At 40.1% G+C, this 288358-nt stretch overlaps 7 protein-coding genes and 2 long non-coding RNA genes across 19 annotated transcripts; 2 read left to right on the top strand and 7 right to left on the bottom strand.

Annotated features, from left to right (window-relative positions):
* Positions 1 to 676: 676 nt before the first annotated feature.
* CAAP1 (caspase activity and apoptosis inhibitor 1) lies at positions 677 to 13720 on the bottom strand. Of its 3 annotated transcripts, none has more exons than XM_052700908.1 (7): positions 13548 to 13720; positions 13355 to 13423; positions 12928 to 13128; positions 11322 to 11406; positions 10397 to 10472; positions 6130 to 6200; positions 677 to 1055 (listed from the first exon to the last, which is right to left on the bottom strand). In XM_052700908.1, the coding sequence occupies exons 1-7, from the start codon at positions 13659 to 13661 to the stop codon at positions 712 to 714; spliced, it is 960 nt and encodes a 319-aa protein (XP_052556868.1). In that variant the 5' UTR covers positions 13662 to 13720; the 3' UTR covers positions 677 to 711. The 3 variants fall into 3 exon arrangements, with proteins under 3 accessions (XP_052556868.1, XP_052556870.1, XP_052556869.1); XM_052700910.1 differs by having other exon boundaries at positions 13375 to 13423; positions 13548 to 13635; XM_052700909.1 differs by lacking the exon at positions 13355 to 13423.
* A 1909-nt stretch (positions 13721 to 15629) lies between these two features.
* PLAA (phospholipase A2 activating protein) lies at positions 15630 to 33380 on the bottom strand. The gene is made up of 14 exons (XM_052700880.1): positions 33160 to 33380; positions 31233 to 31426; positions 29380 to 29480; positions 29167 to 29287; positions 28719 to 28886; positions 26684 to 26819; positions 25984 to 26153; positions 24881 to 25038; positions 23752 to 23971; positions 21780 to 21848; positions 20212 to 20277; positions 18862 to 18957; positions 17717 to 17881; positions 15630 to 16346 (listed from the first exon to the last, which is right to left on the bottom strand). Exons 1-14 carry the CDS (start codon positions 33306 to 33308, stop codon positions 15781 to 15783), a joined length of 2379 nt encoding a protein of 792 aa, XP_052556840.1. The 5' UTR covers positions 33309 to 33380; the 3' UTR covers positions 15630 to 15780.
* Positions 33381 to 33527: 147 nt separating this feature from the next.
* Positions 33528 to 65840, top strand: IFT74 (intraflagellar transport 74). The gene is made up of 20 exons (XM_052700882.1): positions 33528 to 33664; positions 33832 to 33972; positions 35406 to 35541; positions 36062 to 36110; positions 36897 to 36995; positions 37149 to 37209; positions 37683 to 37742; positions 38715 to 38776; positions 46893 to 47031; positions 48017 to 48079; positions 49006 to 49149; positions 49785 to 49825; positions 51021 to 51100; positions 54635 to 54688; positions 55474 to 55571; positions 56493 to 56619; positions 60066 to 60229; positions 60811 to 60936; positions 63248 to 63308; positions 65245 to 65840. The coding sequence occupies exons 2-20, from the start codon at positions 33856 to 33858 to the stop codon at positions 65358 to 65360; spliced, it is 1797 nt and encodes a 598-aa protein (XP_052556842.1). The 5' UTR covers positions 33528 to 33664; positions 33832 to 33855; the 3' UTR covers positions 65361 to 65840.
* Positions 37334 to 45743, bottom strand: LRRC19 (leucine rich repeat containing 19). 2 transcript variants are annotated; one of them, XM_052700905.1, is made up of 5 exons: positions 45653 to 45743; positions 42890 to 42982; positions 40957 to 41467; positions 40565 to 40771; positions 37334 to 40275 (listed from the first exon to the last, which is right to left on the bottom strand). In XM_052700905.1, the coding sequence occupies exons 2-5, from the start codon at positions 42971 to 42973 to the stop codon at positions 39950 to 39952; spliced, it is 1128 nt and encodes a 375-aa protein (XP_052556865.1). In that variant the 5' UTR covers positions 42974 to 42982; positions 45653 to 45743; the 3' UTR covers positions 37334 to 39949. The 2 variants fall into 2 exon arrangements, with proteins under 2 accessions (XP_052556865.1, XP_052556866.1); XM_052700906.1 differs by lacking the exon at positions 42890 to 42982 and having other exon boundaries at positions 45653 to 45719.
* An 8284-nt stretch (positions 65841 to 74124) lies between the features above and the next one.
* Positions 74125 to 108996, top strand: TEK (TEK receptor tyrosine kinase). Of its 2 annotated transcripts, none has more exons than XM_052700874.1 (23): positions 74125 to 74367; positions 86324 to 86635; positions 90124 to 90234; positions 91973 to 92125; positions 93174 to 93305; positions 94257 to 94397; positions 95126 to 95254; positions 97118 to 97272; positions 98114 to 98255; positions 98628 to 98789; positions 99431 to 99565; positions 100040 to 100333; positions 101304 to 101603; positions 102056 to 102207; positions 103304 to 103514; positions 104427 to 104537; positions 104904 to 105094; positions 105484 to 105597; positions 106269 to 106339; positions 106871 to 106911; positions 107633 to 107729; positions 107938 to 108037; positions 108152 to 108996. In XM_052700874.1, the coding sequence occupies exons 1-23, from the start codon at positions 74316 to 74318 to the stop codon at positions 108224 to 108226; spliced, it is 3381 nt and encodes a 1126-aa protein (XP_052556834.1). In that variant the 5' UTR covers positions 74125 to 74315; the 3' UTR covers positions 108227 to 108996. The 2 variants fall into 2 exon arrangements, with proteins under 2 accessions (XP_052556834.1, XP_052556833.1); XM_052700873.1 differs by having other exon boundaries at positions 74127 to 74367; positions 102056 to 102213.
* On the bottom strand, positions 76206 to 82394 carry LOC128089457 (uncharacterized). Its single transcript, XR_008210515.1, has 4 exons — positions 82236 to 82394; positions 81514 to 81575; positions 78650 to 78773; positions 76206 to 76396 (listed from the first exon to the last, which is right to left on the bottom strand). It is a non-coding gene; the product is annotated as an uncharacterized LOC128089457 (long non-coding RNA).
* Positions 108997 to 123295: 14299 nt separating the features above from the next.
* LOC128089455 (uncharacterized) lies at positions 123296 to 191051 on the bottom strand. The gene is made up of 2 exons (XR_008210513.1): positions 190836 to 191051; positions 123296 to 124823 (listed from the first exon to the last, which is right to left on the bottom strand). It is a non-coding gene; the product is annotated as an uncharacterized LOC128089455 (long non-coding RNA).
* MOB3B (MOB kinase activator 3B) lies at positions 128033 to 210987 on the bottom strand. 2 transcript variants are annotated; one of them, XM_052700914.1, is made up of 6 exons: positions 210865 to 210987; positions 208965 to 209064; positions 198494 to 198730; positions 173957 to 174560; positions 144137 to 144339; positions 128033 to 129352 (listed from the first exon to the last, which is right to left on the bottom strand). In XM_052700914.1, the coding sequence occupies exons 4-6, from the start codon at positions 174372 to 174374 to the stop codon at positions 129323 to 129325; spliced, it is 651 nt and encodes a 216-aa protein (XP_052556874.1). In that variant the 5' UTR covers positions 174375 to 174560; positions 198494 to 198730; positions 208965 to 209064; positions 210865 to 210987; the 3' UTR covers positions 128033 to 129322. The 2 variants fall into 2 exon arrangements, with proteins under 2 accessions (XP_052556874.1, XP_052556875.1); XM_052700915.1 differs by lacking the exon at positions 198494 to 198730.
* Positions 210988 to 227604: 16617 nt separating this feature from the next.
* Positions 227605 to 242766, bottom strand: C9orf72 (C9orf72-SMCR8 complex subunit). 6 transcript variants are annotated; one of them, XM_052700886.1, is made up of 11 exons: positions 242673 to 242766; positions 241415 to 241910; positions 238444 to 238503; positions 237507 to 237602; positions 236830 to 236894; positions 235629 to 235701; positions 232400 to 232516; positions 231468 to 231703; positions 230919 to 230976; positions 230189 to 230298; positions 227605 to 230103 (listed from the first exon to the last, which is right to left on the bottom strand). In XM_052700886.1, exons 2-11 carry the CDS (start codon positions 241856 to 241858, stop codon positions 229917 to 229919), a joined length of 1446 nt encoding a protein of 481 aa, XP_052556846.1. In that variant the 5' UTR covers positions 241859 to 241910; positions 242673 to 242766; the 3' UTR covers positions 227605 to 229916. The 6 variants fall into 6 exon arrangements, with proteins under 6 accessions (XP_052556846.1, XP_052556843.1, XP_052556847.1 ...); XM_052700883.1 differs by having other exon boundaries at positions 242698 to 242715; XM_052700887.1 differs by lacking the exon at positions 242673 to 242766 and adding an exon at positions 242051 to 242659.
* Between the last annotated feature and the right edge of the window lie 45592 nt (positions 242767 to 288358).

Consider the following 288358-nt stretch of genomic DNA (forward strand, 5'->3'; position numbering starts at 1 on the left):
GATGTCACACCACTGCAAAAAGAGTACCTCTAGTAAGTAACAGACAAATCAAGTTTCTCAACTAAAAAGATGCAAATAAATAAAGCGGTTATTTTCCAGCCATGAAGATACACAGAACTCACTTCTATTTTGTCCTGAAGGCACCAGGTTCTTCATGGCATAGCTCCATACACACTGTGCCTCCTTGAAGATATAACCATGCACAGAGGCAGCTGGGTGCTCAGGGCAGCATCAAATCAACTCACTTGTGCTGCAGTTCATCTGTGCTGAGCATGAAGCAGCACACCAAAGGCAATGGAAGCAGTGAACAGTATCATAGATGTCTGAATAAGGAATGTCATACCCCAGCCCAAATACACTTCAGCGCCGAAGAGAACAGAGCATTGGAAGGTAAAAGGGCCCACTGGAAAGTAAGAGTTGGTTGATACTCAAGCACCACTTCCTCCAACCTCAGTATGAGTGCATCTGCAAGAGCAAGAAATCAGACAAAGGTGGCAGAAGGCCTGCATGAATTAGCTAGGAGCTTATGGAAAAAAAAAGGTAGTGGAGTCTCTTTCTCTGAAGATATTCAAAATACTCCTGAAGACTTGGCTGTGCAACCAACTGCAGGGAACCTGCTTTAGCAGGAGGTTGGGTTCATTCCAACCCCTACAACTATGTGAATAAACACAACATCTTTCAAAAGATACTGAGAATTTATTGTAAACAATCTTAGTGCTGTTTTTTCACATCACCAGCCTTCATTAGAGCCTTAATAGCTCTGGCTCTCATTTCAAGCTCAAGGAGCTCTAGCTGCTGTGCTGATGGCTGAACATCTTCTAATGGAGGAACAGCTAAGCTTGCTGCTTTAGACTCCTTTGGGCAAGACTCTGCCAACCCCAGTATCTCATTCACACTTTTCTCAATGTCCTTCTGAAGGTCATCAATCTGACCAGCTCCACTCCTGACAGTGTCTTCTTGCACATCTGGGCTGCCTTCTTCATCACATGGACCCTCTATGTCACTATCATACGCATCTGCATTTATGCTGAGGACATCACTATCTTCTCCTTTACCTGCAACACAAATGCAACAATTGCAGTCAGACAGCCAACAGCAATTTTTCTTTCCCCATTAAAAAAAAATCAGTTCTGCTCAAAACACTCCTCATGGAGTCTATAAAGGGCAGCAAAAAAATCTACGAATTTGAGACAACTAATTCCCTTTGTTTTTCTTACTCATCTTTAAAAGCTGATCTAATTTACACAAGTGTAAATGCATTTTTATGCCAACAAAAGAACGTACAGTATAGCAAAGCTGCAGTACTAGGGAAACATATTCCTTCATATGGATGAATTTTACCAATTAAAATGCCATAAGGTTTTATAATCACAACGAAGCAGAACTGATTATTGTTTGTTATCTTTAAAGTAAGCTTAGTTTTCAAAATGCAGTTTTAAAAATAACATTTAAGAACTATTTTATTTAGTTTAAAAGGAATTAGGCACTATGTCAAGAAAAGTACTGAAAGTTCATAGAAACTCCTACTACAGCATATAAATTCAAAATCTACCACAAAAGTATTTCAAACATACTTAACTTACATCAGTAAAAACATAGGAAGAGCTATGGTATTCACTTTTAATGTCAGCTAAAAGACATAGCTCATTAAGAAAATGAATTAGAAGAGAAAGCACAATAAATTAAAAGATAAAATAAAAGCCAAACTCAGAGTGTAAATGATCTCAGAATTTGGCTATAGAAAAACTATTGCTTCTGATACTTTGGCCTCAGAAATCATTAGTCTGATGCTAACATTTGTATCTTTGCAAAACTACCATTCACTGCTTCAAATAAAAAACATATAGCCAGATGATGATAATTACTGATTCTAAAGGCTTTTTAATTGCACAAGGCACAGCTATGTTCCCTCTTAATGAATAATGGGGATTTAGCCTCAGTGTTTTTGAAATATATATAATTTACCATGAATATTCTAAAAAAGTTTTCATTCCTGTATAAACTACTGTAATCTATAATGACTTATATGTAGCAAAAAATTGCTTATTAAGTATTTAGACAATATTGCAAACCTGGTTGTAAAAATTTCTCAGCTCAGTAGAGCACACTAATGACAACATTAACAGCAATGGGCAAATAGTAAAACACATGAAATTCCACATGAACACAAAAAAGCATTATTTTATATATATTTTTTTTAACATGAGGGTAGCTAAACACTGGCACAGGTTGCCTGAAATAGTCATGAAGTCTCCTGCCATGGAGATATTCAAAGCCCACCTGCATACAACCCTGGGCAATCTGCTCTGGCAGCAGGAGGATTGGGTGCAGATGACTTCAAAAGGTCGCTTCTCTAAACCACTCAGTGACTCTGTGATCATTAAAACTAATGTCTGCACATCTGGCTTTAAACGGTTGTCTTTCACCTAACTTTTAGTTTGGAGGAGAGCTGGTGGTTGGGGTTGCTAGTTTAATCCATCTGTAAATTTGGTTCCTGAACATTTATCTGTAGGGCTAGAAGAATCATTGACTGTATGCATCATATAACAACAGAACTACTGACACAGACAAAACCCAAGCAAGTGATCTGTGATTGTTGCCTTCAAATACCAGGCAATGACAATTTCTTAATAACCTGAGTATTACTAACACCGATAGTAAAGGTGTTTAAGTCATTCAACTGCACCTGAAGCTCCATCTCAATGAAGGTGTTTGTGGAGGCAGTTGTTGTCTTGAGCCTGCAGGAGTTGTGTGAGGGCAGCACTGTCAGGCAGCAGTCGCATGACTAGGCAATATCTCCAGCTGCTCTCACCTGCTTCTGGAACCAGCATGTGGTTTTCTGCACATGAAGGCAGGAGCCCTCACAGAAGATGTCGAGGAGGCTGGCTCTCGTTTCCCCCTCAACTCATCCTGAGCATGGTAAAGAAAGCAGAACCCCCAGCAGCTGCTCCCCTGCACAGGTGCACTCCAGTTCCACATGCAAGGCGAGACATCCTTGCTGGCACTTCCTCTGCATCATCCAGCTCCAGGTGGAAGGTGTGCCCTGAAAAGGCCTCAGGGGCACAAGCAGGAGGTAGAGAACATTTTCCCCATGGTCACTCCACCTTTTGTAGGTGCAGGCCACTCCAATGACCCTCTGCAGCTGGGGTGTGAAGCTGCAGGAGCTGGGTCTGTGACAGGTCCAAAGAAGACCATCCACCAGCCCTTCTACTAGGTAGCACTTGTCAGCCATGTATGGTGCTACTGGGTGCTCTCTGGTAGCATTACATGTCTCCTCAGGTGTTATGGCCTGAACACATCAAGCATTTAGAATTTCTGTGTGGAGATGGAGCTGGACTCTATGATCCTTGGGGGTCCCTGCCAAATTGGCATTTCCTATGAAATAAAGAACCCTGATTTTGGCCACTCCAGTATCCTTGGACTGTGCTTCTGCTCCCAGCCTTCCAACCACAAGGGACATCTGAAGGCATCCTCCTCTTACATACCAATTTGGAACACCTCAAAATATTCTCAATAAAGGGGTGAACTAACATCATTTGCAGACCAAGTTTCTCATGTTACTGCACAGAAACAGTCCAAATAAAAATAAGATGACAGAGAGAAATACTCAGTGCGTCAACTGCAAACCAATACGAGTAGTTGTTACATGGTGTTCATTAAATGACTGGGATAGTACTGCTGCTGATTAAAGAAAACTGTTTCCTTACACAACAGGTAACCAAAGGTGTATCACTAATTTACCCACTTTTGCACTTTCTGTTCTGCCAATCAACACAGTGCCTGTGTCTCCCACTGCATTTTTGCTTTTAAAAAGGAAAAAAAATACAGAATCATGCCTCAAAAAGATGAAAATTAAGGATGCTTTCATGCATCAAAGATTCTTTCAGCAGAGGATGGTGTCACGATAGGACATTGCCATTTGCAATGAGGCAACAGTGCTTCATCATGGCAGGGACCACTGAAGGCAGAAAAGAATGATCCCAAAACCTCTGTAAATTTTACATTTGGGGGTTATGGAAAGAAGAAATTATAGTTTAGAGATTCTAAATTTAGGATTGCCACCTGTATAATCTCTACAAGTAAGTTTGCTTCCTGCCAGGGACAAACATCAGAGACAGCAGTAATAGGTTAATCAGGCCTGATAAACAGGTTGACTACTATCCACTCCTTCTCATTCAAATTGGGTCCCAGATGATTGTTGTAAGGAAACAATAAAACATTAAAAGAGACTTAACATCCCTTGGAAGGACAGTGAAGGAAACAGGAATGTAAGCAATGTTTCTCCTCTGCCCTCTCATTTGGAGGCTGGGACCCAAGAAGAAGGAAGAATATAGGTCGGGTAAATGACTAGCTGCATAACTGGTGTCACAGTCAGAGATTCAGTTTCCACAATCTTGGACAGGCCTCTGAAAGACCAAAAACGTGAGCATGAGACAGGACAAAAATTGAACAGGAAGGACAAGAATATTCTGAAAGCCAGCTGGACTGATTAATAGAGCTTTAAAGTAGATTTGATGAGATAAGGGGACGGAATTCTATGTGAGCGAGAAGGGAATGTTGTCACTTTAGGAAACAGTGGGGGAAAAAAACTCAGAACTGTCTCAAGGGATCTGATGGGGGCTCCTCTGAGAAGGTAATACTGCTGACAGCCTGTCTTAAGTGCATTTACATGCAGCCTGGAAAATAAGCAGGAAGAGCTGGGAGCCACAACACAACTAGAATACTACAATCTAACTGTGATTACAGAAATGTGGTGGGATGATTCCCATGATTGAAGAATAGTTATCAAGGGCTACAAGATTTTCAGAAGAGAAAGACAGAGGGTCAAGGGAATTGATGTCTATGTAAAAAAATGAATGGAGTGCAAAAATCTACCTTTGAGAAACTGTCATGAGCAAGTTGAAAGTTTGTGGGTGAAAATGAGGGATGAGACCAATAAAGAACAGCTGGCAACCAGAGTCTACCACATGCCAGCTGAGCAACGGGAGCCTGTGGATGAGCCTTCTAGCTTCATGCCAGGCTGCAAACAATCCAGGACATTCCTGGAATGCACTGAGGACAACTTCCTGGTCCACATATTAGACCAACCAGAAGAGAGGTGTTATTGGAACTGGGGCTATCACCAGTGCAGAGGAGCTCATTAAAGAGACTATGATTGGGGCTATATTGATTATGCTCCGGGAGAACAATTCACTGGGTGAAATCCCCTGGGAAGCTGTCCTTGCATAAAAAGGAGAGAAGGAGAACTGGCAACTCTTTAAGGATGCCTTTATGAGAACACAAGAGCTCTCTGTCCCACGGTACAGGAAAACAAGCAGAGGAAGCTGGAAACTGGCATAGCTGAACAAGGACCCACTAGTCAAACTGAGAGAAAAGAAGGACATATGTAGGGAGTGGGAGCAAGGACGTGCAGCCTGGGAAGAATACAGGAATGCTGTCTGGAGAAGTAGAGTTGGGATCAGGAAAGCCAAGGTGCACAATGAACTGATTAGACAAGGGAAGTGAAAAACAACAAGAAGGGGTTCTACAGGTACATTGTTCAGAACAGACAGACCAAGGAGAGCATACCCCCTCTGATAAATGAGAAAACTGGCTAGAACAGACATGGAGAATATACGGAGAAGGATATGCAGAACAAAGCTTTCCCTCTGAGAGATCTGAAGATTTGAACACTTCTGAAGGCAACGACTTCAAGTAAAAGATAGCAATCACCACTCCTCATGACTGCTAAGCAGCATTTCCATAGAACTCAGCTCTGCATAATCATTCAAAGCAAATCATCAAAAAACTGAACATGATTAAGTTACAAGCAGTTCTTCAGCAGTTATCATGTTCTTCTGTGAATGTCAAAACAGATTAATGAAGTCTCACAATACAAAGTAAAACCAACTATGAAATGGAATAGATGGTAAAAGCAGTACTAGCCACCCCCTGCATAAAAAAAATTGAAATAAACCGTGTTCCTCTTCAGCTGAAACATGAGATCAATGAGCCTTGCAAAAGCATTCAGCCATTTTCTGGAGGCCAAACTACCAAATTTTGAATAGCCACAGTTTGTTTCTAACCAGAAGAATATTTTAAAATCTCAGTCTTACAGAACTGAAAAGACAAATTTTCTACTCTACATACCTTGTTTTGATTCCTGACCTTCCAGCTTGTCTTCTCGCAAAGAAGAAGTGGAGTCTATGCTGTTGTCCTGCCTGGAAGCAAAAGAAAAGACATTCCAATCTATGTTTTTCACAATGTAATGAGTACTTTTCAAAGAAACATTAACTAAAGATATTACACGGTGGTAAAGCACTCAGTTTTTCTAAGCATTTGAAAATGAGCTATCATTTGTTACATCTACTGAGCTGCAAGGATGAAGTAACTATTTTCAGTACACTGCTGTCTTGCACAATGCCAATTCTCACTGATAGTGTCTCCCTAACCATAGAAGTTTGTCTGTAAAACTCAGCATAAAATGTCAGAGTTAAATCACTTGAAAAACTATAGTTTCAGTTGCATTCAGATCATATTTACTCTCTTCATTTGAATTAAGAAGCTGTTTTCATTAAGTTATTGTCACCCTACCACCACCCACCTTTTCTGTAATACAGTATCACTTTTTCACTAAGGGCTGCTTCTTAAAAGGAAACGAAGCTCAATTGCTAAGTAGTATTCAATATACATGTTTGTTTCTTCAATTTACTGGTTTTTGCTGCAAAGTTACACATGCTTTATGCATGGGATAAGGAAGATACACTTGTGTGAAGCATTCACATTCTTCACACATTCTGTACACATTCAGATAAAATGAAAATAGTGAAATATACAGAGAGAGAATGAAGGACTGCCCTGAACAAAGAACTCAAAATCACAGCAGTAGTTCAGTTGCCATTTTCACTGAGCATTTTGGCAGTAGAATTTTCTACCCTGAATGTCAGTGTGGCTTTGGTTTCAGACAAATGCAACCATTCCACCTGCTGGACCTAAACAGCACTATAGAAAAGACAGGAAGATTCTGGTATCATAGATTTAAATGTAATGACTTCAAAAATTTTTCAGTAATACCCTGTAGGTACTGGGGTATTACTACCCCAGTAGGCCTGTCCCATAATTGGGAAAAAAAAAACAAACACCTGTTTTCCACATGCTCTCAAAGCTGTTTTTTCTCTCAGGTGTCCAGTGAGCAAGTCAAACAAAAAAGAGAGTGCCATAAAAGTTCTTGCCAACACAGTCTGAGAGACTGTTATTTTGACAGCTGTTTCCTTTCTTATGTTAGTAGATGTTAAAAGTCAACAGATTCATTGCTTCTCCCTTGTTTTCTCCCAGTGCAACTAAAATGTGTGTGGAATAGTGCAGTTATTAATTGGAATGTGCCTCTTTAAAAAAAAAAAAAAAAACAACTATAAAACACCTGAAGAAAGGCCTCTAAAAGTTCTGCATCTTAATTAAGAACCCATCAAAAGAAATTCGCTACTCAATGTCATTATAATAAAATAGGAAAAAATTATTTACCATGATACATGTCAGTAGTATTCATCCTTTAAGTTCACTTTCCTACTTAGTCAATGCAAAAAGTACTCTCCCAGTCCTTCCACTTCCTCAGGCCTAAGCAAGGTTGGAAAAGACTCAATGCAAACTAGATGTTCAAATGTCAAACAGGAAGTTGTATATGCATGGCAATTCCTTTACAAAATAATTTAAACTTTGCCTCTTTACAAAGAAAGTTTGCTTATTTATTTTCTATCCAAGTCATCATCTCGTACCAGAAAAGCCACAGGTGCCATCACCAGCTAGATAAGGTAAGGTAAATGCAGGAATTCTACAAATAAATCAGGTTTGCTGTATGCAATGGTCTAGCAAGTCCACACATACTACTACAGGGAAAACAACCCTTCCAGCATCAGGTTCAGCCAGCAGCTGGGAACCTAAGCCTCACTGGCCCTCTGTTTTTTAAAGCCAGATGTTAGCACAGATCACCAGTTAAACTTGTCCAAGACACTATCACAGTGCACTTTCCCATAAATTCCAGGTTTTTGCTCTCCTACCACTTTCTGAACTCATCACACTCAACTCCTGATTGTGCTCTCTGTCCACCAGTTTATGCTTTTAACAGTAAGCTGCCATAAACACAAAGATCCAGTGAGAATAATAATGGCAAGCAAACAAACAACATGATCTACACAGATTGTATTTCATCACACATCAGATTTTTAGAAAATTGAGTGAGAGAAGTGAATTTCCAGTATTTCTCCTGTGATTTAATATTTCATAAATCTGTTTCATCTGAAGTTCTATTTGGAACTCATTTGAGACTGTGTTCCCCGCTTTGCTGTTTTCACATGGTTTGTGAATGCTGTCAGTTCACTCCTTTAGTGAGACTATTTTTATCTTTTGGTCTTTAACCCTCTGCTGGTTACTGAAAATATTAACTGTGAAAATAGAATTTATGTAAGTAATTCAAATGTATTTATCTCTTTACTGATGATTTATGTTTTGCCAGTGAACTTTGGAATTAAATGGAAAGACGACCTTGTTAGCTAAAGAAAACATTGAAAATGTTCAGGAGTTTGATGTCTGAAGAAATGTTATGGGTTTTTTTTTGTTTTGTTTTGTTTTTTGTAAAAATCTAATTCAAAAGATATTTACTACTGCAAAATAGATGAAATATTTAAATTATTGACAGTAGTAATAAAACATAGTAACCGAAGAAACATGTTACTATAATTTACAGTGATTGTTCATGTTCATGTGTATAATGTGAGCAAACAGTATTTTGCTTTGAAAAATCTAATGTGCATGAAAGAAGTGGATTTTAAATTTATTTGCTATGCCTTATTTTTAGATCAGCATATCCTTTAACGACTTTATAACTTGTTCTGAACAAAAATGTGAACCTTCTGTTGAACAAAAATTACTGAGTAGACCTGGAATTTAAAGTATTATAATTATCTTCTCCAAATCTGTTTCTATTTAGTAAATTTGGATGAACTTACCAAACCAGCAACTAACAAGTACCTTAACAAGCAGACACTAGTATTAAGACCACAGTGTTTCAAGGCACTTATTAAGGTTGTGTACTGAATGTGTGGACCATCTTTACAAAGATGATCAGGGTGCTGCAGCACCTCACCTATGAAGACCAACTGCGGGAGCTGGGCTTGTTCAGCCTGGAGAAAAGAAGGCTGCGGGGTGACCTCATTGCAGCCTTTCAGTACCTAAAGGGAGCCTACCAACAAGAGGGGAATCAACTCTTTGAAAGGGTTGACAACTGCAGGACAAGGGGAAATGGTTTCAAGTTGAGGGAGGGAAGGTTTAGGTTGGATGTCAGGGGGAAGTTCTTTACAGAGAGAGTGGTGAGGTGCTGGAACAGCTGCCCAGAGAATTGTGGATGCCCCATCCCTGGAGGCGTTCAAGGCCAGATTGGATGGGGCCCTGGGCAGCCTGGTCTAGCATTAAATGGGGAGGTTGGTGGCCCTGCCTGTGGCAGGGGGGTTGGAGATTCATGATCCTTGAGGTCCCTTCCAACTCTGGCCATTTTGTGATTCTGTGACCAGCTGTAAACAAGTCAGCAATCAAAACAGAAAATCTTCTAGCTTTCCTACATGCTTACTGTATTGTATCGTTGTATCTTCTACAGATTCCTATGGACTTAGATTCCTAGAATTTGATACATTGTGGGTACATTGTGGGTACACTAACACTCTTTTCCCCTTGACTACTTTTTTTTAGAAATTGTCAGAAAGAGGTTACTCTTTCAATGTAAAAGTCACTTAGTAACATACTATGCAAGACTTGTGTCCTTAAAAACACAAAAGTATTTTTTTAAAAGGTTAAAAACAAACAAACAAAAAAATGGCCTTTGCAAAAGTGCAGGTGCCAGCCTAAGAATGAGCAACTACAAACATCGGTACTTGAAACTCCAGACATTATGCTACATCCTCAACAGGAACACAGGAACTGTTAAGTGTCAGTGCCGCTCCAACTGGGAGAGGAATGAAGGACCAGAAATAAGGATGGAAGGAAAGCAATACATGTCAGCCCAAAAACTCTTTACAAGAAGTTCACGGATTTCAGTGGGAAGGGTTATTCAATCCACTGTAGTTCAACTGAAGAATGTTAACATGAATCACACAATCTCACTTTTGCAGCATATGTTCAGTTATCACAACTGAACTGATGGGAAGTAATGCCAGTGTGAAACTCATTTATCTAACATTATCAAAACACGTTTGGATGCGTAATGCTTGCTAGCACTAACAGCTCACTGCCATTTTACCAAAGTAATTATATAATTAAGGTTAAATCAATTGAATCTCTAAACGCTGCATTTGATCACTCTTCATGAAAAAATTCCAATTTTGCTTTCAGTATTTCTAAATTAAGTTTTGAACTGTTTTCTTTTACTCACTGACTGACTGATTCACCTCCAGTCTTGTCTTCTCCATCACCATCCTCGTCAGTATCAGAATCAGCTCCACTCTTGCCTAGATATACACAATTTCAAACATGCAAGTTTAGGCACCTAGCACAATTAATGCTATATAGTAACTTTAACTTTAATTATCTCTACTGAAATCTGAAACAGTTGTTCTAAAGTCAGACATGGACAGAAACAAAAAGCTTATTCACAGGACATCTGCTAACACATGATTAACATTTTTCAGTTATACATTTTTCAGTACCACAATATGATAGGCAATAAGAATAAAGCACAGGAGATATAAGTAGTACAAGGAACTTTCTACTGTTCAGGATTCAACTGTTCCACTTGATTGAGAAGACAATAACAATAAATTCTGGAGACCTTAGAAACTAAGAGGAAATCCAGGAAGATACTGAAACACTGCAACATCATACCCGTAATAAAAATGTATGAACTGTGTGTCTCAGCAGAGCAGTGACACGCACCAAGAATTCTTTAACTACCCTGAATAATCTAGTGCAACTGTTAATAGTGTTGATCTGGTATTGTGGAATACAAGACTTCCCTTGCAGAGAACTAGGAGGTAACTTAACATTAGTTTACCCAAAGTAATGGACTCCAAACAGTTCTTCCGAATTCCTGGCTTTGCTTCATCACATTCAAGCCAAAACTTTTGTTCTTAGTTTGGGTACTATGGAAAGGAACATTACACAGTCATTTTTGAACATGTCCCTAACACCTTCAGAATTACTGGATGTTTTTACCCAGGATTAAAAGGATTAAATAGCATATACATACATATATTTATACATACATAGCAGTACCTGGAAACACAGGCGCAGTTAAAGGCAGACTACTTTTGCTTTCCTTATGCTCTGTGTACAGTGGTGCCTAAAAGTTTCATTCATACCTTCAAGTATCTTCAACAGTTTTTTTTCAGACAACATCTCCAACTGCTCCAAGCAAAGCCTTTTGATTTCATCCATGGAACAGCTCTAAGAAGACAGACAGACAGACAGGCCACAGGCTAGTAAACATTTCTGAGGAAAGAATAATTACAAACGCTAAGTAGATCTCTAGCCCTACATAGTAATTCAGAATCTATTCACTGTTCTAACTTGCTCTGATGTTACTAGTGAAAAACATTAGGTAGCTGATTTTGGTGTAACAACCACCAAAAACAGTGGAGGATTTTCAGTTCATTTGTGTTTTGCTCAAAAAAAATAAATAAATAAATAATCAAGCAATACACAGTATTAGTTACTTGATTGTTGGGACTTCTCACTGCAGCTGTAACACTGATCAGTACAAATAATGAGACAGAGGTTTCAAGCACGGAAGACCAAACTGATTGCAGCCCAGATCATCGGTATTTTTCTGTCATTCAGGAGTAGGTGAATTACATAATTAAGCCTGCAAAAACCAAAGTCAATTGTTGAGTCCAAGTTCACAAATGGAAGTCAACAATGGTACTGACAAAGCACCAAGAGGAATTACGTATCACGGTTTAGCATAAAAATGAAGCCATAAAAATACATAAATTCATTTCTCATGCTTGATATCACACATTTATTTAGCCTATGGATATTCCAGCTACTTCCACATATTTTGTATTTCTTGGTGTCCTCAAGGTGAAATGATAATTTTGCATTTCTAAATGAACTACAACGCCATTTACATGTACGAAAATTAATCAGTGCTGAACATCTGATCTAACACACGATTTTACTGTCACTTTCATCCCAACACTACTGTGTAATTTCTTTTCCACATCAGTTATGCCTTTGCCTCTAACCACACTACTCCATTTCTCTCAGATAAGAAATGAGTTACACTGCATGCAATTTACTGAGCTTAAAACGTCTGTCCTGCCTCACTTATACCAATATAGACTTATAGATTAAAATGAAAAAATAAGACAAAAATTGAAAACCTATTAGTTAACACTAAACTAAAACAGCACAAAAACAGCACTTCACTTGGAGCCTCCCTCTCTGTACAGACTGCTTTTCTATTTTCACCAAGTCCTGCTCTTCACAACAGTCAAAAAGCATTCTAAGTCAATAAAATACTACAGGCACTCCAATTAAACCCCAGAAAAGTAACAGCTTCGAGAAGCTGTTTAACTAGAAAGGATTTTATTATTTTAAGAAACTTGGATAGCTCAAACGCAAGTCAAGCTTTTATTAACACATCAGAATACTTACCACTGAACATGACTGAACTCATTCCATGCAATTAGAACTCCTTTTACATATGAATAACAAGTACAGACAGGCTGCTATAAAAATAGCTGCCCAGTTCAGTTACAGCAGCACAGAAAAAAAGAGTAAGCTGTGGAACAACCACATGAAACCTTTAAAAAGTCTCCCTTTTTAAGACTTGATGTAATCTTTATTTAAGAAATACATAGGCAAATTTTAAGCTGAAAGTCCACTACACCTGAGAAAGAAATGTGTTTTGCTACATGAGCATTCAAGCTTCTGTAAAGTACACACAAGAAGGCATTTCAGTACCTTTAAGATGTCAGGCAGCATCTTCTGTAGTTTCTTCTCCCCTATGACACAGAAACACTGCTGAAGCATTTCCTTCTTGTCTGCAATGTAGAAACTGACTGGTTTGAGAGACACGCTGAGATCTAATCCCCCTTCCTCTACATCACTGAGTTGCTCGGATTCTTCTGGTTTTTCTCCAGGTGGCACATTGCATTTTTCTTCCTGAAATCAAAAAGACAAGTACAGCTTTCACGTCTTCCAGAAACTCAACACTTCACCAGAGCGACAGTGACAGGTTTTTGCTTCACACTCGTAAGACATCTCGAAATGGAATTCTGAGTTTTCAAACACCGTTTTAACTTCGGGAGCATTACAAAAGATGTTACCAAAAATTGCTGCGCTAAGCGAAACGGAGCAGCGCGGTGACAACACAAACAAAGAAACAAACCTCCCTTCCCACTAACTCACAGGCTGCCAAACAACTACAGGCATCTCCGCAAGGAAGGTCAGCCCGGACCTGCAACGAGACCACACGAGCCGCTCACCGAGGAGCCCCGTCACAGCGCGGAACGCCTCAGAGGAAGAAAGGCAAGGCGCGAATTCCCTCCCGCCCTCCATCTCTCCCGCTTTCTGCCCGTTACCTCCGGCGCGCCGCGACCGGACTCGGCGCTGCGCCGCTTCCTGTCGCCGCCCGCCGCTCCCTCAGGGCAGCAGGAGCGGGAGCGCCGCCGCTTCTTCTCCTTCCGGCCCGGCATGACCCCGCGCTCGCGCCCCGGGCGGCGGCGACGGTCGGAGCGCCCTGCCCCGGCCCGGCCCAGCCCTGCCGCTTCCGCCGCGCAGCCCGCCCTTTCCGGGGTGCCGCTGCCCGCCCCGCTGCCTGAGCGCCTTCTCCTTCCGTTTCTCTGCGAGGGTTTTGGTGTTGGCGTGCTGAATGCCGGGCTGGATCTTTTAATGTACCTTTTCTTGTTATTTCCAGAGTGTGTTTATGAACAAATAGCTTTCGGTCTGTGAAACCAGGGCGGTTTTCACGTAACAGAGAAAGACCACGGTAACAAAATCGAAACAGGAGTATAGATTTCTTAGAATAGCGCTTGTACAAACAGCTACAGAGTACAACATGTGGAAGCTGGAGGGTCAAGAACAATTGTATACAGGCAACTGAAATACCGAAGTATTTCCTGAAGGTAGCATTCTAGGATGGATTCCTAGGGGTGGTTTGATCTATTGGTAAACTGTTTAAATCCCATGTAATGCCATGATCTGTCTTGTACTTGTACCCACAATTGATCAGCAGTGAGAGACAACGATGAAAGCCCTGATCAAGGCTGTTTGTGATTATATGTATCTGAAAATTCATCAGAATTGCAGCAGGATGTGTGCAGCTATGGAGCTGAGTATGTGTACTCATCTGACAAACAAGTTTGCTGGAAACACAACGCAGTTGAGCTGAGATGGAGCAGAAAAAGTGAGAGCTCTTGGTCACAAAATCTGGCATAGATGATGCAGACATGTATTGCAATGAAGAACTCCTGTGCTGGAAAAACTTGACCTTTTTTTAATGATTTCCATTCTGGTAATATAATTACTTATTTTAAAGTCACACTGAACTTTGGCCATCCTAGCTCTAAACAACAGTGGCACATGTGTGGGAGTTCCGCAGTTTTTCATTCCCCAGCAGGCACAGGGTAACAGAACTATCACTAGGATCTGTGAAGCTGATTAGGAGCCTGACAAATTTCCTGTACAAGGAAAGGCAGAGACATGGTTCTCTTCAGCCTGGAGGAGATAAGACCGAGGAAAGATCCTATCACTGCTTATGAATATCTAAAGGGCAGATGTATAAGAGTTTTGGGGACAGGCTCTTTTCATACGTGAGCAGTGACAGATTAAGGAGCAACAAGAAAATGTTGGAAAGCAAGATTTCCACACAAACACAAGGAGGAACTTGTAAATTCCCCTTTTCAAAGACACCACAGTGATTTTTATGAAATCATAAAATTTGACTTCACTGGTTTCTGCTATTGCCTGTCACACTACTTGCATTTAAGTTCCTCCCACATTCTCTTAAAATAGTCTCATTTTGTTTTTTTATCATCTAATGCATTCTAACATATTTTGAAGTAAGAGTTTTGCTATAAATCAGTAGAAAAGTTAATCTAAGAAGCTTGTTTAAGCAATTTTGTAAACTGAAAAACATTTACCACTGAAGCACTGTCTATATAGCAGTTCAAGATTCCACTCTTCAAAAAGTCACTTAACTCTAGATTTAAAAAAAAAAAAAAAAACCAAAAAACAAAAAACCCACACAAGATAGAAGATACCCAAGTTTTAAAAGAAGTGGAAAAGTGGAAAAAAGATGGTGGAAATCATGTGCATGTCACTTCCTTACTATCATACTTGACCAGTTAGTATAGTCAGTGTTAATTAACAAGTTGGTGAAACTTGTTGACTTTTCAACAGACCCTCTATCAACAGGACCCTTTCTCTGCTGGCAAACAGCATGGTCAAGAAACAGTCATTGCACTGAAATGTGGAAACATGGTCGGATGAGCAAGGGAGCTGGCATCTCTGGATCACAAACAACTCTTACATTACATTTCTGTCTAGATAATGTTTAAGGAATGAGACTTTTTGACTTGGTGATCTGCTTTGATCTGAGCTACAACAGAAGGGCTTTCTGAAACAGCTCTGCATAGTAGACTTCAGAAAAGTAGTCAAGGGAAGAGAGTGAAAAGTTTTATTTGCTCCGTACTTCACAATAAATCAAGTTTAAGTCATCCACAGTATTTTCTCCATTATATTCTGTCACAAAATATGAACAAAAGCATACGTTCTTCTGTATACGGTGTGTTGCTCAAGTGCTAAGTAAAACAATTACAACAGATTAAGAACAAACCTACAGCATTCCTTTACTTTAGCTGGTTCTGACACAGACACATACTTCTTTATTTGAGAGTCAACTCCAAGAGACTTAGCTAATTGCACAGCATTTTTATCATCACTGATTAGTGTTCCCAGAGCCACAAGGAGTCTAAAAACAGCTTCAAGATCTTTAACAACTTCCATAACTGTGCTGATAACTGATAAACATTGAGCTTTGCCCTCAATGTTGTTCACTTTATGTAAACATACAGCATAGTTCAATGTCAGTGTTGCAAGTGCAATGTGGACATTCTTATTATTGCCTGATTTCACTTCTACTGCTTGTGTCATTATTTCATCCCTCTGTTCCATCAGGAGCTTCTGGCCTGCTTGGCTGACAAAGCAATTGCAAAGAGCTCTAAGTGCCAACAGCTGGTTTGCTGGCTTTCCTTGAGGGTTCAAAAATTTGAGAAGGAGATGGATAAATTGCACGTGAGCCTCTTCACCACAGAAGTTCTCATTCACAATGGGATGCCTGACAGACAATCTAAGAATGTCAAGGGCTGGGAAGACAATATCTATGAAACAAGAAAAATATGTTTCAGTATTAAAATATTTGCATTAGGTGTGAACACGCTGGTGAGTTTGTTTCAGTAGCAGACACTTTTAAATCCCTAACTTTGGGAACACACTAACATTTAATATATAAACTATATATATATATATATATATATATATATATATGTCATTAATGGCTTTTTATATATAAGATATAAATATACATATATATGTTTATGCTGCTTAAGTTAGGACAGACTCCACAGAGTTTCTCAAAGCTTCCCAATGACTGAATAGGCAGATACCATCACCATTTGTCTTCATGCTGTATCTCAGAGTTTAGAATAGATACAGAACTGATTGCAGGAAAAGCAAGGTTGTTTTTAGGCCAACTTCAACTCTTACACAGTTTAGAAGAAAAATAAAATACATTCAACTGATTAGCTACGTAACTATGTATCAGTATAAGGAACCTATATTTACAGTTTGTTCAATACTTCCCTCTCAACTTCCCTAAATTTCAAATATGTTTGGCTCCTAAGCTGTGTTACCAGTATCCTAAGCCTACATACATATCAAGGAAATTGAACCTGCTTAGCAACGCACTCTGCATTTTTTCCCCACAGATATACAGTAACTGTAAAATTAACACATGATATCAGACTTCCTGTAATGTACACAGACATTAGCCATAACAGCTCACAGTTCTATACTGTAAGCAGTTTTCAATTTAAAAAAGTATTTTTCCTGTTAATAAGCTTTTAAGACTCATTTTAAAAAAGCAGTTCATCTTAAACATTGTATGTTTAGGTATTTGTATATGCAATGTATCCAATTCTTCCAGGATATATGTTCACAAACAAGATAGTCTTTCCAGCCAGTCATCAGTACCGACAATGTTATCTAATGACATTGTATCACTCCACTTGTATTCATTCATTCAGAATGCCATTTAACTAATGCAGACTGCATGACCTAACTTCAGGAACTCCCATCATATTACATAGAAGACGTTTTGTGATATATATTCACATGTATTTAAATACAACTCATTTCCATAATTTTACCTCTCATTTGATAGAACTCTAACTTTGCTTTATTTCCTAACAGGCCTCAGAGCTTCTTGAAGAAGCTCTACTAATGAAATAACTGTGACTGATGTTTGTATCAAATTTCTCTTTTACCTTTGTTGTTGTGCCAGCAACCATCTGACAACTAATTAACAGTTCTGCTGTTCATGCTGCTACCCCTGTAATGTTCTCCACTGGGTTCTGTCTGAGTTATAAACTCTTTGGGACAGACTTTGTAGCTTCCAGCATTAACAAGAGTTCTGGTTCATAGTGAAGTACTGATGAGACAACAATATGAAAAAATAATTGCAAATGTCTACCTTCCGGCCAGTTAATCGCTTTCCATAAAGTTTGCATTTGTTGTGCTGTAGGCATTTCTGCAGAGGTATTGCATGTTGCAGACAGTAACTTTTCTAGGATTATCAAGTCATCTTCTGTAAGTTTTTGTTCTTCAGCAGCATTGCTATTAAGTTCCTTTAGTTTACCTGTAAGACCAATTGAAGAGATATGATTTTCAGCTCAACAAAACTCTTTACAAAAAACTGGATTTGCAGTATTTTACTGAAGAAGTTACAACTGCTGTGATCATTTAAGAACATTACTTCTCACAATTTCAGGTTTCTAATTTCAATCATCACAACAAATATTACTATCAAGCCTCCTTAATACTATAGTGCTGGTTCAGAACTCACATTTTAGCCTATGTGCAAGCAAAGATGGAGAAGAAATGAAAAAGATTTGAATAAGATAATTTTAATCTGGAGATGTTTGAACCAGGTACTGTATTTTCCTACAGCGTGAATACAAACTGGTTTTACAAAACTCATAACTGCGTTAAGGCACTCTACAAGAACATACCGTAAAAAAAAGAGACAAGTAGAGATTCTGTGGAATTCTGAGATTATGTTACATTACAGAACAAGAATATGGATGGATAAACAGAAAAAGACAACAGCAATATTCATCAGAAGTGTGCATTACTACTAAACACTGTGTATCATTTTCTGTACCGCAAAATGTTCTGATTAAACACAGAAGAGACGACTCTATGAAACTACAGAGCACCTTCAACATAGAGCAGATTACACTGTACTAGTGTCTAGTGCTTTTAAACTTTCATAAGCAAAACTGGAAAGGGATTGCATATGACCCACATACCCAGCAGCTAGGAGAAAAAAAAATCTCAGTGCTCAGATGTACCAGCTTTGTAAACAAAACACCGAACGAAAGCAGACAGCAGGAGAAAGAAAAAAAACAATCTGCATTAGATAGGAATTCTTCTGAAGTTTACTCCCCTTTCTAAGCCTCCTAATACATTCACCATTAAAGCAATTACTTTAATTTTAAAAGGTCAAAACTGAGAAAGAGGAGGAAAACTATTGGAAATATTTAGATTTTTGAAGGAAAAAAAAAGTTATTTCTTTTAAAAAGATGAAAAAAAAATCCTTGAAATTAAAATACTGACCCAAAATCTGTGTAGGATTGGCCTGGTCGAAGGTGACAGCATCCTTCTTAGGAAAATAAATGTTTTCAGCTTCAGCTGATTGGTAGGCACCCATTCCTACATAAACAAAAATGAGCATAAACAAAAAAACAGCATACCAAAGCATCTGATACAGATTATTACCCTACCAATAACACTTTCCCACTGTTCACCACTCAGACTTTTTTTTTTTTTTTTTTTTATAAAAACCTTAATGCTTAAGCAATAGCTGTCTTTCTTTAGATTGTTTTATGCACATTTTATGTGTAAGGGTTAAAACCTGAAGCAATCCTTCACAAGCTGTTCTTCCCCCTATGACAAATTTGTTAAGTATGTATTTTTATGTGATACCTGAATTATATTGAAACAAAAATACAGTCATAGGAATTGATACTGCAATTAAGCCATGAAAATTCTCTGGCTTTAGAATAAAAGCTTCTCCTGCTCCTCATTATTTTCATAATAAATAGGCAGAGATCTAAATCTGCAGATATGACCAAGTTACATCACATGCAAGAGTAAACCAACATCACAATATTAATAAAAAGCTTTATGATTTTCTAGAATCACAGATGAACTGATAGATTACATTGTATAATTTCCACTAAAACTGCATATATTTATTTCTTTGTGCAACAGCTGCCAGCACACCAAAAATTTTCTCAATAAGCAGATTCCTAATGTATATTATAAAGCTTCTGTGCGTGTGGCACTACAGCATGGTCACTCCAAAAGGAATGGTTTGTGCTTATTTCCATGAAAACTACAACAGATGCAAAGAGCACAAGAAAACACTGTTTGATAGAGCAAATTCTCAGCAACAAAACACTCTTTTTCAACATAGCCACCACCACTGACTATGCAATTTAGTCACTGACGAACAAGAGTTTGCAGACTACACTCATACAAGTCTGCATGCAGCTGTGTCAGAGGAGTGTCAGGCTGGGTCAGGTTCTTCAGAGTGTGATCAAGCTTCCCAGCACAATGCTCAAGGCCCCAAGCTGCCAGAGTTCAAGGAGTGTTTGGACAGTACACTCAGACACAGGGTTTGAATTTTGGGTGGTCCTGTGCAGAAACAGGAATTGGATTTGATGATCCCTGTGGGTCCCTCCAACTCAGGATATTCTACAATTCCTAAGTGTAAAAGAAGGCTTTATTCCCCTTGTTTTTTTTTGTTGTTTTTTTTTTTTTTAATAATTTCTGAAATATAAGCAGTTTTAATCTGCTTGTAATGCTTAAATATAAAATTTATAACAGCATGGAATCCACAACAAAACAACAACCAAAGAAGAAGATCAGCAATGCTCTTTACAAGGCAGGCCTCACTCTTACCTGTGTATGGATCATGCCCACCCTCTGCAGCATTTGATGCTGAACCAGGAACATAGCGACCAGCACCTGAATGGAGAGGTTAAACTTTTTCATCACCACCACTGGCAAAGAGGTAGTGTATATGTGCTTTTAATTGGTAGTTTTGAAATATCACTACTAACAGTATTATTTTGCACTGACAAAATTAGAAAAAAGTCCTCTAACTCTTCTTGAAACTTACAGACTTTTTTTTTTTTCCTCTCTCTCTGTCTCTCTGTCTCTCTCTCTCTCTGTCTCTCTCTCTCTCTCTCTCCCTATATATATATACATATGTGTGAGGGTAGTGCTGGTGGCAGTGATGGCCACTCAAAGGTAAGTGACTATTCAGTAAAATTCAGGCAGTTTCTCTGGCACCACAGATGCCAAACTCCTTGGTACAACTCGCTGTGACCATTAAGAGCTCGAGGCTGTTACCCAGGCCTGCCTTCTCCCTCTGCCTGAGGCAGTGATGGCCTCTCCTGAAGGACAGTAGGTTCTGAATGTGGTGCTAAGTATTCAGGTGCCAAAGCCATGAACCACCAGCAGAGTTCAGGAGACAGTCAAGGTTTTTAGAAATGAAAAACCGAGCCACAAAAAAAAAAAAAAAAAAAAAAAAAAAAAAAGGGAAGAGGGACAGCTGGAGACCACAGTAGAGAGGGTATGGAGGAGGACTGTCAAGATGGGAAATGCTTTAACTTCAAGCAAGAGCAGGAAGGCTTCTGCGCCACATGGACAAATATTACACCTGGCAGCGATGAGGACAAACACACAGAAGAGGATGCATCAGAGCCAGCTGAAAGTGTAGCTAGCATGTACAAAAACAGGGAAAGGAAAGCAGAAGGGGTGAGAGATTTCTTCCAGCAGGGCACAAAGACACCTATTTGACCTATTTTCTTGGGAGGTTTGTTGTTTGCTGGGAGTCAGGATACAGGATGTCAGAGGGACTGCCACAGCTTGCCTGGCCCTCATACTTTAACCCCTGCTATTCTTCGACCTACACATCAGTGATGCTGCCAAGAAAGCCTTGCAGAGCATTAAAAGTAGTTAGAGAGCTTTGAGGGAAGGTCTATGACTGTGTGACCCTTCTCTGAGGATCAAGAGCTACTAGGCAGGATGAGATTTCTTTACAAACACGCTTATTACAAATGAGAAGGATTTTAAGCTGTAAGAGGAAGGATTAGAATCTAAAATTTAGCATATATAGATACCAGTAATATTCACATAAAGAGAATAAAGAGATAATGAGAAAAAAGAAAAGTCTTCTATGAAAATGCCCGATCCCGAGCTGGCCATGGCTATAAGATTGGCAAAACATGGCATTTAATATCTGACTGCTTTGCTGCAGAGGACAGAGTGATGCAAGGCAGACCAGACAAGCAGACAAGAGAGACAATGCTAAACAGAGCTGGACAGGCTCCACACAATCAATCAACTGTCCCACAGTGCTACTCCAAGTAGAGGAGAGGAAGAAACAGGACTCAGGAGCCAAACAAACTCTAACTGAACACTGGCAAGACAAAATACAGTAAAGATTATTAATATTATATTACCTGTAAATGGATCTGCTGCAGGGGCTGCATTTGACAGAGATGTAGAGCCTGGAACATAACGCCCAGCACCTAGCGAAACATACATACCTTGGTGTTAGTAAAGTATCAGTATTTTCAGACAGATGCAACTGAAAAATGAAGGCAAACATCAAAATAAGTCATAAGACATACTAGATCCTCTTTACACAGTTCCCCCAGTGCTCAAGAAAATTCTGAATATATCAGAGTCAGAACTTTTTTTCTAGAACATAAGCATTGTACATTCGGACAGAGTCAAGTTAAAAGGTATGAGCACAGGTTTATACAACTGCAGTTCCATAAGATGCATCTGAATCTGATTGATGGCCTCTAAAGTAATTTCTAGTTCACTGCAAGGAAAAAAAAAAAAAAAGACTTAACTTAGTTATTTTCATGACATTTTGTTCCTACCTACAACTTTGTGGAACTATCTGAATAGTGGGTTAGTTTGTAAAGCAACAGAGAGGATGTAACCAATTAACAAAGTTCAGCTGTTGAGTAATTAACTTTCAAATACGCTTTTTAATAAATTAAAAATAATGGTTTTCATTTTCTTCCTGACAAGGATTTACTTACTTATCTTAGTCAGTTTCATTTCTCCCTCCAGTTAAATTTTTGTATTTTATCCATTGCCTTAATAGCATCTGGCCACTGTTAGCCCAATTGGATAAAAAGCTGGATTTTCTTACATTGAAAAAGAAAGATTAGACTAAAAAAAGATATAGCTGGCTTGACTAACATTTTGTTCAAAGATTTGCTCTGATAAAAACCTCACAGATTTTACAAGCTTCTTGTCAGATCTATCTGTGCCATGTCCTCCATCATTTGAGGACAGGAAACAAGTGCAAGAACTAGGACACTGAAGTCTTGATGATCAGTGAGATGGATTGAAAACTGACTGAAGACATGTCACGAGGGTGACATCAGTGGCACAACATCTAGTTAGAAGCTACTAAGTGGCAACGGACCTTACATGTCAGTTATTGGAACTAATCCTCTTTCACACCTTTGTTAATGACCTGGATGATGTAGTACAGTGTAGATTTGCTGATGGTACGTTAACAACAAAATGCTAAAAGTGACTGATATCCAGAGGACTAGTTGTCTTACGACCTAAGGGGACTTAGCTAAGCAGGAACCTCTTGAAATTCAAGGAGAAGTTCAAAGTACTGCACCTGGAGAGAAACAACTCCAGGCACCACTATGTGCTAGGGACTACTAAAAAGCAACGTGGCAGAAAAGTCCTAGTGGACACCAAGCTGTTTATGAGTCAGCAATATGACTATACTGCAAAGACGACTAATGGCATCCTGGGCAATCTTGGCAAAATTCTGACAGCAGGTGGAGAGGTGAGCCTTCCTCTCCACTCAGCACTGAGGAAGCTGCCCCTGGGGTACTGCGGCTAGCTCTGAGATCCCCAATACAAGGGAGATTGACATATCAGAGAATACAGAGAATTAGGGGCCACAGGATGCCAAGACAAGAAGTAAAGTATCTTCCAAGGGATGCCCATTAACAAAACAAACTGAAACACGGGAAGTTCTGTCTGGACACCAGGAAACACTTTTCAGCTGTGCACATGACTAAGCAGTTGCCCCGAGAGGCTGTGGAGTGTCCCATGCTGGAAGTATTCAGGAGCCATCTAGATGTGGTCCTGAGCAAATTGGCTCCCCCTGTTAGACTTGGTAATCTCTAGAGATCTCTTCAAGCTTCAATGATTCTGCAACTCTCAAGTCTGCATGTAAAGTGACCTACACTACCAGGTAAGCATAGCTGGCTTACAGCAGCATTATAGAACACATAATGCTCTAAGCCATTCTACTAAAGTTCATGCCCTAGCCTTGTGATGGAATATACTTAGAGAAAACATCGGAGCATACCAAGAATATTTAGAAGTACACATCTTTATCTCAGATGCTTAACTTCTTGATTGTGCCCAAGTTTTGTTTTTTACCTGTAAACGGGTCTGAAAATTCAGTATTTGTATTCAACGGTGCTTGCCCCTTAGTGTTGTCTATAATAAATTTGGCCACCTGATCCAGAAACATTGGATTTAGATCATTCTTTTGCAGGAAGTTATATGCAGCCAGCCAAGGATCATCAGAAATGTTATATGGCAGTTTGTAGGAAGGACCACTTTCATTTACATCAACAGTGAAAACATAGTCATATTCCTATATGAATAAAAACAAAAACAAATGAGGCACTTGTCAGCACTTTTTTTGCATAAAGACATCAAATACAGACTGATAGTGGTCCAGGCCTAAGCCAAAAAACTTTAAAACTGCAACTTGCAGATTGTATCAACAGTAGTTGTATAGTCTCATATTTGTTGGAGCTTATGTGTAACTATACCCTACATTTTCCATAATTCTGTATTTTGACAAAACCAGGCAAGAATAATATACCTGTACATACATTGTCATCATATATTGCAAAATAACTCACAGACATCTCTGACTGACTGTGAAGGTATAGGGCAGACAGGTACCTGAAAAAAACATCAGGACAAAAAACATACTACTACTACACAAGAACAGAGCCCCATGATTTCTTAAAACATACAAGAGAAAGTTCTTTGCTATGCAGAATTTTTTCTGTGTATGCTTCAACAAATGAAATGATTACTTTTCAGATTACCCCTCTTTACGTTCCAAAGTTTAAAAAAAAAAAAAAAAAAAAACCAGAGAAAATCTGGGACTTAGAATTTCAGATTGACCCAATGTTACACACTACAAGCTTCTTTCTCTTTGCAAAGGCAGTTATATGTAACTTTTCTGTGTAGTAGTAATAAATAGTTGAGATTTTGATTCTTCTGTTACTAGCTGGCAGGTGGTCTTCCTGCAAAGTAACTTCAACTTGTTTGCTTATTTTACAAAATGCATTTCAAAAGTAGAACAGAACCTAACAGTACTACCTGTAAGTTTTATTAAATCAAAAATGTGCAAAAAGAAAAATAAACGAATAAATTCCTATTTTTTAATCTGTATTATATTTAAGTCGTGATCAGAATCTTTTTTCTCTAATGTGAAATCCAGCGTTTAACTTAAAAAGGAATAAAGCCTATTAAATGTTGTACATACTTTTCCTTCAAATAAAACCTTTCCAGATGTTTGTTGTGTGCCTCCTGAAGAGCCAACAACATCACCAATCTTTATCCATCTTCCTTCACTAACACTCCACTGATATGCTTCAACTTTCCCATTATCTTTAATCAGCCGTGTCTGTCCATCTCTTGTTCCTGCAGGCATGAATATTTAACAGATTAAAGAAATTCAAGAAATTTAAAAATAAAATTTACTTTAAGAAAGAGAAAGTCTAACACAGAACTCAATTACAAAGATGAAGAACTAGTCCAAGATTTGAAGTCACAACACAGAAAACTAGATAGTAAATGTTGCAACAAAAATAGCAGAATACGTGGACAATAGCAATTTACAGTTATAGAAATGTTATATGCCAGCAGACAGTTGCATAAGCAGTCCTTAAGTATTTCAAAAGTTCACCATTTTCACAGGGAGGTCACAATTAAGAAAGGTGATATTCTCTCATGGTTTAAAAAGATAGGAAGCTTTATATGATTCTAAGACTTATACAACTTGCTGGTTAGAATTGACAGCTTAAGTCACTGACTCATCCACCTGGGAAAAAGTATTTGCATATTTAAGAGTAATCTTAATCACCACTTCTCCCTCTACTTTCCTCAGTAACCTCCCGAGCACTTGGAACGCGTACCCTCCAGTTGATCGAGCAAAACTGTTTTTCAAGCTGAGAGCTAGAATGTAATCATTTTTAATTTGTTCTTAGGGGGGCTGGAGGGGAGGGAAAACTTAGTAATCCTTTTGAAAGTTATATGGCTGTCTCTTATTTTTGCCATAGCTAGCATAGTAGATCCAGAACATCTTCAACACACTGCAGCATACTGAAAGCCAGCTTTTTCTGAATTATTTCGCAGAATATTTATTTTTCACCTTTTTAGTATACAAAAAATACACACACACACAGAAATATTTACAACTCCAGTCTTGCTAACAAAAGAATCAGTGCAGAACAAAATCAAGCTTTCTTCTTTAGCGATTCTACTGAAAGTGATTCAAACCTTTATTTGGAATGGATGGAAAGTTTCAGTATATCACAATCAAGATCTGGAGGCACCTCTAACATAACAGAATTGTACATAACTTACCAGGATCCTTAAGGTGTTCTCTTCCAGGAAGATCATCAGCATTAATATCTCCTAAATCACCAGTTTTAGGGTCAATGGATGTTTGGGAAAGCTCATTCTCGAAGGCCTGTATCTCTTCAGCACTTGCTGTTCTTTCCAAAGACTTCGTAAATACCCTTATGATTCCATCACTGAATGAAGAGAAAACATGCAAAGAAAAATAGTATGTTAAATATCAAAACTACATATATTCTGATAGTGACTTCTACATCATGATAAACCACAATTATTTCCAGCAATTCTTCCCCTGCCTCCCCCCTCCCCCCCCTTTTTTTTTTTTAATTATTATTATTATTATTAGTTTGCTCTTATTCTAAAAAAGGTCTATAGGACTTACAAAAGTTACCTTGAAACTCCACAATACAAGCCAAGGTAGGATATGCCTATCAAATGTGCTATTCACACAGTATAGTCTCAGTATTACCACATTCCCAAAGAATTCTTTTTACCTCTGCATTTTGCATATCAATACAAAATATCAACCTTTATATCATATCAACCTTTTGGCTGGAACACAGCACACAAATTTAATTTTCACATGCATCTTCACAGCTGTATTTTTAAATATAGTGGGAAATGATAATCAGAGGAATGCACACCATTTCACCTGGGGTTTTTCAGATCTAAGTCTGGAAATACACTGAGAATAAGACGTGGATACCTTGCACCAACTACAATGTCATCATTGTCTAACACACAGCAGCACCACACAGACTGAGCTGGGAGTCTGATTGTTTGAATGCATTCCCCTTGCTTCCAGATTCTAAGAGATCTATCTTCTCCAGTAGTTACAAAATCTGAAAAGAAAAAACACAAAAGCTTTTAAAGCTGATTTTTAGCATACTATGTTAGTAGGTGCCTCTCTACAACTCGTTATCTAAGAATTAAAACATCAAAAGTCACTACATAGTTGTCTGGTCAAAAAACAAGAGAATAACTTGCAGGCTGAGCAGCCAGACAGGGAAAAAACAGTTGTTTGCATCTCAAGATTGCTTTCTCCTTCCAAGAGTTTAAACAAAGAACTTGAAATTATAACTGCTTTTTTTTAGAGTTTCCAGAGCATGACTGTTGTTATAACTACCAGATTTTTCCAAGGTCAGGCTGCTATTTCAGTAAACATGCATAAAGCCTGCTCAAAAACCAAAATCTAACTTCAGGCACGTCCTCTTATGAGGAGTTTTGGTGCAGAAGAGATTTGAGATACACAGCCACTTTATCTGATGAACAAACACTTCATACAGCAAACAAAGTTCATTGAATTTATTTTTCAACTGTCTGCAATAGTTAGTTCTGAACTTCCAAACTTCTCAATCTTAAAACATGCATACACTGCATGCATAAAATCGTTGATCTAAACTATTTCTAAGATACTTTGAAATCACAGAATGGCTTGATTGGAGAACATCGAGGACCAAGTTCAAAACCACTTGCTGCAGGGGTGCCAACCATTACATCAAGTACCAGATCAGATTGCTCAGGGCCCCATCCAACCTGGCCTTGAACAGCTACAGGAATGAGGTATCCAGAACCTCTCTGTGTAGCCTGTGCCAGCACCTCACCATCCTCTCAGTGAAAATCTAAGTCTCCCCTCTTTTAGTTTAAAACCATTCCCCCTTGTCCTATCACTAACCACAAACAAACAAAAAAGTTTGTTTTCCTCCCATTTATAAGCTCTGTTTAAATACTGGCAGGCCTCAATGAGGTCTCCCCACAGCCTTCTCTTCTCCAGCTTGAACAAGCACAGCTCTGTCAGCTTGTCTTCACAGGAGAGGTGCTCTAGCACTTGGGTCATCTTCATGGCCCTCCTCTCGACCCTCTCCACAAGCTCAACATCTTTCCTATGTTGGGGATACCAGACCTGGATGCAATACTTCAAATGGGGTCACATAGGTCAGAATACAGCGTGACAATCTCCATCCTGCCCTGCTAGCCACCCCTCTTCTGATGCAGCCTAGGATACTGTTGGCCTGCACACTGCTAGCTCTTGTTTTTTGTCCACCAGAACACTTAAGTCCTTCTCAGCAAAACCACTCAAGAAATTCTTCTCCCATCTCGTATACATAGCTAAGATTATCGAGTGCAAAACCTTGCAGTCTGCTTATGTGAATCTCATTAGTTTCATGTGAGTTTATCAAGGTCCCTCTGGCAGTATCTGCTCCTTCTGCTATGTCAACTGGAACATTCAGCTCGCTATCATCAGTAAACTTGCCAAGGGTGCAGTCGATCCCATCATCTGTGTCACTGACAGAGAAATTGAAGAGTACTGGTTCCAAGATGGACCACTCACCACTCACTCCCAGCCTCTTCCTTGACATTGAGCTATGGACCACAACCCTTTCCTGACATTTCTATTAATTCCTTATTCACTGAAATGTATGTAACCTCAAACTGCTAAGCCATGCATACTATTTAAGTACTCCACAGCCATTTGTATTTCAGTACTGCTATCTGGATGGTAATTTTGTGTATCGCTTTATCAAAGTTTCCTGCCTATGAACTTTCATCTTATTTGCTATCAGATCAATTCCGCAGAAGACATGGTTTGGAGTTTAAAAAAAAAATAAAAAATTGAAAAATGTACAACAAATTCAATACTGAGTTTTTCGGTTATGGCAGTTTCATAAAGCTACAGACTGCCTACTTTGCCATTTCATTTTGGAATTGTGCTGGCTAATAGTCACAAAAGATAAACTTACCTTCACAGTGAGGGAAGGCAGATACGCTGTATATATAGTTTGTATGTCCATAATATACGTGCAGACACTCGCCAGAGATATGCCATCTTCGAACACTAGCATCATTAGAGCACGAAAGGAATTCCATTTCACTGAGAATAGCTAAACCTCTTACACAATCTTCATGTCCTGTGTAGAAGAAAGAAATCTTTTTCAATTACCAGCAGTACACTATTTCTATTTAACTCACATCTGTATCCTGGCAACCAATTTTCATTATAGAAGCACTGAAAGAAATTTGAGTCTTTTAAAAGTAATGGGATTTCTGAGTATACAACTCAAGAGATTGTTAAAATCCTGCCTAAAAGTCATTTAATTTACAGAAGTCTTAGTGGTTTCTGATTATATTTTCCCTGTTTTTAATAAAGCGTATGACCTTGATTAAATTACCACCTGCAGCAATATTTACCAGTAAAAGTTCTTTCACATCTGCCTGCCTTCCACAGTTTAATAGTTTTGTCAGCTGAACCCGTCAACATTAATCCCTGTTCAGGCAGTATTTTTACTGCCCATATTGCAGCTGTGTGACCCTGAAAAAAACAAAAACAACCCCACAACACTGTTAAACTTGTTAAAGTAAAATTCAGTACCTATTTTACATTCATGCAGAGTAACTTCATACCTGTAATGTCATCATACATCTGTCATTCAACCAGACTTTGGCAGTTGTATCCCATGATCCACTTAATAGTGTGCCAAATTTCCCAGAAGAAAGGCTGCAAACTGAAATGTATTTTCAGATTAACAACAGCGTTACCTGTATTGTCACAAATCTTATGCCAGTACTTTTAAATTATTTAAGGAGATAAATTTGGCATTAGCAGAATAGCTATCATTGAGGAGTTTGGAGAAAAATTAAGCAGAAATGGAGTTGATGGCCACCTAGAAAGGAACTGCTTACAAATCTCATTTTAGATGTTCACTCCTTTTTGTCATTTATATATCTACATTTTAAGTTTAGTATTTGATCTCAAGTCAGAATATGTTCACCAACAGCACAGATAATTGGTCAAGAAACAGAATTAACGCAAAAATTTAGTTTTACGATTACAGAGAGAAACAAGATTTCACCAACATTATTAGCTTACATTCTCACAAAACAAGTTTTCATACCAAAAATACTTAGCTCATCTTCTTGGAAGACAAAATACTACCACCAAGAAATTATACTGACATACGATAAGTTATTTAACAAGAATATAAACTGCAAATGCTCCAGTAATGCACAGCTATAAAACTCAAGAGGCACAGCAGCAATAAGGGTTACTCAAAGTATACAAAAAGAGCTAAGTCAGAATACGTTATCCATCTGAGAATACATTAAAGAAAGTAGGGCCTTATGTTTCACACAGCAGTCAGAACTAGATAGTATTCTGCTCACGTCTACTGTTAGTCACGTCTCAGTTTTTCCCCACTTCTGAAACAGATTTAAAGTCATAATTAATATGACTTTACATTTAAAAAGAAAAAATTATGTTTTGCATTACTATAAAAATTGCTATAAAAAATACTTTCTGTAGGGAAATCCAACTTGCTTCATATAACAGCATGTCTTTTTATAGACATGAAGGGAATATACTGTTCTTTTATCTACTCATCGAGCCCAGATTTCACATGAAATATGTAAGGCATTCCACGCCTTCCTACACAATGACATTATTTAATTTCTTTATCATGGCAAGTCAAGTCATTTATAATGTAAATATATAAATTTTTGGTGCTGTGTAGCAGTTGAGATTGTTTTCAAACTGATCTCCAGAATCCTTAGAGACCTTAAGAGATCCTGAACATCCAAGATTTGCAATGTTTACTTCTGGAATTCCATAATGAAATAGTACATCACAACATGAAAGCAAACAAACAAAAAACAAGCAAAAAAACCCACCTTTGCATTCCAACATAAGGATTGCTGAATCTTTCATTTCATGGCTTAAAAAGGGTATATAATATTGTTTTTATGTCACATGTTGCACTGATTTATCTATGGAGGTGAAATTTCTGCAGTGACATTTTAGAATTCAGCAGATTTTTAAAGCACCAGTAAATACTGCAGTCCCCTTAGGAAATAAGATGAGCACTGCAAGTTTGTTTATCCCAGGAAGCTTCATTGTACTTCTATGAACTCAGACACCAAAACTAAGCTTAACACAATACACAGAGGATTAAATTACCTGCTTCTTAAAAAAATGTAACTTAATAAAAAGGATACATTCTGTAAATTGCCCTGTGATCAAGTGTTCAAATATCAATCAGCATAAATTTTGTAAGTCCTTCCATCAAACTGCCTTTAAGTGAATTGAGATTACAGAATGCTGCTTGTAGAGGCCATAATCAAACAGCTTACATAGTAAATATCAAAGAAATCAAAATTGAGTTTTACAACTTCAACTCAATTTCCTAATAAATCACATTAACTTCTTGTTGAGTAACAAACTCAAAAAAAAAAAAAAAAAAAAAAAAAAAAAGAGTACATACCTGTATTCTTATGACTCTTAAGGACGTAAAGAGGAGCTGTGTTGTCTACTGTGAAAATGCAAATATTATGATCATTGCCACCAGTTGCAATCAGCCCACGAGGATAGAGGTCACTTGGAGGTATGATGCACACACAAGATACAAAATTTGAGTGGCCACGCATACAGTGCATTTCAGTAAATCCCCTGTTAAGACTAAACATATACGATAATCAGTCCAGTGTCAAAATAGAAATAGCACTTACCTGAGGTGCTGAGTTACAACAGCTCTAGACTTACTAACAACCTTTGCAGTGTGCTTACTGTGGATGAAAAACTTTGAGGAAAACTATACTCCAGCATTCCGACCCAGAAAGCAACATTTAAAGCCATCCACATATTTTTTCTTTTAGTTAAAAGCTACTACTCCCTGCCCTACCAATACATTTCCTGCTGAATAGTCACTCCCTCCAGCCTTTCCCTTTTAGGTACTGGAAGGAATTTCATAAGAATTTGATCAGAATTAATTGCAGTTTGCCTTCGTGAAACAGTCTCCTGTGTAAAATCTCAATTATCTACTCCAGTATAACCCAAAATAAAAGGCAAAATAAATGAAGAAAGCTTGCTAACTGAAAAATCTGTTCATTGGAACATATAAGCATTACATCCAATTCAACCAGTACCCTTGATTTTTCATTATAACACAACCTCAAAAGAAAAAGAATGCTACTGAGTAAATCATCCCTTACCTCCTTCTAGCAACCCTCTGACATCAGGGGTCAGAATGAAACTTCTTTTCTTGCAATAAATTTCTACGCAATTTTGGAATTTCTTCTTGAAATGATAAGAGACCCAACAAACCACACTTAGTGCAAATAGATGTCCTCCATCTCCACTGGAGGGCTACAGACACCAACTGAAACACACGTGAGCACTGACATAAATCTGTCAACTACCTCTGCTTCACAGAAAGCCACTGGAAAATAACTTCAGAACATAGTACTCTCAGAACTGAAAGTAGAAGCAGCTGAGCAGGTCTCATTGCTGCCTCCAGCACCTTCATCATCATCTCACACTGCTTTGCAGGACCTGTTCCCTGAGGAAAATACCTTGCAGCAACGCAGAATCACAATCGTAGCAGGGGCTGGAAAGGGACTTCTGTAGATCATCCAGTCCAACCTCACCAGTAAAGGAAGCTCCCTATGCTAGGTTGCCCAGGAAAGTACCCAGATGGGTCCCGACTTCAACTCCAGATAAAGCAGACTTCACAACCTCTCTGGGCAGTTTGCTCCATTGCTCAGTCGTCCTCAAAGTAAAGAACTTTTTCCTCACATTTGCATAGAATTTGCTGTGTTCCAGTTTGTGCCTGTTATCCCTTGTCCTGCTGCTTGGCTTCTCCAAATGAACCCGGCCCCACCCATTCAATTCCTGCACTTTAGATATTTACAAACAGGGATGAGATCCACCCTAATCTCCAGGCCATGCAGTCGAAGGTTTCTCAGCCTTTCCCTGTAAGAGGAAGGGCTTTCCTCCAGGCCCCAAATCATCCCAGTGGCTCTTTGCTGGACTCCCTCCAGAAAATTCCACCCTCCTTGAAATGAGGAGCCCAGAAACCAGGAACAGCATTCAAGACAGCCTCACAGTGTTGCCTGCCCAAGGAGAATAAACAAAGATCCCTCAAAAACATTCAAAGTACACTGCTTCGCTGTTAAAACCGAGACGTTTCTAAGATTACTTCTACACTGACTGAGAGGAGAAAGCAGCTTGAACATCAGCCGGATAAAGCCTCCCACGTTCGCAGAAGCCACCACCGATATAACCCTGAAAACAACAGCAGCAGCTCGCAGTGCCGCCTCTCCCCATAGCGATCCTTCAGCCAGCCGTGCGCGCCCGCCGTACCCCCCGGTCCAGCCGAGGGCCGCCAGGCCGCTGAGCGCTCCAGCACTCACCCGTCGGGCGTCCAGAGCCGGGCAGTCCGGTCCCGAGATACGGACACGAAGCCGCCCTCGGGGAAGAAACCTCGCGTTATGCCCCGCACGTCTTGTTCGTGGCCCAGCAGGGAGCAGCGAAGCCGGTAGGCGCCGCCGTCGCCCGCCATAACGAAAGGTGGGACCGTTCTGACACGGCACCCGTCCCAACCGCCGCCGCCTCTACTGCCGGAAGTTGCCTTGCATCGCGCCGGAAGAAATGCCGCCAGACACGCCGGCGGGACGAGCTGAACTACAAGTCCCAGCAGGCACCGCGCCGCAGAGAGAGAGTAGCAGTCGTGCCGCCGCCGCTATGCACTCTGGGACATGTAGTCCCTGCTGACCGGGTGTTGGGAATGAGGTTTCTAGGTATCGCGATAACGGAGCGGCGCAGCCGAGCCGTTGCTGAGATACCGCCGCCGTGGCCTGAGGAGGCGTCGTAGCTGCGCGGGGCGGAGGGGAGGGGGCTTCCGCAGCGTGGGAACAGGTCTGTGCCCACTCGGTCCGCTCTGAGCACGGTCTTGCTTTGTGCCCCGCTTCCGAAAGGGCAGCTGCTTTGGGGGATTCGGAGGAAATGTAAAAAAAGATGAATGAAATTTAAGCGAGTTGTTCTGTGGTCGTTGTGAAAAGACTGTTGCTTATCCTTCTTTCCAGGGAGAAGTTCAAAAGGAAACAGGCATGGCGAGCGGCCACAGAACTCCCATAGGCCGTCCTCCTTCGAGAGCAGGAGTAGGGCTGCCAGCAAGGCCATCCTCTGCAGCAAGGGTTCCATCAGCAGCCAGGATAGGAACAGGGGTATGTGAAAAGAAAAAAAAAAAATAAAGTTAACTGGGGTATCGTTACTTGTTACTCAGACTTTCATAATTTTTCAGGAGGGATAAACGAAAAGCATAATACTGTAGAAAATTATAGTAAATGGGGTTGCATCAATCTGGTGCCTGGTCAGTAGTGGGGATCCCCAGCCTCCATTTTAGGGTGAGTTCGCTTTAACGTCTGCATAAATGGATTAGACGTAGGACTAGAAGGTGTTTGGAGCAAGTTTGCTGGTGATACTGACTTGGGAGGAGCTGTTGACTCTGTCAAGGACAGAGAGGCCTTGCAGAGAAATTTAGACAAATAAGGGTATCACCAACTGCGTGAAGTTTAATAAGAGCAAGTGCCAGTTTCTGTACTTGGGAAGATGCAACCCTAGCTATAAAGACTGTATGTGTATATACGGATGGAGGGGATGAGACACTGGAAAGTGTCTGAAGAACACATGGGGTCCTGATCATAGCAGGTTGTACACAAGTCAGCACTGTGCCCAGGAAGCCAGGAAGGCCAACTATATCCAGAGACTGCCATTCGGGTGATGGTAGGAACTGTCCCACTCTATCCTGCACTAGTGTCTTCAGTGCCTGCACTCACCTTGAGTACTGTGTCAAGTTTTGGTGCCGCAGTACAAAAAGGATGTGAAAATTTTAGAGAGTGTCCAGAGAGAAACTGCAAAGATGGTGTTGGGTTTAGAGGACTAGAGGTGTGAGGAGAGGCTGTGGCTCCTCAATTTGTTAAAGTCGGGGCAGAGGAGCCTGAGGGGAGGCCTCATGGCAGCTTACAGCTCTTCATAGGAAGCTGCTTTCTGGTACCAGCAACAGGACTTGAGGGAATGGCTCAGAGCTGTGTCAGGGAAAGGTCTGTTTGGGTATCAGGAGGATGCCAGGTACTGGAACGGCTTCCCCAAGACAGTGGTCAAGGCACCAAGCTGACAGAGTTCAGGATGATTCTGGACAGTGCTCACAGACATGTGGTCTGATTTTTGGGTGGTGCTGTGCAGAGTCGGGAGTAGGGACTTGGTGATCATCAGGATGTTTTATGATTGTATGATTCTGTGATATTTTCTCAGGAAGAATTGAAAGATTTTCATTCAGTAAAGAGTGCTTCTTTGTAATTTTGATGGAAAGAGGTCAGTGAGGTCTTGCATTATGAGTTCATCTGGGAAATCAGGATAGTATCAGTGTCATTCACAAACCACAGTGATTAACTCCTCAGAAGCAATCTCTGACCTTTCTGCAGCAGATGTTTGACTGAAGCTCTATTTAGCTGAAGAGGTATAGGCACTGAAAGATTCTTATATGAAGATTTTAGAGACTAACTCTTAAGTTTGTAATTGCTTTGGTGATTGCATGAAGATAAAAAATTCATAACTCAGAGTTGGGTTTTTTTGGTGGGATTTTGTTTTGTTTTTCTAGATGCCTCCCAGTACATCAAGACCTGGTTCTCGTGCTGGTTCTTCAACTGCAAGTGGAATCTTGTCACCTCACATTAAAGTGGCAGACCGCCCAGTCACACAGCAGGGACTAAGTGGAATGAAAACTGGAATGAAAGGTATTTTTTTCTGTAGAAAATAGGTATCAAGGTGTCTGAAAAAATTTTAAGGGAGCACTTAAAGGAAAATATTTCATAGGTGTACACACCTGTGAAAAATTGTGAATTGATATGACTACAAGGAGGGAGGAGAAGGAGAGGAAAATTAAAGCACACCCTGTCCTTTGATTTTGGCTGTCAGTGTAGACAAAGGCTTTTCAGTGCCTGAACTTGCTTAGGACTTTTGAATCTATTTAAATATAATTTAAAAGGAACAATAGGATAAATTGTATCTTCTTCCAGGGATGCTGAGTAAGATTCTGCAACATACCTTTGTAAATAAAGTGTTTAACATAGCTGAAAAAGTATTTTGTATCTACACAACATTCTGAAAGGAATTTCTGCTTTCATTTGTTTTAGTGAAGTAAAATCTATTCAAGAACACTGAGAAGATGATAGTTCTCTGTGTGTAAAATCTGCAAATTATTAAATCAGAATGAGTTATTGTATAGTGAAATGTCATTTTATTCTCCTTTGCCAGGTCCTCAGAGACAGATAATGGATAGAACTTATTATCTTGGACTGCTGAGGTATGCCTTAAACTCAGAGTGCAAAAGGTGTAAAGCTCTGTTCCCTCTTTTCCCATCCGTTATGCTTAACAGTAGTGTGGGATAACTGGTGTTAACTGATAATAAAATCTGTCCTGTCTGAGACATGAAAGTCATTTTGCTGGTAGTTTGTAGCAGGAGAGGAAAGTTATGCTTGCATCCAAGTAGAACATTTCTTCGACATTTTGTTTGTAGGCTAGCTAAGTTCATTTATTTCCCACAGCATTTGTTACAGAAGCATCAGTGATTTTTGAGCTTCCACCCTGTGTCATTTAATGTAATTTAATGGGTCTTCAGTTAGCTTCAGTTGTAAGAGGTAGAATCACACATTTTAGTGTATACTTCTAGCTTGTACTTTTAGGTGGCACTGATACAAACACTGCTTTGTCAGCAGATTATATTACAGGATTGCATGATCAGCCCTGAAAGGCAGTGTTGGTTTTTTTCATATGGATAATATCCATATTCTGTGAAAGGATGCTATGATTTTGTTGGTGCATTTCAGAAACATTCATGACTGTTTCAACCAGAACAAAAAAATAATGAAAACATTAAATTTCATAGCCAGGTTTTCTAATATTTGCTTATGACTTTATCTGGCAGAGCTGCTTTAATTTTTCTTTATTTATCTAGCTTTTCTTAGAAATAGTTCATTGGAGACATGGTACTGTGTGAGAAAGATAGTTTTTCCGCGACGCATGGAGTAAAATCTTATTTTTCACTGTTTTAATTGTGTATTTAAATGTAATTTAATTTTATTTTTTGCAGAAGCAAAACCAGTGAACTCACATCAGAAATTAACAAGCTGCAGGAAGAAATAAAAATGTACAAGCAAGAGAAATCTGCTTATTTGTCATATGAGAGAAGGTGAGCTCTGTGGTAACTAATGTGAAGTTAACTTTCTCAGTCACCAGGCTACTGTGCAGGCTTCAAAGAACCATTAAATTAATCTTTTTTATTATTTCATTTTTATTATGTAACACTTCCTGTTTTAAGTTTGGCTTCTTGTTTTGCATTCAGGGCAGAGGCTTTAGCTGGTGAAATCAAAGAGTGGCAAGGTCAGCTAGAAGACTACAACATGGTATGCTACATTCAGCTTTTGACACTGAAAACACACTTAGCCCTTCTTTCCTTTATTTGCTACTGATTTTTCTTTGCTTCAACTTCTTTTTTCACTGCTGTTTCTCCTTAAAAGTGTAGTGGTAAATAATGATGAGTTTATTCAGTTACCAGAAGAGGAAAAGGTAAAAGCTAAAGAGAACAAAACAAGTTTTAGTATGTGTTAGGATAAGCTGTTGCATATGCAGTTAAGAAATGTGTGCTGTATAATATTTGAGTTTGTACAGCCATATTAAATGATAATTACTTCTATGAACTGCATGTAATCTGTTCAGATTTAAAATTCAAATGTTTTTCTGTTTGCATTAATAGTTAAATACTGTATTTTCACAAATGCTTTATGATTTTTCTGAATATTTTTTTTTTTGTGTGTAATTATTGTTGTCTTTTTAATAAATGAGAAATCTTACAAGTTGGAATTCTGTCTATTTTCAGGTTGTGGATCTACTTAACACCAATGCAGACATAGCAGAAGTGATTCGTGAATACAATTTGGTAAGGATTAGGATATTTGCTATATTTAATCAATGAAATGGTATATATTAGATATCTGTGCTTTGAACGCATTACATATATAGAAAAGCACGGTACTAATTTACATTGTATACTTTCTTCTCCAGTTTAAATTGGACCGAAATCTTGGCAACATCATGTGTGTGCAGTGAGACAACTGTCCAAAGTATGGACAGATGATAGTCCTTCTGTGATAATAGTGAATGTGTCTTAAATTTGAGAAGGCTGTGTTCCCAAGTGAAATTGCAAGTGTTACTGACCAAAAAGCATAGAACACTATGCCTGATGAAAGGCAGATTCAGTTGTCTGCCCTGCAACTTGAAGGTTCCTAATGCTCTAGAAATTTTAGTTCTCTTCTGTATTCTGTCTTTTAAATAACTCCAGTGAAGTCTGTGATGTGGCCAGTGACAGAATCAATCAGCTTTGTTCTTTTTAATTTTCTTAATTTTCCAAGAAAGTGAGACAATTTATACAAGTGCCTTAAAAGCATTAGGCATTTTCCATTTCTTGAGATTACTTTTTCTGTTATTTTGGTAGCTTGAAAAACCACCTATGTTTCTTGGCCAATTTTTTTTTTTTTTCCACGGTTAATTTAAAAATAAAGTCTCATTGTCTGTGACACAAAGGGAAGAGTGCTCTGTTAGATTTGCATTCTATCTATGGGCTTAAACACTATTTTACTAATGAATGCCATAGTAATAGTTTGCAAATTGGTTTGCTACAGCCTTGATTGCACTTGTTTTTCAAACACAGAGGTGCAGTGGAAGACTGGAATTTCAGAGACTGTTTCTTCAGGCCAGCATGAGAACAAGAGCAGCAGGCCTTTGCTCTTCCTTTCTCTGTTGCATTCTGAGCAGCTTCTTTCTCCATTACAGAAAACCTTGAACTTGTACATACAATATGTTTTCTTCTTATATATTACATTCAAATATATATTTTTTCTTTTTTTTCTAGTTAAAAGTTCAGAATGACCGAGATGCTCAAAGTGTGGATAAAATTTTCACAGAAAAACAAGCGTAAGTACACAAAGTATATGCCTGTCAAATACTGCCAACTCTTTACCTGAGAACAATGGAGAAGCTACTGAATTCAGGAATTTGTCAGCAGTCTAATCTGTGAAACAAATGATATCCAAACAACTTTTCAGCTCATATACCACTATCAAGTCAAAGCTGGAGTTTCTGTTTTTAAATTCTTCTGTGTAGCTGGTGTGATAGTAACTTACCTTTCATCCAGAAAAAGATGGATGGCATAGAAGTCTCCTAGTTTGTGGAAACCTACTTATGGCAGATTGAGGATGTTGTGTTGTAGTAGTAGAGGAGAAAAAGTAAGCATAAGTGGAGATTAGAACAGCAATTCCTGCCTGGTAGGATGTATATAAAGGAGTAAGTATGCATATATAAATGAGTAAGGATTTATGTAAAGGAAATGAGCTGTTTGCAATAGGAATTTGTAAGTCCTGAGAACGGTATGTGTGGTGATAGGCTGAAAGATTGAGTTTTAAAATAGCAATTTGGCATTTAATGACTCGTTTTGCACTGTTATTGTGGTTTTCAACAGCTCATAAATATGTCTGATTTATCTCTAAGTACAGTGTATGTTAAAGTGTGCAGAGACTTGGTTTGATCAAGAACTAAGGCAGAAAGGCATCAAATAAGTAGTGCTGGTTATCATTTTACTGTATGTAGGCACATTTAAGTTGGCCTACTGATTCAGCGTAAATATTTGTAGACATTTGTTTTGCCTGTTAAACCACTGAGCTATGATGCTGTTGATTTGGGTTCAGTCCCCAGTCTGACTGTGTTCTATTTCAGATGTTTAAAAAAGGAGTTTTTTGTCTCTGACTTCTTCATCTTTACTGTGTCAGTAATTATATCAGGCTCACAACCTGCTTTTTAAGGACTTTGTCATCTTAGGCAGCGTACAGTAAGCTCTTTTCCTCCCATAATTTGTGGGTTTTTTTCTAAAACATGGATGATCAGTATTCTTTCATTTTTCAAAATATTTATTGTGGCACTAACATGTGAACACGACCAAATTTTTAACCTTTATGACTCGGGCAGCAGTACATTGTTACAAATTTTTTGAGATGCAAGGCTGCTTAGGTTCACTTTGTACTGTATTTAAATAGTGTAATGTGGAAGGCTGAATAGATTGAAAAGTCAGTTCATTGTCCACTGCGTAAGATATTAGCTCTGCTCAGTTACATAAGTATCTATGTATTTGTCCTCAATAAATCCATCTTCCTCAGGTTCAAATGTGTTAGTTTTGTCAAATATTACTATGGGATCCTCATTGTCTATGTCTGATACTGCAGGAAAGGAACTCATGTCTGCTGAGAACTCCTGTTCAAACATCTCAGGGTCGTTTTCTTCCAGACGACGGTGTCTGTAGCTCATCAAATACTGATACCATGTTGGGCATTTTATGGCAGTGAAAATCAGGAGTGTAGTGCTTAGGACAAACCCTAGCACTCCCACGAGGAAGGTCCAGCTTTTGCCGAGAACTGGAAGTTCTTTTCAAACAGACAGAAGAGAAAAAAATAGTTATCTTTATGTGTAATATCTGAAAGAACTCTGGTATGAATTTCTTAATAGTTAGGTTGAGAACACATAAAAGATGATAGGGGGATAACTGAGTTATAATAAAACCTGAAAATTCACTTGTTCTAATGCTTTGATGAAAGAATAACTGTAGTAGGAATGTAAAATGAATGAATATGAATTATGAAGAAAATAAATATGAATTATGAAACAGCAAATAAAACAGATTGCAAGCAGTGAAGAGAAACAACAGTGTATTACCTGCATGTGTTCCATTGTTTCCAGTGATGTTTGAAGTCAGAGCTGTTAGAAAGACTGTGCTTTGATGCTTAATGGCATAGGTGGAAGGTATAGTGGTTTCTTCAGAAAGTTTTTCAGTTTCGCAGTCAACTAGTTGAATAGTTGCAGTCTTGATAGAGACTGTTTGTTTTACGTTTGGGAATGTACACGTAGTGTTGTTTTCATTTTCTGTGAATAGGAGCAATAGAGATAGTTTGTAAATACTGTTAGCTAACTGGCATTAAGATCTTAAAAAATCAGTGATAACTAAAACACAGAGAAGTTGATGGTGAATTTTATTAAGATCAGGAAAAAACTAAGGTAAGACTGTTTGAGGCAAACAGGTGTGAAATGCTGCTCTTATGAGAACTTACCCATTGTGACTTTAGAAGCAGTTAGCCACATTTGTAAATCAAGGAGGCTGCAGGAGCAGTTCCATGGGTTTCCATCTAAGGTAATTGTAGTCAATTTAAAAGATGGTTTTATATGAAAAGATTCCAAAAGGTTATTCTGCAGATTCAAAACTCTTAGATTTTTTAGAGAAGAAAATACATCTGAATCTAATTGAGTAATCCTGTTATAGGAAAGATTCAGCACTATCAGTTGATATAATCCTGCAAATGCTGCTTGATGAACTGTATTAATATAATTGTTGCTGATATCCAGAATTACAAGTTTTGTCAAATTGTAGAAGCTGCTATTATGCAGTACAGTAATCATGTTTTCATTCAGATGAAGCTTAGTGAGGTTAGGAAGCCTTATAAGAATGTTTCTGTCATTGTGTTTTAAAGTAATTTTATTGTTTTTGAGATTTAGTTCAGTAACATTTTGCAACAAATCAGTGGGGATGCTAGAGAGGTTCTTTCCAGACTCATCACAAATGACCTGTTGAAAAAAGATAGTATCAACAATTAAAATACAATAGAGATGTCCAGTGAAGATGTTCCAGTGATAACTGTTAATGGGAATAGAAGAATACTTTTTAATGGCTGCCATTTGCAAGAAAAGTTCTACTGGTCTACATGCTGTTTTGTTAATGTTTTCCACAACGTTCTTGCAGATTAATGATACAGGGAAATGAGCTGTGTTAGTGTGTAAGGATCTGATGGTCAGGACACTTAGTTCTTAAATTTTGATAGAGTTGCAAGGCTTATGTGGTTATCGTTCTAAATAGAACTGATCTGGCATACCATTTTGGAGTTCATAGGGCTATTCTGAAATTCTGATGTGAGGACTGACAGTGTAGAAAAGGATTCCTTACCACTTCTTCACAAGGAGAGTAGTTAGGCCCTGGAACGGGCTGCCCAGGGAGGTTGTGGATGCCCCGTCCTTGGACGTGTTCAAGGCCAGGTTGGACGGGGTCCTGGGCAACCTGATCTGAATGTGGATGTTTGGTGGCCCTGCTAGGCAGGGGGGTTGGAACTACATGATCCTTGAGGTCCCTTCCAACCCAGGTGATTCTGTGATTCTGTGATTCTGTGATCGTCAAGAAACCACCAAGCAAAGGCGACACAGAGAAAGTGGATTCAAGTCTAAAAATTAACTAAAATTACCTTTTTCTAATGTATCATTTTATTTTAGAACAGCGATGCTTACTACTGAAAACATCTTTGGAACAGGCTTTCAACCATCTTTAGCACATTTATTATATGTATAGCATTTAAATTAATTTTGATTTTTCACTGCTGAAGCTTAGCATTGCTGTACTCTTTTCAGGTTTGAGAATGTTTATACCTTGAAACATTTTTCTCCTCTGAACAAAAGTAGATTTCCTAACGCATCGCTGCAGCTTACTGTGGTTACTAATGCATTACTGCAGCTTTGTTGGCAGGGTACTTGCACTGGATTTAAATGCGATTCTGATTACTAGGAAGAGATTGTTTGTGTTGTTTCTCCTTCTAGTCTATGTTCAAATTGTTACTGCTGAGACCAGACTGTATCTAGTTCGCTTTATTAAAAACAAATTAGGTTAAGGGTCTGTTCTGTGCTGTATATATCCTTTGGGAGTTCTTTTTTCAAATATTTTGGAAAAATAGTGTTTGAAATAATATAATATCTTAAAGAATATTAGGAGTACTTTCAAATATCTTACACACATTTGATCCTAACTTAGGCAAATTTGGCACAATCTTGCTTACACTTGAGCAGTCATTGGTCTTGTCCTGTTGTGATTTAGGCCTGTCCCAAAATGGCAGAGAGAGATTTGACCAATATATACATGTTTTAGTGTTGCTCCACCACTTAATATGATTTCCAGGAGCTAATTCCTATTTCACAGCAAACTTGGATGACTTACACATAACTTACAGTTTGAGAACTAATGTTGCAGTCAGCAGTGACTTGATTCCAAAGCAGCATTCCAGCCCAGATTATGAGCCAGGACATTTTCATCTTCAGAGTCTGGTAAAAAAACAACACTTTCAATATTGAGATCAGAATCATGGAATCATGCAGTGGCTTGGGTTGGAATCCAGGATCATTGGGTTCCAATCCCCTGCCAAAGGCAGGGTTGCCAACTGCTAAATTGAGTCCTGGATCAGGTTGCCCAAGGCCTCATCTAACCTGACCCTGAACATCTCCATGGATGGGACATCCACAGCCTCTCTGGGCAGCCTGTGCCAGCACCTCACCACCTGCTCGGTGAAGATATCAGTGGAGTAGTAGTTTAACATATGAATAAGTAACTCAGTACATTTTGATTTACAAAGGTACTGTAAAATGTAAAATTAAGAGTAAAAACATGTTATCAGCTGTAGTGCATTGAGCTTTCCCTGGATTGGGGCAGATCTAAAATCCAGTGGGCAGTACCAGCAGACAGAAAATGGTTTGATCTGAAGGTTAATAGATAACAGATCCACAAATGGAATAGGCTGATGTATACTTATTAATATCCCTTTAAAGCAGTTAGGGTATTGGAGGACTACAATAGGAATCGACTGAAAAAAGTATTCAGGCTTTCATGCCCTCATGCCCAGTTTCTTTTGTTTCCTCTGATTGAGGCAGAATGCTGTATTTGGTTTATTTGGACAGATAGCTCATATATTCTTATATGAATTCATAGGTTTTTTTTGTGAATTTTTAATGATTAGATCTTCTAATCTCTTTATTATCCATAGTATAATATATGGCATAAGTAGTGTCCTTTTGTTTTGTGAAGGCATAGTTGTTGCTAAGGAAGCATGCTTCATTCTCTTGTGCTGGAGTTTTTGTATAGATTTGTTCCATATTTTTTGAGAGTCGGGAATATTTTTGATAAATATTCTCTGCAGTGTTAACTTCTCTCAGAAAATGTGTAACATATCCATTTTCTTGTTTTACCTGGCCATAACTTGCAAGATCTACTAAGCAGGAGTGTTAAATCTTGACTTTACAAGTTAAAGTGATCCACGTTTATGCAAGATTTGAAGTAGAATTTTAGAATAAAAATAGATTATAGATAAGAATAGATAAGAATAGATTATCCCTTTTGTGATGTTTTTAGTCTTTTGTGTGTGTGGAGTCTCATGGAGAAAAGGTAATGGACTGAGTGAAACCTCAGTATCTCCTTCCTCCATTTCAATCTTCTAGATTAAAGAAGATCAAAAAACAAGAATTGAGATATTTGCTTAAAGTGCTTCTTGCAGAGTTTTCACTGAATTTTGCAGGGTCCAATCTACTTAAGGAAGCTCAGTTGCACAAATAAGGAAGAATAGTAAATGTAGGCAGCCATAAAAAGAAAAAAGAAATATATCAATCCTTAAAAAGAGTGCCACAAAGCCTTTGATAAGTTGGGAGTAGATGAAGTCACAGGCCAATTGGTCACATCTGATTGCTTTTGTGGGTTTGTGTCTCTGAGGAGTAGCTTCGTTCACTTATCTGAATCATTGTGTACACTTCTTTGACTTCCTCAAAAGAGGAATGCATACTACTCTGAACCACTGTGTATTTTTGCTCTTATTGGAAGTTTGCATCGAACACAAAAAGACACAGTAAGTGGCAGGGATGAGGGGTACTAGTAACAGCAGTGGTAGAATGTTGCTGTATTAGGAACTGCTGTAGTCAAAGGCTGTACTGGTGTCTTGAATACTTTTTGGAGGCAGTTTGTGTATTACTAGTGGAAAACATGCGGGGGTTTTTGAAAACTCCCCATATCAACTGCATTTAAGCTGGAACTTAATGGCACACTTGGACTTCAGAGATACCTCTTCAAAGATGCTCAGAAACAGAGCAGACATTAACCATGGCATCTAGAAATACGATTAATAGCATTATCATATCAGATTAAAAAAAAAAAAAAACATGCTGTCATTAATAGAGTGGGGAAAAAATATTGGATATTATTTTAACAGTTACTCAGTTTGTAAGTTAATATCAAGTTAACAATGAAAATTAATTTAAATGTTTTTCATAAGTTCAAGGAAAGAGTTGACGTATCTGAGTAACCGGGATGCCATTAACAGGAAAAATCATTTTTCTGTCTAAAAATTCACTGCAAATATGTCCAAGTCAAAACGCAGTCCCCATTCTTTAATACCTCTTTGAAAACTTGGAGTTTTTCTTACAAAGTTGATTTCCTGCATTTATACGGGGGAGCAGTTGTAAGCAACCGAAGAACAAGGAAGGATCTATGATTTTAATTGCAGTGCAGCTTTTCAGTAAAACCAGAATTGCTGCTTAAGGGAATTATTTTGGAAAGAAACTGAGCCTAGTAATACATAGACAGAACCCTGACATGTCCTTGTTACTTCAACTCCAAAATGTTTTATTCAGCAGATTTCCTTGGAGGATTCTGTGCAATTTGTACCATTCAGTGGTAATGTAACTCCTGTTGCTTTTGTTACATATGTAAAGAAAACTGCAGATCTGGGAGGCAATGAGGTCTGTAGAATCAGGCACTCTGCTTTTTAGAAGTGAATCAGGCCGTACTCCAGCTTTTTACTGAAGCACAATTAACAACTTCGTATGTACAAGGTTCGTAGCAATTCCTGAACTTTTAATGTATGTCAAGATATATTTGTTTCCAGTCTAGCAGAAAAGCTTTAAAAGAAAACCTTTGCCTACATTTTGAAAAAGATGTGCCAAGTGTCTTACCTTTCTGTTGCTTCTTGGAGCACCATATACCCACGCAGACTTCTCACTGCACTGACAAGAAATAGTATCATGTAACAGCACTTTGTTTTTTTTCAACCTTTGTACCTAATGAATAAGCAAGCCATGTAAAAAAATAAGGAAACTGGAATATCTTAGCAAAACATTGACTAGGTTGAGTAAGTTTGTATAATCATCTTCAATTTAATTGGTTCTGCAGCCAGTAGGATAGCCTGATGGTAGTATGCTCAAGTGTCAAGTTCCAGATCATATAGGAAGCACTGAGTTAAAATGCCAGTGGATATTTACAAGCAAGGTGGATTATTGTCGATTAAAGAAATGTTGGAGATGGATAAAAGTTTGGACTTTTTTAATATGATTTGTCAGGACATTAAGAATTTTTTGAAAGATTTGCATGCTGAGGTAAAGAGCTGTGCTTAAATAGTTGCTTAAGTCTTTGTTAAGTTCTTGTTGTTTAGAAGCATCGAAGAAAAGAAAAAAAAAAAACCAACAACTTATGGAGTGTTATTGATCAACTTCAGTATTTATAAAAATTACAAGCATTTAAGGACATGGGCTGTAATTCAGGAAGAAATCCCTAAGAAGAAAAGGAAGATACTTGTTCTGATCAGAAACCATGTTTATATGCATATTTACAAAGACATTATCGTGATACACAAACATTGTGTCCTGTAATTTTTTCTCCTAATGGTGCTCATTCTGCAGGCTTCATTCTACCCAGTGTATAGCTTGAAACTGGAAAAGGATTTGCCTTCCTCTCATTCTCCATTCTCAACTATGTAGATGAGTAGAAACCTTTTTACTTCAGTAGCTCTCTTTTGTGTTGATGCCTCAATTTTTTTACTTAGTATCTCAAATGTTTTGTCACTTCCAAGCCTCAATCCTATTCCAGTTTCCCTCGTAATCTAGTATTGTGCTCCCTTGAATAATGAATCCTTTGGGACAACCATTTTTATTGCCTCTTAAAAAAGCACTGAGCTTTAACTTTCTTTCAGAACACAACTACCAGAGACAATGCATAACAGCAAAGTCAATCGTTTCTCATCTCATAGAGATATTGAGGTATCTAGCCCAGAGTCCCTGTCATTAAAAACTAGAGACTTATTAGAGGTAAAGGTACTACTTTGTAAGGTGTCTTCTCCTACTTTTTACATCAGTGGGGTTGGAAAAATAGTAGTAGAAAGAGACTTCTAAAAGTCACAAATGTGTGCTATTCTTACAGCACAGAAAAGTTAATTCAAGCCGTGGAAGAAGATATCGAACGTGAAAAAGTTGCAGCAGATGACATAATAAAGGACATGACTGAGGAAAATCAAGTTAAGTATATGGAGATGAAGGCTGCAAATGAAAAGGTGTCCCAGGTTCGTTTATTTCTTAGTATTTAACCTAAAAAGTTTCTTACCCTGGCTCCGCTCATTATAGGTACAGTTTAAATATTCAAGTAAAAACTGAGTAATACAATAACAAACTTGCCAGTATATTGATGAATTGTAGGGGTGCCTGAAAAATACATAGAAAACATATATGTCACATTTTAGAATTTCTTAGAAACAAATCGTATTCATCATTTTCTTTTTAAATTTGGAGACCAGCATGCAGATTTTAAGTCTTCTGTAGTGTTTAGGTGCTCAACCACATGTGAAAAGTGAGCAAAAGGTAAAAAGCAATCACAGTGGTTTTACATGCACTAAAGCGAAATTTTCTCATCCTGTGCACAAAAATAAATCTGACTGGTTTTGGTTTTTTTTTGCTTCTTGTTCTGTGTCTGGATGTATGACAGCAGTAAACTGTGCCTTCTAAAATTTTTGCTGTTTCACTAGTTCTAATGTTAACAAAAGCAGTAAGATCTCTAGGATTGGAATAACCTCACTGAACTTCAGGCATGCAGTCTTAGAAGGCTCCCTTATGTAGCCTGTATGGGGAGTAACATCTTTGAAGGCCAGTGCTTCCCAGCTATCTATGAGCTGAATCATTAGTCAGGACCTACTTGTTTCTTCACTGTGAATAAGCTGTGGTGGCTTATTCAGGTTTTAAAATCTGACTTTAAATTCTAAAACAGGAATGATAAACTCTACTCTCAGTATTGATTTTAAGGAAAAGGCGGCAGAAAGGGCAAACATTTTTTGGTTATTACCCAACAGCAAGGAAGAGTTACAAGAGTTAATTTCAGAAAAAAACTTTTCCAATTAAGTGAATATTATATGTAAGCTATTTGGAGAAGCAGAGTTTATCCAAAGATGATGATGTTTCACAGTATCTTCTGGATACTAGACTGCAGAATGAAAATTAATTTAAATAAGTGGTAATTTTAATCTAAATATTGGTGTTTTTTTTTTTCCTGTTTAGGAATTGTTTGCTCAGCAGCAGGAATTGGATGCATTAAGCATAAAGGAGGTGTCTCTGAGAGCTGTATGTATGATAAAAACAAGCCTGAGTACCAATGTTTGCAGAATTCCAGTGTAAAAAAATAATACCTTCCTCCTTAGATTTCCATTTGCTGTAGGATTATGCCTTAGAAGTAGATGTCAAAGCTGCCTCTCTATTTTCCACCGATCATTTATAATCAATTGTGGGTTAACATGTTTCTTCTAGATCTCAAATACAAAATTTGGGTGGCAGTAATGAGGTTTCCAAGTGTTAGTCATTTAGTTGTCAAATGTTTTGTGTGACTTCTGGCTGATTTGCAGTTATCCTCTGAAGATAAGTGTGAAATTACCATTCACATTCTTAAGGATTTGTGAGATTTAATTTTTCAACATGATTTCAGGATGTGGGAGAATGATTTTCTTCTATCACAATTGTGCTTCAAGTAAATGACATTTGAGTATGAAATTTAAAGTAGTACCTGCTAAAATTTTTTTATCTCACATAAACAACTTTTTTTCATACGTTGTTAAAATGCTAAGCAAAAAGTTTCTCACATTAGCTTCCTTACAGATAGAAAGGGATCTGTAAGCTGAAACATACATACGTGTCTGTCTTCCATAAGTATCATTTTTGGGTACCTGCAAACATTTTTCAGGTCTTTTGGAATGATCTACATGGTTTGTGTTCCCTTAGAAATTATAAAATAGCAGTAAGCCTACTCAGAATGTTGGCCTGGGGATGAACCCTCAGAGCAAGAAATGCTGACTGGTATATTCCACTCAAAAAAATGCAATGTTGATTCTAGATTATAAAGTACATTCTTTATACTACTTCTGTACTATTTGTAACAATCAAGTTTCACTTTCTATGTAGAGACGATGAGCAGTGCTGTTCAATTAGAGCATAATTTCTGCAATGTTCTTTTGCAGTCTGGAAGTTGCTAGTAGGTGCTTTGTTTTTCCTAACAGGAAATAGCACACTCCCAGGTGAAACTGGAGGCAGTGCAGCTGTGTGAAAAGCTCAGTGAGCTTGAAGAACATCGGAATCAAATGATTGCTGAGGACAAGAACATGGAATCTCCACAGGAGGAAAGGGAGAGATTACTAAAGCAGGCAAGAACATAAAATCATATGATTTAGTGGAATCTCTGAGTCAATCAGTGTATTAAGGAATGAGAATATTTGAACACACTTCTCTTTGAGTATTGCCGTTATTTGCTCTTTAACTAGCACAAACCATGTGATTATATACATGAAGGGATGAAGAGATGTTTCAGGTTTGGCTAAAACAAAATTAGCACAGTCAACTTTTCATCTGTTCGACTTTTTCCAGTTCATCATTCTTTTGTTATGATGAAAGCTGATCCTATCGAACCATACTATAGCATAACTCCACACAGTATCATTTTGAGATGGCTTACAGATGTACTAGTCAAAGAAAAGTTTGTTACTTTACAAGGAACTTCACTGCATTATATAGCCTTTCATGGGTTGTTATATTGAACATTACTAATGAGTATATCACATAGTTAAGAGAGTATTCAGAAAGCGAAGGAGCACTTGGAAGAAATCAAGCATAGATTATTCCTCTTTTATTCAGTGAAGAACCGTTGCTGAATAATGTGGCAGCAAGGTTTCATAGGCCGAATCTATTCTCTGCTGTAATGAATAACGAAATAATTTTATAGATTTTTCCTTTCTTCATCTGTAGATTTTACTTCATCTTCCAAAGTTGTACTTTTTTACAGGTTAAAGAAGAAAATCAAGAAATAGCAAGCATGGAAAGACAGTAAGTAATCCCATTTTTTTGTTGCTATACATTTCATTTAGCGCCTAATGAGAAATAATTGAATCCATCACATATTCATCACATGCTGCAACCTCTACACGTCTTAACCTTCCCCAGGGAACAGTATATATTCTGCTTCAGCTAAATAATTTTTGTAGTGATCAACAGTTTAGGTCTGCATAGAATATTTTTTATTATTACAAACATGCCTTAAGAACAGTAAGTTCTTAATAAAACTGATGTAAACTTCTTTAAGGTTGTAAAACACATTCATCCCTAATGAGTTATCCATTGTAGACACCCTTATTTTTTTGTTATGCTCTCTTAAGACTTCAGAGTTACAAAGTTGTTTACACAGATTTCAATTCTGAGGAGTAACCAGGCATTGCTTCTTGGTTTTTGGATACTACATCTTGTTGATGGTTTGCCATAAGCTCTGGTTGATAGTTTTTTGTCATTTTGAGCCTTACGATTTTATTTTTTTTATTCACAGAAGATTTGACATGATACTTTAACTGTCCTAGAAACAATTTGAAATTCTTCTAAGCGGTATTACTGATTTTAATCATTGGTTAATTTTTAATTTTGATTGGTTAATAAGTTATTTAACAGAATTTATTTATTTAATAATTTATTTATATATTTAAACAGTTTTTTAACAGATTGGTTAATAAGTTATTTAACAGAATTCTTCATAATATATACTAACAGAGAATTGTATGTGGGAACTCACAAAAAAATGAGGTAGCTTTCTTTCTCATTTTGACTGATTATCTCATACAGTGTTTAATTTGGCAATTTCTTAGAAGATGTTAGTGATCACATTGATGATTTTTACATTTTAAAAGGTAATTTTGTTGTAGCTTGCTAATTACATTGCATCTCTTGCTAATTACACTGCATCTCACATCAGTTGCATCTCTTGCAAAACTGGCCAGCAGAGGGGCCAGTTGAGTAAGAGAAAAGCTACTGATGACTCACAAAAAGATTTCAATTAAAAAGAGTAATAGTTCTGACACCTAATGTAGACTAGCCACATTACTATTATTATAAAAGGTATATGTAATTCTAATATTGTTTTGCCTTTGTGAAGCTATGTTTTGCTGGTTTGATTCTAATACTTCTCTCTATCTTACAAAAAAAAAGGTAATTTACAAAGTAGTTTTAACTTTGGATTTCGTTATCTGCTTATTAGGCTGGCAGAAGTAAGAAAGAAAACAAGCCATTTTAAAAAGGTTATTCAACAACTTGACATGGATTTGGAGAAGCATCAAGGTAGGATCACTTCACAGTGATGTTAGGTGACACAGACCTACATCTGGAAAATATACCATGTCATGACATACATACTTGAAACTTCTGTGCTCATGCGCACATTCATTGTTCACCGTCAGAACACGGGCTGGTGTCTAGAGCTGCAGACTCCTCTTTTCAGAGAAGCTGAAAAATGAGAAGCTGAGAAAGCAAGAAATGACAACACGATGATAGGAGCATTCATCAAGTTTGTTTGATTGGTAAAACTATCGAATTGATAGTAGTACAGCTGTCTGGCTTTCTGTCCAATTTTTTATCAGTGAACGTGGAACTGAGAAGGTTTGAACCGATGCTAATATGCAAAGCAGCCAGAACTCAGCTATTCTTTTATCTGATATCTAACGCTGATGTCAGCAGGGAGAGCTTGCGAGTTGCCTGAAAACTGTTAGCTGCGAAGCTTATCTCCAGCAAGCAACTGCTGTAGTGTAACAGGCTATGTTAGATCTGGATTTGTAGTAGCACTGAAAGTTATAGTTGTTAAAGAAATTGCTTAGACTTTAAACAGCTGTGGAAGATGCTCTATAAAATGGAAATTCCATAGGAAACCTAATTATAGACAATTCTGTTTATATAGATGTTATAAAAACATGTGCATATATTTTGAAGAACATTCTTAACAAATTCTTTAGCCTCTATAGAACTGATAAATTAATGTGTTTGGGAATTTTTTTACTTTATGAATTTTCATTAGCAATCATTATGAATTTTAACAATGAATTTCTTCAAAGTGAGTAAGTATTTCTACAATTGAGTGTAAACAAGTGTTGGATATGTCTACCATCTTTTGCTTACAAAGTATTTCATAGTTTTCCAGATATTTCATTATTTTTTGTAAATAATTTATAGAGTGTATTATTAACATTTCTGTTTCCACATTCTATTTTACAATCCTGCTCTTATGGTTTCTTTTTTTTCTCCCTTCTCTTGTGCAACTCTCTTTGGTTTTGTTTTTATTTCTTTGGAGAAGTGCAGAAGGTTAGAATTGAATTATTTTTCACAATTTATAGTTAGATTCACATATTGTGAGTTATTCATTACTAATCTGTACTTCCTTCACCTTTCCAGAAAAAAAAATTTCTGTTGGAAAACAGGATTTAAAGCACATGTAGGAGAAAGCACTTGCTCTCCATCAACATCTTAAGTAACAGTCAGGATATGAAGAAGAAAGCTACCTTGTGATCTTACTTGAAAGAATTTTTTGAGTAACAGTTTGTCAGTATATTATTGGAGAAATAAGTCTGTCTTTCTAAAAATAACAGATGTGCTTAAAAAGTAATGTAGAAAGGGTCATTCAGCTGAAGGCACTGCAGCCCATACATTTCATTCAGGCCTGTATGTGAGGACAAGAAAAGGCTTAGCTTTACTGCTGGCTTCTGAAACAGGTGATTTTCTGCTAATAAAAGCCCAAATAGCAAGTGAAGATCTAAGCTAGGTGAACTTAAGACAGAGGAATGTTGGTATCACCCCAATGGGGCTGAACGTCTCCAGATCGGGCTCCATGAAAGGAATGGTGTTTTAGTGGGCATGGTGCTGATGGGTTGATGGCTGGACCTTCTGATGTTAGATAACGATTCTATAGTACTTTGATTCTCAGTTTAAAGCACACCAGTTGCAACCTGCAAGTAGCTGCAGCTTTTATATACTTCAGTGTAATAGATAAGGGATAGTCCAATGTCTTGTATGTCTATGAAAGGGGCAGTATGTTTGAGTGGGAAAGCATTTGTTTTCAGACAGCATTTGGCTGTCCTAATGTTTGAGACTGCTCCTGACATGTTCATACTATACAGTCTGGCTGTGCTGACACTGTGTTAGTAATCATATCATGGAATGGCCAGGATTGAAAAGGACCACAATGCTCATCTAGTTCCAACCCCCCTGCTATGTGCAGGGTCACCAACCAGCAGCCCAGGCTGCCCAGAGCCACATCCAGCCTGGCCTTGAATGCCTCCAGGGATGGGGCATCCACAGCCTCCTTGGGCAACCTGTTCCAGGGCCTCACCACCCTCTGTGTGAAAAACTTCCTCCTAATATCTAACTTGAACTTCCTCTGTCTTAGTTTAAAACCATTCCTCTATGTCCTGTTGCTATCCACCCTTGTAAACAGCCATTCTCCCTCCTGTTTATACGCTGTTTATATGTAATGAGTTGTATTCTTCTGGTTTTTATCTTTTGTTTTAAACTTCGTTTCAGCTGAAGGATTGTTTGCCTATAGCAAATTTATGGAAATTTATAACATGTAATTGTGTATAGTGAATGGTGTGCATGGCAACAAAAAGAATAACCAATGCATTCGTAAGTTGGTAGCAGAGCTAATAATTCTTTTATGCATTAATGCACTTCAGATTCTCTCTTGTCTTCTTCTTTGTCCTTGAAATTCCTGACCTCCCTCTTCCCCCCAGATCAATTTCTGGCTCAGTATTTAAATTGCATATTTCAAAACACGGGTCTTCCATTTTACTAGTATTCTTTACAGCATCACAGAACTGTAGGGGTTGGAAGGGGATGCTGGAGATCAATCCAAGCCCTCTGCTAAAGTACATTCCTGCAGGAGGTTGACCAGGAGAGTGTCCAGGTGTATCTTGAATATTTCCAGAGAAGGAAACTGCACAACCTCTTTGGGCAGCCTGTTCCAGTGCTCTGTCACTCTGTCAGTAAAGAAATTCATCCTCGTGTTTGTATGCAACTTGCTGTATTCCAGTTCTTGCCTATTGCTCCTTGTCCTGTTGTACAACACTGAAAAGAGCCTGGCCCCATCTACTTGACTCCTGCACTTTAGGTATTTATGAGCAGTGATGAGATCCCCTCTTAGTCTTCTCCAGCTCAGGAGTACTACACCTCAAGTCAATTGCTAGACTGAAAGGACAGACTGAATTTTCTATTGTATTGTATTCTTTGCGCCTAATGGACAGTGAAGATCTGTTGGAAAAGATCTTTTAAACGTAACTGTAGAAAAATTTCTGTGCATTTTATTCTCCTATCCTATTGCCTGTAGAGTTTCCCTGCTTATTTTTCCCTGAGATTGTCACACTGTAGCTTAAAGGCTACATGTCCTAAAGAAAGTCCATTTTAATACAAGACAGTGTCAGTGAAATGGTCAGTATGTTAAACAAAGCTGCAAAAAGTTTAACAAGTTATGGTAGTACCCAAGGACAGGAAAGCACTTTTTTCTATTATTGAAATTCACCTTACTTCAGAAAAACCCTGCCACCTTCCTCTTTCAAGCCAAGCACCTATCCTACTCTTATTTATTAAAAATTCTCATTTCCAAAAGATTTTTAAAACTGCATAGAGACTGGTTTATTAAGCTAATTCTCTTTTTTAATATTAATGTATGTATTTTTAACCACTTGATGTGACAATACTAAATGACATCGAATGAATTTTCTATTTTTACATATTATGATTATTATTTTTTTTTAATTGACATTTTTTCCTACCTAAAGGGATCCAGGACTGAGATGATAAAACATTAATTCGATGTTACATCTCTTGTAGGTGAGGAAAACTGGAAATATAAGGAGCTGAAGAAGAAAGAAGAAAGCATGGACAGTAAGTTATCTAATATACATCAGATAGGCGTAGTACCATTAAAATACAAGCTTTATTGTATTGTTAACAATAAAATTAGAGCTGAAGAAAAGCTATCTCCTGGTCTTTGCATAGAAGCTTGTAGTCTGTCTCAGGACAAGGTAATTGATATCTTAAGGCTTGCAACACGTTCACAAATACTCAGAGCATCTTTCAAAGCTTTTCATCAAACATCATAGGAACACATTACAGCTGTCTTGTCAGATTCATGTGCACACTTACAAGAATGACCATAGAAGACTGAGAAGTAAAAAAAGGACAGTAAACAACAAGAAAATGTTGATGCCAGATGGATAGTAGACTCATGCCTTTATCAGAGTTTGTTATTTAGTCCAAGCCATTGGAGACAGAAAAGTTGCCTGTTACCTTTAGTAGCTTGCCTATTTTGGTTGTTTTCAGAAAAATGAAGACCAGCAAGTGCTGCACTGGACATTCAAAAAAGTATCAAAAGTGATAGTGATGAAAGTCCTGTCCTCTGGAATGGAAACCCTCAGCTTAAACCTAATGGTGACATGATATCATTAGGCAAATATGTGTATAGGGAGAAAAATGGCTGTTTTTCATTCCAACCCCTTGACAAGTTTCAAAGACTGTACCGCCTGCTTTTTTTAGTAGAGTGCTAATATCAAAGTAGCCTGTCATATGCATCATGTCAATTTAATATAAAGCTTCAAGAGAGAACTACAAGGTCTTATGATGTATCCCTGTAAACAGCGGCCTTCTTTATCATCTTTGTTGATATGTAGATTTTCTTGAAACTTTTGAAGAGGTGAAGAATCAGGAACTGGAGCGAAAGGCCCAAATAGAAGCCAGTATTATTGCACTCCTGGAGCACTCAAGTAGGGTAAGCGCATTTCCCTCTTCCTGTCTGAAATAGGTGTTTAGAAACATGGAACAGTAGAATGAATGGATAAAGCAAGGTGATGTATTTAAATATTTTTTTCCCAGTAAGTATCTACATAATAATCTCTTACAATGACCAAACAAGACAAACTACCACACAGAGTGGCACTACAAATATGTATTTAATTTCTCTTTATTTCTGGGAAACAACTTTTGAATATTTGTGACCAGAAAAACAAGTGTAAATGTAAGCACTGTATGTGCTGTAATGAATGTTATTCTACTCATTATAAACTTTTCAGACTAGAACTGCTGCAGTATTTTGTTTATCTAAAGTCTATGAATATACTAAGTTCAGAGATGCTTTGTCACCACTAACCAGTAAAACTGGTAGTATTCCTGTTGTCTCTCTGATGTATTTAATTATGTCTGATATGCCCTGCTATGTAATATTTTGTGTAAGTACTTTGAAAAATGCTCCCCCTTACCATCTGCCTTTCTTTGCATTTTCAAAACACTTTTCCTGTTAACATTTTTGGTTCCTGTAGATTTTTGTTGTTGTTACAGAAATATTTCAGCTGAGTAATACTTTGATTACATCAACACTTTAATTCTCTTGTTTCAGTTTAGTACACTGTAAGGAATATGTTAGGCTGTAACACATGCTTTAGAATAGGTTGATATGGCAACACATGTATTCTTAAAACTAGAAAGATAAACTTTTGTATAATCTTCATTGATCTAGCACTACATCTTTTACTGAAAACTGACCGAATGAAAATTCATTACATTTAAATCGTTCCACTGTTTCAGTCTCTGTAGTAGAAAGGCCAATTAATAGACAGAGGAGGCTTTCAATTGCCCAATTAACATTTGTAGATTCAAAGATAAAGTGTATTTTTGTTGTTGGTAATGCACACAGAATGTGAACCACATGAAACAAATTTCATCTGTTACCAATCAAGAGTTGAAGATTATGCAGGAAGATCTCACTTTCAAATCAACTGAAATGCAGAAGTCACAGAACACTGCTAAGTATCTGATTACAGGTGAGATCAGTAATGGATTTTCAAATTCATTCCTTTAAAAACTAAAAATGACCTAAGTTGTTATATTAATAATTGTAAGATCAGTGATCTATAAATCTTGTGAAGCACTGTAATTTAAACTCATGTGAGTAACAAGTTATTTATATTTCTCAAAAGTATTTTGTTTATTCTTGTCTGTAAATTATCAGCTTGTTTGCTCAAGTGTATTTTGAACATTTTAATGTATATGTATAAAGTTCTGTAAGCTAGAAGTCTGATTTTATTAACATACACCTTGAAATAACTTTCTTCACAATCTTATATTCACAATCAAAAATATTTGTAAATGTAGTTCTTAGTAGAACTTAGACACAGACTGTGGTTTTCTAACAGGGTCTGTCCCAGGGGAGAATTAACTGACAGCAATGGTGAATACCACAAATTCACATTCTCAGGCTTTGATTTTGCTAAGTGAATATTAATTTTTTACTTCATTTTGGAAATACTCAAACACTTAAATTTTAGGACCGTGCTTGTAGTTTCAAAAAGCAGACGGTGCTTTTCTTTAATATCTGCATCAGGTATCTATTTAGCTCTTTATTAATACAGTTTAGAGTGGAATTGTTCTCGTAATTCTAAGCCTTGCCAATATCATTATTGGTTCAGCAAGCTTTTCCTTATTTGTTTGGCTGAAAGGAAGGGGAAGGAATGAAGAACCATAAATCTTTTTGTTAGAAGGCTATTACATGCTGTACTTGTTAGAAATTTTCAAAATGGGAGCCTGTGCTGTTACTGCAAAGCAGATATTTGTAAATTTGTTACACAAAAAATATTACATAAATTGATTATTCTGTTGTCCGTTTGTACATTTAGCATTCACTTGCCTGCAAATATGCACTCTGTGGCTCTAACTTAGTTTTAAAAACCGATCCAGACATCACAGCTTCTAATAAGATTTTGTTCTTTCACGTGAGCAGCAATTCTTATATTTTACAGTATAAGGAAACACAAGCAGTGTAGAAGAAATGGAAGAACATGGTTCATTCTATGTGAGGGGAGCAAAGAAAGCTACAGTATATAATTTTCAGCAGATAATTTAAACTTACAAGTAAAGTTCTGAATGCAAGCAGTCACAGACGCTATAATAAGCAACTTCAGATTCTGTAAAAAATATAGTGACTGTTCAGTTTGCATAGCTTCAGTTCCTATTAGCCCCTGAGTTGTAGGTTATAGCACAGTCATCTTCAGGATTATTTTGTTGTTATTAAAACCCGGATTTTCGTGCCATAGCAAATATATAAAAGGTGCATCAGCAGAGTAATTAAAAAAAAAAAAAAAAGCAAGAAAGGAAACCATGAAGAGTAAACAAAAGTGCTGATGGCATAGTTTCCCAAAATCATTTCCCTTGGTCACCGTAGTTTGGTCTCAGGGTTTGCTTCTGTGTACACACAGCCTGCAAGATGCTGCAACTGCATGGCGTATCAGAAGGAACTGGGCTGCATCCTCTTCCTGTCACTTCGCCGAGAGAAGTTTTGAGTTTTTTTAAGTTTGGTGTTTTGTTTTGTTTTCACTGAGGCTGCTGCTAGATAAGAATAAAATTTGCCCTCTCCACTTTCTCGCCTTTCCTCAAAAACTGTGAGTGGGTCAGTGTAGCCCATTGCTGCATCGCCCTACATTTGTCAGTACACAGACTGAACAGTCTGAAAGTCCTTCAAGGCTTTTTGGCACATGTGATGTTATTACTCTTTAATTGTAAAATAAATTCCATTAAGTCAACAATTCTAAAGTAATAAAATGTTAATATTAGTGCAACTGTGTTAAAAGTGAAAGTGTTGTGATTAGGTCTGAGTAAGTATTTAAAATCTAAAGATATTTTGCAGCTATTTCCCTCTAATTTGAATTCTTTATATACTTTTATTTTTTGGTGGTTTTAATGCTAAAACTCTGGTTTATAGAGGTTCATAAGTATTTGTTTGTTTTAAAACCTCCAGTGCCATAGAAACGAGAAAAAGTGTGGTGGTCTGTTCAGTTTGGGTTTGGGGTCTCGCACTGACCAGTACCAGCCACCACCAAGTATAGACAGTTACAAAATATTCTAGAAAGTGTTTTCTTAAGTTGGAAGGATGCATAAACATTGAATCAAAGACAACCAAAGAAGTTCCAACCCTTTATTTTTAAATCCTCCTTTTTGCCAGAATGGAACTTTTTAGAATTTATGTAAATGCCTTTTGCATATAAGGGACCCTTTCAGTTTTACCTTATTTAGGTTCCTCTGGGTATTTGCATGTTCAACGTAAAAATTTTGGCTTGCGTTATTTTTTTGTGGTTTATTTTTTTGTTTGTTTTTGTTTTCAAATTATTTAATTATTACTGTGAGCAAAAAAATTTTGAATCCAGTATTTCACTCTAAAGAAATGCATATATGGCGTAACTACAGAGGAGAAGAAATACATACCAAAATCTTGTTTCATTAAGGTTTTGATGAGGTAAGATTTTCCCAAATAATTCTGCTAAGGAAAACATACCCAGAGTTCCTGGAAAAGTGAGCTCTTCCTCTTTCACACGTGCGTTTCCACTTCCTTGTGCTGTAGTGATCTCTATTGCCTTGGTTAAGTTGGGAAAAAAATATTCCTACTCTTTTCCTAGTGAATCAGCACAAACCTGAATGTGGAGCATGATGCTCAGCCTATGCCAGGAGTTCTCATCTCTTCCAGTAGCTCACTTTGCCCAATGCTTTAGAATTCAGAAAGATCTGCATTATTGATATTCTGAGTGAGGCACAGCCCTGTCATGTAAGACTGCATATCCATGTTTTTAAACTTTCAAGACTATAAGAAAGACTCAAGAATGAGAAGGCAGACAGCTGTCCAAAAACACATCTACCCCTATCTAGTCCTTCTATACTCCTAACTTTGTTCATTACCTGTATTGTTCCTTTCTAACCGTCAGAAGTAAATGCTGTGTATTATCTCACATGCTCAGTTTGTAAGCTGTGGCAATTCTGGTTTCTGTGGAGATATGGAAGAATTTTCCTTTGCTGAGTCAATGTTCAAAGAAAAAACTGGCAATTTCATCTCATAAAAGGAAGGCTTACCATATAGAAACAAACAAAAAAGCAATACCAGGCTAAAAAACTAATATAAACAGATCTTTAAAATCGCATTATTGTAGTCAGCTTTTGGTAAGGTATTCCCACTGCTTTAAACTTTAAATTGACAGATGCTATAAGCAACTTTAAAATAGAAATACCACACTGTGATACAGAAAATCACTGTATTTCCATTGTTCTTCACTTATGGAATATGATGCAATAATTTATTAGTTTGGAGCTCAGGATGAATGTGAAGATTGAACTTTGTGCTTTCATTCACATTAACGTTTCCATGCATGTCAAAATCAGGGAGATATGCAGGACCTATTTTATTGCTCAACAAAAGTCACTAGTGATTGTGCATTTGGTGTTACAGAAAGTCAGAAGCTGCAAATGGACCTGCAGAAGATGGAACTTCTGGAGGGCAAGATGACTGATGAACTGGCTTCACTTAAAGAGAGAATTGAAAAAACCACAGCAGATTTGGAGGTTTATAAAGATCTGCCAGCTCTGAAAGCATCAGGAGAAGAGAAGAAAAAGGTAATAATAGGAGTGAAGCTTGGAATTATACAGAATACATGGGGATTCTTTGTTTACAGGCACTTAGAAAACTGTAATCCACACTTACTAATGAGGTACGTGTGGCAGGCTATGAGCTGGATACCTTCTGATAACTTCCTTCCCACAGAACTTCCCTTTTATTTTACTGGTTCTTCTGATCTTCTCTGCTGTAACTTATGACTACCTGTAAGCTTGGATTTAGCAATCTAAACAAAACTCGCACAAAGAAAGAAAATAACTGTTGTCCATAATTTGCTTGGAAACAAACTCCGTGTGGAGCAGTTCCTATTTCACTGGAAATAGGATAAATTTCCTACAAATTCTTAAGGTTGGATTCATACTTGTCCAGATACAGTACTGTCTGGACTTACAACTTGTTCATAACTGTTAAATGTTATCACTGTGATAGGGCATACATTGTTTACAGAAAAGTAATATGACTTCTTTAGGAGTTCTAGAAGGAGGAGTTACCATCTGGAAAGTTGAATGAAAATAATTTGTCTCTAGCCTAGAGCAAATGAATTCACCCATTCATCTGTTTGTATTTCTTTTTCAACTAGAGACTGCAGGAGGAGAAGGAAAAATTAACAAAACTTAGCCATGGTTTCAAGAAAATAATGGAAACCTTGAATGCAGAATATGAGACCCTAAAAAGAGAGCTGCAGGAGAATGAGACCTATTCTCAGGTACAGCTCAAGCTACGGATCATCACTTCTGTTGTTTCTATCCCAGATTCATTTCCTCGTACACATGAGGCATTATATGAACTTAATCAATTTATTCCTTCTCAGGAAGAATTTGAAGCATGCACTGCAAATGCATAGCCAAATTTTCCAATTTTAAACAGAAATTAATACTGTAGCAGTAAGTTTATTGTAAGCTTTGGATTTCAAAATTACTAAGGATGAGTCTTTTAAAGCTTAAAAATTTTGAATACTTTATTTAAGTGTTGCCATCAGTTTTGCTCAGAACTCTCCCGCTCCCACTGTTTGCAAAGTTTTGAGAACTCATTTAGGAAGAAAGTAAAAAGAAAAAAAGAAAAAAAAAAATTCTCATTAGTTAGATCAGATCGCTTTCCTTTCTGAAGTTCTGCTGCTGATAAGTTTTTTCTTTGCAGCCTATACTGCTATTTTTCTTTTTGTAGTCCTTGTGCTCTTGGCTGAGCTTATAGGGTTTGTTAGGGCTTCCTTAAGCCCAAGCAACTTCAGTGTATGTGTACATTTCAGAAGTGAGTCAAGAAGGAAGCTGTTTTCAAACTTGTGAGCAGCTTTCACTCTTCCATTATAAGCTCTCATTAATTCTTGTCATTTTGACAAAAGAAATTTACTGCCATACAGGTGTAGATGCACAGAAAGGAAATGGATGACCTCAAAATAAAATAATCTGGAGAATGGGATTTGTTTATTTTCTTTTTCACTCAGTTTTATTGTTTAGGTTATTGAGAACTTATTAAGTTCTAAGTGAGTAAGTAAAAACTTTATGGATCAAACAAGTGAAGACATGAAGGTGGCTCCAATCAAGAAGATGCACATTACACATACAGCATGTGATTATTGTGGTGATGATACCAATCTCCAACATCTGCAAAACTTCAGAACATCATGTTTTTAATACTAGAATCGGATTTTAAACACTTGATAGGTTTAAGATACTTTTTGAAGAGTGATGCCAAAAAATATATACAATGGTAATTGTACATTATTTTTGCAGTTTGTTAGGCTGCAGCCATTCTATTTCTGTGCAAAATGGATTTGTTTCTTCGCTTTTTATGTCATACATGTGAAAGTCACAAGGACAAAGGTATAAACTGGAAGCAGCTGATTAGTTGATATGCACCAAGTATTTAGAAGCACAGTTAGCATTTACATATTTTGAGGCTTGGGGTAATTTTGCAAGCAGTGTTAAGTTCTGACCTTCAAGGAATTGGTACTAAGATGCACTGAATATTTTCTTTAATGTGTATCTCTCAGTATTTTAAACTAGTCTCTGTTCCTAGCTGTGTTGTAGGTGGGTACAGCTATAAAGATGCAGTAAAGACTGTTAGTCAGAAATACCATGCAAATAAATGTCTGCCCTGAGCGCTGTGAACCGGGGCGCTAGATTCCAGTTCTTCACTATGAAATTTGAGTAAGATAGGAACTGTTTCAGATCCTCTAGCTTCAGAATAAGCTTTGAAGTAAAATGTAGCAGTAGTTTCCTAAGCTCTTGCTGTAGTTTCCACTGAAGTGGAAATTGAGTCTGAGAAAGATTTTCGCTTTTTGTGTTTAGAAATAACATCTCCTATCTTGAAATGCAGAATCTTGAACAGTAGCATCAGAAAAACAAATATTATAAAATCGCATTGTAAGGAAGCAGCCATCGATATAATGTCCACATTAGCTTCCTGTTGATGCTGAACGTATTGAAGAAGTGCCAGCAGTTAACCCACACTCCTGCAATCTTTCCCCTGCAGATCTGTTCTTATCACAGCTTCTGGCATCAGACAGGAAACTTAACTATGGAAGAAAGGAAGTTTCTTCCCTGTAGCTCAAAGTCCAAGACAGTGTCAGGAAACATTGTATCTTTGGTGATTTTAGATCTTACTGATTTTAAAAAGAGATCATTTTAATGATGCAAAGTATGAGAATTAATATCTGTCTGTAGTGCTCATCTTTTTACCTCAGACTTACATTTACCTGCATAACTAGAATCTCAAGTTCTCTGTTTGTTTTTTTTTTTTTCCCCAGGTACTATTGAATCTCTATGGAATGTTTCCACATAAATAGCAAAAAATAAATGTCTGAGGTGCTAAATTATGTACAGATCAATCATTGGGAGCTTAAAAATCGTTTTGCCGTTGGGTTTGTTTGGTTGGTTTGGTTTTCATTTTTTGTGAAGTAGCCTTGATCTTATCAGGTAGTAGACTGCAAAGTACTGAAGCTTTTTTGCCTGATTCTTTGTACAAGGTAGGTGTGTAATTATTTTCATTTTTGGCTCCTTTTTTTTTGTTGTTTTCAGCTTATGAACTTGGAGAGGAAGTGGCAGCACCTAGAGCAAAATAACTTTATGATGAAGGAATGTATCCTTTTATTTAAGAAATGCAGTGAAATTCTCACATTGTATTAATTGAGGAAGAAGTCTGTTTCCTCCAGCAAAGTAAGGCAGGACGGAATGGGGTGCAGAAGACAGAGAAGGGAGGGAAGGGCTGTGATTTGCAAATATCTGGTTTTATGGCAGCTATTATATGTAGCAAAACTTGTATGTGTGGCCTGAAACTTTAACGTGTCCTAAATTTCAAGATTTATCTTGCAGACTCACCTTTTTCCTGTGGGGTCAGTTTTGCCACCAGGTTTCTTACAAAGATCATTTTTATATCTGTGCAGTCTGAATTCATGCGTCAAGCATATTATTGTTTTAAAACTTATGTGGCATGGTAAATGATAAAATGTAAACAACAGATTTCACACATTGTAAATATTTCTTATTATAAAAGAGGAAATGTTCAATGGGAGGTAAAATAGTGATACAGTGTGACAAAGAGATGATGTAGCTGCAAAATGGATTCAAGTGGGAGAACTACAGCGCTCCTCCTCACTGCATGGTGCTAATTAGAGGTGTGTTCCTCTGTTTCTGACTAACCCTTTCCATCCAGTACTCCAAAACTCCAGTAAAGCGTTATTTGCTGTAAGTGACTTTCAGAAGATAGCACTGTGTTTTTGGAAATGGATATTGCTAAACACCAGAGAAAATATCAAAATAATGTATTTCAGACAATTATATAGTAGTCTAGCCGTCAGGACACCACCAACAACAAAAAAGCAATTTAGGATCTGTATTTAGTCTTGTTTTTTCATATATCAGATATCCTATTTCTTATATCTGATTCTTGTATCTGATGAGTACTCTAATTCTTAGAGAAAGACTTAGTAGTTCTTGGACAAAAATGTATTCTTTATATATGGTGAATTTATTATATATCTTTATATTTTGCATTTTAAATTCTTTAAAAATATTATATGGAAAAAATGCATTTCTTTAATAATAGCATTTGAAGGCCAGCAGAATGACTTAATTTGAGTGAAAAAATAAATTCCTTTTTACATGTGAAACAGCTGATAATAGGTGGTTCAGATTGGCTTAGACTGTTCTTTTTACTCAGCAGTGAAGACCAAACGCTAATGGCTTTGGCTTTTCAGGTTCCTGCAGAAGATTAGCTACCTTATGATTACAGGTATCTTTGATCTCTGGGCATCCTGCTGCTCTTTGAGATAGGAGTAGGTAAATGTATACAGACCTTTCCTAGGCTCATAAAATAAGGATCTATTTTTTCAGTGATGTGAAGCTCTCTGATGAGCTGCAGCTCGCCTCTGCATGGACATGGTCACTCCTTGGCAGGTCATAGGACTCAGCAGAAGAGTTTGCTGATAGTAGCAAAATAGAATTGCAGCCCTTTCCCTCTGTGGAGGAAGCTATGCAGGAATATTTTCTTAAGGCAAAAAACATTGATCCTATTACATTTTAAAAAGAAAAGCTTTAAAAGAAACTAAGAGGAAAAGAACATGCAGGATATTAAAAGCTCTTCCTAACATGCTGTAATGTATTACCTACTTTTGCAAGCAGATTCTTACACAGAGTTGCACATCTGCTTCGGCTGCTGTTTTCTTGCACAGGGATTTTTCTGCCCACAGATCTGAAGTGCCAAAACATATGGCTTTTAATAGCCAAGTGCCTTGGAATGGTTTTGTTTGCAGCATAACAGTGGGCAGTCTTCCACATTAATCCTATTGCCTATGTATATGAAAACAAAATTGACTTGCCATCTCTTATCATATTTGGCACGAGATGGCAGCTAGTAAATTGGTGCAAATCCTTTACATCCAGTTAGAATTTTTTCCATCATTTGCAACTCTTGATAGTTTTTGCAGAAGGAAACTTACTGTATTATGTTTCCCTTACGATCTCTAATTATGCTAATATTTATACTAGCAGCTCGTTTCCTTAATTCTTTAAATCAGTCATAGCAACAAAAAGTCAGGAGAGCAACTACCAGCCAGTAAGGAAGAACGTGAGAAAGCTGGTCACAGAATACAACAAAGCACTCATAGAAGCTTTACAGAACACCAAGAGCTGAACCCCAGCACTTCCTTCCTGACCCAGTGGACCAACAATGAGTGATGTGCATAGGCAGCTCAAAAAGATGGACTTCTGAGCTCATTAGCTCACCACTACTGTGATACATGTTCTTAAAAATATTTTTCCAAGTTTATAGAAATCTTAGGATTTAATAGTTCTGCTCTTTCTGCAACGTTTGAAAATATTCAGAAATAAGCTTCTGGATTTAGAAACATATAGAACTAAAAAGGAAATACTCCACAGTAACTGTGAAGTCACCATAATATTTTACCGAGGCCTGTTGCTGGATTGCGTCTCAGATGTGAAGCCTCAGTCTGCTTTACACAGTGGATGTGTAATTATCTTTTATATCAGTAAACCTTCCCTATTTACATACAGTTTATAAAAATAAAGGAAGCATCTAAGGACAGCAAGCATCCTCTTAAGTCAGAATTGTTTCATGTTTTAAAGACTTAAAATAAAAGCAAATGTTCTTTAAGGATCTGTCTGCAATTTTTCATTTCCCACTCAAGAACTGATTAACTTCTAAGGCATGTCCTTATTACATCTTCAACATAAGAACATGTGGTAAAATTTGCAAAATGCAGCTACCCTTAACCTTGTGCAGAGCTCTTTGATTTTGTGGTATTCACCAATAAAGGAAGTATTTTCTGTGTAGTTTTTTCTTCGGCAGGTTTCGAGTTGTAGTATCATACGTAAATTCAGTTTCTAGAAAAAACACGTTGAATAGAGGCTTAAAATACCTGTAATATAGTTATAAACTGCTGATAATTTCATCTACTTTGCACACTGTAAAATAGTGCTGAGCAGAGAAAAAAAGAGTATTAGGTGTGAATCCCAGTCATACAGTCATCTTAAAGAATAGTTCAAACCAAAAGAGGGGAGCTGTATTACTACTGACTTTGAAGAGTTCTGCAGAAGAAGTGCAGCATGTGCTCTACTTCATAAAACTGTAGCAGACAACATTCTGTTAAAATAGAAGTTGTGTGTTTTTGTCTTTCAATTTCTTCAAATCTGTGATTGCTGTTTTCAGCATATGGGAGAAGTATGTAGAACAAACATTCTGATGATTCTTGCTGAGAACACTGTGTTTCCAAATTCAGCTCAGTAAATGCTGTTGCTCTCTAAATTTATGTCTGTATAATATTTAGTTATAATGGAACAGGATTTCTATAAACTAAGGGATGTTATCTAGGGGAAATTCCCACTAATGTCTCTTCCTTCCTGTCAAAGTTTCAGCTATTCCAGAGAGAGCCCGTTATTTGTTGAGATAAAGTTGAAGTCTAATATTCTCACCAATCAAACCATCAACCAGTGAGATCGTCTCCTGAATTCCACTTGTTCTACAATAACATGGTTTAATGAACAATGGAAAGAAGCAGCATGCTGAATAAACAGGCTGCTTTAAATTCCCTTCTACTCAGGGCAGGGAATAGTTTTAGTCCTTGGCAGCAATTCTGTAGGATAGTGGGGTAAATTTTATAGGTTTTTGTTGTGTTCCCCAGGAGATGCCTGTCATGAAAATGTTTTCTCTAAAATGCTGATTTGTTTCTTGTTCTGTTGGAAGTATCCAGATTGCCTGGTTCTGTCTGGGAATCTTCTTGATTGTTTCTCCGTCTAACAAATCACTCTTACAGTCTTGGTCATACTTCTTATAATATCCCTGGCTGAAAAAACTGACAGGTTTGGAATGAATGAGCCACAAAGGGAGCATTTTATCTCCTGGTGGGAGATTAAACATACTCATTAAGAAATCATTCCCAGTTGTGACCTGAGATCACTGCATCCATATCTAGTTTGTTTCTAATGTCGCACTTAACCTTGCTGTTTTTTGCAGTCAAGTTTAAATACCAAACACACAGCATTTTTTCCTCCAGAGCTCCTTGTATATCAAGTCTTGTAATTCAATACATGGTTCCTGCTATATGACTGTCTGTTGTCTATTTTATGCTATGCCTTCACAGTGAGGCAATGTGGATTAAGTAGCAGCGTTTATGCAGTGAAGAAACGTAAAAACTACTCTGCTCATTTGTCTTACAAGATCTGAGTAAAGGGAAGGATCACCTTCTGAGCCCACTGAAGACAATGGTATTCCTAATGCAACCAAGGATTCTGTTGGCTTTTTTTTGCTGTGAGGGCACACTACTCTCTCCTGGCCAGCTTCTTATCCTCCAGAACCCCAGCAAAGCTGCTTTCCAGCCAGTCAGCTCGCAACCGGTGCCGGTGCCTTGGCTGCTCTTCCTCAGGTGCAAAAATGAGCATTTACTCTTCTAGAATTCCTTGATGTTCCTCTCCACCCACTTCTACAGCCCATCAAGGTGTTTCTGCCCAGAAGCATGCAAGCCTATCAGCCATTTCTCCCAGGTTAGTATTATCTGCAAACTTACTGATGGTACACTCTGTCCCATCATAGAGAACACTTTAAAAAAGGATGGTATTGGCACCATTGTGCACCCCAAGAGCCTCCCTCAGTCACTGTGAAATAAATGTCATTCACCAGCTTCTCCATGACTTGCAGGTGCTTCCAGCAGGCCCCACTGATTCGTGGACATCCAGTTTCCTTAAAATCCTCCTCATAATTTGGTCCTTCTCCAGGGAAATCCCACTTGGATGTTAGGATACTAGGAACGATGGTCTTTCACTCCAAATCCCACTTTGGTGACACACTGCATTTCAAACTTAACATCTTGCAACATCTTGTCCTCAAGACCCTTTATAGCCCTCCTTAGGATGCTCTCTTTTTATGCCCTTCTTACATGGTCCTGCTAGGTACCTGCTGTGAATGAGCTCCTTAGAAACATATTTACCTCATACTGATAAGGCACCTGGGTGGGTTGAATATGGCAATTGTCTGGAATGAAAAAAAGGGATCCTGAAAAAAATAATAACACCAAAGTTTGCATGATGAATACATCCACAGTATATTCCAACTGAATACTACAGACAGTAGTAGATGGCAGCTCCAGCCAAAGCAGCATTACAAAATGCAGGTTAATCAATTTGAAGGAGATCTGAATGATTTCCAAAATGAATAGTTTTCATATTTTCTTCTCCATTAAGGAGGAAGGGAGCCATTCAACATGACTGCATAGATGATTAGAATTCAAATCCCAGCTTTGATCAATCATTTGTTGGCAATGGCAGACACTTGGAACAGAGAAAAGAGTTCTTGCCCTTACTTGCAGCTTGCATTGCTGGTTTTCATTTCAGGAAGGAGAAGTAACCAGACAAGATGCCAAATCTGTGAAATGGAGGAAGCCTCCCACATTTTTAAAAAATGAGCCAGAAATGTAAAATGACCTGCTCAGTTTCCTCTTGTGAAATGAATTCCTTGAAAGCTGCACTCATTAAAACTGACTGATCTTGATTCACTGACCACTAGCATCTTTGGATCAGGCTCAAGTTTTCTGCTCAGCTGCAAAGAGCAAGTAAGGTGCAACAGGTTTCTCTTGGTCATAAAACATGAATTTGCCATAGAAACTACTGATGGGCCGAGGGGGGCTCAGCACATCTGAAAACCAGAAAAGAAGAGAAAAAAGGACATGGGTGTAGTAGTAAGCATTAAACAGTATAGTATTCACCCCAATAACCATATGCAATAGATAAAATTCCAGATTAAAGCCTATATTTTTCAGTTCCCTTCCTGTTCATTATTTTTCTGCTAAATAAAATGAAGAGAGGATGTTTAACGGCTTGGACTTGTGCTCAGATTTGCTGTATTTAATCATTTTCAGAATCACTGACATAAGCATGAAATACTGAAGTCCTTTTTCTGTCCATAACTTAGATTTTAAGTTCTTAAGAAGAGACGTGTAGTTCTCTCACATAGATAGCCAATTCCTCACTAAGTTGCGCTTGCTGAAGGCAGGTGACCTGTGCTGGTTTTTTTTTTAATACAGTACTTAGAAAAAGGGAGAGTTCATATTTTGGGGAAAATGTTTGGCAGCGTAATGAATGAGCTAAGCATGGACTCACATCTTGGGTGAAGTCAGTGTAAAGTTCAGTTACGCAGTTAATCAAAGCTTTCTTGAGAATCACATTAAGAGTGTGAGATGATTTCAGAGGGAAATAATGGATTCCTTTCTTCCTTCAAGATGTATCATAGCATCTCCATTTCCACACTGTATGAAGAAAAATTAAGAGAAACAGCAATAAAAAACAAAGGAGAAAACAACTGTGTTGCAAAGCACTGACATCAAGGGTGCAGTTTTCTCCTTTTCACACAGGCATTGGAATATAACTAGCTTAGTTACTTCTCACTTATGCTGGTTCTTCACTACTCATAGTTTTGTTCTCCAAGAAGTTCTTGAAATATTGAAATTGTCTTGAAGTTGTCAGTCCCTTTTATCAGCAAAGAATTAAGAAACAAGAATTAATTTCTCTTCTGCACACAAGTGGTCACAATAAAACCTGCACAGAGCCCACTTCAGCAAAATACAGGAGGCTCCCAAAGCATCCAGAGTACAGGCATCTGGCCTTAGTCAAGCTGATGTCTTTCACAATGTACTGATACTGCAGCTTTGAAGGACTGCTGTGTTCTTTCATCACTTGAACCTTCCTAACACTTGAGAAAAACACGAGGTTTCCACAGATCCATTGTAGAAAATGTCTTTTCATTTCACTCACAAGGAAGTGAAAAGCAAAACATCACTTTGACTAAGGTATGTTTTGTATACACTGAAGGACTTTTGACAAGAAAACAAAAATGCTGAGCAAAAAAAACCCATCCTAACTATGTAAATAAACTTGAGAAACAGGAGAAAAAAGCATGAAATCAAGGCACCTCCTCAGCACAGGTTCCAAGAAAGAGAAAGAACTGCGAAAAAAATATCCAGGCTGCTACTTTTCCTTTCCACCTTAAAGTTTCCCTACAGCCACCACTACAATATGGCCAGTTCCTCTACACTTTCCACACTGGTATTGCTCATCTTTTAACTACATACTGCAGAAGTCTGCACCTCCAGTTTCCACACTGTATGAAGACAGATCCCTCTGGACTGCAGCACAATGCTCATGCCTGGCTGGCCTTTCCTGCTGGCCTTTCCAGGTGGGCCAGGATAAGTCCAGGACAAGGCAGCAATGGCTGTGATTAACCGCAGTGGTGTGCGATGTTCCATGGAGCAAAACAGGGTCTGTTTAAGAAAAGAAGCTCTGTAATTTATGATCCTTCTGCTTCACATTAGCTGATTACCGTGAGTAAGAATTCCTGAAGGTGCTTTACCGCCTCTTTCTGTCACATATTAACATCAAGTCAAGGACAAAGCATTGGCTTGTTTCCAAAAAAGCATAATGCAGCCAGACACTCCAAGAGGATATGTGCTTTCTGCTAACACATCCACCTGATTAAAGAAGTGCAGAGTGGCATTGTTTCTTTTTCCTCTTCGCATATCTCCATGCGCTGCAGCATGTATGAATGGGCTGTCCTTGAGACAAGCATGCTGCTTATCTAAAGAGGAAAGCCTGGTGTCAGGAGTTCACAGCACTTGACATATCGTAAAATTAGCCTTCAACAAACAGAGTTATGAAAACCAATGTTTAATGTTAGCGTTATATTTACATGTTCAAAGACAGTTTGTTTTCCTGCTTTAATAGTTTAAAAACTCTTGCATGCTATGTTGATGGGTATTCAGTTCTTCGTGTGCAAACCAACAGCTGACCACCAATACAGTCAACATCCCCAGGGAAGCACTTCAGAAACCACATGGGCAGGAAGCTATTCTGAGTCTCTCCAGACACCTTTAGAAAAGCAGAAAGGTGTAGCTTACGGGGTGCTAACACTGCTACAAGACTCAGTGAGGACATGCCTGTGGCTTCACTATATTGACCCAGCCAGAAGTTAACAGCTTCAATTGACTCAGTGTGCAACAAAACATGGAGTAAGTCAGTGCTGTATTTTTGACTCACTGATACCCTCACTTTCAGCCCATTTTCTTTTGCTGATGATCTGGTGTTGACAGAAGGCTATTTCTAGTTCTGCTCTTTAACTGTGGCTGTAGGCTGAGATTTAAGATCCTCCTGTTTGTAGATCCATCATCTTCAGCTGAGGACTGGATAGTACAGGATGGACAAGCACCAGGGATCCTGCTGTCACGTTACTGCTGCCTGCTGAGGAGGACAGACAGTCCTACCATTTCTGTGTCTTTCAGTAGTCAGGGGGATGAACAGACTGTAGAGTTAACAGAGCACATGACAGAAAACAAGTATAGCCACTTTCAAGAACCCTCAGTGTCTAATTACTTGAAGTGTAAGTATCAAACCATAGAAGGGGTCTGGCAGACATGCATGAGTAAATCAAGATAGAACAGTGAAATCCTTTAAACTCTGCAGTCTGGCAATAGCTTGTAATCTGATTAATTTTAACTTCAGTGGAAGCAATAATCAAACTGTGATTTAAATGTCTTCCAAACAGAAACAAATATATAAGATTAAACTCTTATTATAAATTATGTAATTGTTTGCTGAATCTTTTCAGCAACGAATACGTATGTACATATATATATGAATAGATGCTATTCTGCATGTCTTAAAAAATGGAATGATAGAATGAACCGAAACAAACAAACACATGAACCAGCTGAAGTTGATATCCCAGTCAAATTCTGACTCAGATAACTAGATCTTTCCTCTCTTCCAGCTTCAGCATGACTCTGCAGTCTTTTAATATATATGAAGTATTGCATATCTGGGCTGGTTGCTCTTATGCTTGAGTTAGCCACATTGCCATAGGATATTAAATGACCAGCAGACTCAAGATAATTGTTTTTGAAAAAGTGGGTTTCCACTGTAGCGGATCCATCTATTTAAAAATCGATGTCAACAACAGCCCACAAGCATTTTCTTCCATCTATGTTCATTATAAAAGAAAGAAAGAAAGAAAGAAAGAAAGAAAGAAAGAAAGAAAGAAAGAAAGAAAGAAAGAAAGAAAGAAAGAAAGAAAGAAAGAAAGAAAGAAAGAAAGAAAGAAAGAAAGAAAGAAAGAAAGAAAGAAAGAAAGAAAGAAAGAAAGAAAGAAAGAAAGAAAGAGAGAGAGAAAGAGAGAAAGAGAGAAAGGGAGAAAGGAAGAAGAAAGAAAGAAAGGAAGAAAGGAAGAAAGGAAGAAAGGATGAAAGGAAGAAAGGAAGAAAGGAAGAAAGAAAGAAAGAGAGAAAGAAAGAAAGAAAGAGAGAAAGAAAGAAAGAAAGAAAGAAAGAGAAAGAAAGAAAGAAAGAAAGAAAGAAAGAAAGAAAGAAAGAAAGAAAGAAAGAAAGAAAGAAAGAAAGAAAGAAAGAAAGAAAGAAAGAAAGAAAGAAAGAAAGAAAGAAAGAAAGAAAGAAAGAAAGAAAGAAAGAAAGAAAGAAAGAAAGAAAGAAAGAAAGGAAGGAAGGAAGGAAGAAAGAAAGAAAGGAAGAAAGGAAGAAGGCTACTAGATTCTAGAGTCTACTAAATTCAGAATGACAGACTGGAGATGTGCAGATGTACGTCCTTGACTAATGTTGGTTGACCCCTCATTGCTCGGCAATTAAAAAAAAAAGAAACTGAGGGAAGGCCAAATCAGAAGAAGGTTAAATGAGTGACAGAGCAGAGATATGCACCAGATGGGAAATGTGATAATACTCAGTGCCTGGCAGTACACAAAGTGTTGTGCCACAGGAGGGACCTATACCAGAAGGTTTATATTGGCTAACCTGCAACAATAGTTTGAATAATCACCTCCTCTTTGTGTCTAATAGAGGAAGAAAATGTTCTCAGAAATCAAGTGTGGAGAAAATATGCGTGTGTGCAGAGGAACCAGACCTAGGAAACATCTTGTGTTCTGTCTCCTTAAAGCTTTTAAATGGATTTTTAGTAGTGTGCAGACTTCATTCTGTTTTTGCAACCAATCTGGACTCCTATATGGATTGGTTTGTGTTTTATTTTTGGTTGGGTATGAGGAACATTGAATCTTCTGTGGGTGCTACTCTGCTATCCAGGTGTTACTAAATCTTCAGTGCCAAGAAATTCCTTTGTAAAATCCGCAGCAACTGCAGAGCATATCTTCGTAAGGAAATTAAATCAGGGTATGATGAACCCAGACTCCATTTCCAAAATGATGCTAAACATTTTTTTTTTCCATACTTGTGTAAAAGTCATTCTGAGTGTTAGCGTCTTGGCAGAGCTACGGGGCTTTCAAATTCTACATTGTCAAGGGTTATATTTAGTTAGCTGGCGAATGTGACTGCCATTTATTTGAAATAAGTCAATTTATCTGGTGCTGCCTTTCCATGTATTTAATTAATTATACGTAGCTTTTGTGGTTTTATTTTGTATTTTTCCTCATGTTTACTTCTGAGTTTTGAGGCCCCCCCGGAGTGAAGTGGCATTTGCTGAAGTCATAAAAACTCTGGTTATGATTTATTACCATGACAAGTTTTCAGTCTGTTTCCAATAGTCAGATGCAGAGAAAAATAGTTTCCAATGAAGCACACCGACTAAAGGAGTAGTTGGCTGGATTGGGGCTGGTGTTGGTCTGTGCTGGATTCAACTGGTTGCTTCGTTAGGGTTTGCTTCATGCCTTTATTACTGAGTGCTGGGATGCTACTCGCCTGTCGGGGGATGCCATCACTGTTCCTGTTTTGCTGGCTGCGACCAGCCGCTGTTTTCTGCTCCTGCAGCAGCTCCTGATAATTGTTTTGATGTATTGCTGGATGGACGGGGCTTGCACTGCCCTGTAGTCCAGCTGATATAAAAAATGCCTTTAAGATCCTGCCTTTCCCATCCTAATCTACAAAGGAAACAGGAAAAAGGAACTTAAACTCCCTGTACTCAGACAGCAATGAGACTGTTCCAGCCTGCTCCGTTGCTGCAGTTCCTTGCCCGTGTCTTGTAAACACGCTGCAGTCCAGCATGCCGGAGCGGAACCACTGGTAAAATTTTGACCAGGGGAAGGATACTCCATGAGCTGCTGTAAGAACTGGATGGATATATTTTGGAAAGCATGGACCCTTTGGCACCTCTGGTTTTCTATGGATTCAGCCTGATTATTTCAGGTAAGCATTTGCTTTAATATCTACAGCTGGCCTGTCACACCCTTCTTGCTTCCCAAGCAATGGGTGGGCAAAACACACAACTCCCCACTCCTCACACTGGGAATCACTTTATTGATTAATTACCTGCGTCTGCTCCAGTATGATCACTTATCTCTGTGAGTTGTTCCCACAGCAGGCAAAGGGAGGAGGGCTGGATGCAAGGTATCAGGGAGTGTGCTCTGTATTCACAATCTGTGGCTGTCTCTTCCTAAACACTGAAGTCACTTGTTGACGCATACATTCACACTGCAAACTAGATGTTGACTCTTTCTGTGTCTTACTTTGTGGCTGTGCAGCAGGAAATGTTGGCACTTCCAGTTATTCCAGTGTTAGATTTTAGATAAGCTTTTGGTCAAGATTCTGCAGTTGGAACCTAGATGGAAGTCAGTGAACAAAAAGGCTGGAAATACCCACGTTGTTTAAGACTAATCAATAGAACTTTAAGTGCAGCTGAAGAACAATTCAGTGTTATCAGCAAATATGATTAGTTATCAAATCAGCAGCTCGTCACAAGAGACATATGCACTAAAGCAAATCTTGCTTGTAGAACCTGGAACACTAATGTTAGAGATTTGCTGCTGAAGCCATCAAAGACAGAGTACTGAGGAAGCCTGCCCCTTCCTGACCTGCTGCCAGTTGCTCAACTTTTAAGCATTACTATCTCCACCCATATTTTGATACTCTAGAGAGTTTCTTCAAGGAAATCTGCGAGGGAAAATCTGCAAAACAAAAATACAATAGCTCTGAGCTCACTCCTTAAGATGTAAAGGTGCACATAGGTCCTTCTAGTCCATCTCCAAGTAAAAAAGTTAGATGCTGTAAAACAGCATATTGAGCTGCACTGAAAACCAGAAAGTAGCATGAAAAGGCAGAAGTCCTCATTGTAGTGTAACTCACTTTGCAGTTTCAAATTTTCACAACTAGCAGCATCTTACTAGCTAAGTGACATTATGAACTAGTTTCTTTGAGATGTCACTGAATTTTTAATTACTTTGGCAGTGAGAATATGCAGGAGATTAACACCGGCAAAAAAATTAAGTGCTTAAAATCTGTTGAATGCATGTCTGTGAGTATTTTTCTTTAGCCATTGCTGCAGTAGATTGTGTATTTTTTGCTAATTCCTTTTCTCCAGCTGAAGTTTCATGACCGCTTAGTGCTCACTGATCCAAGCACGGCCACAGCCTCAGGAGGCTCAGGCGGCACTGGTGCTGCTGCCATTATGGGCAGAGAGGGAAAGAAAGCCCAGTTCACCCAGCTCTTTCCCTTTTCCGATTGCTATAGAGAGCAAGTAATTTTCTTGAAGCCACGACCACGGGAGAAGCAAAAATTTGGCTATGGAGATTAGCAGCGCAGACCGCAGGGCACGAGGAGCCGCCCGGCGCAGCCTTTTCCACAGGGGCTCTCCGGGTTAGGTGTGTATCACAGTCACACCCGTCTCAATAGATCTGTCAGCTTTCCCGCTTTTGTTTGAGAATGATATCATGTTTCCTGAGCGCGGGACGACAATGCGAGCCCGCTTTGCTCCAGATACCACAGGCGGAGCTCAGGAAGGCGGGCAGACGCTGCCCAGCAGCGGAGGTGCTGCAGCCTTCTCCCAGCGGTGTGGGCTGCCCTGGGCCTGCCTTTGTGAGGCTCCAGCTGCAAGGAACGGCCTTTGGTTTATCTCCTAACTTTAATAGCGTTACCCCATTAGCAGACACATCTGAAGGCCTGATTTGGGCGGTGATATTCAGTACCTGCTTACCAGTGCTGCAGTGCAGCCTCTGCTGAGTGCACGCCACAGAAGTGCTCGCCTATTCCTCAGCACACTTTCCTGTAGCAGGCCCACCAGTTCTGCAACAAGGAACAAATATCACAGTTTGTCTCTTGCTTGCTGAACACATCCTCAGATGGTCTGATGTTTGCTGTCGGCTTCTTGCAGCGTGCTGGCTGTCAAAAGCGATGTTGTGTGAGTGCTGCTTTAGCAAGATGGCCTCCTCTGGTAAGAGGTCTGTAGAAATCAGCAACAGTCAGAATGAGTTTCAAGCACTTTTCACTGACTATTTCTGGCTTGTCAAATCTCTCTGTTCTCAAAGCGAGAAAGAATCTTCAGTGCTACAGCTCTATGATACCAATAACGTTAAATGCAAAAGGTTGCTAAAAATACTGGATTTCTTATTTCGGGGGTAGTTTTGATTCAGAATCCATATATAGTAAAGACTAACAAGGTTACCTTAGTCTTTTAAAGGGTAGCAGTGAGACTAACAGTGCAGTTGAATTTGATGCGACCTGTGTATAATCCCTATAGGTGGCTGAGCTTTCTTTAGGATCAGTAGGTGTTATCGTGAAAATTATAGATATAATTATAAAAGTCATCATTATTATATGATTCATTTACATGTTTAGAAAACAAAGCAGCTTTAAACATACATTACCAAATTCACACAAGCACATTTATGATGGTGTATGCTCTTCAGAACTACGAAGAGATGGTAATTTCTGGTTGCAGAATAGAAAGTCCTAACAACTCTGTTTCAAGATTTGTTTCTTCTTCCTGAAGCTTGACTTAACCTATAGAAAACCTACATTTTCTCTTGTGCATATTACTGTACTCTTTCTCAAAATGTTTGTGCTCACAGAACCACAGAATGGCCCAGGTTGGAAAGGACCTCAGGGATCATGAATCTCCAACCCCCCTGCCACAGGTGGGGCCAACCTCCACATTTAAAACTAGACCAGTTTTTCCAGGGCCCCATCCAACCTGGCCTTGAACCTCCAGGGATGGGGCTCCCACAGTGTCTCTGGGCAGCCTGTTCCAGCACCTCACCACACTCATAGTAAAGAATTTCCCATAGTTAAAGGAAGGACCAGGTTTGTGTGTCTTTGGACATGCTACTGCCAGAATGAAAAAGCACCTGAACTTTGACCACAGACTCAGAGTGCTGTCTTTCTGAGCCTCTGACAGCTTAAGGGACACAAACCACATCTGAAATTTTTATCTCAGGAATTTTAGAATTACTCCGACTAGATATTAGATTGATGCCAGATATTTCAGTCACCAAAGTGATCAAATACCTTCTAATGTGAATTGCAGGAGAAAGTGGAAGAAGGGTTTTCACTCCTTGAATGTATTTCATTTGTAAGATCCAGGAACTGCACCTGCCTGTCTCTTATATCATTTATGCAGAGGATCCTGTTATCTTTTTCAGGAGCCTAAAGTTTAGACAGAATTTAGACTCTTGCTGAGATAGAGCTGCCACTGACTCCAGAAGTGATAGTTCTGTCACATGTATTATTAATGAACCTCTATGACCTGCTGACACCTTTTATCTCAGCACAGGCCCACTAAGACTGTCATTGATTACAAAATGAGTGCATCTAAATCTTGGGAGAAAGGAGAGCTGATCTTTCTTCTTGAGATTGCTGACTGTAGTTTTGCAAAGGAAAAAAGTTTAAGCAGTAACCATTATTACTGCCCCCTGACTCTGACTCTAGAAGCCAAAAACAATTTCAGGCAGCCCTGTGCACCTACTCTATGTGGACTCGTGAAAAGGTGCTGATTCTCTTCCATTGTTTCTTTTTATCCTTAGAATTTGCTTACAGTCTGTGCCCCAAGGAGAGGCATGGTATCATCTCTCAGCAAGCCTGTGTGCCAAAAGGCCTTCCAAGCAGCTGGGAGCAGTCAGGAATAGAGAGGCATTGCAGCAGGCACAAGGGAATAGCTTCTAAAAGGGTGAAATGAAATAATCCACCATCCACATCTGTTAACATGTGCCATTGCTTTAGATACAGTTTATACAGCTATATATTAGATTGTTTGGAGATCGTAAGTAAGTTGGTTGGGTAGACAACTTTTTTGCTGTAATTTCACATCTGGAACAAAAAAAATTGTAATATTTTGTTGATATTATTGATCTTATGTAAATTTAATCTGAAATGATTTTGGTGGAGAAAATGGAACACAGATGTCAGAGATGCTGACTGTAGAGCTGGTCCTTCATATCTCCACACTCCTTGTATGGAAAACCTGCTCTGTTATTGATCACGCACACTTGAATCTGCTTGGCCCAGGCCTGTCTCTTTAACACAGATTTCTACAGCAGTTATTGTGGTGGGGAAGTTGGGTAGGCACAGAACAAATACACCAAAAATGGATGCATCCACCACTTCTGTGAGATGGATGTACAGCTCCACGGCCAGCTCTCACCATGATTCACAAGGGAATACGTTACATGTACATTGTAACATATATTACAATACATACCATGTATTACTGAGCTCATCAGGGAGGATGCTGAGTCCTTTCTCACACAGATCTGACCATCCCAGAAGATCTACTTCTGGGAGAATTCCTTGCAAGCCTCATCTGCTGTATTTGTGTAATGCACCTGGAACCCAAGGGGTGAAAATTAAAAGTGTTTAAAGAAGGTTCAGCAGAAGATATTCTCTGAAGGAGCTACCCTGTGCCAGTGGGAAGATCTTACTGAACGTGCTGTTCCACTGCAGGACACTCGCAGAAAGGAAATAGCATATATCTGAAATGGAGGCTTTCCTGTGTTGAGTTTTGAATGCTGATTGTTTCTTTAGGGTGTAGATCTGACAACTGTTGTCCAGATAACATGCAGACTAAGAACATGAACTAGTAATATTAAGTGCCATAAAGTAGCAACAAACCCCCAACAGAATTCATTTTCTAACTCACCACTGGGAATGACAAGAACTCCTAGGCTCAAGAATAATATTGTCTAAATTTTGAAAGGACCTTTGAAAGACAGATACCCATTATTCAAGAGTAATGTACTTCAACCTTCTTACTTCAAAGCCAGTTTTTGCTTGTCTGTTACTTTTGTACTTTCTGTGTCACATCAGCCTGACCGATGAGGTAGCATGGTTAATTTCCCAGAGCACAAGAAGTCTCTAAAACAGTGCAGTTCCAAACAACTTCTGGCTGATATGGCTGATGATTTTCTCTTTAATTATTTTCGAGCTGTTCATTCCTGACCTGCCACTGCACAGCACTGTTAGCTTCCTGAATCATAAGCTATACTTAACACCAGCAAAATTCCCTACACAGAAAAATCAGTAAGCAGGAGCTTGAGGGTACACTACTGTAAAAGAAGAGAGTTTGCATATTCAGCAGCAAAAACCCAGAGACACTTCTAGACACTGAATCTTTTGCATGCTGTATGCTCTGATCATGCTGTGAAGATGAATTGATTGCGTATGTTCTTTTGCATATGTCATCTCACTGCATTCACACAAACCACATACATGCACAGTATATACAGCAGCCTCAAAAAACAACTCTTGCTGTTATGGACAAATTGATTCTTGCCTGCAAGTACTTTCCTGGTGGTAGTACCCATATTTGGCTGACTACAAATCAAGCTAGATTTAGCTGAGTTGCAGGCTTGCTCTGCTCCACTTTTCCCACATTCTTCATCCTTTTTCAGCATTACCTAGCACAGTGTCAGCTGGTTGCTCAAGCAGTCCCTGATGGCACTTTTTTTTTTTTTTTTCCTGCTTTAATTGCTTATGGCAAACCATCTCTAAGGAGAAGTCATGAGAAAGCTTTCATCTTCTTTCTGTGCTTAAGTTACTCACATGCAAACGTTTAGGCACTCTCAACTTGGGAACAGCAAACTCAGTTGCCCCAGCCTCTCATTATCACTTTCATCTTAAAAGATTACTCTGATAGGTTATGAAATAAATGGAATGTAGAGGAAATGATTTTGCTTCCCCTTACAAGAGGGAAGTTGCATTTCCTTCATCTTCTCCAGATGCACCCAATGGCCCAGGAGAAAACTTGAGCTTCAGTAGCTTTGGCGGCAGTTGTATTTCTTACACTTGGACTCACATCTTCCCACTACAAGCAGCAAACAATGTTCTGTCACTAGTTTCTTGTACCTTTTTCACTTCACAGTGTCTTCACTCCCAAAATAATGCCCTGTTGCTAAGAGTGAGCGGTATTGATTGAGCAATAAACCATTCCAGAGCCTCCTGTTAGCATCCACGGACATCCAGTAGGATTAATTCCACAGACAACAAAAATTATTACTGGCAAACTTGATTTTTTGGTCTTTTATGAGCTGTTTTATGAGCATCATTTCTGCATCTCTTTTTTACCCTGGTGCTGCTTCACTTAATCCTGGTGCAGATGCACTCAATCTGTTCGGGCTAACAATAGTCTCAGCACTGTTTTCCTGTTGAGGACAGAGCTGTCAGAGGAGAATTTGACTCACAGTGAGTTGTTACTCAACCTGCTGCAGTCTTTGCATCTCAGAAGAAGTTTCCAGGATATCAACAGACTATTGAGTTTATGAAGTGAATATATTATTTCAAAGCCATCCATGCCCCCAGATTGTTAACTTTTCAGATAATGAAAAAAAATAACCAAGATTTATAAGAGAAATATTGAGTGCACTGAGAAGAAAAAAAAGGAAAAAAGAAGGAAAAGAAAAAGAAAGAAAAAGAAAAAGAGAAAGAAAAAGAAAAAAGAGATATGAAAAGGAAAAGATAAAGGAAAAGGTAAAGAAAAAGGAAAAAGAGAAAGGAAAAAAAAAGAGAAAGAAAAAGAAAAAGGAAAAGAAAAAAGGAAAGAAAAAGAATCAATCCTGATTACCTTCCAAATTGGTGAATTAGTTAATAAATTTCAGTGTAATTTATTCAGTACTTCACTAGCAGTTAATTGGACACTACACTTTTTCAGTAATATTGCTAAATTATTGCCATTTGTAATCCAGAATAGATTAATTACATTATTTTAGTTTGATGTGTACTTTATACAAAAAAATAAAACCAAGGAGGATGCCAATGAATAGCCAAGTACAAAACAAGATAGGATGAGAAAGCTGCAGAGCTTTGAAACAAAACCGTGTTCATTCCAACAGAGGAAGTGCTTTGGTTTTTTTGGGTTTTTTTGGTTTTTTTTTTAGGAGACATGAAAGAGAGGAGTGCTGGTGACTTGACAGTCTGATATACATTTCCACATAAATTTCACATTCCAATCTCAAAAAAATTAAGTTCTGTGGTTAGTATTATAATGAAAGTAAGAAACTGTTTTGCTCTCAGTGTAACACAAAACCCCAAGCACAGACTGCAGCACAGCACTGTGTGGGTTATACTCACATTCTCAGGTAGCTCCTAGCAGGCAGTTCAAATTATATCATATTTCTTTCTTCTCACTAAATCTGATGAAGAAAAGGATGAAATTTATTGAATAAAACTTTCCTCCTTTCTGCCCTCACTTCCCCTTTTATTTAAGTAATACTCTGAAAGAATTAATGTCTCCACTCATTTCCTACCACAGCTCTTCTTTTTCCTTTGTTATACTCCAGATGCAAAGGGAAGGACTTCCATCCTATAGTCACATCAAGCAATTAACAGTAAAGCTCTCTAAATGTAAGGAAATGAAATACTGTAATAGCTAAACCACTTCTTCTTTCCACTACTACTCAGCATTAATTAACAGCTAAAACAACCACTCAGAACTCTACATTCTTAATGAACTCTGGAAATATGGGCTGGTTAATAAATACTTGTTTGGGGGCAGTGGTTTATTACTATCCTTTGCCATGATGAAGCTGACTACTCTTGCTGTGGTGGAGGATTATGAGCTACATCATGGGATTAAACCATTTCCCAGTTAAGAGGGAAATTTGTAAAGGCATCATGTTAGACAGCAATTGTCTTGAATCTTTCCATGATTTCTTGGGGACCAGACAAGTGCTAAGTATAGATCACAAGATATTTAGGCAGCGACTTTCTGAGATGCAAGGACAAAACCTAATAATTTTCCATTCTCATGGTTCTTACTGTCTGCATTAATCTACATCAATGAGCTGTCTCACCTAGAGATTGCCCAATGCTGTTTCCAGATGATTTTTCCAGCACCAATTCTGATTTGAGAAAGCAATAATTCAAACTTTTACAGACCGTCTTGTTCTTTGAGCATGGGATGTGTTCCAGGGAATTTCTCAGAAGTGTTTCTTCTGCCCTTATGAATTGAGTTTTACTGGTGCAACACAGCACTGAAAACATGGTGACTGGCTGAATGAATGGCCTTTGGTCAGCTCAGCACTGCCAAATAATGTTTAACACAAGAGAGAGCACAGTCCTGTAGTTCAGGGTGGGACAAAAGGTCTACCTCCAAGTGTTTCGCTGTACAGATTTCAGTGGACACACTATGAGTTAAACTTACTGCTTTAGAGGATGCTGTTTAGATGGTGCCATTTTCTCCATGCCAGGAGGACACAAAGCCCTGTGCAGCAATGAGCCTGTGTCAGAAATATCAGGCAGCAAATTCTCTCCCAGTTTCTACATCAGCCTTCTTCTCTCTTCTGCAAATCTAATTGCACACACAGCAAATTGCCTTCCTGATAAGGTCAGTCCCCCAAGGACTGTGGCAGGAGTCAAAGGACTTTTCCAAGGAAACACAGAGTATTGTCACTGACACAGGGACAGGCTGTTTCCTGTCTCTATTTGTTGTACTTTTCTCAAAAAAGTGAAATCCTGTTGTCCTTAATTGGTCCCTGCATGTTCAAAGTCTTCATTAATACCAAGGGTGGGACCTGCCGTTTTTGCCACCAGGTAATGAAAATCCATTCTCACTCAGCAAGGGCAGCTGTGTTAGCCCAAGATGCATTGCCAAGAAGATATGCTGTAGGAAGCACAAAGCATAAAGCACATGCAGATTTTACACTTTTCTGATTGGCTGTTTTGTTTTTCCGTAATCACTAACTCCCAGTGGAGACAAAGCCTTCCTGTCACCTCTGAGGCCTGTAGCTGTCTTCAGAGGGCCAGTCCTGCCAGGTCCTTGAGTTCACAAGTGAAACACCCTCAGTTAGACTTGCTGCTAGAGAGCTGGTTTTTGAGATACATTAAAGCCTAACTTTTTCTTAGTGCAGAACTCACCAGGATGTATTTTAATTTCTGCTTGCAACATACCTCAGCTGTGAAACTTTAAGCTTATATCTGGGGAATGAATCAGTCAGTGCTTATGCTTATACCCTTTTAGCCACAGAAGGGTCTTCTGGAGAAAACTCCAGAACATCTGCCTTGTTCTGTCAGTGTCTTGCGTTTGAGTTGCCCTGCAGTGTGTGATATGACAAGCCACCTCTGCTTAGACAGTTCATCAAAAGACTATCCACTGGTGGCTGGGTTCATATTCCTCTGGAATAGTCACAGGTATAGATGAGCAATAGGCCTGTGACATGCTTGTTCAATACCTTGATTTACACGATTTATATCACTGCAGAGAAAAAAAACATTATGCAGCAAATACCCTGAATCTAATATGATATTTCTTTGCTATATCATATATAGGGACATAAGGTAACACAAAAACTAGGCCTCAAAACTCAGACTTCTCCTGCCACTTTTTCTCAGCAGATGGAGAGACTGAGATGCAGAGAAAGAAGAGTTACTATTTTCACCTTTCAATCTGGACTTTCCCATGTAACATGCAGTTACAGTACGTGCAGTTCAACTTTTAGGCCATTGCTCCTTGTCCTATCACTATGCACCACCAAGAAGAGCTAGGCCTCATTGGTTTGCTTCCCACCTCTCTTTAGATATCTATAAACATTTTTCAACTCCCCACTCAGTCTTCCTTTCTCCAGGTTGAACAGACAGACCTAGGTTGCTCTGTCTTTCTTTATACAGGAGATGCTCCAAGCCCTTCATCATCTTTGTGACTCTTTGCTGGACTTCTTTGAGGAAATCTCTGTCTTTTTTGAACTAGGGAGCCCAGAGCTGTATACAGTATTCTAAACGTGGCCTTTATAAACAGGACAGAGTACATGGGGAGGATGTACTTGCACAGTAAGATGAACTGATTTTACCGATCTCCACCTTTATGCAGTACTTACTTTAAGGCCTGCTGCATCCTCTCCACAAGGTTTTGTTTCTCCATGGTGTGATCAAGAACTACCTGGGCTGGCACAGCACTGGGCTGGATGTAGTGAAGTCACTAATGACTCCTCCATCCCCAGCATGGGGAGCAGGGACAGGCACTCTCCCTGGCCTTGTGCACCAGCAGGGTGCATGCAGCCTGCAGCAAGCACACAGACCTTCTGGCCCCCTGTATCTCAGGCTGCACTCACTTTTTTCAGTGAAGAAAACTTTGGAAGCAGAACGGCTCTAAATATTGGGTCTGTCTGAAGAGTACAAAGGATGCTTGTATCCAGAGCAGGAAAATTATATAGAAGTGATGAATAAAATAATCAATTATTCTTCCTGCTTCAGCTAGAAGAAAAAAATGTTATTTTCCCTTCTCCTTACCGTCGATTTAAAAAATGAACCGAAATGCTTATTATTTGCAGAGTTGACTATAGGAGACCTGTGTTTCCCTGCTACCACACACATTTGAAAATTAAATCTGTAGCACCCTGTGAGAGGTTCAGATCATGACGACTGTTGTGAAAGAACTTCCAGCTTCATCTATTTCTAGTGGTTCTGTTTATAAAATATGCTTGTATTCCTGTTGATTAATAAGATACTCTAAAATAATTGATCCGTTTCTGCCACGGACTTGTTCTTTGAGTGCCATGGTTCCTGCTGCTTACTGTAAGTCCATTGACAGGTTACCATGTGAATAGTTATGGAATCACTAACCCTAACACATAAAATAACTGAAAAAATATTCCAAGTGCTCAAAATACTGCTAACTACTAAATCTAAAGACATATTCACCTCATGTCAATTCACACATATTAAATACATGTCAAGGACATAAAAGAAATTATCAAAGTGTCAGGCAACTCTTAATGGCAAAGAACCACACTCAAGGCACTGCTGTCCAAGTATCCACAGAGCAACGTGCTAGGATTTCCTTGGGCTTCTGCAACAGCTCAAAGAAGTAATGAAGTCTGGGAGGTTTATTTCTTCCTCCAAGAAGAGCAAAGTCCATCTGTTCTTCACATATTAAATATGTTTTAAAGTCCTACTAGAACAATTAACCACAGAATCACAGAATACTTGAGGTTGGAAGGGATCACTTGGGATTATCTAGTCCAGTGCCCCTACATCAAGCAGGGAGCACACTGCCCAGGATCACATCTAATCAGATTGGAGTATCTCCAGAGAAGGAGACACCAAAGCCTCTCTGAGCAGTCTGTTTCAGTGCTCTGTCGCCCTCAGAGTAAACTTCTTCATTTGTCTGTGGAATTTCTTATGTTCCAGTTTGTGCCTGTTGCCCCTTGTTCTGCCACCGGGCACCACTGAAAAGAACCTGGCCCACACACTTGACACCTTCTCTTTAGATATTCATAGCATAGGCTAAGCAGGCCCAGCTCTCTGTTCTGGAGAATCTCCAGCCTCTTTATCATCTTTATAGCTCTCCGCTGGACTTGCTCTAGGATCTCCATGTATTTCTTGTACTGGAGAACCCACAATGGGACACAGCACTCTGCCACTCACCAGGGCAGAGTAAAGGGAGAAGATTGCTTCCCTCGATCTGCTGGTCACAATTACTTTACTGCATTCCAAGATACCACTGGCTTTCTTGGTCTCAAGGGCAGACTGCTGGCTTGTAGTCAACCGGCTGTCCAACAGGACTCCCAGGTTCCTCACTGCAGTGGTGCTTTGCAGTAGATCAGCCCCCATACTACTGGTATGAGGTTATTCCTTCTAAATGCAGGACCCTGCACTTGTCTTCGTTAAACTTCACGATGTTCTTTGCCTGTTGAGGTCTCTCTCAGTGCAATGGCAGAGCAATTCTCTGGTTTGTCAGCCATTCCACCCAGTTTGGCAACATCAGCGAAGTTGCTGAGAGTGAACTGTGTGCCTAATCTGTCGCTTTTTATTTTGCTGTAAAGCTGCATAAGACCAAGCAAGAAAGAAAGCCTGAGGATAGGGTGAAATAGCTTCTTTGGTGATCTGACAAGCCAAATACTCAAAATCTGCTGAAAATTTTTTCCACTTGCTGTTTTTTCCCCAGGTAAAGTGGAAGCAGCACTGGACCTCATCCTTATCAATTCATTCCCTCTGGTGGGCAACTCAGAGACATCACTTATCTGTATCACTTCAAAGTGGCGCTCCCGTGAATCTATCACAATTGACCGAGACCAGGAGGATGTGACAAACCAGCATCGAGAGCCTCTGGAGGTCAGTGAAGATTCAAAGAGAGCCACAGCCAAGATGGTGATGTGGAAAAGGGAAAAGGCCAGCGAGACCATTGGAGCATACTACTGTGAAGGGAAGCTGAAGGATGAGGTGACAAGGATACACACCATGAAGATGCCACGGGGAGGTACTGTGTGAGGATCAAAACTGAATTCTGCATGTCATTGCATGTATGCTAGCAGTCATCCCTATTTCACGGATGTGGTCACAAAAGTTGGCTCCACAGCAGGCAAGGCAGCCTGGAGTCAGCTAAAATAGACTGGGCTCAATTCCGTGTTTTTTTTTAAGTGTAGGGTCAACTGCTTGATACTAGCTGCTAGTCATTTCCTGATGGAAGCCGATCGGATGTCTGCTGGTACTCTACCTGTATTTGGCTGCTGCTAGGAATAAAATTAGGTGGCAGTGGCCTCAATGATGCCATAAAACATTACAAATGGAAACTCCTTCACTGTGAGACTCCTTCACAGGTCTAGATCTATACAGGCAAACATTGCTATCCTTGTTTTTTAAAAGGCAACCTGAGCCTGTAAAATAACTGCCTATGGTCCAGGGAAGCCATGTCAGCCAATTTTGATTTGCGTATTCTCTGTCAGTATAGAAAAGATAAACATCACAACAGTGGAAAGAAACCCAGAGAATTTCTTCTGAATCTAAGAAAATCATTCACAAAAGTCCACTATACATTTAGACAATTTTGTCCAGTTTTCTGCAGCAAATCATGTTTTCAAAATTTCAGCAGTTTGTCACAATTTACAGCTTTGCTGTAACATTTTACACCATGGCAGCTAGGCTGTGCAGGCACTTTCACACTTTTGTCTTTGTATGTTTTTCTAAGAAGAAATACCTTTATTGGTATCGCTCATAATTATACAGCTAACCTAGAAAAAAGTTCTTCTTTTGCATGAGCTACAACTAGTGTCCATTTGTTTTGTTTAGTATGGAAATGTTCCAAGAAAAGTGAGTGGGACAAGTGCCTATTTATTGGGCTCTTGTCATCTCTGACCAAATGTGCTCTTTGAAGACTCAGGATAGCCACCAAGAAAGGTCTGCATGTGCACCTCCTTTGCAGGTCAAACAACTGTTATTTCAAAGGAGGCAGCAGTGGGGAGGAGGATGTATGATAACAGTCCATGAAAGGCTCTGAAGGAGGCTCCTTCAACTTGACCACTGGCTGAACACCAGTGAGCTAAAGCTGCCATGTGCAGCAACCTCCATGGCAGGATGAGGGTCCTCTGAATCCATCAGTGTGATTAGCATCTTTGCACCTAGGCATAGAGAATTTAAAGTAACCAAACTTTGAGAGCTCCCTGTGTAGGAGAAGTTGTTTCAACCAGAAATAACACAGCATTCACATGAGCATTAAGTAGGTTTCTACGAATCTTTTCTATGTTTGAATCTATTTCTTGAATTTTCTTTGTGAAAGTTCTGAGTGACAAATGTTTGAGTTAAGAACTCATCAGTGAATGTGTGTAATCCAAACAGTGTAGACTGGTGAGAAAGAGTTACAACAGAAATTCTCAAAGCTATTGAATCCACAGAAAGAGGAAGAAGAGGTCAGTGAAGGACTGTGCTGTTTGGCAAAGCATCTGTAGTTGGAAAACAGGACTTACTGCCCTTTACTGTTGCTGCCTGAATATTTTCTAAAGGCAGAGAGTGTTATCCAACAATAAAAATTCAGCAAGAGTTGAAATGAGCAGTTTCCCATACAAAAGACACAGGAAAGAGCAGCAGTTTTGAAAATTCAGCCACTGTTTGACAGCCTCAAGCCAAGAAGCTACTGAAACACTCACTAAGTATTAATGTTTGGTGGCCTCACTGTCTTCTGCTCTGTTATGTACCTGCTGTCAGATACGTAGATACACAGCACTTTTGCCATGTAACAGGAAAGGTAACTGACTCATTTTCCCATTTTATTCTATACATGTGCCATTCTGAAAGTAAGGCATCTATTCTCCTGCATTTCTTTCTATATTAGCATTACGGTTACACACGTAACATTGACTCATGCAGTAAGAAGGAACAGACTATGCTTTTTATATGTGATTATTATACTGGATATTGTATTCATATTTAGAATAGAACCCTTGTCTTGCGTCTATTGAAATTTGTTCGATTTCTCTACAAAATGATGTGTATTTTCTTATATATGATTTAGTTTCCCTCCCAGAAACTCTCCAGAGCAGGCATACAGACAATTATGGAAACACTATTGAAAGAATATTATGGCACTTGCCCTGCAACTCAGTTCATGATGTCTCTATAAGGAATTGGCACACTCCAGATGTGAAATCACAAAACACAAGCCACAGTCTAAAAATAGTTAGGAATAGAGTCTACCAGAGAGCATGGGTTCCTTTCCATTGCAACAATACTGTGAAGAAAAAGTTTTGGGGCTAAGCAAAACACCATACAAAGAAAAGAAAATGGGAATACAAAGGTTTAATGTCATGCTAAACCAGTAAGTAATACCTCTCTTAGGATCATTTGTATCTAACCATTTGTCTTTGGGAAAGCTGTTGATTTTTCCTGACTAGATCACAAGGTTCAACATGCATTTGTTTTATTCACAAATAATGTCCAGCTCAGAAGCTGACTGTAAACTGGAACTGCTCTCAGTTTTCATTTTCTTGTTTTTAAAGAGAAATGACTACATTACTCTATACTGGAATTCTCTGAGATGTAACTTGAGATACCAGTGCCATATCTGCTGTGTAACCTAATAACATGTCAGATCCTTCATATTTTCCTGCTGTACCATGCAGGAAGAGTCTGGCTGAAATCATTTGAAAAACACTTGCAGATTCATCAGAGCTACTTGAAAGCATATAAGGAGGAGAGGGAACGGCTGTTTACAAAGTTGGATAGTGATAGGACAAGTAAAGCTGAGTATAAATCCAGTGGAAAAGTCCAAGGGAAAACTGAAACATACCATTAACCTACATGTAGAAAGTGCCTCCACTTTTTCAGATGGGGCTGTTTTGGGATAAGCAACAATGAGTTGCTATTCCCAAAATACAGTTTATTAAATACAGTTTATTCTTTTGTTCTTGGTGCAAGCTAGCACTCCCAGTACTTACAGACGATGTGGTGAATGAATGACCAGCACAGGCCATGCTATCTCCCCCAGCCCCTACGTGACTGTAATCTGATCTGTCTCAACTGTTCTCCATTAGAATGCTGAACCAGAGGAGAAATGAGGCATGCAGGCTGCATGTCTGCTTCTTCCTACAAGATATTTTCCAGTTCGGTATCCAGCCTGCTTTAAAAATGTCTCAAGGGATAAAGAAATTTAGGAAAGCATTTCACAACCAGTTGGAGCTCCTAGCTGGGAAGTGTTTTCAATTACTCAGCCAAAATCCTTTAAAAAAAAATAATTCCAAGTCTCAGTTTCTAGTAGCATTCTGCTGTTTGAGGTTATTGGTGAGTTCTCAGTATTTGCCAAACATAGGGATGGCATAGATGGCTGATGCTAAATGGCTTGTGTGTGCCATGAGGACATTTAAACATCACAGATAGGTCACGCTCATAAATTAATCTCAGCTTTCAGCCCAGACACCAGGTACAGATAACAACTGCTGCAATTTATCCCAAACTTATGTCCTATTTTGTTCGTAGCTTCATTCCACCCAGTGGCCTTAACAGTTACAGCAAACAAGGGAGAGCATGTGAATATTTCCTTCATACGAATGGCAGCAAAAGAAGAAGATGCAGTGATCTACAAGAATGGTAATTAACCTTTCTCTTGTCTCCTCATTCTGTCCTTGTCTTAGCCATCTGCACTTAACTGCTTTAAAGTTACTGCTCATGTCCTCACTGTGAAGCTGGAGCAGGCATAATTTCTCATGCATCCAGTGTCCCTTAAAGGAGCCATCTGCCATACTTAAATATTGATACTGATCTAATTGTTTCCCTCCCACCAGAATGCAAAATCCTATCTACACCTTTCCTTTATTTCTCAGTTTTCCTTTTTCATTTCTTTTCCTATCTCCTCCTATTTTTGCCTGTTTCATTTTAGTTTTTATCTCTTTTCTGTACCTCTGTGCATGCTTATTTATCACATCTTTCTTTGCATTTCTACTGCTTTTCAAGTGCACACTAGGCTTGGAAGCAAGTGCAAAAGGTGTCTTTAGAAAGGGCAACACACAAAGCAGAGTTTATTAAAGATCTGTTTCTTACTAGAGATTCAGCTATGACTGTGCACAGTGGGGAAGGCTGCCATCACTTGTCCCTTCCGTGTCCCCAAGAAAATTCTGTGACCCTCTATCAGCATTTTCCCATATAAGAACCAGTTGATGTGTTGGAGCAGAAGTGCTTACATTCCACTGCTGCCTTCTCTGGAGCTCTAACTGAAAGTTGGGCAAAAAGCCTCAAATTAACTCCAGATAGTAGGTCAGGTTCTCCACCTGAAACTGCAGCAGAAATGTTGTCCTGATACAGCACTGGGCAGTGAATAGGAAAACCTTATCCTCACTTATTTAACTGTTGCTGTCTCTCACTTCAGGCATTTAAAATAACACTTCCCCCTTGCAGATGCTCACAAGGCCATCCAGCAAATGCAACTGTTCTCCTGAACAGAATTTCGATAAGACATTGGCATAACATGCTGCCATGGAAAATGAGTCACAAAAGCCAAACCCTTCTAACACAATATTAGCATAAGGCTTTCATAGTACTTTGCTGTTGACATTTTTCACAGATTGTAACTCAAAAGACATGTAAGCAAACAAAACACAGTTTCAGAACAAATCTTTGTTATTTTTTGCTCTTCTTTGGCCCTGCTTTCTTGAAGAGCTGTTACGTATTGTCATGGTCTTATCTGACTAAAAGTCTTTTTGCTTTTTTGATGGTGATCCTCAACAGGGTTTCATGTTTCAAATATGCCTGAAATATGACTGCTAGGTGGTCCAAAGACTAAATGATATCACGAACATGTATGACCAACTGCATAATAACATAGATAAGCTCCCATGGTAAGACAACACAGAAGAGGCAGAAACATGATAAATTTGGGAAGAAAAGATAAGGCTGCAATATACTCTTCCTTCTTTGGTCTGTGAGGTCAATCTTTGAGCGGGTGAGATGGCGGAGGACTTTTCCAGGCTTGCTGTTTGACTCCTCCCAGTCACAACGGACTCCTTGCAGAAGGGCCTCATTGCAGGAAGGGCTAAGGAACAAAACAAAATCTTCCAACCACAACTCCTAGCTACATTCTAGTAAAGCAGTGCTAAACTCAGATACGTTTGTGTCATTCACCTATTGCGTCTTCTCAAGATCCAGCTTCCTCTTCGCTTGTACATCTCTAATTACTAAGAACTAGCACAGCTAAAGAGCTGCCAGCAAGTCAATAACTAACAAATACATTTTGCTGCTTACTTCATCCCAGCTGTCCTTCCTCAGCAATCAGCTCAACCTTGCTCTGCTTGTATGGGATGAATGACTTCTGCCTGTTGTGCTCCTTCTCCAGGTTCCTTCATCCACTCGGTGCCCAGACATGAGGTGCCAGGTGAGCTGGAAGTTTCCTATCCCCAAGTTCAGCTGCAGGATGCGGGTGTTTACTCTGCCAGATACATAGGAGGAAACCTTTTTACTTCTGCTTACACGAGGCTTATTGTAAGACGTAAGTTCCATTAATGTGTGCTAATGATTAATGTTGTAATGAATGTGATATGAAACAGACTGTGTCCAAATACGGGCCAGAATATTTATTGGCATAGGTTGCCATCAGATTATGTCAGAAGAAATTTTTTCCCAGCAGTTTTTGGGATAAGCTAGTATTGATTTAAGCAGCTGAGAGAGAAAAAAACATCTGCAGATTTAGGCTCAGTTCATCTTATTGCCAGAAAAGACAGCTCTTTTCTCAAAAAGCAAATATTTAAAATTTCAAGTAAGAGTGAAAAAAGAAGGGTGGCACAGAGTCTCTCACAACTATGAGATCTGGATATGAGCAAAAAATAAATTTTTCAAATGTATCTGTTCTTTGTAGAAAACTGAATTAAAACTCCATTTATTATCCTAGAGCAATTTTTTGCATACTTCATTGTAATTTGACAAACTACACCAGTTTGTTTAAAGTAGTCATTAATGGTATTGGTATTTTTTTAAATTATGACGTGGGGAAGAAAATCGTAACAGGCATTAAAATCCAACGTATAAGCTGATTTATTTGACAAGAAAGAGGTCATCAGGTGATTGAAGACAGCAAAGGTATAGCAGCAGTGAACTTTGTCTATTAGTGCAGAATAAAACCATGACTTGCCAAATGGTAGTATGGTGGGACTGATGGGACTGATGCCAAGCTGGCACCCGCTGGCTTACTGTTGGTATGACTCGTGCTTTTGTAGGTCTCAGATCTGTGCTAGGAGAACAGAAATATTACATGTAACGAATTTGCTAACTTCCATACTTATTTCCTGGATCAAAATCTAATTTTGAAAACTAAGCCTCCCTCAGTTTGTTCTATGAAAATGTTATGCGATATTACTTTGTACTACACAACAGATCTGCCCAGAAATACAGGCACTTGCACAGTGAAAAAAGTGAATGTTTCACATGAGGGTAGACAGCCATAATTTGGAAGGGTGGCATGCGGATCATACAGTCACTACTATTTTACTGGTTACTGAATAAGAAGACAACAAATATGTCATTATATTTTTTCACGAAAGGATGTGAAGCTCAGAAGTGGGGCCCTTCCTGTAGCTCCCACTGCCCTTCCTGCATGAACAATGGCATTTGTCATGAAGATACTGGGGAATGCATCTGTCCTCCAGGTTTTATGGGAAAAACGTGTGAGAAAGGTAAGCAAATATTCTTTTCAAATACTAATTACTAATTTGTACTCAGCAATAACCATGTTTGAATCCTTATGGATATAGCATTTAGAGCCAGTGCTGGACACCGGACAGTGTTGGGTAGGGTTTAATTAGTGTAGCTATTCTTGTAGTTTACCTTCTCTCTCTTTCCTCACACTACGCTATTGTCAGGAAAGATAAATGTTTCCAGTTCCTCCAGTGGACTGTCAGATGTGTGATAGATCACAAGTTACTGCACATAAGCTGGCACAGGGAAGTGAAGTTCCCTTACAAGAGATTCCCAGTCTGCTTCTAAACAAATTGCCATCGGCTCACATTTGTCTCTGCAAGACATACCAGAAACATACATATGTTAGTGCACATCCATGTTGGTGACAATTAGTTTGTATTCTGGAAAAATGAAGGAGCCCATTGCACACTGATCTCTCCAGACAATTTGTGAGTGCAGTGCTAAATACATACCTTAAAATTCTGATCATAGTGCTGCACTGCAAGTATTAGAGGTAAGCTAAGGAATAGCTGACATCTGAACTACTCTACTGTAGTAGAGATCATAGTGGAGAAACAAAACCTTGAGCAGCTTCATATGCACTGATCTCTAAGATTTTGTTTTCATGGCACTGTTTATCCATTAGGTATTAGAAAGGCTTGTAAAGAGAATTTATCACTGCAGCTCTACACTCAAATACCTAAAGTGATGAATACTTTGCTATAGATTCTCACATGGCAGAAAGCTGTTTGTTTTAGCTGCTTGAACTTAGCATTAGCAGCTTAAGATATTATGGAGTTTAATAGATCTAGTACCTGAATGGTGAAAATGCTATTTCTCATTTTAATTTTAATTCAAGGTTTCTGTTGTCTAAACCTGTATAATTGGAAAAATCCACTCTTCTACAAATTAATTACTCTTGGGTTTCTCTTTTCCTTCTCTAATAGCTTGTGGAGCCAATACATTTGGCAAAACATGTGAAGAGAGCTGTAAAGAAAACTATGGCTGCAAAAACTATATGTTCTGCCTGCCAGATCCATATGGTTGTTCATGTGCCACAGGATGGATGGGACTGGAATGTGATAAAGGTATAGTCAAAAATAGGGATAACAGTGAAAAGTCATTCCTGTGCTGCACCTACAAAATACGAGAGGGGTCTAACAGAGGACAATAAAAGATTGGAATTTTTCCATTCTCTATTACAGGGATAATAATATTTATCTACCTCAGAAGAGTTTTTCAAGTCCTCGGGAGAGATACAGTAAAATTTCAAACTATTCAAATTATTCTGTAAAGTAATTAAACACTGAGATGTTGAAAATCCAGCAACAGCTAGAGCCTTGCTGGATGTCTGCAAGTCACACTGAGCAATTCACTGCCAATCATGTATCCATTGCTAAACAATACTAAGTATAATTAGTCTCAACCCTTTCAATTAGACTGCAATCTCTTTGAGTCATGAAGCACATCTTAATAGTACTACATACTACATGTATGTACTATTTTGTTCAATGGTGCTGTGACTCTGATGAACTCTTTGAACACCATTGCAGTGCAAGTGAAACAACATGGATGTTGAAGAAGCTTCAGCATTCTTATCTAGTCTACAAATGACAGGCACTGATACAAAAGTGCTCTCGACTGCCAAGTTAGTTGATCTCTGGATGATCTGAGGGTGACTGAGTGCTGCTATGCATAGTTTTAAACTGAGCCCAACTGAGGGAACGAAATCCTACTGGAGAACTGATGAAATTGAAAACGAAAGAAAGGCATTTGCTTGTACTGTTACACTAACTGGAAATGTATGTTCTTGCAGAATGCAAACCTGGTTTTTATGGGTCAGACTGCAAACTCAAATGTAATTGTCACAATGGAGGGACATGTGACAGATATAAGGGCTGTATCTGCTCCTACGGATGGCACGGTCTGCAATGTGAAAAAGAAGGTAAAGCAAGGTAACACGGTAGTAAATGACTTTTCCCCAGTGTAATTGAAACAGATCTTCATGCTGGTATAGCATTTCCACTCCAGACTGGGATTCTTACACTGTCAATTGCATCCCAAGGACCCAGACCAATAAAGGTATCTGTATACCTTTATTGCAATGCTTTAAGTCTCTGCCACATAGGCTGCATTTTGTAGGCTGGTATGCTACAGTTGCATCAGACTCCATCAGATTTATCTGTTGTTTGCATCAGGCACAGTACTGACAGTAGGTAGGAGTAGGTGATCCTTCCTGTCTGCTTAGCAGTGGTGAGGCAACACCTGGAATGATGGCTCCAATTTGGGTGTCCCCAGTACAAGAGAGACCTGGACGTACTGCAGAGTCCCACAGATGTCCACAAATCTGGACTGCAGCACTTCCTCTATGAGAAAAGGCTGAGAGCTGGGACAGTTCATCCCAGAGAGAAAAAGGCAACCACATCAATGTATATAAGTATCTGAGGGAAGTGTCCAAGGGAAATTATAGAATCATAGATTGGCTTGGGTTGGAAGTGACCTCAAAGTTCCAAATGCTCTGCCATAGCCAGTGTTGCCAGCCCCTAGCTCAAGCACTAGATCAGATTGGATGGATATCCCATCCAACCTGGGCTTGATCACCTCCAGGGATGGGGCATCCCTCTCTGAGCAATCTGTTCCAGCACCTCACCACTCTCAGTAAAAAACTTCCCCCTGATGTCTAATCTAAATCTTCGTTCCTTTAGTTTAAAAGCATTCCCCCTCATCCTATCACTAATGGTCACTATCAATATCACTATAAATGATTCCAGGCTCTTTCCAGCTTTGCCCACTGACAAGGTAGGAGGCAATGGGCACAAACTGAAACACAGAAGATTCCCTCTGAACATTAGAAAGCACTTCTTTTCTGTGTGGATGATGAAGCACTGGCATAGGCTGCCCAGAAAGGTTGTTGAGTCTTCTCACTGAAAACCTCCAAAAGACAGCTGCACACCTGAACAGCAGGGTTCTGCACACCCTCATCTAGGCGTCCCTGTTTGAGCACAAGTTGGACCCACCTTGTGATTCTGTGACTTGCTTTCTTTAGAGGTAGATTTGCAATCTTTAGTCTATAGCATTGGTTCTGACCCTAATATCAGTTAGTGAAAGGACCTGCACATCCTACAAATCCTATGATTTTCAAATAGGTTCATGCTACTTTACTATTATATACCTCTTCTTCAGCTACATGCACTTCTATACCGCCTGAGTCATGGTCTGTAATCAATGAGACACCACGACAACTTCGGTATTTAAACCAATCTTGTCTCTCTTACACAGAGTTACAAAGCTGTGTGTACTTCAGAATCTCTTTGGATTCAGGCAAGGTTGGCATACAGTATTTTATAAAAAGCATTCAGCAACTACTATTTATTCGTGATAAATAAAGCAGCAAATCTGCCATCTAAAAGCCTTCAAGAACAAAAACGAGCAGAGAAAAAAGACCCGTGATCTCACCAGCTAAACCACACAGTTGTGATCCAGCTGCTCTTACGAAAAGATAATGGAGTTACTGAACATTTGTTACAAAATGTGTCCTTGATTTTATTACAACTAGTGTGTGCTGTTCTTCGAATATCAGAAAGAGCAACAAATAGAGGAGAAAGGAGAGGAAAGAAATGAATACAAAGGTTGTTTCTTCTTGCATATTTACTCTGATATAACAGCTTTAACTTTGGTTGTCTTTGTCCTATAAGTGAAGGAAGAACCAGATACCTATGTTGCCCAGAGTATATGTGCATTATATGCCTAAATACGTTTGTTGCTTCTGATTGAAGGATGGCATTAAAATATTGTATATCTCCTGTAGGTTCCGCAGACCTTTCACCTCAGATAGAAAACTTACTACACCCTGTGGAACTCAACTCTGGTGTAGAATTTAAGCCCTCTTGCATAGCTACTGGAATGCCACTTCCTAAATCTGAAGAATTTAAACTTTTGAAGCAAGATGGAACTGTCCTAAGGGTAAGCTCTTGATTAACTGCTTCCAATTATGTCTGGTATTTGTGCTGACTTAATCTGTAATTAATGCATGCTATGCTTTTCAAACATGTTGAGAAATGTCAGCATTCTGAGATGATCACATTGATTATTGCTTAGTGTCCTTTATTTGCCATGTTCCTGTTTCAAAATATTTAAAACATTGCTGTAATCCATGTGGGCTAGCAACAAAAACAACAAAGCAACCAAATAAAAGTAGCAAAAAGAAGTGATACAGATGAATGGATACGAACTGCTCAAAAAATAAAAGCATAATGAAATTATGCTTATTTCTTATAAGAGCATAATGAAATTCTTGAAAATGTGAAGGAGATGTTAATTTTTGCTGAAAAAGTAAAGTGTACTTTGAAACATGTAATAGTAAATTAATTTCAATTATGCTTTTCAACTGTGGTTCACCGGTAAAAATGAAAAATTTGTTACTAAGTAGTGTAGTAATTAATCACTGTCTCTGAAATATTAACTTGATTGTTTACTTTTCAACTTTCTAATTATGCTTTAGAATTACTATTTATAACTTTTCAATTATTGACTCCACACCATGTATTGAGGATGCAGGCAAGGAACAATAATGCCTTTGATTTAATGAGAAGAAAATGAGGCACATGATCAAACTGCACAGTCACCATGTGAGCTTCCAGAACTCACTGTCTGAAGCACATATGAAACTATGGAGATGATCTCTATAGGGCCTCACAGTTGTCATCACTAAACCCTAGTCAGAGTTCCTAAACTCTGAGAAAGGTGGAATGGGAACATTCCTTAATGCCCACATTTTTCAGGCCCATGTCTTCTGTCATTTCAGCCTTCCCTCATTGTCACCAGTAATCGCTCTGAAGCTATGTTTACAATTAGTCGAGTCCTGCCCCGTGACACAGGAACCTGGGTCTGCAGTGTGCAGACAGTAGCGGGAATGGCAGAGAAACCATTTCAGGTTACAGTTAAAGGTAAGAGCAAAAATCTTCACTTTGCCTTTCTATCTTTCAAGCAAGCTTTATACTCTAACATGGCAGAGAGTTCCATTCTTGCACTGTAGGAATGTACCTGAATTAATGTCTACAGTCAGAATACAGACAGAACCCTGGCACACACAGCATCCTAATTAAGTGCACAGGGAAAATAAAACATGATCATTAGGGTTAAAAGAACACCCAAGTTGTTTTTTTTTTTTTAAAGACCTAAACTATCAGGTTTAGGGTCTAAACTCATGTCTACTTAGAATTTGGATGAGCATTTCCCATTTTCCTGTAGGACTAGGAAAATACCAGAGTTTAATGCAGGAATTGAAAGTCTGGTTTAATATTTGCATTCTTGCTCAGTTCCTCCTGTGCCACAATATGCCCCAAGGCTGACAAACAGTGGACATAATTTCCTCATTATTGATATCAATGCTGAGCTACACACTGGAGATGGACCTGTGGTGTCAACAAAGCTCCTATACAAGCCAGCAAAGCGTTATCAGTCCTGGATGTCGGTGGAAGGTAAGGGTCTCTAATTGCTTCAACCACAAACATCAGCTACGTACTGAAACATGACTTATGTCTGCTCTTAACATAGATTCAAAAGATTCTACAACCCATATAGGTTAAATCTTTCGTCACGGGCCATGTGACTCTATGTAACAGTACTGTACAGTGCTAATGTGAGTGTGATACACCAAGAGTGATTGAAAGTGCATGTTCAGTGAGTTTTCAGCAACCAAAATATTCCCCTCTCCTGCCCTAAGACAGTGAACATTGCTGGACTCAGCTCCTGAAATCTGTGCAAATAGCAGGTTTTCAAAAGGAATGAGGCATATGGAGGTGTCCTCAGCCTCTGCTGACTTTCCTAGTGTCTACTGTGCCCACCAATGAGACAGACATCTTACCTAAATATTGATCAGGAATTGTATGGGTAAGATGAAGCCCGCTTGTGAGTGACATGGACACTTTAACATGTTAGGCAAGGTCTAAAATATTACAGGAAGCGTTACAGGAACTTCAACAAGTAAACTGCTATACTAGTTCATCAGGAATGAAAGAGGAGCCTGAATATCTTGCTATCTGTGTTTCAGGGAATTCAGGGATATTTTCTTCTTTAACGTTTTTCAGCTTCACTCTTCCTTTCTCTTTTTGCCTCTCAGTTAAGGGCTCAACCAAAAGACTGGACAATCTGGAACCAAAGACAGAATATCAGTTCTGTGTTCAGCTGAGTCGGCAAGGGGAGGGTGGGGAGGGCCATCCTGGACCACAGGCAAGCTTCACAACAGCTGCACTGGGTAAGTCATCGTCTTTTTTCAGAAAAGGCCTATTTCAGGTGGTTATCTCTGTGGTCTGCTCTCTGATTTGCACTTTCCTTTGAGGAAAAGCAGCATCTAGATGTGAAAAAATATGTAAAACTTTTTGAAATAACATCAGCAAAGCAAAAAATATTAAAAAATCACAGGTGAAGAAAAGCACCTTGTGTATCAGATAGAGTTATTCTCCCTTATTTAGATATCGGGGGATCTGAGAAAGGAACATTTGTATACTACAAGCAGCAGAGTTGGCTATAGAATTCTCTCGTATTGTGTGCCTGCCCTTCCTCCTAATACTACTGGATCGCTCCTTTCCCTTAATATCAGCTTAGGTTAAAAATTGAGTATTGCCTTTTGTCACTCTAAGCTAAGGCAAGTGAAAGGAACTAACGGTACCCATATTTTAGTGTGCATACACCAGACATGAAATGTTGTCTCTCCTTTCTCTTCTTCAAGGTCTTCCACCACCTGAAGGTCTCACACTCCTTCCAAAAAGTATGACATCATTGAATTTGTCCTGGCATCCCTTAACTCTGAGGACAGATGATGACATCCGTGTTGAAGTGGAAAGGAAGAGTGTGAATGACAATGGTGATGAGAGCAGTGTTATCACCCAAGTGCCAGGAAACACGTCCACTCTGATCATTAAAGATCTTGAGCCCAGACAGCAATACATGTGCAGGGTACGGGTAAACACCAGGTCCCAAGGAGAATGGAGCAACTATCTGTACGCATGGACTTTCAGTGACAGTAAGTAGCTGATTCACTTCCTTCTAATCAATTCTTCCACATTCCCCCAGCAATCAGAACGACTGACTTCTTATTGACAACATTAAATGATATCCTTTGTTCTGGTAACTCTCATTTCTGAATGACCACTTGTGGTTGTTTTTACTATTATTATGAAGACAGTTCAGTGTCCAAAGAAATTCTTACCTTGAAAATTACCAGGAACTGATGAAAATTTACCCTCTCTCTGCCAAAAAATCACAGAAACACCAAGGTTGGAAAAGACCTACAAGATCATCCAGTCCAACCATCCACCTATCACCAACAATTCTCACTAAACCATATCCCTCAACACAAGATCCAAACATTCCTTACACACCTCCACGGGAGGTGATAGATTCAGATATCTATCTGAATATTAGTATTCTCAGATACTTTCAGAGAAGTAGTACAAAAAGGAAGAAGGAATACAAAAAGGAACACAGAAAAGAAGAAGGAGAAAGGGAAAAGAAATGAAAAACTAAGGAATCCACATCTTCTTAATATCAGTGTGTTTCATTCTTGTACATTCTTGTTCATACTTTTAGCATGTACAGCATTTCTTTCCTCTTTTAATGAAGAGCATATTGAGTTCCGTAGTCCAAGCTCCTTTTTAATTCAAACAAACAAACAAACAAAAAAACACTCTGGCATCGTAATTGAGCTGTGTCAATGAGGAAAGAGTCAACATTTAAGGAAGGAAAAGAAGATACAATGCACTTAAATACTCTACAGTCGTATGAAATCCTCTGCTGGAAGTACGGAGTACTGCAACATGGGTGACTGCATGAAGTTTATAAAAGAGTTGCCTTCAGTTATTATAGCTTGTCAACAAAGTTTATCTTCTGTTTAGCACAACAAAAGCACTGAGCGAAGTGTTTGTCCTAGTGAGAAAAGGTGAAAGAGGTGGAAATTCACTCCAACATTTCTGTGTGTTTGTGTTTGTTCTCAGGAATACCTCCTGCACCATACAACATCAAGTTTTCTAACACCACAGACACATCCTCAGTCATTTCTTGGACAACTGCCGAGGGCCATTCCATCTCCTCCATCATCATCAGCTACAAAATTTACGGCAAGGCTGAGTACAATCACATCGACATTATCATTAAGAACTCCACCATTACTCAGTACCATCTCAAAGGCCTGGAGCCAAACACTGTGTACCAGGTTCAGATTAATGCTCAAAACAACATCGGCTTGAGCAACCCGAACACATCCTTTGAATTGAAGACTCTTCCAGAAATGAAAGGTTGGTAATTCCAGCATGCTGGACATGCACAAAACAGGGCCCGTTAGCTAAAGCAAAGTCATACTGTATCAGTTTCCTTTTTATCTTAATTTGGACACACAACACAGCAACGCTGGCATTTTCTTCTCAGTCCACTGTGGTATTGGTCAGGTGACAACATAAAACATTTCTGTGTATTCACTAGAGAGTGCCCCACAGCTCATAAATTCATGAAGCTACATTAGATCACTGAGTGTGACCTCCGCACCACTCTGCCTGCACTCAGCACAACCTGCAGGTGCTTGTACACCTGAAAATTGGACAATACAATGTCTGTGATGTTGTTAAACAAATTGGTTGTAACTCCGTCTTTATAATGTTTATAAGATGGGAGTATTTACCTATATGTTGTTGCTCATGGCTGTTTCAGGATTAGCTGGAAATGATGAACTCTTTATGTGCTTCCTTTACAGCTCCATATGAATCAAAAGGAGGTAAAATGCTGCTCATTGCTATCCTTGGCTCTGCAGGGATGACCTGTGTAACAATTCTCCTGGCCTTTCTCATCATGCTGCAGTTGAAGCGAGCCAACTTCCAGCGCAGAATGGCTCAGGCTTTCCAAAATGTAGTGGTGGGTTTCTTGTTTTCCTGAGTCAGCGTGGCTACTCATTTTGGCATCATCTTTTTCCTTGTTTTTTTGTTGGGTTGTTGGTTGTTTTTTTTCGCTTACTTTTCTTCAGCGTTTTCAAATACAATCTTCTTAGTGACAGAGAGCTAAAGCAAGCTTAATTTACCTGACTTGAAAAAAGATAGACACAGTTTATCCTTTTCACTTCTGTCTCCTTATAGCCATGTATCACAAATAGCAAGCCAGACAGAATGGAGGAGCTTGTCCTGTTTTGAAACTACAAAATCTTTAACCCTGGATTTTAGCAAGGTTTTTTGAGCTGAGGCAGCACAGGGATTGGACAATGGTAACATCACAGTTCTGGCATTTCTGAGGAAAATGCTGGAGTTTATGCTCTCTCTCTCTCTGTATGCTTGCCCCTCTGTACTCTCTGCATCACTCTGCTTTCCAGCAACATCTCTCCCTTTAGAGGGGAATCCATGAAGGAGAGTGAAGCTGGGCTAAAGAATTCCTTCAAAAAGACCTATGCAGTTATTTTCTAAAAACAGGGAATAAAATAAGGGAGCATATTCAAAAAGATGACCTGTGTCTCCAGGTCTCATACAATTGCTCGTCTTGAAAATTCTCCAGAAGTGTTTTGTGGGCACGTGTGGCTGAAGTAGAAATGTCTCAAGTATGGAGGTGGTTCATTTCCTCTCTTTTTCCTTTCCCTGCATCCTCTTTCTTCAGTCTTACTGCTGAGCTTGATTACCACAGAATTTAGTCAAATTTGGTAGAGATAAATCCTACTGAGGCTTAGAACTAGTTCTAAGGTCAGTATAACCAAATTATTTTTGTTCATCTCCTTCATCTCCATTGATTATAAAACTGTTCAATGGGCCAAGCTATAATATTTACTACATGTAAGTAGGATCCCGACTACTTTCACGGATCCAGGTACAAGTTCTAGATGCAGTAGTTTTCCACTGCACTCATTTATGTGTTGGCAGGAGATGAATCAGGCTGTGTGTGTGAGTACATGAGTGAGCACACATGCATTCAGGGATTTCTCCATAAAGAAGAAACCATTGTCGTTTGCTTTATTCTGTTACAGAGGGAAGAGCCAGCTGTACAATTTAACTCAGGTACTCTCACTCTGAGTAGGAAAGCCAAAAACAGCCCAGATCCCACTATTTACCCAGTTCTCGAGTGGAATGACATCAAATTTCAAGATGTGATTGGGGAAGGTAACTTTGGGCAAGTCTTGAAAGCACGAATTAAGAAGGATGGCTTACGCATGGATGCTGCAATTAAAAGGATGAAAGGTAGTAAAGATCAAAGACTCTGAGACTACAGACTTCTCTTGGTTTTTTGCTTCAGAGGTTTCTCTCTCTTCAGAAGTGCTTAGTAGCCTTCTCTTCACACTAAAATAAATATTCAAAATTACTAATGACATAATGGCTGTTACTAGACCAGGAACTGTTTCTGCCAAAAACTCCATTTCTGCTCTGGCAAGTTGGCCTACGTTCCTCTTTAAATGTTAATATCATTAACTGTTATGTATTCTGCAATTCATTGGTTAGTATAAACTTCATCTGTGTGTTTATATTCAAAGGAGGAACCAATAAAACATGCATTGGCTACGCAGGAGCACAGAGTTAGCCTTTGGTCACAGCATGTGGTTGTCTTGCTTCCTTTATTCACACACAGATGACCACATCTGTGTATCTATACATAATACACTGTGAGACTAATTTCTTTGTATTCATCAGTCATTACTGCAGTGTTCTGGAAAGAACTACAATACATAGAATACTGCAAGAATGTATTTTCTTACAATTCACTAGATCACTATCTAGGCAAACTGGAAGACATTCTTAAATATGGTGACCACTATAAAAAGAGCCAAGGTCTGCATGCAGGTAGGAACGAGAGCACAGAAGGAAGGATTCATAGGCAACTGACTTCTAAATTCTCAAATGAGGGAAACTAAATGTAATATGTTAAGATGCTTTCATTCTTGGTAGATGGTTGCTACACACATTAAGTTCCCTCCTTTTATTTTTTCCTTTGAAAACTTGTATTCTTGTAAATAAATATTAATGTATCACAGAATTTTCCTCTTTCTGTTAGAGATGAAGCAGTAGTGCCTCGTGCAGCCCAGGTTCCTCATAATTAATAATAGTCGTAAGTTCAGTTCAAAGGAAAACATAAATGCATGCTGATTTGATTTTCAGAGTATGCTTCAAAAGATGACCACAGAGACTTTGCTGGAGAACTCGAAGTGCTTTGTAAACTTGGTCATCATCCCAACATCATAAATCTTCTAGGAGCATGTGAACATCGGGGTAAGAGACTCCTGAATACACTGATTTAATTGATTTAAAAATCAGTTAAAAAAAAACAATCCAGCACACTACAACTCAAACAGTCCATTAAAAAAAAAAAAAAAAATCATGAGCAGGCCTTTCTAATCAACATTTCTGTTCAAAAGTCAAATAAACTTGGTTTTGGAGCTACATGCCCACAGTAATCCTTCAGAGATTAGTCAGCAATAGTTTTGAGTTCTCTATGGCACCTAGGAGCTACACTGTTTGATATTTCCCCTCCAATCTGATTTATTTCCTTTTAATATACAGTAATCTAAGTGTCCAAATATTATTGCTGTCCAACTTTTACTGTGTGATAACGCTAACTATCTGAATTTTCACTAGGATATCTTTATCTTGCTATTGAATATGCCCCTCATGGGAATCTGCTGGACTTCCTTCGTAAAAGCAGGGTGCTAGAGACTGACCCAGCATTTGCTATTGCCAACAGCACTGCATCTACACTTTCCTCTCAGCAGCTTCTTCATTTTGCAGCTGATGTTGCAAGGGGGATGGACTACCTGAGCCAGAAACAGGTCAGTCCTAAATGTTCTACCAACTGAAAGCACAGCACTCATTTTTCAGGAACCACTCATCTTAATGAAATCAAAATTTCATTAAAATGAGGTTTTAGTTTTAGCTCCTATAGCACACACTGGGTAACTATTATTTTGTTGTGCTCATTCAGCCCTGTGAAATACTTTGCCACTAGGAACTGTGAAAGAAGCATTAAAACTCAGAAATGACTTGGAACCTAACTGCTTTAATCTTCAGCTAAAGTGTAAAATGTTCTGGTAGTGCCACGTGAAGCTATTTGGTTTAGTTTTCATTTTTACTCCAGTGTTTATAAATTTTCAGCATAGCATTGAAATGACAAATGTAAAGCTCACAGATACTGCGGTGACTTCTGATTTCTACATTTTAGTTTATCCATCGAGATTTGGCAGCAAGAAACATCCTGGTTGGAGAAAATTATGTTGCAAAAATAGCTGACTTTGGCTTATCCAGGGGTCAAGAGGTCTATGTCAAGAAAACCATGGTAAGGATCAAGTCTGAGTATAAGCTGTTGTTTCCATTTTTTGTTTTCTTGTTTCTTATTTTCTAGTTTCACATAAAGAAAAATGCAAACTCATAATTGCTAGATATCTGATTTGTTTTATACATATATATATATATACACTGATATGCATAAAGATTTATATTAACTATTAATGTACATACATTACTTGTAAATCAAGTCTATACCAGGTTTTTGTTACATTCAATATAGTTGAAAACTATTTCTGTGAATGTGGATTACAGCAAAATGACCAATTTTGTAGACAATCATGAGGTTTAGTCCAATTGCACTACAGAAACACAGAGAATCTACTTTCAAGGTATGGATGTGTAGATATCTGAACACTATAATTTTTTTTTTTTCCAGAATTTATCTGGCTGGGGCAAATTAGTCTAATTCTATTAACAAGGCCAGAGTTAACAAGGTGGTAAAAAACAGCACACTGGGATCTGTGAGCTGACAAAATAGCTGTCCAGAGCTAGTGCTTTGAATGATGTGGAAGAAGATGATGCCTAATAAACATAGCAGCAGGGTGGGGTAAACTAGGTGATCTCTGAAAGTCTCTTCCAATCCAAACTATGCTACAACTCTGTGATTCTGTATTATTGTTTCAACCACCTAAAAACTAACCGCCATGAAATAATTCCCAGGGACGACTTCCAGTGAGATGGATGGCAATTGAGTCATTGAATTACAGTGTTTACACCACTAACAGTGATGTGTAAGTATGTTTTAAGGGGTCCCTTTTAATTAAAGATGTTTTCATATCAAAGAAAGTCTGATAGTGAGGACAGTGACATCTAATCAAAGAATTCATGCTGTACCAGCATAGGCAAGCAAACGGCAAGAAAAAAGTAAATCTTGCAGGAAACTGATTAGATTTGGGTTACTAATGGAGGTACATTTCCCACTTGAAATTAAAAACTGCTGATTCCTCCAGAGATTCAGAGTTTTAGTCAGGCAACCAGAACAGATACACAGCAGAGCAATTTCTATCAGTATTATATGCTGAGAGCTTTTCAATCTATGAAAGGACTCCAGCTGGTGTTCTTACAGGGAATTAACTTCACTGATTCTATGCATTCTGATTCCACAAACTCCGTTGTTTTAGAAAAATTCGTAAGGAAAAAAAAAAAAAAGAAAGAACGAATCACACCTCCTTATGTTATCTGCATCTTAGCAAAAACATCTACCAATTTAATATGTGACATCTTGTATTCTGGTGGCACTCAATAGTATTTCTTTGTTGCAGATGGTCATATGGTGTCCTATTATGGGAAATCGTTAGCTTAGGTAAGCATGCAAATTCTGTTCTGCACACATAAACCCACATGGGACGAGCCCACTCCACCCGTTCAGCCTGCTTAAAGCTTCTTGCTCTGCGGCATATTTAATTTTTATTGTGTTTCATTTAATAGAATCACAGATAGCTTCAGTGTGCTTGGAACTACAACTGTCACATTTTCAGCCTGGGTACAGTCAAAATGACCATGTTTTCATTGCACTGCAAAACAGAGGCCTAACCTAAACACAAAATTTAGCACATCACATATCTGTAGTCCTAATTCCAAATGCTGTAAGGCTGATGAGCACCTTTTGCTCAGCCTGAGTTTTAAATTCAGATTCTTTTTTTTTGTTTGTTTTTTGCCACAACTCCTATTCCAGCACTGCTGAAGAAAATTTTTGATTATTAGCCAAATTTAGAGGTTTTTTCATGACTCTATTCATGCTGTAAGTGACACAGCCTCTGACTGTCTGACGCAGACTTTTTCATTTGTCTGCATGTGCCATGTGGTCTGCAGGCCAAGAGGTACAAACTGACAAAGGTGCACATTGCACACTGGGCTAACAACAATTCTGGTCTAATTTATTACCAGATTTCCTTACTAAGTGAATTAATGGGTTTGTTTTAGATATGGATGAGAGTTAGACGTTGCTTCTCATTTCTGTTACGAAATAATGTTTTATTTTATAAAAAAGATACCACTCAGGACAATTTTTGACTCTGCTTCAGGTGGAACACCGTACTGTGGAATGACCTGTGCAGAACTCTATGAAAAACTGCCTCAAGGGTACAGACTGGAAAAGCCTCTCAACTGTGACGATGAAGTGTAAGTTCCCTGAGCAAACAAAACAAGAAGAGTAACACGTCTGGTATAGGGGAGAGCGTCTGAAATAAACTAATAGCAGAACTGTTCAAAAAACATAAAGTTACTTTTTTTTTTTTTTTTTTGAGTGCAGAAGTGGGCTTCTTTGTAATGGAATGTGTACAGTTTTCCATGTGTCTAAACCAGCATGTGTTGGTGTTCGATTTTAAAGGTATGACCTAATGAGACAGTGCTGGAGGGAGAAACCTTACGAAAGACCATCATTTGCTCAGATACTGGTGTCACTGAACAGGATGCTGGAAGAAAGAAAGGTAAGAACAAATCCCTAGACAAAAATTAGGCCATCAGTAATTTCAGTATCGCTTAGGATTACTGAGTAGTGTGTTTGTTTTGTGTCACACTCTTTCTGTTCACTTCCTTTCCAGACTTATGTGAACACCACCCTATATGAGAAGTTCACCTATGCAGGCATTGACTGCTCTGCTGAAGAAGCTGCTTAAGACGGGAGCAAAGCTTCATTCAAAAATGATGTATTAAAGAAAACCAAAACAGCCTGGTGGAGAACAAGATGTGGTGTGCTGTTTAGCTCTAACTGTATACAATACAGTGATGTTTTACTGCAGGTATCATCACGTAGTAATCCCTGCCTTCACAGGCTGTAGGAGTGTATATACTGCTGAGAGCAGGAATAGACTGGAGTCATAAAATCTGCTGTCAATTATGCAGGGTATTCTTTTTTCTAGTCACATAGACAAAATGTATATGTTACAACTACTGTAGTGCATCACCTGTTGTTTGCCATCTTAAATACATAGCAGGAGTTACTGAGAGCAAAATCAGTATCTTGTAGCAGTATTTCATATACATCTTAATTGTGATTCAAAAGAAAAGCTAAGCTCAGTGTGACAATGGAAACGTGCAAGCAGATGTCAATCCAGTATTCTCACCAGTTAGTTACTATGACTGCTATTTGAACATAAGAGTAAGGTGGTAGGAATTATCTGCTTGGAAAGTCTGCTGACGCTTGAAAGATACAAGGAATAATATTGTTCTTTCATGGTCCAGTTTGACACTGTTTGCCTAACTTCAAAAACTAAGCATATATTTTTAAGTCTTTGATGCTACGTGAAGCAACCATCCAGAAACCATCACAGAGCGTAGGACAGAAGAATATACTACGTTATTGGGGATATACATGACTTTTTTTTCTATTTGTATTTCATTTACTAATTTTACTGCACAATTATAAATTGCTACTTGTTATATACAAGCAGGACTTACTTTTCCTTATTTTACCCCTTTTGCAGGTTGCTGTATGACCTCGTAAAATACTTTAGCGAAGGGCTTTGAAACAATGACATCTGCCTGCCAGAAAGATTTGGTCTGTAGGCTAGACAAAAAGAGTATGGTAAGCATTGGCTTACCTGTTAGTGGTTGTATGTTCTGCTTTCCACAGCACATCACACCAGAACACATTTCCTTCATGTTGCATTAAAGGGTCAAAAGGCTTGGTGAAAGATAAACCCCCTTGCATTCCAGCTTATCCTGATACCTGCTGGGCTGTGAGCAGCTGGGATTACATCCTGAGAGATGCCCAGTTTAGCACTGTAAGTCTGGTTGCATTCAGTATATGAACTATTAATGCCCAACTCATCTAGTTGCAATCAGATAGATAGGCTCGCATGGCTAGATTAGTCAATAGTGCAGTTTACTGAAGCAACGGAATGGCAATTTGGATTGCCAGTGATACATGCACTGTCTGCAGAGGTGTGGGATGGAAGTGTGCTTTGGTGTATTACAGTGAATAATGAGGAAAGCTCACCCAGGGATGTGTTTTCAACCAAAAAAAAAAAGAAAAAAATCCAAGAAGAAGGAAAAATTAGTGGCTCAAATAGCTATGCAGTTTATCAGTTCCACTGGACCATTGAGTTCCCATCTCTGCACTGTCATCATGGAGCCTCGTGACATTATTTCTAGTCCACTCCACCCTCAGTGCTGCTTCTCCTCCAGTCTGCATTCAGCTCCCCTGGTGCTGCTAACACCTAAGGCTGCAGTCATGTTGCCCAGGGAACCATCAAGGAACAGATTATTTGCACATTCACTGTATTCCACCCTGACAGTTTCCTCAATGCTGTACCTACTTTTAATAGGAGACATCTCAGTGTCACCTACAATAGCTGTTCCATAGCCCCAGAGTGTCTTTGTTTATCTGTAATCAAGAGCTCAATGCTCCCAACTCCCAGCAATTACTATTCCAAATATCTCACATCCTAATACCCTTTGTACATCCTTACTAGTCTACACCTGCCTACTTCTACACACAAAATGACGGTATCTTCAGCTCTTTTCTTGCTTTTGATACTTCTGCATCTTTAATCTTCTCCTATCAAACAGAGTTCTCAAGCTCATACTCAAGGTAAGTTTATGCTTGAGAAAAGAAAAAAAGCATTTCAGACAACTGGAGCTGGATGTGACATAGAATGTGCAGGTAACCATTTACAGTTGAGTGTTACCTACAGTTTGAAATTATTAGGAACATAATCAGAAGTAGTAGAGAATTTAAAAAGAAGAAATGCCTGCATGCAACTTCTCGACAGGAAATACTCCCATTAGCAGTGCCAGCATTCTAATCTCAAGAACATATTCATGAGATGGCTAGCAGTATCAGAAACAAGTTCAGTTTGGGAAATCAAGTCAGCATGATTTGTATATGGGGAAAAACCTCAGAAGGAGCCGTGAGGCATTGGAACAGGCTGCACCACCTGGAGGTGGTGGAGTCACCGTCCAGAAGGTAAATACGGCACTGAGGGACGTGGTTTAGTGGGCATGGTGGTGATGGGACCACTGGTGATCTTGGAGGTCTGTTGCAACTTCTATGATTCTACGAAAGCACCATCACTTTCACATGCTGTTCTGCACTCTTTTCCACATAGAGATCGAGTGAGCTTGAGTGCTGTCCCCAAGGCAACTTTAATTTCAGGTTGTCGAGGACAACTTCAAAATGCTGAAAACATGGAACTACCAACAATAAAAAGAATGAAGAGGCTAACTGGAAATGAGCTGCTAACAGCCGCCTGCAGGCTAGTACTGTGGCTGGAAAAAATAAATCTATTAATAACTGGATATCAGAATGAAGAACTTGCGTAACTGCTTTGTATTTCAATATTGTGGGACAGAACTAATTTCAAAATGGATAATTTCTTGTATATGAAAGATGGTGAAAATGAATCGAAAGATCCCTGCATTGTGAGCTTGCTTCAGCAGGCCGCAGCCAAGCAGCTGTGACCTGGAAACCCCAGTTTTTCATGCTCCGGGTCTTAAAATTTCTCAATGGAAGTTTTCTGCAGAATCTACCCTCTCCTCTGACCTCTGGGTCAGAGCACTTTTCTTCCCCATGTCAGCAGTGTCAACAGCTGTATTGCTGCTGTTGGGTAGGGGAGGCAAAGGTGATGTCATGGCAGAAGAGAGGAGAAAGAGAAAAATACAGTAGAAAACCTCCCTTAGAAAGATCTGCCAAGAGATGTTTTTCCAACAAGAATATCTGCCTCACTGTTGCCTGGGCCTGCACGTTATGGTATACGTAGAAACAGCACACACGGCTGCTAATGACAAAACATTCCAAGTGCACACATCCTTTTCTATCTTTTCCAAAGAAAGGATACTTCTTTTTTCAAAATCCTGTTCCTTAATTTTAGCTCAGAACATATCTGTTCAGAAAAAAAGTACTCCTTAGAGATGGCATCGCTCCATCCCTGTTCATCGTGACCAACTGATGGTGGCTGAATTTGTGTCAGGAAGGAATTGTGACGGTTTCAGCTGACCATATCTCCTATTAGAACATAAAGTTTATTCCACGCCGTCAGGAAACACTGAGTTACACGCTCAGTGAGTCACAAGCACTATTTCCAGAATCACAGTTGCTCATAAGCCAGCTCTTCAGCCCTGTTGTGGCTGGCACTAAGATTATATTCAATTTCACCTTTAATTTGAGTCTTCAAACAAAGAGGTTCTACTGCGATGTGGTGCAATAGCAGCGACGAGCTCATCAACTGAGTTCATAAGAGGGACAGTTTCTGAGTCTGAGGGTTCGTGTGAGCCGTCTGCATTCATCCCACTCTCTGCTGATCTCTGCTGTTCAGATGAGCATCCAAAGACATGACAAGTATTCCTGAGCCACGGAACAAAAATAATTATGTCATTCTTGCCCAAGGAGGTTGTGGATGCCCCATCCCTGGAGCCACTCAAAGCCAGGCTGGATGTGGCTCTGGGCAGCCTGGTGGCTGGTGATTGGCGACCCTACATACAGAAGGGAGTTGGAACGAGATGATCTTTGTGGTCCTTTTCAACCCAGGCCATTCTATGATTCTGTCATGCTATGTTTCTGACTAACATGATATTGCACAGCCTGAGTCCTACTATCATGTCTGCCTCCACTTGCAGAGAGCTCAGAGGTGCAGTAAAGGGATCAAACAGCATGGACACAGCTCATGACTGGAAAACTCACCCTTTTTGCATTCTGCATTTTCTAAAAGCTACACAGAAACAGACCAGAAATATCAGGTAGATGGCAAGAGCTATAGATGACACAGCAAGAATTGCAGTCTCTTTTAAATCCTTTTCACTGGTTTCTTCAGCTGTGTTCCCTTGAGTCAGATCAGCGTTGTCCGACACTACAACGGTAAAGCACATCACACCATCAGTACTCACACAGCCAATGTGCAGGGCAAACAGATTGCACCTCTACAGTCTGCAAACAAAAAATGAAAGCTTTCTAGTATAATGAATTGTTCTGCAAAAACACAAACTCATTTAACTGTAAGCAACTCAGCCCCAATTATATCTTTTCCAGTCTTTCCACACACAGAGGGTAATTCTGACAGAAGCTGAGCAGCTCCACAGGCTATAGAGATGTCAGTATTTTGAGCTTCATTACAATTCGTTTTTGTATCTACTTGGAGATCAGGTCATCTTTGGGTCATGGATTCTGCATATTCTTGCCTCGCTGTGTGCAAAATCCAGCAGGTCTGCTACACTGCATCTCTGGTTGGCATCTCATGGAGAAAGACATGACCTGGATGGTGTCTGCTGCCACTGAAATAGGGAAATTGTGCACCCTTGTTCAGTCAGTAATAGGGTCTGTGGTGCAATAAAAAGAACAATTTATTTTCCAGTGCTAATTCGTTTGTTTCAACAGAAACAAGGGAGATTTATTGTGAGTCACTTAAAAGCAGTGAAATATTCCATGAGGATTTAAAATAATATGTCTGTGTCTGCTTATAAAAATTGGAATGTACGAGCTGACTTCCCTAATAAGCAGCACCAGATCTTCTGCTACAAGCACTGTAGAGTTTTTAAACGGTGACCCATTCACAGTTTAAAAAGAAAATCTTCATCTTTACTAATCCAGGTTTTTGCTCTTCCATCTCTTTAAGAGACACAGAATGATAGAACCACACGGTTCTATGTATGAGACATAAGCATTCAAAAATCTGGCTACTGGGTCTGAAATGCCTAAGATACAGTAATGGTTCAGTATTACATGGAAAAGGAACAGGTTGGCCAGTGATGTGGTTGATGACTCGTCCCTGGAGACTTTCAAGGCCCGGCTGCATCAGGCCGTGGGCAGCCTAATCTAGCTGTGGTGTGGTGTGCCTGTTCATTGCAGGGGAGCTGGACTAGATGGCCTTCAGAGGATTCTGTATGATTATATGAAAAACCTTGCATTTAAGCAATAACCTTTTATCCTGCCTTTTATGATTCTATATAGGAACTTAGAATACACAGACACTGCTTCTAGGATAATTTCTTTCATCACAGTTTGTTTCATACAAAAAATTTTGCTTATTAGCCCCTTGTTAGAAAATAAAATGAGATTACTACATTTTTCTCAATTAATCAGAAATAGAAATAAGCTGATTTATTTTTCCAGACATAGAGTAAGCATAAACTGCTGTCTGAATGAATCAGGACAGGGAAAGAACACAGAATCTCAGAAGGCAAACTGAACCTTTGATTGCAAGCACATGTCTCCCATTCAGGCCAGCAGAAACTTAACTCCATCCATACATTTGTGAATGTTGACCACATTGCCTCAGTTGAAAAGTAGTAGTAAAATGTGCTTGGAGGTAGACAGAAAAATGAAAGGTACACAATCTGAGGCACTTTTCGTGGATATAAGCATTTCTGCACACTCAGTACTTATTAGCATTGTGCTTTCCACAGTTTGTCAATGCGGATTAAGTTTCATCACCCACTGGCTCTGATGTTTCTACCTGCTAATATGTGTGCACCTTAAACACGTGAGGTCTGCCTCACGTTTTTCCTGTTCTGTGATTGTAGGATGAGAGCATGACAAAGACTCTCGACTTAAGGTTTCTTATTGATTTCATTATTGCTCATCAAATTTAGAATTGATGTCATTTCTTACAGTACTTAGTTTGGTAAATTCAAGTCATATTTAATCCTTTGCTGAATTCTTTACCATACCATTCAAAGCCTGCTCCTCACTGTAGTTCTGTAGGGCAGCGTTATGATACTGGGGTCCAAATCTGGATTCTGGAAAAGAAAAACAGCAGCCAACTGCTCTGTCTCAGGGATAATCAGAAAGTTCAACTTTTGAGTGGAAAAGGAAGCAGAGGAAGCGTGCCTACAAAAACTGCCTCATGAGGGTCAAAAGTTTAAAAGACAGAAAATTAGAAATCAGATATTTCTCTAGAAGACCTAGTTGGAAAAGTGGTAAGATGGCTTCCTTTAGGATAAGGAAAAAGCATTTTATTCTTTTGGGTTTTGCGGTTCTGCAGTGATTAAAAAACTGAGCATTTAAAATTTAAAATATTAGGAACTTACAAACAACAGAAGAATATCTGATCTTGAGCTCAGTCATAACCAGATCAGAAGAGATTTGTTTAGTGTTGTGGTAGAAGCAACTAGATACACTAGTGCTAAACGCACAAGAGATAACACAACCCCAAAGAAAATGCCAATTAGTTGTTACCTAGTCTCTTTGCTTCCTCAGAAATCTTCTCCTCATCATCTCCTTCAGTGGAGAGGAAATTTGCTACAAGCAGTAAATAATGAAGAAGCTGCAGTTAAGCAGGTAAAATCTCATAGGGATAGAAACAATCTGCTTACAAAAATCCCCGTCTCTACACACAGATTTTAAAGCAGTGCTGCTTTTGCAGGAGCATTTTCCAGTTTTGTGTCTGATTTTTCATGGCCCTGTGTGGAAAGCAGTGTATAATTTGCCTGTGGTGTGCTGAGTGGTACAGCATGGTTCACCTGAGACCAACTGTTTTGCTTCCTGACTGAGAACAATGATGAATATGTTACTTCCTATCTACAGCTGCCCACCCAGCAGAAAAATGCATTGCTGTTAGAGTCCACTTTTCTCATCCTCAGTTGTTAGTGCCTAACAGAAATGCCTCAAAGCTATGACTTGGCCAGCACTGGAGTGGCCATGCACAATACTGTGTGTTGGCAGTACTGTGGCCTTACTTCTTTTCTACAGTTAATTCAGAAGTGGACTCTATAACCACTGACTGTGAACTCTGAATGATCACAAAGGTCATCAATAGGAAGATTATTAAACCTGGAAAAAAGCAGCAGAGCCCTGTAAGGACTGATCTATCACTGCAAGTCAAATAATACCGATGCATTTATTTTGCTGAAAGGTGAGAGGCAGGCAGGCTATTCATTCTCTCACCTGCCATTCTGTAATTTTGTTTAGCTGTTTGGACTTAGGGCTTCTTGGCACAAGCTTGGCACAAGCAGTTTATCCTCTTCTTAGGATAGTTGTATTGGTGGCAAATGAATGGGGCACAGGATGTAATTTAAGACGCATAACTGTCTGATAACTTTGCCCAGACAGTCTCTTTCTTGCGGACTTTATGACTACTTCATGTGACTTCATATACTTCTACTTACAATGCTCCTGCAAGTTCTGGAAATGCCTGCTTGACTGATCCTGCCCATCATCTAGGTGGAACACAAATGTCATTACAGAGACGTCTAAATGAGTGTGTACCAAGTTAGACTCTTATTCTGGCCCTGTAGGTCTGGCGCTTTCTCAAGAGCACAATGGCAATATGACAAAAACTCTCCTATCCAAGTGAAAAAGATGGCTTTCAAACTACCCAGTTGTGCTGTAATTGTTCGGTGGGTCATCAAATGCTGCCACTTTTAGAGAAAAACAAAACAAAGCAAAAACAGCCCCTGTGAAGGTTGCTACTTCCAATTCTCTTTTTCAGTACTGGATTCTGGCATTCTGCCTAAGATGCGATCAAGATGAGTGTTCTGAAGGCCACATCTAATGCTTTTCCACCTCTAAATTTTGCAGTCCTGACCGTAAGGTATCAGTACAGCTATACTTCATTTCGTTGGTTTCTATCATCTCTCTTTTACCAGCATCATTATTAATTTTCCTTACCATACTCCCAACAATCTTCAGGAAGCGCTGCTACGCAGAAAATGAAGTAACTGCTTCATCAAATGTTGGATATTTTTAAACCTGTTTTCGCTGATGGTTTGACAGGCTACAAAATTGGTTGCTGCAACAGATGACTAAAACTAGTGGGATAAATTATAAAGCAATATAGTTAACTTTTCCTAAATGCTGTGACTTGTTATTTAATAAGATCCCCATTTTAGAAGTACAGCTTCCAGCTGTGTGCATGTGCTGACACTGAAACGCTGTCTGTTTGCAGGAGTGTATGCTCTGGCACTGTGGCATTGTGTGGTTGCTGGAGGTGCTGGAGGAGCGCTATGCACTCCTGTACTTGCACACAAGCAGAACAAGTCTAGCTGTAGAGCAAGTTTGCAAAACAGCAAGGGAAGGGAATGGCTTTACTAAGCTCTCTGAAGAAAACTAGCATTTAGCAGTCAGAGGAAAAATGCCTTTTGCCTTTCTTTGTACCTAGCTGAACACAGCCTCTCTAATCACTTTTACCAGAAACAGGTTTTGATTGGCACACACCATAAAAAGGGAGAGGGAGCACCACGAAGAGCAGCATGAGCCACATAGCGGACACAGAGCTGCTTCTGCAGGGGGCCTCAGCTGCTCCCTGTTGTCAGCCCCGCGACTGTGACATCATCAGGCGAGACCTGCACTGCTGGGTGGGGAAGCCCCACAATTACAATGATGAAGATGTTACCACAGGTTGAGCTGCGCAAGGCCCTGCGAATTCGCCAGGACTGAGCACGATTCCGTGCAAAAGCGCCGGCCTGACTTGTGGTTTTATGTAAGGGACGTATCTCCCTCTGCTGACTGCAGAAGGAAACGTCGCTCGGTGTTGTAAATGAAGAGCATGGAGAGGAAAGTGTTGCAAAACAAAACCGTGAAGAGGAAAAACAAAAAACAAAAACAACAACAACCTAAGCCTTAACACAACAGCGTGCCAGGAAAAGAGAATTTCATAGTTGGTTTATTTAGCCAACATTCACGTGGCGTGCAGCTGACCCTCACTACTCATATAAGCAAGAATTACAAAGCTGATGGAGGAATTCAGGGTGTTTGTGGTGCGGCACACACAGTCCCAGCCTGCAGCTTCGGCCATTCATGGCCGAGAGAAACGAATCTTAAGCACAGTCACCCTTCTGGGATGCACTCATTTCAAAGGGCAATAGCTGCCAGTTTTCAAATCTTGATCGCTTGAAGGCTTTTCATTAAAAGACATCATAGAAAAGAACGTTGCTTTCCAGAGACAAAGAGAAGCTCAACCTCTCTCCTACATTGTCAGGAGATTAACAAGCCCTCCAGGCAGCTGGGAGGGGCAACAAGGAGGGGACCTGTATGACTGTATACCAAGGCTTTGGAAGACGTTGGTGAGAGAATGCAGATTGGCTGCTGGTGCCTGGCCTGCCTCAGACGTGTGTCCCGTGTGACACCACCGAGCAGACCTGGAGCATGTCATCTACTGAAAATGTGTGGTACAGCATTTGTGCCAGCGCCGTCACCTGTGTGCACGCACAGCCAGTACAGCCAGTGAGTGGCAGCTGCACACAGTGGATTTCAGGTACCTTCCATTTCCTTGCAGTAGTCCTGGCAGACACACTATGCAGGTCTCTGCTTGCCGTTGCTGAAAAGATTCATGTTGCCTTTAACTAGGGGCACTCACCATTATTTTCAAAGCTGACATGCTAAGCTATCTTTTAGCATTAACAACAAATACTGAAATTAAAGCCAGGCATATGCATTTTGCTTCCTTACAGAAAATAATAGATGTGCATGACTGTATTAGTAGGCTTAATTTCAGAGCATTTGTTCTTAGTTGTCCTGCAATTGGCTTACAACAGCCTCATTGTCACTATGCCATAGATGACAGATTCTACTCCATTTTCATTTTTCATGAAATAATTATATGGCCTGTCATTTTAATGGATAAGCATTGCTACACGATTGAAGTTAATGAGAGAAAGCCTGTTAAATTTATGTCATGGCCTTTGAAAACGTGTTGCTCCTTAGACATAAAAGCATGTTCTATTTAGGACCAGCTCTGCAGTTTTTCACACTTCTCAAGTTCTGCAGAAGAGGCCCAGACAAGTGGAGCTGATAGTTCCTCCCCACCCATGGAGTGCATTCCCAGGCCAAATGCTGTCCTGACCTGATCTTACCCAAAACCAGTACTGGGGAAGGTTCAAGAAATAGAAAGTACTGTGAGGAATTTCATAATAACCTGTGAAAAATAATTCTGCTCAGAAAACTTATTAGTTCTGCTTCATTTGGAACATCAATCAGATAATTCAGTTTTCTATTATATAACTGCAAACACAGTTACATTGCATTTCACTTTTCACCTTTGTTCTTTCACTGGCTCCAACCAGAAGCTTTCCCCTTCACTCGCTGGCAGTACCGGTTGCTTGCTCTGTACCCCTCTTGTTCCTTTTCAGCAAGCAGCAGCCTTTTCTGAAGGTGGTACATAAATGCTATTGGCATACATTATCCAGCCAAGGTCTGTATCGAGGGTTAAACTTCAATCTACAAATCCACATGCAAGTACTGGTGCTCCCAGCCACTGGTGCCTTGCTAGCCACACCATAGGGATCAACTTACTAGCTCATGGGAAAGCAGTTAGAAAAAACATGATCAGTATTTGTATTTGAGAGCAAACTTGAGATTTTATTTTCTTCAGTGTTGCATGCAGTTACTGAGAAAAAGGATGCGGCCTCCATCCCTGCTCTGGCAGCCAGGACCCCTGCTTTCACAAGGCACCATGGGGCGCCCCTGTGCTCACTTCTCGCCTCATGGCCCTGAGACAGAAGCTTTATGACAACTTGCAGAAGTGTCAGTTCTCATGAGCTTTTGGTTACTTTCAAGAGATTGAGAGGGTTAAAAAATAAATAAATAAACAAGCTAGGGGAAAATACACCTTTCCCCACCTTTTTCTGACTCACCCAGGCACTTTTAGCCAAAAATTCATCCCCCAGCTAGGCCTAGCTCCCCTTGGTTTTGGAACACACTACACTCAGTTTTTCTGTTGAAATAAATGTAGAATCCCCTTTCACATATTTCGAGATACACAAACTTCTCCAGGGAATCTGTGGAAAGGGGTTCTGCCAGCCTCTGTAAAGCGTTCAACTTCCCTCCCAGCTGCTTGCTGTATTCACCTGGCTCAGTGTCCTGTTTTGTGTACTGCCTGCAGGTCACAGAGACTGCGACCACACCAGCTGTGAACAGGGGAATTCACAACCATACCTAGCATTACCTAGCACAGAAACCTGTATTGAAGGGTGGCCTGTCACTAAAACCTGCTCACTAAGAACACCAGCTCTGCTTCAAGGCTATATGCATCAGCTTAGAAACTCACTGTCATACCGCAGTGTGTGAGAAAGATAAATGCAGTGCATTAAATGAATAGGATTTTGTTGTTTCTCCCCTTTTTTATTTTTCTGAAGAGTTTGTCTACTAAGCATGCTTTTTTTCTCCTTGTGCTTGATCATGCCATAGCTACCTAAAAAATTAAGCGAGCACGCAGATTAATTACATACAGTATTAACATGATTATTATGATTATAGAATCATAGAATGGCCTGGGTTGAAAAGGACCACAATGCTCATTCAATTTCAACCCCCTGCTGTGTGCAGGGTCACCAACCAGCAGCCCAGGCTGCCCAGAGCCACATCCAGCCTGGCCTTGAATGCCTCCAGTGTTGGGGCATCCACAGCCTCCTTGGGCAACCTGTTCCAGGGCCTCACCACCCACTGTGTGAAAAACTTCCTCCTGATATCTAACCTAAACCTCCCCTGTCTCAGTTTAAAACCATTCTCCCGTTTCCTATCATGATTCACACCTTCTTTCTCTCTCCTGTTTATATGCTCCCTTCAAGTATTGGATGGCCACAATAAGTTCTCCCCAGAGCCTTCCCTTCTCCACGCTAAACAAGCCCAGTTCTGAAAGGTGGAAAAGGGGCCCCATACGAAAAAGGCAAAAAGAAGGTTTCACAGTAACTGAGAATAGGGGAGGGGATAGAGGGGGATAGTTAGGAATAGTTTATAGAAGCAGGAATGTAGAGCTTGTTAGAGAAGGGGGGATAGCAGACACAGTCTGGGATAGTGAGGGGGATGAAGGCCATGCTGATAAGGTTTGAGACATCTGGCAGGGAGGTGATTAGATGTCCACAGAGTAAGACAAAACTACTTTGGGGGATGCCCCCCCCTCCTCTGTCAGGAGTTATGGTGAGGAAGGTCAGAAGCCTTCACGAGAAAGATAACAAATTCTTCAACCCACAACCCACTACGCACGCACAACAGGGGAGGGTCTGCATGCCTTGGGGTGTAATAAATGTGTATCCAAATTCTGGGAAACTATTGATTATGTATTAGTTTGGCCTATATCTGTAGCACAGTTTTTCTAGACAGTGTGCAAGCTTGGAGGAATTATCCCCCTTGCACCAGGGCTTTTGCACAGTTGCCAATAAGACATACCTTCTCTATATCCTTACAGGCTATAGGGTTTGATTTTCTGCACGTCAGTTCCCTCAACCTTTCTTCATAGGAGAGGTGCTCCAGCCCTCTGATCATCTTAGTTGATCCTCTGGACCCGCTCCAAGAGCTCTGCGCCTTTTCTTGTGCTGGGGGCCCACTTTGGGTTTAGTGTGATGGCAAATGGGAGAAGAGGCGGTTTGATTCTGGGTCTTAACTCAGTAGATCTTACACGTGGGTGCAGAACTGATTCTTGTTTCCATTAGGAAAGGTAGAAAACACTTAATCCTATGCATTGTCTAAATGGTAGCACCACTGAGCCAGAGGCTGCCACCACACTGTGAGATGCACCAACTTCAGTGGAGGTGGCTGTGTTCACACTTTGCTCCCTTCACACACTGGAGGATCAACACCTCTCAGCAGGCAGCTGAGTTGCTGCCCGTTGTATAGCAGAAATTAATGTGTCAGGTGCTCAAAGCTGAAGTAAACACACAAGTGTCCTGGTTCTCAGAGCTGACTGGCCAGGCAGGATTTCCCGGTGCTCGAGGAGGACTCCATGGCCCAAGTCCTGATAGTGATACCATACAGTAGCAAGAGAGGGGCTTAGTTTACTCCCCGTATAATGAGATGCCACCTCCTCCTTCTAACTACCACCACTCCTTGTGTCATATTTGTTGCTGAATGGCCAGTAATTACATGGTATGTGGCTTTTAGGGATGTGAGTAACGTTGGTTTTCACTTTGCTACTAATGGTACATGCGCACCAAGTGTGAATTGGATTACCAGCCAACTTACTTGTATTGCTTCTAACTGCTGTGATATATTAAACACAATCCAGGGGCTGGACTCATGAGGTCCACCTGCTGTATGTCAGAACTACTTTGTTAATCAGACAGAGTTCTCTGTTTTTTGAAGCATCTCCTGCTGAGTTTGCATCACTTCTGCTTTATGCTGGCTCTGAGGACCATGAAGATGTGAAAATGTGAAAAACAGGGAGGATGAATTCTGCTTTGCCCCCTGCTGTGCAGCAGCAGGGAGTGCCACGCATTGCATATGTGATGGAAATGATGCAGCTGACAATGTTTCCCGGTGCTACAGGGAGTGCAGGCTGGCTGTGACACTTCCCCTGGCTGCTTCACTCCTCAGCTGGCCTAGGAAGTGGCTTCCATTAGCCGGGAGCTGCATGCAGCAGAGAAGCAGCTCCTTCCCCTGACAGTAAATGTCTTCTCTTGCCTGGACGCTCAAAATGGCAGCAACAGAACAGATTCTGATGGTGTCATGCTGTGACCAGCACACCACTGCAGCTGGAGGCCACCAGTCCAGCCCACACCCAGAGCAGGGCCACTGAGCAGGTTGCTGAGGCTGTACCCAGTGGGATTTTTGGTATCTTTGGGGATGGAGACCCTACAGCCTCTCTGGGAAACCTGCACCGGTGTTCTACAGCACTAACAAAGGTTTTCCTTATGTTTGAATTTCCTGTACTTCACTTCGGGTCCAGTGTTTCTGCTAGAAACTGCTGATTCTTCTAGATGCCACTGGGAAAGGTCTGGCTCTCTGTTCTCCACTCCTCACACCTGGTATTTATACCTGAGGATGCCCCACTAGCCTCTCCAGGTTGAACCTGCTGACAACAGTCGGGCTAATTCTGTGTAAGGCAGCCCTGATGCCTCAGTCTCTGCCTCCAGGAAGGGCTGCTGGGCCACGGTCATCTTGGTGACCACCAGGACCCCAGGTCACTTCCTGCCAGGCTCCTTTGGAGCCAGGTGCCCCCGGCATGCATTGGGTTGTTCCTCTCCATTGGCAAGATTCTGCACCTCTTCCTGTTGATCTTACAAGGATGCCTCTTCATCCAGCATGTAATGGGCAACTCAGCATGGCAGCAGATCTGTCCCATGTTACAGTATTCGCACGCTACCTTGAGTACCATCCTGGTATTCCCACCACTGGGATTCTTTCAGCTCTGCTGAGCTTCTCAGCTCCTTTTAGCAGCTGTTTTCCAGTCATCCACCAGTTAACATGCTAACCTTCAGCTCCATCAGAGACACCCAAAGTCCAGAAGCATGTGGTCCCAACCTATCCCACAGCTATCCTTAACCTCCTTTTCCTTTGCTTGCTCCCCTTCAGCTCTCTAGCTGACTCACATCGCACTTTCCCCATCTCCTTGCGGTGTCACAGGTCCCCCGACTCCCAGCTAAGTCCACATGCAGCAGACAGTTTCCGTTTTTCTCTCAGGCCTTCACTTCTTTCCGTGACCTACAAAACTCAACAAAGGCTCCTTAGCTTTGCTGTCAGGAGATGAAATTCTGCCTTCAGCTGGCTTGGTGACACCCATCTCTCTTGACCTGAGGTATCCCATCAGGAACCGGCGGCAGAGCGCGATGCAGCTTCCTGAGCCTGAGGAATGGTGGGCGAGGCCAGCAGGCCAGCAGAGCACCAGGAGAGCCACTTGCATGGCCAGCCAACACCTGCTCCATTTCCCCTGGTGTCAACCCAGTGCCAGAGGGCTGCGTGGAAGCTGGATCATCAGCTGTGACTGATCTTAGCTGTCTCTAACTTCTATGAGCCTATCAGGAAATTTCATCCTGCAGTACAAATACCATCTGCATTTTTCTGTCCAAAGAGATAGACTCCAAACAACTTCACAATATTCCTCAAGATTACATTTCATTTATTCATGATATTTGGATTTTACAGCTTCATCTACTTAGGACTGATGTGAAAAATAATCTGGTGTTCTTTTAATGACTACAACAGTTAGTGTTGGTCTCTCTTCCAGTCGGTCTCTCTTACAGCTGCAACTTATTTAATAACAAACAGAACAAAAAGAGTCTAAGACACATCTGACATCACTAAAAAAGGAATCAAACAACACTGATTTCATGTAGGAGGAAAAGGAATCAAGCACTTGTTTGTTAGAAATATCCCCTTAAAATAGCACAAGAAAAATACATATTCAATGGGAAAGCTCAGGACATGTATCTGTGCTTGTCTACACACCGGGAACGCACACATGCACACCCACTGAAACATACCTGTGTGCATTCACACATATACATGTGGCAAATTCAAAAAAAGCAATTCAGCTTTTTTTCTCCTGGAAGAATACTGTAGTATCTCTTTGCTATATTATATCTATCTTTACAACAGGACGGAAAACTTGCTAAAACAGAAAAGAAACAATTACTTCTAAGAGTTCCCACTTACTTGATTAAATCCTGAAAACCACTGCTTTTCTCATTAGTATAAAATACATCAAAAAGTGGTTTTGATCATTTCGGATCTAAATGATCCAAAATGATTTCACTACCAGTTTCTTACAACTCATTTGGCTTGCTTCGCCCTCAGAACTCTTAGTATAATTATTAAAATGCCTTCAAAATCTTTCAATATATGTGAAGTTTGATCACTGACCACTTGTGTTATCCCCCTCCTCAAAAATCCTCCCAAAATTTAAACATGTTATACAATAGCAAGTATATTCTTATTTTATATATAGTGCATCCTGCTTTGAAGTGCCAGCAGGTACTTGGAAAGAAAAAAACACGTAGGAAAGACAAAAGCAAAAGAAAGGTGTAGTCTCCTGCAGGATGGCTCCAGGACGTATAACTTGTTCAACCTAAGTCTAAAGGGGCTAAAGACCTTGTTCTGTATTTTCAGAAGAAAACAACTAGTCCTTGAAGCTTGATCTCCAGACTCAAAAGGTGGGTCCAGGTGAATCAAATGAGATTCAACTCAGCAAAGTGCAGAGTTTTGCACTTGGGCTGGAAGAATCCCAGGCATCCATACAGACTGGAAGGAGCGGTCCTTGAAAGCAGCTCTGTGGAGAAGGACCTGGGGGTCTTGATAGATGAAAAGCTTAACATGAGCCAGCAGTGTGCTCTTGCAGCTCGGAAGGCAAATGGTATCCTGGGCTCCATCAGAAGAGGGGTGGCCAGCAGGGACAGGGAGGTGATTGTGCCCCTCTACTCTGCTCTTGGGAGGCCCTGTTTGGAGCACTGTGTCCAGGTCTAGGTTCTCCATACAAGAAATACAGAGAGCTGTTGGAGAGGGTCCAGAGGAGGCCACAAAGATGATCAGAGGGCTGGGAGCACTTCCACAGCAAAGACTGGCTGAGGGAGCTGGGCTTGTTCAGCCTGGAGAAAAGAAGGCTGCAGGGTGACCTCACTGCAGCTTCTCAGTACCTAAAGAGATGCTACAAACAGGAGGGGAATCAACTCTTTGAAAGGGCTGGTAACTGCAGGACAAGGGGAAATGGTTGAAGTTGAAGGAGGGAAGACTAAGGTTAATCTTAAGGGGTCAGAGAGAAGTTCTTTACAGAGAGTGGTGAGGTGCTGGCACAGGCTGCCCAGAGAGGATGTCCCATCCCTGAAGTTGTTCAAGGCCAGGTTGGATGGGGTCCTGGGCAGCCTGGTCGAGTGTTAAATGGGGAGGTTGGTGGCCCTGCCTGTGGGCAGGGGGGTTGGAGATTCATGATCGTTGAGGTCCCTTCCAACCAAGGCATTCTATGATTCTATGATCTAAATTTCTGCGGTGGAGAGGCGGCTGCCTTTGGCTGGAAACAACCTGGAATCCTAATTAATAAGAACAATGAAGACCTGAGAGGCTATCACTAATCGTGGTCCGGATACTTGCTCACAAGAGCACCATTCTCTCTGTGTCCTCTCCACACAGTCCTGGGAACATGCATGATTACTGTGATGGTGTTTACCCCTTAGGTTTCTCCGTGTCTTCCTTAAGTGTAAATAGGTCTGAGTTACATTTTTTTTCTCCTGTCCTCCTGCCCTGTTCTTAATAAATGCACTGGTCAGCAGAATTAACCACGACTATTGTATGGCAACGAGTTTTGCTGCTTAGAGCTTGAGTTCTCGGAAAAACTCAATTTTTCATCTTTTCTCATATCCAAAAGGAAATAATCAATTTCACTGCTGCTGAAAAGCCTCCCTTTCTAGTCCCTGTAACTCCATCCTTCACTAAACATAAGGGAAGTTAAGACCTTTTTCATATTAGATTTGTTGCTACAGTCTAGCACTAACCTACATTCACACAAAGCAGAAGTTCATCACAAAATCTCTTATGGCAGAGACGAATCAATGAAAGCTATTAATCAGTCTTTAATCACTGAAGGCAATTTTGGTATCACAGGAGTCCTGAAATAAAGGTGGCTGTGGCCTCTATCAACTGAAGTGATCCCACTTAGAGTGCCTTGAAGCTCAGTACTAAGAACACCTCTTAAGATAGTTGCCAGACTCACAGGATTTTTTCTATGTATGAAAAAAAGAAAAAAAGATCTTATTGAAAGGCAAGAAATAAAGCAAAACTAAACATAGTTCCAGAACCACATGAAATGCTAATAGGACACACGCTGGAGAATGATTAGGAAGACACATAAATGGTAAGGTCAAGTAGAAAGATTTTCTCAGTAGGTGGAATGCACATCTTGCATACCATCACATTTAAAATAGATTTCTCTTGACATATCCTGAGGAATCACATAAATCAGGACCTGTGATCAACACCCAGAACAAGAGTCATCTGGATGTGGCCCCAAGCAGATTGCTGATAAAGCTGGAATGCCTCAGATCTGGATCCAACAGGCTGCTGCCCCTCTCTCCTCCAGGGGAAGAGTAACTTGACATATTCATGTAGCAATGCCACGTTCCAGACATTATTCATAACAAGATATCAAGTACCAAGCGCGGGAAATGGAGAAATGGCCCATGGCACAGGATGGCAAGGCCAGGGCAGGATACCTCTGCAGTGAAAGTAGTACTTGTTGGGAAACATTTGGCCAAGGACCCAACCCTGCCATCTGGAGGAAGTGTATTTCATCATCTAGCAAGCTTCAATTTGGCTTTGGATGTTTTCCACAGCAAACACAGCTCAACAGATTTGCGATGCCCAGGCATCACACCGCCCTTAGCGTGGCACAGATAAAAAGTGAAGAGGCTGCCAAAAGGCCTCTGCCCTACTGCCTACACACAGAACTTGGGCCTGTGCCTGTCACAACACCGGTGGGACCGAGAGAAAGAGCTCAGTGCTCACAGAGAAAACTCAAGCTGGGGCAAAACTCCACCTTCTTCCCATCAGAGCAAACCACCAAACCAAGTGCATCGTGTGGTGGTTCAACTCCTGGGTTGAAATCCCTTTCCAATTAGACTCGTCAGGATTTTGGCCCTGGCAAACACAGATCCTCTAGGATTCCACAGTGAAATTCCCTCCTTTGCCTCCTAACGCTAGAAAAGGAAACACAAGAGCCAAGGAAACTGAAAGATGGTTTTAGAAAAATAAACACACTCCAACAAAGAACTTTTGCAAACATGCTGAGATTAATGCGTTTATAAGGTTATTCAAAAGTAATTCAAAGAAAATGGGAGCAAATTCTTCTGCATTTCCAGACATCGCTACAGTAATTAGACTCAAGACAGCTTATGGTAAGGACCAGAACAAACTGAAGGACAGATTATTTTATGCAAAAATACTGTTTCTCAATTTCTGCAATGGCACTTTGACCGTTACGTTAATCTTTAATACACAGCACTGCAGTACTGCCCAGCCACAGGAAGAGAAGATGGGAACTGGCAACAGTGAAGTTCAAGGACACTGTATCAACTACAGCTCCAGCTCCAACAGGACAATGACCTGACAGGCTTTGGAGAAGGTGTAAGAAACCTTTTCAGATGTAATCAAGGCTGCAATTCCACACATATCCGCGTAGCCTTCTTCCAAGGACACAACATTTATAATTACATCTAAAATGAAGCATCTAAGCCCAGCAACAGCTTTGGCAATGAATACCACTAGACAGTTATACCATGCCCGAGTGCCAGCACGCCAGAGGTGTTATGTCATGCAACCCACAAAGAATAAACCTGACTGAAAAAAACACTGGAAGAGGAAGGACACTTCAGCCTACTTCCCTGAAAGCAAAGGATAGTGCTCCTTGTGTAATTCTAAAGATGCAGAAAAGTCTCCACCTAGCTATGCTGAATGTTCACAGACAAAAGCCATTTCTCCCAGCAAGAACAGGATCACCAAGATTTATAAGTTCTATTTTAAGCAAGTAAGCAAGCGAGAAAGGCAGAATACACGACAGCATGAACTACAAAGGGATTGTGGTTATTCTTAATCACTGCTACACCTCTATTTTCTAATGTTCCAATCACTGGATACTCCATGAGATTTCATTCTGATAATGTCTCAGAAAAAGTAAACATACCTAACTTGCTTGTAGGGAAGGCAGCAATAGGGTTCAGCACTTAAAAAGGAAAGAGTAATCTTTCACAATAACAAAAATGTGCAAAATTCATCAGAAGGCACAGAATACGTAGGTGTGTTCCATTCAATCCCCATTTATTCAGCTAAACCTCTCCTGCGATCTGCTAAGTATTGCTTTTTGTTTCTTTTTTTTTATTTTTTTTTTTTAAGAAAGCCTTTCATCAGGGTATATTTGACACAGAAGACTGGATCTACCGTGTTTACATCCCTCCAGGCTGTTCACCAATGTGTTAAGTTGGACTAAGAACTGGGGAGAAATATTCTCCAGTGCAGAAATAAGGCCACACTGCTAGCACAATTCAGATGCAAAAGAGTCCTTTGCTCAGTCCCTCCTGGCCTGACAGTTACACTATTCATCTTTACTCATCTTCCTCCCAGTTACCAAAATTAAATTTCTTTTCCCCTGAAAAGATTAAACATTTGGGAGAATGAAAGCTGTCCTTCCTCTAAGGGGATCATAGGACATCAAGTTACATCACGCACTGGTGCACTTTGTAGGGTATTTCAGGAAATGCTGACAATATAGTTGCTTTCTTATGTAATGCAGAAACACTGAGCAGATTTGCCGTCAGTCACAGTAAGAATTTGAAGACAGACATCAACATTGCAGGGCTGTGTCTGGAGCTCCTGTAGCTGAGATCAGAGGCTGACCCTCCATCACCCCATTAGGCATTGCAATGAAGCACAAGCTGTTGATGAGGTCAGCAAGGTCAGGGCTAGATCGGGCTCGAAGTAACCTGATGTCCTTGCAGATGTTCCTTTTGATTGCAGGAGAGTAGGACTACATGAACTCTCAATGTCCCTCTCAACACAAACAATTCTGCAATTCTACGGTCAGCAAAAGGACGGGGCTGTGTTTGTGGAAACACAAGGCTCTCTGGCATTTGGGAACAGCAGCCAAGCCTTGAGTGGTCTGGTGATGGATGGGAGATGTTCAGGTAAGTTCTCTGTAACTCCAGACTGACTTGATATTCCACTTCATTTAGGAAACAAAGCATAAACTGAGGAGCAAAATAAAAAGAAAACAACATTGCAGCTAGTAATAGTTTCATTTGAATACAGTGGATCCGGAGGTCAGCCCAGGGACCTGAATTTCAGAGGGCTTTAGCAGCAGGAACATGGTCAGTCATTACGTGCGCCTCAAGAGGTTCTTAGCCTTAATGAAGAAGCTAGGATTAATATGAAGTCGATTCTTCTTTCCCTCATGTCGGCTGGATGAGGTTCCTAGCAGCATTCTCTGGGTTAGGAACACTGACAGTAGTGGAAAACTTTTGTGAAAGTAACTGCAGTTCCCATCTTTTCTGCTTTCTTGGATTGAAAGCAGATGCATTCTGCAAAGGCTGCCATGTTCTGGAACTCTGCAGCAAGGATGAAACTGGACATGTTCTCTTCCGTGAGTGGCTCTTCAGTGACACAACCTGGTTGTCATCTCCTTCTGTAAAACAAGAAGGGAGAATTAAAATGCAAAGGACGTTTGTTTAAAAATTTGCAAGCACCTCTTCCCAATTACCACTTCTGCATTTGTGCCAATTTACACAGCTTTATATGCCACCATGTTTCTGCTCCTCTCTGTCAGTTTCAAGGTGAAGATAATTGGCAATTAGCATGCTGTGTTTTGTCACTTTTGACAGCTTTAGTACCTTGCTAATTTCCTATCCAGACCATGTAAAAGGTGCTGCATCCCACACATAACAAAGTAGTCAGGCAGGAAGCCTTTTAACTTAATGCAAGGAACAGGATTCCAACTCTTGTCACTGCACTTGCAGCCAACAGGAAACAGGGAAATAAAATGTTTACCCAATTATTTCTGCTGACATAAGGACACAAAAGGCGAATCGTTCTAGGACTCAACCAGACCTGTGGAATTTGATTCTAGGATGGGGTCTTGTAGCATTCAGACCATATTTGGAAATGGGGGTTGGCATCCACTGCAGGATCTGATTTGACTTGATGTGAATTAAAGGCAATTTGATCCAGCAGCTGACTACTCTGTTCTATAAAATCCTTCATATCTCTCCACATAAACTTTATAAAAGAGTATCAGATGGCCAGTCACTTTGTCACTTTCCTGACTTTCTGTCAGAATTCAGATGTGAAGATGTGATTTGCTCTGAACAGAGGGCAACTCTTCTTTACAGAGTAGGGACAGCTGCATGTTAAGATCCAAAAGCTTGCTATTTCAGAAGAGTTTTGCCAAAAGGTGTATAAATGAGAGAAGAAGTCCCAGATTTGACCTCAGGGTTGAAAGGCAGAAGCATGTAAGTGCCACTAAGGCTGTGCAGCTTGTCCTTACAGCTCCCCTCTCACGATGTCTCCAGACCTGTATAGCATTTCCTCTGGAACATCTATTGATGTACATAAAGTTGTCAGAATTTTCTGAAACTCCCCCTAGATTGCTTGAGTAATTTGTTGTCATTCGTAACACAACCTCATGTAAAAGCCATCTGGATAGTCTTGTATCTCCACATTACTCTGGGCTAACTAGATCATTTAGTTACAAAATAAGTGAAATTGTTAGATTTTTTTTTTCCTTTCCCGTTTTAATTAGTTTTCATTTCTAGCTGATTACAGACTGATTACAGAACGGAATACTGTCATTTACTATTGCTACAAAGACAACATAACAGATACAGCACTTATAGTCCAAACTCGTAGTTGCTTTTCCCTCAAATTTGTTACAGATGACACAGATAAATGTTCATAGAAAACTCTGTCTGCCATTTAATTTCCTGTTAAATGTTATCTTAAAAATAACAAACAAACAAAAACAGCCCAGGATTATTCCTTCAAAGCAACAAATAACAAATGTGGAACTTAACTATAACCCAGCACACATAGGATATGACAAAAACTTGCTTGGAAGCAGTCCTCCTTTTCAAAACATACGTTTTCATCCTCAGATTTGACTCATTTATTTCCCTTATCTGAAGATTCATTAGGTGCTAGTGCTTCTTGAGGCAGCAGTAATCCTACATGTCTGCACTGCACGTGCAATGACCATGCAGGTCTGTGAGGTGAAGCACAGCCACTTTGTCCTGCAGAGCCGCTGAGAGGATGTTGGCAGCTGGGCAGCAGCATCCTCTCTACAGAAAAGCATCAGGGTTGTAAGGCAGGCAGCACCAGGCACTTTGTAAACTTGGCACAATAAAACACTGAAAGCAACTCATTCAACATTCAAAATACATTTCCATTCCTACTTTAGGGAAAAAAAATAGCATCAGAGGTAGGAACTGAGACACAGGCAAAGGAAGAGTAGGATTGTCTGTAAACTAGAGGGCTCTACAACAGTGAGTGCCTATGTCATTTCACTATCAATGAACTGTAGCTGCAGGTTTTTCATTGTTCAATTATCACTGACTGAGCACTTAGAACACCATTCCAAACTTTGCTATTAATAGAGAATTTACCTTAGTGTAACACAAATTCTGCACACACCTGTTCATCTCCTTGCTCCTGCAACATTGCTTGGTTGAACAATGAGATTAGCAGTCCCTGAAATCCACCGTCTTCTCCCCAACTCCTGTTTCCCCCATCCCATCATGACAGCATTGCAGTACAAGACTCTGCAGTTTTATCCCTGCTTCTACTTTAAGAGCCTTCTGTTCCTGCACTGGCTTGACTTGGCTTGGCTTGGTTTGGTTAGGGCAACTTATAAAAGTCAGAACATCCTTGAAACTTAAAGGCTTCCGTGTCGACCTAATCTGTTATGGGTAAATGAAGGACACAGCAATGTAGAACCACAGTCACACTGCATTTCTGCACACATGCGTATACACTTTAACTTATTTCAGGCAAGGAGCTGGAAATGCTTCTCTAAAAAAAAAAAATAATCACTATATTTAGAAGTGTGGTTTGGTACATGCTTTGCGGAAGGGAGGAAAATAAACAGGAAATAGTTTCTCAAGAAGACTGTTGTGTAGCTGTTACAATTATGAACCAGCTAGCCTCTGTCACAGTGACAGTGTGAGGGAAAGCAGCGTGCTCTTGTAAGCATCTTCTCCTGTAATGTTCTGCAGAACTGAACACACGTAGCACTGCCCTCAGCAAAGACCCACAGCCCAGTATTCAGCAGAGTTTCTTCAGAACTCCAGAGTATTACTCTGTGTTGCTGCATTCAGACCTGTACCTTCTCCCATTTTTAGATCACACAATTAATTCCAATAATGAAGGCATGAGTGGAGCTTTCAAAGAAAGTAGAAAATAAAACTTTGGCCCAGTATGTCCACAAACCAGTTGCTAAGGAGCATTTAAGAAATAACTTCTAAGTAACTTTAAGAGAAATGTTCTTTGTCAAGTTCTCAAAGTATTCTCTCATTTGCCATGGCAAGCCACTCTGTAAGTATCACAAGTCCATCTGTTTCCTTAGCATATGCGATTTCACAGAAGGATACATTCCTTCCTCAACTGCTTTCAGGAAGAATCAACATGATTTCCCAGAAGAAAGGAAGGAAGCAGCACTGAATCTTAAAAGGGTAATCTTTATCTTTGATAGATGCCCAGTCCTCCCCTCTCACTATTGCGCTAACATGCTGGACAAATACATTTGGCACAGAAGTCTGTAACTAAGTGCTTTCATTTCTGCTCTCCACTTCATCTTCAAATAAAGTGGAAAAAGAATGGGAAAAATCCCTCTGACATCTTATAGAGTTAATGAGTAGCTGAAGAAAAATTTTTTTAATGGGACAAACCTACATATAGGGACACGCTGACATGAGTTACACGAAGAATGAGTTCCCCACTAAAGAATAACATTCTTCTAAGAAAACAGTTTTGCTAGACTTGTGTGGTGAGTCACAGCAGTATCCAAAACATAAGGTGCAAACATCCCAATGGAAGCAGGAGGGATCCACAGTCCATCTGAGGCTAAAACTGTTGGGAAAGTGGATGAATACACATGGGTTACAGTATGAACAGCAGCACTGTAAAAACACCTGGAAAATTAACCAATGCAATGACATTAGACATGAAGGCACTCATGCATCAGCATCCCTGGGAGAGCTTTCTGCTACCTGCTCCCATGAGGAAGAGGGAAATCCATTGGATTCCCAGCAGTACATGGAGAGGGAGGATCTGCAGTATGCCCACAGGACATCCTTCAGTCACAGACATTCAGTCGTTCAAATCAGAACCACAGAGTAAGTGAAGGAGCAAGCAAAAGGCATAAGAGAGCATTTACATGCTGTTCTCTGAAGCACAAAGATCTACAACTTTTGCTACCCTTGTGGCTGTTTTTTCTTCACAAAGACTTCAACAACGGACAAAGCAACATGTGGACAAAGCTTAGTATCCTGGTCACAAGAGGCTGTTTGCTGTGGAATAACAAATATCACCTGGTCTGAGATCCAGTGCTGCACAACAAATCTATATTTAGATGGCAAGTTAACCAGGATAGGAATGGTGAAACTACATTTGTAACAATTTGTTACTTAGAAAACTTCTTTTTCTGGCATTTTTAGTTAGAGCCTTGTCGTGGATCCTCATTTCCAAACTGCTTTATCCAATGTTTTTTTTTTTTAAATTTCCTCCATGGTTTTCAGTTGCCCCATCTTTGTACACCACTAGGAAGAAAATGATGGTCTGGCAACTGATAGCAAATAGGCATGCTCATCATCCAAGTATTCAGGCTTCAGAACTTCTGCTTGAAGAAGTCTCAATTATGGTGATGCTTGGGACTTTAAACATGTTGCTTTTGGCTCTAAGGTCATGAAGACCAAATAATAAATACTAATGCTATCTTTAGTATAAAATTTTGCAGATTTTCTTTTTTTTCAGAACATGTAATTCCATCACTAGGACCTATAATTCTTTTTTTACACGATGTTTTACATTAAGTTATTTTGTACACTAACATATCTTTTCAAATGACACAATATTTTCTTTTTTTTTTTTTTAACGACCAAGTTTATGTGGCACTAAATTTCTTCCTTTAGCTGTGAGAAAAAATTCTGCTTCTTAGCTCTCTGGTAGGTCTGGGTTTAAAAAGAATAACAAAAAGCCAACCCAAAACTCATTATTACCAGAAAGAAACACTTAAGAAGTACTGTTCAAATTGTGAAAATATACATTTTTACTTAGATCTAAAAGCTTTCCTGAACGTTATGCTTCTTAACGTATTCACAATTGCCTTGTTATGCAAGCAAGAGTATGGGATTATGTCATCAAGTGCTACAGAAAAGAAAGAAATGATAGACATATTTTGAATACCCATCCAAAATTTCAAGTTGATTTGAGTTTAAGGAACACTAAATTTTGCTGCTTCATAAAGCAGTCTTCTGTTTCTGAAGACTGACATCATTCCAGCAGTGGAACACCCCCTTGCATCAGTCTAGCAAGGGCAGCTGACTGACTCTACGCAGAGAAGCACAAGGTATGGCATTTTGTTGAAGGGCCCTAACAGCGCAGTACAACAGCTGAGGTGCTAATGCAGGACACAGGTATTTCCAAAACCCAGGAAGCATGTGGGATTCCCATCATTCTTCTCACAGTTTTGGTGAAAAATCACCACTGCGTTTTTCTGTTCTTTTATCTTAGTTAACATAGCAAAGTCAGATATTCCCCATGCTTACTGAACAAGCACAAATAAAATACTGAATATGCAAGATTCACATTAGCTCTTCAGAAGCATTAATTAAATAATAATGAAAAAGATTTCTTGACTGTCATTCCTTTTCTACCACTGAAATGTTGTAGCAGTTCCCTATAACACGACCTGAAAAAACTGCAAAACTATCAAAGTGATGCTATTTGTAGTTATTTTCTCTTCTAATGTTTTGCAGAACTGAACACATTTGGAGGTCTAAGCTCCTTCAAAGTTTCCTCTTCTTACTCTACTCTACACTGTTACCCATAGCTCTTTCAATCTGGTATTAATCATTTCTTTGAAGTACAAATGTGTTGTTATTTATTACAAACCATGAAATGTGGATTAATTTGGAGAAATCCTTTTTATTTGCCAGGCTATGATTTATATTTACTAGCTAAACTTTAAAACAGGATTTATGTGGTGTACTCACCAAGCAACTGAAACATAAATGCACTCATAAAAGAGAAAATTGCATTAAAGTATAGAATGGTACAATGGTTAAGCCAAGGCACCAAAGAGAACCACCCCCAAACCTCTGGTGAATCAGTGGCACACAGAAAATTGTCAGCTGGAAAGTCCTTCAGCCTCCCTGTTTTGGCATTGTACATTTGGACTCCGTGCAAGCAAAGCAGCTGATGTGATAAAAATAGACTCAAAAAAACACAGGCCAGAAACAGTCTACTCAAAAACTCTGGCACTGTAGTGCATCTTATGACACAGCTTTTTTAGAGCATCAAAGTTAAGAATTCTATTCTTCAGCAATATTATGTTCTCAGGTTCTTATTGTAGAGGAAAAAAGAGAAATGCTGCACATTATCACCATATATTTTAGCTGCATAAAAATCTAGGCTGGATGTGGCTCTGGGCAGCCTGGTCTAGCAGTTGGTGACCTTGCATATAGCAAGGGGGTGGAAACTAGGTGATCATTGTGGGCCTATTCAACCCAGGACATTCTATGATTCTGTAATTCTATGAAAAACTGGATTGGTAGCAAGGAATGCTTGATTTCTTTATTTTACTTTTTAAGGAAAGAAATAACAGTGGCTAGTTAGCAACAGTGATGAAACTTCCCTGAGTGGGGACTCTTAATTAAGCAAATAATTGGAGGGAGAAAAAAAAGACAAACTAATGCCTACTTTAAAACTGATGCTTAGCTAGCATTGATTTTTGGATAAAACCCAGACAAGCAGTAAGTCAGTCTACCTCCCATGCACCTATACCCATGCATACTGCTCTAAATCACACACTACTGTTAAAGACATTTTTGTACAGTGGTTTTTACATACAGAAGCGTCACTGATAGATTTTAGAGTCAGAATCTGTTAATGACAGATTAAGTAGGGAATGATCCTTCTGGAGCAGCACCTATGACTGAACAAGATCAAACCTTATGTGTTCCCTGTCTAAAGCTTACACCATCTGTACAGCATACAGAATGCACCAGAGAGTCTGGAAGGATGAAAAGTCAAAGATACCTTTCAAACAATGTGCTAATATTATTGTTATCTTGCTCTTCTATGTGCTGTAAAACGGGAATCACCAAGGCTGGAAAAGACCTCCAAGACCATCCAGTCCCACCATCCACCTACCATGAATATTTCCCCACTAAACCCTGTCCCATCTAAACATTTCTTCAACACCTCCAGAAACAGTGCCTCCACCACCTGCCTGGGCAGCCCATTCCAGCACTGAAGGTCTCTATTTCAGCAGTAATGAGCAGCAATATAAAAATAGAATTGGGTAGCTATAAGCGATAGTTATAAGAAGAACACACTGACTTTAATGAAATTAGTTCTTTGCTTTCAAGCTCAGAATGTCTTCTGCTGACAGGCAGATCATTTATATTTCTGAGTCTGAAACAGCTAATTTCACAGTCTATTGATTTATGGCTACCATCGCTGTTTTCACAAAGACTGATGTACAAATTAAAAAAATGAACAGGAAAAGTTCAAATTCCAATTTTCACCACGAATATAAAAAACTAGCTAAGCAGAAAAATCAATTATTTGAAAAAAAAATCAAATGAATTAAGAAAGGAATATTGATGTTTAAGAATTTATGCTTGAAAAATTTATCTGAAGTAGAAGCCTCATTTAATCAAATTTTGACTCAGCCATCTTTCATCTGAGAGTACTTTTACCAAGATGCTAGCAGTTTGCTATGTTTTGTTAAGCCTGATATTGCTGTTTTTTCCACTATAAGCTCTGGATAGAGCTAATGCCAGATGGGCTATGTTTACAGAATTTGTGCAATGTCTGTGGCATTTCTGGCAATGAACTGCCTAATGAATAAACATTCTGCAGCACAAACAAAGAGGCAGCAGAACTTCCAGTTATGTTGTGAAAAGATGTACTGTTTATAGTAAACTGGATGTCTAACAGCAACTACATGGGCCTCACGCACAGCAACAGCAGAGCTGAGGTGTGATACTTGAGCCTTGCTGTAAAGCTGGCAAAGCAAAAGCATAACAGAAAAACTCTCGGCACTCATCTGGATACCACTTGCACGGAGTACTTCTCATTACTTCATCCTGAAACAATGTGCATGGAGAAACCCACCAGGAAATGCAGACTTCGTGAGCTGGTACCCTGCATCCTGTGTGATACCCTCAGCAGGTGGCTGAAGAAGCACAAACAGCTGCTGCAAGTGTTTCTACCATGTGCCTTGTGCTGATACTAGGTTGTGTGCAACTGCTCCAGAAACTGCCTAGGCAAAACCAGTGTTCAGCTGGGTCTTAAGATGATAATGTAATGACTGGCTCCGATACAAGGAAGAAGGGACTAACTGAAAATAAAATGCCCCACATTCATGTCAGCATAATCAGGGCAGTAATGCAGCTCTGAATCATAAAATACAAGAAGGCAGAGTTAGATCATTATATAAACCTCACTGTGCAATTTCCTGAATGTGTTTAAACTTTGAAATCTTATTGCCACTCAGACCATAACTGGTTCTTGCAATTAATATATAATACAGCTTGCTAGGGAAAAAATCAACAGCAAAACAAAAAAAACCAAAACAACAAAACCAAAAAAAAACACAAAAACAACAATCCCAGAACACAATTTAGTACTTACAGTGATATATTAAACACTCATCTCTTTACCTGCTAGACTGCCTTGACATACACTAGCAATTCCATTCTGAAGACAATTTTCTATGAAAATAAAACAAACAGATATAAATGCTTACTTTTAAGCAACTCCTAAAACTAAATGAATATATTATCAGAAGCCAATCATGCCATGAGATCAATGGAAGCTTTTACACTGAGAATAATGAAGGAGATAAACCCTTATTAACTTTGTTATTCTACAAGTGAACTCCATACTCATAGAGGCAATTACCAGCTTCTACACTAGTATGCATGCAGCTCCACTGATTGCTACCACTTCCAAAACTCAAACTATCTACTTGCCACCATGGCTGATTATCTCTGCATCAAAATGAAATCAGTATTTTGTGAATTACTGTAACAACATGTTTAAATAACACCTTTCCTGTCCAAGAGTAATTAATACTTTCTGTCCTCATAAAACAAAATGTTTAAAAAAACAAAACAAAACAAAACAAAACAAAAAAAACTTCTGAGAGAAAAATCAAAGTTTCCAAGGGACTGGAATTATAAAAAATAACTTTTAGGAAGTAAGTGAAGTAAATGGCCAAATTCTTCTATCTTTCACCCGGGCACTCAAGAGGGGAATTTCACTGCAATCAATAGTTTCCAAAGTCATGTAGGCATCTGCTGGAATCTGGCTATTTGCAATATATTTGTGAATATTTCTGAGAGAGAACAAGCTCTCTCAAGTACAAAGGTACTCTTTGCTTAGTGAGAGGATACTACGTTGGTTAAAAAGGAAAATGTACAGAAAGGACATATATTGGTATCTCTATCTATGTGGCCAACAGATGCATTTGAAAATTCACAGCAACTATGAGAGAAGCAAGTTTTCTCAAACCACACAAACCCTTCTTTCATATTTGTCAAGGTGCCCCTAATCCATCACTTCCCACTGTCATTTGATATGAAATAAACTCCTGACCAACCTACAGCTCTGCAGCCGTGCAGCCAAGGAGAGACAAGGTGTACATATTTTTGCCACCTACATTTGTTATTAGAATGCAAGTTCTAATTTAAAAAACAAAACAAATAAAACAAAAAACAAAACAAAACAAACAAAAAATAACCCACTGAGGCATGACATTTGCTTGACACTAATTTTATCATTTTTCAGAAGCCTGTTTTTTCCCCCTCCTTTCCTACATGACACATTGCTGTAGCTGCATTGATACTCAGGTTTCAGGCCGTGACCAGTGCCTACTCCAGCTAAATCTCAGCATAGCAGCAAACAGGCCCTGTAATCACCAGGACAAACCTGGCTCCTGAAAAGACACCCTGTTCTCAGGAAAAAAAAGAGGAATCCAGCTGCTTCAAAACAGCAGAGCAAAGGAAACTGACCTGATGGCTGAAGGTTTGGAGATTCATGATCCTTGAGATTCTTTCCAACCACGCCACTCTGTGATTCTGTGATGCTGAGACACAGCTAGCAGATATGTTCAAAAGATAAACTGCTTTATGGTGAGACTGCTCTATCTGCAGTTGCACTTTATTCCTGCTAGGTAGTGTCTTTTTTCTGAGATGAGAGAAACGTAAAGTGATGCATATCAGAGAAGGTAACCACCTATTTTTATGGAAAAATTGGATTTTTGATGATTTATACTGTGCTGAGCTAAAGAAATCAGGAAATACCTGGAAGGGATTATATTGCCTTGTATTCAGGAGCTTGTAGTCCTTAAAAACAAGCAAGCTAATATGACCTATCTCAGAAAAACATTCTCCAATTCTATCTGTATTACAAACAGCTACATCTTTTACAAGGGGTATGGACTATCTTCTCACAGTATAGAGAACATTTTAACAGAGATGAGTTGCTCTATGAAGCAGTTCTGAAGGTGTTTCATGTACTCTGAGATTAGAGGAACAACAGTCTGCATCTGCAGGTTACAGCTCAGACTAACAAAATGCCAGCTTTGCATTAATCCTGCAGACTGGTGAAATGTAATGGTGCAGTGCTTGAACATTAAGTGCAATTCCTAACACAACAACAAGCCACATTAATGAACATCAAGTTAAGGAACATAGGAGGCTTCTCTTCCTTCAGCTGTTCTGCACATGCCAGGATCCAATTTCAAACTGAAAGGAAGATGATGAACTAGGACTAAGATGTACTTTTATTTCAACTCTTACTTGGTGGTATAAAAACACTTCCCAAACATCAGTGAATTGAGGCTTACAGTATCATATTCAACAGGGGAAAACTCACGAAGAGAGTTACCAGTTAATCTGCTGATATACAAGAAAACCAAAGAATGCAAATCTTCAGCTAACAGGTTGCATATGATAACTCATATTTCTAACCAGCAGGGTATTGGTAGCAGAGGGTGACTGGAATGACCTGTGCTGTGGGAAGCAACACAAGTCACAGCCCCTTGCAAGTTATAGCTGCTTTCAAAGGCACACCTCCAAAGGTGCTGTGGGCAAACTGTGCTGGAGTAGAGACAACCTGAGCGACTGTGTCCTTTGCTTAACACATGCTGGTGTAGTGGAAAACAAGCAGCAACCAGCAGAAATAAAGCATCACAACCCTAGCTTCCTGCATAAACCCTGGCCTTGCCAAAGGGACTGGCCATAGTTGAACATAACATGTAGCACAAGCATGGTAAGCTGAACCTCTGAAAAGAGGATGAAAAGTTTTTTACTCAATTTGAAAGCGTTTCTCTCTTGTTTTTTTATTATTATTATTTTGTCCTTTTACTTCTCATTATCTCATTAATAAGCAAAAGTTTCTGTTCATTGCTAATACATGAAGCATAATTTCCCAAATCAAGATTATTTTGCTCAAGACATGCTTATTACTTACAAACATGAGCAAAAAAACCAAGAATGCTATTTGACATGGTTGAACTGCCATTTGAACAGCAAGCTGCTATGCTGCATTAAAAGCCTCACTAAAAAGCAAGTTTAGATTGTTTTAAGTATCCTCTAACAGCAGTAATCTACACAGGTTGAAGATGGAATGCAAGTAGTAGTAATAATAATAATAATAATAATAATCAATGATATCGATGTAGGAATTGAATGCACCCTCAGCAAGTTCGCTGATGACACCAAGCTGAGCGGTGCGGTCAACACGGCTGAAGGAAGGGATGCCATGCAGAGGGACCTCGAGAGGCTGGAAAGATGGGCCCAGGTGAACCTGATGAGGTTCAACTCAGCAAAGTGCAAAGTTTTGCACTGGGCCATAGGAATCCCAGGCATCCATACAGACTGGAAGAAGTCCTTGAAAACAGCCCTGTGGAAAAGGACCTGGGGGTCCTGATAGATGAAAAGCTTAACATGAGCCAGCAGTGTGCTCTTGCAGCTCGGAAAGCAAATGGTATCCTGGGCTCCATCAGAAGAGGGGTGGCCAGCAGGGACAGGGAGGTGATTGTGCCCCTCTACTCTGCTCTTGGGAGGCCCCATCTGGAGTACTGCATGCAAGCGTGGAGCCCCCAGTACAAGAAAGACAGGGAGCTGTTGGAGAGAATCCAGAGGAGGGCCACTAGGATGATCAGGGGACTGGAGCACCTCCCCTATGAGGACAGGCTGAGGGAACTGGGCTTGTTCAGCCTGGACAAAAGAAGGCTGCAGGGTTGTTGCAGCCTTTCAATACCGAAAGGGAGCCTACACAGGGGAGGGGAATCAACTCTTTGAAAGGGTTGATATGTGTAGGACGAGGGGAAATGGTTTTAAGTTGAGGCAGAGGAGATTTAGGTCGGACATGGAGGAAATTCTGTACCATGAGAGTGGTGAGGTACTGGAACAGGCTGTTCAGAGGGGTTGTGGATGGCCCGTCCTTGGAGGTGTTCAAGGCCAGATGGGATGGGGCCCTGGGCAGCCTGCTTTAGCATTAAACGTGGAGGTTGGTGGCCCTGCATGTGGCAGTGGGGTTGAAGATTCATGATCCTTGAGGTCCCTACCAACCCTGGCCATTCTGTGATTTTGTGATTCTGTGATTCTGTAATAGACATCACACAACTAGACCGCTTGAAAAAGGCTCAGAAGTAAAATAAGGTGAACTGTGCCACTGGAGAATAAAATCAGTCACTCAGGAAGCGAGTACAAAACAGATGCTACATATTAAACTCAAACCTTAATTTAGTTTCTGATAAAACTCCCCTGGAGACATGCCACTAGGGTCTTATGATGCACACTGCCTCTTTTGCCTGTGAACTGTGGGAAAGGGCCGGTGCGTTCTCAGACTTGCTGTTTTCTCACAAATTAGCCAATTGGCCATGCCTTGTTTCCTTCAGGACCACCTGCAGGATCAGTAAGTGTGCCAGCTTCCTTTTTTTTTTTTTCATACAAAAAGACTCTTTCCATGAGAGACTCAGGAGTCTGTCAAATTAACACAGCCTTGAAGATGGGAAGAAGATAAGCAGCACTTTTATCTATAGACTCTGTATTAACAAAAGTTATGAATGGGAGGGAGGAACCCTATTTGACTCATTTGCCTCATTTGATTCATAACTGTTACATCAGCTTACAAATGCTGATAAAATCTATTTTAAACTAAGGGTGAAAGTCCTGCCAGCAGGCTAATATTACTATTTATCTACTGCCTACTTCCTAGTTATTCCCCCTTTTTGAAGATGTGGTGATAAATCAGTTGCCTTCCTGTTTAGTAAAGCATGTGGCAGTCTGTTTATTTAATCAGCTTCTGGCCCATTTTCTAATTAAGGGAGATAATGTGGGCTCATTTCCTGCCATGGCGAACCTGGCACGGCACAGGTTGTCCTCAGCTATTGCAATAAAATAGAAGATTATTTGTAATATCTGCTTTTGTTTGGCAGCTCCTCCCCTTCTCTCTGCCCAGCTGAAGACAAAAATGCAGATAATTTTTTTTCTTCATTTCTAGTTCCTCCAGAGTTGAGGACAGGGAAACGTAAGAAACAGGTGGGGTTTTGTCATCTTGCTGATACTGTGCCTTTCATGCATGTGGAACAGTTTTCTGGAAGCTCCTGCAGCTCAACAAAGTTCAAAGCACCCTGTGCTGAAACTAAGAGTAATTTTGTGAGGGCAGCAAATGCTGGAATGCAAGGGGAAAGCATATACCAATGCAGCACATTCTTAGCCTGCTCTCCTGCTAAACTTGGGCCACCTCCTGCACCACTCTGGCCTCAGACCTTCATCTGTCTGCTCAGCACAGGAATTTTGCTAATGTCTTCTTGTGGCATCAAATTAATTTTTGGGCTCTTTGTATGTCAAAGCAGGCAAGGATCTTGTAGCTGACTAGCTGTCTCCTCTTTTCCCACCCCACCTCATTTTATTTGTAACACAGCTACAGAGATCAACAGCTACAACAAACCCAGAATCCCTGGTCTGCCAAAGTTCTCTTTTACAGGGCACTTACTCACCCTTACCAGACATTTAGATGGTATTAAGTTCTCCACCCACAAAGGAATGACAGAAACATTACAGGTTACTTGTATGTGCCATATACAGCATCTTTCAGAGGGACTTGTGAAGTGCTGCAAACAAGACCGTTCTCTTTGTCTTTATTCACTGGCTCTGCTTCAGTTATCATAAGCACAAACATGTACCACTCTGCAATAGCTCCAGCTCCCAGAGAACCACCACTTCCAGAAATATTTAATAGCAGCTATGCTGTACATATCTGTGCATTCTGCCTTTGTGAGGAACAATTGAATGTCTGTGGATGTGTTCCACAGTGTTCCTAGGAAACACTGCTTTCAGTGGAGCACGTTGGACTGTGTTGCATCTGCAAGTGTTGGCCAATCTCTGCTGCTCTTGTGCCTCTGAGGAAAAAAATACTCCAGCCATTATGAATAAGCTGTACAACACAGTACTTTCAGAATTCTGGCCAACACAGAAATGTTGTCCCATACCCTTTAAAAGTTGGCGCACAGTGAGGAAACCTTTTGAATTGTCTTTCTTATCTGCCTACACTTCTATTTCACTTGCATTTGCAGACCACAGCAGAAGGGTTTCCATTTCTGAAGCCTTAGTTTTGAAAACAATAAGTTTCTTATGACCTACCTTCAGTCAAAAGGAAGTGTCTGGTTTTCTTACGCTGTTAATTGTCTGAGTCTCAGTCTCACCTCATTTGTCTCACTTAGATCCAGGCCTAGCACACTCAATATTTTCAAAAACACCTACTTAAAACATTTCTAAAAAATCCCATTTCACCTCTATTTACACCACTGTTCTCTTCATGTGCATGCAACTGGATGCTACAAGTACCACGCTGTGACCAACTAGTGAAAAAAAGACAGCACAAAATTATATACAAAATATATAATACAAGAAGAGGGAAAGAAAACTGAATTTCCACTTTAAAATGAAAGCATTTCCCAGCTTGTATTCTTCCATACAAAACACACTGTATTTTTATCCTTTGACTACTCTGCATCTCACAAATGCTGCAGTAGATGGTCTCTGGTCAGAAGTCAAGTTCTTTGCTTTAAATTGCCTTTGTTCAACCACTGAGAAAATCCACTGCAGTAAGTGTGGGAAAGGCTCAGTGAAGGGTGGCTGAATATTTCCTCGAGCTTTCTCCTAGACCTCACACTTACCAAAGGCTCTAGTTCTTTGCGGTCTATCAGGTTGAGCTCTGTCACAAAGTAATAAAAATGCTTGTAGCAGGTATTGACGTGGGCCTCGGCCCCAATGAGGATGATACGGTCAAAATGATGAATGTAGACGTGAACAAACACCCGAAAAAGCCGGCAAAGTATCTTCTTGCAGATCTGAAGGAAGTTCTTTGGAAAGGGAACACCTGTGAATAGAGAAGGTAGAGAGTTGTCACAACAGCTTGTCATCCTACCAAAACAGTGACTTTGGAGTAAAGAAAAAATCTGTTACTGTAAAGAAGGTTATGACATGACTCCTTTCCACTCCAAAAGTCTATGCAACATACAGGTGTCCAAACTTTTGGCTTGCTTGGGCTGCAGTGAGTGAAGAGGAATTGTCTAGGGTCTTATCTATGAAGCTTGCTCTGAAGGTAATGCCTCCTATTTATTCTGATGGAAACTACAACAGCTACAAAGAGTACAGAGACACTATTTAATAGAGCAAGTTCTCAGCTACAACATACTCTTTTCCAGCACAATCACCATCCTTTGCTCTGCGCTTTCACCCATAATGAACAAGAGCCTGCATGCTCCACTCAGAAAAATCTTCACCAGCAGAGGTGAACTCTACCACTGTTGCCACTGCTGAAACATACCAACCCACCCCTCACTGTGTGCACATTTCTGTTTGGTGTCCATAAATGTTGATAAGTATCAGTGAATGTCAGTGGGTGCCATTTTTTCTGCACAGAAGTATTCAGTTCTGTACCTTTGTTCCATATGCAATTCATGCCAGAGTTGCCAGAGTGCCTCCCTGCTACCATCTGTTGCACAGCAATAAAATCAAAAGAATACCCCTGGGGTAGCTCTACCACTACTGCCGAACCACCAACATCCTCCTCTGACAACATGGGACAACATTATAAAATAGGAGGCAATACTTTCATAGTAGCCCTAATAAAATATATGATACAGCTAATGTATATAAGTGACAAAACATTTTAATTTTCAATGTTTTTTATTAAAATACAAAAAAGGAGAGCAACAAAACCATAAAAGTAGTGGGATATTGAGCATGTTTTTGTGAATGTAATGCATCAAGCTGGTTTGACAGAAGCAGCTGCAATTCTTAGTAAGGTCAGATTTAGCTTACTGTAGCAGCATAGGTAGCCAAACACTTAATCACTGTAATGGATCAAGACTAATTGGTACTGGTCTTTGTTCCCTTACTAGTTTAACAGAGAAACAGTTGGTGGCGGAATATTCAGAAATGTGATTTTCACTGCACTGCATACAAGCTCGGTAACATCAATGGCTTTGCATGCGGAGGTAGCTGTTTCACTTGCTGTTACAGGCAGAGTTTGTCCTAGATGCAATGGACTGTCTTCTGCCCATCTTATTCAACAGTTTAACATTTTCACAAAGTTAAATTTAATAATGAAGAGAAACTGAAGGATACATCCCTTTGTTCTCAGCTTCATCGGCCACATACACCACTCTGTCTGCTCTTTAATAGAAAAGCTCATGAAGACAACAAGAACAACCTTTCTAAAATATCCTGGAAGTTAGACTACTATGTAGTTGAAGACTTGAAAGCAGCAGTATGAGGAATATTTGCAAGTAGACCACCAGGCAACCACAGTGTAGCATCAATAATGACTTCAAAAAACCCTGTCATTAAAAGTTCACCTTGCATAGCACTATCTATCACAGAGCTGTCACAAACACCTAAAGGATTCACCTACTTCTATGACTGCACTCTAGCACAATGACTTCAGTGCCATCCTCGTAACTCTGCTTGCTATTTGCTTTGTTGCATTGTCCTGATGTTTCATTTATCCTTCATATTTTTTTTCTAGATTTGAACTACATAACTGTAGTTACTGCTTCTTTAAAAAACAAAACAAAACAAAAACCTCACCACTAACCAGTCCCACAGCCCTTGGAACCTGGCTCATGGTTTCAACAAGAAAAAACGTTCATTATTTGTAGAAAGGAGATGGAGAAATTAAATTAACATTCTCAAAAGCTTGAGGGCACTGTACTTTCTGGTCCTGAACAGACATGCCCCAAAATAGAGAATAATTATTTTCATCTTCCATGGGCTGAAAAACAATTGTTAATGAAGAACATTACTGTAATGAAGAAATATTTTTATATTAACTAAAACAATCCTAATACATCTAGCTGGCAAAGGTGAACAAATCCTTTACTTCTTTGCAGCCCATTTTCCCACTGAACAGTCACAAGCAGCAGGAGCAAAGGGGGTAGCACAGTTTCTGTTGCAGATGAGAGCTTCCACCTGATGGCCTTATAGGTGTGTAGGCACTGAATGTGAGAACATGCAAACAAGACACAGAAATAACCAAAGCAGAACAGCCTGGGGCATATAAACTCGCCACCTACCATTTGTCACTGCAGCACTTCCCCAGCTTTGCAAACCTCTCCCTGTCTCACTTACTTGGGCTATGAAATGAACAGTGAGACATAGCTGCTATCATAGATCTGCTGCTCTTCGTATTCAGAAATGGACAAGGATGGCAGAAATGCAGTCTCAAAGAAAAAAAAATCTAATGCAACAGAAGAGATTCCAAACACAGTAACAGAATAAATTTAAAGTAATGTCATCAAAATTTGAAAAATCAGAGTGAACTGGTTCCAGATTTATACTCTGAGGTCAGAATTTGGCCTAATGTCTTCTTCCCACTGCAACTGTTACCGTTACAAATAAATCAAGCACAGAATGCAGTCGTTAACAGTGACCCATGGGAAATGACTAGCTTAGATTTAGATGCTTAACTTGCTGAAGAGTCAACAGTGCTTTAGTCTAGCCTTCCCCCTTCAAGCTCTTTTTAACATGCAGTCCAAGTTTAATAATTCCTTTCCTGGAAATCTGAATAAGGGAAAAAATGCCTGAGTATTTATTTAAACTTTGGATTCCTTCTGCAACAAAAAATATTTTCAATAAAGTTGACTGTCTCACTATCTGAGTACAGTAAGGTGATACTGTAAAGATAAAGAATGAAAAACCACCAAATTAGATTGATAACCTATATTAATAAAACACAAAGAAATACAAAGATGCCAATGGATTTTTTGAGCTAGCTGCTACTTGCTGAAAAAAAGTACTTCTTGGAGCACAACCTGCTTGCAGGTTGGGACTCAGTGCTGCTGTATGAGAAGAATGTATTGGAAGGATTCCCTTGGTTCCAAACCCCAGGGGTCCTGATTATGTCCTAGTTAAGTGCCACGTTACACAAACGCTCTCAGACATCCCAGTCATACCATGCAAGCTCTTTTACTTCAGGGCTGTACATGCAACTGAGAAACAATGCAACTGAGTAAGAGAATGATGTGTATAGCATAGACGGCAGCAAATACTGCTAATGATAGCTTCCTCCTGCAGCACAGCAGCACTGGCACGCACCAGAACAGCAGTGGCCAGCCACCACCTCCTCCTTGCTCATACCTGCCTACCTGTCCTATACTTTTCTGCTTCATCCAACAGTGCTACCTGCCAGCTTCTACATCTGGGTCAAAACAACCCCATGCAGCAGCATAGGTCTGTGAAAGAGCAATTGGAAAGCTGCATGGCAGAAAAGGATCTGAGGGTGTTAGTCAACAGCTGGAGTGACTTGAGCCAGCAGTATGCCCAGGAAGCCAAGATGGTCTATTGCATCCTGGCCTGCAACAGATGTAATGTGTCCAGCAGGACTAGGGAGGTGATGATCACTCTGTTCTCAGACCTGCTGAGACCACAACTCTAATACCGTGCTCAGTTCTGGGCCCCTCACTACAAGAAGGATTTGAGTTGGTGGAACACATTCAGTGACAAGCAATGAAGCTGATGAAAGGACTAGAAAACAAGAATTATGAGGGGTGACTGAGGGAACTGGGGTTGGTCAGTTTGGAGAAAAAGAGGCTAAGGGAAACCTCTTCATCTTCTACAACCACCTGAAAGGAGGTTGCAGTGAGGATGAGTCAGTCTCTTTTCTCAAGTGACAAGTGGTAGGACACAAACAAATGGCCTCAGGTTGCACTAGGGCTGGTTTAGGTTGGATATCAGTGATTATTTCTTCACAGAGAGGCTGGTCAGGCCTAAGGAAGTGGTGGAGTCCCCATCCCTGCAGGCACTCAACAGACAAACAGATCTGGCTTTTAAGGACAAGGTTTAGCAGTGACCCTGTAGTGTTAGATGGATGGTTGGGCTTGATGATCTGACAGGTCCTTCTAACCTAAATCCTTCAGTGATTCTATGACTCTTTTTACTTGCTAGAAAAGGCTACAACAAAGACTCTGTAAAACATCCAAAACTCAATTCACTCAACGTGTTTAAAAGTTTTAACACTTTATTTTCCACTGGAAATCAGTGAGACTTTCCCTTTCTTTTACAATCAATCTTACTTTCACAGCTCTCAAGTGACTTTATTTCATAAGCTATCTTTCTTAATTTGCTACCAGCTGATTTGCTCCTGTACCCGACTGCAGTTCTAGATCTAATTCCTTACCACAACTGACACTGATGCTGCTGACCTATGATCTTATTCCTTTGAGTATTTCACAAAGACGGTAACAGCAGGCAATGTCGAGGCCCACCTCCCATGAAACTCACTCTACAAAAGCAGTATTCTTACTGCTATCCGCTAAAAACACTTGTGCAGTGATCACCAGCAAGTCAATGGTCTGCTGGTTTAAAACCCAGCTACATGTTCTATGATGTCAGACTCAGGTGACTTTAGACCTTCTGTATTTGTGTGGTTTGAAGACTTACTTCACTTAAGGAAATCCCTCTGGCAATTGTGCACAGACATAGCACTGCACATTTCAACATCTTTTAACAGGCCACAGTCACGTCATTCTTTTTTAACAGTATACATATGGGGAAAGAAGACTCTTCTCCACTAGCAAAAAGATTGATAATACACTACTGCAAACGCTGTTTAAAAATATTCCAACCTGGAAAAGTAAGATTATTTTTAGTTTTATGAATGAGAAAGCAGTATTTTTAAAAACCAATGACCTGGAGAAGGCATCTGATCCAAATTCCTCTCTTCTTGCTCCCTAAGCGTTCTCCTCCTCCTACTGTCCCCAGTACTAAAATTTGTGAAAGATACCCTCAGCAATTGCTGGAAACCTCACTGCAAAACACCTATCCCGATCCAAGCAGATGTTTAACTCAGCATGTTACTCAGGGAAGCATCTGCCTCAAGTGCCAATGAAAACAACGATGGCTTTGCAGAACTTTGTTCCTCACCAAAATAAGCTGACAACTGCAAAAAGTCAGTGATAAACTAGACTACGTGCACCTACATCCTCCTGATCCTGCCCCACTTTCTGCTCTCACATGAGAGAAAACAGGACAAAGGAATATATACTGAAGATTACATGGTGTCATTTATTTTTTAAGTGGTGCTGCCACTAACGAAAGGTACTTATGTTCAAGGGGAAAAGAACAGAGATCTGAGTGAGGGGTTACACTACTTGAACATCCTGCAGAACTCTCTGATGCTGTACAAGAACAAATGATGAAGGCACTAAATTCTGCCATTTACTAATAACTCAATGAGAAGACACTTCCTAGAAGCATGCAAACATCTAGGTATGCAATATCTGAACAGCTGGAGGACACCTGAAGCGACTCTCCCTCAAATCTAAGGACAGAAGAACCTGAATCCTTGGGCTGCATAAGCCAGGTCCCTTGCATTATAGGGAAGTTGACAGTGGCTTGTTCCTGCCAATATCTTGACCTCTTCTGAACCTGACCTGCCACTTTATACTTTTGATTCTGCTGCAGCAGAGGAGCAGAAAACTGCAGCACTGGAGAGCAGAATGTTCTGCAGCTGCCTGTACCAAGCAAGGCCAGTCTTGCCAATAAACCCATTAGGATATATCTGTAGGTCTACAACACGATAAGGAAATTGAGAGCCTGCAAAAGTAGCAGAGTCATGCTTATGTGACTCTGTAATCCATCAAACACACAGAAGTCCCTTCTTCACCATAGAAACAAAATGGGATTTACTGGAACTCTGGATTTAGACAACTTTATGTGGCACATATATTCATACATTTGGAAATCTATTTGAATAGTAAATAGCACTCAGCCTCAGCGGCGCAATGTTACAAGTCAGCAATAGGCAGCCACTTCTGAGGCAGACAATGCAGAAAGTTAAGACTCACTTGGCATTATAACAGGTGACAGTTTAGGGTAGGAACAGAGTTTGATGCTGAGTCAATGCAAGAAAAAAGAACGTACTAACACAGGAGTCTGACTAAGGCACAAGAGGAAACACTGCCTCCTCAGCTGACACTTGCAAACAGCTTCATTCCTTGAGTGCTTACTGTGGCCTGACAATTTCTGGGTGATGACTCAGCATCCCTTGTTGAGTACAGCGCTGCCAGTATGGTTTTTATTTTCATTATTTACTTCTGGCATTTCCAGCAAGTAAACATCCTCCTCCCCCATTTATTTTATAAGAACACCGGAAAAAACATGCTGTTCTAAGGGCCCCTCTTAGACTTAGTGCTGCAGCACCAAGCAGCAACATGAAACATTGTTGGAAGTAAGCAGCCTAGTCTTGGGAGCTACACCGGGAGCCAGACAAAACAGCCCCCTGTCTCAAGGACGTGTTCTATTCTGGCCTTTATTGAAAAACAAACCCATAGTACAACATTAACAAGAAATTCAAAGATCTGAAAGGTTGGCATGGTTTATATCACAAAAGTAATGTTTGTTCTCCAGATGGCTGCTGTGCTCAATCCCTTTCAGGGGGCCACTAACAGAAACACTCAGTACTAACAGCTCTCGCAGTACATGCCATGTTCTGACCCTTTGACATCTGCACTGACTTAGGAATCCATTACGCACACAAGGGTATCTTTAGTGTACACGGATAGCTGTTTGGAAAGATTTAGAAGTTTTAGAGAAGTTATTTTTCCCCTCCAGAAAAATGCAGCTCTCCCATGAGATAGGGAAAGACAAGTAACCAGGAGCATGCAATGAAAACTTCACAGAGTCAGAATTCTGTTCCAGAAGCCCAGGTGAAAGCAGGAATGGAGCCCAGGACCTTGACACTGCTGGAGTTAACCTTGCCTTGCAGTAGTGCTGCCTCCAGCCAAGCCCAGCATCTGGGAGAGAAATATGGACGCTGATTAGCAAGAGTCACTCAGGGCTTCCAGAGTTGCTTTCAACTAAATCGTGCCTTTATATCACTGAATCTGGGGATAACACAACAGGTGCTTTACAGCTGTTAAAGGACTTGTAAACTTGAATGGATCCATCAGTGTGAGAAAAAGGAGTCGGCTCCCTCCCAGTACACTGAAGCATTCTCAAATATTGGGGTGCTAAGCCACAGCTGCTCTTCAGAAATCTGCAGCTGCAGCCCACGGAAGTTTGTCCCAGCTGCCACCGATTCCTTTCCCTGCTCAGTCAGGGGCACAAGGGTGAATTCGAGTATTTTGATTGCATATGTTCTGATAAAACTTTACTCCTTAAGCACAAGCCAATGACTCTTGGATTTACAACATACTCAAAACCTACAATTGACCATACAAAGAAGCCCAGATGATGTAAATGGACTCTTCCAATAACAAAGCTAAGCAGCATAATATTATTGTAATGCCTCTAGCAAAGGATAGTTACAACATCAATTTCAAAAGTTGCATTGACTTGAGCTTAACAAAATATTTTTGCAAGATGAATGCAGTAGTCAAAGTTTTTAATGAAAATACATCCATTAAAATCAAATGCTCTGCAGGATAAGAGCTCTTCTAACACAACAAATAAAAGAAGCATTTTAAAATACCTGGCCAAAAGCATGTCCATTTGCTGTATTACCAAAGTCAACTGTGAGAGGGAAGCACTCTTAATTTACCAGAGTAAAAATTCCTCTTTAAAAGACCTTCCACAAGGTTAATGCACTCCCCTTCTTTCCCTCACTCATCCTCCTTCATCCAAATGTCACTCAACACTTCTTGGAATAAAAAAGATTTTTGAAAGCCTTGAATTCAACCTCTAGCAGAAACACCTCAGACTCAATTAGTTATGGGCAATATAGGAACAGGAATCATCAACAGAACATTTATATATTACGTAAGGAGTATTTCTACGATGGAACAGTTTCAGCCGCATGAACTCTTCCTGGGGTCTTGTAAACTGCCTATACATATTTTCTGCTATTCTATTTAATACCAACTGAGTATCACAGAACTGAAAGGGAAATAAAGCAAAGATTGTTTTTGCTTCATTTCTTTTCCTTGAAGCTGTTTATTTCATGTAAAAGAAAACCGTCAATAGACCTTTATTTTCATATCTGAAAATCTTGAAAAAGAGCAAAACCAAAACCAGAAAGTATAATTAAGGTATCTGCTTTTCATACAAATTAATAAAATTCCTTTTTGTGTATGCACAAACAGTATTTATCTCCATTCCACTTCCCAGACCAGACACACAATAGATACTGCTCACACTTTCGCCTTCCTTTCATCTCACACCTGAAGCTGAAAAGCTCATCAGGTCCCCACAGTGCTTTTATTAAGCAGGGACAATTTAACTGAAAACAGTATTTATAGGGGTTTTTGTTTTTTTCTAGCATAATTTTAGAAACCTACAGTAAGACTTATCATAGAATGGTTTAAGATCACCTAGTTCCAACTCCTTGCTATAGGCAGGGACACCTCCCTCTAGATCAGGTTGCTCACAGCCCCATCCACCTGGCTGTGAGTGCTTACTGAGAGGGGGGTCGCCCACAGCCTCTCTGGGCAACCTGTTCCTGTGTGTCACTACCATGACAGTAAAGAATTTCTCCCTTATATCCAGTCTAAATCTACCTTCTTCCAGCTTAAAGCCATTTCCTCTCGACCTGTCACTACTTGCACTTATAAAAAGTCCCTCCCCAGCTTTCTTGCAGGCTCCCTTTCAGGTACTGGAAGGCCCCTCTAAGGTCCCCCTGGAGCCTTCTCCCTCTGGAGCCCCAGCTCTCTCAGCCAGTCCTCATAGAGGAGGTGCTCCAGCCCTCTGATCATCTTCGTGGCCCTTCCCTGGACCCATTCCAACAGCTCCATGTCCTTCTTGTGCTGAGGCTCCAGAACTGGACACAGTACTCCAGGTGAGGCCTCACTAGAGCAGAGCAGAGGGGCAGAATCACCTCCCTGGACCTGCTGGTCACTCTTGTCTTGATGCAACCCAGGATATGGTTATTCTTCTGGACTGCAAGCACACACTGCTGGCTCATGTTGAGTCTTTCATCAACCAACACTCCTGAATACTCTTCCCAAGGGCTGCTCTCAAGCCATTCTCCTCATTCTGCTTACACTAGCAAGAGTGGTTACTGCAGTTCAGTGGCAGAGCACAACACATTTTTCAGTTTATTGCTAAGAGACTGATTTATCTGTATGTTTAACATTAATCATCTCAGGACTAAACGTTCATTCATCCTTATGTTTCACGTCTTAATGTCTGTATGTTTTTATCTACATGTTTAATTAAGTTTACATGATCTCTGCCACTGTTCATGAGGTGTTTAACATCAATCACCTGTTAGGCTTATGGAGATTTATATGGCTCTGCTGCAGCTAACACAGTTGGAAAGCAGACCACGATCTTGAATTGATAAAACTTGTGTGTAAAATCTGACAAGTGCTGGCAGCTTTATGTATCTGGACACCTAAAATTTTCTGTCTTTAAAGAAACATATAAGAGTATGGTGTTGGCTCAGCAATTATCCTAAAATATCTTCAAGCAGTGGGCAGTGTTGCAGGTTCTCGTTGCAACTTCTGTAGAGTTTGCAGGCTTTGAGTCTGTGTTTTCTGAGTACCAGTGAACTGACCGCACCTGACAATGCTGATGAAGAGACACTAGCACTTGGAGGGATGTCTGTTGTGTGTTTTTGTAAAAAGGATGATCAAGAACTAGGCAGAGAGCTTCAATCCATTGTAGATTCACTCTGCTGGCATGCACTTAACTATTAGTGTAGGTCAGGGCTCTGGCAAGCTGGAGCAGACTTTCAAAACGGTTTCATTTTTGCAATCTGAAGAGTATCCATAAGCTCCAGGCTTAAGCCAGCTTTTCCACAGAAGAAAAAGCATGAATAAATCATAAAGAACACAGATTTGTTATTCTCCTCCTGAGTAGTCACAAGATTGATGTTTCTATTTCTGGTTTCTAAAATCCAGAAGGCAGTGTCCATAATAGACACCTAAAGTCTTCTTTTAACCCAGTGAGGATTTCCAGTGCCTTAAAAAACAGAAGATCTTCATGTTGGTGAGTGGGACAGGCCAGCAACTGATCCTTTGGTGATGATCCAGGAAGCTGAGTGCAATTTGTTACAAGAGTATTTTACAACTGGAGAATGCCTGTTACACACAGCAGATACTGACTAGTCCTTGAGATCACAGGCCTTCTTTTTTCTACCTATCTGAGAGATAAACACAGGGCAGGACCATCTTTGCATGGCCATGGAAGTGGTTAGAAGCAACGTCCATGAATACCTATAGTTCCAGAGCAAAAAATTCACTGCTAGTAACCACAACAGGATAAAACTGATGGTCTGCAAGGACCAAATACTTGACTTTCTCAACTTGGATTGCATAGTTTCTAATTGATACCAGAACAAACACTGAACAGAAGATTTAATCTTTAACAGTAGCACAGTCTGCTCTGTTGGTGCACTGCAAGAGACTTCTGCATGAGAGGTGGAAGGACATGATGAGATCTAACAATATCTTATGTATCTAAAGGACAGTGCCTTAATACGCAGGTACACATGAGCTCACTGAACCTTCAGAAGATTTCTATGAATACTTACTGTACAACAATGCATTTAGACAAGTTCTGTAGGGATGTGCATTTCCTGAGACCTATTGGGTTCATCTATTGCATTTAAGGCTTAACATCTGACTCTTAAGAAAAATTACTGAAGAGGGTCTCTGGTCCACCATCCAGATTCAGCACGAGTTTTTGCTGGGAAATACAATGGCATTTGAAGAAAAATGAAGAAAAATAATTGGAGACTGTGTTCAAAAAAACACCACACTGACTGTAAAAACCAAGACAAAGTAGAAGCAGTATGTAAGAAAGAGGTGACTCCATTTGGCCCATAACAGAATGATGCCTTGGTGTAGTGTTTATCAATATTTAGGACATTGAAATTCACTCATTAATTGCTGCATCGTTATACTTTCTACTTACAGGATAATTGGGAATCCACTCATTTCCAGAAATGCTGCTTTTTGTATTAGTGAAAAATGAGTTAATACAGGGAAAAAAGAAGAAAAAGCAATATGTATATTTATGTACATATTATACTTACTAATTGATGTTAAAAATTCAAAATTTCTATTTCAGAAAACTGAGCTATGTTTACTTGGAACCGTGCATACAAATGTCCACAAATTGCTGAATGGATGATTTTATATATGTACATACACACTAAATCTTTGAGTATGTCTCCCAAAATTAACCGCAAGTTTGAGTCTTCTTGGTTCTGAGAGAAGCTTGAAACTAGATCAAGAATACCACACAAATTTGTCACAAAAACCTCTCTCTTACTAAGCCAGAAAGCTCAATCAAAAAGTGCCTTTTAATTTGCGTGTGAGTTGTCCTCCATGACACTGGTCCCCCCTCATTTAAAATTTGCTGGATCATCCTGAACAAAATACTTTGCTATGGTTTCAGATATTGCTCCTTGAGACCCTGTGTAAATCACAGTAAGTCCCAACAAAACTGTTGCCACTGCTCCTGAGGGTATCACTAAACAACCAGGCAACAGGAAGAATGCACTATACATAAAGAAGAGAAATCTCTCCCTATGTACAGATCATGAAGCAGCAGGTATATTTTGTCACACTTTCACTTCCTTCCTAGCAGGAAATTTAGTGTTAGAATAAAAGCTGCATCAGTCCCTGAATCTGAGATGTTTGTGGCACCTTGCCAATTCAAAAAATCTGTTTATAGCACAGATGTTTTCACTATGGACTACCAAGTATAAAAAGCAGCTGTAGTATTTCTGTTGAACCTTCTCATGCAAAAAGGCGAGCATGCAGCAGCTCTAAAAATATTTAAGAAAGAAATCCAAGTGCAAAACATGTAGCCTTAGTGGTTAGCACATAAATCAACTTCTTGCATCTGCTTACCTTTTAATTAGTGTTTCCAGTTATATTTAAACTGTAACAACTGAGATCTCTCAATCAAATGTTTCTCTTTGATTTTTCCAACAAGCCCTTTGTGTGACAGGGATGAGTGATCTCTGCCATTCTGATTTGCAATCATTTTAGAAACCCCGTAATCTGGGGGAAAGAGGAGGAGGTAATACAACCTCCAAAAGTAAATTCCCTAACCTATTCTTTGAGCATCTGATTTCAACAAAGCATCACGCTCCTGTTGTCAGAAAGCTCTGAGCACAAGTAAAACAAAAATTGAATAACAGCACAAAGACAGTCAATGGTAAAATTGCATACGGTTAGCACAGACTATTTTATGACTTTGGTTTATGATGCTATCTGAAGAAGGGTGGGTATAAGCTCAGGCCTAATATTAAGCAGAAAAAGTCGGACTTTATGGAATCACAGTGATGTCCCACATTTTTGCTCTTTGTCCTTTGCTTCACTTCATTTATCCTCTTGTCAATTAACTCCAAAGTATTTCTCTCTGCAGGTGGCAGATTGCAAAGCTCTTCTGAGTTCTGCCAGTCTGTAAGGTCTGGCCTTTCTCCCACTCTTCTCGTCTTCTGTAAAAGTAAACTTTGTAAATTGTCTGTCAGTTAACCAGTTGATTTAGTTTTGATACCTTACACATTTCTTCATTAGCTAGATATTCATTAGCTTGTGTGTTATCTTAAACCTCAAGTTTCATTTAGCATTTTTATTTATCTAAAACTGATATCCTGTGATGAGAAAGCTGTGAACATCTCAGTGTGACAATGGACAGAATAAAACTAATCAACAGTTAATTCTCCTAAGCACTTTTGGGTCTACTTGGCATGCTTTGAATGTGATGAATAGCAAAACTGCGAATGACACCATGAATTGATCCGTATCTGTCTAGCTCCTGCAGTTAGGTAGAAATCAGTACTGCATATTGAAATTACAATGAGATTTAACTACTTCTACAGCCCAGTAGAAATAAAAGGTTTCTGATTTGTGTGTGATCCACGTGAATAAATGCATCTTGCTCAGAAACAGGAAGAAAAAAATGAGGCTGCACAGTATTTGAAAAAAGAGCTGTAGTTCCCTACAATAATGCAAGCTCAGTAAGTAACAGAAGGATTATTCTGTGTTAAGACTTTCTGCACAGAGCTTTTACGATGACTCTTTGGAGCTCCCTGGGATACTGCATAAGAGAATCTTCCTCCAGCAATGACAAAATTAGTATGCCCAGAAGCCCAGGATGATTATGACCAAAATTCCCTATGGCTCCTGGGATGTGTCTGAGCACTGAAATTGAACAGCCAACCCTAACCCCACAAATAAACAAATTTCTTACCTACTACTTCCTTGAAAATCTAAAATTTTTAATAGTAACATAAAGAATGCTGATAAGACAACAACAAAAAAAGCTGTTGTACTCAGTGCCCAAAGTACCACTATATTAATAACTTAAAAGATCTATTACAGTGTCAAAGATAGCAGCGACTTTCAGCTTACCATCCACCACTATGTCTGTCTTCCCGAAACTCAGAAGTCAGGAAGATCCAGCTCCCATGCTGGAATAGTGGCCAGCTGTTGCTCTCCATGCCTGCATTGCAGCCCTCTGCTCAGCAAGCTCCTGTCACATGGACATGCCCCTAAGCCAGCTCCTCTGCTCCCAGATCAGAGGTATTTCCCTTTCCTCATCTTTGTTGGTCTCTGAGATTTCCTAACAAGACCTTCTCTGTGATGAAGAGACAACAACTGTGAAATGTAGTAATGAAATTTATACAATAGTAGAAATACACATTTTGTTTGGCTGATGCTGCACTGTTTTTCTTAATCTGGATGGTAAGAATCACCTCAGACACAATCTGAGAAAGAAACCAGGCTTTTTTCCTGAATGCATCACTTCATACTTCACCTACACCAACATACATCTGCTTTTTTATTGCAGTTACTGACCCATGGGATCTGCAGTTCTTCCAAGTTAGCCCCTGTTCTGCTACCTTGAATACCTTTCTATTATCAACAAACATTATCTGTTACCTCACTGCTCACACTCTTTCTTGCCTCTCACTTACGAGCACACTAAAGAATCCATATCCCAGCCTGTAAGGCTGCAGAACTTCACTGCTGACTGTACTAAGTTTCACAGTGCAAGATTTCAACGATCTACCCCTCCTCTTCAATTCCTTTTCTAGCCAACAATTTATGCATTTAACATCTGCAGTTTAGCATTGCAAAAGTGGCTTTTAGCACACAAACTTCACTGTTGTATCATGATCAAGAAGGTTTTTTTTTTTCATCAGGATTCATAAAAAAAAAAAAAATGAAGAAAGGGAAAATCCCTTGCATGCAGCATTCTTCAGTCCCATTGGAACTTGAGTTGCAAAACCAGAAAAATCCGCTACATATCAGGAGGTAACGTGAGACTGCTCAATTAAGAAAGCACTGAAAATAAGTCAGAATATCAATTCACCCTAAAACAAGTTTTCCAGAAGACTAAAGTATACAGTAAAATGACTCCATGGTGATGCATCAGCTGAAAACAGACTATTTTTTTGAAACCTTTTCTGTTGGCCACAGTTACACTCGTGTTACCACAACCAGTTATCCAGAGCATTGTCACAGTGCAGTCAAACAGGTAGGGGAGAGAGCTCAGATGAAAAAATGCAGAATGTTAGGAGACGAAGCACAAAAGGCAAAGCTTCTGGATACAGAGAAGGATTTTACTAAGAAAAATGATATTTGAATTGACTGATTTCAGGGAGGAAAAAAACAGCCAGGAAGACAGGGTCACACTTAATTCCTGAAGTAAAGCAGCAACAGGTTAGTTTGTTATAGCTTTCCTTGCAGTAATACTTTTTTAAAGGAATGGTTTGACTCTTTTGGAAAGAAAAGTACCATATTCAAGAACCAATTTCAGTTGCCACTGAAGCTGGAAGATCTAGCTTTTTGCTCCCTGCTCTATTAGCTGTACATCCTCCCTCCTCTCCTCCCAGCAATGCCCTGCAAGTTGCTAACAGCCGGTTAGCCATGTCAGCTTAACTAACGCTTTCTTTTATGTCAGCTCTGCATACAGGTGCATGCCATCACCAAGAACTAACCTGATGCCTTAAGTGTATAAGGATTTTGTGAACAGCTCCTCCCACTTATAGCTCAAGAAATCTTTTACAGCCTTCCAGCTCTTCTTCACTCTTTCAGTCAGGAAGATAATGCCTTAGAGTAACCATTCCTTCCAGGCACATTTAGGCACAGCTGGACTGGCTGGCCGTGACTATAATGCATTATTACCATAAGCTGTTCTGGGCCCTCAATATGACCACCCTTTCTAATTTTGACCTTCCTTATTTTTTCCCCCACTAGAAGCGTGGGCTTAGATTCATGGACTGCCCACTGTCCTGTACCATGTGCTGCCTCCTGTGCACTCTAAGCATCCAGAAGGCAAGGAGTCTTCAAATGATCTCTGAAATCTGGCATTTATGTACTTATGTGCTCAAATTATTAGTAATTTCTGATAGTTTTGGCAGAGGTAAACACTGCACTGGGATTTTAAAAGCCTCTCCATGCTCTTATTTTATTTTTTTTTTCCTTAGAGACCATAAAAAATAGAAGTTATTGCAAAGAGTTTTGTGCTTCTGCATTACTTCAAATATTTTTAAGTAGGAAGACAACTCAAAATCCGACTGTGAACAGCAGATTATCTCCATAAATACATGAAATATAAACTGGATCTTTTGTGGCTGTCTGTCTTTCGGGATAACCATGTGAACTACAAGGCAATGTGTACAAGGCAGCTCAAATGTGGTATGCAGATGGAAAGTTTAATAGGTATCTTTAAGTACCATTAGATGATTTTACAGCTGTTGCTTGTCCCTGGCCAACAAGGGGAAGTAGGCCATTAAAGATGTTATGCTAAAAAAGAAACCATCTGCCAAAACCAGCATAGGCTGGTTGGGTGAATTAGCAGCTGGAGTCTACAGCTCAGAGGACTTACACGGCTTTTTTCTGACTGTCTCCAGCCATGAGGAATTAACAATAGAAGGCTTAAAAAGAAAGGACTGTCCACTTTGCTTAGTAGTGTGTACTGGAAATTCACACAGAAGATACACTTACTGTTTTGGGTTCATATTCTGACAAACAAGTTGCCAGTCGAAACGTCAGTCCAAGGAGAACTGGACTGGTGGTAGAAGTGCACAGCTTTTAACTTGTGTGTGGGTGGCTTAGATCTAGACCACATGAAAGTACACGTTACAAAAGAAAATACCAGGGACACACAGCAGCCAGAGACAAAATATAAACATGAGAACAATATTACTCCCTGCTGTTCTCTTCAAGGAGAAAATATTATGAAAATGAAAATATGTTCTTAAATGAATTTTCATTACACTCAATGACATGGAAAAAAAAAGGCAAATTAATCTGTATAAACTTGATCTTCAATATGCAATACTTCTTGTAATCAGTTACACTACTGTGAAGGCAATTTCCATTTTTAAGTCATCGTGACTTGATTTGTGATCTGATTCACAGTCTGTGTTTCCATTCTATCTTTTTCTATTTGTTTTGGTGGAGGAGGACCTGATCAAGGAGCACTTAAATAAGCTGGGCATATGTAACTCCATGAGGTCTAATGGGTTACACCTGTAAGTGCTGAGGGAGATAGTTGATGGTGTCATGAGGCCATTCTTGACTACTTTTCAAAAGACATGCGACTCACAGTGGACCTTGCTCATTAGCTATCCGTTCTGTTTTCAAAAATGGCAATAAAGAAGATGAGGGGAACTAGACTAGACAGACTCCCTCATTCGCCGAGACAGTGATGGACAAAATCCTCATAGCAAGCATTTGCAAACACATAAAGGACAAGAAGCTGACTGGGAGTGGTCAGCAATGTACACAAGGGGAAGTCACACATATCCAAGCTGATGGTCTTTACAGTAAGGTGATTAGCTTGGTGGATAAGGCAGGAGCAGTAAACATTGTTTACATTGACTTTAGTGAAGTCTTTGACACAGTATCCCATAATGTCATCCCAGATAAGCTAGTGAAATATGCATTAGGTATGCAAAGAGTGAGGTGGATTGAAAATTGACTAAATGGCCAGGTCCAGAGGACTGTGGTCAGTGACAGAAAGTACAGCAGTCCACGCTACCAAAAGTTTTCACCAATGATATGGGTGGTGGAGCAACGTGCCAGAAGTTCACAGATAATTCAAAAATGATCCAAAGCTGGAAAGAACGGCTGATAAACCAAACTGCACGCTGCTGGGCCAAAGGCCCTCAAAAGGCTGGAAGCTAGTGTCATTAAGTTGGGTAAATGCAAAGTCCTGTTCCTAGGGGTAACAATCATATGCTAGTGCATTCTTGGGCTGTGTAGCTAAAAGCAGATTTTCTGAAAAAGACCTTGGTGGATAAGAAACTGATCGTGAACCAGCAAAGTGCTCCCACGGCAAAAGACACCAGTAATATCTTTGGCTGCAATAGGAAAAGGTAAAAGGTCAAAAAAGATGATCCCTCCCTCTCCTAAGCAGCAGTGGGGCAACAGTTTGAGTGCTATGTCCAGTTCTGGGAATCTTCAAAGCAAGAAAGACAGGACTTCACTGGATTGATCCCAGCACTTTGCCACAAAGAAGTTAAAAGGACAGGAACATCTCTCATATGTGAGGAGAGGCTGAAGTGGGGTCCTTCAGTCTGAAGAAGAGAAGGCTTCAGAGCATCTATGTGTATAAATACTGGTAAGAGGGAATGAAGACACGGGGGCCATTTCTGCTCCATAGCACCTACTGACAGGATAGGAGGCGACAGGCACAAATTATAATGCACAACATGCTATCTGAGCCCAAGAAAACTCCTTTGATGTGAGAGCGGTCAAACACTGCAACAGGTTACTTAGAGGCTGTGGAGTCTCCACCTCCAGAGATCTTGAAAATCCAGCTGACTTAGTCCTGGACAATCTGTTCTGCATGATCACCCTTGACCCAGAAGGTTGGATCAGATCATCTCAAAGGTCCCTTTCAGTCTAAATTAACCTATGATTTTGACAGTCGTACTGTCAAAAATGCTCAGCAAAGCCTGTGTACCTGAGGAAAAGCAGAATATGACTCCTGACACTGGATAGTTTGTTCTTATTGCTGCAAGAGGAGTGAAAATAAGTGATTTACCAATTTACTAACATTTATAAATGCCTATTTAGTAACCTGAGGCAGGTAACAGTTTATCACAGTACACAACACATTTTAAGACTGAAAAGGAGTTTGGAATTTTCCATTTTTAAACATCAAAGTACTAGCAAAACTGGGAGCTCTGAATTCTCAGAGGGAATAAATCTTTAATCAGACTTCTAACTGCATGTGTGGCCTCCACAGTTATACATCTCTACTTGTACTGTGCTGATAGGAAGGCACAGTTCATCATCTGTTTCTGTTACAGGTTAGCTTTTATGGGTTTGAGTGCAGGATAAAGTTTTAAAGTTTTGCACAACACAGAAATCCTGACAGAGAACAGTTCTGTTTGTCCCATACTGTATCACATTAAAATATGTTTTGTACATTAAGATAGTACTGGCTTATCTCTAAGGATATACGTGTGTTGGAGAAATATTCCCAGACTTCTAGCACATGCGTGATTTAGTACAGAATAGGCTACAGCTATGAAAAAGAACTGGACTTTTTTGCTTGTGCATTTTGGCCTCCACAATCTGAATTACTTCCAATGACAGAAATCCTTAGATTAATTCTTGTAGTTATACAATATAAAATCACTTTTTCCTTCTAAGTTTTATGGAAGACTCAGATTGAAGGTTTAGAAATCTCACTGGGATTCAAAGAATTTTCCTAAAGCCTGACTCTATTCCCTTCATACCTGTATCTGTTGCAAAATTCAGCCTAATAATTAAAAAATTAAAAATTAAAAAAAAATCAGGGAAAACTACAGTATCAACAAAACAAAAAGACCGTAGTAAAACAGAGATGTATTTTGTAAATTATTTTTATAAAATAACTGCCCACTTGGAGAAAATCCTACTCAAAAGATTAAGAAAGACGTTGTAGCCATCATCATTTATTATAAGAATGGAAAGGTTTTTTTAACACTATTTAAAGAAGAACTGTTAAGAAACATTTTGAAACTGAGTGGAAGGAAGATTTGCGTGTTTTAGAAGGTGGGCCTTCATAATATGAGACATGTTAGGATAAGCTCAGGAAGATAACAAAAGAGATAACAAGCACATCCTTCATTTCAGCTGAAAGCTACATTCCATGAAAAAAATTTTTCATCTTGAATATTTACATAATCACTTGTTTTATTGTAAAGTTCCTCAGCTCCTGTGCAAGCACCTGCAGCTTCAAAGGGAAATCCTCAGCACTCTCCAACCCAGTTTTCTGCAGGAGGAATAGAATATGCAAAAGCCAAACTTTATCACAACTCTGGTAGCAAAAATCCACAAGTGAAAAACTGATTCCTTTGTGTCAGTAACACTCAACTGCTTTTTTTTTTCATAAAACAATTATATTACTGCATTGTTCTTTCATACATACTGTTAACTGATAATCAGTCAGCTCAGATAACAGTTCAGCGTGAATAATAAAATGAGCAATGATTTTCTTTACAAAATTTTTGTCTTTGAGTGTAACAGGTACTGTGTCATAAGGAGTTTTTAGAATACAGTCAGCCAAAGACAATCTAAGAAGCACTTGAAGGAGCTCAGGTGAAGATGAAAGACAAAATGGGAGTAAACTTTTAGACTCCTTATTTTCACTTCAAAGGAGAACAAAAGGATGTATCCTCCTTTCTAACCCAAATCTTCCAACCACTCTTTTCTTAACCTTTAAAATTTTGGGGTGGGAGAAATTCTTGCCTTCAGAAAGCCCGAAGTATCAGAAAATTGAAATGAACAAATTAGCAAATCAGCATGAAGATAACAAAGTAGGACTGGCATTTGAGAGATGCAGATTCCTAGAAGAATCTCCCAGATCAAAGTGTGTTCTAGCACCTCCAAGGCAATCTCTAAAATGTCATCTCTAAAATGTTGGAAACTGGGTAAACGGCACCCTGCTCTTTTCCAATATTTGTTTTCCCAAGATATCCAAAGGCAGACCAGGCAGCACAAACTCTTACTCTGAACTTGTACAACTATTCTTCTGCAAATCACGTCCTCAAAATCTATCAATATGGAAAAAATATTTGATAGATTGTCATATTGTATGTCCTGAGTAAACAAATAACAGGGCAAAAACTTTCTGCATTTGCTTTGTTCCCATGGGAATCAAAATTGCAAGCTTTCTCCTTTAATGGGATGGCTAAAAATGTATGGTATTGGAGTTTGAATACCTCAGTTTTTACTTCCATTTCTCCAAATCCACACAAAAAAAGCCAACATTTTAGGAACAGAGAGTATTATTAGAATCACTGATAAAACCTGTCTCTGGATTCACCAAAGAACTACCATTATATAAAACACGAAAAATCTCTTATGCAGACTACTTTAATTACCTGAGCTTTAGTCTCCTACTTGACAAATGAAATAGCAAAATTTACCTTACCTGACCTCTTCAAAATCATGTTATTACTATTTTTAATTTTTAAAAAATCCAAAAAGAGGCAGCCATGCTATGCAACTAATTTTAAAGCATGTAAATTCTAAACAGATATATTGCCTTAATGACCAAATATCCACTGGCACTTTTCTAAAAGATCTGATCTCATCCAGCATGTCTTGAAAGTGTCTCTGCTGTTAAGTATTGTAGCTCCAAGCTTTCAGGATTTATCTGTTATGGGGCTAAGCTCTTTCTATTATGGCTCATTAAAGCTGACACTGTATGAACAACAATTACCATTATTTCACCACTCTAATGTTGCTAAAACACATTTATCGATAAACTATTATGTTTCTCAGTTCAGCTGAACATCTGCCTCTTAAAAGCAAAGGGTTTTTGTTTGTTGGTTGTTTTTTTTTTTTCTTCTTCTTCCATATCCAGGAAAGAGTTTTGTCTTTCAAAGACAATCTGTTCATTGTCTTTCCTTTTCCCCTCCAACTATTAACATACTTTTGATTATTCCCTTCTTGAGCATCTCTTATTCCAGATGGCTCAGTAACCTTCCTTTTGTTTTCCTTGAGTCAAAGTGCCACTGATTCTCATTATGAGAAGGAAATAAAAGTTTCCACCATACATTTTAAGGCTTATGAAATGGGGCAGCCCCCCTCCTGTGCTTTAGATGCATGACTCTCTGTAGAATGGAAAGAGAAAAAAAATTCTCTGTGTCAGCACAGGCAGTAAAGCCTATCCCACTCTATGCAGAGTTGCTCAGATGCTCTGAACATTTGTTGGGTCTTAATCTTCAACTTTGCTGTAGCTGGATTTTTCTTTTAAATCGTAGAATAGTCATTCATCAATCATGCACTTATGCACTGAGGAGATTACGCATAGCCCAGAAGGCTTTCCAATTAAAGTAAAACTTTTGAAAAGTAAGAAAAATGAAACATCACAGATACCTGTACTTTAATAACATTCCTATTGCTATCTGCATGGAAAAGCACCAACCATGAATCTGTTTCTGGAAGGTATTTGATATCAGTCTTCAAGGAAAAAAAAACATTTAGACCTTGGCTTTATGTTTTTCCCACCTAAAGATTCTTTGTATCTGAATACAGTAGTACAAGAATTTGGATCTAATAAGAGCAGCATCAAACACTGAGAACAATTTGGATTTTCCACAGTCCTGCAGCACATGAAAGTTTTGTGGCACACAGCCTACTGAAGCCAATGATTCTTTTCTTGTAAGAGTTGTCTGTGATACAGAGATGACAGCCCAGTCCAATGATGACTGTCAGAATGCAGAACCTTTTTCTGGAGACCCCATGTGTTAGTTGAGCCCCAGTGTCAATAAGAGCTGTTTGGCATCTCAGGCACATAGAAGCAGCACTGATTAGCAACAAAGAAAAAGAGAAGTCTGTCAGTGTCATTAAGAAAGTTGTGTCTTTTGATGTTATGTCCACACAGCTGGTAGATGGCAAGAATGAAGATAATTGTTTCATATCATTTCTGTGATTCACTAGATCTTTTTTTTTGCAGGACAAGAACTCGTCCCTTCACAGCTACATTAATGAAGTTCAGCCTTCACCTTTTGCTTTCAAATGCCAGAAGGCACATGAAGGATGCAGAGTCCATCTCCTCTTTCACTGCAGGCAGTTTTTTGGCTGATAAGCTCCAGACAAGTGTCCAGATTACAGAAGAGACAAAGTTAAAAAAAATAATAATTATGCCAGCAGGTACATATAAAGAGGACATCCAGGGTGCACAAGAACATCAATAAAATCCAAGCTGCCACTGCACTCCTGTGCAATCCTAACAGGTAACATGCAGAATCTTACAGGTGTAACACAGTTTCTGACATTGCATGGAGCTCCACAGATCTGAACACCATGAATGTGTAAGGTTGTACATATCACCCACATAGCCAGAGGAGGGCTGCTACAGGAGTAAGGCAAGTTGCAGAGAAGGACAAGCTTGGATATAGCAGTAGATTAAAAAATACAGCTCACAACTACCAAGAAACCCCTCTGCTCACCAGCTAAGGAAAGCATGCTGTTGAACATATATACATGTATTTCCATTACAGCTATGGAAGGGCCAGCAGCCAGTATGAATTCTTGTTTCACTACAACACACTGACAAAGCTAGATGGAAGCCTTTTTTATCTGCTACAGTTGGCCTACTGAAGCACACAGACATATGCTTCCTGGTGTTTCACAGCACATAGCCATTGTCAGCATGGTAAACGGGGCATACACGCACCTCACTGAAGCAAGGAACATAAGCTTGAGAAACATCTCTGTTTGTTCCGTTGCTCAAGTATTTTGAGTTACTTTATTTTCTGCTACCCAGCACGGACCAATATACACACAAACACATTTCCTCACCATCTCAACATCCTTAAGAATTAAAACAGTAGAAGGAATACAGCTGTCTTCTTCCAGATCACACCAGCCACAGAATTTCAAGTTGCTTTCTTCCAAGTGTTCAACAGATAAGTCATAAATTTAAGAGTCCTCAGTGTGAAGGAATACTATAGACTACATACCAGAGGAATGGTGAAACCAACAACCACAAAGATGCAGAGAACCCATCCTGTTAAGCTCCTTTCAGAGCCACTACCACTGTCGTCATCCCCCCCCCCTTTCATTTGTAATGGCCTTTATAGAAATGTGTACAATCACACCATGAAGAAAAGGTAAAGTGTGGTGCAGTGAATCAAATAACAACAAACATATCTGAAGAGAAAACAAAAAACACTGACATGACACACAAAGCGCAGCCAGCCAGAGGTCAGATGAAGGCAGTGTTCGAGGCAATCGGCAGCAGCAAAACCAACATCAGCAAGAGCCATGCTAAGCAGCTTTTTCTCTTGAAGCTCTTCTTGTCATGATTCCTTACCAACATTTGTTTAGCCAAGTACTTAGGCTCCACAAGGGAGAGAACTGCCACATAACTCTGCACAGAAATGTGCCACTACATTTGACTGTAACGGGAAGTACACAGGTGGCAATCACATTTCAAAACAGTGCTGATAATCAAGCTGATTGGCTTTTTTTTCCTGCAGCATTCAGAGGATGAAACAGTGCTTACAAATGTTTCAAATTATCTGAATGTCATTCTTGTCTTTGTTTTTAGAGAATACAGCCTCACACATGGCTTTTATCAACACAAGGGGTTTCTAACCACATACTTTCTAAGTACATACTTGACTTTCCTCCAGAAATTATCTATAAAAGACATGAGGGCCTCATTTGAAAGAAACTAATGAGTTTCTTCTTGTTAAGATTTTTAATTTTGCTCATTTTGGAAACTACTGAAACTAGAGGGCCAAATCAGTATTTGATAGAAGGAAAACATAAAGGCAGTATTGGTGGATGTATTTCTTAATACGTCTCTGAGCGAGGGCTGAAGCAAAGGCCCTCACTCTAGGCCTTCCAGAAGTCCCTGAGAACTGCACTACCACAGTACTCCGGTTTTCTACAATGCAGTTAAATTATGATCATACTTTAAATAGGACTAAACTAATTTCAAACTTCTATGACCACAATTTATTCTGATATCACATGGCTGGGTTAGCTGAAGGCCACATTAACACTTCTTCCCCCATGGCCAGATACATGCTACAAAGTACAGATGTTGTGCTCAAAAGAGTCATCTTCACAGTGAATATATTCTGTGGGAGCATCATGAATTTTCTACGCTCTTTCTAAGCTTAAATAACAGCTTAGATTTGGTAAAGTAGATGCAGGTAAAAAGTAGCAACTAGAAAAGGCAGTAATTGTGAAACTAATTTTGTTTAGGTTCCAAGAAGTGAAGCAGCAGAGCCATTATGAACCATAAATGTTACTCCTACATATAGTCTGCTTTGCAGCATAACAGACAAAGTCTGTTTTATAAGGGTTCTATAAGGAGCTGTTTTCCCTGTTCATCAAGGAAAGGAATGCACACAAGGCTGTGGAATGCAGATGGAACTCACTTCTACAAAACCCACTTTCCCAGGCAAAGCTCATTCAAATATATCAAATTTCCCACACTTTGAGTTCAGCACAAGCTCAACCCCACTATCACAGACCAAACAGACATTAGCCATGCTGTGAAGGTTGCTAAAGAGATCAGGTCACAAGTTCAGGTAGAGGAGAAGCTGTGGTGGTGAAGGTGCAGATCCTGCAAGAGGTTAATTCAAGTAATGTCCATAGCACATGCTATTTCAGTGTGCTGGAAAGTCAAGTTTCCTGAAGGTTGATGGGACAATCTGTGTGACTCCTTACTGTTACCCTGAGTAATTAGTAATGACTGGGGTTGAAGATTGTCCAAATTACTCCTAGGATTTAGTCCTTATTCTTATAAAAGCATGGGCTAAAAAAGGCATTTAAGATACTAAACAAAAACAGAGTGAAATTGCTCAAAAGAAAAATTAGTCAGCAAAAAGAAACAATGTTTAAAAGGCCAGATATTTATCTATCAAGCAGATGGCAAGATTCACCATGCAGACAGAGACAACACAATGTTTATCAGCTGTCTTTGACAGTACTTTTGAAATGGCATATTCATCTGCCAGTTTAGTTTACAGAGAAATATCTGCTAGGCCCTGAATCACCCTAAGAGCTAAAAAGGAAGAGAAAGAGTAGATTTGGGCATATAAACACGATATAAAATATCTACGTTATTTTTCAGGCACGTATATTTCCAAACACAAAACTTTCTAAAAACAAGTGTTACTGCTCTAACTTTACTGCAACATACAAATAAGCACAGAATTCACACACTTCAATGACTAGAGAAAACTACTGGGATGCAATAACCTGTCTTGTTGAATTTTCTTCATTTACACAAAAGATGTAGCTGTGTAGTTGTTCAGTTGTTTAGGTTGCCCCTGCTGAAGAAGGGACCATAGACAGGAAGCAATAGGGGAAAGGAGAAAAGCTTTACAGTGCCAATGTCTTCCTTAGCCCAAAACCACTACTGATCAAAGTGATGTAAAAATCAGCGAGAAAGGAGTGACTGGAATTTATAACTGACTTCAGCTGTCAATCTACAGCTACACCTATCCACCAGCCATGACTGAACAACCAGCTAACATCCAGCCATCTGACCCATCCTGTCAGCCCTTGGCAAAGCTTGGCAGAAAGAAAGCAAGAGAGAAAGCAAGAGAGAAAGGGAGGGAGGAAAAAAACCCAGCTGTAGCAATTACACTTTTTTTTTTTTTATTGCAGGGCCCATGTGCAAAGGCAATGTCAGACCCTAGATGCTGCAATTGCAGCGGCTGCAAAAGATGAAGAAAACCAGCCAATGCCAGTTAACACCATGCTACCAAAATCTCATACACCTCTCCATTCCTTGGGAAAACAAAAGCAACAGTAGTCTTTGTTCACAGCACCAGTCACCTGCAACCCTTTTCTGGAAAAGGGCTAGAAGGCCCCACAGTCCTGGTCTGCTTTTAGAGATGAGATGTACTGTGTGGACGTATGGGGTTCTTCTCTAGGAAGAAGCAGTACACTAATGCTCCATGTATAAATTTTGGAACTGCCTGCTACCAAAAGTCATGAGCTCACAAGTGTGGAGAAGGCAACATATTTCTAAAGATATATTAAGTTTTCAGCTGAAGTTCCAGGCTTTAAACACTTTAAGACAATGTTGTCCTTTTGACCAGCCATAACTAGGCTATTTGATTACAGTAATTTAATACTTTTAAATCCTATTCCACACAAACTCTCAAAGCTTAGAAGTGATTTTGTACTTCAGTTAAATGCCAAATTGCACCTTCTTAAGCTGCTTCACCAGTTTCTAATCAATTCAGCTCTTGTTCCTTGAGCAGCTTGTCAGTGTTGAAATCAGAATTACATATTGCAGGACAGTTCAGGGTAGCAGGGACTCTGGGAGGTCTGCAGCCCAGTTTCCTGCTTGACGCAGCCATGAGATCCAATGAGGACACTCAAGGCTTTACACAGTTTGATCTTTAAAATTTCCAAGGACGGAGACAGCATAAACTCTGTGTCCCCAACCTTCACTGTTTTCTTATCTTCAAGGGTTAGAGTTTTATTACATCAAGTCAGAAAAGCCCACGTGCTTCTTTATTTTAGCAGAAATCTCCATCTTCTGTTTTACCTTTGTATTTCAAGCCATGGATCTGATGTAGCTGTATCTGGTAACTGAAACCCCAACACACTAAAGAAGCCATGTTGGAAACTAGAATCAATAGCTTCACCAGCATGGCCTAAGCAAGCACACAGAGCAAACTCTCCCCCATCCTGTTCTTCCTTTCCCAAAAAGGTCTCACACTGCTCACAGCAGCTGGCTAGTTACACGTAGAACATGTTTGCAGAGCTGCTAGCCTCTAACATACATTAAACCCACCTAAAAATGGATGAAAGAAATGGGTAATAATTTAAATAAGAACAAGGTCATAATCAGTAAAACTTGTCTACAGGCTGTGACTCTGTTTTTCCAATAATCTTTGAAGTTTTGCCTTAAAGAAAAAAGAGCCCCTAATATTCAAGCACCTGTTTTTGTCAGTTTCACTTAACAGCTCCTCAGTTCCCATGCCAGCTCCCTTTTCTCCTGCCTGTCAGATTGGTATTAGCAGGAGGGTGGCTGGAGAAGGGGCTCTTTACCAGTAAGTGAGCAGGCCAGAATGACCACAGAAAGCAAAGAGGAGCCAGACCACAGGAAGCACACAGACTGGTAAGTAGTCATAGGTTAGAGGTTACAGTGTCAATGTAAACACCAAGAGGAATTTGTGTTAAATGTAGTATACTGTTTATAACTTAACTCACTTGTTCTGTTTGTTTTTTTTTTTTCTTTTAACCACAGAGGGAAGAACCAAAACAAAAGACCACCAAGCGGGGCTATTCCCTATCCCTTTTTTAAGTGGTTTGCATGAATTATGGTCAAATAAAAGAGGGCAATAGGATTAAGCTGAGAAAAGTATGGTACAAACAGCTCCTATAAATCTCCTAGATCTCTTAAGCAAACTCATCCACTAGTGGAAAGGTCAGTTGAAATCCTATCCACTGGACATACACTTTTTCCAGAGGAATTCTCTACGTATGCTACAAAGATTTAACACAATAAGTTAATCTCCAAGTTACATCCAGATATGATGCTTTAATACTGCTATACTACTAATAATGGCATACTAAGTTCTGTCATTCAAGTAGATCATCTTTCAAGATCTATTTCAACTACTTTGAAGAATGAACAATCTTAATTTTCATTGCCAATTATCTGTTTGAATGCAAATCTGCATTAATACTAAACATAACAGAGACCCTATGGTCAAATAACCAAAGGCTGCTGCAAAACAGGCAGAACAAACAGTATCCAATACAATAACAAAGCTTCACTCTAACCAACTGTGAAGAGCAAAACATGGAACAATATTCATGCTGAGCTACCACATCTCATTGAACTGCTTAATATGCAGCATTTGTACAGGCTGGTAGTGCCATCTCCACGTTATAGATAGGGGACTGATTTAGAAAGATTAGAAAGATTCCCTCAAGAGCAAAGCGTCTCATCCAGAAATGGGCCCCCGAAGTGCCAGGGACTTCTCCTAGCTGCTGAGGCTACAGAACACTGTCTATGTTGGAGCTACTCTGACACAGAATTCCCTCTGACTGTTCTAGGTGCCTCCTCAGGGCCTCACTGAGAGCACAGAACTCCAAATGCACTGCAGTGTGCATCAACTTCTGAATCACGAGATCAAGGTTTCAAACCACCACTGCTATTTAATATTTAAGCATTATTGTTACTCACATTTATCCTGAAGGTTTACCTTAGGTGTATCTTACTAAAAACATACACAGGAGAGCTATTGGAGCTGAAACCTTGTGTATTATTTGGGTGGGGTTTTTTTTTATTGTTTTAGTAAAACTCATCAGCATGTATGTGTTCAGGCCACAAATCTTGTTTTGCATATACACACTGTGGTGGCACAGCAGAAAACTGGAAGATGGAAACTTGGTGTAACAAAAGCATGGAAAAAATACCAGTGGAAGCAAAAACACATATTTAACTGCACTCCTAAGGTTCACTCAATTCCAAAAATCTTTCACAGCAAATAAGCTTTATGAAATCAGACCTATTCTTCACTATACAAAAAGTATATACTTCTTCCTTTGAAATCCTGCTTCTTGCTAGACTGGCAAATTACAGCCTAAAAGACATAGTTGTTTTCTTCTTTCTACCTGTTAGTGCAGAAAAGAGATAAGGATTGGGAAACAAGCCACAAGTCTGTTCAAACAAAGAGCAGACGAGGCCAAGAATTGGCTATTTCAAAGGTTAGCAAAGCTCACCAATACATGCAGCCTCTTGATGTACCATCTCCTAACTGTATAAACTGCAAAATATTCTGCTATTTACTCATCCATATATTTATATTACATCTCACATTTCTGACAGGAAGCTCCCAGCTTTCCTACTTGAAAGAAGTGATGATTCATTAAATAAAACTGAAGTTCACACTGCTCAGGTACAGCATCTTGCCCTTTTCATTAGCTGCAAACACAGCAAAAGATTTAGGCTCTCTACACCATACAATGCATACAATGGCATTCCTCCACAAAGTCTTCCTCATTCAGAGGAAAATATTCTAGCAACAATACTTCCATTTATTTGCACACTCCAGAAAAGCTAACAACAGCACCAAAAGACAAATTGTGCTCTCTCTAGCAGCTTCCTCCCTGGGCTCTTTGGTTAAAGTACAGTAATTTGGGGAATAACTCACTTTCTAATTCATCAGTTTAGTGTGGGAAGTGATGAGAGGGTAGGACGGTATAGTTGACTGCATTCCTGACTGTCCATGGCCTTGTGCTGCATAGTGCTGTACACTTTTCCAAAGGGAAATACCATTCAAAGGCAAAGTGTAAAGCAATTCAAACATGACTAAGTTTCAGCAAGCTAAAATGAAATGGTCACCACCTGTAGTGAATAATCTGAGAAGCAGAAGCTTACCAAGAACAAATGGCTCAAATGAAAACGTTTTAGGCTAACAAACCCCATCAGATGTAGCAGACATTTCATACATTTTAGACCATTCTGGCAAAACACCCTCCTCCCCCACCTGCTGTTATAAAGCCTTGGACTCCACAGCCTCTGTGAGGTCAGGAAGAATCATGCGAAGTGCACAGAATGAAAGGCAATTGACAATTCTTCCTTGCACTTACCTACACTTGTAGGAAATATATCCTCGTTGTTGATTTGCATCTCAATCCAGTCCATGAGGAGATTCATGTACTGCGGTGCCGGCAGCGCTGTAGGCTTCTTGTATTTCATGTCATCCTGCCACCGGTACTCATACTTAGGGCCTCCAGACATCACTGGGCAGGTCCTCTCTGTGCAGAACTCACAGATAGTTCCATAAATGAGGTTGATCCTGTTGAAGAAGTCAACAACATGGACAGCCACCCAGTCATTTTGGTCTTCTCCCCTGGGCAACTGTACAGCTGCTTTCAAGTCCACACCTGAGTGCAGAGTGGCCTGAGCTCTTTTATGTAGCTCAAACCTCTGGGTTCCAGGTTCAAACTTGCGTTTTGGACGAAAAGTCTTATCCTTATTAAAGACTTGCTTCAGTGCTATTGACATGTCTGATAATCTTCTGCTCTGCAGCAGATGGCAGAAAAGCACTGCTAAGATTTAGCTCAGGTATCTGAAAACACTTGCTCCCTATCACAGGTCCTCCAGGTTCTTTTTGTCACAGAAGTTCGTGTTGACTTCAAAGCAGTCTACTAGCTCTTCCACTTGAAAGCCTTCCCAAAAGGCTTCATGTCCCTAAGGATATGGAAATGATTTACATTAGTGGAAAGCTCAAGTTTGGACCCACCAGTTTGTTATCATTTTACCATCGTTTTCTATTAATTATAAGCTGAAAAGCAAATGTAAAGTATTTAATAAACCAGATTTAAAAAATACTAATCTCTAACTTGATGAAAACATAAAACATAAACAACATATTTTTTATACTTTTTTTCTTTTTTCTTTTTTTTAAGTATTAAGGAATTATCATCTCTGTCTTTTATCGTACTTAATCCACCCTCGGGAATTCAGCAATGGTTTTAATTTTCTACTAAACTGTGTAAAACTATTAAAAAGCAATGGTGAAGCTGACACTTTCTTAATAGCTCTATTTATCTTCTCTACAGGGGAACAGCCAGCATGGTGGATCTCTGCCTCTGCACAGTAATGCCACCAGGAGAGGTAAGGGATTGTCCCACTCTGCTCTGTGCTGTGCAGCTTCACTTTGAGTATTAGGTGCAGGTCTGGACACCACAATATAAAGATGTAAAGCTATTACAGAGTGTCCAAAGTGGAGCAACAAAGATGCAGAAGGGTGTGGAGAATAAGAGGCGTGAGAAGAGACTGTGGCCCTCGATTTAAATTTTCATAGCACTATAAGCATCCTACCCTATCAGTGTCTAATGAACACTCTTCATGGGATTATGTGTGCTCTACTGTTTTCCTTAAGCTGTGCATGGAAAGCACTGAATTACTCTGAAGGCACTCTTAAAGCTTTCAAGAGAGGTCTTGAAAAAGGCTTTTTTTTTTGTTCACCAGAAGAAAGTAGCGCATACCTAGGCAAGGAGAACTGTAGTGTGTTAGACCCCATCTGCACACAGTAGAATGTAAGCAACATGGAAAATCCTCCCCCAAGTAGCTGGAAGATTAAATAAAACCAGTTGCCCTTTCCTTTCACCGATGGCACATCTTTACACCACCCTGCAGAGATACTTCAATCATGAGTTTATAAGCAGTCATTCTTCCTCTGTCAGCAAAACATGAGACTTGCAGGGTTGGACCCCAGTCACACCTGACATGGCCCTTGATGTAGTATTCCTGCACAGTCTGGAAATAATGAAATACAAAGGCCGGGAAGGCCAGCCTCCTAATAGTCAAATTAAGAGTCATTAGCAGGAAATGAGGGTGCTTTAAGAGACAGCCTTGTCCTACAGTTTGTTGCAAAGACCATAACTTCCGGCTTTCAGATGCTCTGTGGCAGCAGGCTGTTTATTTAAAAGCCTTTTGAAGGACAGCTGGTTACTGCTGCTCAGACCGAGCTGGTGACTGGCACACTTGGAGATGGCATGGAGCCAACGTCTCAGTTTGCAGTAAGGATGTCAAACAGGAGTTTCACAGCTCAGGTCACTACTTCTTTTGAGTGTAATACACATGGCACTCTAACATGGCTACTTCCTCAAGTGTAAATATTCACCATGACACAACATTTTTATTTAAAACAACTAGCTGCGTAACAAATAAAACACATCATCTTGAAAAGATAACAATATTCGCTGCTGTTAAACTTTCACTGCAGAAGAACAGTGAACACAGAAGAAGTAACAAAACACTCACCAAACAACTCACTGTCTCAAGTCTTCTACATACCAAGAATCAAATGGTGAAATTGCTCACAGGAGCATACATACATCATGGTCTAACGCAACTCAACAGCTAATAACATAAGATTACTATGCAGTCAGATAAAATGTGCTTTAATACAACAAGGGGAATGAAAATAAATGAGAATTGCCTGTGAATTTCCTGCACTGAGAATCCTACGTTCAGCATCTTGTAGTAAAAAGTAAGGCCGCCTCTCTTATTTATCTGCAAATTTACCTGATAAAAAAACATATTTACTACTCTGGACTGTACATGTCAAACTCATACTGTAATGCCTACTATCAGTTGATCTATTTTTCCTCTCTCTTAAAATATCTTGGAAAGCTGTGCAAAGCTGGGAACACGTGTATTTAATTTCTCAATCATTTTCACTTAAAAAAATATAATAAAGAGTATGGTGAAGATCAGTGAATCAGTTCTCTGAAATCGCTTTTTGCAGTTTTGTGAGGATATTTGCTATCTAGTTAACCCTGTTCTTCACTCAAAAGCTTGCCAAAATGAATGAAGAAAAACATGATTTTTTGACACCTCCCCCTCACTTCTGCAATGGACAGGGATCCTGCATGCTATGCTGTGTCCTTACTGCTCCCACTACAGCACCCAGCTACCAAGCATTTCTAAACAGTCACAGATAGCATCACCACTACCTTCCTGGAAGAAATAAGCTTTCATATTACCTACAAGGGACAAAAGAACAGCCTGAGCTTCAGCAGAGTACCTGATTTTCAGCTGAGATTCACCCACTTTAGATTTGGATCCTTCAAAGGCTTATGCTAATTGAAAAGCTTTAGCGACAGTCTGCAGTCTCTAAAAGTATCTTTATGGTTTAGGCAATGAAGTGGTACTTAATTGCAGGATGGCCTCTGCTTTGGGCTGAATCATGGAACCATTGGAGAAACTCACACACCTCTGGACTTCCAGCATGTTGCAGCATTGTGTTTTACTCAGCAAGTGATGAGAGGTCTGTCATTCCATTCTGGATCACAAATTAAAACTTTGTAGTGATAGACTTTGAAAGGAAATATATTGCTTCAAAATCGTATGGCTTTATCAAAAGTAAACCCATCCGATAGCAACAAATGGTGAGCAAAACTTCAAGATTTTTAAAGCACTGACGATGGAATTTGGCATGCCTGCCATCATTTTAACTGTCATGACAGTTCTCATCTGTGGAGAATGAGAAATGCTCACAGTTTCGTTACCTAAAGTGGTCTTGGGAGGGTTATTTCAGTGACTAAATGCTGTGAATAATGCTGCTGTGTTGGCTATAATGGATTATAGCTCCTTGAAATCGGCACAGTCGCACCACCTTTCCACGTAAAATTAAACTTGACTATTGATTACTTATTTGGCATTGTTTGTGTCTAACAGTCTTCATACCCCAGTAATGCCAGAAGGACTTATATTGACTGATGTCAGAGGCCACAGAAACTGGCTTCTGACCCATGATAGATTCACTTCTGAATTGTACCACTAATTTACAGCTGTCCCTCTATGGGCAACTCAAGTGGGCAATTCCTTCAAATGATAAAGTGCGTTTCCAAAGTATACACAAAATACTCTTGTGAGAATATTCCGTGGCCTGAATGATACAGTTTGGTGAACAGGTACACCAAATCAGCTCATAAACCAGTCCTGCCCACACGGATACCACCCACACAGACAGAAAAATAAGCAAAACATCACCACCACCCTGTCTGAGTCACTGTTGAGTTAAAAACCCAACATATAATTTCTTCATACAGTTTCTATTAAATCACAGGCATAAGAATGTTACACGACACTGTTTGCAATCACATGCTTTTCATCAGAGCACTCTAGTGAGCATAACACGAGCCTTAAGCAGAAAGGTAGCTCACAAATTCCTATTTTATTTGCCAAGGAAGTGAAGAAACATGACCTCCCCAGCATCAAAGACACAGTAAGCGTTCTATCCTACAAGACACTGTCTGAAAAATCAACACTGCATCTTCATTTTCTTTTATATTTTCCTTTCCAAAAATATAAGCTTTCATTCTGAGCACTTGTATGGTCTGATTCAAAGTCATCTGCAGCCTCTAGAAAATCACATTTGATCTAAATCCCATTAAGTACCAACACTTTGTAGACTTCTCATATTTGGCTTCATACTTGACTATCAAATTTAATACAGTTTTAATACAAGGCACAATATTCTTTAAATAGAGGACCATACATACTATTCTTCCTTTTGAATATTCAAATGCATACTTTCTCTACATTCAGTCTCCTGACTGAGAGCAACTATTATCCTACATTACAATCAGTTCTTGTAACACAGCAAAGTACAAAGAACAATTGAGTGAACAATGGCCTGTCTAGAAATCTTAAAACATCTTTCCTATTTAGACAGCAAAAAACATCAAAATAAAGAGGAATAATATCCCACATATCTTGCACAAGTTTGTGCAATTCAAGTTTAATCATAAGAAAAAAACTGCTGTACAATCATGCTGTGCAAATTCATGGTGGAAACTTCATTTCTTTATGGGGGGGCAACACAAACAAACAAACCAAACAATAAAACCACAGCAAGCAAAAGGACAACCCTTATTAACATGTAATATAGACCTGCATTATGGTTTTAACAGAGTTGAAAGAGAAAGGAAAATGGATCAAAGCAAGTTTGGGTTACTGAGGAAGTGTCTCGAAAAAGCACCATGTACAAACACAGGAACTAGGTTTTAAAAGTCATTGTATCCTTTTCTACATGTTATCCTATTCTCAACAATCTTCTAAGCTCATAAAAAGTGAGCTCCCATGGACGCTACATAGAAATGTATAAACAATGACTTGGTTTTCCAGATGCTGGCCTGTATAGTTTCTCCATGATTTCTGCAGTGAATGTTTTCAGGAAGAATCAACATTATTAACAACAACAAAAAAAAAAGTCCTAAGTCCTGCTTCAGCCTTTATCCATGGTTTCTATGTTAGCTGAAAACTCAGAGCATTTTAATTAATGTGCAAAATAACAATAGTAAGTGGTAGCATTCAGTGAAAGGAAGCTAACCGATGCCTGAGGACAAGAATTTGCTATTTCTTGTGGTGGTAAAAATCCCAGCATCTCTAGAAAAATATGGAATTTGGCTTCAAGTCCTCTCACAGAAGGACTCTTGAGTTTCTTCAAGTTCCTTGCTTTTCTATAGAGCTACCAGGATTGCCTTACATTAATGCCTATATGATAACCATGAGAACAGTACAGCTTCAAGGTCCTCAGTGGAAAGCGCTGACTGTAAAGAAGTCTTCCCATAGTCAGAAACATTTCCCAAATATATAACAACATCCATTTTACATGTAATAGCAAGCCTTTGTTTCGCTCGTGCATGAGAAAAAAAAAAAAAAGAAAAAGAGCAAGTGGTTTCCTGGGATTAATAAAAACCACAACGGTAAGAGATTGCAGAATATAGTACAAGCAGTATTTTAATAATCAAGGTGTCAATGTTCAGTGAAATAAAGGATTTTTACTCAATTCTTATTTGATTTGGAGCTGTAACTGCTTCCCCTTCTTCTACTGCCTTATTTCTAAGCTTAACACTTGAAGAAGGAAAGCAGAATATAATGGATAACTGTCTATAAAGCTAGGTCCCTTAAAATGAATGTATTCCTGTAATATTTGACAAGCATTTCACTGGATCGGCTTCTGCTTAAAAACCTCTACATTAATGTCATTGCAATGCCTGACAAAAGAAACAGAATCATACTTCATGACTCTGCCAAACTACAGAGATTTTCATAGAGATTAAACTGGAAAACAATAAACAGGACTAAAGAAGTCCCTCCATTGTGTCTAAGGAGCAATGGCAGGGATGAGAGAGGATAAATCTTAGGCGTAAACTTCATTATAACAAATTAGGCATGCTTTTCACCATAGGAAGAAACATTTCTGTATTAATGGAGGGCTCATTTCTCAATCAGTGTCATTCTAGAGGCTTTCAGAAGTGTAACAGGAATTAACATCTCATCAGAAGTTCTGGAGAGGTACTAGTATACCCTCCTACTTACTTGCTTATTGGAAGTCTGTGTTGTAATAGCATCCATAATAATCCAAACAGGAATATGTCCTTGCTATAGAAGACAGCTTCATGTCAGCTGAAAAAAGGATTCCTCAGAATTACAAACAGTAAAGAAATCACAAAATATTGATGGTTTAGTTCATACTGAAGTTCAGCCCTTACTCCTCCGTTGTTCAAGAACTTAAGGTTATGACCTTCTACAGACTGATGTTCAAGCAAGAGTAAGTATGGCTGTAATTTCTTTCTGGAAAGTTCTGTTCCACTTCAACTCTTAGCCTTTCATGTTCCTGTCCTCTTACCATGTCCGCTGTGATATGTGGCCTAAGTGGATATAATCCCTTCAAAACCCGTATAAGGCTGAGTACTAAACTAAATAATTAAGGAGACCATTGATTTTTCACCCCAGTACATTTCTTTGATCCCCTGCATGGATACACAGCACAGGAAAGAGGACAGCATAAGCACTGTCTGTGGAGGGCAAAGGATAGGATGGGTGAAACATGGAGGAGTGCCTTTCTAGCCAGTCACTGAATCACAGTGTTTGCCATTATTTCAGACCTTCCAAGTCCTTAAAGCAGGTTGGGAACTCCCTTTGGCTCATGCATCTACTGAGGCTGAATTCTGACAGAGTGACAGGATCATGCAGTGAAGTATGTTCAGTACTGACAATGCCTTTGAATGATGGTTGTTGGGTATTTTTTTTTTTGGCTACCCAGCTCTTACAGTTCTCCTCTTGGTTCACAAACTTCAACTGGTCTGAGCTGTAGCTAGCATGCTTACAAACACAGCCACAAAGCCACGCTCTTTCTAAATACACCAACAGCTTTTGCTTTCAGTTGTCAATTCCTTGTGATCTGCTACTTCTTCCCACCATTAATAAAAAAAGCTTTTACAAATGCATGTGCATAGCTTGGCCAGCTGCTCTTGCAATCACTGCTCTTGCAAACACCACACTGGTGGACTGCATGGCTGGGCTGACCAACGCTCCGGTAGGAGTAGCAAGAAAACCAGCTCAAAAACCATGCTTTGTCCAAAATCCTGCCGTCTCTGTGGATAGTGTTCTCACTGAAATTATTGTGACAGAGAACTGTTATCATCATTCGTTCTTTTAAAAATATGAACAGGATGGTTAAATGGAATAAATAAATTCTAACAGCTTTCAGAAAACAGATACAAACTAAACTACACAATGATTCTCCCTAACACGCATTTTTCTCTTCCAGTTCATTTCATTTCTACCCTCAATAGAAGTAAAATTTTACTTTTATCCTCTGCATACACTCCTTTGAAAAGAGAGTAAGAATGAGTTAAATTGTGGTTACAGTTCATAAATCTCTTTGTTCTATTCAGCTTAACTCGCTCCTCAATCTGCATTCTGCCTTTCAAAAGTGCTGGAATAACTGAGTAGATGGCACTAAAATCCAGTTTCCTTCTCACCCCCACACACCAAGAACATTCACACAATTCTCAAGGACAAAATCCAAAAGCTGAGATTTAACATGAATCCTAGGAAGTCTGTTTTTAGAATGACCACGACAGGTCTCGTGAGTGGGAAGAAATAACAAAACATACGTACACAAAATTGCTCCAGTGGTCTCAGATCTAAACTCAGGGCCTTTCTCTTTTACGTGTACAGACTCACTGGAGGGCAGGTCTCTGTACACAGCAGTACAGTAGCTCTTTTGCTAAAAGTCAGCATTTTATCCTCCAAAACTTCAAGTTCCCTACCCTACAAACAGTGGCCAAGGTCTTCATTTTTAGACTAAGCCTTAGTTTTAGAAAACCACATATGTGTTCAAGAACATCTAAATCATACATTCCATCATGCAGTATCATTTTGATTCAAACTACTCATTTTTACATCAAGAAACAGAGCTACAAAGGCAGTCATGCTACACACACTATGCTGGCAAACATAAATAACTAAGACTGCTCAGAAAACCACATCTACTCAGAAAACCAGATATAGAAAGGTTAGCCTAAATCTGGCTTCTGCTGCCAAATCTCCAGCTGGCTGTCCCAAGGAGAAAAGAGGAGAAGCAGGTTGGTGACAGAGAGCCTCAGTTCTAAGTAGCTCCAGGTTTCAGAGCAAAAGACCTGCAGGGAGTCTACAGCATCATCAGGTGGTGTTCTGCACCCTTCATTACAAACAGTTCTCAACATGGCATAGTGATTTTTCATTACAAAGAATTACCCTTAGCTCAACATTACTGAGAGACAAGATCAATCCAAAATCATGTAGCAGTTGAGGTTATGCCTGACCCAGGTAGCCCCTCGATTTGACCTCTGGTAACTCATATCTGAGTGAGACTGTTATGGGCCCTACAGCAGGAAGACAGTGAAGGTAATTCCACTACTAACCATGGGGATTAGGATTTGTTTGTCTTTACAAAGCAGTGGTGAACAAGACAAAATACATACTTTTTCACAAATGAAGGAATATTAAAAGAAAAAAAAAAAAAAAAGGATATATTAACTACAAATATATTTTAATTATTCATGCCACAAATCTAAAGTTTTGTCCTGAATCAATTCACTTGAACCCTGGTGTTCCGAATGAGTACTAGAAAAGCTAAGTGATCTTAAGATCAGTAAAGAACATTTAAAGAGCTAAAGATCAGAAGAAATCTTAGCTTCCATCAAAGTTCCCAATGTATATGCAACAAATAGTGAGTGGCAGCAACTGCAGTTAATTATGGACATTTTCAGATCAGAGAGAGCATTCCTGCTTGTGTCTTTTGAAAAATACAGAAGGTTTCACAGATCAGACCAAGGATGATTTTGTAGGCTAAGGGTCTGGTGGTTCTGTGACTTGGCAAAACATACTGCATTTCAACACACTCAGTCACAAGGCATAGCCTTTGTAGTTGTAGAAGTCTGGTTGTGTGTCCTCTACCTCCAAAATTCAAAGAAATAGATCAGTCAGTGCTGATTTATGAGTTGTTCTGAACTTGTAGGACTAAATTGGCGTGAAGGCTGAAGAGATTTCTGTCCAGAGAACAGTTCTGACTACCACCCTGTAATTTTACCATGTTTGACCTTATCATCTGGTCAAAATGACCTACTATTTTGTGCAGGGCAGGAAACTCTGGATCTGTTAAACATACGCATTCCCATAAACCAGACTAGAAACAGAATACCTGGGGTGAAGTACTCATCCACACTACAAAGCTCTAAATAAGCAGCTTGTAACTTGTACCAAAAAACAAACAAAACAAAATGTGCTTTCTTTACCATCTATGAGATCAGAAATACAAGTAAGTAAATGAACTCAGAGACATGATCTAAACAACACATGCTATTGGAAAGAACACTGTGATAACAATCACCTCTCCTAAGGACAGCTTGCTCCTCTCCAGTTCACAAGAATACAGCTGATAATCACGGATTGTTCATGCAGACAGAAAAAATATCCTTCAATACAGTTTAGTAGCAAAAACCAAACTCCAAGAACTATGAGACAAAACAACAGAACAGTAACACCAGAGGAACCCTGCACTAGGAGTAGGTTGTGGGAACAGCTATGGAATTGCACTCTTCTCCACACACACCCAAGGAGTTTACAATGCAATTTTCCAGCAAACTAAACAGTTTAAGATTTCAAAGCCTCTTCTCTGCCACTACATACTGCTCAATCTGTATTGTTCTCAAAAAGCCACTCAACACAGCAAACAAAACTTCCACTCACCAGCTGATCTGGAAAGCAGGTTTGGGTGGATTTTTAATAATCCCCCATGTTAAACAGAATATGCAGAAGCACAGTATTTAATCATTCTTTACAGTCCTTAGAGACTTTCAGGAACCAAAATAAGACTCACAACTAATTCACAACTTTAAAACTTAGCAACTGTACAGGAGATACAGCTTTTCAGAAGCCAAAATATGTCTTGCAGTTACTTAATAATTTTACAAAGAAAAAGAATAAAAAGGGAAAACTGAGGAAAACAGAGGAAAAAAAAAAGCGTCAGAAAAACAAGACAAGAAAAAAGATTGATCACCAGTCTGTTTTGGGCATCTGTTTCGAGGAGTTCTACTCTCAGCCTGCAGCACTGGAGAAGGGGTAGGGGTGTTAGTGCACTCATGCAGAAGTCATAGTCTCAAACCAGCAAATGGCAACAGTGACCACCAAGATGATGATGATGATGACAATGACTCAGGGTCCTTTTCAGGCATACTTTTTAGCCTGTGAGGCTTACAGATGCTCTGTCTCAAGCCTGTAAACAAGCGAGTTCACTATAACAAGTTTGTCAAAACCAAGTTCGTAGACAAAAATTTGTCAGTAAAGCAAGTCTGCTGTGTTGGGAGGAGAGGATATCGTATCTGCTGATATCAGTCTTTGACTGGCTATCACAGCAATGGCCTTGCACTGCAAGTGTTTGAGACATACTAAGCACATCCTAGAAAGACAGAAAGTGTTTTTGTTGGCCTTTTACAACCACAAAAGCACTCACTCTGAGACCCATAGGATTAGGCCCTCCACAAGTATATTAGGAAGGAAACTTTCTTCACTATAAGATTTGTCTTCTCAAGCCAATCTCATCACTTTACACTACAGAAGGAAGGGAACAAAAATGGTTTACTTAATAGCAAGTAAAAGTGATCAGCAGGGGAGCGTTAAGATGGATTCTTTTCTGACCATTAAAACAAGCAGTTACCCTGAAACAAAATAATTGATTATTCACTATGCTCTGTGACCAGAGCAGACAGCAAGCAGGGAAAGCACAGCCAGTGGTCACAGGAAGACAGTGCTTGAAGGACCCTGGTCTGAATGGCTGTCCTTCCCCACGGCTTGGCAAAGCTTAGTTTATCTCTAACTAAAAACCAATTGCTGATGTGATTAAAAATTCACTATAAAGCTGGCTCAGTTTTAAAGTGGGAGATGTCAAGGCATCTAAGATTCATCCTACAGATCTACTTTATGTGGCATGTTTCCCACACCATAATTTCAGTACCTTCCACAAAATTTCTGACCAAGAAAAAAGCTTCACATGTACATTTATAAGCAGTACATGCTGTCATTCAAAAGCAAGTCTCCATCTGTCTTGGGCCCCAATCACAGCAACATCATTAGGAACATTGATTTGCTGGTATAATTCTAAAATTTTTGTAGGGAGGTTCTGTGGTCGTGTTCCTTAACCCACAGAACTTTAAGATGCCTTTCTACTATAAAGCAAATGGAGCTTTGTGAGCTCAGAAGGAGCTGCTGTAAGGGAAAAGTGCCACTTAAATGCCTAAGAGAAAATAGATGCCAGGGATCCTATATTACAGGATATGCTGTCCTGCCAAACATACATCCAAACCAATGAATGGTTACGGTGGTCATAGTAGTGGAGGAATTCACACCACCTCTAGTAAAGCAGTGAGCGTATACGTACAACACACACACCTGTAGCAGTTTCATTCCTTCTAAACAAGATTTCATAGGATTCACACACACATGGAGACATTCAAGCTCAGCCTGGACAGCACTCTGAGCTGTAGATAACTCTTTTTACTGTATTAGACGACCATTTAGGTTCCTTTTCAACTTGATTGTATGAATCTGTATAACCCTTAAGATGTTAGAGGCTGGTGCAAAGTAATTACACCAACACAATCTCAGCAGATCTCTGCAGAGAAAAAAAAACAAAAACAGTCCCTGTGAGATCAGAGCACCAAAATACGAAAAATACTAAAAAGCCAGCTTTAATCATATATCTGCTTTATCCTGTTAACAGCTCACTTCCAATCTGGGTATAAGGCACTTCATTATCCACTGATATTCAGCAGCTGGAAAATTAATTTAGAAGTATTCCCTGCCAACATCTTGGGAAGATTGCAGATAAAATTTTTGCAAATAATTTGGAGAACGTTATATAAAACTTAAGCTGTACGTCCAAGTTAAATGCAATTAACTGAAGAAAAACAGCACCAGAGAAAATTCTTCTGAAAGATGATTCAGTGCCTGGTCTTTAAAGGCTGATTAGTATCTGAGGTTTCTACTCCACCACAGCCCTCCCATCACTTTAGTACAGTCTTCCAGATAGGAAGCACTTGAAACAGCAGCATGCTTTTCATCTATTCATCCAGACCGTGACCTCATTGTCACATCCTGGCTCACACCACAGTATAAACTCTGCTGCATTGCTGAATGTGCCCATGTCCAGGTTCTGCATTTCCCTCTTTCATCCACTTCCTGCCATACACACACATCCTGCAACACCCAGAAGATAATGGTACTGAAATCTTTTACCAGTAGTTATTTAGCTAGTTATGTGGCTTTATTATATTTAACATTTTAATTGATTCATTAAAATTTTACAGTGTCTTTAGCATTCCTGTGAATACTGCTTATGTTCACAGAAATTTTAGTACCAATAATTTATTTCTAAATTGGCAGTAAGCCAAAACAACCTTAGACTGACTGCTCTGCTTTCGTCATTATGGTTGCTACATACATAAATGGTTAGGAAACTGGATTGCTACCTTGCTATTCTTCATCCCATTTCAGTCACATCTCTTGCCATCCACACATTCCATACATTATGGCTTAGATCCCATCACAAATTATTTGAGTAAACCCAGCTGTATCACACACAGTATCTGCTATTAGGTAGGAAGATGCCACCATGATTTTTAAGATAGTAATCACCACAGATCCCAAGAGTAATCTGCAATAATAATATCTCTGCTCTCTGAACAGTATGCCAACCAAGTGTTTGACCAAGACTGAACCCTTGACGTACCACAGCTGGAACAGAAGCCCAAGCTGCCCTTGGTAAAATGTGTGAGAATTCAGGATGGCAAGCTACACAACCAAATTCTGAGCAAACGGTGTTTTTTTAGAGAGCTAGTATCCTGGAGACTACTGCTGAGACTCCAGTAAGACTTAATATCTAGGCTACAGATATTTCTTCAGGAACCACTGATAATACCTAAAAATTATCAAGAGGAAAACCACTGGGCGCCTATCTGCAGATGCTGCAATGACACTGACTTAGTAGTTAACAGACAGCTTCTCTCATGCTGCTGCACAGTCTGAAAACACACATTTCAGCAATGTTGTGAAAACAAGCAAATATTCAGAAATGCTTTCCTCTCTTTTGTTTTCTATGTTAGGAATTTCTTCCTCTTCTATTCCTCTCTTCATTCCAAAGTATTCATTTCATTCTCCTTGTGCATTTTTTTCCTTCTTTCCTTCTCCACTCCTTTACTAAGTGTTCCTTGCAGTCATATTCAGCACTATAAGAAAAGCACACGCTTTGGCTCAGGTATCAGCTAAAAAGCAATTGAGAAGGCTGACAGGAGGCATGAAAACAAAGGCTGCTGGTTACATCCTTCTTTGTCCCTACTAAGCTTCCAGACTACAGAAAACAATCGGGCAGATATATGAAGAAAGTGTGAAGTACCTACAGCAACTGCTTTTGGTATCATCACATTCAGACAGGTTTAAGTATTACCTTATTGCTTGTATGTGGGAGGACATACAATTAAAGAAGCACTCTTCTTGCACACTTCCTGTTTTAAGAATGGGATAACACACCACAAATTCTACAGCCTGAATGACTAGAATCTGTCACTCAATCCTTCACATGTTTGTTCTAAACAAACCAGATGAGCTCCATTTATGTTAGAGCCAGACTGATGAGACATTACTCTGTGATTCGTTCTTTAGCAAACACACTGAGGATGGCATGAAAAGTGTGGTATAAGTAATACATAAATGTAGAGAACGTGGCCACTATAAAGAAACATGACAAAAGGAGAAAACCTGAGTACATTGGTTATAATTAAAATGGAATAATCTGCCACTGCCAGGAAACACAGATTTTCCAAATTGTGGTATGCATCATCAGTTTCTTTCAAATCCAACTTCTTTTCTAGAACAAATACGAACCCCAGTAGTATATTCTCCAGTACTTAGTGAAAGAAAGAAATTGAGCCAAAACAACATGCAAAACTGAAATATTCTGAAAACTAAAAAGTAGCTAATTTTCAAAACATACATTCAAATTCAAATATATTTTTGATCACTGGATTACACAAAGTTAAAATCAAGCTCACAACAATAAAATGGCCATACTGGTATATTACAACACAAGATGACAGGTAACTCTAAGATGCCCATCATGACCTCTTTAAAGGCATGAGGATTACCTTATCATAAGCATATTGATAAATTATGAGAATACATTGTGAAAGCCCTTGCAATCTCTAGTATTAAAAATCCAGTGTAATTTATTGAAGCAGATAACATCTACAGAATTGCAGATGTAATGTAATATGCAGCTGCTCTGAGCTACAGAGATGTAAACAGGTTCCCTTTATGTTCTATGGATTTTCATTAAAACTTGCACATTTGATGTAACCACAAGCTTCTCACAAGAGACATCTCTGGAGGCGTAACAGAACTCATGATTTCTATTATGCAGCCAGCTATCCAATGCATTTAAGACAAATGAAACAATACCTCACAGAACTTCACATAACAGTTGTCACCTGTGGAAGGCTGGACACATAAAACTTTTGCTTGTTGACAACACTCTCTGGATAACCTGACTTATATTTCATTGCCCTGCAGAGATACTGTATCCAGACTGTGAAATGGCATACTCCACACCTGAACTTCACCTCACACAAAAGAGATTTCATCACATGGATGCTAAAAGGTAGGGGATAACCTTATATACTCGCTTCTGATCTGCCACATTCCTCTATCATTGGGACAGGGATTAATTGTAGAGCTCTTTCCAGCATCAAACATATGTTATGGAACAGCTTCTGGCAAAAAAAAATATGCAGGAAACATTACATCAAGCATTATACTTCTTGTCAGCTTAGGACTTGAGAAAGCTTTTGTTTCAAAAGCATGATCAGATAAACACAGTCAGATGGCACAGTACCACACCAGCATCCCCAGCTGGGAGAGGTTCCAAGGGTGCAGAGAGCCTGGGCAGCTGCACTGCTTGGCCAAACTTGGTGAGAGTCTCCACAGGCAAGTGTGAAGGGACAATGGGATGAACCATGAAAAGGGGACATCTGTGGAGAACACAACGGAGACACTGTTTGTTTGGAGAAACCAAAACAGCTCCTACTGTCACCATACTCTGCCTTGAGCTGAGACACCAGCACACGTGTGGAAGATCTTCAGGATTAAACCTCCAGTAAACAGACTCATCTTCACATAAGCTATTTTTGCTGTAAACAGAGCATAAGAACTGAAGCATGCATTGCTTCCCTAGGATGGATGCAAAAAGTAACGCAGAATAGCACAAAACTGTCCTGGAAAGGCTCATATTTATCTCACAACCAAATTAACACCTTACTTTCAGTAAAGCAGCAACCATTCTGTGAGGAAACACATTTCCACTCAAGTTTGAATTTCACATCCAGCTTCTATGCCAGTTTTTGCAGACTGAGTATCAGGCCTTCTTTGCTGTCATACTCACGCATTCACTGATGTTTACAGACATTAATTCCTGCCAGCAGTGCAATACATTATTCCAGAGGAATGCTAAGATGACAGTCCTGTAAAAGATTAGTGGTAACAGTCACTTTTTACTATTTCTGCTATGGGGAGAATGTACCTTCAAAATGCTGTCTGTATACCTTTCACAAAATACAATGCAATGTTAGGGCTACTGGCAGTGTTTTCTGAGCCTATTCTTCATGAGGATTTAACATTTCAGAAACATACTTGAAATTACTCCTTTCCACAAACTGCATTAAACTGGACACTAATAATAGTTTCACTTTCTTTCTACCCAACATAAAGGGCAAAAAAGAGCAGTCTGAGACAACATGAGAAACCATGGCAAAAAATACACTTGTAATGGATCTGGATTGTTTTTTTATTCCCTTCCAGTGCATTTAGACATAATTTTTGGGAACTTCAGTGTTCTAAAAGTGCTTGAAAAACAGTTTTTGCAACAGATAAGGTACACCAGACCATTATATTTTTGTTTTCATTAGCTTAACTAGGGAAACAAGACCAACCTATCCAAAAGACACTTACATTCCATCACTATGAACAGCATAAATGGTGTTGAATTTAGTACTAATGTCTCACAGTATTACTGCAACAATATAAACACAGTGATCAAGATATAATTGAGCCATGGAATTTACAAATGATGGAACAATGTGCACAAGACAATAATAGAGATAATAGAGTACCTATCAGCTTAATTTAATGCATTACTGAGCACAGGCTTACATTAAGGGCAACTAAAGGCCCAGCCTCAGAAACCTAATTGTAACAACTCAGCAATTCCACCTTTCTGGACCAAACATCAGATTACATGGCACAACAATCAATCACAAACACTAAATAAGGATATGAATAAAAATCCCTGATAAGCAACTCAAGCAATTCTCAGTTATATATTAGCAGCTATCCAGTAGGGACAGGGAGGTGATTGTCCCCCTCTACTCTGCTCTTGGGAGGCCCCATCTGAAGCACTGTGTCCAGGTCTAGGTTCCCCAATACAAGAAATACAGAGAGCTGTTGGAGAGGGTCCAGAGGAGAGCCACAAAGATGATCAGGGTGCTGCAGCACCTCCCAGGGCTGAGGGAGCTGGGCTTGTTCAGCCTAGAGGAAAAGAGGCTGCAGGGTGACCTCATTGCAGCCTTTCAGTACCTAAAGGGAGCCTACAAACAGGAGGGGAATCAACTCTTTGAAAGGGCTGGTAACTGCAGGACAGGGGGAAATGGTTTTAAGTTGAGGGAGGGAAGGTTTAGGTTGGATGTCAGGGGGAAGTTCTTTCCTATGAGAGTAATGAGGTGCTGGCACAGGCTGCCCAGAGAGGCTGTGGATGCCCCATTCCTGGAGGCGTTCAAGGCCAGGTTGGATGGGGCCCTGGGCAGCCTGGTCTAGCATTAAATGAGGAGGTTGGTGGCCCTGCATGTGGCAGGGGGTTGGAGATTCATGATCCTTGAGGTCCCTTCCAACCCAGGTCATTCTGTGAGTGTGTGATTCTGATTCTATAAGCCTATGCCTTTCAACTGCCTAAAACCTGACTACACTGTGACAGTGATTAGGACTGAATAAATTCAGACTGTACTATTTGCAAAGGCATCACAATATCATCCAGAGAGAAGAGCACAGCCTAATCTGCTATGGCCTGCTTATGTCAATACTTCACTGCTGTAGACCCAGCACCAGGAACCATGGTGGCTATATTGCTAACATCCCAGCCCAAAATGGAGCTACACCACCTTCCTTGCAGCACTGCAGCTTGGGAATACTTCTGCTAAGCAGGCGGTTCCAGCAGCACCCTTAGGCTCATCAGCATCCCCTCTGTGAAGAACATTGGTGAGCCCAGCTTGGATAAAGTAGCCCAAAAGGGGACAGCTGCCACTGCCATGACAAAAGGCTTTAACTTTCAGAATACACATGCCATTGCAAAGTGCATGAAGTCAAGAAATTTATTTCTTCTGGAATGCATAGTATGGAAGTGGGAAGTCACAGATTGGTGGCAGTTTCCACTCACAGCATGGGATTCACCTGCTCAAATGCAGGTATTTCTGGCATAGACATAAGACACATTGGTTCTCGTCTAAACTTCCATCACAGCTAATAGTGCGAAACTACTGCTTACAAAACTTATTTCACACTGGACAACTAAACTCCAACAGATGCATAAAACAAAAAACTGTTCACCTGCTTCCCTTGATAGTAAAGGTATTCCATTCCAATCAGCTCAGATGTGTAAGTCTTACAGCATGAACTGGAAGCTGCAGATTCCATCTTTTCCTCCCTTCACACCCTCATCCTTCTGCCCATTCCCTTTCTTAAGTCAAGCAGAATGACACTTATAAGTAATATAAAGTTACATTCATATACCTACATATTGTGTTATTCTCTGAGACAAGGTATTTTTAGAAATGAACAATTACTGTTAGCTCTTTAAGAAAATGAATGAGTAATGTTTATCCGCCCATTTTCAATACAAACAGTGAAGAAGTGCCTCCCAAAGAAGATGACACTGCTGTAACAGACTATGAGACACAAGATTCCCATTCCATAATGGGTTTGTGCATAAGGTTTTGGCAGTGGGGGCTGCAGAGGGGAGGCCTCTGTGAGCAGAGCCCAGCACTGCCCTGTACCAGGGCCGAGCAGCTCCAGCCTGCTGCCTTTTATTGTATTTTCTTACTCTCTTCTGATAGGGAGACTGAGTGAGCAGCATGATGGAGCTGTGCTACCTACCAATTTGCAATCACCACACGTTCTCATATGACAATCTACAGATAAAGAAAAAGAAAAGAAAACCAGGCACGACTGAATCTAACCCAGGAACAGGCAGACAGGGGGATAGTCAGGCAAACTGCAAAGAAACTTAAGGTTACTCTTTCCAGACCTAAATCTAAGTGCTCAGAAGTGGAAACAAGTTAACCACTAACACTTCAAGAAGAAAATCTTCACAGACTTCCCTGAAGCAACTTTGGCAAAGGTTTAACACCTCAAATTTCATAGTGAACTTGCTGATAAGAACAAAGTAGCGACTTTTAAGCATCATTTTCAGTATCACTGAACCATTTGTCCACCCTGAAAACATAAGGCAATGGTGTATATTCCTTTCCTCCTCTGTGGTGAATCTCATGTAGCTATTTTTGATCTTAGCTACCTAAGGCAAATGGCTGCTACTCACAAGTGTTTTCCCACATACTTCCATTCCCCCCTATAAATCCAGTTTCCTTCCAGCTACCTGTTTTTGACTGTAATAAATGGGTTTCTGTGAAGATTAGGACACGTCCTTAAAAAGCTATTGTCAGTTGAACGCAGACTGCCAGAGCCAAATCCACTGTCCACGTGCATTCCCTATTACTGCAAGAAGCCTTCCACTATAACATAAACGAGCCCATTAGAGACCTACTGTCTATTAGAAGACATCAAGCTGTGATCATCATTTAATCCAATTCATTTCCTAGAAGAGAACAGCTAACACATGACTCAGGAAAACATAAGCTGTATTGGTGGTGACTGGCACAGCTCTCTTTCTTTATATAATGGGGTTAGTTTTGTAGCCATGGCAGCTTACAGAGTGATGCAGAAGATAATCCTGCTGCCTCATGAATAGATGTTCTCTTTTCCAGGTACCCTCATTCACTACTGCATGTGGATTACACAGGCTGCCACAATGGAAAGTAGCTCTGAGAACTTTGGAAAGCAGTTCTGCAGCAAACCCAGGTGTCTGAATGCACAGAACAGCTTACACAAGCACCTCCTTGCTCATGCACCAGTTTTTTACCAATAACAGCTGAGCCTTTAGTAACGTTGTTTGTACTTCTGCATTAAAAAAGATGAGCTGGCACTTGCATTTGGATTAATGTATTTTGTAAAGCGGTGCACTGAAGAACTTAAGACTGACTAATGAAAAAAGCAGAAGTAAAGCTGTGCTTCCTCCAGAACCCTTAGAAAGAAAGAGAAAAAAGCTGCCTAGATACACACTCCCGAAGGAATGCAAAATTCCCAAGGATTTTGCATGTGAGGATTTATTCTTGCAAATTTCTCTGCCATTAGGACAAAAAGCAAATTAAAATGTGCTGTGCACAATGGAGATCAGTCATATTTTTTAGTAGTTCTTTCTATTAGTCATGCTCCATCACTACAGAGAAGATTTCAATAGGAATCTTTTCAGCCCAAGGAGTTCTATTTCTACTTCTCTTTTATTTATTTATTTTTTGTTACATTCCAAGAGAAGGTCTCCTAAAGTTCATGTCAAATGAAGAGTTTCCTTCAGGGTTTACAGTTGAATTCCAACAGTATTTTACATGTTTTAGAACCTCTTTATCCTATATCCACTGGAGGCTCACAACCACTGTAATCAGCCACATCTCATTACACTGCAGAAACCAGTAAAATGCTAGCACCAAGCACTAAAAAAGGCCAGTAGATTAGAAGCCAACACCTGCAAGCAAAATGAACTCTGTGACCCCAAGAGGAGTCCTCCCCTTCTTATACTGCAAGAAAAGCCATTAATGGAGTGAAGTTGTGTTTGATACTTCTTATAAGTTCACAGTAACCACAAAGAAAACAAATTATAAATTTATGTTAGTATAAAATTCCTGGTTTTCAGATGGCCTTCAATAGTACACCTGTAGAAACTGCAACAATCTGCATTTGAATACACGAAAACACAGTGGGTAATCCTGCTCCAAGGACAGCTACCTATCCACCAGTGCATAAAAACAGACTTTTGTAAGCACACATCATTTTACAAGGCATCAGAAAACACTGTCTTAAAGAACTTCAACTAATCTAATATGTAGTAACCAGTTGTTTGTTTAAGGTAAGCTCTGATGTGAGATGTAACCGCAAAATTCTTATCACAACCAATTCCAGAGTCCTTTGTGAAGCCTGTTTCAAGGACTTTGAGAGCAGTAGATGAAAGAAAAGAGCCATGAGAATCAGTAAACAAATAGCCCAAGGTCACATTGCAGGCCAACAGCAGTACGAAGTACAAGACCATAGCTGCCTCATTCACAGGGTAGCCATCTGCTCATAAAGCAGACTCCAAACACATTCCTGAAGCAGACTTTGGCACCTCTATTTAACTTGGTTCCAACCTGTTCAATGAAAAAGTGTTAAGTCTCATTTTCTATTGGATAATAACAGAGCCCTCTGGATCTAGCCAAATCACACTGAAAATGCAGTAAGTTTCTACTTGAAAGAAAAATGTGTAGTACAAACTTGTCATTTTCTTATCCCTCAGGAAGTTTTGCCTCTAACTTGCTATGAAATTGCACTTCTCTTAAAGTCTCAATGTCATTAAACTAGAAGAGGCATGGACTATAGTTTCAGCATCTTCTCTCCTTTATCTGTGCCTCCTTCCAACCCAGCACACACCTCTCTCCATTAGCCGTGACTGACAGAACATAACAAGACTACTCACTCACCCAAAGGCACCTAGAGTAAAGGCCTCTCTACACATTTGAACTTATCTAGATGGTTCTCCAATTGATGTTAGTTTTGTATTCTACCACAATGAATTGTTTTCTTGTACAGTGTTTCTCTGGATCAGGTTAAAAAAAAAAAAGAAGAAAACACATCTCTTTCAAGCTGAATTACTCCACTGAACAAAGAAATTAGCTCTCTACTTGATAATGTCATATCTGAAGCTTACAATCACAACAAAAATAAGAGAAAAATAATTTAGTTCAGGAACCTACATTGTTCATGGCCCCATGATGAAAACCACTTACTGTTATTTACAAAGATATACATTACAATAGTATGTATTACTTATCAAGATATTCCTTATCGGAAATTATACTCTTACCTTTGCTACTCCCTGTTCAAAACCCAAAGGCCTATGCACATATCCCATCCCAACTCTCTTTACAGGGGTGCAAAATTAGTTCTTCCACCCAAATTCTATGCAGAATAAAGCGGTGCAGCGCTGAGCACACAGTGATGGGAGTTCCTCTCTCTACTTACCCAAAGCTGGGAGAGGACAGGTGCATCATGTAATTATTATTTGCTTGGCAGCTAACCACAACTGTCAACACCCTTCCTGTGGAGCACTTCAAATGAACTTCAAAAAGAGCTCTCACCAAGTTAATGAATGGACTGAAATAACATCTCTATAAAGTACAGGAAGCCCAAAACAAGAAGATGAGATGCATATGAAAAAAAAAAAAAAAAAAAAAAAAAAAAAAAAAAAAAAGTAATACTGCAGTAGCATTCTCTCTCTGCTTAGCAGAATATTCTTTAACATCAAATAGGAAAGGATGGGAGGAAAACTTTACCTCTTTCAGTACCACAGAAATTTGATACAGGTTTCCCCAAAAGTTACTTTTCTTTGTGACCTCACCAAGACAGAAAATGAAACTAGAGTCCTGCAAGTGTTTGCTATCCTCTGACACAGGGAGAGGAGGGCTCAACTCCGCTTACAAGTGAAGGACTTGGAACCAGCTGCAATGGTCAGACTGGTCAGACCAGCCCACAGCTGTCCTGGTTGCATGGCAACAAAATGCTGGTCAAAAAGAAGGGCCGTTTCTGGCACATTCAGTGGAGTAAGAAGTCAGTAAAGGAGAGAAGAGGTAAAAACAGAGTGCTCTCTCCCTGCAAACAACTCACTGGTTGAGCTGTCCCCTCGCAAAATTTGTCCTCCAAATTCAGCTTCACTCTGAAGAGTGATCTGGGAGGGAAACAAAGATCCACACCGACGCTACACAAGCAAATGACCTATCTGCAGTGTAAAGTGTAACTACTGTGTTTACTTCAGGGTCAACCCACCATGAAATTAGCACCTACCTTGCTCTTGTTATGAAAATACTTCAGCTGTCTTGAGGAATACTGCAAACAGTAGAAGCTAAAGACTGCTCTGAGCTCAGACAGATGTTAAAAAGGCCAAAACATCTACTTCACAAAATCAGTTACATTCCATTTCACCTCTTCTTCTACTGTCTGAGTTATGAACAGAAAGATGGGCACCACAGAACAGCATCAATCAGAACTGTTTTCACACCTTAATCAATGGCAGCACCACAAAGGAGTGCACTATGGACTCCTGTTCTTCTGTACCAGAATCTCTTACTTTCTCAACCATATCTACTGGACAAAGGTAATTCTTCTCTCTTATCTTTAAATTACTATGGTGTAAGGAAAGATACTACTGTTGTGTAGATGCTTACAGAACACTTGTAATTTATTGTGTTAACAAGAGGTATCATCAGAGATAATCAGAACTGCCAACACGGTGAATTACAAGTATTCCCCTGGAACCACCTTGTGTTTTGGGACCTGGAACTTCACCCATTCAATACAAGGATGCTGCAAGGGAGATAAATCCTGCTGCATAAAAATCAGAGCAGGGCAACAATCATAACTAAAATCTTCTGGTCCTTGAAATACGGTTTGCATTTTTAATCCCATAGTAAAATAACATTATCTCTCTCTCTGTTTAACTTCTCCTCTAACTATTACTAGTACTAAATTTCTATTATAAATCTCTACAGAAGCATCAGTGGAATTTAAAGTCTGTTAAAAAAGAAGATTTAGGAAGGAATGCAACTCACTGGGTTTCCAGGTCAGGTTAGTTCTAGCAAAAAGGAGTGCTGGGCTAACAGGAATTTCATTCACAGAACCCAGTTTTAGTCCCTCCAAGAAGTCATCAACCTCTTTAAAAACTTGCTAATCTCACCAGTAGAAACAATTGCAGCTTTTCAGCAGCCTTCTGCTTGCAACATTCAATGTCCATTCCAATGCAGATGGCATCCACACAGATAATCCAATACAGAATCATGGTTCACAAGGGGTGACCACCACGTCACTGCTTAAAAAAATTTCTCTTCCATAATCATACTCTTACATGTGTCATACGGGCATATTTCCAGGCCTGCTATGAAAGATAATGTCTTATTTCTTCTTCATAATGATCTTCAGTGAGTATCAGTATTTCAAGCAGTTGTTCAGACAGTTCATGAATGGTTGCAAAAGCTAACAAATTTCTGCAAAAGGATTTCACAATTTTTTCAGCAGGATCTATGCAGACAGGTACTACATTCTGGAGTACTACCTCTTCTAGACTTGATCATTTCTTAACAAAGCAAAAAGGTTAGAAAACCAAGGCCAGAGTAGTATGCCATGTATGTTCAGTGCCAATCACTATGCAACTGGGCCTAGTTGATAGCACCACAGCCTGCTGTGGCAGTTTGCCATAGTACTTCTGCTTGCTTAACGTGCAGGTATCCAGATGGAAACTCAGCCATCTACTGCTCTTTATTCTGTCAAGGACTTTAGAGCTGTCTTTCCTGCATCCTTTGAAATAAGATTTACAGTGAACTGGCTTACACTTTTGGCACATCAAAAATCCTGTCCTGAATGCCATCCAAAAGGCTGACCTGTCATGTGCTAGCCTGCTCACTTGCCTGTTGTGTGCTGAGCCATTTCAGAACATGCATTGTTGCCAAAAGCCTAGACTGCTTACTAACTGCACTGTTAATGTTAAATGCATATGGCCCAGCCACTAATTTCAGTAGCATTCCCCTCTTGTATAGACCAAACAATCTCCTAATGAGCAAAACTGAAAAAGGCTGGAAAATCCACCTAACTCTGTTACAGATAGTCTTGAACAAAATCCCAAGTAGCAAAACACCAAGTACCAATAGTTCTCCACTCTGGAGTGAAGAAAACATCAGTAGTTTAAACGAAAGCCATTGGATTTACTGAGGAATAATAATAATAGTTCTAGAAGGTCTGAACTATTTCTTATGCAGCATGAGGTGTGAGAATGGATGGACCACAAATATTTCTACGTACAAGGCAGATGGGAGAGATGTGGATATACTTACATGTAGCAACATGAGCTGTTCTCAGTTTGGACCAGCCCTGCTGCAGAAACCTCAGCAATCCAGAATCCTGCTGGGCTTCAAGAGATCACAGCCCACAGCAGCTGTTACTTGACAACTCATAAGACACAGAGAGAACAGTCTTCGTGACCGTTTCACATTCAGTCATTCAGCCAAGATCACTATCAAGGCAGGTTATCAGAGCTGCTGGTAATGACCATTTTCATTGTACAAGCATCTCTACAGGGAAAACAGAGCAAATTTGGAAGGTTAACATTTACCTTGCCCGGCTGGTTAGAAGAAAAATAAAGAGCAAAGCTGGTTATTATTCCTGTTGATCAAGTCAACATCTATGCTATATTAACCTCACTTGACATGTGCCCATGAAAATCCGCTGCTACTACACTTTACAACAATGCTTAACTCTGTAGGCTTGTTATCCATGTGTGTTATTAACTTTCAAGGTGTAATGTGGAATTATACCTCAATTATACTTCATGACCTCCTAGAAAAAGAGCCTCCAAAATTCAATTACCTATATGCTCCCTTCAATAACTTTCCCAATCACCATCCAATTTCAACGAAATTTGAGAGAGCTTTTCAAACCTCAACATAATTACAGCCCTCCACAGTTCACCCAAATTAGCAACTGGACAGAGCAGAGACCCAGCTCACCGAACTCACTAAGGAAAAACCTAATCAATCATTCAGAAAATTCATTCAGAAAACATACGGAATTGAAAATTAGCTTCAGGTAGGTCTTCTGTCCTACTTTCTGAATGCTTTCACAGAACACTAAAAGGAGTTGGTGAACTGAATGAAAGAAGGTCATGAACTGCCTTCAGTAGCTAAAGAAGTAAATTTCTAGAAATTGTAAATACACCTGGCACACATAGCTATGTCTTCACCTCAACATGCCTGGGCAATTCTGCATCACTAGCAGCCTTCCAACAATCATGCCACATCGCTCAAGACATTTCTCACCAGCCAACTGCCATGCTGAAATAATTCATCAGCAGTATGAAGAAATCATTACATCAGAACAGCAGTCACCCTTCACTCAAGATAAATGACAAGAAATAGTCTACTTCTACAGCCTCTTTGTAGCCTCTGCAGCTTCCAGTTCTCACAGAGGCTGATTAACATGCAACAATGATGTGTATCTGGTATCAACCCTGTAGGAAGAAGCACAGCAGCACACATCACAGTTAACAATCTCAGATTTCACTTAATAAGGTTCTCATTCTTTAACTGGTTTAATTTGAAACAGTTTTGAAATGTCCTATATTCTGCAGCCAGTTTCAGGCCCAAGTACTTGAAATACAGAACTGTGAAATTTCACAATATAGCTAAAGCTTCCCTCTCCCAGGAAACTGGGACATTTTGGATGTCATGATGACACAAGGTCACACAACTCCAGGTTGCCTTCTATGCAGCACAGGCTCCTCAGTTTAAGACACCATCCTCTTAGTCTCACATCTCTTTTTAAAAAGGTCTGAAAGCAAAGGAATCCAGTTGAAATTGCATGCATCAAACCAAAAGATAAGAAAAGGCAGCATTTCCCTTGGAGGTGCTACCATGGGAAATTAGCAAGATCAGATCTTCCAACCCAAACATACCTTCTCCAATATCCTGAAGGGTGCCAGCTGATGAAATCAGGTCATGTTCTTCTGCTAACAGCCATGCTTTCCTAGTCCTCCCTATGTGCCTGCACCAGTCTATCCTAATTAGCCTCTCCGATTGGCAAAAACAAGATTCTTTTTTTTTTTTTTTTCCTCCACAGGGAGAGGGAAAGGGTTTGGCTTCTCAGACAGATTTGTTTGGGGGCTAAAAAAGTCCTAAGGCCAAACAGAAGAGAGACAGGATTGCACCTCTAGGTACAAGACAACTATTACATCAGTTTGCCTGCGTGTGGTAAACAATCACCTTAAGTTCCATATCATCTGCAACCTGTTACAAGTTTACTTCCCAGAGCAGTTAAACTGACAAAGATCTCTAAAAACACATGCAGCATGAAACATTTCCTCTGCAGCTGGGGGTAAACAAGTTGGCTGGGTAGAGCTTCTCCTATCACCCCTATTGGATTCAGTGATTCAGGCCCGAGGGTTTTTCACATCTCAGACTCCATACACAGTGATGTTTGCAGTCTTCCCAGAAATGAGAACACCAAGTGAGCCTTATCCCCTGGACTTGTGAGGCACCTTGGTTTATCATCCACTACAGCAACATTCCACCACACAAACATACAAATTTATTAAGACTGGTACTAAGTATTGCAAGTGAGAAAGCACTAGGAACTATATAACTCTTATATACTATATATACTCTTAGAACTATATAACATCTTCACAGAAATAGTTTTGAGAGTGATATTCTACTGGTTGCCAAGATGGATGAACAATCATGTTAGACTGTTTATAAAAACTGATTGCAAGCAGATGAGAACAGCAGAGTCACAGACATCTAACACAACCAGTTTGACAGAGCAGCCAGATGGAAATTCCCTCAGAAAACCACAAAGCCTCTGTAGGGCATTCCACCTCTGCTTTTCTGGTAGGTTATGACCTCTTTATTTTCTCAATGGCAGACATGGCACTAAAGATCAATCTTCTTTCTATCCCTGCAAGCGTTCCTCTGCTTTTACAGCCCCCAATAACTTACATACAGGGTGAGGTGGGTACTTCATAAGCACTTAGATGAGACTGAATTTCCTGCTGGTCCCTGGCTGAGAGAAAACGACCATAATTTGTTAGGACAGGCAGAATCTGGCAGCCTAGCAGAGGTGAGGCTGCTCAGCTCTGAGCCTCCAGGTTCAACCAGCAGCTAGGTGCAGCATGCATTCTCAGCAGGCACACACATACAGTACATATACCATGTAAAACATATGGTACATATATGTGACCACATCAGTTGCCAGCAGACACACAGAGCACTTGCACAAACACAACTTATGCCAAGAGTTTCATCCTGTTCTCTGTAGCCTAGTAGGACAGAGGTCTGCTAGTGGAGAACACATGCACAATGGGAATTCCCGCAGAAGCTAAGCTCAGGCACTGCTGGCTCCCAGCTATCTCTGGTTCCTGGCACCTGGACAACCAGCCACCTTTTATCCCCTCATTTCTCTACCTTCACGTTTGTTCCTCCTCAAACAAAACCCCTAGGTCCATTCCTTTCCTTACCTCCTGCTTCTCCCCTAAACATCCCATAATAAAACCCACACAAACCCAAAGTGCTTATCCTCTTCATTCCACCACGTGTCCCATATCTCCAGCCAGCAGACTCCAGCAATGCTCCATTTTGACAGGATTTGTTCCAGCCTATAGTGCTGAGGATGCTGCAGGACAGCCCTGGAACTGGCTTTTCTGCAGCCTTTCCTTTTATCTCCATAAAAGAAAACTAAATGGCAATTTGAACCTAAGCATTATCTAGGTGAATTCAGACCTGGGATCTCAGTTCTCTCCAGTTCCTTCTCCTAAAACTGTTGCTTTAGCTCCCATCTAGCTACTAAAGTTTCACATCTTCAGCTTCTGTGACACAAAATGAGATCCACAGTGCAAAAGTTCTTTGACCATCGGTGAACCACAACTAAGCCACTGTAAGAACAACCACACCTCTCACAAACCTACAGATTCTATAACAGAATGATCTTGGTTTTGACAACAACAAAAATATTTCCTCATTAGAAAAAAGCAAGTTATTCCAGAGACTTCGGTTCCTTTGACCAAACTCCAGAGAACTGCTTGAAGGAAAGAATGGGATGCAATGCTTGGGAAAACATGAAGCCCTGAACAAATGCAGAGATCTCCCCTTGAAATGCTTTTCACAACAGCCAAGTAAGTCATGGATCATCCATGAAGTCACAATGACAAGAAGATGACAGATGACTGAGGATGTGATTATTCTATACGGTGTGTAAACAGAATGCAAAAAGAAAAACAAACAAAAAAAATGTTCAGCAACAGATTGGATCCAACTCTGCCTTGAAACATTAAGCTGTTTTTCTGTGTTGCTTTTGAAGATGAAAGGATGGGTCATCGCCTATCACTGTTGTTCCATTTAGAGCAACAGAGCCATGTATATGCATAACAAACTGAAATTCTGTCCTAAGATTTTTTATGCAGATAGTGAAACCATCTGAAGGTGAAATGAACTGGCATGTAATTCTTGACTGAATTATCAAAACCAGGGCCTGTCATTAAAACTGCATCAGAGTGATTTCTCCTGTACTACTGTACAGACATTCTTAATGTACTCCTATAGCTGTAAGTTACAGCTGAATCCAATTTATTTCTTTAATCTCATACAATGACTTGTAAGTACACAATTACTATAACTTAAACGAACTCTCCCTACACACTTCCAGCAGTGCACTGAGGTCAGATTCAGCTCACAACTTTGCCCAGTCAAGTCAATCAAAACTATAATCTTCTGACATTCCAACCACAGTTGAGAAAGACATCCTCTGCTATCTTGGTAACTCTCACTTCAAGTCAACATCAAAAAGCCAGAGAAACATGTATCTGATACTGCATTAGACTGTGTCTCGTGACTACTGTGTGCACTGTGTCCTGCAGTCTTCAGTGATGTAATTTCAGGAGATCTTACGGTTACCATCTTGTAAAAGTTTCAGTAATCTTTTATGACAGTACATTTCAGTTTGATATTCTGATCTTCCTAACACCACATGCTAATTACAGTTTAGCTTAAACCATTCTGATATTGGCACAGACTTAAAGAAAATGTAAAAATACACAACGAAGGCAATGCCTCCAACTAAGTTTAGATCCCTCATGTCTAGAAGTCATACATATTTGTACTAAGCCATACAAACAGAGAAAAGAGCAAAATAATAATTAAAAAGCAAACAAAAAAAAAACACAACACCTTAGCAGAGTAAGACAAAGTATTGGAAGATCTCACTGATGGACTTCTGTGGCAAATCCATGCATTAAACCTACCATGTACTTCTCCATTCTCTGTACAGAATTTCAGTCAAGAAATCAATACTTCCTACAGTTTCATTCATAAATCAACTTCTCTGAAGACATCTAGCTGTAAGTAATTCATGAAAAAAACCACAATATTACTATCAGCAGTAGCAAAACAAGAAGAATAACGGGAGTATCACCATGTCAGTAGGTTTCTACTGCATAACTGCTGAAGCCATCACATGTCTCACTAGAGAAACTGCTTATCCATAGCAATCCCTCAGTCTGTCACATTGTAAGCACTAACAGGATAATTTTAGCAAAATATTTCCTTAGAATTCCTTTGCTGCTCACATCAAACATTCTTGAACTTCACCTTTTTCCATATTCTCTTTGAAATAACCCTGTAATTATGCATGATGAATTACATGAGGACATATCCTCTGGCTCTGTAAACTCTGTACACTTCAGTCACCAAATAACTTAGCTCACGTGAAGATTTAGCAATCTTTAAATTCCCACAAGAGGCAAGTATGCCTACTAACTGCCTTATAACTTTTTCTTATCTGAAAATCCAACACTGGCTCCAACTGATACTCTATCAGAAAGTTTTTTGTTTTGCAGTAACCAGAGCCAGCTAAGTGGGCTGACAGTCACACTGGAAGAAGCCACCAATCCATAGAAATACAGCAATTTGCTAATGCACAATCAGGAGCTGCCATATCAGCTAAGGACTTGTATTTCAACCTGCAATGCTTATGCAGCACAGTCTTGGTCTTATAATCACTGCAGGCTGTGAAATTGTTTGGGACATGTTAGTTAACCTGAGTACTAGCAGTTCTACTACCAGCTGGCCCACAAACTTAATATTCACAGAATTACTGCTCTGATTTTAGGATGTATGTTCCAGCATCACAGTGGCTATGGTGGCCCCCAAAATAGGACATTTTGCTACCAACACAAACTCTCAGGGAGTCTGGACTTACTTATCATCACAGGAGGAGGCTTCAGAACAGAAGCTGTCTTACTCTAGATGTAAGCAAGCCCTCATCAGTAACCTTACAGCATGGTTGACAGCTGTCAAAAACCAGGTTCAATCAGCTGGTTATGCAGTAGAAGGAAGCCTCTCTGAGCAGCAAATTATCACAGATAATAGATAAAAAAGCATCTGTCCTCAAAGCTGTGTATATTTTTTCCAGCATAGTGATAGCAACAAATACCCTAGTGAGTCAGTGCTTGTGTCAACAAAAGGGTTCTTCTGCTAATAAAACATTAGCTACTTCCCAAACAAAACAATTTGTCCTACAAGACATCACTTTTTAAAATCAATGAAATGAAATTACATCTTGCTTAGGATGGATATTTGTTAGCCACAAATGTGATTCTTTTTTCATACTCTTTGCCAACTTCTGCATAAAAGCAAAACTTCTCAGCATAAAGCAAGGCTGCCTGTTTAAGTACAAATAAGATGAAAAGTCCTTATCAGATGCTAATCTGCCTGTGTTCACTGACCAATCACTTACTCTTCCTTCAGTTAATAAAGTTATTGAAAAAATAAGCAATATTTTGCAACTAAAAGAAATTGAAACCAACAATAAACTGGCAGAATCACTGTTGATAAAAACACAGCTCTTACAAAATAATTAATACCTAACAAGTCACGCAAGAAAATCAGAGTAATAAAAGAGCAGCATCTGAATACAGAAGAGACAAGAAGAAACTACAGGCTTGCAGACCAGCACAAGGATAGAACTGACAGATTCATCACCATGACCATCTTGGTTCAGAGAAGTTTACTGCGAGTTTGCATTACTTTGGCACTATATATCAAAATCTCACACCACATTTGCTTTCACCAAGGAATCAAAATGAACCACCAGAACATGAACCTCCTACACAAAATGGGTGGATATTTTTCTCATCAGTGTCTCAATGAAACAATTGATTTCAGATTTCCCAGGGAGATCATGAAGATCACACAAAAGAATACAACAGTGGTCATCTATGAGTTCCTCCAACAGACTTTTCAGCTATTTAGCAAAAATCACCCCAAAGGTGTTTGGAATACAAGCAATATTGAAAAATTTCAAAATGGAATTCATCAGCAAATTGAAGAATTAGAGATTTGTTTGTTGGAAGAACGACCAAGGGCATGGAACAGCTTTCAGATGCAGATGCTAAAGAGCAGTACCCTCAGTATGAAGAAGTACTTCCAAAGAATCACCAGCTTCCTTAAAGATAGGCAATACAGCCACTGTTCCTGGGACGCCGTGCAAACAGAACTGAGATCATGCCTCATAATTTTTGACAGCCTTATGAAAATCACACATCAAAAAAAGGTAAAATCTTTTGTATTTGTGTTCTTTGTCAGGCACTGGTAAATTCTCCCTTCTTGGAAGGTTTTAAATCTCTACATTTGAAATATTTTCAGATCACATTTTCGGTACTTCAGACTTGTAGACAAGATATTTGGTGCTCTGAGTTAAGCACACAGAATACTTCAGTGAAAGGACAGTTGGTATCACCAGCTGCTGTTGGAGATGAACTTTTTCAAAATGTGGGGGTCATCCTGCTCCTACATACTCCTTCTCTACACTATATATGTATTCTCTGGTCTTTTCACAGAATACGCCTATTGCTTAACAGCCTGAAGCTCTTGCATGAGGACACTGTTCTGATACACTGTACCCTTGCATCATTTCACTTATGCAGAAAGAAGACCGAGATACAGACATGCATGAAGAAGACAAATCCTCTTGTAGTCCTGATGCAGTATAGATCTTAATTTACAAAACAGACAAGATTAATCAGAAAACATTTACTGTATGGATGTGGATGCAAACAAGTTTATTCCACGCCTCTATCACCTTTGCTCCTCTCATTGCAGAGCCAAGGAGTGTTTCAAATAATTGTCTTCATCAGTTTAACTGCTTCCCAAAATACCTTGAAAACCTTTGGGCGTTGGTACCACTCCTCATGTACTACAATACTGTATGGTTTTCAAAATGTTTTTTTATATGCTTCAGATTTCTAATGATATCTGATTTCCCAAGTATGTTCATCACAAATGGTACATGTTCAATTGGAATGCAAGAGGAAAAGTTAAAACAATATATCTAATAGGGGAATGTGAAGAAAAAGAGCAAATACTCAAGGACATGAAGTTCAATACACTGCTACTGTTACCTAAGCATAGACTCTCAGCACTTTGCCAGAGAAGTGTGAGGGTTGACAGCAACTTTTATCACATCTTTCCTTTTTTAAAATCCATTCCCCCCTTAGGAAAAAAACAAAAACAAAACAGAAAAACCCAACAAACTAACAGAATAGCTACAACTGCCTAATTTTTGACATTTAAACATTGAGCTAAGGAGACAAAGCCAATAAAGCCCACACCCTCCATTCCCATACACTCCTTTTCAACAGAAATGAGGGGAGAGGGAACAAATTTAAGATTCCTCCATGTACATCTGCTCTCAATCACCAAGGTAAGAGGTCAACTCTTTCACAGGTTATATAGGGAACATAAGACCAATTAGTAACGCTTAACACATAGTTAATGTTCAGTTTGCAACAACCTCATTAATCAGCCTCCGAAGTGGAATCTTTGTTCTGTTCATTTAAGGACTTTGCAACTAAAATGAGATCAGGGCAATGTTTCATGGCAGTATGTTCAAATACATTCCATTATGACTTTGCCTTAATTTTTGCTTTTTACTGTAGGCAATCCTACTTGATTTTGCATATCCAACATAAATAACTTGAAGAACTGCAACCCATGAAGTTAAGGTTTCCCTATGCATATATTACACATGGAGTCATGTCCAAGACAATGCTTTCCAAATCTGCACTTGGATTTCAGAAAGGTCAGAAGTCACCACAAGTTACAGTAGATATGACTGGACTTCAACCTCACACATTTTACTACACTCTTTTAATTCTTCGTGGGATAAAAGGATATTTTTCTGACAGCCTGTGAATAAAAGCCCATCCCTGGGCAATTTGGAAGTACTGGCTTCTTTCATCTGCTCTTCCAAGGAAGTGCTTTAATTAACCTTATACACATATGCCTATTAACTTGTGTGCATTACTATCAGTTGTGACTGACACTTCCAGATGCTCTTATACTTTGAAAAGGGTAAATGAGACTGTAAAGCCAAACACTCATTAGTCTGATCCAGTATTAAATGGGGAGGTTGGTAGCCTTGCCTGTGGCACTGGGAGTTGGAGATCAATGACCCTTGAGGTCCCTTCCAACCCCAGCCATTCTGTATGATCCTGTGATCAGTACAGAGATTCAAAATCACTTACAATTTCCTTGAAGGAAAAACTTAACTACATCTTCAAATCTGGAAGCTGGACAGCTTCTTGACTGTTCTCTTTGGTAATAGAACATAAAGGAGGATTCTGTATTTTGCAAAGAAGTGCAAACCGAAATGTTGAGTGCTAGCTTTTGTACCATACTGTACTGGTCAGTGAATGGCTGGATCACTTTGATAGATGCAAATGAAAACTGCATTATGCAAACTATGTTTTGTATGACTAAAGGGTGAGAAAATATAGCCCTCAACCATGTTTCTTTGGTTTCAGCATACTGACAATGCTATACATTCATTTATCTGCTTGTATTTGTATTAAAATATCAGTGCTGTGTAATCATGATTGATGGGGTTTTTTTTTGTTTGTTTGTTTTTGTACTCTCAAATGGTAATAAATGCAAAGTTACAAAAAGAAAAATCAAAAACCAACCCTCACTACAGAGGTGAAAGACTCATTTTTAAGCCCACGAGGTCAATAGTTGGATATACCAAACTCTACTAGCCATGCAATTTGCTACGGTCTTTCTGAATTAAATTCTTGTACCTTATAATAACACAAGCACAAATTCAGTCTTCACACAAAAACAGAAAATACATTTTTTCTGACTATGATGGTGTAGTAAGGAAATGCTACGAACAGCAGAAGAGGCAGATTTTTTATATCTGAACAAAGATTTCTTTGCTCAAACATATCTTGGAAAATTTCTAATAATCAGACTGAAAAGCCCCCTTCTATCAAAAAGCATGTTTCCATGAAGGTATTTGATAGGTTAAGTCTCTCTTTAATTCTTTTTTTTTATTTAAATTAAATCAGATTAAATTTATGACTACAAGTCATGATGACCCAATTTAATATCATTCCTCCTTCCCCAACTTTTTTTCAGTTCCACATTCTCTTCCTATTCTAACATTTATTGAACCTTTTCCTCAGTTCAGAAGAGAAAATAAAATGTGGCAACAAGATTTAATAATTACAGGGAAAGCATGGTTACTGTCTAATCTGTTACTTACTGTCTAACCTAAACTCCTTTAAACAACAGCCTCTTTGTAAGCCTGACTCTTACATCCTTAGCCATTCTGTCCTTCATTTGTAAGAGTGCTTTTCCTTTTCTTTCTTAGTAATGACCTAATGACCCATCAGCAAATACTGAATTAATAAGCTACTACTTCCCTGGAAATTTACCTGTTCAGTAGTTAGGATTAAAATTCCAGTTATATCCTACCCACCTCCTCAACTTCCTGTCTGATCTCATTTCACCTCCACAACTCAGAATAGGCTCACAGGACTCATGCCTGCCAGAGGTACCATCAAAATGCTGATAATATCCTAAAAGAGAAAAACAAAAATAACAGTGATTAGTATATAAACTATTCCATCTGAGATCTCAGTGTGTCTGACTCATAGGAAAGATTAAATATTTAATGAAGAACTGTGCCACGTGGTTTTCCTGTAACACTTTTAAACATTATTCTGAAACATCTCTGAGGTCCATGTTTCCAGAGCACTCAGCTCTCCTCACTTTTCTGATCCAGAACACAAGTACTTTCCTCTGGGATCTTGAATGGCGCTGAGTACTTTGCTGGCAGCTGATAAAGAAGCATTTGCTATGATGGAAGTATCAGCAAAGGAGCCAAAGTGATTTGATCCAGCCCCAAGTTTCATAACACTCATGAGCTCTTAGCAGCCCAGACTACTCCACCAGCACTGAAGCAAACAGCGCTAAATCATAACTAATTCCTAGTCACCTGATGCCAAACAATGCCACACTATAATGCTATATCCACCTCCTAAAAGGAGGCGACTCTTCAGTCAGCTTAAGGGCACCCTGTCTGTCTTGTATCTCTCTTCTTTTTGTCTCACTGAGATGTGCACTCTGTCTCTGCTACAAAAGAACAGATTATTCCTCTTTTGTGTCCGAGAAACTCTTTTGTCTCCCCTTAGAGAGGAGAAAGCAAAGCTGTCACAAATGTTGGTCCACCCAGAAGAATGCAGATCTTAGCACAAGTTGCTTGGCTATAGTGGGATGGAGAGGATCAGGTTCTCCACGTATGTGCTGGACAGCATCCTGGGCATAAACTGCCCAGTTTGAGGAGAACATATTGAAGACTTTCTCCTTCCGTTCCTCTCTTTACAAGCAGTGACATTATACCTTATTATACACAAGTGATAGCCCTGTGTGAAAATGCAGCTACAAACAGCTTAAGGAATAGAAACAATCCTGTTTCCTATGGGATAAATTACTGCAATCCGAGCAGAGGTAGGAAGGATTCTCAGCCACCCTTTATCCATCCGATAAGCAGAGGCAACTTGTTCTTGCACCGGCTTGGTTCCAGCATCGTTTGGAACAACTTGTTTATGAGAGCTGCCCACAAGCAGCCTCAGAACAGGCTGACCTGACCGCTGATTTGGAGCAGGAAGGTTTTTACATCTCCAAATGCCGTATGGCAGCACCCTCACCCAAGAACAGCCCGACTGCCTGCAGGGTCAGTCAGCAGCAGGGCTGTCCTCAGCACAGAGCTTGCTGGTCCTCGCAATCACTCACGTCTCCATCGCCGGTCCCGAGCCAGCCTGAGCAGCTGCCAGGCTGTCACACCGGGGCGGTGCAAAGCCAGGCAGAGATTTCAGACCCGCGTTCCTCGAGCGAATGAGGAAGTTTAACACGGCGTTCAAGAAGCGGCCAACCTCACCAACTAAAAGCAAGGTGTGCTCAGCCCGTTCCAAACACCTGCGGCCGGGCCGTGAGGATGCTCCTACACGAACGCGATCCCCGACACCACAGAAGGGCAGCAGAAGAGCCGTGCCTCAGAGGACGAGCAGGTGACCAAGCAGCTCACCGCCCCGTGAGCTCGGTCGGAGGGCCAAAGCCGACCCTCAGCGACCGGGGCCCGAGCTGCCTGCGGCGGGCACGGCTCCCAGCCCCGCTCCGAGCTCCCGAGCCCTCAGGCTGCGCGGGAGAGCACGCGGAGACGCAGCCTTGTGGAGGGCGAAGCGAGCGGCCGAGCACCGCAGCCAGCCCACCCTACGGCTCCCTAACAGCGGCCCGGCCGGACGGAGCTCCTCGGTTCGGACCGAACCGTTCGCTCCGGGCAAGTTGGCGGGAAAGGGGAGCGGGGCTTACCGCCTTACCTCCGCCTCTCCAGGTGCCCGCCACGCAGCGCTCCGCAGCGGAGGCGGGACAGGACGCGACGCCTCAGCGCGGCTACGCGCAGCTCCCCGCGGCCGCCGGCTCCGCCGAGCCGCTACCCCGCGCCCTCCCCGGCTCGGCTCCCGCCGCGCGGCCCCGCTCGCTCGGCCGGGCGCCTGCCGGAGCCCGCCCTCTGTCGGGCGCGGGGCGGCCGCGCGGGTGCTGAAATGGCGGCGCTGCCCTCCCGCCTTCGGCGCCGTCCCAGCCAGGCTGCCCCGCGTCCCGTCTCCGATCCGGCGCGGGGCGGAGCGAAACTTCGCCACGGACTTACCTCAGCTCGGGCCGCGAGCGGAGCGGTGGGTGGGTGATGGGGCGGGGGGGTCTGAGAACCCGAAGCCTTCCCGCGGGGCTCCTGGTAACGCCGGAGCGGTTGGGCTGTGCTGCGGGGTGGTGTGGGTTTAACCGCAGCGGCGTGGGCTGTAGATCGCGGTCTCCTCCCTCGAGGCAGCAGCAGAAGATAAATCGTGTTACTCCTGCAGCCCGTTTGGTTTATCTGATCCCCGGGGTATGTGGGGCCGGCTGACCCTCTCTGCTAAACCCACCTTTGCAGCCGGTGATTGTCTCCATTGGGAAGCAGCGGCTCTGCAGCTGGGCACAGCCTGCTGTGTGGTGGCAGAGGATGGAGGGCCTCTCATCATCCCACCTGGCCCGGGCTGCTCTGCGCAGAAAGAAGAGATGGGGAAAGGAGCTGCACCCAGCGTGCCCTGTCAGTGCTGTGCCTCGAGGTCACACGTGATCACACCATCGAGTTTGTGATGGTGACAAGCCAGAGCCCAAAAAGAGCAAGCAACAGACAGTTTTTCTCCGGAACCTGAGCCCATGACACTCTTGTTCATTTCTAGTCGTCGCAAATGGCTGGAGGTGTCAATGGGCTCCAGCCATAGCAATAGGTGAAGGGGCTGAAGGACAGATGGCCTTCCAAGCAGGAAGATGCCAGCTGCTCCCTTGCAGCAGTCTGATTCTCTACTGGAACACAACCCCACAGACATCTCATCAGTGCTCTTCTGCTGCTGGGAGAGAAACCAGCAGCCACCCAGCATCAGTTAGTCTGCTCCAGCAGAGGCTAAGCGGGTGTCAATTCAGTCATAAATGCCATGTTGCTCTAAGCACATACACCAAAGATGCTGAAGCCAAAGGCCTTTCCTACCATGCCAAATGAACAGCAGTCTTCAGATTAATTGTTCTCAGTATGAACAAACAGAAATGCAATTTAATTCAGCATCAAATGGTTGAGGTCTGCTGTTTATCCTCCACTGCTAGGAAACTGGACCAGAGAACACAGATGAGGCAGATCACAGTGCTATAGTAATAATTCCTTTCAGAATTTATTTCTGCCTTGTTTTTCCACTATTCTCTTTTTTTAAAGGATGTGCACTTGGAGGAAATAGCCCTTAGTCTGCAAAGAAGGAAGAGAGAACATTGGGCTGAGGAGCTCCTCTTCTCACACCAAAATGACTGGAGGCCACACCAGATGCTTGCCCAGCATCAGCTGGATGGGAGATGTCTGGTAAGTCTGATGCAAACTGTGTGTTTTCCTCTCCAGGAAGACATCTCCACCAGGTGACTACCTTGCAAGTGAGGTCCAAAAACAGCAGAAGGGTTCCTACGAAGAGTGATTGGGCACAGACGTGGCTGTCTCCAACACAGTACCTTCTAGTAAAGGAAAGAAGCAGGAAGGTTTCTGTGGGAATATATCAATACTCAGAAAATTAAAATCATGAACATGGAACAGAGGGACATATTTAGTTATCCATTAGCAACAATAAAACTTATTTTCATCTAATGGTACTACTTTACTGCAGCTAGCATTGTACTGAGTGAAAATACATTTTTATTATGCTTTCAGCCTGGACACAGTGCACATTTTCATGGTTTTGGTTTTGTTTTTTTTCCCCCCTCATCACTCGCAGCTGCTGTAGGCACATGCAAACAACTCAACATCCTGAGGCAGCCTGTAGAGTTGCAGCCTCACAGCCCTGCTTTGGGCTCACACAGAGCTGAAAGGCTGTATCACCACTCACAAGTAGCAGTTTGAAAAAGACATAGAAGCTTGCACAGGGCTTTGCTTTGTTAGAGTAACTGGAGATTAGCTTAGGCAAGGAGGGCAGGTCAATGCCCTCTTGTTCTTCCCAGCAGAAAATTCTTGTTTCACTTACTAACAGTTTAAAATAGTGAGAACAGTCTCTGATGGGTTTGTTCTGTTCCGTGTTGGGTGTGCCTATGCTTAGATGCTCTTAAATAACCAGGATCTTCCAAGTGGAGCTTACAAGAATCTTCCACTGATTTTTTTCTGTCTGAACTTTTGTGCCTGATATGACTAAATCTGTTCTAATTCCTTGGACCTCCAAGTTTGTATAAATCATTTTGTCTACTCTGATGTATATTTGCACAGAAGTTGCTGAAACAACTTTGGTTTTGAGATTTGCATTCCTTAACCAATCTCATAAAACAACCTAGCAAAATAGAATTTTACTTGGGAACAAAGGGAAGAGTGGAAATACGGATGTAATCAAAACTCTGTTAAGAAAACTGTTTAACTGGGAAAACAGTACACAGTTAGAACTTGCTTAATCTTCCTCTGTCAAGCTATAGTTTCGAAGTCTACAATAAACCATGGCTTTGTTAAACTTGATTTAAACGAGAAGGTCATTTTTATTCGTTTCTAAATCAAAATTATTTAGTTCTAGGTCAAGGTTCAGAACCAACTTAAACCAAGGTGAACAAGCCATCACTGGGTGCTGACTGGCAGAATCAGCCAGAACTGCTTAAGAAGTTGCTGTCCACAGTAGTTGGATGCCTCCAACTACTTGGTGATATTTAACATCTCAAAGCTGACTCCATTCCACTGAAAAATAAAGTGTCTTCATTTAGGTCAACCACTATCAACGTCAGTTTAGTCAGGCTGGTTTTGGACTGAAGTGGGTTACAGCAGGCTCTTATGCCAGGTGCTGTAGGCATGTGAAGCTTCAAAACAGTGTAATGAAAGGAACAGCTTAGAATTGCAATTTCAACAACTCAATCTGCTTTTGAAGTAAATATATGTTTGCTTTTACCAACACCCAATTCTGCATATTTTTGGACTGCCCTTATTACTAATCATAGATCACAAAGCTTTTCTGAAAACAGAACTATGCCATCCTACTGAGCATATGGCCTAAACTAAAAAAAAAAAAAAAACAAAAAAACCCACCCATACTTTAAGTCTTTCTTTTTTTTCCCCCTCACCCCAGTTTTTAAAATGACGTTCAGTATTCCAAAGATGCCTTGTGGAATGGCAAAGGCAGGGGCAGAGATTACAGCAAATTACCTTTTAAAAACGTGCCTACTGTTCACCAGTTTTGGCTCACTGGTTCAGAAGTGTGTATGCAGCAGAATTTCTTGACAAAGGAAGAGAACACATTGTAACCTTGGTTCTACAGAGCATTTCTGTACAGTTGCCTTTAAAAGAGCTTTCCTTCCAGAATGACTTTTCTCCTCTACCCAATCTATTAAAAGTTGGTATTGCAGAGAAGTTGAAAACAAAGAATCAATGTGGCAAAGAAACAATCAGTGAAATTCTGACTAGGTTACAGGCTCAATTCATGACAGATTAAATAAACTTTGTACATAATTTTATCTCCCTGTCCTCATTTGCTTCACCATTTGTTGGCAGCCTGTGAGATCATTCATGTCCACATCCATCGCGACAGAATTGTGATTGCAACAGCTCTTCATTTTTCATAGCACAAATGTCCTGCACATGGTGCCCAGCACTAAATTCTGACTTAGTCCCAAATTAATGGACAATAAAGGCCATCTGCCACAAAGAAAAAATCACCCCGTTATGCTCTTCCATAGGATACTATTGCCTTTTAAATCCTGTGCATGGCATGAATGCAGCATGGTTGCTTCTCCAACAGTTATCTGGGTGAGCATAGTGAGGGCTCACACAGGTGTACTGGGATGGGAGAGGAAAAGGAATGCCAGAGAAATTCATGCATCTCTCTGGAGAAGTAGTTATTCCAAAAGGTTTTGGATCCTACTCTCTAAATATGAGCTATTAAATTACCTTGAACAAAACTCCCACTTATGTGGGACAAATAGTTTATCCTTCCCACCATGCACATTTGCACATTTGATCGTAAATTTCCTACGTAAAAACTGGATGTAGTGTTTCTGGGTTTTTTTTGTTTTTGTTTTTGTTTTTGTTTTTATATGGAAGTCTGTCTAATGGGCTTCCAGATGCTGTAAATGTTTTTAATAGAAAGTCTATAATTTACTCAAAAATATCTGCACTCAGATGTTGCTGCTCTTTTTTCTTTTAATGTGGTAAATATACATTGAAACTGTAGGCATTAATCAGAAATACTACAAGAGTGTATCTCCCTCTTATATTTAGGAATTGAACCCCTAGGCCTGATTTCCACTTACACTGAAGCATCACAGCCTAGAAATCTCCTGCTGTTATGTTCTGGTAAAGAACATGGTTTGGATGGGGGAATTTCAAAGTGACCTCATGTCAGGAGTGGACATAATCAACTTTTCCACACGCTGGCTCACTTTATATATATACGTGTAATTTAGAATCATAGAATCATAGAATGGCATGGGTTGAAAAGGACCACAATGATAATCTAGGACATCCTGCAGCTTGGGGCTGCTCCAGCATGTGTGCTGTGGTGGCAAGCAGCAGCAGTGACTCTAGAGATGCAAAGGCAGCTTTGACACTCTCAGAGGTGGCTCACAGAGCATCTACAGCAATGGCTCCTGCTGTCAGAGCTCCTGGTTCCCATCTCAGCTCAGAGAGATGGCACAAACAACGAAAGGGACAATGAAAGAACTCTGAGAAAAGCAACTGCAAGGCTGCATAGCAGCTTCATTGGGGCAGGAAACCCTTTTTGTTGATCTTGACTGCAGGTGATGATGATCCTGTCAAAAGAACATTTTCTGGTTCGGTGACTCAGAAAAACAGCTATTCCTCCCACTGACTCTGCAGGTAATTTTTTGTTACTTGCACAGCAGTTTGTTTCCTGGAGCTGAAAGGCAACATCAGGAACATTTGGTGGACTCCCCATGGTGCCACATTTCGGTGCATACGTGACACTGCTTACTTGCTACTTCTTCAGGCCTGTTGCTGGCAGCAGGCAGTTTGAGTGTTTCTGCCACTTTGATGTTATCTAAGCAGCGTTAGTGATTCTAAAATTAAGCAAGAAACACAGTACCTTAAGGGAAAAGGCAACGTGACAAAATTATTCGCCATCTCTCTGCATTAGGAAAGCCTTTCTGCAACTCTCAGAGCAAAATGCAATCTTCATGCTAGTAACTCCTTCCAGATTTTATCTTGAATTACCTGGAAACAAATTTTTCCCAATATTTGTAGCTACACCAAGAAAATCTTTTACTACTTGCAGTGAAGAAGTTATAAACTCATGCAGAGTTGATCAGGAGTGGAACTCAGTGCCCTTTGTTCCCTTGAGATTATTGTTTGCTGTTCCTACCCAGGGAAAAGTAAACAGCAAAATCCAATTACCTTATCCTCTGACTCAAATGCTGCTCAAGCCTTCCCTCAGGACAATGCTTGCATTCAGGCTGCTCTGTGAGCTTAGCTCTGTTCTTAAAATTGCAGTGTCTCCATAAGATTGATTTGCCAGAAATGTGTGGATGAAAAAGTGCTGTAATCTCACTGCATTTTGACAAAACAGAAGTCCCCTCCTTTTATTTTTTTGAAATCCTTACTGCCTCTCCCTTTCCTCTCTATGGCAGGATACACAATTTCATCCTAAGAGTAAACTGTTAAGCTTGTACCAGAAGCTGACGGAGGATGCAGAAGTTGGCTTTCAGATGACAAGGCTTTTCAGGTGATGTGACTACCCAAATGGTTAAGATTGCTTGATGGTAAACAGCAGAAATAGTTCAGTGTTTCCCTGGAACAAGTGGAAAAATTCTATCTCCTCCTGGGGTTCCTGTAACACTAACATAACTTGAAAGGCACTCTGGCAGATCCATGAAGTGCATACTGGTTCAGTTTCCTGCTTCATTAAGAACTATTTCATTGAAGATTTTGGTTTTAACCACTCAAGTCAAGTTACAGACAATGTCATGTCCAAAAGCAGTGATCCCATGTAGCTGAACCCTAGAACTGTTGCCTCTCAAGCAGGTGAAAACCGTGACTGAAGCTGTCAGCTGAGCTAATACCCCAGCCCTAGGAAGCTGAGCCCTCTTGCAGCCTTTGCTGGCAGCACTGTGTGAGAAGATACAATGCACAATGGCCTTTTTGGGAGAGGAGGAAAGGAGACCTCTGGATAACATCTGCCAAGCTGATGTTTCTACCTAGGCTCAGGCTAGCCACCAGCATTTGCTACAATAGGAAATGGAAAAAAAAGTGGCCTTCTTGGGATAAAAAGGGGAAGGACAGAGCTATAGTGATATGGAAAGCCAGCAACAGGAACACTGATCATCATTGGAATCCAGCCCGGCTCTGTCCTGGTGTACAAGTGCCACTCAAAGTACACTCCTAAGTGAAAGCAGCCTAAGTGGCTGCTAGTAGGACTTTCTTTTAGTTTTCTTCTCATGTGTTTCCCCCTGCTCTTATATGTTTCTTTCCACTCCTGCCCAGAGCAACAATGATCCTTCCTCCACCTTAAAGATAACCGTCAGAGAACCATGTGCAGTATCCTGCAATTTGCTCCCTATGCTCAAGTTTCCAATAATACCAGTGTTTAATAGAGGTTATCCCCTTTTCCAAATCCACCATGAACTGTTTCATGCAAAACCCAGTAACTCCATCCTGTATAATCCTGGTATGTCATTATGGGGCAAATACCTCAGAAAAGAAGGAAATGAATGGAGATTGTGCAGATTTTCAGTATTCTGAATATTTTAGCCACATTTTGAATGTAAATTATCAATGAACCAATGCCTATCGTGCTTTGTGTCCGAACACAGGTCAACAGCTTGCATCTATATGAAATGCAGAAAATTTTGTGGTATGTTGTATTATAATGCATCAATACAGTCTGGTTATGAACATACACTTTAAAAGATTCACACAATAAATATTACTGCTTGGTGCTTAATCTCATCTGCTGAGTGGCGACACAGGACCTTAGCACTGTTCAGAAAGATGTATAGGCAAGCAGAAAAGATGTCCATTAATGTTATTTCAGTTTCAAGCTGGCCTATTCCCTGTCTAGCTCTGATCTCTTCTTCTTTTTAATGACACCACTTGAATGCCAAAGCTAATTTGGAACCTAGCAGCCTACTTATTAAGTGGGACTTTATGACAGGAGAGCATTATGGTGCTACTCAGGCAGCTGCACTGGCTGCCAGAGAGCCTATGGGGAAAATACAAAGCTTTCAAGGCTCTAATTGTTTTGGATCTAGGTTATTTTGTCAGGAAAAGAGGTACTCCACTTTAAGAAGCCCTTATATAAATGAGAGGTGGGAGACAAGGGCACTTGGCTATTCAGGTCTGTTTCTCCTGAGATTAAACTCCCATATGTGCTATTAAGGCCTATTTTCCTGATGGAGAACTGGGAAAGAGATGGTTATAGAAGCTCCATGCAGCGTACAATTAGCTTATGTGCTGAGTGCAGTAGCATTAGCTGGTACAGTAGTTAGAGGATGAAATTCTGTTATTTTGAATGTTACTATGAATTAAGAAGACCATTCCATCTTTGGAAAGACACTTTTGTCATGTACACCTTGTAAAATGTACCTAAATGCAATATACTTTTGGAAATCTTTCTTTGAGGGCTCAAGAAAACCAGAACACTAACTAGTTCACATTACAATTCAGAACACTATAGCAAGACTGATCACAGACTTAAGAGTCTTTCTTTCTTTTTTTTTTTTTTTTAATAAACAAAGCAAAGGGGCAACAAAAAAGCAGTGCTCCCTTTTAAGAAAAAGTTAACCGACCTTTAATTAATTCTTTTATCTAAAGGTAACACAATTGCCTGCCTTCCACACAAGACTGTAGGGGCTGAAGCATGGACCAAATGCCAGGCTAGCGAGAGACCCTCACTTCAATGCTGAGCATCAAGAAGAGTGGGCCAGTGCCCCAAAGAAGGACTCAGACCATGGATAGGAGGTGCTCCCTCACTGCACATAGGGGAAAAGCACCAGAATCTCACAAGTTTTGCAGCTCTTCCTACCAGCTGTTAAGGACAGACAAGGGACCAGTACCACCTTCAAAAAGGTGCAAGATGCTCCTTTGGCAGTTAAAGAAAACCAGCAAATGCAGATCCAAACTACAGTTATGCCGCAGATCTTACATTTTCCGAAGTGACTGTCTCCTTCAGGCAACATCAAGGTCTCATCTGACAATACAAGCAGCACTCTTTGTCTGAATTCTCATCTTAAAGCACATGACATCCTTTTTTTAATTAAGTTGCTAACTTAATAACAGCCCTGTCTCTTAGAGTGCCAATTTAATGCCTGTAGATAAAATATGATGCAGTTATTAAAGAGCAGGTAGCAGCACACCCCATCATCTCCCTGAGTGAAGTGTGGGCCAATCCATCACAACATAAGACGTTGTGTTCCAGCTGGTGAAAGGGAGTAGCAGATGGGGATGGGGAGTGCATTTCCAAACACAGAGCTAGTCTGCGGTGGTGCAGTTTATCTGGGACAAACAATTAGTTCAGGAAAAGCAGAGAGGTTTGAAAAAATGAAATGAATTTTGTGTAAGTGGGCCTTGTCTGCATGCAGAAATCTTGTTGGTATAACTCTAGCAAAATTGTACAGATCTGGGTGTGAAGCCCTATCTAGATACTTTCACTTGGTTTCAGGGTGACTGAATTACCAACGTCATCCACACTCAGACAGCCAAAGAACCTTTTGCATAAGCTTAACCTTTGCAACATATTCCTGTACCTGATACTGTCACAGCTTTATTCTCTAGTATGTTAACATAAGATTGCTGTTTCTTCTGAGCAAGTTCCACTTCGTTTTTCAGATTCATGCATCCCCTGGGCCTCCCTGAATCTGCTGAGCCCACAGAGAAATGCATTTTAGTTCAGTGAATTCATTGAGGTCCTCACTGCATCATGAATACAGAAACCTGAGGTGAGCCAGCATTCAGAACACAGCAAAACATTCTTAACAGGTACCTTTAAAGTAAAGAGACAGAAGAGATATCTGAAATGCCCCAAAAGTGATATCTGTTCATCTGACACAAAATAGGATCGAGTCTGTGAAATCCCAACTCCACCATCCATGGAGGTGAAGGAATCTAAACAAGAGCTGAGTCCTCATGTGAAAATATTGCAGTTCACTCATTTTACCTCAGTTTTCTTGGTATATTTTCCAGATATGTGTGTATATGTTTCTGATTTTATATCTATCACATAACTTTCGTGAATTACTTGATTCCATCAGGACTGCCGTAGCCCAGATAGTTCTGTAGATGTTGTATCTTGATGGAGTCCAAGAGTACAGTAAATGATATGCAGCAGCATGCAAGGACTCAGAGTGCCTGAGATTAAAAAACAAAGAAATTTCAGTTTATCATTTTGTCTTTTCCACACGTAAAGCTGCCATAGGCCTGCTACAGGCCGTAATCCTCCTTGTCTGAAGCCAAATAACACAGAGAATCAAAATGCCTTTGCGAGCTTTGAAATGAAACAGTAAGAAGTCTAGAGAAGATAATTCCATTACAATCTTTATAGTTGGGCACATCCAGTATAGTCAATGAAGGAGATAGACAGTAATCTCAACCATAATTGCTTTTGAAAAGATTTGTTTATCTATTCTTTCCTTAGTCGCATATCCAGGCAACAGAATCACTCAAAAAATCAGAATTCTGCTGTATTTCTTACCCTTCCCCCCAACAATTTCTTCACACATACTGTTATGTTGTCTTACAGTTCTCATCTCATCTCATCTCATTTAGTGGGAGCTATTGGTAATAGGTGAACGCTTGGACTGGATGATCTTTTAGGTCTTTTCCAACCTTGGTGATTCTATGATTCTATGATTCTATCTGGCCATTTCTTGGTGCCCTAAAGAGTTCTAGCTAAATGGCAGATCTCCAGAAAAGTAAGAGCCTTGTTACTTTTTGCTTTACTTTCCCTCCCTCCTGAAAACCACTATGGCCAAAACTGGAGCAGGGAAGCTGGGTATCAGAAACACATGCTTTGCATTGGTGAGACTGAAGAAGGGCTGTGTGAGCTGTGTGGCACTGTACCCAGCCAGTCTCTGTGCTTGGTGGAGAGGCTTGATTGCAAGGGCTGCAAATTTAGAACAAGGGACAAGAGGGCACTGTCTCCTCCTGAGGCTGGTCTGTCAACCCTAGCAGATGAATAAAGATCAGTGTCACATAAATATTTCATGTCTTCTTTGTTTGTTTTGGGTGTTGAGGCGATCAGTGCTGTCAATGGTTGACTATTAAAGTTATATCTGAACAAGGAGAAGTTATTAAACAGTCCCAAGAAAAGTTAACAGCAATTGAAATATCTCCTTCAGAGAATTTACTGAAGCAACACAGCAGAAGTTGAATAATTCCTCCCTTGGATTGTCTCTAGCTGGCTTCAAGTGGCCAAGTTCACTTAACACTGACCAACAAGGAATTGATCTCATCAGTTTTATCTCTGCAGCCACCTGCATGTACAGTTATTTGTACTCATTGGAGCAAACTCTGAAGAAGAGTAAGGCTAATGACCCAGTGTATCAGAGGAGCCGTCTGAAGCTCATGCCACCAGATCGATGGAACTGAGTTTTCAGATATGCTCATTACACCAGGCAGGAAGCCCAGGATGCTGACATGCTGTAGGGAAAGTCTACTCAGGTTGTGGTAGAGCATTTAAAGCATTTAGGTCTCTCGTGACTATGAGATGGTGGAAGCACATAAACCTTGTCACTGATTCTCTTCTCTCCCCTTACCTACAGCTTCCTCCCATTGCCAAGCCAAGTAGATTTCAAATGCTGGAAGCATCCTGGTTCTGAAGCCTGCGTCCTGAAGGTAGCGAAGAAAGACAGTCTACTTTCTGCAGGGTTCAACCTTATAGACATGTTCTCAAACAGAGTAAAAAACTGATGGGTATTGCTTCTGCTGGGGAAAAAAATAGCAGCGCTGTTTGTAACAATGGCTTTATTTTTCTCCATTGGAGAGATTTGAAATGCAGAATAGTCAGCATTCCACAATTTCTGCCCACGAGCAAATATGAGATGGCTCCAAGATGCTTTGCTTCCTTGTAATGCAGAAAATTTCTAATGAGAAGCCAATTTTCTGAAAACTGGAGATGCTGCAGCACACACAGCCCTTGGAGAGGAACCTTGTAAAGACAAGTGGAAGTGGAAGTAAATCAGGCTGCGCTGGAAACTGATGGGAACCCATAGCAATGAACAGAGTGTCTGTTTCAAATAAATAGTTAAAACTTAAAAATACTAAGTTTTTCCAGGAGATCATCCCATAACATCCCATCCCATACTAGAAGGTGTTTTTCAGCCTCTGATTAAGCTATGTGTCTTTACAGGCATTTGGATACACTACAGTCATTTTAAGAATTCTTCTCATTATAAAGCATGTGCAGAAATATTTGCTGATACATGCTTTTGCAGCTTTTTTGATGCATCAGTTTTCTACTATAAGTAAAAACATAGCCTGCATTCAGTGATCAGCAGTCAGAGAGGGAAGGGAAGGAACTGGACAAGTGCATTTCAGCTGACTTCTACCACTAAGGACCTGAGAACAGTAATCCAAACCAGATGTAGGGAAAAAATGAGAGACCCATAAATACAGTCATTCTAATGCCTGTTTGATTTCCCACATTCATAAGTGCTTTACCGATGAAAATTGCATTGTGTTCATGAAGCAAAGATCTGTGCTCATACTCATTTCTGCCCCACTCCTTGCTACCTTTGAACATAAATGTCTGTCACTTTCGCTTCTCTGCGATCTTTGCGGAGGGCTTGTCCTTTCCTTTCACACTGCTTCTTTTCCCATTTTCTCCTTCTTATTGATCTTCTTTTAGTTTCTTCTCGGCATTGGTGCACATTGCTTGTGCTCAGCTGCTTGGTTGGGGGCGCCTTGCAACAGTGTTTCAGCCCACGCTTGGAGTGCCCCCCTAACATCGTTCACCTGATTATCCATCCCTCCTCTCACCATCATTTGCTTCACCTAAAGAACAGCAAGCTGAATAGAAAGATGCGCTCCAGCTGCTAGTGAGCAATCTGTGTTTGGGGTACAACCAAAGTTTATCCGAGGTGTAAATGGCTGAAGCACACACAGTGTGGTCTTCACCGCGTTTTTGCTCTGTGAAACCAACCCAGAGCACTTCACCAAGCACTGAAAGGACACAGCAAACACCAGGTGTGCCCACACTCTAAGGCCACTCTGCGCCCTATGAACACATCTGCCAGCTCATACCCTTGCTTTGTCAGCGTGCCATTCTTTCCTGCTTCTTCCTCAAAATATCCTCTCTGCAGGGAGAGCAGCTCATCCACAGTCTCCCCTGCTCGCAGCTGCCTGCTGAGGACAGGAGGTGTCTGTGAGCTGCTAGGAAGGGGATGGCACGGGGACCCCAGCATCCCTGGCCCTTTTACAGCCTGAATAATTGTTCCTTCATGGCACAGCAGAGAAACGCTGGTTTGTGTTTCAGCAAAGCATAGCTCTGCTGTTTTGGTCTGAAAGAAGAAATGTTTTCAGTCTCTACACAGTCAGGCTCTTTGCATTTCAGACAAACGGACTCGTGAAGATTACTGAATTCTTCTCTCAAACTGTTGCAAAGCCCCAAGAAGGCTCCTCCTGCCCAGAGGAGGCCCTCTCAGCCCCCACTGGTCTGTGTCTCTGTGGTATCTCATGCTTCTAAGACTCAGTCACCTTCTACATCCTACCTCCTGCCTTTGCCAGGAGCAAATGCTGGTGCAGGAAGCTCAGAGACCACCACCATCTCCTGCAGGGACAGGGACTGACTGCCCCGGTGGCTGTCCATAATCAGCAATGAGCTGTGCTTCAAAACTATTGCTGTCAGGTTTCTATGATTTTAGCCCGTGGCTTCTGCAGCACACTGGTAGCTCTTGGCAGCCTGAGGCAAGCCTCAGCATTGCTGCAGCACACAAATATTATCTTCTGGAAAAGAGCCATTCTTCTGGCCTCTGTCCCAATGCACTTGTTTTGTAATATGTGTCATGACTAAGCAGCAGAAATTAGCAAAACAGTGGGAACAAAAACCAAAAGTTTTGAGCCAAATGAAAAGCACTTCTGGTATTCGGTTTGTGAATTTGCACTCTCAAATAAAATCAGCAGTGGAGAGGGCAGAATAAAACCAAAGTGTGGGAGCTTGTAATGCAGACTCCACCAACACAGCCATCCGTTCCGAGCTCTGCGTGGTTTTTTAAGTGCACAGCTTCTAAATTACAAACCCAAGAACAAAAGCTAACAAAAAGATGTATTTTGACACTGATGTTTAAAGTGAGTCATGTAAAGTTATCCATATTTTCTGCATTAAGCACATTGATAAGCTGAGTTTTCTTCGAGACTAACTCAATAGATGACGATGCCATCACATCCAAAAGATTGAACAAGCATTTCTGTTCGCACGTGGCAGAGTGGGAGGTTTGTGCAAAGATGGACAAAGAAATATGCAGAAATATGAACAGATGCGAATGAAAACAAGGTGATTTGTTTGATAACGGTCACTCAGAAACATAACAGTGCTGAATGGGCATTTTTTTCACATTAACAGAAGGGTGATAAGAATATGTTATTATATTCTTGTCATCTTAGTAGTAGCTTAAATTCTATTTGTATGTTTCATATCTATGTGAAAACTTTACCTGAAGTGCATATAGCTACAATTACAGCTCCATATTCAACTGTCCCATGGGCAGTGACTATCATAAATATCATTCAGAAACATATCTGCCCTTTTGTCAGCAAGAGAGAAGGCAAGGATGATGAAAAACTCTGAGATCCAGCTCAACTTGCACAGAGCCACCATGGTGCAATACGGGCTGTAAAGCTCCTCCGCCCAGGGGCTTCAGTTGACGTCAGCCTTCAGGTCTGTGTGTCCATCAGGGCTTGGGGAGAGGAAACAGATTTGCACCTCCCTACTAATAGAAGTGTTTTCCAGCTGTGATTATGTATTTCACTGGACTTCAAACCTATAATCCACAGCTTTGTAGTGGCACTTGTAACGTAATTGCAAGCTGGTACATCTGATTGCAAAGATCACTGATAATTTTGCTGTTCTACTGATTTCTTTCTAGCATGATCATTAATTAATAAACTTCTTAATCAGTTTGCATCAAGCTTGCATCAGTTTGCATCTTGAGTCTCCAGCCTGCTGGGAAAGTGTCAAAGCTTGGCAGTAACTGCGTTAACAGCAGACTGAACCCAACATTTTCTTCAGGCTGCCAGTGTCCAATTGCCTGCCAAAACACAGTATGAAGTTAATCACTCATTACTTATTGCCCAGGTCCTTGACAATCTGCACAGCTGCCCTTGACTAGTAAAGAAATCTGAAGGCCAGAGCGTCCTTCCTCCAGAATCCAGGTTATCAGAAATTATTTCCAAATACTGCTGTCACAGCAGACCTCAGTGCAATGTGGGATTAACCTCTGGCAAATAGGCAGCTGGAAAACAGACACAAGTCTCAGGACAAACTGTCCCATACATCCTCCTACAAATGAATGAGGAAGGCTCATCACACTACTGGCACTACTGAACATTTGGCAGAAACAAATGAATTGCTGTTTATACAGTCAGCAGTACCAAATTTCAGTATTCCCTGACCTGTAATTTCTTATTTTTCTGCTTCTACTAAAAATCAAGTTTGGCAAACATTAATCATGTTTAATTGAAGTTGGAAAAGACTACTCTTAGTACAGTGAGACAATTTTCTAAATGGAAGAGAAACTGGCACTGAATTCCAAATTTCATAAGGGAGCTTTTGGCTGCTGAATGGTCTCAAACATTTTGGCTTATTATTGGATACATGAGATCAAGCTTCGGACATTTGCCTTTAACATAGCAAGGCATCAAGCTTTACTTTGAAACTGAGTCAAAAACCTTTCATGACTTTATCTCGTTGTCTATAGCTCACATTTATCTACCCTTGCTTACATGTTTACATTCCTCTCTCATAAACATCTTCCTTCTTTTTCTGCAGGTAGCTGTTTCTACACAAAGTACAATTACCCCACATGTTTCAATTCAGGGGCATGCTGCCATTAATTGTAACATGTGTTAGACCCAAAGGAGTCTGAGGTGCTTCTGATACCTCCTCCTCCTTTCGTTCATATATTTGAGTTCCAGCAGTTCCATTGGTGAACCCAGGGCCACCTTCAAGATTTCACATGTCCATGCTCCCGAAGCAGTTCGTTTAGCTCCATGTTTACCAGCAATGTTGGAGACACTCAAAACTGGCGTGTTATGAACAGCTTTGATGGAAGTTTTTCTGGTTTGAGCAGAGGGCTGAAACCACCAGCCTGCAGTGGCTGCCCACATCAGTCATTCCAGTTGACAGTTGCCTTTCTGCAGGACCATAGCACCACACGACAATTTGGAGAAACAGGGACATCCTGAAGCCTCCAATCCAGCCCATTCATGTCCCCAGCAGGTTCAAATGTGGGTCACGGCTTTACCCTATGAAAGCTGGAAACCCTACAAGGAGGGAGATGACATCACCTCCCGTGGGCCCTACTCTCCAGATGGGGAAAGCTTTCCCTTCACTGCAGCCTCTATCCCTGCTCAGCTCATGCACGAGGCTCAGGGCCTTGCTCCCAGAGCTGCCACAGCCCTATTGGTGCTGCTGCTGGGGCTCTGCCTGCTCAGGACTGCACAATGCTCCTGTCCAGTGGCAGTGGGGATCCCTGTGCTTTCCTCTCACTAGCCCAGGTCACTCTGGTCTCCTCTAGTTGGTAGTCTCCTCAAAATTGACAAGGTGCAGTAGATCATCTCTGGGCAAAGTATAGGGATGTTGAAAAGCATAGGCCCCTGGTGTTCCACAGGATCAGACAGCTGCTCTAGGACACATAGCACGATATCCCCAGACAACTGAGCAAAACTGAGCGACCTACAACTCACCCAGAAAAAACTGTCGCTTTTCCAGCTGTCAGAGGCCTTCCTTCACCTCTTCTATAAAGTATGTGAACACTGGAAGGTGGGAAGTTGTTGCTGAATTTCCTTACAAAAAAAAAAAAAAAGGTAGACATTTCTCTTTTCAATGACCCTTCATAAGTCTGCAAGCAACAGGAATTAGGATCAGAGAAGAATGCGACAGTAAAAATTCTCTAAAGGTCTATTTCCCTGGAAATCCAACTGGAAACAAAACGTTGCTGTAGGGTGTAAGGAATCAGAACACACTGACAGAAGACATTCACTGATTTAGTCACTGATACAAGTGAACTAAAAACACATATAAGTATTAAAGTATGGGATTAAAACTTTTCAATAGTTGAGGCTGAAATCTTACTTATGGACAACAGAGGCCCACGGAGTCACTCTAGTGGAAATCAATGACTCCTTAACAGAAACAGAGAAACTAAATTTGGAGACTTTTAGAAACTTGTCATTTTAAAAGTAGTACAGTCAGACACCAAGTTAGCAACATATGACTGGCTGTCAGTGAGAACCTGTATCTCACCATCTCAGGTATTTTTATTTTAACAAGAAAAAGGTTCCTTCTTTATTTAATGATAAATAATTATGATCCCATCAGATACATTCTATTTAAAAAAAAAAAAGCATACAGCAGAAATTAAAATAAAAAAATTGGCATAAATTTTATTAGAATAGTATTTTTCCTGAGCAAGATTTACAACACAGCATGCAGTATTTAATAACTTACTTCACTATACATTCTGCACTAGTGACAGTTGTGCAATAAAAGTAGCAACCGACAGATTTCCAGCTTTTAGTCATTTCAAAGTGGCAGCATATTCCATAATCAGAGTTCTACTGTTAGTAGTTAGTAGTGTGAAGTTCCCAATGCCTGTGAAGCTGAAGTGATTAAATTCAGCAGCAGACTTGAAGCTATTTAGTCTTCAAACAGAACTTCTGTATTAGAATTTCGAGATGAGTTCATGACATTATTTTTCACAGGCTTAGGCAACACAATCAGCAATCACAATCACAAAAACTTATCAATCAGCCTCTTTTATAATGGATAAACTGGCTGAAAACACAAAGGGAAATTACATTGTTAGTAAGGCAAACAGAATGTCAGTACAAATAACTGAAATCATCACATTTCTGATAAGTTCTTTGGGTGAAATGCTGAGCTCGTATTGCAGGAGTCCAACATATGTGTACAGCACAAAAAGGGCCACGTGCTGTAACCAAGGTAACATAGCACAACTGATTTTTATTCACAGAAAATGGAGCCCGGCTGTGGCTGAATTCTTTTCAAAGCTTTAAGTATTTAGTTGTAAATTCTTCTTTTTCAGGAAACAGAAAGGAACTCTGGGCATACACAAACAAACAAACAAAGAAACAGCTTTTCTTTCAAGAAATGAATGCTGGATATTTCGGGAAAAAATGTAAGTCTGAGTTACCAACTAACTCGTTGCATGAAAGAGACGCTGGACAGCTATCCTGAAAACAGAAACACACTTCTGTTACAGGGAAGGAATGTTACAAACAATCGTAAGCAATAAGGCAACAGCACCTTCTCAAATCATACGTGTAGCTCCTTTGCAGTGAAGACAGAGCTATGCGGTTACACTAAAACACGAAACAAATACATTTCTGCTTTGTCCAAAAACAAATATACCACCACACAGCACAGATTAATCTCTGTTCTCCATATTACACACCAAACTTGCCCAAACTGTAAAAGAATAGGTCTGGTTAATCTGACACTGCAACCTTCACGGTTATTGGAGTTCTATACTTCTTTATTTTCAAGCAAAGCAAAGTTGAATATTTGCTGGCTGAACTAGTAAGATTGGCAAGATTATTGGCCTGAATTCACTTAGTAAAATGCTAATCATGCAAGCTCAAAGCTGTGCTGATCTCTTTATCGGGATTAATAAATATATTAATCGCAGTGTAAAAAGAATTAGCTTTATCTTCCAGAGCGGCTATCACCCTGTTGTTCTTGGGGAAATTAGGGAAAAGCCTAATGCTTTAATCTGAACCTCATTCTAACTGCCAATAGACAAAGCAGCCGCAGCAGTTTAGACACAAAGACTGATAACCGCTGTTGAATGACACAAAGTTTTCTGCTTTGTGCTTTGAACGAGCTCGATTATGCTGGATCACTGAACACTCAACAACCGCAGGATGGCTCAACAGCCTGCGACAGAATATTCTAGTTGGCATTTACATGCAGAAAGCTGCTTAAATAATGACACAATTCCAACGTGCAGGGTGCTACCATTTATGCTGCTAATAGCCAACGCATTGCTCGCAGGAACAGCACTGCCGAGTACATGTAAAACAAACAAACAAACAACAAACCAAAACAACTAAAAGCAGAAAACCAAGCTCCTGGCCTTTAAAAGTCCTAATGAAGGAGTAAGTCGTGTTTTAAATGAAGATAAAGGAAGGCATATTTCAGAATTGTATCATATACAAAAGAATGCTTTAAAAAACTTTTTAAATCTCCTGAACCTCCCAGATTAGAGAGGACGCATCCGTTGGTTTTTTTTTTTTTTTTTTTTTTTTTTTTTTTTTTTTTTTTTGTGGAAACACTAAAAATTCTGGCTCTGTACTGAGCAGGGGAAAACTGACACACCTGAAAGAAATTCGTGGGGAAAGAAAACAACAACGCCTTCCTTTATCCAAAACACATTCAAATTTACCTAGTGAGCCCATACAGCAAAGGAACTCCTGATCATGTTTACTTTTACTGCTGAAAAAGCACACAGAAAAAACGGGTTCATCCAAATCACGCTCACCTAGCTAGGCTGATATTCCCCTTAACAAGACTGCTTCAGACAGACGGCACCGCTACTCTGTTTCTACCCACCCCTCCTAAATCAGGTCAATGATTGTCACAAGCCTCCTGCTCACACCGACAGACTGTTCTCTGTGCCATGCAATATTACACATTAACAGTGGAGAATTTTAAAAGGTCATTAGCATATCACGCTCTTGCACGCTGATGTAGAATGGCCTCCCAAAGATGAAGGAATGCAGACCAGGTTTAATCTTCTCAGCCAAAGCCATTATTATGTTAAGATCGCCCTCTGCTGTTAGGTCGAGATCTATCTTTAAGCTACGAAGAGATTTAAAAGGTTTTTTTCCTTTCTGCCTGCAAGAAAATGAAAAGAAGATTCATACAAAAGAACAAAGTAAGTTTCTCGAAGCCTGCTTTCTATTATTATCTGTTCACTTACGTGTCATCCTCTATGTATTTTATTAAAGTTAAAGCTTTTCTATGAAGGACTAGCAGGAACTGAGCAAGGAATGTACTCCTTAGAGACAAGCCAGGTTTCAGATGAAAGATCTGTTAAAAATTATATGAGAAAATTAGCTAGATGTAGAAATTCAAGAATCACTTTAAGAGTGTAGAATAAAAAGAAGCACTGCATACACATATACCACATCCCTGATTACACTACAGTACGTGCATTAGCCGCAGATTCATGGACACACTGAAGATTCATTCTTACTTTGCTTGTTGTTCAGATGCAAGCAATCAATCTGTTTTACAATTCTATTTGGATGAAGTATTACTTTCACTTTAAAAATGGTCTGAAATGAATCTCAGTCTGGTAGGTGTTATTTTTTTTTCAATAGTGTAAACACTGCTGCGCAGTAATAGAAAATATGCTTTGGTTTTATGCGTAACAAGGAGTTTCAGTATTACACCAATACCACAAATTACACAAAAGAGTTCTTTCTTTCATCACTTGTATTACCAGATCAACATTTCAAGTGGTCAGTTCTTAATGCCTTCTGCAGTATGCAGAAAACCATCACAGTATCAATTGGGATAACTACTGTAATACTTTGAAGAAAGAGCTGCCATAACAGCAAAAGTTAAACTAACACCATGATAAATTGTCACCAGATGTCAAAGCACTGTTCTCTAGTTCTTGTTCTTTCTAGAAAAGCAATTACTACCTGATCCAGGAAGGCTTTTACTAATGTGTCTCGATGCAGGATATCTTGAAAAACATTCCTAATGGAAAAAAAAAAAGGCAAAGAAACACATGATAATGCCATGAAAAGACAATAAATGTCCAACAATTGTGCATAGTAATAACGTTACAATTTACAATCTGGCAGGAATGCAAAGTGCATTAAAAATTTTAGTGAATTATAATCCTGGTATGAAATGTAGCACTTTCAGGAGAAATAAAAACCTAAAACCAGAAAAGCCATCGAGCTTTATCAAATACGCTTAGCTCTGGCATAAATGGGCAATAATATTAACATAAATAAACATTTAAAATGGGCAATAATATTAACATAATGCCATCAGAAACATCACAGAATTTCAGCAACCCTTAATGCAACAGAATGACTGAGAGAACTGATAAATTCCGCAAAACAAATTCAATTCCCAGTTGCTTCTTAGAAGCAAAAAATCCTGTACTGTATCAGAAAGTACCCTTTACTATCTCGTCTCAAATCAAGCAACTTTCTGAAGTGTGGGAGCAGAGTACATACAAATCCGGTGTGAAGCTCTCATCTGTGTGGATAATAGGATCTTGAGACATTTCTTCATCTGAATTAGCTCTCCAAAATGCTGTCAGCTCAGACCTCATATACCGTCGTTGGTTGTAGATGTGTTCATGACAAGGGGGCATCTGCTTCACTGTATTGACATCTACATCTATGTGTGTAGTAGGGTATGGAGCATACATTACTTGACGGAAGGGCAGCACAAAGCTTCCTGTTGCATCCTGTTTTTTGGGGGGAAAAAAGGCTGTTTTTAATTTTTTTTTTAAAGCTGTATTGGAACAAAACAGCATGAAAATATCAAGCCAATCTTTTAAATTCCATCTCTTTACACATATCTTGTTTGAGACAAACAGCAGTTGTAGTCATTAAATTATCCTTAACACTGCACAATTCCCTTAATGTAACAGTGAAAGTAACTCTTGAGGCAACCTGCGTATTACACTGCACTGTCTGCTTCCTGAACTCATTAGCATGACAGTATTATATTTATTTGTCAAGTTTAGACTGTTCTTTAGAGCAAGAAGCATTATTTTTCTATTTACCCTCAATAACTGCTGTAGCTCTTTTAAGATACTTGGAAACTGTAGTACTGACATAGGCCAGTTCTGTTCTGGTTCTGTATCCTTTCTGGGACTCTAGTCCCAAGTAGGCAGCAGACTGTTACTCTCATACCTTGAAGAATAGGAATGATTCTAAACAATACACAGCAAAAGAAATCGTTGGGTCATAAAAAAGACTGGCTAGGAATTGTAACATCAAATAGTCACAGGCATAAGCTCTAGCATCAAGGAGAACTCAAGAGATTACAAATTTCTTCAAACATGAATGTGTGTATAAACTTGCATATATATGTGCACACATGCACTCAAAAATGTTCTTAAACCACGGAGAAATAGAACTTTCCTAAATGTACTTACTTTGAGTAAACCTTGAACAAAAAGCCCTGACTCGTACTTGAAAGAAGACTCACTTCTACAGAGTCTGGAACATTTCCGCTCTGACGGGGTAAGGAACAGGCACAGCGTTCTCACAATCTGCATTGCAAAGAACAGTTTTGAAAAAGAAGAAGATTCCAGCAATTAACTGATCTTCACATGCAATTTCTGACTTAAACCTGTTGATTAGAAAAGACAAAACTTGAGTGACATCACAGAACGGCTGCATGTTTAAATAATTAAGATGCAAAAGATGGAAATCCAACTTCCTGCCAAATGAAGAAGAAAACCTAAACTTTTGGCAACTTTTTTTTAGCCAGCTATAAAGAAGAAATAACTTGTCTTCCAATGCTTCTTCCTATTACAAAAACATGAATTACTGTAATTATTCCCTAGCCTTCTAAGCCACTCATTTTATTTACTCCCCATTGGAATGTCAACTATTGTCTCCAATAAGACACATCCAATTTTATAAGCATCCACACTTATTTCCTCATTAATTTCCTCAAACTCTCCATTAAAAGCAACAAAGACATTTAATTATTTCAAGCTCCTACACTGCAACAGCTGCAAGCAATCATCTCCAAACACAAACACATATTTCTCACATAGTCAAACACGTGTTTTGATGCATGCAAGAAGCATTTTTGTTTGTTTGTATTGCTTTAACAAAAGCTAAGGTTACCATTAAGAAAGCAATTATTTTGGAACACAGCACCATAACAGCATGAGCACGTTACAGATAAAGATCCGTCTAAAAGGCATGAAATTTGCTCTGCAGAGATCATGAGGCTCATATTTTTCCACAGCCTTTTTTTCCCAAAGCAGCCAGCTTATCAATATACGCGTTAATAATCATTCAGATCTTGAAGCCTCCTTGTTAGTTATTATGCTATCCTGGCAATGTGCAAAACCTACATCTCTGAAACCAAGTGTGCTAATAACTGTTAGCTGACTTCACATAAGAAAAGAGTTTTCTTTTCTCTGATTCTCTTGTTGCCCACAGTTATTTTTAATTGACCACCAGCATATTTATTCAATTCAATTCAATTCATGCATTTTATTCAATCAGAGGTGTTTGATGCTGCCAAAGGCACATGAAACACTGCATTACTTCTCCATATTTTTATAAAGCATCATGAGCTGCTTAATTTCAAGTCACAAAACTACTAAAGATGCCGAAAATTTTCAGAATCTTTTAACAAGACATGTTTTCCTGCAGCAAAGAACCCTAGATACTGTAAAATACATAGTATACTATTATATATGTATAATATAATGAATATATACTCAACAGGCTCAATGTTCTTAATTTTCATTTGACATCAAAGTAATGTGAATATCAAAAAAGCACAGATTCCAAAAATTATAGAATAGGTTTCTTTCTCAAAGAGAGTTTTGAATCTCACTGAATGAACTAGAACTCAATTACTGTAGTATTACAATTAAAAGCAAAATCAGACAGAAAAGCTCAATATGCAGAAAGATTTCCTATCAAAAAATAAAGCTACCTGGACGTACTGCTTCTCCACATGTACCCTGACAGTAGCATTGTTATGGTCTTCAAGTATGGAACCATTGATACCACATTGCCCAGAGGCACCTGTGGAAATTGAGAGCTTACCAGGCTACATATCTACAAAGAGCTTTACTCTCACACAGTACTGGTGTACTTATTATTTGCAGTGGTGCCTAATACCTGAAGGCTCATTTTTTATAAAATCCCTTTTCTCACTCACGGTGCGGGGCTATCGTGAGTCAAAGAGTTTTATGAAAGGACTCAGCTATGAACAAAGAGAGGGAATTGATTTTGTGAAGTACGTTCTCTAAGAAAATAACAATTTCTTCACAATTTGCCTCTGAATATCCTAATTGAAAACTGACTTCAGTGGTTTTATTAGAGGAGATGGCTATCGTACAGCCTAATTAAATGCAAGACAAAAGCAAGCCTTTCTGAACAAAACACACATGCACTACAGTAACCTGTAAAGAAGCATGCTAAGAAATATTTCAGTGAACTGTAAACAGAAGAGTTATCTCCTCTAGCAACTGATTTCGATTCATATGAAAGTATCAACTTGGAATAATCAAAAAGCTGTGTACAAAAAACGTACCTGAAGAATTTCACATAAGGAAAACATCTTCCCTTGTTTTTTCCTTCACATACTCAGTAAGCTTAAAGTAAACACCAAGAAACTCTTCATATGTGCATTCTCCATATAGAGAAGAATCAGGTCAGGTTATAATTTCAAGTTGGTTCAAATTAAATATTTGATAACAGACTTACAAGGGAGTTGAGAATAATAACAACATAGGAAAAAGTATGTCTACCAGAAAAATGTAATTATTTTCCTATTCCGGAATGACTGCTTCCAAGAGTGATCTTTTTTCCTACATAGATCATAGTGATACCTACAGATTTCACACTTCTCCATTCAGAGGTACAGCTAATGCTGCTTTATTGTTTCTAAACTTGAAATCTCCTGTGCATCATCCCTACTGATAAATTCTACACATATTTCAGCAAGTTTCTTTTATTGCTACTATCCTCAGCTTTTAGGGCTGGTACTCTCTGATTTCTCTGGAAGGTCTTCTGAGTCAAACCTAATCTACTCTGTACCAGTTAAACTGTACAGATATTTACTAATTAGGATTTAAACAGACAGCAGACGAAGAGTCAACACAAACACAAATATGAAGACAAAAATGCTGGAACTGATAGTAATGGTTTAAGATTCCAGTAAACTCGCTTATTTTAATGTGTGCATGACTATGGACACAACAGCTTTGAAGTTCCACGAAGCACAAGCATTTCTTTCATTATGATGAAGCACATTTCTTCCTCAGAACAAGCAAAATTATGCAGATAATTATTTATTATACAATATCTGCTGACTTTGCTAAACTCAGTGAATCAGCTGCTACGTGTTCAGACTGTACATTTGAGGTAGCAAAGTTATTTTAGAGGTTCAGACTCATTTATTCCTCACTTACGTGCAGCATCAATTAAATTACACTCTCCGGTTCTCTTATAGTTGCCAGAATACAATTGACAAGGGAATTTTTAGGCAGAATTATCAACAGTAAGATAACCAAACAAAACATTCTCTCTTCCTACTGTAAGTATGCTTATAGACAAACCTTGTTACAATAATATGCTAACACTGCTGATAATCAGCATTTAAAATTCATTCATTGGAAAGTATATTACCTTATTAACTTTTTCTGCGCTGCTTCCTACAACTACAGAACAACCACAGGTCTGCAGATGTGAACTAATTGCACTGCAAATAAAAATAAATGTGGGTCAATGAATTCAATCAGACTTTTCAAATAAACCCCTTATCATTTTAACAAGAATAATTAAGAGCTGCTAATCTAACTGCAGGCCTATACTACGGCCCTCACACATGCTGAAATCCAAAAGTTCGGCAGCATCTGTATTTTCACTTTGGTGAATAAAAAGATTGCCGGCCAGAACCACCCAACACCACTTACAGAGCTAACAAAAACTGTTACCATTTAGCTGTGTTACAGAATCCAAAATCTGGACACAGTCAGAAAGCTTTCTCCAATATCTGTTAGTAGATGGACCCTACCTTACTAAGGGAGGCTTTGTGAGGTGATTAACCTGTTGTAATAAACACCTCTAATTTATAAGGACTATAACAGCTACATTTGGACTGTGAAATCCTAGAGGTGGACTTTATGCTGGACCTGACACTACTTGTCATACCAATTTTATTTTAAAGGATTAGACTAAGGCCACGTGATTTCCTCCTTAGGGGTAGAAACAGATGTTTGTTTCATTTTGAGGTTACCATAAAAGCATGACTGTATTTTACAGGTTAGTTTTGTTAATATGACAGTCCACTTAGCCTAATCCAATTTTTATTCAGCAGCACTCTTCCAAAGGAAGAGACCAAGTTGCTCTGAAGTGCAAATTCTTCTAGTTACACATTAAAAACAACTGGGGTGTGGGGGGAGTATAATTCAATAAAAAGTGCTCTACAGGCCATACTATCAATTAAACACAATTCTGTTTTTTGTTGGTTTTTTTTTTTGTTGTTGTTTGTTTGTTTGTTTGTTTGTTTGGGGGGGGGGGGGGGGTGGATTTTATAAAGACATAAGCCTATGATTTACACACTCACAGACTTTAGGTATCAAAGAAGACTTGTATTTCATATGGATTCTGCTATCAAGCAAATGACCCTGTGACAATGGCCAGGCAGCCGCAGCTGTTAGCCCAGAGCCATTCTGTTAAGTAGAAAACAACTTTTATAGCATTTTGTAGACTAAAATCTCAAAAAGTCAAACATCTCATACCAGTTCATATGCCAATACAGATTTGTATACACACATGTAAGTTTAATCCATGTCAGTATGGCATAAAACAAAACAGAAATTCATACTTGAGGAGAAAGCCTTCATGACAGCTATCCCCAATGTCATCATCGTTCAGTACTGTGTCACTGATCTGAAAACCAGAGAAATAAAAACAAAGATTAGAAAAAGATGTACATCTCAGAATTAAGTGATTTTTGATTCTGATAGGAGAGGACTGTTTAGGATCTACTTAAGACTGCCAGAAAAGCAGTTTTAAAAAGGACTTCTGACTTTGGCCAAAGCGTTTTGAAAACAACGAAGCAATTTGATTTTTAAACTTTTTTTCACCAATGATACAGATTCCTCTCAGTGTTTTTTTCCTAAAGCCTTGTCCAGAATATTCTAACCTAGCCTATGTGACAAGATTTCTACTTCTTCCACATGAACACTAAACCACACTGAAACAGATACCAACATTAAAAGGTGAATACCTCTCCATTCATTTTGTTTTGAATCAAACAGCCTTTCCACACCACTCTTCCTTAGCAAGCATGTCAATCCACGTAGCCCATAGCTCTGACTATTAAAAATGCTGCAAGTACTATTCACCAAACTGAAACTGTTATGCCATTCCCTAGACCACTTGGGATAACTCGAAGGGTACAGAAATTTATGACATGTTTATTTTTCCTCCAAGGAGAGTACCAAATTGTATTGGCGAAGTCATTTTCTAATTCAGAATGCAAAGAAAACAGGGACTTACATCTATTTCTTCCGGAACACTGTGTGATTTCATAGATGAAAGGAGCTCCATCACAGGAATAACTTCTCCTGTTAGCATTGGAATGATGCTCTGGCCCTGTGCAGTAAATAAAACACTTGAAGTGCATTATAAGAAGTTACTAACAACCTAAACATGCAAAACGTATTTAATTTCCTATTGCGTGAAAGTGTAGTTATCAGTGTCAACTGATCCACAGACTTCTTTGGCATTGCTCATCACCAATTGTGAACTGGAAACATGCATTTCACTTTTTAACATCATGTCTGAAATACACTTCTAAGATGTTTTGCTGGTCAGTTTGTTTGGCCTACACAGGGTGTCTTTGGAATAAGATAATCTGAGCATTCCACACCACATGCAATTACTGTTAAACATTATAGATCCAAAGTCTTACAGTAAAAATGGAAGGAAAACAAAACCAGGCTATTGGTTATTAACATACAAAATCATGTCATCTTTCACAAGAAGCTGAAGCCACAATTCCACATTTAGTTTCAGAAACAAAATATTATACACTAATCCTACTACAGCATTCCAACAGGACATATCGTGTACATCTCTGTCACTTGAAAAGGTAACAACCTTTACATGAGGAGAGCGTATACCTATGGAAGCTACTACCTTTACAAAGCCTCAAGTTCAAGTAAAAGACTTCCCCCTTCTGAAACATAACATTCTTCATAGATTTCCACTTCACCCACAAAGTGATGAAAATGTATATTCCTTCATTTTTTCATAGCTTCCATCATCCTGTCTTCAGAAAGGACGTCTTTTGTGCTTGTCAAGTTACCAGTCAGTCCAAAGTATCTTCTTGGATCTCAAAAATAAAAGGCAGCACCGCCAACTTCTACTGTCACCAGATCCAGTCAAACAGTTTTGTGGTGATGTGCCATATGCATCTACCAGACACTCTTACCTGATCCTCCATTCTCTCCGTGCCTTCCAAGACAATCTTCTGGAAATGCTCTTGCCTCTCCTGAGCAAGAGAAGCAGTTAAAAATATAAATGCTCTGGTACTTGGTTATATACGTATGCACACAACAGTCATATGGCACAATTTCTTGCCTGTGGAGTCATGCTTTCGATGTTAAGTCTTTTTCTTTTACAGAGCTGACATTAGTAGGAAGTGGCTTCATTTTAAACAGATCAATGTTCTCTGCTCCAACCCCCACCAAACCTCTCGCATGCTTGGGCAGGAGCAGCAGATAACGGAGTGTGTGATGACAATGATAAACATTTTCTTCATTAAAGATCAAGAAAATGCCAAATGATCAGAATATGGTGCGGAACTCCATGAATTTCTATGGGTCAGATGGGTCAGGTACAGACTGATGGCTCCTGATACAGCTAAAAAAAAAAAAAAAAGATTTCCAAAACAAGGAAAATTATGTTTGGGGAAGGCAGGAATACCAAGATTTTTTTTCCACATCTTGAGACACTGTCTTCAAAACATTGTCTTATAACCAACTACAGGAGACACAAAGCCTCAAACTACACAAAATACACTGTACAAAAGACAGGACAAAGTTCTCAAAAGAGACTCATCAGCAGCTGAGCCTCAATCACTGGCACAACCAATTCCGCATGCAGAAAGAAAAAAGAAAGTATCTTTTACTATACGCTGAGACATTATTGCCTTTTTAGTGGTTACTTTTAGTCTCCTGGGACTGATCTGCTTGGAGTCGATCAAACTCAGGCAGGAAAAGAAGCCCAACGATTTTCAAACAGGTGAATAGGTGACAAGCTGCAGCAAATTACCCTAAAACAGTTGTAAAACCTGCCTGACCATCTGAAAGAAGCTTCAGTGAAAAGTAATACTGGAACTAAGCAGATTCCTTTGGGGCACGGTGACATTCACTTTGACTTCAGAGTTGGTGAACTATGGCATATTCCTTAATGGCGACACTTTGCTTCAAAAAAGTCAGTCTTCATGGAAAGCAGGCTGAACAAATATTAGCCACTTCTTTCTAGAAATGCAACTGCTATAAGCCTTAGATAAACCTCCAGAACAAAATTCAGACAAATGTAAGTTTTCTCTTCCCATAAAGAAAACTTGCTTGAAGTTGCTTGTCTTTGCCAGAATGAATGCTGTTCCATGTCTTCTCTGGTCTTTGAGGTCAGGTTTCTTCTCCTCTACAGATCTGTCTGGAACTGTTGAGTGTCTCTACAGAGAGCTCATGAGAACTGAAAATCACTGCATCTACTAGAAATGCCAGAGCAGATACACAGCACCTTTCAGATACCTCCATTTTAATAGCCGTATTTGCTGAACTACCTCAAAACAAGGAATCACAGTAATTAGGCCTGTTTTTATTCCATACTGTAATTCTACAATGCATGCTTAATTACATGCCTGCTATTTTCATCTTCTAGTTAGAGCTGCATGTGCAGATATATGCAGGCTTACTTTTCTTCTCTTCAAAATAAAATAAAATAAGACACTAAAGTGCCTTTTTTGGAATATTTTGCTTTCTTTCCTTGACCTAACTGGCTAGCTACTTCATGGTCACCTGAAAAAGAATAACAAACAACAGGACTAATTTCAGAGGAAACCAGTAGAAAACATTTTGTCATTCCCAAAGCCACCTGAGGCCATTCCTAGTGTGGGAATAGATTGATATGGATCAATGTCCAAAAAGGGGGAAGATATGTAGCAGTTAAGAAGGACTGACAGCTCTTATCTGACCACTCACATTACAAGTCAGTGGGGAAGACACTAAATGACAAGAGGAGGAATAGGAGGAATGTAATCGAAAACAGAAGATAGTAATTTTGATATAAGCTAAAGTTCAACAAAACAAAATAGCTTTTAGGAATGAAATATGTGTGTTTCTAGTCTACTGAAAATGAAGGCTTACATCCTATTCTTCCTCTGAAAAATAAACCTCGTTATCAAGGGTAGATGTGAAGGAAGACACTGCCAGCCACCATCAGGCAATACAGCAAGAAGCAATGGAAGTCGTTAGTGTAGCAGAAAGAAAATGGCAATGCAGAATTTAACGTCAGCTTCTTATTTTTGGACTCTAAATTAGTTCAGATTAGAGAACTTAAGAAGGAAGTTTAAAATATGTTTATTAGAGGCCTCAAAACAGAACAGGAACAAACATCAGACAACTAGACATCACCACACACATTACAACTGACATGCAACAAACTGCTCTAAGACAACTTGTACTCCATGAAGACAACAGAGATCCTTTTTTTATTTTAGTTTTTATTATTAGAATGTTATTTATTTTTAACAAAAAATACATAACAATTTTCTCTTAATGACCATTATGCACCCAAAGGTAAGAGCTGCAACTCTTAAAAGAAAGAATATTTTAATTTTTCCTTTTTCAGATTCCAAAAGTAGTAATAATTAATTATTAGTAGTGTTATAAAGTAATAATAATATTAGTTTTGCATAATTTAACACCTGCTGAACTCCTTGATGATACCCTTCTAGAGAAACAGAACTGAATACACATAAATGACATTAATTCCATCAGTTCTCTTCATTAAATTCAAAAATGAAAAAAACTGATTTGAAATAGTAAATTTATAATACTGTCTGGTTTAAACACAAGAGTTAACACAGTTAAAAGCAATTATTTAAATCAAATTCAGAGAGATGACAGATTGCACAAGACAGCCAATTTAACATAGTAGCCTGGTACATGCTTAAATAATACTATGTGGCTATAAAGGACAAATCACCAAGATAAAAATTCTAACCTCAAATTTGGTGCCATACGGATAACATTTTACTTTCAAAATTCTGTATTTATACAGAAGTCAACATTCTCTGAATTTTTGTGCATGGATTGCCACATAACAGGTGTCACAAAACAGCTTTGCTCAAGACAACTAGGACAACTGCTTTTAGTAATGAACAATAAACCTACCTTATGCATCCATATTCTTCCTTTCCTTATAATATGTGTTAATCTATCCACACATACTCTGTGAAGAGGCAGGTAGAAGGAAAGTTCACTTTGTGGAAGTATAATCGATAGTCCGTATGTGCTTCTGTCTCCATTCCAGTTTCCATCAAAGATTAATGACACAATAATTACCCTTTTTTCTGCCAAGACAAAGAACTTCACATCTATTGCACCACTTTCCGCATTCCGAAGTATTTCTCCATTCAGGGTGTGGTTAGCAAGAAAAGTTATTTCACCGTCACTGAGAAGTACCTGATCTGTCTTTGGGGCCCAGATGTGCCGTACTCGGGGGCCAAGGATATTGTCCCAGTAAGCAAAAGTGGCAGCTAATAAAGGTGACTCGCCATTCATAGAGATCTCTGTTTTAGCAACTGCAGGAGATGGTGGTGGACACAAAGCTGACATGGCTGCTTCTTCTCTTGCAAGGCAGCTCACATCACCTAGAATAGAAAGTTTTCTGGGGAAAAAGAAAGGGACAGTGATCATCATTATAACATTTTGGTTTGTTTCCAAATAAAGCTTTAAAAGACAGCTCTGGCTTCTTCACCTAAGATTCTATCATAGGTTTTTTTCAAGAAGGAAGTTTCATATGCGTACCTTCCTTATAACACTGCGTCAAAGAGACCTCAAGTAGCCTTTACTCACAGCACAAGCCTGATGACTAATATTCAATTGCCGTAAGAAACCTGACAGACGGCAAGCACACAAAAAGGGGCCATCCCGGCGGCCGGAGTACAAGGCGAACCCTCAATCAGCAGCAGAACGCAGCGATGGGAAGCGCTTCGAGTCCCTTGGACACAAAGCCCAAGGCACACACCCCAGCAGCTCCCAACGGCACCAAGTCGGGCGCTGCGTGACACCACAGAGTTCCACCTTTCTCGCAAGTCACAGCGACATACGCAGAACGCAAATTAGCACGAGTGGCTCTAAAAGCCAAAACGCGCTCATGGGGGCACGAAGGCCCACGGGCAGAGCCGGGCTCTGCACACAGCTGCCGCCCCGCCTTCCCACAGCCAGGCGCCGCAGAGGCCGGTCCTCCGGCCCCTTCCCAACAGCAACGCGCTGCGGGCCGCACCGCCCGACTGCACATCGATCAGCGTTATTTTTCACTTCCGAAAGGTCCCAAACCCTGTGTGGGCGGGCTCCCAAGTCCGGTCCTCCACCTGCCCTCCCTCCGCGAGCGGGAAGCCACGGCGACCGGCGGCCGCCACCGCCTCACCTGCGCGCCCACCGCCCGGCCTCACCGCGCCGCGCATGCGCCCTGAGTCACCCGCGCAGCTTCAGCCACAGCGCTGCGCATGCGCGGCACCGCCCCCCGCTGTGTAGGCGCCGCGGGACTGAGCGCCAAGATGTGGGCGTGCTGATTTCGGTCGCCCCGCGGTTCTCATTTGGCTGCTGTGTGAGGTACCCCTTCACAGAGGAAGTTTTTAATAAATTAGTATCTTAACAGGCTATGTGTGCAAAACAGTGAACGTGCAATGTTTTGGGCTTCTCTTTTTTTTTTGTAGAGAACAGCAAGTGCCTGAATGTTATTTCCACAGCGATGTTATTTCCACAGCGTATCAGGAAGAAAGTCGCTGCAGATGTTTGGTTTCTAGAGCTATCTGTTCATAGACAGCCTAAGGAGGAGCAAAACACGTTCCTGTCTCTGCTTCTTGAAGATTGTAGAGTCACAGAATGGTCTCGGTTGAAAAGGAGCACAATGATCATGCAGTTCCAAACCCCTACTCTGTGCAGGGTTGCCAGCCAGCAGCCCAGGCTGCCCAGAGCTGCATCCAGCCTGGTCTTGAATGCCTCCAGGGATGGGGCATCCACAGCCTCCTTGGGCAACCTGTTCCAGTGCCTCACCATCCTCTGTGTGAAAAACTTCCCCTAATATCTAACGTAAACCTCCCCTGTCTCAGTTTAAAGCCATTCTCCCTTATCCTATCACTGTCTACCCTTGTAAATAGCCATTCCTTCACCTCTGCTGTCTTTGGAGAGCCCAAGTCAGGCAGGGCGGAGCAGCCTGAAATTGTCATTTCTGAATCGCAACCTCTCAACCACAAAAATCACCCTTCTCAAAAGGCTGGTCATTTTAGGCATGTTAGGTTTACATTTGTGTGAAAGCAGTTTCTTCCCATGCCATGCAAAGAAGAAATGCATATCAACCTCTCCAGCTCATGTAGTTGTTGGCTATAAGCTCTATGGTATGCACTGGTACTGAGTATGGCATGTAGTGGTGCAGGAAGCATGGGCTTCAGGGTAAGTTTTGTCTCTAAAATGTCATGGAGCCTTGCATCAGACGTGTTGTTACTGCATCAGTTTCCCATTAGAAGATGTTTTAAGGATACTAGGTATTAAACCAAGTCATTGTATTTTGTGCCAAGAAACACCAGCACAAAGTAAAAATTCTTTATTTTCTTTTGAGGTAATAGATGTATCTCTAGCTGCCTGAATGCTGCTAATGGCAGTCTGTATGTCTGCCAGATGTAGCTATATTGACCTTTTTTTCTTTTACTTCAGTTTTTAATATTTTATCCAGTCAGAGAGTAACATCCCATTATATTGTGAAATGAGGAGACTAATAATAATTCTGCAAGTGCGTTTTGTGGACACATCAGAGAAGTGGTGACAGGCTGCAGTGTAAGAGCAATTTTTTCCCCAGATATCTGGCTGCAAAACCTAATGCTATGTATCTGTAAATAAGTTAATTAGAATGTGGAAGGCAGAAAACGAAAATGAGTTCAGGTCTGAGCACAAGACAAAAAAACACATTTCAATGCTGTTTATGTTTTCAGTAGGGCATCCTGCATCGTTATCATGACTGATGCCATATTTTAAGATTAGGGAGTGTGTTGGCAAAAAGGGAAGGGGACAAAACAGAAGATAGAAGAATTCAGCTACTCAACCTGGTTAAGATTACGTGAATACAGAGATGGAAGGATCGTAAAGTATTCCTTCGCTATTGTGCCACAATGGAATCCCTGGCATGTTCTCAGGCCAGATCTTGCACTCCCCTATCCCCAGCTTCCTACAGAAGAGGGAAGTGGGGAATTTCCACACTGTTCCTCTTAGTGGTTTAAGGCTATAGTTTCACACCCGTGTTTAAACAGTGAAGTACACTTTGCACTCTCTATCGTGCTTATGGAGTCTGTTTCTTTACTACTTTTAACTTCTTAGAGGAACCAGAGCAGGAGGCCATGCAAATTGGAGTTTGACCTGTGAATACGAATTAATTCCACACAAATCCTCATACTGATTCTACCTATATCTTACTAGTGGGTACTTATTTTGAGTGGTACTTTCATTATCATGTTAATTCTTTACAGTTCACTAAATGCACAGAGTTGGCAGTGTAAAGACCTCTTAATTCACATGACACAAGGCAGCCTGCAATTCTAGAGCTGTTCAGTGTAAGTTAATACTCAGGTGTAACTTCAGGGTCCAAAATTTTGGAGAGGCCAATTATTTTTTTTGCCAAGGGGACTCCTAAGACTTTTTTTTCACCATCCTTTTTAATCACCTGCAAAGGGTGATTTAATTTCTGAAAGAGAAATGTGTGTATTCAATCCCATGAGCAAACGGTGGTGTTATTGACAGAAAACTTATGCAAACAGCTGGTGCCTGGTGGAACAATCAGATGATACACTGGACATCCTGTGTCTGGAAAGATGGCCTGAAGTTTTACACAAGAACAATACAGCTTTGTATGGGATGGGTAGATAAGGTGTGTTTTTAGGCAGTAAAGAAAATGAACCCCTGCGTAGTTGCTGAAACCACATTGCAATTCCTCTTAAGCTAGCACATATTTAAAAACAGGAAACCAAATTTAGTGTCTCTATATTGACTAGAAATAATTAAAATACCAAATTCCAGATGCAATACAGTGAGAGAGCTGTGACCATGTGGGATTTGAGATGTTTCTTGTTGATTCAAGGATGTTGATTCAAGGATGTTTTCCAAATACGGAAAGGCAGTGTCTGTTGCAGTAAGCCCCAGAGTAGCTTTATTATTTGACTTGTCCACTTTCCTCTTTCTGCTTCTATTAACTTTATCTGTACACCAGATCAAGCTCATCTATCTGAAAACAAATTTCTTTTCTTCTGAATAGACAGACAGACAAAACTAATTTTGAAGATGATGTACAGAAGCAAACAAATATTGTTACGTCATATTAAACTTAAGAATGATAAAATCATTGGACATAATCCAAAACGTTTTAAAATAAGAGATGAATACTTCGGGAAATTCTCAAATCTGAAGTAACAGAAAGTTACTTCTATGCATGTCATGAAGAAAAATAGAGGATGAAGTATAACAACACGTCTTATTAGCTTTGCATAAACCACTTCCCCAGGTTCACTTCTCCTCTTGAGTTTTACTTCTGTTTTCAAGGAAAACTGAGATACGTATTGCTGAGAATTTGTGGCAATGTGCTGTTTCTGAAAGCTGTAGATAGCTCCTGTAGTTTTCCATGGCCGGGCTTGCTGCTGGCTATCAAGATAGCTTAAAGGAATTCTGAACGAAGGAAATCTCATCCATTCCTCCATGTAAATGATCCAGTGCTACTCTATTAGGACAGGCAGATTTGGAAAAAAATTTCAAATCCTCTGTATGAGTGCATTGGCTTTATGTCTACTAAGGAGCAGAAGAGTGCAAAGTCTGTCATGGACCTCACACCTGCCCTGAAAGGTTCTCTTTTTGTACTGTCTTTTTGGATGTGGGACATTTCCTAAGCTTTGGCATATAAGTCTTTGAGACATATGATATTACCGTATTTCAAGGACTGTCTCGTTCCAATCGTAACAGAAAATTGTAATTCCTAAAAATAGACTTCACGCTCCTTGTCCCACTTCCACTTGAAAAGCGGTCACTGATTTTAAAGGTATCTGCTCCTCTGCTCGAATCGTTACTATTCTACTCATTCATCCACCCTGCATTCACCTGCTCTGAAAGTAATGCCTCCTATTTATTTCCACGGGAACTACAACAGATACAAAGAGTAATTCTGCTTGATGGGTTTCACTCTCAGTTATAAACCACTGTTTTTTAACACAGTCACCACTATTAGCTGTGCATTTTTACTAGCAATGAACAAGCGCCCCATATGCTGCACTTTTAACAATCTGTACCAGTGGAGGTGACCCACTGTCACCGCTGCTGAAACACAGCACCCACTGCCTCACTGTGCTCACATACACTGTTTGGTCTCTATGAACATTCAGCAAGTGTCAAAGAATGACAGTGGGTGCCATTTCTTCTACGTGGAGAAATTCAGTTCCACAGTTTTGCTTCATATGTGCTTCCATGTCAGTTGCTATTTTGTCAGATTATGTCAGATTGCCCCTCTGCTGCCATCTTCAATACGGCAAAAAAATGGAATGGAATATTGTTGGCAACGTTCATCTTTTACTGCCATACCACCAACATACACGTCTAATGTAATGGGCCAACATCATAAAATAGGAGGCGTTACTTCTGGAGCAGCCCTTATACATATGGGGAGTACTTACTGTTCCTGAAGGAAAAATGCAACATAAAAAATTGTCGTGTTGTCTCAAGATGCACTGATGTACACTCTTGAAAAGAATGGCAGCACCGAACTTAAAATATTGCTTTGGAATGGCTAAGAGACTTGCTGTGGAGTCATGGGAAGCCATCTCCTGACAAAGGCTGGTAATGAGTTCTCTCCTACAGTATCTAAGGTCAATGCTTATAGTTTAGTGCAAGCTTTCCCAGGGTAAAAGGTGGAAGGATTCCATTGTCAAGGGCTGTATCAAGGAAAAGCAGTAAGGTCATACTGCTATCTCTGTCTTTTGGCCCAGTCTGCTGTAGTGTCATCAAAGAGCAGCACTCCAAAAGCAGTTTATGTAAGACTTTATATAAACTGATGGGACAAGGAAGCTTCCTTAGGAGTTCTCCAAGGTCAGGCTCAAACTCCAGAGCAGACAGAAAGTTCCTCCATTTGTTGTCCAGTCTGAACCTAGAAGTTACTAACATCTCAGCTGCCACCAAAGCAGACATCATAAATATTCCTGATGAATTTTCTGCACATCCAGTAGTTAGTTTGACTGATTCATTGACTCTCATACATCTGATCATTAATGTGTTAATGTGTAATAAATTATTTGCTTTTCGCTTGCCACCTTGACTAAACCTATCTATTATTAGTAGTGCCACTATTTATGTAAGTAGTGTACAAAGCCAGTGAGATACCTTTGGTAGCACAGTATGTACATCACAATACATCACTGAATGAACCCGGGGTACAATCCTTACCTGAAACAGAGAAAGTAAGGCTGGAAGCCGGAAATAATACCAGCTATGTCAAAATTGCTCTTGATGGATTTCTGCTTAACTTATCAGCCTTGAATATGTGGCATAGTTTCCTTGTCCTTCATTGCAAAGGGTTGCAGTGAGAAACTACAGAATGTTTGGAGGGCTTGGAAATCTGACAAAAGGCAAATGTCTATATTAAAAGGTTGTGGAAACTGAACAGGGGTGTGTTTAATCCTCACTACAAAAAGTAACTATCATGTTTCAGGTTTGAACACAATATTTCACCATGCTTTCAGTGTAAGTTGCTGTACTTCTTTCGCAATCATTTCCAGCTCTAGAGCTGTAGAAATGTTGAAATCATCATTATCATCAAATCATGATCCAAGTGTTCAGATTCATTAGTGATATGAAATTAATCGGCAGTCAATGAACTATGCATTCAGGATCAATTTCAGCAGTACAACAAGAAAACCATTATTAAAGTCTTGCAAAACGTTAGTATATACTTAGAGATGTTTATATGTGTGATTCTAGAAGTTGGATGACATTCACAGATGCTGTTCCCCCAGTTACATGGGTGACGGAGGTGAGTGTCACATCTCATGTCCCTTTCCTGTGTTCTGCTGTAAGTGATGGGGTGCTCCAGTTGTCCCTCAAGCCCACTGACCCACCTGGTACTGAGGAAGTCCCATTCAAGACACATCCCAGAAGGATTAGTGGGCTATTTCCACAAACTAGATAAAGTGTTTTTTGGTGGTTTGATTGTGCTTAGAACATGTAATCCATCGTCTGTTCAGATACATGAAAAGAATCTGAGTGACATTATTTTCACTACATTCATTTTTGTGACTGAAATAGCAGTGGCTGAAGCGTGATCACACATTTGTGGAGCTATGAATGTTGAGCTAGTCTACAGCCAAGCTGTTTAGCTTGGCTTGTCTCACTGCCAGCTCACTGTAATCTCCACATGAGAATTCTGTTCTTTTTATTACGATATTTACAGGTGTTGAAGAATCTGATTTCTTTCTACTGGCAAAAATATTGTAGAATCTAAAGTTCATGTGTTGTTAGAGTAGCATACTCATCTCTTTCTTGTTTATCCACCTATGTGGGACAGAAGATATCTCAGCTGGACTTTATGGAGAGCTTTAAATACTTTCTTATGAGCTCATAGGTGTGCACAATTCTTTAGTTCTCTTTTTGATCCAAACAAAATTACTACAGCTATTTTCCTACAGATCCAAGTCCAAAGAAATATATCCCACTCCACATAGCCAGGACAGTCTAATGGTACATATTCAGGTATCCATAGGCACATAGCACCTATCCCCAAGCAAAGACCTGTGGAGTAATTAGCAAACAGAAAATGACAGTAGTTCTTCATGGAGGATAGGTAGTTACTGAGTGAACTGGCAGCTTTGGCTTCCTTGATCTCATGTTGAGACATTTAATTATCCAGCAGCCCTGTCCTCATATTGCTTTGGCTGAAGTTCCAGAAATATTGTACCTAAACTTTTAAGAGCTGCATGTTACTCGAGAGCCAGTCTTGCAAAGAACTGGACTGGGCAGCCAAGAGAAATGATTTCTCAGGATCATAGGAGCTGCCAAGTCCCATAACCTTTCCATATGGGAAAGTACTTAAAATGCAGATGCAGCTCAGCACTTTATCATTAGCTTGAAGGGGCCACATGCTGGAGTGCCTTTCAGCATGGGTGAGTGCAAGCCAATTGTGTAATCACGTGAAGACAGAGCTGCCGGCTGCACAGATTTCAAGACTGTTGAAGATGACCAGGTTTCTTCAAGCAACCATACGGCTGGCTAGCAGCCATGCCAAGCACAATTAACAAGCTCTCTAAACTACATGTAAAGAATTCTGAACGGTATATGTCAGTTTAATAATACAAGGAGGATCTCATTATGCTTACAATGATTACAAATACACTTGTTCCTCTTTTACAGCTAAGCCAAACGCTGACGTGTTACACAGGAAAATCTTGCATAGTCCATCGGATCTGTAGGAGCTGGAGGACTGAATCTCTGTTGAAGATAATTCTTCTCATTTTTCTCTTCCTTTTTTGCTTTCTTTGCATTTGAGTTTACTCCCACTGGAATCAGTGGCAAAAGTGTCCGTTTGATTTCCAGGAGAGGAAAACTAAGTCTTGGGGCAGAGCAAGATATTATTTACTTCAGCAGTCAATGACAGCTTTATCTTAGAACAACTGTGGTCACAGTTCAACACTGCCTTATAATAAGTGTTTTTATTTTCATTGGAAAAAAAGATTTGGTATCTTTTTGCACTTCCTTCATTTGATCAGGCTCTGCAGTGTTGCATACAGAGCTTGGGAACAGAATCACACTTTGTCTGTGGCATTCTGTCTTGATTTCGATATTTACTTTCTCTGTCTTTATCTTTGAGACTTGATTATCTTGTTTGGTACGTTCAGACATTAGAGAGCAGGCCTTTTTGAGTGATACTGAAAAAATATGTTGTAATTCATGAAATACTTGTTTTAGTGTAGTGTTCAGCTACACTTACAGAAGTTTATGGTAGGTTTATGTCCTACAGAAGCTTTTTTTTTTTAATATAACCCGGTAATTCATTTCCCAGAGTCATGTACACTCACCCTCAAGTGAGGCAGATTGGAGTTGATCCTGAGGAGCTATAAGGAAAACACTGATGCTGTGCTTTCTGTCTACCTGCAGATCCTGATCCTGTGTGCCACTGTTCAAGTCCTCAGGCATTTCAAGGTTTCTCTAGGCACATTTCCAACGATCTTCCCCTATTTCCAGGAACTTTCCAAATTTTACAAACCTGTCTGGGAGTATGAATCCAGAAACAGAAGGACTCCATGTCAGGGAGTGAGGTTTCCCTTGCCAGTAAGATAATGGCAGGGCTCTGTCTTGAGGATCTGTTCTGGGATCGCCCAACTGTAGTCTGAAGTGCCCTTTGCTGACGCACAGGAGTGGTGCTGAGGAAGTGTGTGAGAGTCTGCTTGCAGCACAGCTCTGCAGGCTCCTTGCAGGACTCTGCTTAATGCACTATTTACTCTTTGTATTAGTGCATTAAAGTCTGCTTAATGTGTCTGAAGGGACAGAATAAAAATGTCCCACTGATTGCCTTGTGTCATCACCTCATTACAAAAAAAGCAATTGTATTTTTAGGTGATTACGAAAATAATCAGCATTTTTAGAGAGGGTTCTGAATATCTGAGGACTGGTTATGTCAGCGAAATGCCACATCCAACATGATTGTTGTCAGGAAATGAAAGAAAATTCAGATAGAGGGAATGGAGAGCATATAGTAGTCACTTTCCTATTCACAAGTGAGGAGAAGTGCAACTGAAAAATCAGGACTCCTGTCACGCTTTCTGTTTTGGCAGAGCTGTAGAACTTCAGGAGGAGCTTTGCCTGACTGAGTAGCGTGGATAATATCTGAAGACACCAGTACAGCTAGGGAACAATAAAATTCTAGAAACACAGACCTAACAGTGAGACAAGAATTCATAATTTCACTGAGTTTAAACATCACAGAAAGTTGTCTAATAAGTCTCTGAAAATTTTCAAGCAAACTATCGACCCTTCACAGCCTCACTGTGCTTTGTTTCCTTTGCCTTATAGAATCATAGAATCATTAAGCTTGGAAGAGACCTCTAAGGTCAGGTCCAACCATCAGCACATCCCCGCCATGCCCATTAACCATGTCCCTCCATACCACATCTCCATGGTTCTTGAACACCTCTAGGAATAGTGACTCCACCACTTCCCTGGACAGCCTGTTCCACAATCACATTCACTTTGCTCTACCATAATATCCCAGTGAGAAGCATTTTGACAGAACACATCCCTTTCAAGGACCCTAACAAACAAAAGCCCTTCCAAACCTCCTGTCACACCGAGTCTCTACTTAATAGAGCAAGGTGGAAATTCTTGTGCTTTCCTTAGAATACCTTGCATTGAGACATCTGAGCCACCTGCAACTTGACCTAGGAGAGTGTGCCCACCAGAGCACCACAGTGTCACTTGAAGCATTTTCAGAGTGATTTTTATACACAGCTGACTGTGTGCCCTGCAGCCCCCACATGCTGCAGGAGAGCAATGCAGCAACAGCCTTTACCAACAGCTGCATTTTGCAAGTGTAGCTCCTGCTGCAGCCAGCTGAAGCCACCAATGCTGCCAACATCAGATGTGCTGCGGGCTCTGAACACCTCTGTTTCAAAAGCCCTTGAATGAGTGTTGATCAGGAACAGCCAACACTGATTTTACTATCCCTGTTCCCTTTATTATAATATAAGATTTATTAAGCTGATATTGGGAACAAAGATTAAATGGCTGCCATTTCCATCTATTATTCAGGTTGTAAGATCAGAAATTCTGCTTTTAGAAATAAGTAGTTTTTCAGCTTGGAAGCTACTTCGCTGTTCACAAACAGTAGGTATATGCCATCCATCAGTTGAAGCAAGGCAAGAGGACTGCCCTGGGTTTTGCCCTGTTCTGGTAATGCACTTTGCAGGAAGCTTAATGTGGTGGAGGGCTAAATCTGCAATTCTCATACTAGCAAAATACTTGAGAAAGACACCTTTTCGTACGTTTGCTTTGTTGTATCAGTAAATGTAACAAAAGTGACAAGGAACAAGCCCATCTCTTATTAAAATAAATATTTGAGATCAGTATCTGTAGCAGGAGTTAACAGCCTTAGCAAACAATATTTCTCTTGCTAGCGAGCTCAATGCAGCTCTGCTGCTAAGAGGTGCTCCAGGTAGATGGGTAAGTGACAGCTCCTCATGGCAGCTCATATCTGGCATGTGGGGACTGGTTTCAGGGCTGGAGAAATGAGTCCACCATGGCTCAGACTGCAGTGTAGCCAAAGGACCAGGGAGCAGGCTTTTTGACTTGCTGGTTACAGCATGCTTTTCACCTGGAAAAAAAACCCACACAGAGCACTTGTGGGAGCTCACATCTCTTTCTGTCCAGAAACAGGTGTCATGGGAGTTTCTGTACTGCACAAGAACATACAGCAAAGAACTAGCACAATGTCCACAGCAGTTATGTGAATTAAATGCTTGGCACACTCTGATGTCCTTATGTAAAGGGCACTTGCATTTAAACAGCTCCTACACACTGGAAATATGTATAGCAGGAAGGTTGTTTTAAAGAAACCTAGTGGATTCATCTCACACTCCCTTTGCTGTGCAGAAGACAGGTACCAGCCACTCAGAACAGGATATGCTATGATGTGATGTTATTTCCCACCTCTAAAGGTGTAAGTAGAATCTTGCTGAGCTTTTGATGCTCAGCAAGGAGTCCAAATGTGATCCACCTGCTGGCATCTCCTTCCCTGCTGCAGTGCCATGCGGCTTTGCCAGGCTAGCAGAATGTTGCAGTAGCTTGGAGCAAAACAGCAGCACCCACTGCCACTGAACAAGGTGCATATTGACAGTGTTGAGGTGACATGCTTTCACTGGGGAATGACATTTCACTGAATTTTAAGCGTAGGAAGAGATCACTGCAGATCATCCCATCCAACTTTCTGCTAAAGCAGGTTCCCTACAGTAGGTTGTCCACCATCCAAGTGGATTTTGAATGCCTCCAGAGAAGAAGAACTCAGCAGGTGATGGATTGTCTGCCTACCACCTCCAGATATAACTGATATTTGTGTGCTGCTGATGTGGAAGTGGAAGTTGTTGTATTTGGTCTCTGACAGCATTGCATCCTGTCAATAGCGTCCTTGACCATCCTGACTCTGATCCATAACTACTGCATAGCAATATTGTGTCATGGTTTTATGTTTTGTTTTTGTTTTTGTTTGGTTTCAGTATTCCACATCAAAACATCATGTAGTGTACGGGGCATTAAAGTGTCACTGCCCCAATCCCAGCTACCTATCCCTGTACATTACAGCAGTCACGGGATCTGGCCCTTCCGGGTGGGGGGGCGCTCTCTTGCTGCCTGGCAGTGGGTGCTGGAGGTGCTTTCCTGGCCGTTCCAAGCTTTTCAGGTTTGAATCGGTCCCGGGAACTCTCTCTCTCATCTTGTCTGATTTATTAATCTCAATTGCAATTAAATTGTATATATTGTGTTATCTTGTATTCCAATATTATAGTAAAATAAGTTTTCCTCCATAGATTGTTGCCGCTGCTCTTTTCCTCCCTTCCTTCCTTCCCATTTTTTGTGGGACTGGGGTGGGGGGGGAGGGCAGAAGCCTGTCGCCCCTGTCACAGACATAGATTGATCTGATCAACTCCGTGACATATTGTGAGAGGTTGACCAAGTATTTTCATGTAAACAGGTTTATATCTGAGAAAGTTCCCTTGTACAAATGAGGCCACATGTGAAAGTCAATTCAGTTTTTTTGTTGATAGAAGAAACAGTAGAAATAGTAAACAGTGCTAATGCTGCAGAACACATATGGCTAGGACAGGAAGCAGCACCATTATAGTTATCTACTCTTTGTAATCGCTGTGCTCTCTTCCAGATTGCAGAGGAGGTCAGTCACATTAAGCTTAATGTCATCCTGCAGTGATTAATTGCAGTCGTGCCTAATCTCAGTCAGGATCTGGTAATGAGCCACTGACATTTTCCCATTCAAATATTTCTGTTGAGCTTTTTGTAAGTGTGCAAATTAAGCTAAATATTATGCTCAGCAGGTGAAGCCACTTCATTTTGCAAAAGCAGTGTCCTGAGTTAGCCAGGTGGGAGGAGGAAAACTTACACTGCATCAGGCAGTCAAGAAGGTGAAGTAGGAGAGCAGAGGCCATGTGGGTCTGGCTATGGGATGCTCCTACATGCAGGGAAGCCAGCAGAATGCACTGTGAAGAGGAATCTCCATCCCTTACTGAATGTAGCACAGAACATGACCACTGAGGATAAGGAAAAGTCTGAGGCTCTCAATGCCTTCTTTACATCTGTCTCTAAAAGTCAGACCAGTTTTCCTTGGAGCACTCTACCCCCTGGACATCTCAGATGGGGAGCAGAATAATCCCCCCACAATTCAAGGAGAAACAGTTAAGAGACCTGCTACTACACCTGGACTGCCGCAAGCCCATGGGGTCAAATGGGATCCAGGATGCCGAGGAGGCTGGCAGGGATGATAGCCAATCCACTTTCCATCATCTATCGGTATTCCTGATCAACTGAAGAGGTCCCTGAGGATTGGGGCTTGCCAGTGTGACTCCCATGTACAAGAAATGTCATAAGGGTCATCTGGGGAACTACAAGACTGTCAGCTTGCTGCCAGGTAAGGTTATAGAGGAGGTCATCTTGAGGGAGATCACGTGCCACATACAGTACAACTAGGGGATCAGATCTAGCCAGCACTGGTTCATGAGAGGCAGGTTCTGCTTGACCTGATCTCCTTTGATGATCCAGAAACCCGCCTGGTGGATGAGGGAAGGTCTGTTGGTGTAGCCTACTGCAAAGCCTTTGAAACTGTCTCCCACAGTTACTGGGAGTTCTTCTTCCTGGAGAAACTGGCAGCTCATGGCTTGGAGAGATACATTCATTGCTGGGTGAAAAACTGGCTGGATGGCCAGGCTAAGAGATGGTGAAAGAAGACAAATCCAGCTGACAACCAGACACATGTGTTCCCCAGGGGTCAGTATTGTGGTCCATCCTGTTCAATGTCCTTATTGATTACCTGGATGAGAGTTTTGAGTGCACCCTCAGTAAGCTTGCAGGCAACACCAGGTTGGAAAGAACATCAACCTGCCTGGGGATAGGAAGGCACTATAGGTCGATCTGGACAGGCTAGATTGCTGAGATGAGGCCAATGGGAGAAAGTTTAACAAGACCGAGTGCTGGGTCCTGCACTTTGGCCACAGCAATCCCAGGCTGTGGAGGGTGTCCAGAGAAGGGCTGGAGAAAGGTCTGGAGCACAAGTCTTATGGGGAGCAGCTGAGGGAACTGGGATCACTTAGCCTGGATAAGAGGAGTCTCAGAAGTGACCTTATTGCTGTCTACAACTACAACTGAAAGGAGGTTGTAGCAAGGTGGAGGTCAGCCTCTTATCCCATGTAACGTGATAGGATGAGAAGGAATGGCCTCAGTTTGCATGACTGTATATTAGGAAATACGTTTTCTCTGTGAGAGTGGTCAGGCACTGGAATAAGCTGCCCAGGAAGGTGGTGGAGTCACTGTCCCTGGAGGTGTTCAAGAAACATTTAGATGCTGTACTGAAGAACATGGTTTAGTGGGAAATATTTGTGGTAGGTGGAAGTTGGACTGGATGATTTTAGAGATCTTTTCCAACCTTGGTGATTCTATGATTCTATGATAATTGTTCTCAGCACTTGTATGCTTGACATGACTGAGATGATTCAGGAATTACCATTTGGTATCATAGTGTACTGCTGATACATTTTTGATGCAGACTTGCATATAGCAATGAAACACGTGATCTTGCAGGAAGCTCTGAAGGACTACTCACTGCTTGTACATCGGGAAAGTGGTGGTTACAGAGCCTGTGATTCACAGTTCAAATGATTCACTACGACTTGGGCTTGTTTTAAGTTGTTCTGAAAAAAAATGAACATTACTCCTCTGATGCCAGTTGAAAGCCCTTTAAACAGTGAAACTTCCTGAGTATCTAACTGAGTGTAAGTAGTTAGGATTAGAAACATCTGAAACTAAATGTCACCTTAAACAAAGTATGTAATTTTAAACTCATTGCATCTTAATGTAATAAAGAAAAAAAAAAGGTGCTTTGTAGCATGATGTGACTGAAGGCAGTATCACAGCACGATGCAGGGAAAAAACAGTTCCTCAGGACGGCAGTAAAAATATGTGTATTTTGCTTTTCCAGAGACTAAACAAAGGTATTCTTAATAGAGCTGACGGGGGGGGATATAGAAGGAATACTGGAGCTGCCAGCATTAACCATCTCTCAGGTATTGTAAGGAAATATATGAGTGTTTTACATATTTTGTGGGAAGTCCCTAGAGAAAACAGTAATGAGGGAAAGGAAAGTATTCACTGGCACATAAGAAAGCAAAAATAAAGCAGATGCCAAAGCATGTCATTAAGGGAGACTTTTTCATAGACAACAGTAGTTCATTGCTCAAGTTACACCAAAAATCTCCCCTCTAAAGGCCTTCACAGCTGCTGTAGTAACTCTTTTCCTCCTCTTATTCAAAGGGTAGTGAAAGTTCTGCAAGATGGATCCGTTAATAATCACACAGCAAAGCAGATGGGATTAGAGTAGATCAAAGCTAAATCATAGTTTTTAAAAAGCTGGCCTTTATCTTGAATGTGGTGTGTGCCTAGTCATACACTGAAGGCAGTCTATCACAAAGTACAAATGAAAAAATATCCCAGTATTAATCTCTGTGTTTTTCATCCTATCAGGTACGCAATATCCTCTTAACTTCTACCAATGACCCATATGTTTGTTTGCTTTTCTGCAAGCCTTTTAGCCATCACACTTCTTTCTGGTTCAGATCACTGTTTGTGGCCAACTAAATTTGGCCAACTGGCCCTATGAAAGACAACTCAGTTCCAGGTGAACTCCTATAGGACTACTATGGCCATGGTCATATTGTTTGGGAATAACAGTTGCTTACACTGAAAAATGTAAAGGAGGGGTTTTCCATAAGTGTATGAAACTAATATTAAAGATTACATTAAATTATCAAGATACAAAAAAAAAAAAACAAAACCACCCAATACCCAGCTATCATGTGGATGTCTGAGAATACAGTTATCTAAGAAAAAGAAGTATTTTGGGAGAACTGTGAAGAATAAAGTTGCAGCTTAAACATTTATTTGTTTCTTGAAGAAAAATGTCTAGCCTGAGATCTATCCAGATTTATGCATTTTTCCTTTTGGTTTCCTTACTCATATATTGCCTTCCTGTACATATAACATCCATCAAATTCTGCAAGATAAAGTAAGAGGATGTAATGAAACTGCAATCGCGGAGAGAAAAGCTTAGAAAAAATTAAAGTTTGTGACCTTGCTTTTGAAATCTAAGAGATCAGAGAACTAAGAAAAATTACTGCAGCAAAAAATAGTGATTTCTACAGGGAATTTATCCACCACCTGTCACACAACTTATCCATTGCCAATGGCCTTAAAAAATTAAATTATGTATTTTGCAGTGAACACAGGAGTAGTGAATACTTTATAGTCATTTAAAAGAAGGCTACTCTGTGGGAGGATTTTAATTAAACTAATGATTATGCCTTGCACATATCTTTATGACACAACTCAAGGTTCTGGTATTGTACTAAGGGGGCAAGTTACAATTTTTCTATGAGGGGTACTCCAAAAGTAATGCCTCCTGTTTTGTGATGTTGGCCCACAGTGTCAGAGGCAGAAGTTGGTGATACAGAACTGGAGGTTGAGCGTTTCTGCCAATATTCTGTTACATTTTGCTGCCATCTATTAGATGGGAGCAGGGGGGCAGTCTGACAGAATGGTGTCTGATGTGGAAGTGAATGTGTCGCGAAGGTGTCAATGAATTCTTTCCTGTTGGAAAAATAGCACCCCTTGACTTTCATTGATGCTTTCTGAACAGCGTATGTGAGCACAGAGAGGTGGTGAGCATTGCGTTTCAGCAGTGATAACAGTGGGACACCTCCACTGGTGCAGATTGTTACAAGCGTAGCATGCAGGCTCTTGTTCATCACTGGCAAAAATACATAGCTAATTGTATGACGGTGTTGAAAAACAGTGTTTTGTAGCTGAGAATTTGCTCTATCAAATAGTGTTATTGGTTTCTTCATATCTGTTGTTGTTTCCATGGAAATAAATAAATAGGAGGCATTACTTTCAGCACAACCATTCATTTTACAGAGAAGAAAGAAAAATGTACAGGGCATACCCTGCCCTTTTGTACACCCTGTCTTTTGTGTTAGAGCCGTTTTTTTCCCCAGTATCTCTGTGAACTGCAACCACCAGCAGCTGCCATTTCTTTAAGTGGGAGCCATTTGGTCCCTCTCTCCCTCCTGGGGCACTCTGATGGCCTGTGCAGCCTAGTTCAGGAGGCATCATTTGTTCTCCCATCCAGGTGGCCAGGGCTCGAAGCTGATTCAGCGGTGGGCAGAGCCTTCAGAGCAAGGAGGAGATGGGCTGTGCTGCTGTTGCTTCTGCTGCTTCTGCTTTCCAGTGAAGAGATCCCACTTCAGGCTGCCCACTTACAGGAAGTGAGCTCTAAGTGCAGCCACTTGGGAGCATGGAGATGACTCTACAGAATCCTCTCATAGCAGCAGTGTGGCTTTTCACATTCTGTTTCTGCTTATTTGATTTAGTCCCATGGCTTCAGATTGTGCCTGCTCCATGGCTTCAGTCTGCTCCAAACAAGATCTTATCAGCACAAGGGCTTCTAGCTTGCAGACAGTGCCGTGCTCTAAGCCAACCTTGTTACACACACTGAAGAACCCTTCTTAACCAGGCACTGCTGCCAAGGACATCCAACATGAGGGCTGCTTTTTCCTGGCATCTTAGGTTGGCTCTCCTTTTTAACACAATACTGAACACTCAGCTCAGCATTTTGATTTTTTCACCCAGTGTCTGGCACTCAATCTTGCTGAACAGAAAGTGTTAAGCTGTGGGTGCTCAGGAAGGATCAGAGGGCTATGCAATCAGACAGGCCAATGTCTGCAGCTTGAGAGTTCTGTGAAGTATGAGTGCCTTTCTTTCACTCCAAAGCCACTGTGATCAATATCTACTCCCTGGCAGCCTGTAAGTGCCTGGAATATACGCACACAGGCCAAATTAATGTTCTGCTTTGCACAGTTCTCCAGAAAGGGAAGGTGTGCTTCGTCCTTTCCTAAAGAAAGGACATGAGGAAAAATCAGTGAAGACATGTCAGCTGACTGTGAAATCTGAATAATACTTAGTGCACAAAGAAAAGTAGTGAGCTTAAGAGCTCTGTGTATACCCATCTCATTCTCATAAATCGGTCCCTTTTTTATGCTTGAACTGAAAACAAGCAGTCAGAGATGATAAAAGAGTAGTTAAATTTTGTAGCAATGAATTTTAATGTATACTATGTATAGTAGTAATGTATAGTATTTGAGGTAAATTAATTTGGAGAAGTTTAATAATAATCGTAGGAGACTAAAGAAGAAAGGAAGACTGTTAATTTCCATCACTGCCAGTTATTTTTCCATCTCTAGTAATTATTTCCTATTCAGAGGCACCACTGAAGACACTGATAGCTGGGTGTTCAACCATATGGGAAAAAAGGATATGTTCACCACCATTACTGAATAAGATCATCTGCCTCTGAGGCATGTGGCTAGTGGCTCTCAGTCACACAAACATGTTGGTATGAAGCCTAAGGTCAGCAAGGCTGACCATCCCAGAGTCACTACAGCAATAGGAGTGTATGCACTGGAGACACACTGGAATGTGGTATGGAATTTCATGGGTTAAAACAATTCTTTCTGTACTTTATTTTACCATACAGTAGGTATGATTCACCAGAATGACTTAATAGCAGGATACTTGGCTTTAATTATTTCCTTAATTCCTCAGTTGTTCCATTTTCTGCATTGACCACCTGCTGCAGAAATGCATAGAAGACTGAAATCTTTCATGTGAGGGAGAAAAGAAAGGAGGGGGGATGATTTCTAACCTCGTGCTGACAGAGAAATCTTTCCAAAAGTGAAGGGAATATGAAGATCTATAGGGATGTTTTTCCAGAAGGCTGCAAACAGACTGCCATTATAGCTCACAACATCATCCATTAACTTCAGTAGTCCTTATCCTCCCTCAGTGCTTACCCTAATGTATTTACAGAAGATCACATCTCTGCTTGAAGCTCTTTTCGGTTGATCTAAACATGCTGAGCTCCTTTGGTCATCCTGCATACAATTCTCCATCACCAAACTCAGAAAAGGTTAACAGAGCTATGAAGATGAAGCTGCAAGGCCAGTGTTGTACAAGAAAGCCGTGGCTTCTGAAGTTCTGGGTTTGATAGCAGTCTTTCAGACTTGGGGGTAAGAACAGATTTCTCCCTTGAAGGAATTCACTTGACATCCAGTGTATGTCAAAGAGCAGCATGGTGTCCCTTCACAAATTCTGGAGTAGTCCTTTCCAATTATTCTTGTTTCTATACAGGCAGGCAGCTGGGCTCAGTCTTATTTATGCATGAAAAAGAAATCCAAAGTCATCCTCTAAGAATTATTCTGTCAGCTCAAACTGCAACCCCTGCCCATTTGCAGAAAGTGATGGGAGCGGAGCTGACGAGGATGAGTGTTGGGGTGCAGATCCGGAGCCGCAGGGACCTTTCCTCTTGCACCTCAAAGCAACAGTGTTGGGCAGGTGCAGGCAGGGAGGACTTTTCTGTCTGGAGAACACTCAGAAGGCTGTCTGCAGAAGTGTAAGAAGGAAACGCACAGCAGTACTGTGTAGTATTACAGATAACTGTAATATTAAAAGAGGGTGAAGAAATGAGTGACTTTGCCATAACAGACTCTTTAAATGTCTGTAAAGGATATGTATCTGGGAAGAAGGCAGGTTGCAGACAGGGTCCGTAAGCATTAAATCAGCAGATGGCTCTTGTTTGGTTGTCAGTTAAGAACATGAAAAACTTCAGAAAGATTTCCATGCTGCCATGACTTTGGTGATCCACAGTTCCCACTGTATCTGAGTACACACTTAAGCCTCATTCAGCAACGCACTTCAGTGACTTACTTCTTGTTCACTGATTTCCCTCATTGACCCGAATTACTGTGCTCTTACGAACTTAAGAGTAGCATGAGGAGCTATGACAAATGTCTCTCCCTTTCCTGCAAGTCTCCCCACGTATCTTCTTCACCTCAGGTAACTTGATTAAACAGACTCATTAGTGAAATTTCTGGCTGCCAGTGACCAGTCGGTCAGATAGAAGTGTCCTTTACGGGCTCACTATCTTCCACCATAGGCTGATGCAGAAAAAGGAATCAAAGAGCAAGAAAGTACAAGACATCTGAAAACAGGCAGAGGCAAAACTGAGGAGAAGGGAGAAAAGATCATAACTTGCAGGTTTTTTAAACAGAAACACCGATAAATCTCCTAATTGCATAACAATTTAAATTACTCTTTTTGCACGAGGATGAGAGACAGTGTTGGTGAACTGCAGTTTTATCTCGTCGTCTACTTTTCACCTCTCATTTGGCTGTGTTCATGGCACTGGGAATTAGCAGTTTCAGGGTCAGTACTGTTAAGAAACGTTTTTTCAAGTTACAGTTCACCTTAAGCTGACAAATACTGCTGTGGATATCTGGGTACCTCATACTGCTGGACTGCAAAGCTGCAGCATAGTGGTAGAAAAATTCTGTACAGAACTAAAGCCACCTGATTTTCCTTTACATAGTTCATTTATTCATGTATTTATTTTAAATAATAAACCATTCACTGTCAAAGACTTGGAAGGAAAAGATTTTGAAAACTAACTAAGCTAACCCTGGAGCCAAATTCCTGTGATTGGGTTTGCCCTTTTTTCCATTTCACCTGTGAGAATACAGCAGTAAAAAAAAAAAATTGGCAGTGTTTTTTCCCTTGAGATTTTACTTTAAAGTCTTTTATGCTCTGGAATCAAATGCAATTACTAGAAGAAGCAAACAGAACAAGGAATCTTTGTATATTTAACAATAAAACCCAGAAAAAATATAGCAAAAATCATAGCCAGTTCTGACCAGCTCTGACTTTTAAGTGTTTTTTAACTATTTCAAACCTCTACTATTGCTTTTTTTCCTGCCTTCTTTTTTCTTTTTTTCTTTTTTTCTTTTTCTTTCTCTTTTTCTTTTTCTTTTTCTTTTTCTTTTTCTTTTTCTTTTTCTTTTTCTTTTTCTTTTTCTTTTTCTTTTTCTTTTTCTTTTTCTTTTTCTTTTTCTTTTTCTTTCTTTTTCTTCTTCTTTTTCTTCTTTTTCTTCCCCTTCCCCTTCCCTTTCCCCTTCCCCTTCCCCTGACTATAGCTGACTATAAGAAGGCTGCAGTCAGCTGAGGTGAGTGGGCCAAAGTCAGTGTAGGTATTACCATGGAAGTAGCTCTCTGTATCCACGAAGAGCAGGGTAAGAGAGAGGCAGCATTAAGCAGTGGCAAGGTAGTGGTGCTTGGATATCAGGAGTAACTGCTGGTGTTTTCCAAGCCCTAGAACAAACCACCGAGGGAAGCTGTGCAATCTGCCCCCTGGCAGGATGAGCACTGGCAGGAGCAAATGGAGTGATGTTTCTTCACCACTGGAGCAAAGGAAGAGGCTAAATAGATCCCACCTCCTGCTGAGTTAGATGATTTTACAAGTGTATTCCAGTGTGGAGAAGAAAAAACAAGCTCTGCAATATTGCATACTATAAACTGTTCCCAATGGAACCACGTCTAATTAGATCAGGCTCTTCACCCCTGCCAGCAGACACCCAGCAAATACTGGAATGAAATGCTATAAGAGCACTGAGGAGGAAAAGCTGTACTAATGAAAGAATGTTGTCACTTTTCAAAGAATATACTTTTAAATGACATTAGCGCTCTTAATTCAGAAACAAAGAAGCAAAAGTGAGAATGGGAGGAATGAACTGGTTGGGTGAGAATGGGTATTTCAGTATTTCACCTTCAGAAAGAAAATAATGAACTGTTTGGCAGGTCTTATTGCTAAAGACCCTTACTTCTAGAGTTTTTTATATTTAGTGCAGGACTGAGCATTGACTCCTATTCTCTAAGTCATACAGCTCTGCTAAGAGGCATTGATCTTGGTTAAATGACATTCAGTGTTTAAAAGCTCAAGAGTTCTCAGAGATGTCTTAATAAAGCAAGGTCAGGAAGGAAGCCAGGCCTTTATGGCAGAATCCTTCTTCCATGTGCACTCCTCAGATCACAGCTGAAAAGTGATAACTTTTAAAAGCAAAGTGTTTCATACTAGAAATGACAGTTTCATTTGTGTGTTCGGCACGGACAAACTCCCCATGCACACCAGAAGGGGTCACTGTTGAAAGCTAAATCGTTTTCACAAAATCTGCATCAAGTCAGTACAAATATCTTGAGCCGAAACGTGCAGAATAATAAAAATGTTCATAACTGCTTCTCTCCATCTTGCTAATGTATAATGCCCAGTCATAAAATAACCCCAACAGTTCCAGTCTTAACTAAAACTTATGCTACTGATTGTAAGAGGAATATGTTTGTGTTAAAAGATTCAAGATGAAAAACAAACAGCTTTGCCCAGATCTGGTGTAAACATTTAATAGCTATAAAATACAGTGCTTGTAAATGATAAAACTATAGAAATACTCAGTGCTAAGGATGTGTAACCTGCAAAAGTGTTGCAGCCTTTTGTATACGCACATGTACATGATTCTAGGTTACAAATTAGTTGGTCAGTTTAAAGAGATAATTCACCTATCCCAATAAGAACAGAGCCAAACTTGGAACTTTCACACCTGGAAACACATCTTGAAACTATATGACAAATGGTTTTCGAGAGTTTGCAAGTGAAAATGAAGATCCTTCAAGAGATGTACTGTATTAAATGAGTTTTCTTGGAAATACTGTCCTTTCTGTGTTTTAGTTTCCTATAGGAAAACTGCAATAGCTATTTGAAATAGCTTTGTCATCAGCATACTGAGAATCAACAGCTCTTCAAATAAATAACAGTGGTCAAGTAAAATGCTAAAGAAACACTGAGAAATACCATCAGGAATGGCTGTTTATGAGGGTGGATAGCAATAGGACAAAAGGGAATGGCTTTAAACTGAGACAGGGGAGGTTTAGGTTAGATAATAGGAGGAAGTTTTTCACACAGTGGGTGGTGAGGCCCTGGAACAGGTTGCCCAAGGAGGCTGTGGATGCCCCATCCCTGGAGGCATTCAAGGCCAGGCTGGATGTGGCTCTGGGCAGCCTGGGCTGCTGGTTGGTGACCCTGCACAGAGCAGGGGGGTTGAAACTAGATGATCATTGTGGTCCTTTTCAACCCAGGCCCATTCTCTGGTTCTATGATTCTATGATTTTATGATCAGGGATTATGTGCTCTGAATCCTGCATTATTTTCCCATTGAACAGAGCATACCTGGAAGGAGAAAAGACTTTAAAACTTTTAAAATTCTGGTGATTGAAAGTCTACCACAGCCACGTAGTCTACCACTTCTCATTCTTCTCATTCTTCTATGAGCAATGAGGAAAATATGGACAGTTTTATGGCATTTCAGTCTCATGGAATGAGAAGATTTATTCATTGGTGGACCAGGGCTCTTTGATACCTTTACTTTAGGCTGTTCCCACCCTAACTGAACAAAGGTGTGAAACGTAGCAAGGAAAATGTGTGTAGGCTCCGCCTGGAGGAGGAATGGGTTCAATAGAGGCTCTTCCGTTACTAGTGGCAGGGGAATAAAAGTTTCCATTTGAAACAATAGAGCAGTAGAAATAAGAAAAGACTGGTTTTAGAGCAAATGAATTTGAGAGAAATAGACGAGTGCTTTTAGAGAGGAAGGGTAGTAGTGAGCTTTTCCTCATCTTGTTTCTCCTTCTGAGAAGACAGACTCAGATCCTACAATGAAAACTGCTTATGCGTCCAGTAAGAAAAACACTCATAAACCTCCAGCCCTGGAGCTTGTTAATTTAGCACCCTCATGGATTGTTTGAAGAAAATGAGAGATACTGCTTGCATCCTCTGCTTCATCTGGAGTTTGTTCACAATTTGCCCATTTTGCATTTTAATTAGCAGCCTTGTTAATTCTACCTAGGAGGGGAGTTGCCTTGTTTTGCTTGAGTTACGGCTTTAGAGTGGTCCTTGCATAAAGAGCCCACCCTTCAGATTTTTTTCCTGTCATCAGCATTTACCATAGTTAAGATAAATAAGCAAATAGCAGCGCTGAAGTAAACAGAAACCACAAACTGTTATTAAATAAAAAGGGTTCATATTTAAGCTTCCAGTTAGCAATTGTTGGGTAATCTTCTGCATGACTAGCTTTGTGCTTATGTGTTGGTGCTGGTTCCTTCATCTTGGCACATTTTAAATTTGTACAGCACCATGTGCTGCTTGCCTCATTACACAGGAGTGATCTACGACAAGCAGCCGTGTTTATACACGCAGCCACTCCTAGGACCTTGGAACGGGCAGCAAAAAATAGCACCCTGAGCACAGTCTGTTTCTCCTGTTCTTGTGTCCTAGCCTGATCAATCCAGTTATTTTCCTTAGACTTTTCAGATGTGGAAATAGACTGCTGCAATATGTTCAGCTGAGGCTAAGTTATACTGAGTTCCCTTCTTAACAGAGCAGGGTTCATTTTGCAATTCATATCATGCTCATGGTGGTGCTCAACAAGTAATTGCATATCTTTGGCGTTTTTGAAGTCAGTGTTGTCTTGCTGAGAGAGATACTGCAGCACAAACAAAGGTTATGAGACCGGTACAGAAATTTTTAGGTGAAGGGCTGAGATCTGTGTTAGGTATAGAAGCACACTATGTGGGCCCTTACCTTAAAACCTAATTCTAAATTATCTCCAAAAGGCCCTAAAAGTGTAGTAGAGAAAAGGTTGAATTGTTAGAGTACAACTGACAGCAAGCCATCTCTACAGCAGTAGAAGGTCTGTGATTCCCTGGTAGCCCTCTAAGCTACTGCAGCTGTGGACTACCGGCTATTTTCCTTCTACAGACCACCATGTCCTAACTGCAACCTGAAGCCAAGGTGGTGCTCTGAAAATGAACATACAACAAAAACACAGCTTTTTTTCTTTCTCTTTTTGCCTTGATTTTTGCTTGCAATACTGTCTTTTGCAAAGCTGGCCATTTCTATAAACTGACCATGCCTATCTATTGCTGTCTTCTCCCAGAGTCTGTGTGTGCTGTTGACATACACAATAACATGAAGTAAAACAAAATGTCAAGTTTGTAGGAAATGCACTTTCATTATGATGCATTAGGTATACTTTGTCAGTGTTCACCTGTAAGTAACTGTATATTTTTTATTCATAGCATGCTTATGTAAATATATGTGTGCAAGCAGAGATATTAAATGAGCTGCCACAGATCAGCTAGCAAAGCTGTAGAACCTAAAAATGGAGATCTTCAGGCAAGCTCAACTCCTGAGCTGTCAGTTTATCTTTTTTTTTTTTTTTTTCCCCTTGTGGTCAATGGCACAAATAACTCTTAGGCATAGAGCATAGATGCAAATACAACACCATATAACCTTGCATGAGTTCATACGTGTTAAAAACACTGCATTTGTACAGTCTGCATCTTTTCTTAGAGATGGATTTTAACCTGTATTTTAGATGATGCTTTGATCTTTCTTTCTTATTTTTTCTGTCAAAAAATACTCAGGACCCATGAAAGAAACTTCCTCACACATGATAGCTGTTCCTGCCTGTGGGCAGAAAAAGATTAAGTTTCCGTTTTCACTGAAGACTTTAAGTTAGCAAAGGCAAACAGTGAATTTTTCCTTCACCACCAAAAATAATACTTTAAGAGGAAACATACAGATGCGCTCTCTGAAATCATTCCTCTATCATGTTTATGATTTCTTTCCATTCTCAAAAGTGAGTCACTGCTTTAACAAGTTTAATTCATTTTCTATGCGCGTTACTCGATAAGCAAATTTCCGGAGTCGCCTTTTCCGATGGCAACGTGTTATTGGTGCATCTGTCTTTACCAACATAATGCTGCTTCTTGGCTTTCAGGGACAGCCGCAGAGAGGAACTCTTTCAAAATTAGTAACAACTTGAGGTCTAAAAATGTTTCTTCTCCCAGTCAGGGTGTTTCTACCTGGATTTTCAAGCTTGTAACAAAGATGATAATGGAAGAAGTTACCAAAACAACAACAACAAAAAAGACAAACCTGTTTGATAAGTGTTCTGCCATTTCTGTGCTTTATGCTATGCTATATATCTGTCATTCATAGCGTATCATGCAGGTGTTACTGAAGACTTAAGTGTCAGCCAGCCCTATGCTTAGAACTATCAAGAACATCTTGTCAAAGAACAGTCAAATATCTGCTCACCAAAAGTGAGCACATGTGATTTGTTTCTGCTCTAGGCAATTCCTAGCTGAGAAATTCCAAGGGAAAGAATTAGTACTTGTTCTGCCAGAATACACTGTAATTATCTATAATTATCTACCTAACCCATCAGGTGTGCATGGGGAGTTTTAGGTAGTGGCTAGTGTCCGTGGCCTTTATGGTTAAATCAAAGCTATAATTTTTGCTGTTTTCTTTCTTCCATAGTGTTCTATTATTTCAACAAAGAAGGACTTTAAAGAAGCATAGAGGACTTGTAAAAATGAACCTCGCTCATGCAAAGCTGTTCTTAATCCATCCCATATAAAACTCAAGTTGAAAAATTTTAGGCAAGTTTATGAGGCACTTAAGTGACCATCTGCACTCATGACCCAAAACCATGAATACAAAGGATGAAGGCTGCAGTGGACCAGAGAATTCATAGTGAAAATAGCTACTAAAAACTATTTTAGCAAGCTCACATGTTTGTAGAGCAAGTCTCTTGGCAGAGAATAAGGAAATATAAATAACCCTGGTTTTCCGTGTTCTCTACCAGTGTGAAATGGAGCGGAGCCCGTAAAACTTGATGTGCTATGCTCAGTGACAACACAGTCCTCTCAGCTGATGTCTGTGTGGTGCTTAGTGGTATTGCAAGCACGTGAGAATGGAAATAAATTCCCCATGTTTTCCTCCCACCAAAGATAAAATAAGAGGTTGGGGAAGATGAATGGAGGTACCATCCTCTTACTCTGTAACAGTGCTGTGTTAACCTTCCTCATCCGCCAAGTGGTAGGAAAACAAAGACATTTAGGAATGCCATGTGGAATCAAGGGTACAGTTCACTACTTTGCAGACAACATCTGCCTCCAAAGAGGCTTTTCCAAAAAGGATAAGGGAGAACAGATCATTTGGGAGTGGAAATTAAGGACAAATCCTTGCTGATTAAAAGAACCTAAAAAGACAGGTGTGGAAAAACAAAACTTTAGAAATCTTCTGGGGAAAGGGCAGTGGAAGACATGCAATATAACTAAGTTAGATGGCACAGATTCAGTGCCTGTGCCAGTTCTAGAAGGTGTTTAGGAACTTATCATGCTCTGAATAATGTAATTTCTTCTCAGAAAGAGTCATAGGGTACTGATACAGGATGCCCAGGGAAGTAGAGACTTCATCCTTGGAGGTGTTCAAGGAACACATGGATGTGGCACTGAGGGACGTGGTTAGTGGGCATGGTGGGGATGGATTGGGATTAGACTAGATGATCTGAGATGTCTTTTCCAACCATAATGATTCTGTGGTTCTATGATTCTGTGATAAGTATTCAAAACCTCTGGGGAGACAAGATTCTGTTAGTACAACAGCAGTACAGAAAGAATTCAAAAGCTCTGAATGACAGAAAAGGAGAAAATCTGCTTTTAAATTAAATTCTGACAAATGTCCATTACAGGATGGAGTCCAAGTGGTCTCTACATGAAGTACAAGTTAATTCCTAGTTAGGTGCTAAACCACTTTCCAGCAAGTCTTATCTTGTACTGTGATGAGGAAACTGCACCATGTCAAAAGAACAGGTCTGCTCTCAGTGTGCTCCTGCCACCCCTACTGTGCTGAGTCTAGAAAATACAATGCTGTATGATCAGCTGACACAGACCTGATGTGATGGAAAGCAAAAACATTCAGAATATCTAGCTTTTACTGAACACTGAATGTTTCCCAGAGAGTCATAAAATCACAGAATCAATAGAGGTGGAAGGGACCTCAGAAGGCCATCCAGTCCAACTCCCCTGCAGTGAACAGGGACACCACAGCTAGATCAGGTTGCCCAGGGCCTGATCCAGCCTTGCCTTGAAAGTCTCCAGAGACGGGTCACCTCACTGAAGCAGCTCACTTTGCAATTATGTGGTGAAAGCACGGGAGAGAAAATCCATGGTTGGAGGGTTTGAACAGCACTACTTACAGTTTTTCTGGCTTGTGTTTAAAAATAAAACAAAAAATAGGCCAGTGACAGGCTGACAAAGCTAATTGTACACGGGGACCACCAGCATTTACCAGAAATTCTGATCCTACATGAAGGCTCGTGTTGCTTAGATTTGTGTGCTATCTTTTCCTGGACCTCAAGGAAGGAGGTATATCACAGTTTCATGTTCTTCATCACATCAATTTTTTTTTACCAGAAATGAATGCCTTTATTTTTTTAGTCTGTATCATGATTTCTGCTATTGCTACTAAATAAAAACGTATGTTCACATGCACATATGGACATTATTTTCTCATCTACCTCATTAGCAACAGCAATAAGAGGAAATTAGGCATATCTGCAGATGCAGTGTTACAATAATCTACCATAATTGGTTTCAGGAGCTATCAATATTGTATTTCATCTATCTCACAGGCACAGTACTGGTTCAAAAGTGGAAAAAGCATGATGACTGTTTATTCATTTATTAATTAAATGATACATGTGCTACAAGGAGTGCTACATGACTTCCCATCTGACATGCAATTTCCCTCCCCTGCCACAAAGGAACTCTGAAAGTAATGTACAAAAATATTACTTGTGCTGCCCAAAGCTATTTTTATGCTTCAGACATGAGCTGTTCATTTAGAGGTCCTCTTCACTGACTTCCCATGCTGTAATACAATAATTAGTTCAGAAGGGCCTCAGGTAGATCTCGAATCCAGCCCATCACTCAGACCAAATATAGCTTAAAAGGTAGGCTAGTCCTGTTTAATCTTCATTAATAGTCTGGATGAGGGAATTGAGTGCATCCTCAGTAAATGTACAGATGACACCAAGATAGAAGGATGTGCTGGTGTCCTTGAGAGCAGGAAAGCTCTACAGAGGGAGCTGGATGGACTGATCAATGGACTGAGGCCAGGCATGAGAGCTTTGACAAGACCAAGTACCAGGTCCTGCACACTGGTCACAACAACCACTTACAATGCTATAGGCTTGGGGCAGAGTGGCTCAAAGCTGCACAGAGGAAGTGGATCTGGAGGTATTATTTAGGGAACAACTGGCTGAACATGAGCCAGCAGTGTGCCCAGATGGCCACGAAGGACAGCTGCACCTTGGCCTATGTCAAAAATAGTATTGCCAGCAGGAGAAGGGAGGTGCTGACCATTTCCCTGCACTCGGCACTGGTTTGGCAGCACCTTGAGTATTGTGTTCAGTTCTGGAGCCCTCAAGAAAGACGTCAAGACTCTGGAATTCAAAGAAGGGCGATGAAACTGTGAATGGTCTGGAGCACAAGTCTTATGGGGAGCTGAAGGAATGGGGATTACTCAGCCTAGAAAAGAGAAGGCTCAGGGGAGACCTTATTGCCCTCTACAGCTACATGAAGGAAGGTTTGGCATGGTGATTGTTGGCACAGGGCAGGCTGCCAGAGAAGTGGTGGAATCACTGTCTCTGGAGATGTTCATGTAGGTGAACCACATAGATGTGGCACTGAGGGATATGTGTTAGTAATCAGTATTGGTGGAGATGAGCTGATGGTTGGACTAAGGTGATCTTAGAGGTCTTTTACAACTTCAGTGTATCTTGCAGGAGCCTTTCCAGCAGGGATGTATGGACTGTGAGAGAAAGGCAACCTGCTAACTTAGCATTTCTTCCTGACTTCTCTTGCAGGTTGACAGGATGGAGCTCAGCAGATGCAGCCCAGCAGCAGCCTTTCCAAGGGAAGAAGATAACCTCTGCCATTCTTGCTGCCTCTCCCAAGGCAGGCAATGCCTCTGGCAACAGAACCCCAGCATGCACTGGCTAGCCCAAACAGGATCTACACCTGTACCCAAACTGTGCACTCTGCCAGCAGCAGTCTCCACGTGTTCTCCAAGAGAAAGATCCTGTGCTGTGAGATCTAGAGCAGATTACCAGGGCTTGTCCGCATCCTGAAATTCAGGCATCACTGAAATTCAGGAATAAAAACTCACCAGCAAAAAAGACAGGTTAGAAAGCCTGTTCAAATGCAGTTAGAAAACAGTTAGAAAGTGTTAGATTTTTATGCATGTGGGATCTCTCTTCCTATCACGTATATACAGAATGTAAAGCATACAGATTTTATATATTTGAACATGCTAATACTCACACAACTTTGTCATGAACTGCGTGTCTTACAATAGCAATAAATACTAAATAGCAATAAATACTAAAATCTAATAAAACACACACACTATGTTAATAGGTGGTTGTTGCAAGGATGTCCTTGGTTGTGAGGTTCCACTAAGAAGTGTTATCCAGACAAAAGGACTGGCCTCATTTTTGATCAAGAATGTATTTGCAAAAAGTAGTGGCTGTTGACTAAGTTTCTTATTAGAACATTGATCTTGTTATGATGCCTGTATTATCAGCCCTAGCAGGGCACACTGTATCTCTTCAAGGCTTGCTTTGTAGGCTCCAGATGTCCTGCTTATCTATGAAAAATAAAACACTTTCCCTAGACAGAATGTCAGTTTGCTGACAGGCTCTGAATTTACTACCAGTTATCAAGGGCAATGCTCAGCATCAGGATATGGCAGCAGATGGACACCTGTGGACACGTAGCATCCTCTTTGCTGCTCCCAGCAGAGCAGAGAGAGGCAGAACTGGAGAGCAGGGCTGCCCTAGGTAGTCTTTGGCATCGGGTCTTTCCTGTGGCACTGGAAAGCCTCTTCCAGTAGCACCGCCTCATACCGTATACCCCTCTTCTCTGGGATATCCGAGACATCACCGAGAGCATCACCAAGGAGGTCACAAAGTTCTGAGGTTTTGCTCTCCCTGTATAGGTTTCCTTATAGGCCAGATGCAGTGTATGGAGCTTCTGGTGCTTCAGAGATGTGCCAGAGGTATGTCAGGTACATCAGAGGATGGCTCAGATATGTCCCTGAATGTGCAGAGCCATCCCACGAAGGGTCTACAGAGCCTGGCTGGCCCAGGAACAGGTATGGAGGCTGGCAGCATTCTGTGCCATGGCTGTGCCAAGCCCAGGCCACTCCTGCCAGAGGAATGCCATGGTGCAGAGTGTAGGCAAGACCTTGACTGGTACCTGCCCTATCCCTTGTCTACATTTGTCCATCCCTCTGCACACTGTGGCTTGCTACCAGTGGCCCATCATCATCAGGATGGCACTTGGGGTTCTGCATAGGTCTGCATAATGATACAGGGGCTAAGCAGCTCTTCAGATGATGGCAGCTCCCAGCCTGAGAGCTGCTGGAGGGATGGCTGGAAGCTGGGGCTCCGACAGACTGAGCCCTGCTGCCAGGACGTGCTGCAGTACGCTGCTGTGATGCTGAGGTCTTTGTGGAGCTGCCCTCTGCCAGCTCTGCTCTGGAGTCTCTTCCCTGTGAAGGGGCTCAGAGCTGCCTCTGGGGCTCCCTGCAGGGCTTTGCAGGAGCCTTTCCAGCAGGGGTAGATAGGGAGTGAGAGATGTCAGGGAGAGTGGTGTTAAAAATGCCTAATGCCTGTAACTGTTTCACTGCTACTCAATAACCACATTAGCTAGAACTTTGGTTTTACCTGACCCTATAACTCCCAAAGTTTGACAGGTAATCCCAGTCCTTGTACCTTCTGAGGACTGATGGCCCATCCTTTCTCCAGTGAAGAGCCTACTGCATTCTCCATTGTTGATAGAGATGCAGAGGTTAACATCAAATCATCAGTGTAATGATAATTAAATCACTATAGATGATATGTCCCATTTAGCCAGCTCCTGAGCTGTTAAGTCATGGCTAGAGGCAGGACTATGCAGATACCCTTCTGAAAGGATCCCAGAAGTCCATAGCTCACATTCCTACAAAATAACACTAACTGCAAAATTGCATTATAATTTAGAGTACCGTGTACTAGCCCCTTTCCTTGGTCTTCCAGAATATACATTGGCTACCACTGAATTACAATACATAAAATCACAATGTTTCTGTACTGAATATGGAACAGCTACTCACCACCTGCCAAAACACTTCAAGGGGAGCACCCTGGAGAAATTCTCCTATGTATACTGCAGCCCAGCTTATCATATCTTCCTTCCACCAGTAAGAAACTGGATGAAATTCAGTCTGACTGTCCTTGTTAGTTCTGATTTCTGGCCGCCTTTGAAGAGAGACATTCCATCCTGGGAATGTTTCTTTTGGCCTCCCCCCCAAGTCTTCAAAAATTATGATACATCTCAATATATATCATAATTATTATCACTTCAGATAACATAAGGAGAAATTTGATTTGAGAACCAAAACAACAGACGGCATAAAGTTGTTCTGTTATGTTAAACTCTGCTAAGTTAGCTAATAGGTACACAACTGCCACTGCTCATCTTCTCAGAACCTAGGGGTGTTTCTGTATTCATTAAAACAAAAACAAGGAAACCCTTGCCATTTGTGTAACATCTACCAGTCCTGAAGAGAGTACACAGAAGCAAATTAATATCAGTTTAATGCCAGAGCTTCTCCCATTTCAAGTCAGCCAAGTCAGCCAGCATGGCTTACCAGAGCCTTTCAGTAGCCATGTGAACAGAAACCACCAGGTCCAAAGTGATGCTCAGCCACCAGCTTTCCAGGAAGACCAGCAAGAACAGTGCAGGTGCTGGCCCTGAAGGCTGGCAGTGGCCCTGCGGATGATGCATGTCTGGATCTGAGTACTCTGGAGGACACCAGAGATGCTGACAGAATGCTGAATTTATGTTCCTTGATAGCAGAGCAGGGTATCAGTATCAACTCAGAGGAAAAGAGGATTTATCCTCTTTTATCTGGACCTTTCTTTTTGGGGATAGGCAAGGCACAAGCTTCTCTAGGTGGAACCTGTTAAAGAGCCTCTGTCTGTATTAGCACCTGCAGATGGAAAACAGTCTTCTCTCTTGCCTGCCACTATGCTGATGACTTTCTGACTCCTGGAAGTTCTATTACCTAAAATGATGTTGTAGTAACATAGGGAGCAATTTTTTCTCTTGGGTAAATAGTTATAAGTTAATGATAATGGCCTCAAGGGGAGGTTCAGGTTGCATTTAGGAAAAATTTATTCTCTGAAAGAGTGGTCAAGCATTGGAATGGGCTGTTCAGGGAATTGGTAGATTAACAATCCCAGGAGATATTCAAGAAAGATGGAGTTGTGGCACTAAAGGATATGGTTAGTGGGCATGGTGGGAAACGACTGACAGACTAGGTGATCTTAGAGGTCTTTTCCAACCTTAATGATTCTATGATTTTAGTATTTTGCTATCTCTCTCATTTAGGGTGCAATTTATTGTAATTTCAATTTGAATTAATGTTTTGCCGTTCTGTAAGGTTTAGATGGGGATGTCCTGGAAATGTCCGTGTGCTCAAACTTTGGATAAACTAGGAGACAATTAGCAGAGATAATTAAGGAAATGGGGGGAAAAAAAAAAAAAAAGAAAAAAAAAAAAGATTTTTTTTATGAGATTGGAAGGATATAAATAGGCAAATTATGACCAAGTGCATAAGAAATTTAATATGGAATATCTCAGTGAAATGATGTGAAATTTTAAGAGAAACAAATAGGCAAAGGATTTTCAAGAAATTATATCATCTAAAGCCAAGGAAATTGTCGGGCAGTACTCTAGAAAGATGACTTGTGACAACAGCAGTACGAAAAGCAAACCCAACTAAGAAAGAGAGACTGATCGTCACTGTCTTGTCTACTTCAATTCTTGCCATGCAGATGACAGCAATAGTTTGAACATAAAACAATCACTTATTGAAGAGATGGAGATTATTATCATCGTTATACTGTGAAGACATCAAATGGTGTAAGACAGTATTTTATATTTGGAAAAATTGGGTCTAATAAGAGAGTGTCTAGCCAAAATCAAAACATAAAAATCCATGGACCCCAAAGTTGATGAACCCACATATGCTGAAGGAGCTAGCAGGAGTGATTGTCAAATCACTCTTTATCATTTCCGAGAGGTTTTGGAGAACAAGAAAGGTGGCTGGAGATTGGAAGATAACCAGTGTCACTACAGTCTTCAGCAAGGTTTTTTACACTATCTCCTTGTAATGATGCTTAGAAAGTGTGGGATAGATGAGTGGGCACTGAGGTGGTTTGAGAACAGTCTGACTGGCAGAGCTCAGAGTATTGTGATCAGCAGCACAGAGTGTAGTTGGAGGTCTGCAGCTGGCAGTGTTCCCCAGGGATCTTGTTCAGTCTCTTAATCAGTGACCTGGGTTAAGGGATAGAGCACACTCTCAGCAGGTTTGCTGGTGATATGAAGCTGAGAGGAGTGACTGACACACCAGAAGGCTGTGCTACCTTTCAGCAAGACTGGACAAGCTGGAGAGTTGGGCACAGAGGTACCAGACAAAGTCAACAATAGAAAGTGTAAAGTCTTGCATTTGGGGAGGAATACCTGCATGCACCAGTACGGGCTGGTGGCTAATCTGCAGGAGAGGAGCTCTGCGGAGGAGTGCCTGGGTGGACAACAGGTTGGCTACAAACCAGCAGTGTGCCACTGTGGCCAAGAAGACCAATGCTGTCTTGGAGTGCATTTAAAGTGCAAGGCCAGCAGGTGGAAGGAGGTGATCTTGCCCTTCTAGCCTGCCCTGGTGAGGCAACATCTGGAGTACTCTGTTTCTATTTCTGGGCTCTATAGGTCATTAAAGAGAGGGGTCAGCTGGAGAGAGTCCAGCAAGGGCCACAAAGGTGATTATTAGAGGTCTGATGTGTATTCCTTCTGAGGAAAGGCTGAGAGTTGGGGCTGTTCAGCTTGGAGAAGACGGAAAGGGGATCTTCTCAACACTTACAGATATCTGAAGTGTGGATGTCAAGAGGATGTGGCCAGGCATTTGTCACTGGTGTGCTGCAACAAGTCAATGGGCAGTGGGCACAAACTGGAGCACAGGAGTTCCCACTTGAACATGAGAAAAAACCTTTCTACTGTGAGAGTAACAGCAGTGAAACAAGCTGCCCAGAAAGGTTGCAGTCTCCTTCTCTGGAGATATTCAAGACCCATCTGGATTCCTATCTGTGTAGATAGGAATAAACCTGCTTTAGCAGGATTATTGGACTTCATGATCTCTAGATATCGCTTCCAGCACCTACAATTCTGTGATTCTGTAATTAATTAGATATCGTCAAATCTCTTGGCTATCTTCCATGATATCATCTTAGTCATTAAATAAATAAATAAACAAATAAATAAATAGAAAAAAAGAAAAATAAAGCAATAATGAAAATGAAAGATATAAAGCAGAGAAACAAATTATTTCCAGCAGAGTGAGAGATTTACATGTCTGTGGTCAGGACTGTAATATTGCTTATATTGCTTCGTTAGCATCATATAGCAGAACTGCTATCTACACCTCAAGATAAATTTTGATTTTCACCTCTAAGATGGAGAAAATGGATTAAGAGTATAAGTACAGAAAATCTTGTCATTATACAGCAGATTGTGAGAAATTGTCTCTGACTTCTCAGATGGTCTGAGACCAAGTGGCAAATAGACTTGAGGGCATGGGGAGATGAGATAGAAGTGTCCCATAAAGCCGTCCTTTTAGCTTGTTCAGCTTGTATTCCACTCAAAACTAAAGAATTATAAAAGCTTTCCAGCATAAGTAGGCACAATTCTTTAATCACTAAAAGAATACGACATGAAACTTAATGTTACTCAATGCTTTGCATCCAGAGATTGCTGAAAGTGTTTTTATGGTTGTTGAAAGGTGAACAAGGCTCAGATGATCACCTTTAAAAGTCAGATCTGTAATAAGACTAATAACATGTCATAGAGGAGCCCAATGATTAAAGTGATGAAACAGTCATTTAAGTAGGTAGTATCTTACTGAAGCAGATTTTGGAAGCTGATGTTAGAAGATAACAGTGGAGACAGAGCTCATTTTTACAGGTATGCGATCTGTGGAGTCATAGCTCTTCTCTAAAATTGTGAGGAAAACGAATCCAGCAATGAACACACAATGTGTTGTTGCACTGTTTGACTTCAGGCTGCTGTCCATCCATATCACTCCTGCAAGTAAAGTGTAACAGCCTGATAAAACAATGAAATGGAAACGTGGTGCTTCTGGAGCATGATAAGGAATAGGAATCAACTCTCCCACCTTTCATTTGCATTGACATTCTCCAAACTGTGTATTTGAATTTGCTTTCTGAGGGACAGCTGTATAGCAACTTGAACCACTGTGACTTCAGCATCTCATTTCTGAGCCGTAAGTTCAGGAATGAGCTTCTATCATCCTGACTGATACAGGCTATGAAGTGGTAACTCAGTGCTGGACGACTGAAAAAATAAAATAATACTTTTCTCGCAGTCAGTGGTAAAAACCCTCTGATTTTGGAAGGTTATATTGGTTAATGTGCATTGTCAGGAAGCAGCATTTTGCAGATCACTTAAATAGCTGGAGACAAATGGCTGATGTTTGGGCAAATAGAGAAACAGACTTCACATGTGGCAGAATAATTATGAAAAAAAAAAAAAAAGGAAGACTGTGGAGATGGAAAAGTGGGAAAAAAGCAATAAAAACAGAACGCCAGGATAGCTGAGATTAGGAATGCCATGCACCACTAAGGATCTGTTGTTTCAAAAGAGCACCTCTGGTTTTCTTGCATCATTCATCTCAACTTCCACAAACATGAATTTTTACAGCCCAGCAAACATTGGTAAAACTCAATGGAACAACAGGATTCTAAGCTTAGGCCAAAGAAAGGTGCAAATCATGGCTGTGCTGTGCCTGCCTGTGCTGGCTGTGTGGCGGGGAATGGCTGTGCTGCAGGAAAGTCCTCCCTGCACTGGGAGCACTCCTGGGCTGCCACCCCGTATTGTGCTGCCCTGTCTTCTCTATCAGTGCTTGTCCAGAGCTCACATGCTGCAGGCCAGTGCTTCTGATGGGTATGTTAATAAAGGCACAATTAATGGAAGAGCTCTTTGAAATGAATAATCATATCTAAGATTCTTCTTACACTTACTTCTGACAATGCAGGGCATTGTCTTACACAGGCCTTTTCAGCAGAGGCTTTCTGTTGTAGTCAATTTCACAAATTCATCTTCTTACAATACATCTTTAGGTCCCATTCATTTAATTCTGTACTTGCTGACAGACTCTTGGGTCCTCATTTCATCATTGCTTTTCAGAAATACAATTGACTTAAGTACTACTCTATACTTCAGGCCATTTAATTGCAGCAAATTGAACTCTTCTGAAGGTGACAGTTCTGCAAATTCAGAGTTATGATCAGTTCAGAAAAATTGCTTTCAAACCTAACTTCCTCTCACATTTCAAGGCCTTCTGTAAAAACTTCTTCCATTTTTCACACTATTCATTCTGTTTCTGAACACAGATTTCTTTTCCCTGTGTTCCAGTTACAGTTTTCAATTTCCTGTTTTTTTTCTTTCTCCTACTTTGCCTCTCCTTGCAAACTGCTCCACTACATTTCAGTCCATTATAAGCACACTTTTCTTCTTTCCTCCCCAGTTCAACCTTGCTCAGTGGTGATTCCTCTTAAAGATCATCGTCAAGGGGAGATACAATGCTCTGTACCCTCTGAGTTCTGCTTCTCTTCTTACTGAGAGCATTGAGGACTGCAGTGAACTTCCCACTCACTTTCATCCAGCAAAATTTTGCATGGAGGAAAGCTCCAAATATCAGCCATCATAAAAGCATAAGGAGAGCAAGCTATCCGAGTACAAGGCCTGAGTGCCTATGATGGTGGCTCAGGGGAGGCCGACAGCTCAGGAGAGCTGTGCCACGTGGTTCAATGGCTGTGGGATGCTGGCTGTCCCTCAAGAAGGGCAGTAGCCCCTTTATCCTCTGTCCTCAAGGACAGCATTCCCAAAAGCCAACAGTGCACTGCAGAGTGGAAAGTGAAATGGCAAAAGCAGCAGCAGTTTTGTGTGTGAAGAACTGAAAAACAAGTTATTTTGTTGTGAAAAATGGTGTGAAAGTTACCTTATTCTACCATTGCTCCTGACTTATCCCCATTTTTGGTTGCAGACCTCCCTCTCCTCCGAACTCCTCATGCTGAGTCAAAATAAGCAGTACAAAATACAAATGATGGGTCCAAACTTTGGCAACAACTGCAATCTGTGGATCAGAAAAATAGCAAAGAGCATCACAAAGGGTATGTGCATGAGAGGCAACACAGTAACAGCAATAGCAAGCTAGCAAGAACAATTTATTTTGTCCTATCATGTCTTCCTATCCCTTTGTATGCTATTTCAGAGCTTTATGTTTGCACTCAGATTTTTATCCTTTCCAATATTTACTAGTAGTTACATCGTTTTTTCCTTCTGGATTGGTGATAGGAAGAGGAATGCTTTCGGGCAGATATCATGCCTAGCAAGCCAGTCTGCATGAAGGTTTATCCCTCTATGTGCAAGATCTGAGGCATACATCGGGAGGGCCTTGGGGCACTGTGACTCACACAGCATGCTTTTACAATTCTATTGCCTTAGAAGAACTGTGGTTAAAGTAGGAAATTCCCAGTACCACTAGGGAGCCAAATTGCAAATTACTTCTGAAAGGTAGGTCATCTTTGACTCTTTTCTCAAATCATACTCCCAGCTGTTTCCTACCCTCTGCTGGCAGCCCTTGCCATCTTGTGTACTTCTGCCCCTTCATCTCTGCCTTTACAGCTTGTAATCACAGTCAGTATCACCCCTCCTTCAGTACGCAGTAAAAAAAATACACCACAGAATAAGGTGAGCTAACTTCCTTCTCTTGCAACCAGTAATATAATCAACAATATAAGCAACGCCTCTGAATAAGGAACGCCTCTGAAAGGGTTACTGAAGTTACCATGTTTCAAAAGCCCTGTAAGAACAGTAAATCAAAGCTCAGTGCTGTTGGGCAATTGGCAAAGGTGCCAAGATAACTTGCTAAGCAGTCTTCAGCATCTGACATTACTGACATGGGAAAAAAACAGAAAGAAATGCTAATTAATAATTACAGAGGACTGCTGGGATCCAAAATCGGGAGGGACATTGTGCAGCAGAGCAGGGGAGAACTAATAGTTTCATTACAGAACCTCGTGTTTACTCAGGCAGCTGAATCCAAGAACAATACCTAAGAATAGAAGAGCAATGGAAGCTGCTCTATCTGTATTTCTGATTTTTTTTTTTTTTTTTGAGATGAATAATAGATGCTATCATTCTATAAATATATGTACCAAGCAGCAGTGAGTACCAGAACACTGACTGGCTCAGTAACTGTATCTCCAGCTTCTTGGGCTGATGATCAGAAATGCTGAGCACAGCTCCTGTTGATGCCTCATGAATTTGCATGGGCTTGGCTGAAGTTAAAAAGGAAAAAAAAAAACAACCAGAATAATTCATATTGTCTTATCACAGTCTCTAAAATGATTGCTACAAACATGCAATTTTGTATAATAAAATAAAAGCTGTATTAACATAAACCAGTAATTTTTGTGTTTCTTTTGCTATGCAGTTTGGGCTAAATTGTAAAGAGATTTAGCAGATGTGCAACTGAAAATATAGAGAAGTACATAGAGTTTCACTGGGGAGTATTAGACAGACTACCCCCTGCTTGCTCATTTACACGTGAGAGTGTCAGACTAGCAAACATGGTAATATATATGTTGACTGCAGTGGGGCACACAACTTTACCAAAATGGAATCCGTACAGCAACAACTAAGGTGATCACACATCTGTGGTCTCCAGCTTCTTTGGAGCATCCTGGGAAAGCCTTGTTCATTTCACGGGAAATATGCCCCACCTAGGTTGTGGCAGACAAATATGGGGAGCAATATGCAACTTCAGCAATAATCTGCAGCATTTTAATCAATGCATTTTTTTTCTGCAGCTTGTTGTGTTATTTACACATCAAACCTGGCTTGTGAACAATGCTACTGTCTAAAATCACGTTGGAAGCAAAACCAAAAGCATACACTCTTGGCTCAAATGAAAAATAGTTACCAGAAGAGCACCAACTGTCTGAAATGCCCGCATTCATGGAGTGAAAGATGACTCACGGAAGGGGTCACTGTAAAGCAATATTATTTGTGTTTCTTGTGAGAACCTCGTGCTCTAATGCCATGCAACAGCATCATTCACAAGGGAATAAGAGCTCGTGGACATATGAATAGGGAGTGTTGTACAATTACAGAGACACCTGTGCTAAATAACCTTGTGCTCATCCCCTAGGAAAATCTGCACGCTCAACAGCCCTGAAATTTCTCATGTGTATATTAAGCTGCAGTATGAAAACGTGGTGTATAACACAGGCTAAGAACACTCTTCAAGGGCGTACGTACAAAACCTGTGGTTTCAGTTCTCTCTCTTTTTTCTAAAAAACTACTTGCAGTGTTAACATATATTTTACTTTTCAAAACTTACTCAGAACATTCAGAGACCTCTCTCCACATGAAGAAGTATTGTCTTTCTCTGTACAAGCCCAGCATCTTGCCCTCATGGAAAGGCAAGCCTTATACTGGCAAGAGCCTGTCAATCTCTTAGTGTAAGCCACCACATCTGCATTTGTGAACTAGTCAAAAAGAGCTGACTTCCAGCAGCTGAAGGTTCTGCCCCTTCATAGGTTTAGACCGTCCAAAATATGTCAGAACCATGGGGATCTTGGATATTTCTTTGGAGAAAAGAGGTGTTTTTTATCTCCTAATTTTTCAGTCTCCTGCATTTGTGAGCTTCTGCAAAGCTACCTGACAGAATGAGTGATGCTGCAGAGCGGTTACTGGCAGCCCCCAAGGCAAAAGGCATTTGATTAGGGATCTGACATCTTTCAGACACTCATGTATCATCTCAGAGATGTGGATATTTCAGTCTCAAGTTGCTTAGCCCTAGCAATTAGCTCAGCGTGTGCTTGCACAAATTCCAGCACACACACAAAGACTGGGTTGCAGATTTCTCTTTAACAGTGCAGACACAGCTTGGTTGGATGCCAAGTTAAAGCAATACAGAGCATCCTTCATGGGTCAGTGTTTGGTTTAGAGTATCTTATAGATCTCCCACTGGCTGCGAGTTGTTCTATTTAAGCACAGGATATTGCTTATAGGGATGATCGTTTATAAAGGCAGGGCTTCCTAAAAACTATCGACCTGTGTCTGTCCTGTTGCAACCAAAGAATAAGCATCCCCAAAACGTACAGACAGTGCAGAAGGAGATTTGCTGTCCTAACTAACTACAACAGATCAGCTTAACAGATAACAGTCATCTGCATTCACTTCCAGCCCACGTTTTCCTCTCTTTCCTTCTCTAAGATGGCGTATCTTGAAATTTGTCCTTGCATATGCTATACAGAAGAGACATAAAGGGAAGGGACTTGTAAGTCCATAATGAAAACACAGGACATCAGAGAACATCAGCTTTATAGTCTTTAGCACTGGATCAGACAAGCTAGTGAGAAAAAGATCAGGTCAGTAAATTCACCCTGCTGGCAGGGCAGAACACGATCTCTTGGCTGTGGGAAAGCTTTATACAGAGGTTTCCAAGCACTGCTATGCCAGACTCTGTGAATAATGGAAATAGAGTAAGTCAGGATTTTTCAGCTGATGCATGTGCATGGCTGCAGAAGGGCTGAATTTTCAGTGTCACATTATGGGCACCTGCTCTGGAGTACAATGTGGTCCTGGGCCAGGAAGAGCAATGCTAGTGACAGCTCTCAAACCTAATGGCAAGGGAGGGTCAGTTCTGTGTTTGGGGAGTAAGAGAAAGACAAGAGGTCCTTTGTCTGTAAAGCTGTCCCTATAAAGCTGCTCTGTGATTGAGAAATTTCCCTGTTTATAGCTTCAAGTAGGGTTCTGGATCTTTATCTTTGTGTCTCAGTCTCTCCAATCTACATGTCACTGCTATCCACGTTGGAAGAGATACATTAATTATCAAAAGCATAATGTGGTTTTATTGCCATGCTGTGGATCATGGACACAGATGATTCTACAGGGATAACTGTGAAAATTTATCACTGGATTACCAGGATGACTGCTGGAGCAATGCTTTCATTTATTTTGGAAAAGAAGTTGTTAAAAAACCTGAATTTTCCCTATGCTGCTTTCAGTGGCCCAGGTGGACCCCTTAACAACTGGTTTCCAGTATTATAGAGAAAAACACTATGGCACTTAGAGGATGCTGCTTAGAGGAACAAACCTTAAGCAGCCACCTTTTCCAGTATTAGATGAACTTTCCTGCTGTTATCTGAAGCCAAAAATTATTCCAAGAAGGCTATCGCCTTCTGCAGGGAATCAGAAGAGACCTGCAATTTAGATTTTCACTTTTCAATGGTCACAGACCAAGGAAATGCTTGAATAGTTCATCCACTGTTGCAGTAGTTTAGCTTGGCTATACAGAAAATACACCCTGTAAAAGCACCTCTTTTACTTCCTTCTCTCCCACAGTGTAAGTCAAATGCACAGCTTTTACAAGGAACAGAAAGGCAACATATTGCTGAGATAACAGGAAAACTGTAATGACTTTGCACTTACAGCAAACTAAGGGGAGGACAACAGAGCTTATTTGGCAGTTTCTCTATCTTCACTTCCATTAAAAAAAAAAAGACTGTGGGAGGAGAAATTTGAAGTGTAGGCATAAATGACCAATCCGTATTCTGTTTGGAAAGTAAAAGCTGTTCTTGTAGTTTTTCTTATCTGTGTGTGTGTTTACACACGATTTGTAAGAGGGAAAAACCATACTTCTTTTAACTAGCAGCCTCTTTACTGTGCTACACTAGCCAAATAAAGCTTTGCATAAGATGCAAGGATGAGAAAACCTACGATTACACCACTTTCTCAGTTAGACATTTAATCTTGCTGTAATTTCCATCTGAAAGTCAGCACATGTCCTGATGTGCATCTGCATGTGCGTACAGCCAGGGTCTGTAGGGCTCAAAAAACCTCAATTGCCTATCTTTCCCACATCCTGTGCTCCAGTGGGTTCTAGTCATAGAATCATAGAATCACCGAGGTGGAAAAGACCTCGAAGACCATCCAGTCTGACCACTCATCTACCACCAATATTTCCCCACTAAACCACATCCATTAATACCACATCTACGTGTTTCCTGAACATACTCTTCTCTCTGTGTCTGTTCTATGGCATAGTACCACTGTTCCCTCTTGCTCACATGCGCACTACTGACAAGAATAAAAATACACACAATTCAATTTTGGCTTTTCCCACCATCTTAGCTTTTTATTTATGGGGATTGTATGACACAGCTTGATAATAGTTCAATCTGTCTCTCCTACATGTGTAATTCCGAAGTATTTATTGCAAGCCATCCACTTTGTAAGACTTTTCTAACTACAGATTTCCAACTTTGATGAAAACTCTTCTAATAAATTCTGCAGAGAAAATCTTATATCATGCTTCTTCTTAGAAAGGATATCCTACCCAAGAAGTAACACAGTGTTATTTTGTATGCTGCCTGCTCAAACACTAATCATTTTCTCTGACCTCTTATAGGTGAGGTTATTAGGAAATTCCCATCTTATTACTTGAGCAGTGGTACCTTTCTATTAAAACTTAATATGATTTCTGAGTTTGAAATTTAGTGTTTTTTTAGGCAGATACTGCCTTTCAGGTAGACCTTACATTTTGGAAGTTCAGCCATTCCAGCAAATGATAATGTAGAGATAATAATAATGGAGACTAAATTAGTTTTGTGTTCTTTAGCTCTAATTAAAGCATTACAACATTTTTGCCTGCATAGCCAGTATAACTTCACAACACCAAGAGAGCTTGAGGAAAAAAAAGAAAGGAAGAAATGTGCTAAAGGTAAAATTAATTTGTCTTTTTAATCACAGAATCATAGAATGGCTTGGGTTGGAAAGGACCACAATGATCATGCAGTTCCAACCCCCTTCTGTGTTGCCACCAGTCCAGGCTGCCCAGAGCCACATCCAGCCTGGCCTTGAATGCCTCCAGGGATGGGGCATCCACAGCCTCCTTGGGCAACCTGTTCCAGTGCCTCACCACTCCCTGTGTGAAAAACTCCCTCCTAATATCTAACCTAAACCTCTGATGACTCAGTTTAAAACCATTCCCCCTTGTTCTGTAGCTATCCACCCTTGTAAACAGCCTTTCCCCCTCCTGTTTATAGCTCCCTTGAAAGACTTCTGCACAAATTGTCTGGGAAGTTCACATTACTAACAAGCTTGACAGAAAAACAATGTACTTCTGTTCATTTCCAAACTTTTGTTAAATATATCAATACGAACCTTTAGCCATGTGAGGAATTGTCAGTTTTTAAGAGAGATAATTGAACACCGCCAGACAAAGCAAAAATCTAAAGCTTACTGGGAGACAATGCAATGAGAACCAGTTTCAGAACCATTTTCCAGCCCTATTTTTGTAAGCCAAAAAATACAGAACAACCCTGACTGTCAGGAGGCCGTAAGGCTTCCAGCTTTCTCTATATGCACAAGGCCAAGCTTTGACCTGAGGAGAAAATGGGGTGTATTTTCACTTGAGACATCCATTCCCAAAACTTCCAGTAACTGAATTTAATTGTCAGATAATAACACGCTCCACTTTCTACTCACTGAACTGTAACTGAAGATATCTATTATCTGTTCTTTGGATGTGTTGCATTTTTTGAGAGAGATTAAAAGCTCTCACGGTATTGCCAAATCAAAACCCGTATCCTCTCTTCTGCAAGCCAACAGGCGTGTATAGAGTGTATGAACATGGAAACACCACCTGCTCCTATAAGCCCCCAAAAATGAGCTGACACGGAATCATGGTGAGTCTGCAGCTTTACTTGGGCTGCAGAGCAGCTTGCCAGCTGTGCTGCCATGCAGCAGTCACAAAGAGGGAACTGTTCCCTTGCAGTTCCCCTCCATAACTGCAAGTCTCAGTTAGGAGATGGCACATATAAAACTTCAGAAAGTGGGAAAAACAAAGCTTGTCAACTTTACTAAGTAGAGGACATAACCTCTGTGAAACTTTTCTTATTTGATGGGGAAGCAGTTGGAAACACTACTTACTGAATACTAAGGCTGTCTGGTCAGGCTTACAGAACATTCTGATTAAGGAGAAAATGCTGATTCATTTCCATTATCTGTCAGGGTTATTATTTCCAGGGAGCGGTTTATGACACAGCTGGCACCAATGCTCACAACCATATACAACACATCAGCACAATGGCTGCATCATTTTGACTGGCCCCGGCTTGAATTATAGTAATGCTTGCTGGCATGGTCTAGTTACAGGAAGCTTGTGTCAGCAATTCTACCTCTGCATAAACCCATTTGTTTAGGGGATTATAGTAACTCAGCTGCAAACATTATTCTGGGGTTGAATTATTATTATTAGCAGAAGTAATAATAATAATATCTTGCATTTATATTGTGCCTTTCCACCATGCTTATTACTTCAGAGGATGCACAGAAAATATCCACCTTTACCAGCCCCCAGCACTGGTGCTTTTTGGGTTAAAACAGCATAGGCACTCTGAATGAACAACATGATATTTCATGGGGAAGAAGTCACGCTTAACACTTCCTCATCAGTAAGAAGCCAAGCATTTATCTGCATGCCTATTCCTCCATGATTATACATAAATATGCACCAAGCACAAGATTGCATATGATCAATTCCTAATCATGAGTGCCTCTTAATTTATGCTAATGCAAAAAAAATTTATATAGGATGTGATGCATTAAGGTTTATGTGCTTAACAAGACCTGTATTGCTAACAATTACCATCTTAAGGGTAAGTGAAAATTCAGTGCTTGAAATTTAAATGAGAAATACTCATTTACCTGCCTGAATTAATAGTCAGAAGCCCAGTGGTTATCTATGGGAGACTTAATCCAGTCTGTCTGAGGGAGCAGAAGACTCTGGGATCAAAGAAGCGTCTGTGCTACTGCTATGTGCCTCTGGGCAGCCTGGTCTGGTGGTTGGCGACCCTGCACACAGCAGAGGGCTTGATACTAGATGATCATTGTGGTCCATTTCCACCCAGGCCATTCTATGATGCTACGATGCTATGATTCTTCAATGAAGAAAATTTATGTCCTTTCTGCAAAAGGCCAAAGTACTGGATATCTTACATTTTGGTTGGCTGTGAACAGCTGGGATCTGTTGAACACAATGGACAAAGCCTGGCTTTTGTAAGGTGGGAAAGAAGACAAAACTAACAGCGAAACAGTTTTGTCAGGAAAGATTTTTGCAGTATGTTGTTTTAGGACTGTTACAGAGAGAGATTTCACCTTCTCCAGGTGTGCCATCATGCCTGTGCATGATGCAACAGGGCAAATACAACAAAATGACCATTCTCTTGCTGTGATCCTAGATCAGAGCAGATATACGTAGGCTAAGGTCATCCTTTCCTGCCGAGGACACCAACCATGTACTGATCCACAGGCTTCAGTGTTTTCTTTTCCTCTAATAAAATAATGAGAGAAGATTCAGGAGATAGAAATGATGCTCATCTACAGTTTAGTGTGATTCCTCCATGCTAAAAACCTTTGGGCAGCATTTCATGGCCAATGATAATTATGAGATTAAACTAGATAACACTACAAATCCTTCTAGACTTGAGCTGCATTATTTGATTTGAAAACCAAATGCAAACCTACTGACTGCTGTAGCATCTGATGCAGACACACAAATTCTCTCCTGCATCATAGTCAGTATTTAAACCCACTGTTAACATAAACTTCAAATCACTCCCTGCTTTAAAAAGTTGTGTGGTTTCAAATTCAAACTTGAATTATTCTTAGCAGAATAATCACATGAAAGAAGGGAAGCGAAGGCATTTGGTAATGCAGCTGCTACATTCCCATATTGCACTCACTGATATTGACTTGATAGACCTTTCTGAACACATCACAGCTCAGAAAAAGCAG

Source organism: Tympanuchus pallidicinctus, unplaced genomic scaffold, assembly GCF_026119805.1.
Source record: "Tympanuchus pallidicinctus isolate F22 unplaced genomic scaffold, pur_lepc_1.0 scaffold4, whole genome shotgun sequence".
NCBI classification, from domain to species: Eukaryota; Metazoa; Chordata; class Aves; order Galliformes; family Phasianidae; genus Tympanuchus; species Tympanuchus pallidicinctus.

Excerpts from the sequence above, each read along its gene's own strand:
- CAAP1 (XM_052700908.1), bottom strand. The coding sequence starts at position 13,661 with ATGCCGGGCCGGAAGGAGAAGAAGCGGCGGCGCTCCCGCTCCTGCTGC. Across the intron at positions 11,407-12,927 it reads TGCTGCCTGACATCTTAAAG|AGCTGTTCCATGGATGAAAT; the intron begins GTACTGAAATGC and ends CTGTCTTCTTAG. Across the intron at positions 10,473-11,321 it reads ACTGTTGAAGATACTTGAAG|GCAAGAGTGGAGCTGATTCT; the intron begins GTATGAATGAAA and ends GTGTATATCTAG.
- IFT74 (XM_052700882.1), top strand. The coding sequence starts at position 33,856 with ATGGCGAGCGGCCACAGAACTCCCATAGGCCGTCCTCCTTCGAGAGCA. Across the intron at positions 37,210-37,682 it reads AGCTAGAAGACTACAACATG|GTTGTGGATCTACTTAACAC; the intron begins GTATGCTACATT and ends GTCTATTTTCAG. Across the intron at positions 51,101-54,634 it reads GGATTTGGAGAAGCATCAAG|GTGAGGAAAACTGGAAATAT; the intron begins GTAGGATCACTT and ends CATCTCTTGTAG.
- C9orf72 (XM_052700884.1), bottom strand. The coding sequence starts at position 241,942 with ATGATGATCACTGTCCCTTTCTTTTTCCCCAGAAAACTTTCTATTCTA. Across the intron at positions 235,702-236,829 it reads CATGAAGGCTTTCTCCTCAA|TGCAATTAGTTCACATCTGC; the intron begins GTATGAATTTCT and ends TTTTATTTGCAG. Across the intron at positions 230,104-230,188 it reads AAATACATAGAGGATGACAC|GCAGAAAGGAAAAAAACCTT; the intron begins GTAAGTGAACAG and ends ATTTTCTTGCAG.
- TEK (XM_052700873.1), top strand. The coding sequence starts at position 74,316 with ATGGACCCTTTGGCACCTCTGGTTTTCTATGGATTCAGCCTGATTATT. Across the intron at positions 93,306-94,256 it reads GGGAAAAACGTGTGAGAAAG|CTTGTGGAGCCAATACATTT; the intron begins GTAAGCAAATAT and ends CTTCTCTAATAG. Across the intron at positions 104,538-104,903 it reads AGGAGCATGTGAACATCGGG|GATATCTTTATCTTGCTATT; the intron begins GTAAGAGACTCC and ends AATTTTCACTAG.
- LRRC19 (XM_052700905.1), bottom strand. The coding sequence starts at position 42,973 with ATGAAAATGTCCTGGCTCATAATCTGGGCTGGAATGCTGCTTTGGAAT. Across the intron at positions 41,468-42,889 it reads GCAACATTAGTTCTCAAACT|GTCATTTGTGATGAGTCTGG; the intron begins GTAAGTTATGTG and ends TTTTTTCAACAG. Across the intron at positions 40,772-40,956 it reads TGCTTCTAAAGTCACAATGG|AAAATGAAAACAACACTACG; the intron begins GTAAGTTCTCAT and ends TCCTATTCACAG.
- PLAA (XM_052700880.1), bottom strand. The coding sequence starts at position 33,308 with ATGGCGGGCGACGGCGGCGCCTACCGGCTTCGCTGCTCCCTGCTGGGC. Across the intron at positions 26,820-28,718 it reads TGCCTTCCCTCACTGTGAAG|ATTTTGTAACTACTGGAGAA; the intron begins GTAAGTTTATCT and ends TTTTCTTTTCAG. Across the intron at positions 18,958-20,211 it reads TGGGCATGATCCATACACAG|GAATGGGTGCCTACCAATCA; the intron begins GTAAGAGTGAGG and ends TTGTTTATGTAG.
- MOB3B (XM_052700915.1), bottom strand. The coding sequence starts at position 174,374 with ATGTCAATAGCACTGAAGCAAGTCTTTAATAAGGATAAGACTTTTCGT. Across the intron at positions 144,340-173,956 it reads TATATTTCCTACAAGTGTAG|GTGTTCCCTTTCCAAAGAAC; the intron begins GTAAGTGCAAGG and ends CTCTATTCACAG. Across the intron at positions 129,353-144,136 it reads GCAAAGAACTAGAGCCTTTG|AAGGAGATGACAACCAGGTT; the intron begins GTAAGTGTGAGG and ends CTTGTTTTACAG.